At 41.3% G+C, this 236,657-nt stretch overlaps 5 protein-coding genes across 10 annotated transcripts; 2 read left to right on the top strand and 3 right to left on the bottom strand.

Moving 5' to 3' along the window:
- Positions 1–18,861: 18,861 nt before the first annotated feature.
- On the bottom strand, positions 18,862–20,978 carry LOC128743646 (pre-mRNA-processing factor 17). Its single transcript, XM_053840267.1, has 4 exons — positions 20,694–20,978; positions 19,594–20,631; positions 19,176–19,531; positions 18,862–19,116 (listed from the first exon to the last, which is right to left on the bottom strand). The coding sequence occupies exons 1-4, from the start codon at positions 20,886–20,888 to the stop codon at positions 18,939–18,941; spliced, it is 1,767 nt and encodes a 588-aa protein (XP_053696242.1). The 5' UTR covers positions 20,889–20,978; the 3' UTR covers positions 18,862–18,938.
- A 1,033-nt stretch (positions 20,979–22,011) lies between these two features.
- Positions 22,012–125,208, top strand: LOC128740172 (myosin heavy chain 95F). 3 transcript variants are annotated; one of them, XM_053835701.1, is made up of 16 exons: positions 22,012–22,073; positions 22,473–22,829; positions 57,923–58,005; positions 91,924–92,234; positions 100,287–100,360; positions 100,447–101,566; positions 101,638–101,802; positions 101,868–102,091; positions 102,150–102,347; positions 102,405–102,837; positions 102,906–103,368; positions 103,424–103,514; positions 103,574–103,713; positions 104,240–104,287; positions 123,465–123,703; positions 123,774–125,208. In XM_053835701.1, the coding sequence occupies exons 4-16, from the start codon at positions 92,051–92,053 to the stop codon at positions 124,121–124,123; spliced, it is 3,729 nt and encodes a 1,242-aa protein (XP_053691676.1). In that variant the 5' UTR covers positions 22,012–22,073; positions 22,473–22,829; positions 57,923–58,005; positions 91,924–92,050; the 3' UTR covers positions 124,124–125,208. The 3 variants fall into 3 exon arrangements, with proteins under 3 accessions (XP_053691676.1, XP_053691679.1, XP_053691683.1); XM_053835704.1 differs by lacking the exon at positions 57,923–58,005 and having other exon boundaries at positions 22,030–22,829; XM_053835708.1 differs by lacking the exon at positions 104,240–104,287 and having other exon boundaries at positions 22,030–22,829.
- A 15,644-nt stretch (positions 125,209–140,852) lies between these two features.
- On the top strand, positions 140,853–188,287 carry LOC128746085 (lateral signaling target protein 2 homolog). Its single transcript, XM_053843135.1, has 6 exons — positions 140,853–141,094; positions 167,660–167,889; positions 182,365–182,705; positions 187,463–187,618; positions 187,695–187,755; positions 187,864–188,287. The coding sequence occupies exons 1-6, from the start codon at positions 141,031–141,033 to the stop codon at positions 187,867–187,869; spliced, it is 858 nt and encodes a 285-aa protein (XP_053699110.1). The 5' UTR covers positions 140,853–141,030; the 3' UTR covers positions 187,870–188,287.
- A 366-nt stretch (positions 188,288–188,653) lies between these two features.
- Positions 188,654–202,040, bottom strand: LOC128746084 (protein singles bar). Its single transcript, XM_053843134.1, has 3 exons — positions 201,681–202,040; positions 188,804–188,956; positions 188,654–188,731 (listed from the first exon to the last, which is right to left on the bottom strand). The coding sequence occupies exons 1-3, from the start codon at positions 202,038–202,040 to the stop codon at positions 188,654–188,656; spliced, it is 591 nt and encodes a 196-aa protein (XP_053699109.1).
- Positions 202,041–219,718: 17,678 nt separating this feature from the next.
- LOC128744049 (uncharacterized) lies at positions 219,719–227,676 on the bottom strand. Of its 4 annotated transcripts, XR_008412352.1 has the most exons (5): positions 227,504–227,676; positions 220,792–220,954; positions 220,417–220,725; positions 220,133–220,349; positions 219,719–220,077 (listed from the first exon to the last, which is right to left on the bottom strand). XR_008412352.1 is itself a non-coding variant. In XM_053840814.1 (4 exons), the coding sequence occupies exons 2-4, from the start codon at positions 220,906–220,908 to the stop codon at positions 220,275–220,277; spliced, it is 501 nt and encodes a 166-aa protein (XP_053696789.1). In that variant the 5' UTR covers positions 220,909–220,954; positions 227,480–227,676; the 3' UTR covers positions 219,719–220,274. The 4 variants fall into 4 exon arrangements, 3 of the variants coding, with proteins under 3 accessions (XP_053696789.1, XP_053696780.1, XP_053696800.1); XM_053840814.1 differs by having other exon boundaries at positions 219,719–220,349; positions 227,480–227,676; XM_053840805.1 differs by having other exon boundaries at positions 219,719–220,349.
- Positions 227,677–236,657: the final 8,981 nt, after the last annotated feature.

Genomic DNA, 236,657 nt, shown 5'->3' with positions numbered 1-236,657 from the left:
TAAAAACTCTCCTGCTGCCCGTTCCTGAACCCCTCCCGGAACTACCGTTAGGTTTTACTTCAGGAGGGAGGACGTGCCGAAGCACTCCGACTTGTCCGTTGCGTGTGTGGGTCCACACAACACCCTTGCCATTTCATACCGCCACTACCCTTCACCTAGGGCCTGGGCTGCCCAATCAGCCCGTTACTGACCCTAGCAAGCTATGTCGGCCCTGTCGTTGCAAACGTTCTAGCCGTTGCAACTCCGTTATCACCGCGGTTGCCGCCCTATCGACGGCACCCCATGCACGCTGCTCAGCGCACATTCTCTGCACGATGTTGTCGGCGTTGGTGTCTTCTCCAACGACCGCAAGCATCACCTGCCGAGTGGACGTAAACCGCGGGCAGTGAAAAATCACATGCTCCGCCGTTTCCTCGGCTACCGTGCAAACGGGGCAAAAGGATGAATCTACCCGCCCGCGCGTATGTAGATACTTCTTAAAGCATCCATGACCCGACAGAAACTGGGTAAGGAAAAAGTTTACCTCACCATGACCTCTGCCGATCCAGGACGATATGTTCTGGATCAGCCTATGGGTCCACCTACCATGGTCGGTGCGATCCCATTCCGCCTGCCAACGCCTAATAGAGTCCAGCCTAACTCTGTCCCTAGCGCCCCTGACGTTCCTCTGCCTATGGCACTCGATATCCTCACCTAGGAGTATGCATATTGGAATCATGGCTGCAATAACCCCAATCGCATCCAACGATATGGTACGGTAGCCGCACGCAACGCGCAATGCTAACAGCCTGAACACCTTGTTCAGGCATGCCTGGTTGCGCTTACTCTCCAAAGCCGGGGCCCACGCCGGTGCACCGTATCGTAGCACCGACATGGCAACGCTGGCCATCAGGCGTCTCTTACTGCTGCTAGGACCGTAGCCGTTCGGCATGATCTTAGACAGAGCAGTGACCGCCGTTGACGCTTTACCACAAGCATAATCCACATGACTGGTGAAGTTCAGCCTGTTGTCTGTCATGACACCCAGGTACTTCACACTTCGTTTGGAGACAATCACCTGTCCCCCCACGATTATTTTTGCCTCTATGGCCGACTTTCGGTTGCTGACCATCACAGCTTCCGTCTTATGGTGGGCCAATCGCAGATTGACGCCCGCCATCCAACCCTCTATTATGCTTATGGCGTCTGATGCCAGCATTTCCACCTCCTCCAGAAACTCGCCTACCACTGTAAGGACGATATCATCGGCGAAGCCAGTGATATCGACCCCAGTGGGTAGTTCGAGCCTCAGCACCCCATCGTACATGGCATTCCAAAGCATGGGGCCGAGAATCGAACCCTGTGGAACACCCGCTGTCACTTTGTACCTCTTCGCCCCGTCCGCCGTGTCGTACACTAGCGTCCGGTTCTCGAAGTAACTCTTAAGCAACCTGCATAGATGATCCGGTACCCTCATCCTATGCAGCGCTACCGCAATTGCACCCCAGTTAGCGCTGTTAAAGGCGTTTTTGACATCGATTGTGACTATGGCACAATACCTGTCGCCTCGCCTTTTCCGTTTCATAGGCTTCTCGGCCCTTTCCACTACGGACTTTATGGCATCTACAGTGGACTTCCCCTTACGGAAGCCAAACTGCGTGTTTGCCAGTCCGACATCACTTTCCACTACAGGCGTCAGCCTGTTTAGGATTACCCGCTCTAGCAATTTGCCTAGCGTGTCCAATAGGCAAATTGGCCTGTACGACGAGGGATCACCAGGCGGTTTCCCCGGCTTTGGCAGCAGTACCAATCTTTGGACTTTCCATTTATCTGGAAATTCGCATACCGCTAGGCAACTCTGAAGCGTCTCTCTAAACATATCGGGATACGCTTGGATCGCCGCTTTGAGTGCCTCGTTCGGAATCCCGTCAGGACCGGGCGCTTTCTTCGATTTCAAACCCCTGGCAATTACGATGAGTTCCTCATTCGTGACCGGAGTGAGGACATCATTCGATTGACCGTACGGGGTCGGAGGCCACCAAACTGGATCGTGTTGCGGAAAGAGCCCTTCCACGATGACTTTCTGCTTTTGGGGGCAGGTTTCCTGCGGCGCAGATGTACCCTTCATCTTTTTCATTACCACCTGGTATGCACCTCCCCAGGGGTTTGAATCCGCATCGCGACATAGCTCCTGGAAACAGGATTTCTTGCTACGCCTAACCTCCTTCTTAAGCGCCGACCTTGCCGCTCTAAGAGGTATGCAGGAGGTATGCTGGAAAGGAACGATGGTACGTACGTATAGAGATGGTCATACCATCTACCAGAGCTGCGGCAATACACACGAGCTGGGCACAGCTTTTATAGTGATGGGCGCAGGGCTTCGACCGATCCTTTTTTTCTACCGCAGTCACACCAACGCGCATTCTAGTTCACACCGTCCGTTTAGAGGTGGAATACGAACGCTACGCATAACACAACTGGCAGTTTGCTCAGTCAAACGCCGATGGCACACAGCAGAGCGAACGTGTTCTAGAGCTTTTTGACATTTTCGTTTCGATCAAGTTGCCTTTACCGTTTGAAGCAGCGAATGACTGCAAAACAGTCAAATGACTGGCAATCACCACGCTAACGAAAAGCAACCGCTCAATCGTATGATTCAATAGTACAAAAAAACAACCACTACATGTGCATGGAAGAAGTCAGTCGGACTCCGTCCAACACAAACGAATATTTTGCTTGCGTCGGACCGACGTCCGGGTGACAAACTATTACTGTGAGCAGACGATTTGGAGACAAAAAGAGAAACGAAAAAATACGTCACCGTATGCTTCCAGTCAGTTTGCAGTTTATATTCTCAAAGCGCAAAGCAAAACGGGAGATCGACTGTTTGCTTTTGCTGAGATGCCGCATGAATTGTAAGACGGCAGCAGCGCAAGCGGCAGAATGACTGAATTCAAAAAACAGTCAAATGATCGTTCAAAAAGCGGAGTTTGAATGCGGAAAGTTCGCATTCACGGCAGTCACATTCAACTTGCGATCCCTTTTCAAGCCCTGGATGGGCGAGATGCAGAAGCGGGTGATCGGGTGGTGGCCGATCAACCCCCGAATGTGCAGATTAAGAATCAAGGGCCGATTCTTCAATATAAGCATAATTAACATGCACAGCCCTCACCTCGGAAGTACCGATGATGACAAAGACGAATTCTACGCGCAGTTGGAGCGTGAATACGACCGCTGCCCAAGACATGATGTCAAAATGCTCAGGTTGGTCAGGAGGAGGAATTCAAACCGGTGGTTGGACGGTTCAGCGCTCACCCGCAAACGAACGAAAACGGCCTAAGACTTGTCGACTTCGCCGCCTCCAAGAACATGCCCAAACGTAATAACTTCTTCCAGCATAACCTCTACCATCGGTACACCTGGAGATCACCCAACCAGACAGAATCACAAATCGACCACGTTCTGATAGATGGTCGGCACTTTTCAGACATTATCGACGTCAGAACCTATCCGGGCGCTAACATTGATTCGGATCACTACCTAGTGATGGTAAGGATACGTCAAAAACTATCTGTTGTGAACAACATACGATACCGCCGCCCGCCACGGTATAATCTAGCGCGACTGAAACAACCAGAGGTCGCCGAAAACTACGCGTTATCTCTCGAAACCGCGCTGCCGGAAGAGGGAGAGCTGGATGAAGCCCCTCTTGAAGACTGTTGGAATGCCGTGAAAACAGCCATTAACAGCGTAGCGGAGAACGTCCTAGGCAGTGTGGCACCGAATCGACGTAACGAATGGTTTGACGAGGAATGCCAGCAGATATTGGATGAGAAGAACGCAGCGCGGGTACAAATTCGGTACAAATGCTGCGTAGAGCCACCCGTCAGAATGTGGAGCGATACAAACAGAAGCGGAGGCAGCAAACCCGACTCTTCAAGGAAAAGAAGCGCCACCAAGAGGAGAAGGAGTGCGAAGAACTCGAACAGCTGTACCGCTTTCACGACACACGGAAGTTCTATCAGAAACTCAACGGATCTCGCAAAGGCTTCGTGCCGCTGGCCGAAATGTGCAGAGATAAAGATGGAGGTATCTTGACTGATGACCGTGCGGTGATCGAAAGGTGGAAGCAGCACTACGATGAACACCTGAATGGCGTGCAGGCGGAAGACCATGATAGCGGAGGAAGTGACCACATTGGTGCAGCAAGCGATGAAGATGTGCCACGGTAAGGGAAGTTAAAGAAGCCATCCAGCGGCTGAAGAACAACAAAGCAGCGGGAAAGGATGGCATTGGAGCGGAGCTTATTAAAATGGGCCCGGACAAGTTGGCCGGCTGTCTGCATCAACTGATTGTCAAGATTTGGGATACGGAACGACTACCGGAGGAGTGGAAAGACGGGGTTATCTACCCTATCTACAAGAAAGGTGATAAGCTGGATTGTGAGAACTACCGAGCCATCACTATCCTGAATGCCGCCTACAAAGTGCTGTCCCAAGTCCTCTTTCATCGACTATCGCCAATAGCCAATAGATTTGTGGGAAGTTACAAGGCCGACTTCATGGAGGGTCGGTCTACAACAGACCAAATCTTCACCCTGCGGCAGATCCTCCAGAAGTGCCGCGAATTCCGAGTCCCCACGCACCACCTGTTCATCGATTTCAAAGCCGCATATGATAGCGTAAACCGACAAGAGCTATGGAAAATTTTGGACGAAAACGGCTTTCCGGGTAAGCTTACTACACGCTATGTCCGAAGATACTTATTATTTAACTTACATCCACCTCAGATTTCTCTTCACAGGATGTTAGTATTAATCAAAACAATTAATTTAGAGAAGGTCTTAAAATATTCTATCTTGGGTTTTTTGAAAAATTCAATTTTCAAGGTTATTTAGGGGTCATCCCCTCTCAAGTGATCATATCCGTTGTAATCGACCACCTCCGATTTCAACCAAATTCGGTATAATTGCTCATTTCGACCAAACATTCTTTTTCTCAAAGTTTTGTACGGATTGATCAATCCCCCTTGCAGTGACGCTTTTCCATTTTTCTCAGATTGTCGAAAATACTCATTTTTCACTGCATGTCACTGCAAGGGGGAATGTTCAATCCAAACAAAACTTTGAGAAATTAAATGTGGGGTCAGAACAAGCAATTATAACAAATTTGGTTGAGATCGGAGGTGGTCGATTACAACGGATATGATCTCTTGAGAGGGGATGACCCCTAAATAACCTTGAAAATTGAATTTTTCAAAAAACCCAAGATAGAATATTTTAAGACCTTCTCTAAATTAATTGTTTTGATTAATACTAACATCCTGTGAAGAGAAATCTGAGGTGCATGTAAGTTAAATAATAAGTACCTTCGGACATAGCGTGTACTAGACTTATCATGGCTACGATGGATGGGATCCAGTGCTGTGTGAGAATCTCGGGTGGAGTGTCGGACCCATTCGAATCTCGCAGGGGACTTCGACAAGGAGATGGTCTTTCCTGCCTGCTATTCAACATTGCGCTTGAAGGTGTTATAAGGCGAGCGGCGATCGAAATGCGGGGCACGATTTTCAATAAATCCAGTCAATTTATCTGCTTTGCTGACGACGTGGATGCTGTCGGCAGAACATTTGAGGCGGTGGAAGATCAGTACACCAGACTGAAACGCGAAGCAGAGAAGATTGGATTGCAGATAAATACGTCTAAAACGAAGTATATGCTGGCGGGCGGGACCGAGCGCGACAGGGCTCGCTTGGGCAGCACCGTGGTAATCGACGGGGATGAGTTCGAGGTAGTCGACGAGTTCGTATACCTTGGCTCGCTGGCAACAGAGGACAACAATACCAGCCGTGAGATTAAAAGACGTATTATCAGCGGAAGTCGGGCCTACTACGGACTCCACAAACACTTGCGGTCGAACAATCTGAGCCCCCGTACAAAGTGCACACTGTACAAAACGCTAATTAGACCGGTTGTCCTCTACGGGCACGAAACGTGGACATTGCTAGAAGAGGACCTACGAGCACTCGGAGTTTTCGAACGGCGGGTGCTAAGAACCATCTTTGGCGGAGTGCAAGAGAACGGTGTATGGAGGCGAAGAATGAACCACGAGCTCGCGCGTCTCTACGGCGAACCAAGTATTCAGAAAGTGGTTAAAGCTGGACGGATACGTTGGGCAGGACATGTTGCTAGAATACCGGGCAACTATCCTGCAAAAATGGTTTTCGCATCAAATCCGGTAGGAACAAGACGAAGAGGGGCACAGCGAGCGAGGTGGCAAGACCAGGTGGAGCGAGATCTGGCGAGCACTGGGTGCCCGTGGAACTGCAGATCAGTTGCCATGGACCGAAACAGATGGAGAAATTATACTGCGCAGGCCTTGTCATAAGACGTTAGGCCAATTAAGTAAGTAAGTATATTCGTGCTACAATTGTACGGTCAACTTCTTTAACATTCAAGGAAAGATTGACCACTCGTCATTCGTTCCCGCATCTCGCCCATCCCTATGACAGCCCTATGTACCCAGCTCATGCGTTTTGTCGCAGCTCTGGTACATGGCATGACCATCTCCCGACGGCTCGACGCACTCGCACTCGAGCACTCGTATACTCCCTTGGAAGTCAAGAGATCGACCGCTAAATCCGTAGGCTGTTTTCGTAGCGTTAGTCTATTCCAGTTGTGCCGGTCTGAATTTGTTTGTTCTTCATCCATTGCAGCCTGGCAAAGAGAGCATGTGAACTTGCCACCTAACTCCTATCCCTACCTCACACAAAGTTATAAAAAATGAAAGTATTGAAAGTATAAGTAATGAAGACGGACACTTAACTTGCAAGGGGAGCTAGTAGGCTGATGCTTGAAATTCCAGGGCGGCGCGAAGCCCATTGGTCGGATACTGGCGAGCACAAGACACTGTCGGGGCATGTTTTGCTCTACTCTGGTAGACAAGGTAAAAATTCTACTCGAGAAAGATGAGCTGGTTTCCTACTGAGCCCAGGGGCACATGTGGCCCTGATGAAGTGGGAACCGATAAACGAACGGCTCGGTTGGAAATAACCGACGGACGCGACAAACGCGACCTTGAATGCGTCATGGGATGCCATGTCCTAGGATAGATGAGTGAAAACAGGGAGCTGTTTACAGAGTTTTGTGCCAATAACAACATGGTCATTGATGGATCGCTTTTCCCTATAGACCAGCATATAAAGTCTCATAGGTTTCCCACGATGGCCGAACAGAAAATCAAATTGATCACATCTGTATCAGCCGAAAATGGAGAAGCAGCCTTCTTCATGTACGCAACAAACGCAGCGCCGATACTGCATCCGATCATCACCTTGATATTGATGAGATACGCTTAAGTATCCGACGACGGGAGGAGAAAGTTGGGTGCCATTAAGACGTCCGCCGATGGGAGAATCCTAAGATGAAAAGGCCTTTGTCGACCAACTTGAATCCCGAGCCTTGAAGTTGCCATTTGGTGAAACCGTCGAAAAGCAATGAACCGGCATCAAGAACGCCGTCATCGCGACCAGTGACGAAATCCTCGGCAAAACACGCAGCGGGCGGAGGGAGTGGATTTTGGATGACACTTGAAGGAAGATCGTCGAGCGGAAAGAGACGAAAGCCGGCATTGAGCGAGCGCAAACTAGATCAGCTAAGACAGCTGCCTGTCAACGTTACACCGAACTGCGTCGAACCGGAGAGGGTTGTTAAACGCTTGTAGGCGGGACAAGAGAGCCTGGACTAACTCCCTTGCCGAACAAGGAGAAACGGCCGCCGCCGTTTGTTGCACGATATTTCTCGCCGCCTTAGTGCTGCCAGGATGAATATAAAGATGCCATTAAAGGACACAGCTGGTCAGCTACTGACTGACCGTACAGAAGTTTCAAACATCAGAGACAAACAAAACAAGCAGCGTATAATGCCAACAGATCGTCGAATTAAACGTGTCAACTCGGAGGCGCCATCGCTGGATGATATTGAAACAGCCATCAAGACTGATTCAAGAGTATGAAATCCAATACATCCGCTAACGCTACGATCGCTTGGCCGATGAGGCGAGATAAATTCTGACAAACGATAGTCAAAATGATAAACCGGAAGGGACAGTAGAAGTGAAATTTAGAAGCGAAATTGATAGTTGAATTTAAGGGGACATAAACGACTATTTTTTTTAAAAGGTCTTAAATTTTTTATTTCAGATTTTGTTTCTGCTGTCTTTTCCGCTTATTTTGATACTAATTTTGTAATGATCCGACCACGGGAAGTGGGCGAAAAACGATCGAACACATAAGCATTCCAGTGCGATGTGGAACAACCTCGCCAGAATAAAACGCTGCTCCTGTAAAACCATGATTTTCAAACTTTATGTACCTTTTTCTCAAAAACTACACAACGTATCGGAACAAATTTTTTGTTTGTTTTGTTAGTGCTATGCTTGGCAAAGACTTTTATAACTTTTGAGCTTTGTAAACGGAAGACATCCAAAGAAAAAGAAAAAGAAAAAGAAAAAAGAAGACAAATTTTAATCTTTTCAGCCATCTTTTTTTCTTTTTTTCATGCTTCGTTTCTTGTAGTATTTGAGTGCGTGAGGCAACGATTACTCAGTGATAGCATCGCTGACTTGGGATTTGGCATAAAAAATACGTTTGTCACTGGGGGTAGTGGTCTCGAACTCTCGTCTCTCACTTTATGAGTTAGCAGGGATTTTCCGAGACGATTAGTGCGTTAGTGCATTGCATTAGACGATTAGGGGTTGTTTGGGCAAAACGGTCAGCTCAACACGTATGCCTTCCTAGAAGCGCTTGGAGCCCGCGGCGATGTGGAAACATTGTACCTTCAGTGGACCGGAGGAATCAACAAGAAGATAACTGGGGCAGAAGTCGTCACAATGGACATAGCTGAAATGGGTGGGAATAAACGGTTCAAGCTTACCAATGTATACACCATCGGAAACCTTGGACTCCCTCAACAAACTTTAAATTTCACAGAACTTGCAACACGGTTCGACCATCTCAAGAATCTTCCGGTGAAGGGTTTTGATTCGGCGGTACCGGGAATTCTCATTGGTCTCAATAACGCGCATCTGTTAGCTACGCTCAAACTTCGACAAGTCAGATCGGACGAGCCGATAGCCACGAAGACCAGGATTGGGTGGGCGATATGTGGCAGTCTGCGAAAGCCAATCGTGCATCGACAACTACATATGAATACTGAACCGTCTAACGCTGAGCTGCACGAATACGTCAAACACTTCTTCGACATCGAGAGTCTGGGGGTTGCGGCTGCAGCAACCGTCAAAGGAGTAGAGGAACAACGTGCTTATAAGATACTAGCAGAAACTACGCGGCGACAGGAGAACGGGAAGTTTGAAACAGGGCTACTCTGGAATCACGATTATGTCGAGTTCCCGGAGAGCAGGCCTATGGCGGAGCGACGCTTCAAATGTCTTGAAAAACAATTGGCACGGAACCCAGCCCTGTATGACAGCGTTCTTCAGCAAATTGTGGACTTCAAATCCAAGGGATACATCCACGAAGCAACGAAGGAGGAGTTGGATGGCTACGATCTGCGGCGCACTTGGTACTTGTCGATTGGAGTGGTGGTCAACGAGAAGAAGCCCGGTAAAATCAGAGTAATCTGGGACGCAGCAGCGGAGGTGGATGGCGTGTCGCTTAATTCGATGCTGTTGAAAGGTCCAGATCTCTTGACACCGTTACTGTCCGCATTGTTCTAGTATCGGGATGTTCCTGCAAATCATGGTTAGAGCAGAGGATCGCAGCGCACTACTGTTCCCGTACAGGGATTCCCCCGAGTTACCGATTAGTACCATGGTCTCCGACGTAGCAATCTTCGGTACGGCCTGCTCACCAACGCAGTCTCAATACGTTAAGAATTTAAACGCCTCGGAACACGAGTTGGAGTTTCCACGAGGAGCAGCGGCAGTGATAAAAAAGCACTACGTGGATGACTATGTGGACAGTTTCGATACTGCGGAAGAAGCGATTGAGGTAGCCAAGGAAGTAATCGAGATTCACAGACGAGCGGGGTTCCATATTCGCAACTGGATGTTCAGTGACCGATTCGTGTTGGACAGCTTGGGCGAAGCGAATCTGAAACAATCGAAGGCCATGCTACCGGACTAAGAAACCGCATTCGAACGAGTACTGGGAATGGCGTGGCAGCAAGACGAGGACATCTTCACGTTTTCGCTACAGTTTTCTGAGAGAGTACAAAACCTAATGGACGGTACTATGATTCCTACAAAGCAAGAGATGCTTCAACTCGTCATGAGTATTTTTGACCCTTTGGGATTGGTGGGATCGTTTGTCATCCACGGTAAAATCCTCATTCAAGAGGTCTGGCGCTCGAATACGGAATGGGATAGCAGAATTCCAATGAATATCGCGACGCGTTGGATGGAGTGGACAGCAGCACTCAAGCAGTTAGAAGGCATACGTATTCCTCGTTGTTACTTTCCCAACTACCATCCGGATAGTTTCAAATCGCTTGAACTTCACGTGTTTGTAGACGCGAGTGAGCAAGCTTATGCAGCGGTTGCATATTTCCGCATCGTGGATAATGGACAGGTCAGGGTCGCTCTAGTCTCGTCAAAGACGAAGGTGGCACCGTTACGAGGATTATCGATACCACGAATGGAATTGATGGCAGCATTGCTGGGAGCTCGATTGCGGAAGACTATTGAGGAGAGTCATTCGTTGACAATACGCAAAACCTATTTCTGGAGTGATTCATCGACAGTTTGCTCCTGGATTAAATCAGACGTTCGAAGGTATCGGCAGTTTGTAGCCTTCAGAGTGAACGAAATTCTGAGCCTGTCAAGTATCGACGAATGGCAATGGATCTCGACCAAGCTCAACGTCGCGGACGAGGCAACCAAGTGGGGGAAGTGACCCGTTTGCAATGTGGATAGTCGCTGGTTTCGAGGACCGGACATCCTGTACGAAAACGAGACTGCTTCGACAACGATTGCGGAATAAGCCATCGATGAAAGCGACAAGGAATTGCGTGAGGCGCACGTGTACAGTCATCTGGTCAGACACCCAGTGATCGATGTAGATAGGTTTTCGAAGTTCGAACGACTGCTGCGTTCTACAGCGTATGTTCATCGTTTCGCCGATAGAGTACGTTCGTTGGGTGGATCCATGGATACTGTCGGACTGACGAGTGAAGAAATACGGAAGGCCGAACGTACACTGTGGATGACTGCGCAAACTGAGGCGTTCCCAGGCGAAGTGTTCATCTTGAAGAAGAATCGTGAAGAAGGACGAACTGGTGGGAAGCAATTAGGATCGTCAAGTAAACTGTTTAAGCTATCTCCATTCTTGGACGAGCATGGAGTATTACGTGAAGCAACTCGAGCCGCAGAGGCGGAGATCCTGTCGTATAATCAGAAGTTTCCCATAATCTTACCCAGAAAACACCGAATTACGGAACTGCTGCTGGACTATTATCACCGAAAATACCGTCATGCAAACGACGAAACCGTCGTTAACGAGCTGCGTCAAAGGTTTTCCGTTTCACGGCTGCGAGTTGAAGTACGTATGTTAAAGTGACCAGATTTTTTTTGGATAAATGCGGGACATATTGAATGGCTTATTTGCTAAATCTGTTGGGTAGTAAAGATGGGATCATTTAGAAATGAGGCACTTCATTTTGGCGATAGCGGCGTTCCCAGCGGCCGTGGATGCTAACTTTTGGTAGCGTTATGTTATTTGTAAACAGTTCGGCTCGGTATATTATTTTTTCACAGTTTAAAGGTAACGTGGTTTCGAGATATTCATCATGCAGGAGGAGAAATGGTAGTAACTGTGGGTGGTCACCTGCAGAATCCATTAGTGTCGGCTCGGGAGCTGGCGGCACTGACGGATTGTTCTAAAAGATCTGTGGTGTGAGTAATTGAGGGTTGCAAGGAAACTCTCAGGGCTGTCCACAAGGCGCAGGTCAGACATTGGAGTTGAACTCTTGATCGTTAACTGCGGTTGAGGGTCATTTGGAAAGTCAAGGCTGATCTCAGCATCACGGATTGTGCTTTGGCGACAAAAACTGATTACTGACCGCTGTACGGCGAATCCGTCTCGGAATGGCTACAAGTGTTACCGAGGAAGTGGGGAGCCCAACAGAAGCCTCAAACAATAAACAAAAGCTAGAATCCGGGATGCGGCCGGGTGGTGACGAAACGCGATGCATGTATTCATGCTCAGGTTCGCGGTAGGGTTTGTGGTAGATTCGAGATTGGTTTTGGGGATGGGTTCATGATAAAAGGTCATGACTTGGCAAGGGATCTGTTTCACTGGCATTCGTGTGAAAACCAGTATTTTGTGACGGACAAGAATTCGGAGATACACAGGGTTAGGTGCCTCACCAGGCGGATTTTGCCATTCATTAAGTCCCATGACAGCCTACCGCAGTTTTAGCTTGCATGCTACAAGGGACCATGGACTTTTGTTCATCTCAAAAGAGCTGAGTGCACCAAATTATCCCTGGGTTCTTCCAGTATTCAAATACTGGGGGATAAAGAAGCGAAAGCTGAAGATGAACAGAACAGTCACCAGACATTGGACAGATGAGGAGTTCGAAGTGCCGGCTGGCCGTGGCCGTGATTGGAAAGGGTGTGCACTGGCTAACGACCGGTGTCAACAGTAGGTTTGTTCATGCAATGTTACTTAATTTCCTATGTTGCATCCTTGGAAACTGTTTCGATTAAAAGATTAATCAATGCGGGACATTCTCCGGGACGCTTAGTAATCCGGGACAAGCCATTCAATTCCGGGACTGTCCCGCATAATCCGGGACGTCTGGTTAGCCTAACGTATGTCCAGGAAACGATGCATATGGTGCCGTGTTTATAAAGCGATGCCGGTAGCTCCAAAAATGGGCCCACTTCCGTCGGTCCGGTTGGAACCCTTCGTACGCCCCTTCTCGTATGTGGGTGTTGACCTCTTCGGTCCCTACTTGGTGAAAATTGGAAGAGGTGTTGCAAAACGGTGGGTCTGCTTGTTTACGTGCCTGACAATACGGGCTATCCATCTAGAGGTAGTGGCTAGTCTATCTACGGATGCGTGCAAGAAGGCGATAAGGCGATTCATTGCACGACGTGGTTCCCCTCAAGTGATCTACTCCGACAACGGGACAAACTTTGTTGGAGCGAATCGGGAGTTGCAGGAAGAAATGAAGAGGATCAACGAGGAGTTGGGTAGTACTTTTACAAACGCCCACACCCAGTGGAGGTTCAACCCACCTGCCGCCCCTCACATGGGGGGTTGTTGGGAAAGAATGGTCCGGGCAGTGAAAGCAGCCTTAGCGTTTGTTCCGGCAGTGCGAAAGCTCGAAGACGAGTCGTTCGCTACAGCACTTGTAGAAGCCGAAAGTATGGTAAACTCTCGACCGCTCACCTTCGTTCCTCTAGATACGGCCAATCGTGCATCTCTGACTCCCAACGACTTCCTACTTCTGAGTTCAGACGGAGTACGAAAACCGGAGAAATTCCCTACGGATTCTGGAATGACCCTGCGGAGTAGCTGGAACCTAGTAAAACACACTTTGGATAACATTTGGCGTCGTTGGGTGAGGGAGTATCTACCGACGATAACTCGGCGGATGAAATGGTTCCTGAACGTAGCACCAATAAAAGTAGGAGATCTAGTTCTCGTGGTTGACGAAAACGTGCGGAATAGGTGGTTGCGAGGACGGGTAGTCCGAGTATTTCCGGGAAAGGATGGAGTGATTCGCCGGGCAGAAGTGCGGACTTCTGGTGGGTTACTAAAGAGACCTGCTACAAGGTTGGCATTGCTGGACGTCGTAAGCTCTGGTGCCGCCAAATCGGAAGTTGTGGCGACACGGGAGGAGGATGTTCGCCTCAACAGCCCCTTGTAGCGTTTGCAACAAACGGTAACCGACGCGACACGCCGATCCCGATGACGGGCGAAATAGAGTGACAGAACTAAGACATATATAGTGAGTTTTACTTGGATCTTTGATATAAGACTGTAACATTTTTCGGATTTCTCAATTATAATTGTTACATGCAAATAAATACGGGTAAATTAAAACTATTTATAAAACTAAGCTAGAATATTTATATCATGCACTTATAATAACTGACAGATTAGAAATCTACACTCTGTTGTGACTAGATAAGTGAATAATAGTACGGGAGACTAAATTGTGAGTAGGAGAGGAAAGAATATATTTTTATTCTAAATAAATTGATTTTCTAGCTTTGAGCTAATTACCACCCAAACCTGGGAACTCCCTCAAAATCTGGTGCAACAGAGTGCACTGAACCGGCCGCTCTTAGCGACGCCGGGCGAATATATGCGGAGGGGGAAATTTTGTACATGCGCATGACAAAATAAAAATAAAAATTACTCACTACCATTGTTTTACTGGTACCTCCTTCTGAATCCTGCGATCCACGTGGTATGCTCGGTGTCCCGCGAAGGCGGAAACGTGCTGACCCGAGTACGGCTTCCAGGTAACGCGCGTGGTTTTTGGCGTACGGCGTTCTTGTGGTCGTGGTTGACCGATGACCAGGAACTCTGTCACTAGACGGCGTGGTATAACGGCGGATGAACGAGAACTCGGATCGATGGCGTCTGCAGCACTTTTTACCTGCACCAAAGATACGGCCGACATCGTAAGGTCGGAATTAACCTCACACACTTGCACTCTTCCCATTTAACGCTTCACTATACCTTTAACAGGAATTCGGGTTACCCGATATTCCGACTTGATTAAATCAGCACTAACAGCTGCACCAGGAACGCATTAACGAGCTAATTTATCTAAAAGAAAAACTATATTGAGAATCACTAACTAAACTATTTTACCCTTACACGTGATACCTTTGGATCACTACGCGGCGCGAAGCAAGAAAACTTTAAAAAACTGCCGAACTCTTCCACGGTCTAGAACAAAGTGGCAGAGTAACAGTTTGCTGTCCCTCAGATCAGCGAGGCATCGTAAAAATATATATTAACCGGAACTACGTAATCATTTACGAAAGCCCGTTTTTCCGAAGTTATTTGTTAACGACGGAGACACCGCGAAGCATTGTAAAGTATTGGTTTCTTACATCCGAAGTTTCGGATCCAACCGAACCGTTTCTCTTGAAGCCAGAAACGAACCCGAGTCCTCCTTCTGTCTCTGGGCAAAGCGCCGAACAAGGGTTAACTCAACTTTAGGAGGTGCGTACTCGTCGCAACCACCCGCTCCCACGTAACTTTCCAACCTATCCCGAGTTCCAGTGGGCGAACAACTCAGTGCCACTCAAGTGCTCACATCTACTAAACGTACCCACAAGTGGTACTCCTTCTCTCTTCGACTCAACTAGCATAATTCTGAGCAGACCATCGAAACGAGGGGCTGCTCGATCCAAATTTTACTTAACTAGGTGTAATGCTGCACCTTTTCGAAGTCAACGAACACCAGCAGAAAAGAGTCCTGGAATTCGTTGATTCGTTGATCTGCTCCAATATAATGCGGAGCGTTGTGATATGGTCTACACATGATCGGCCAGTACGGAATCCAGCTTGCTGCCGCCGGAGAGTAGCGTCGATCTTCTCCTGGATCCGGTTGAAGATTTACCTTAAAGAGTACTTTGAGAGTAATCCAGAGCAACGTGATGCCACGCCAGTTACCGCATTCAGTTAGGTCTCCTTTCTTAGGGACTTTGACCAATATGCCCTGCATCCAGTCCACCGAAAAAGTTGCGGTTTCTCATATATTGCTGAAAAGCTGATGCATCATCTGGGCTGACAAGGATGGGTCAGCTTTGAGCGTTTCGGCTGAAATACAGTCTATCCCTGGCGCTCTATTGGATTTCATACTCTTGATGGCTGCTACAATTTCATCCAGCGCTGGCGCCTCCGAGTTGACGCGATTAATTCGACGAACTGTAGGCGTCATACGCTGCTGGTTTTGTTGGTCTCTGACATTTGAAACTCCGAAGAGTTGTTCAAAATGTTCAGACCATCGCTTAAGCTGTTCTGTACGGTCAGTCAGTAGCTGACCAGCTCTGTCCTTTAGCGGCATCTTTGTATTCATCATGGCACCACTAAGGCGGTGAGAAATATTGTACAACAAGCGGATATCGCCATTAGAGGCGGCGGTTTCTCCTTGTTCGGCTAGGGAGTTAGTCCAGGCTCTCTTGTCCCTATAATTTTAGGTCTCTTGTCCCGCCTACAAGCACGTTTAACAGCCCTCTCCAGTTCGGCGTATCGTTGACCCAAGTAGCACACTTTTTGTCATTTCTGGTTACTGCAACCTATTTATGACTGAAATTAGTCATTAATCGGTTACCACAACTAGTTTATAACAACTGTGCTACTAGGGGACGGGGAGGGGCAGTTGTCTTAGCCGATCTGGTACGCGCTCGCTCAATGCCGGCGTTCACCTCTTTCCGCTCGTCGATCTTCCTCCGAAATCCATTCCCTCCGCCCGCTGCGCGCTGTGCCGACGGTTTTATCACTGGTCGTGTCGAAGGCTTTCTTGATGCCGGTCCATTGCTCTTCGACGGTTCCACCAGGTGACAACTCCGAGGCTCGAGATTCAAGTTGTTCGACAAAGGCCTTTTCACCTCAGGATTCTGCAATCGGCGGACGTCGTAGCGGCACCCAACATTTTTCTCCCCTCGTTGGATACGTCCGACGAGCAGACGTATCTCAGCGATAACAAGATGATGGTCGGATGCAATATCAGCGCTGCGTTTGTTGCGTTCATCAAGAAGGCTCCTTCGCCATTTCCGGCTGATGCAGATGTAGTCGATTTGGTTTTTTGTTCGGCCGTCTCGGGAAACCCACGTGACTTTATGCACCGGTCTATGGGGGAAGAGCGATCCACCAACCCAAGAAACATTTTTATTGTATAACAGCTTATCAAACTCTTGTTACCCGGTAATTAGCCATACAATGGTTGAATAAGCTATTAATCAACAAAAATGTTTGTTGGGAATGACCATATTGTTATTACCACAAAATTCTGTAAACAGCTCCCTTTTTCGCTCATCTCTCGTAGGCCAATGCGACCCAAGCACGTTCAAGGTCCGCGTTGTTTGAGCCAATCTTCGCGTTGAAGTCGCCCATGTGGATTTGGATGTCCCCCTTCGGGATTTTCTCAACCATGCTGTTCAACTGGCTGTAAAAACTCTTTCTCCTGCAGGTCGGCAGCATCTGTTGGCACATAGCACTGGATTGCTGTAAGGTTCCTAACCCGTGTTCTGAATCTGGCAACGATTATTCGCTCATTTATCGGTTCCCACTTCATCAGGGCTTCATGTGCCCCTGGGCTCAGTAGGAATCCAACTCCTCTTTCTCGAGTAGCATTTTCACCTCGTATGCCAGATGAGTAGAGCAAGACTTGCTCGGATGATGTCCTGTGTTCGCCAGTACCCGGCCAGCGGACCTCGCTCAGCCCCAGGATTTCTAGCTTCAGGCGGCTAGCTTCCCTTACAAGTTGAGCCAGCTTGCCCTGCTGGGCAAGGGTCAGTATATTCCATGTTCCGATGCGTGTCTGTGTTTTCATGCTCGCTGCCAATAATCCAGAGAGATTTCTTCTTTCATTTTCGGTAACTTTTTTGTGTCCCGGTACAGTAGGCTGTTAACCTAAGGTACTTCCCAAGGAACATTTTTGTTGTACCACAGTTTATCAAGCGCTTGTACCACGGGTATTAGCTATGCAACAGTTGAATAAGCTACTCTTAAACAGAAATATTTGTTGGGTTATCCCGCTGATGGGGCTGCCATCTTAATGTGGGCGGGAGCCATTGTGCCTTCTTTCCTGTTAGAATGCGACAACCGAAGTTGCGAACCCCAACTGGCCCCTCGTGGAGGTAGGAATAGCAGTTAATGAACAGAGGTTGTGGAATGCACATGTTCACCCTTTGCCAGTCACTTAGATGTAGAGGAGTCCAGATAAAGTAGTCCATCTCATCGAGGCTCACTAAGAATCTCATCCGACTCTATAAGAGTTACTGCTGTTATAAGACAGGATTGCATATTATCATCGGTGCTGTATATCATCACTGGATGTCCCACACGGAACGCCATCGTCGATATCATCAACCATTGATAGCAACAGAAGTTCGAGAATGGAAATGAAAGTGTTACGAGCATATCTTACTTGAGGGAAGAAGCGAACGACACCAAAGAAACACTCAACCGCAATCCGCAAGGACAATGAAGAAGAGGCAGACCCAGATGCTCATGGCGACATCTTACCTAACAAACATTTCTGTTTCGGAGAAGCTTATTCAACTATTGTACAGCTAATACTGGTACACTAAAGTTTTTTTATACGGTTTGTTTTTTTCGATTACTCCAGAACGGTACAACTTAGGCACCATTTACATACTACGTGACGAATACCGGGCGTCTCCCAAATGTAATAAGCAATGAGGGAATCGTCCCTTAGTTGCCCTTAGTCGAAAAACCAAACCGTGTAAAAGAATACTTGAGTGTAGAACAGGCGCTTGATAAGCTTTATACAATACAATTGTCCTTTGGGTAGCCAACGATATCCGGGTTGTTGATGAGAATCTTTCCTGACGACAGGTGATACCATTGCCGCCTCTTCGTAGAAAGCAGACGCCGTTGAGAGCCGCTTCTAACGTGGAGAATACACATACAACATACGCATACGCATACGACCAAGTTTCCACCGGAGTTGGTCCCATCTTTCCTTGGTTTCTATATCCCAGCTGGAACCGCGTGGATGTAGGGATAAACGTCCGTGTCCGTGTGAGTTCGACATAATCAGTAAATTTCCACAAAAAGATGAAAAGGTTAGTTCAGTAAGGCCGATTTCTTTTAAATTAATGGGAATAAAACAGAATTGGTGATCATCGTCGTTTATTAAACCGAATAAACAATCATCTTCACCAGTTTTATTTTACAATGTTCTAGTACTCAATTACACCGCATGACAGAAAAAAGAATACTCGTTAATCCCAATATTTGATTACTCCATCCCACCCAGCAGTAACTAGTTTGCTGGCTTCATGTGGATGCCATAAGGCTGCAATGCATACGTTTTCGTGAGCTTGCCACTTCTTGTAAAGCTTTGTCGTCTTCCAGTCCCAAATGTAGCATTTGCCATCACCATCTCCAGACACTAGGTAACTGTATAAAAAATGACAATAAATTAACACGTTCGACACAAAAGAGAAGAACAATCCTACCTCATATCAGGTGAAAAATCCAAATTACACGCATAGCCGGACACCATGTGTCCGGTAAAAGATTTTTTCCTATTCATCTTGAAACGGTTGATGGCGGAAAAGATGACAATTTTGTTATCCAAACTCTGGCACGCCAACCACTTGCCGTTGGGCGAAAGTGTAACGGCCGGCATCGAGTGCATCGTCGGGTCCGCGATGTACTTCATATCGACCGGAATGTCCCACTCCCACACGCGTAGACTTTTGTCATCTGATGTGGTCACGAAACGACGGTTCTCGTCCACAAACGTGATCGTGTTAACAGCGCCCAAATGTCGATCATACTCCTGAACGATGTCTCCGCTGCGAGTGTCCCACTGCAGTTGAAATAAAAGATAAATGAATTATAAACAAATAAGCTTCATTTCGAGTTACTTACACAAATAATCTTTTTGTCGGATGTTCCAGCCACAAACAAGTGCTGTTTGTTAAAGTCTGGATGAAACTTTACACAGAACGGTATCTTACGAGAACTGAAACGTGAAATGACGTCACCCGTTTCCGTATCCCAAAGTTTAAGATAGCGATCGTAACCAGCCGATACGAATTTATCGCCCCGATTGTTGAAACTGACATCCCGTACGGCTTGCCGATGGCCGGAATACGTCCGTACACAGCGACGCTCATTGTACACCTCCCACAGCTTGACTCGAGCATCCATACTGCAGGACAGCAGCAGATGGGCCGATTTGGGAAACCACCGAATCGCAGAAATGCCCTTCGTGTGACCGGTCCAGGTGTGGATGTGTGCCTTCGGCAGAAAGCATCGGTCTGGTGCACCGGTTTTGCGTAAATTAACGCCCACATCATGCGGTGGATGAAGAAACGATCGACCCTGATAATCGACAGAATCCTTAATATGTAGCACTGACTTCTCTTCGATGGGTTTATCCTCGGTTACGCGGTTTCGGTGTTGCTTTTTCGCCATCATTTCTTCCAACTCGGCACGTTCTTGTTCGGTGGGTCGTGCCACCGTCTGTTCGTCCTCAAATTTACCCCAGGGACCAAGGAAACCTTCAACGTCTTCGGGGTTATCGTTTTTTAGTCGTTTTCTTTTATCCCCGGCTCGATTAGCCTTCGAAGACTCGAATACAGTTTTGCCTTCCGTGTCGTAAGCTGCCTGTAAGTGGCCAACATAACTTGGACCTTCCTCGGATCCAGCACCGTTATTAGCATCGACAGAAGGATCCAGTGCATACCCGTAGCTGTGGAAAGTTTTACGCTGGTTTTCAAACTGAAAGTCGCTTATATGGGCGGATTCGACGAATCCAGTTAGGGTGTTCTTCGGTGCTTTCATCTGTTCCGTTAAGAAAGGATTGGCTGGTCCAGCAACTGGAGCAAATAGTTCCTCGTACCGTGGATTGTAGGACAACTCGTTAGTTGTCGGAGCCAGCATTCGCGCAACTTCTGCTTGACCCTGGGGAAAAATTCGGTTAGGTTAGGCAACCAATACGATTTTTTTATAGTCATTCAACTTACCGTTGGTATCACAATAGGAGCGGCACAAATTTGCAGTGTTTTAGCAACCGATAGCGAACTGTCCACCACAGGTTTTAGATGTGCTAGCTCTTCCTCCTTCGGCCGTATGCATTTTCTTTTAGGGTCCTCCTGGTCGGAATCGTCACTGCTACCGGTACTGCTGCTACCGCTAGCGTAAGCTTGCAAATTAAGCATATTAGCTTTGTTTAAATGTTGCTTATTTCGTTTGATGGAAGAAAATAACTGCAAAACAAGTTGAATAGTGTTCTACGCTTTTATAAATCGTTTGTTGATCGTTTCGTGAGGCTTGGTTGGTTTACTCCTTACTTTATTTACCTCTCTATGAATTTTGACACCTACACTCTACAAGAAAGGTACACAACAAAAAAATTGAAACTTACTTCAAAATAGGTAAAGTTCAAAAATACACTCATCAGAAAGAGAAACTTCCGTCAGAAACTTATACAAGCTGGCAGTTTCGCGGCACAAATGCCAGCCTGTGGATTGCAGTTTCTTTCTCTCTTCGGTAAACAGTTCTCTCGGAGAAACTGTGAAAACGGAAAAAGCAAACTGGATGCGGTTGTATAGTTGTAGTGGTGTACAACGGTACCACGCTGTATAGGGTAAGGTGGGGTAAGAAGGCTCCCTAAGCAAATCCCTCATACAATATTTATGAAGACTCGGTTTTTCTTATTCCATACTCGTTCCATACATTACAACTCTAAGGTCCACATCATTTTAGGTACCGTAAAATTCATTGAAATTGCCGTACCTTTTTTATGTTTCAATATATTTTCACCTAATTTAGGAGTTATCCCGTAATTTTTTCCATTTTCATAATTCCTACAGTTCCCGACCATGTGTTATATGGTCCCGGAGTTATTGCGGTGTTCATTCGGAGACCGCGACATCACTTTTTCAGATAATTTTGTCAAATTTTTTTATTGTTTGAAAGAAATGCGTTTTTTTAAACAAATGATCGACTGTGGTCATATCAGTTACTTTACTGCAATTACGAGCCATCCGGATCTGAGAGGTCACTATGACCCTGGAACTGGTTCCCATAAGGAATTACAGTTCATCAATTCGACAATTCGCTGATGGTTCACGAATTTTTTTTAAACACCAATATCTTTATGGTGGTAAACTTCTTGAACTATCATCAATATTCGCTACACACCACGGAACGCCATTCTCCTCCGTGTGGCTCCTGGCTCCGTGCAACAAGCGCAACACAACGGAAGCTAAACTCACCACGCTCCAGCGCCACCCCATCATCGACCGACCGGTTCTGTTCGGTGACTCCGTTCCGTTCAGTTTTAGTTCGCTGTTGTCTTTCAAGTCGTTTGGTTGTGTTTTTTCGTTCGTACAGTTCTCCGGGTAGTGTTTTCTTTACATTATTCTGGTTTTTATTTAATGCTTGCTACTCCCTGTGTGGCAGTTTTTCTCTGACTGCAAATTTTCTGTCGCTAGAACAAACTAGGAGCTTTGTTGATGGATGTACAGGAATAAAATCGTAAATTTTTCGCATAGTGGAGTGCGACAGAATATGCAGAGAGTATGAACTACTAAAACTGACAGGAAGTATTCGCTGTGTGCATTTCCGTCACTGGAAAGTATTTTTTTTACATGAACAATAAGGTATTGGCATTTGTGGACGGTGTATCGAACCTGCACAGAATATTTTCCGGTGTTAAATTAATTAGTGGCGTACAAGATTATATGACCGCAAGCAGAAATATGATTAGTTTTCTAGCTAACTAACTAAGGTAATTGCAGGTCGCTTTCAGGTTTCTTGTGCTTCGCGGAATTAATTGAATTATTGTTGAAAAGTACCTAGTGCATTAAAAATATAGAGTGTTAAAATTGGCTAATAGTGCTAGCGAATAATATTGTGCAACGTAAACAAAACAGAAGGTTTGTTCAACCAAAATTGCTCAGGAAGGGGCACATATCACGCGGATTTGCCCGAGCTATAAATTGCTTCCAGCTGGAGAAACATTTGCTTTATCACAATCATCGCCATCATCATCATCAGCAGCAGCAACGGTACCGGTTCGGGAGCAACAGAGAGCGGCCGCTACTGTTCAAAAGCGAGTGGCAGACGGGAAACAATCTACTTCCTTCGAACACCAGGTAGGCCAGAGAGCTCATCGTGCTGCCAAGCGTGCTGAATATTACGATTATTAATGTGTCCGTAGGGGTTTGCTGTGTAGTTATTCAAATCGATTGCATTATAACATTTTTGCCAAAAGAAAAAAATGCATCTTGTTTCGCAAAATTTATAGTTGTCAGTGTATTATGTTGGATAATATAGGTACACCATTCGTAATTACAGTTTTTGGTTTTATGTAAATTTCGGCTATAAAAAGACTTTAAAATTATGAGAACAACAGATTGTTCAATATCTTTTTCAGTTGCGTACTCTGACATAAACATATTCAACATAGGTATTTGAGTAATTCAAAACCTCCAAACGCTTTCGTAATCAATACAGACTTATTCATTGTATAAAAAGCCAGGTACTCTTACCTACGTCTCTTAGCTATTGCAGATCTAAACGGTTACATTTTTTTCGAGGAAAAAATCTGTTGTGTTTTAGAACCGACTATCTGGTTGACATGTCAAAAAGGTTTTTACTATACAATCTTGAGCAAGAAAACTTTTTCCCAACTTTGATCTGTTTGACCCATGTATACCTATAGCACAAAAGGAATAAAAACATTGTATTCCTCCTAGATGGACTTTGTCCAAAACGTTCCATTGCTACAAACCTTGCGAAATGTATAGTATTTATAGTGCTTTAACAAGCGAGTGGTCATGGGTTCGAATCTTAGTAGAATCAAACCATTCGATGTCAAGTGACTTTAGCATGGGTTTATTCTCAGGCCCCTCATTTACCCTTTCTTCATGCTCAATTCTATATTTACCCACTGAAGCCTCTTGACAGTGCAAAAGTCCCTCCTATAGTTAAGTGTACTGGTCAGAGGAACGAATGAGCCCTCGCCAGGGATGGCTTTAATGTAGGATAGTACTGGCAGCGAGGAATAACCCAACAAACATTTTATTTGAAGAGCAGTTTATTCAACCATTATACAGCTAATATCCAGTAAACAAGCGCTTGATAAGCTGTTATTCAACAAAAATGTTTGTTGGGAAGTGGGTAAAGTAGATCAAGCGTTGAAGGAAGGGTAAACCCCAATACACACAAGCACGCATAAAATTTAATAAGCATATCGCTCACTCAATAGCGATTATAATAGCAAAAAGAAATGCAGTGCAGGTCATACAGCAAACATCCGATCGTTATTACAACAGATCAACTATACTGGGCGCAGTGATGAGCCCACACATGGAAAAAATACATGCTCATAAAACAAGAGCGTAGGCGCCCAAATTGGTGCGGTTTATACCAATCTAAAAAAAATGTGTTGACCACAACGTGTTAGTGACTAAACTGGAAAAACTGTTCAGGTCAGCAGCTATCTGAATGTCTCTCGAATATTTCCGGCCTTTCTACAGGGCAGCATTCTAGAACCATTGCTCTTGAAACTGTTCTTAACGACATATTGCTCTTGCCATGGTAATCGTGCAGACGCCATTTACACTGATCCGAACGCGGCATTCGACCGTGTCGATTACGAAATCTTACTAGGCGAATTGGACAAATTTGGAGTCTCATTTAGCTTGCTTTCCTGGGCAAGAGAAGAAAAAAATCGTCATTGGTTCTGATAATTTGAAAAGCAGTTTTTTTTGTTTGAAACAAAACTTCTCTTCATGAAAATATATTTTCTGTGTTCAGATTGGCAAGAAGAATGCAGTGAATAGAATTCTAAAAACCGAACCCCTGCTTTGAGCTTAAAATCTGCCTCCGAAATCGAGCTTTCCGATGAAACGGTAATGACCGCCCATTTCCTCTTAAGGTAATTTCAAAACGGTTCAGGAGCAGGGATGGCACAATCACTTTGACTAAATTCACATTGATTTGACAGTACCGTCTCAGTCAAGCCGAATTTGAAAAAGTTAAGTATGGGACGTTTGAAGAACTAGTTATTATCTACAATTTTCCTGAATTAAGTTTTGCTGAATTAAGTCTTTTGTAGTTACGGAGCTAGAATGCTAGTACACTCAAGTCGCTTTTTACGCGAAGGATACATTCCGCGTAAATCAAAACCGCGTAAATTCCGAAATTCGCGTAAACAAAGTCGCGTAAATTCCGAAATTCGCGTAAAAAACCGCGTAAATTCCAAAATTCGCATAAAAAACCAAAATTTTGCGTAAAAAACTGGATTTTAACACTACGCGAAAAAACCGACGTTTTGAGCACATCCGTGTAAATTCCGAAATTCGCGTAAAAAAACCGCCTAAATTCCGAAATTCGCCTAAAATAGTCGCGTAAAAAACAAACTGTGTAAGAAGCGACTTCAGTGTACCTCATTAGTAACTAAATGAACGTTCACAAATTTTATTCAGCAAAATTGTAGATAATAACTAATTCTATAAATGTCTCATATAAAACTTAGTGAAATTTTGCTTGGCTGAGACGTACGGGTCAAATGAATGTAAATTGAGTCAAAGTGATCGTGCCATCCCTGTTTAGCAGTACCTGAAGGTAGCATTTTAGGACCACTACTATTCTCGTTGTTCGCTAACGACGTCACTCGACTGTTCAGTATTTTAAGCCCGTAGTCGTCTTTTACGTGTCGACATAAAGCTCGATTCACTTAATTTTCGGATGCATCACTTATGTAACTCCAGCACTTCCAAGTTGAGAATGGATTTGTCATTTTTTGACAGCAGTTTATTTTGATAGGTCTCCTTTGAGGTATGGTTTGAGTAAGTAGGAACGTGCCAGAAGACCCTTCCAGTTGGTTAACTTCAAAAAACAAGGATAATTGAGGACGATATATGGGATATGAGTTGTCAATATCAAAGAAGGTGATACTTTATTCAAGATAACCATCTATAATTATGCCAATAGAGCAATAACGACGGCAACAACACATTGTATGATAACGATGCAAACAGCACGATAAATGACTACAACGCCAGCAACACGACACATGACTTCGGCAACAACATGATATTTTTCGTTCGGAAAGTTAGCAGCTTTCCGTCTCAAATGGTAAAGCAGATAACAAGCAATTTACGGCAGACCGGTGTACCCAGTGGATTCCCTACGACAGGTCCTACTAACTTGTATTGGGACGGCTCGGATTCCACATTTGGCGATCCTGCCAGGAGATAAGAAAAGTAGGCGTTCTCTATATTTTTGATAGATTTAGTTGGAAGCGAGATGGGGTGTCCGCAATCAAGATTGGTCGGAATGACTAATGCGCGACGAAATAGTCGCATTAGTGAGCTGAACACAATGATCGGTTTGTCTCGAATATTTTTTATTGAAATGAGATTTTGCTGATATGTTGGATGCCACGCAAGGATTCATTTTCCACGAAACTTAATTATTTTCGTCAAGAGTAACTTTTCAAAAGGGCGTATTTATATATGGGATTTTTTTTTAAATATCGTATCTCGGAAACCACTTCTTTGTTAAAAATGACGTCAACAAAAAAGTTATAGGAAATTAAGTATATTTTCGGAAAAAAATTCACTGAAAGAAAAAAACTTGTCCAAATCAAGACAAAAATAATTAAACTTGAATTATCAAAACATGTCCCCTCAGATTTTTCTCATTTTTATTAAGGATAGCTTAAAACATGTTCTAAAATCTCCTTCGATTTTTTTTAAATCTGATATATTTTTCAAAAATATCCAAATTTTACTTTTTTTGTAAGACCAACCATTATCCATTATCCATTAACCATTATCATGTTATGTCATTTTACCTTTTTTTAGGCCGCCGTTCTCAAGTTATGCCATTACTTATATTTTATGAAGTTTTTGTCCTTCCGATGTGAGGCAACTGAAGGGGGGGGGCCGATGTGATTTTTTTAGTCAAGCAAAAAAGCGTTGTAGGGGTTACATACAGTTTAAATTCTAGAAAAATCGATGTCTAATAACGTTTCCGTTTCCGAGAAAAGTAATTTCTTCGATTACTAAGATTATGGCAACTAAAAGATGATGATATATAAACTAGTGCTTGAAAAAATTCAGAACTATTTTCTAAATCATCTTAAACATGAATGTCACCTAAACAACATTTCCGTAGACCGCAACGTTCTAGAGAGTCAGCAGCGCAAGATACAGCCCACACGAGTATATAACATGTATGGTGGCACGACGTAGTGAAACTATTCTGCACTATTTTCTATGCCATCTGCAAGGCTCCTATTACTTAACAACTTTCCCTAAGAAAGTACCTAATATCTGAGGTTACATGGATTATAAGCTATAGCAAATAAAACGAGCTCGCATATACACTAGCGCCGCACGTTGAGAATATTCTGAACTATTTTCAGTGCCATCTCCGAGATGACAGTCATTTGAGCAACCTTCCCGAAGATTGCAACTTTCTAAATAGTCAGATGCGAGAAAATCCTGAACTGCTACCGCCTGTCCGCTAATCTACCTTTCAATAAAGATGATAGTAATATGATTCCAAGATATGCACTTGCACCTTTTTCACTCTAAGTAGTAATTCCTTATAATCGCTTGGAATTAAAGGGATACAAGTGCATAACTTAGAAGGAAAGGGGTGTAAGTGCAAATAACATGTTCAAAAATCTATACCTATAAAGAAGGATTTCTGTCTGTCTGTCTGTGTGTCTGTCCGTATGTTCCTTATGGTTAGAAACCCCTCCCCCCACTATGAGGGGGGGCTCCCATACAAATGAAACACAAATTTCTGCATAACTCGACAACTAATCAAGCAAATAGAACAAAATTTGGCATGTGGGTGTTTCCGGTGACAAGAATTTATTCTATGGTAAATTGAGACCCCTCCCCTCTTTATAAGGGGAATTATAACGCCTCTCCTCTTTAAAAGGGGGGGCTTCCATACAAATTTCCTCATAACACGAGAACTAATCAAGCAAATGGAACCAAATTTGACTCGTGGGTGTTTTTGGAGACAAAATTTTTTTCTATGATGAACTGGGACCCCTCCTCACTTTAGGAGGGGGGCTCCTATACAAATGAAATACAAATTTCCTCATAACTCGAGAGCCAATCAAGCAAATGGAACCAAATTTGGCATGTGAAAGTTTTCTAGGGCATGAATATTTTCTATGGTGAATTAGAACCCCTCCCCACTTTAAGAGGGGGGGCTCCGATACAAACGAAACACAAATTTCCTCATAACTCGAGAACTAATCAAGCAAATAGAACCAAATTTGACACGTGGGTGTTTTTGGAGTCAAAATTTTTTTCTATGATGAACTGGGACCCCTCCTCACTTTAGGAGGGGGGGCTCCTATACAAATGAAATACAAATTTCCTCATAACTCGAGAGCTAATCAAGCAAATGAAACCAAATTTGGCATGTGAAAGTTTTCGAGGGCAAGAATATTTTCTATGGTGAATTAGGACCCCTCCCAACTTTAAGAGGGGGGGGGCTCCTATACAAACAAAATACAAATTTCTTCATAACTCGAGAACTAATCAAGCAAATGGAACCAAATTTGGCACGTGGGTGTTTTTGGAGACAAAATTTTTTTCTATGATGAATTGGGACCTCTCCTCACTTTAGGAGGGGGGGCTCCTATACAAATGAAATTGAAATTTCCTCATAACTCGAGAACTAATCAAGCAAATAGAACCAAATTTGGCATGTGGAGGTTTCTGGAGGCAAAAATATTTTCTATGGTGAATTAGGACCCCTCCCAACTTTAAGAGGGGGTGCTTCTACACAAATAAAATACAAATTTCCTCATAACTCGAGAACTAATCAAGCAAATGGAACCATATTTGGCATGTGGGTGTTTTTGGAGGCAACCATTTTTTCTATGATGAATTAGGACCCCTTACCTTACCTAGAGGGGGGGCTCTCATACAAACGAAATACAAATTTCCTCATAACTCGAGAACTAATCAAGCAAATGGAACCAAATTTATCATGTGGGTGTTTTTGTAGGCAAGAATATTTTCTATGGTATATTTTCTATGGATTTCCCCACTTTAAGAGGGGGGGGGCTCCTTTACAAATGAAAAACAAATTTCCTCATAACTCGAGAACTAATCAAGCAAATGGAACCAAATTTGACAAGTGGTTTTGGACGCAAGATTTTTTTCTATGGTGAATTGAGACCCCTCTCTTCTTTAGAAAGCGAGTTATGGCCCATCTCCCCTTTAAGAGGGTGGGCTTCCATACAAATGAAATGCAAATTTCCTCTTATCTCGAGAACTAATCAATCAAATGGAACCAAATTTGGCATGTGGGAGTTTTAGATGGCAGAAATTTTTTCTATGGTGAATTACGACCCCTTCCCCTTTTAAGAGGGGAGCTCCCATACAAATTAAATTCAAATTTCCTTGTAACTTGAGAACTAATCAAGCAAATGGAACCAAATTTGGCATGTGGGAGATTTTGGAGTCTTGAATTCATTTTACGATAGTTAGAGACCTCTCACCCCTGTGGTAGGGGGATATGGACTCTCATACAAATAAAACAGAAATTTTAGCGAAACTCAAAAACTAATCGAACTCGAGAAATTCGAGACTCTTCCATAAAACATTACTCAATACAAGACCACAAAAACTATCTATAGTAACACTAGATCATTCAGGACGAGACGGTCGCGAGTGTTGCCGGTGACCCGCCGTCGGAAGCGCCGCCCGCTGGGGGGCTTTCAAAACTCGAGATTGTGACAAAGATCATCCGAGATTCATGATTTATGTACAACACAGGTTAATTTGTGGCAATACGAAGTTTGTCGGGTCAGCTAGTATCTTATAAATTCCGAAAATCAAAGTGCTTTTCCAAGATTTCAATATAATTTAATAAAGAAATTTTAACACAACCATTAGTTCTGTGTGCGTCATTAGTTTTGTATTATTTGACCTGACGAATTTCCTAGATGATGTTAACTGTGGAGCTGATTTTCTCGAAATTCACTTATTGTCACTTACACCCCTTTCCTTCTGACTCACTCAATTCTCATATAATAGTATTATATCTTGCTACAGAAAACTAATTTCCTTAAATTTATGGCATTGCACATCTAATTTGAAGAATGTTTCTTGTAGATGTTTTTTCTGAGCTTTCCGATGGTGGTCTTAAATTTAAAATCTGTTGAGGGGTCATGGCGAAAACGACGATTTTTCGATAACATCCAACATGGCGGCCTAATCCAAGATGGCCGCCATTTTTTTCACTTCATTTAAAAGCCCTATCTTTTCTCTTTACAAAATCGTGTCGTTTGTAGCTTGTTTAATAGCAAATTTTGCAAATATCACAATCTATATATATAAAAATGAAATGCTGTTCGTGTGTCCGGTATAGACTCGCAAACCGCTCGACGGATTTTGATGAAACTTGACATACATATTGCGTTTGATGTGAGGAATGTTGTTAGCATGGTTTGAGACCCCTCCCCCCTCTAGAAGGGGGGGCTCCCATACAAATGCAACACAAATTTCTTCATAACTCGGGAACTAATCAAGCAAATGGAACCAAATTTGGCATATGAAGGTTTTCGGAGGCAGATATTTTTTCTATGGTAGATTAAGACCTCTCCTTCCTTTAGGAGGGGGGGCTTCCATACAAATAAAACAAAAATTTCCTCATAACTTGACTATTAATCAAGCAAATTGAACCAAATTTGGCATGCGGGGGTTTCAAGAGACAGGATTTTTTCTTTGGTTGTTTGAAACCCCTCTTCTTCTAGAATGGGGGGCTCCTATACAAATGAAACACAATTATAACTTGGGAACTAATCAAGCAAATGGAACCAAATTTGGCATGTAGGGGTTTCAAGAGACAGGATTTTATTCTATTGTTGTTTGAGACCCTCTCCCGCTAGAAGGGGGGCTCCCATACAAATGAAACACAAATTTCTCTATGACTCGGAAACTAATCAAGTAAATGGAACGAAATTTGACATGTGAAGGTTTTTAGAGGTGGAATTTTTTTTCTATGGTAGATTGAGAAACCTCCTTCTTCTAAGAGGGGGGGGGGCTCCCATACAAATAAAACACAAATTTCCCCATAACTCGACTATTAATCAAGCAAATGAATTTGGGCGTTACTGGAGGCAAAAATTTTTGAGATTCCTGCACTGCACTGATATTTTATTACGATTTTGCCAACATTACCATTTTAAGGGTCGGTAATAAAACCCAAATCATTACGTTGGACTTGTAATTATATGAAAATTGTAAATCTTGCTACAGATGACTGGTTGTTTTATGCAGTTAATACCATGGCACACCTAATTTTATGAATGTTTCTTGTAGCATTTTTTCTCAGCTTTCCAATGGTGGTCTTAAAACGAAAATCAGTTGGAGGGCTCATGCCGAAAATGGTAATTTATTGATAAAATCCAAGATGGCCGCCAAAAATTTTTTACTCCGCTTGAAAGCCCTGTTTTTCTTTACAGTACCGGACAATTTGTTAGTTGTTTCATTGCAAATTTATGAAATATCACATGATATAGATCTCAAGGTTTGCTGAAAATTCAACTTTTTTTGATACTTTTAACCCCTGTGGTTGTTTAGTGCTCAATTGCTTACACCACTGTTGTGATGCGGAAAGTATACATTTTTTTCAAAAATGTTTCGGATGGTTCGCAAACAGCACAGATAAAGTACCGACCCGTACTGAAACGGACCCACAAACTTTGAACTTATTTGAACAGCTACATTCAAATATGCGTGCACGAAGAGTCAGGCTATTGCGAATACAAATAAGTTTTCAATAAATTTGAAACAGTATTTTTTCTTTTTAAAAATAAGGATTTTTGAGTATATTATACTTACTTACTTTACTTTGATGGTGATGGTCCGCTATGGATCCTATGCCGAACGAATTATTTTCCTCCAGTACTGTCGGTGCTGGGCTGCGTTCTCCAATCCTTTCGAACACCGGCTGAACGTGATCATCTTCGATGTACTTGTCGTCGATCTGCTTCCTCCGGCGTCCATGATTCAGGTCCGTAAAGGGCCAATAGGAGGTTTAGTGTTTTGTAGAGCGCCAGTTTTGTACGAGTTTGCAAACTACGGGACTTCAACTTGGTACGTGATACGTAGAAAGCACGATTCACAGCTGTAATTCGTTGTTTTACCCCGCGCCTTATATCGTTGTCACATGTTACGAGCATACCAAGTATATAAATGTTTCCACCATATTGCAGCATATGCAAGAAGCATGTGAGATTTCGTGATGATAGTCCCGTTTCTTTCTACGTTTGCTCTTCGTATTCCACCTTCCTAGGTAATGATGAATAGCAGGTTAGAGAGTGCATCCCTTGCTTCACGCCATCCAACGTCACGAAAGCGGCTGAGGTTTCACTTGCCATTCTGAAGCATGATTTTGGCCCATCAAGCATCACACGAATCAGCGTAATCTGCGACATCTCATTTCGTTTGATTGAATCGTATGCCGCCTTAAAGTCCACAAACAGATGAGTCTGCACCCGGAACTTGTACTGTAACACCCGGAACTTGTCTAGTAACTGACGCTGGGTAAACATTTGATTTTGAAGCAAGAACATCATCTTGTTTTTTTGCGAAAAATTAGACACTAATGGTAAAAAAGCGTTTAAAATCTCGAAGCACCTAAGAATCGATCAAGACAAAACGCGCAATTTTGTTTACCGGATAAATTTTGCATAATGGCAATTAAATCACAGTTGAACAGTGGGTGGCTTGCTTGCACATCTAGAGATTCTTTATAAGTACATGTGCGAAAAGCTCCTCTCACTTCTCACTGCCCTCGCAGAGTAGTTTTATTCAATAGCAATAGATCCATTCAGAGTATATGATGTACACAATCAGCGATTCACGGAGCATTCTTTCTAAATTGGGTTTCATGGCTTGATTAAGGGACATTAGATCTTAAATAAAAATATGAAAAATAAGAAAACCTCTAATTAAAACCTATATCACGTACAATTCCGGCAAGCGTCTGTCACATAAAGTAAAGTATCACATAAATATTTATAATAGATGTAGCACCAACGAAGACTCGAAGCGTGAAAAAAATCAGAGGGGTTGTGTAAAAGACACGACCGCATATATAGGTGACGCAGGACTACGTAAGTCTCTTTGTAGTGATACTGGCATGTATTCATGCTTGTAATCATTCAATTCATCGTGTATACATGCTATATGCAACATATATACATGCTACATGCGTGGTATGTAACATTTATCAAAGTAGTAACATTGCATACGTTCAATTCTCAAAAGATTGTGCATTTGAAAACAATTTAACAAAATCAAGAACACAAACTATTGCTTTCCTGCTACCTTACTGAAATTAAAGATTGTTTTTATTATCCACGGTTTCTTTGTTGAAGGGATTTTACCAATTTAATCCTTCTTTTCTTTTCACTACACTTCTAATGAAACGGCAAGCATGCGTATTCATACAGTCGTATTATAACCGAACAGTACAGCTGTAGCACATTTTTCCAGCACAGATATCAAGTTCGCCTAGGTTTAATCGTCTCGCAGTAAAGAATTTGCGATCTGTTGGGACAACGAACTTGTGTCATTTTTTCTGGCACACTTCCCTAACACAGACATCAAATTGGACTAGGTTTAATCGCGTTCGTAAGAAATCTGTTGGCACGAGGGAGCTTTGTTACTCTCTCTGGCGTACTTCCCAAGCAAGAACATCAAAATGGTCTAGGTTGAACCGCGGTGTTAAGAAATCTTGTTGAAATGAGGAAACCTGGTCACTTGTTTTGGCTTACTTCCCAAGCACAGATATCAAATTGGTATAGGTTTAGTTTATCGTAAATAATCTTCCAACCAATCACGAAGCGAGAATTCTGGTACAACATAGGTTCATTATTTTCAATTTTTCAATAGTTCAACATCAAGAATGCATACTTTTCTTCATTTGGGTCAATTCTTAGAAGATTTTCCGATCGATTGGTGTAAGAATATTGAAAATCGATTGGAAAACCGCTGAGCTATTAGCGCTCAAAACCTTTCATTTTTCGTGACGCTCGCATTTTTCGATTTTTTGGAATGACACCCTATCTCAAAACTTGCCGTAAGACGTAGTCCTACGTCAAAACATACGATTAAACTCGCCCAGCTGGCTCGTCTCCCACTGCCGATGACGGTTTAAACCGATCGGAAGGATTCAACTTCCGTTCATCGACAAATTGCATGTAGCGCAAGTAAACCTCCGGGAACTCCGGTTGTCGTGACGTGATTGATAAATTCAATAAACGATTCCTCGTTGGGGTCGAAAACAGATCGTCGACCTCTTCGATGCGATGCCCACAGCGTATAGTTTTTTTTCGAACCAAGTGAGGAAATACAAGCGTTCAACGATGGAACCCGGACGAAAGGGGGCGCAGTCACGAGCTCGATTATCGGGTAACTTACAAGATAGCGATGAATTTTATAGATGCCATTAGTCATCATTGTGTTTGGCCCGATTTGGTAGTCCACCCACACATGCACGTGATTTGCGTTACGATTTGAATGAGCTGAAGCATTACGTTTAACACATTTTTGTACCGTAAAACAAGCAAGGCACAATCTGTTTTATTTCTGGCCTTTTAGTGTTAATATATTAAATGGTTGTTGAACGGTCCCGTTCTCGCTGCCAGCAAAGCAATTCTACTTCACTACTATTCGCACAGCAAAACAGATCCACTTTCCATAAATAGCCCAACTTCAGTTTATTTCCAGTAACCAGTGTTGGATAGAAGCCCACAACGTTCAATAACTGTAATTACTAGTTTCTCTTTTTTTTAGCCAGTTTCAGCGCCGTTTTTTATTCTACGTTTCTTTATTATTTACCCACAATCTCAATCGTACGCCTAGCAGCAACATGATTCAAATTCAGCCCCAACCGCGGCCACCAGCTGGCCGGCGAAACATCGGGCATGCCGAGCTGGACGTGAACATAAAATGCAAAATAGGCTTCCGGATGAAGTTCCATCCATTGGCACCGGACGAACGAACGAACGAACGAACGTACGCGGGGAGTACGTAAACTTTCACGCGTCATCGTTCCAGAACCGGTGCTAGCTGGCTGGCTGACTGGCCGGCGGTCTTCTTTTCGCTTGAGCAGTTTACGTTTGTGTCTATGGAAATTAATCTCTGCATCTAATGTTGAGTGCGGAAATGTAGCTCAAGTGAATCCACTTTTCCCTTTCTCCCGATGTTGGCGGGCACGGATAATCGTACTCTGGCTGGCTGGTTGCGAAGATCGTGTCACTAAAGCCATACTACTGACACCCAATACTAACTACAGAGGGGAAGGCAATTAAAAAATTGTTAATCAAAAGTAAAATTATCCGACACTACTGGTACCACATTGAGAGTAGGTACATTGAAATCCGAAATTTGCAAAAAAAAAGTGCATAAAAAAGTAAGCGGTAACCACGCAAAACTCACGACCTTTTACTTCGGATGACCACTTTATCATCAATGAAGAGCCATCCAGTATAAACATTGGTTTGCGCAAGAGATGCTCTCAGTAGTAGTTGGAAAAGGAAGAAATAAGAAATACCAACTCCTATTGACTTTATTTGGTATGGAAGCGATAAGTTGCTTTACCGGAATACTGCTGCCTGCTGTTATACCTACTACATACCGTGGTCTTAAGGAAAAAGAGGCACCATGAAGCCTTTGAACTGCTGATGCGTAGGTAATTAAGCTTATACTCCGTTCTCTGTTTCAAATTGACAAGGCTGGAATGGTTAGATATTGTATTCTTGCAATTTCGAAATATTTCCTAGTGATTTTTGCTTAATTTTTTGACGTAGGACTACGTCTTACGGCAAGGTTTGGCTGGGTGGGGTGTCATTCCAAAAAATCTTTCTTGAAAAGTGATCAGGTTTTAAACGCTAATAGCTTAACGGTTTTCCGATCGATTTTCAATATTTTTGCACCAATCGATCGGAACATCTTTTAAGAATTGGCTCAAATGAAGAACGCTATTATTTCGTAAGCGTACATTATTGACAAACTGAAAATAATGACGTATTGTCCAACTAGAAATCCTCGCAGAAAAGACCTCATCATGGTTTGCACGTGTTTTTTGCAAAAAAGTGACAGAAACTCCTCGTCCCAATAGGTCGAAGATTCTTCACGGCCGGTGCTTAAACCTATACCAATTTGACATCTGTGCTTGGGAAGTACCTCAGACAGAGTGCAAAACCACCGCTCTTCTTCAACCGATGTTATCGTTTCAGCATTAAACCTAGTCCAATGTGATGTCCTGAAGGTAAACAATTTTCCTAAAATATAAAACCACCCCTTTTCCGCCTTTTACATTTAAGATTGAAATTAGTCCAAATTGATGTCCTGTAGGTGAAACGTTGTCGAAAAGTGAGCGGTCATTCTTTCCTTTTGCCGGATTGTATCCATATAGGTACTGCAAGAATTTGTTCAAAACTCTTGTCTTGCATTTGTGCATGTGACGAGACACAGAATTCTCAAAGCGAGAAAAATCAGCGACTCTCTTATCCGAGGATAGTTTTTAACGAATTTAGACTAATTTCTTTCGAAAATGACGGACAAGACAAGGCAGGAGGGACCCGTAGTGATGCTAATGTTTATTCGACTGTCAACTCAGTATAAGGTAGTAACCCAGGTAACCAATAAGCATTTCCAATGCAATTTAAAAGCAAGTCAATAAGCATTTAAGTTGCCTTAAATGCTATTTTGGCCAAATATGCGGCTATTTTACTGCTAGCCCTCTTATAGTGCTGACAATGCTTATTTGCAGCTAATTACCAACAAGAAGAATTTAAATAGAATTGTGGATGCCAATTTACAACAGTTATGCAGTCAAAAAGCTGATAAACAACAACCTGCAGTATAAAACGCCAGGGATGCTAATAAACGGCTGATTTACTGATTATTTTAATGCTTATTGGTTACCTGGGAAGGTACAAAACATTTTGCAAACAACTTTAACTTATTTAGTAGCTTTCAATCATGAGAATGAATAAAACGCTGTAAAAAATTATCGAGTTGCAAAAATTTTGATTTCTCAACCTGCAGCACAACCAAACCATTTTAACATAACAATTTTTTGATATCATCAAATCAAATACATAAATACATATAAGTCTAACTAAATAGCGTTTGTTGTTGAAGTAAGATTTGAGGTGCTATTAACATTCATTCGAAAATAATAGAATATTCTCAGCCTGCAGTCTCAACAAACCCTATAGAGTAAGGAGGGGTAAAAGTGCGATGCGGGTAAAAGTGCGATTCAGTGATTTATCGGTGCAGATTCCGAGTAAATTTTCTACATTGGCATGGATGGGTGACTACTCTGACAGCTTGAATCTAACGTAAACTTTGGTTGCTTACGAAGCATAGTTGCTGAGTTATGTGCAAATGTTATTTTAGGGCGGTTTTGATGTAATTTTTCGTTATATGGCAAATACGATATCAACAGGAAGATATTACTTGTTGAAAATTTGTAGCAGCGTTTTACATCACTTACATATCTGTTTTGAAAATACGGCGAAAATAATTTACAAAATATATTTCACTTTTCCGTAATTTAATCTAAACCCGTCAAGCGCCTAGCGGGGTAAAAGTTCGATTCACGGACGGGGCAAAAGTTCGATTCATGAACGAGGCAAAAATGTATAGCTAATTATATACAGCTTTAGGCACTATATTACAGGTACTAGAAATAAAAGATCTGCAGAAAACTGTGTGCTCTACAGATGCTGGCCGAAGAAAAACAATGTGTTTCCACTGATGAAACAAAAAACAAACGTTTTGAAAAGTTTCGATCTAATGGAGGCTGCAATACACCAACGCAAAATAGGAAAGGTGCAAATTGAGAATATTCCTTACCGAAACATAACGCAGATTGAAGGTAATATGGTTTTGTTAACTACTGCTGGGCTAATTTCATGGATTCTAGCTTCGAACTTTTGCCCCGCGGTATTCGCGCTTTTGCCCCGCTAGTGGGGTAAAAGTGCGAATCAGCACTTGATCAGAAGAAAGAAGAATTTATTTTGCAAAACACTATTACCGCAGATGATTTATAGTTGAATGTGAAGACATTGAGTTACTGCATCACTATAAAATATATTATGTTGTTGTCCTTCTTTATATCTCACGAAAATTGATGACAACTTCAAACATCGCACTTATGCCCCGCCCTACTCTATATGCTGCATGTATCATGCATACATGAAGAATCGTATTATTGCATGCATGGATTTATGCTGCTATCACCACAAAGAGACTTACATAGTCTTGTGTCACCTATATGCGGTCGTGTCTTGTACACAGCCTCTGTGATTTTTTTTTTTTTCATTAAAATTAAGTTCACGTTGACCATAAATCTCATGCAAACGGATCTGATTCAGTCATAACGGAGTAAACACAAATCACTCAGAAAAGTTTTTTTTTTAATTTCTTTTTAACGAGTAAGGAAATCTGCTATCAGACATCTGAGAAGACAACTCAGGGAGTGGGGTTTGGTATCCCGACCCCCTACTGGGGCGTGATGATCCAGACCAACTAAAACCTTACTCGAGTCTCCAGTCTCAATCCCCCCTGGCACCACCTTATCGGTATTACTTCAGGGAGGGGCTATTATACTTAACACACACTCTTAGATAACTACTGGACTATGGTAGTTAGGCTGTTTATTCGCCGTTGATCGGCTTTCCAGCGGTTTTGTAGCTCAAGTACGATCTGGGTAGCAGCCGCATTGACCGCTCCCCAAATGTCCGAGCTAGAACACATCCTTTGGACTAAGTTACCCGGAGTAGTGTCCTGTCCGCTCACTGCCATCATGTTGCTTCTCTCGCCCGAGAAACGAGGGCATATGAAGAAAGCATGTTCTACAGTTTCCTCAACGTCCACGCATTCGGAATACGCCGGGGACTCCGCATGCCCAAACTTGTGCAGATTCTGTCAAAAACAACCATGCCCTGACAGAATTTGTGTTAGGTGGAAGTTGACTTCACCGGCACCGTGGCGCCTGTTGACTCACCCGGATAGTTCCGGGATAAGCCGATGTGTCCACCGGCCTTTTGTGGAATTAGACCATACCCGCTGCCATGTGGTCATCGAGGCCGATTTTGTGGTACTCCGTATGCCTCTAGTTCCACGCTGGTTGAAGCACTCTACGTCCTCGCTTATGATACCTATACCAATAGGTATCATACCCGGTAAGACGCAGATTGCGTCATGTGAAACTGTGCGATACGCACTCGCCACTCTTAAGCACATGAGACAATAGGTGCTTTCCAGCTTGGCTAGATAGCTTTTGGTACCTAACGCCGATGATCACACCGGCCCGCCATAGCCTTCGCTTGCTGCCATATACCGCAGAGCTATTAGACATCATACGAGACAATGCCGAAATAGCTGTGGAAGCCTTCTTGCAGGCATAGTCGACGTGGCTCCTGAACTTGAGCTTGTCGTCGACCATGACTCCCAGGAGTTTTAAGGACCGCGTTGACGAAATAGTGCAGTCTCCGACGCTGATATTTGCTTGCTGCATCGACTTGCGGTTGTTCACCACGCTAACCTCCGTTTTATGATGCGCTGGGTCCAGTTTCCTGAATCGCATCCAATCTTCAACAATGCTTATAGAGTGGGCAGCCGTCAACTCTACCTCTCTGATAGATTCACCGTAGACTTCCAAGGTGATGTCATCCGCAAAGCCGACAATCACCACCCCTTCCGGGAACTTTAGCTTCAACACCTCGTCATACATGACGTTCCAGAACACCGGGCCCAGTATGGAGCCTTGCGGAACCCCTGCGGTGATTCGAACGCACTTCTGACCCTCCTCCGTGTTGTAGCATAGCACACGATTCTGGAAATAACTTTCCAGGATCCTGTACAGCGACACCGGCACTTGGATGTTCCGAAGCGAGTTGGCTATGGAGTCCTAGCTAGCGCTATTAAGGTGGATCGCCACCTCGGCTGTCTTAGTGACAGACAAGATGGCATCCACCATAGATTTGCCTTTTCGGAAGCCGAATTGGTTCCTTGACAGATCGTTTGTACCCTTAGTGTACTGTACGAGTCTGTTAAGGATAACCCTTTCCAGTACCTTGCCGGCAGTATCGAGCAGCCTATATGACATGGGGACACCCGGAGGTTTTCCCGGCTTCGGCAATAGGACCAGGTTCTGTCGCTTCCATTTGTCCGGGAAGTGGCCAGCTTCCGGGCATCTACTCATTATCGCCCCGAATAATTTGGGAGCCTCCAGAATAGCCGCTTTAATGGCCATATTCGGGATTCCGTCTGGTCCCGGTGCCCTGCTCACCTTTAGGGATTTAGCGATCTCAATGAGTTCCTCGTTCGTAACCGTTACTTCCTCCCCGACCTCTAAACCACCGTCGCCCATGTTACTTTGGATGTTCGGCACGGAGGCCGACCATCCTACGCTATGGTCTGAGATACTGGAACGTCGGCCGTGGGACGACTTAGCGGCCTGAGACCAGGGCCTTGGCTCGTGACGCGGAAAGAGGCCTTCGATGATCCGCTCCAACATCGCCCGCAGAGCGATCGCCATCACTCCCTTGGCCTTTGCAATTGCGACCCTATAGGCATCACCCGACGGGTTCGCATTAGCACTGGCACATAACCTTTCAAACAGGCTCGCTTGCTAGCTATTATCCCATTCTTAAGCGCTGCGCATGCAGCAACTAGTGCTACTCGACATTCTGCTCTGCCCTCGTCCGAACGAGCTCTTTGCATAATTCTCCTTGCACGAAAGCAGGCTCCGCGGGGTTTTGCAATTTCTTCTGTTCACCAGTAAACCGGTGACCTACCATGCCTAGGTCGGCTTTTCCTAGGCATGGTGGCGTCACACGCTCGAGACAGCACCTCAACCAAATGATCAGCGTTCGGATCGGGCACATCGCGATCACCGCACTCTCTTCGGATTGCTTCCACAAATACTTCGGGATCGAAGTATGATGTCTTCCATCCACGGGTGGTTGGAGTGTTGGCTCTACCCGCCGCCTGCCGCCTCGTTATCTGACCAACACCATAGCGGACCGCCTGATGGTCACTGTGAGTGTAGCCATTGTCTACTCTCCAGTCTCCCATCAGACCAGGACTGCCGAATGTCACGTCGATGATAGACTCTGCACCATTCCTACTGAAGGTACTTGTTGGCCAGGTCTACGTTGAGCTTTGCCAGAGCCTCAAGCAGAACCCGACCCCTATGGTTCGTGCGACGACTTCCCCACTCAACCGCCCAAGCGTTAAAGTCGCCCGCCACAACCACCGGCCTTAGACCAGTCAGCACAACTGATACTCGGCAATCAGGCAATCGGCAATCTACCATCCGCGTAAACTACTCGATCGACCATCTCGGCGGAGCATAACAGCTGCAGTAGAACACTCCACCTACTTTGGCAACCGCAAATCCCTCGTCTGCAGTTGCCACAACCTCTTGAACCGAGAACCTGCTTGTCGTCCATATAGCCGCCATCCCGAACCCATCCGAGACCCAGTTACCGTTTCCGGCAGGGATGCGGTATGGGTCCGAGATGATGGCAATGTCCGTCAACGACTCAGTAACTACTCGGTATAACAGCTGCTGGGCCGCGTGACAGTGGTTCAAGTTTAGTTGCGTTACCTGCACTACGCCCGTGTTTTAGTCTCCGGCGCGCCTGCCGGGCACTTTGGGCCTCCTGTTGTGTGCTTAGATGCCTGACGACTGTGCTGTGAAATCCGTTCTTTTCAAGAACCGGCACCAAGAATAGAAGGGCCCAACGTGATAGATGGCTCGACCAGGTTGAAGCCGACTTGCGTGTGTCGAGACGCTCAATGAATTACCAACAACTAGCCCAGGACTGAGTACAGTGAAGAGAAATTCTTAATACCGCAAGAGCCACACCGGCTCTCTGCTGGTAGAAGTAAGAAGTAAGGGCTGTACGACAGGCTACTAAAATTGATTCTGTCTAGAGATGTGGAAGAGCACACGCTAGCTTGCTTCCAAGCGATGGTTGAAACATTTCAATTGCCGCAGGGACTACACGGCATCCTCCCCGATACAGTGATACTGCAGTCCAGCATGAGGCGCAGTGCTAGAAATTTAGCGGAATAAGAAGAGATTGAACAGTACATTCCGGTTCTTGGTAACGCGTGTCGCGAGCGCGTACAGACCTCTTTCGAAGCGATCTGCGTCATAGATGGGATGATTTCCATAGACATTTTGGTGGAAGACGATTGCTTTAGGCAGAATGATAGCATTAGAATTCTTAGGGAATTCCAGAGGAATTCGTAAAGCTATGAGAGTGGAGTTAAAGTGGCAGCAGGAGTGACACTCCGTGACTAACGGAAGGTGGACGCATAGGCTAATACCGGTTTTCTCTGTCTGGACAGATACAATAATAAGATTTAAAGGTTATTTTGGAGTGCAATAATTTGGTGCAGAGTTGCTATGCAAAAAACGTATTTTACACGGTTTTTGTAAGGAATTTCACACAGATGGCTTTAGGAACCTGTTTTATATTAGTCTATCGACATAGTAAGCAGTTTTGCCAAAAAAAATCTGCTTTCATTTTTTCAAAATCATCAAATTACTGTAGACGAGTGCTTAGCTGTGCAACAATTGGCAATTTACCCTATAATTAGGTCACCAAAAGTGATCAACTTTCAGCGTTGTTTCAATTGTCGAAAAAATATCAATGTCTCAATTGACTAATTTTTAAACGAAAAGTTTTCCTCAACTTGTAATTTAAATTTATAATTATTGAGAAAGGTGAAGCTTTTTCTTTTATTTCCACTATTCATTTATCATTCTGGCAAAAAGATATTTTGCCTCCGACTTGCAGGCTTCGTCAGTGCCTGTTTCAAACTATATAATTCAGGGGGCTGATATGACGTCACATTTTCGTTGCTCACATGAAAAAGGCGGCAAACGCAAAGCGATCTCACAAAACGAATTTAACTAACCATTTTCACAGTTACATGTATTTCACATCAATTGCCTGCCTAACATTAGCCATGCGATGCTAAAACCTTGGCTAAAATCAAGCTAAAACCAAAAAATTTAACAATTTACACATCCGACTCGGTTGTCAGCTTGAGCCCATCTATGAAGCTGTCAGCTTGGGCCCGCTCTATGTTGGCTACGTTTTTTTTGTACAGGTTGGTATTGGAAGTGTCATTCCCGTGATATAATTACGCCAATTAATCTATTGTTCTGACACTCACTTCAACGTTATTCATACAACTACCCACTTCAAACGGCTGACCCATATGTGGAAAGCTCGTGTCAGATTTTGCACACTCGGACGAATTTCTCCACTTTTACCTGTTCCCCAACGAAGGCAGGGGCAAAATACGACTTTAGACGCACGAGAAAAAACTGCGAAACCGAGGAGACCCGGAAATATCTGGGTTAATTTTAATACCTTTTGTTGTACTTGTTAGCGGCGGTAGCGGTGGTGATGGTTACAATGGTGGAGGCGGACACGGTGTGGTAGCGATAGTATAGCTACAGCGGCACAACCGGCACATGTTTGCACAACCAAATGGCGAACCGCAACCTGCACCACGGGCATTCGTCGTCGTACGTCGAACGTCATGTGGAAGTGCAATGAAAAAAGAGAAAAAACGGCAGTAGGTAGCCGTCTTTTCCCTAAACATGCTGGAAAACATGACATAACACAGGTATTGGTATAGCATCCATTGTAGCTACTATAGTTGTAATGGATGGACTGGCCGTCCTTTGACGTCGAAGACGTTGAAAAGCGGGAAATCGTTGGGTAAAAACTCAGTAGGTTCACGGACTCTTTCGTCTGCTGCTGCTGATGATGATGATGATGATGGAGGTTACGCGCTGCAGAAACAAGCCGCTTTACGGGCGAACACTTTAGTGTTCATGAGCTGTTGAGTGCTCTGTAGTGCACTTTTTACACCCTTCCTCCGTCCATTCCTGCTACGCTACAGATCTGCTGTTATATCGAAATATTATTCTCACCGTGTGTTAGTTGCTAAGCCATAGTTGAAGTGGCAGGCCGAAGAAAAAGCAGCCGGTGTATACAAGAAAGCGAATAACTTGCTGTTGCCGTTGAGGTATATAAAAATATTTGGCTTTTCCCATGTTTCGACTTCGAGGTGAGCTTTTGTTCGACCATACAAACAGCAATTGAAGCACATTCCTAGACGCCGACCGAAATAGGATGTGAACTATTTTTCATACCGGAGGCACGAGAATTCGGTAGTGCCAGTCCGAGCTTGAATTCCGAGCTAAAGCTTCTCAGGTGTGATTCTCAGTATCATAATTTTTTAATAAAACTGACTTTGGTTGTAATACTTTGCAATTACGGAATTCCAAAGCTGTAAATCATAGCTCACCCGCGTCCGACAGCTGATTTTACATGGTATGCAAATCTCGGCTCGAGTGCCTCATATCGACCCCACAACAATGTAGATTTATGTAACCATTGTTTCTATTCATTGCAATATACGCCTCAATTAGAGCACATCGAGTGAAGCTAAAATATGTTAACCATCCGAAAGATGTACTGCTCTGGTTTTTCTTGCTTTACCCGTAGCAGTTCCGGGAAAACAAAGTAGTTTAACGAGCGATCGGATATCATCCAACCAATGACTACGAGAGAGCAAGCAGATTGATATGTACTACGGCATCGGCATAGAAAGGGGCAGTGAAAGTACATTTATCTATCGTAGTAATGCATGAACATCGCTACCTGCTGACCCCCTTGGCGGATTGAAATGTTTTCCCAATTCGGCGCGTGCATGCTGGGGGGGTTCCGTGCACTTACTTCCGGTAGCTACCAACCAGCTGGGCAGTAGCCTATTCGTGCCATTTAATTACGGTGTTTACGATGGCTGCTGGCAGCTGTCCGAAAACTCAACGACCATTTCGTGATCGGGTTCAAGCTGGAGGTTTTTTACTGGTAGAGCGATTAGATTTGATGATTGATGATTTTATGATGCGAATTGGAGGAAAGTCTCGCGTAAATATTATCGTAAATGAAGCCATAATCGGGCTAATCAGCCACGGACGGGGTATTGATTTTCTATTGATTTCCAGTTCTGTAAAAAATTTGCTCGCCAAGAGAAAGTTAAAGTTTTCGTCCCAACGTGTGATGTATGTAATGTAATCGTTGAAATAGCTAAAACACTAGTGTTTTTCATAATTTACTCACATTTAATCTCAAGTGGGAACTTTTCAACACCATTGAAACTAATTTACTTGATATAATAAGAATTTCTTTGCTTTCTAAATTAAAACTATTTAGTAGCAGAGATTAATACGAATTTTTATAATTTCTTTATTCACTTTGTGAGAAGATATGTGGTTAATGATCATTCCGGTCTTTTCCTCGTCTTTTCCATGAATAAATTAAACAATTAGATGGCGTACATTGGCTTTATCCCTTTGTAAGGCAGTGGCAACTATAGAGCCACCAACGAAAAATATTTGTTTTGCGTCTATAGTAATATCAATCTATACCTATAAAAATGGATTTCTGTCTGTCTGTCCGTATGTTCCTTATAGAATCGAAAACTACTGAAGTGATCGGCGTGAAAATTTGCATATAGAGGTTTTTGGGGCCAGGGAAGGTTCTCTCGATGGCAAAAGACCCCTCCCCCCACTAAGACGGGGGGCTCTCATACAAATCCATGCCTATAAAAATGGATCTCTGTCTGCCCTATGTTCCTTATAGAATCGAAAACTACTGAACCGATGGGAGTGAAAATTTGCATGTAGGGGTTTTTGGTGCCAGGGAAGGTTCTTATGATGGTTAGAGATCCCTCCCCCACTAAGAGGGGGGGGGGCTCCCATACAAATGAAACACAAATTTCACCCTGGTTTCACAAATTTTACATGTGGGTGTTTTTGGAGACAAGAATTTTTTCTATGGTGAATTGAGACCCCTCCCCACTTTAGGAGGGGGGGCTCCCATGTGGGTGTTTTTGCAGGCAAATTTTTTTCTATATTGAATTGAGACCCTTCCCCTCTTTAGAAGGGGAATTATGACCCCTCTCCCTTTTAAGAGGGGAGGCTTCCATACACATGAAATACAAATTTCCTCATAACTCGAGAACCAATCAAGCAAATGGAATAAAATTTGACATGTGGGTGTTTTTGGAGACAAGAATCTTTTCAATGTTGAATTGAGACCCCTCCCCACTTATAAGGGGGGGCTCCTATACAAATGAAATACAAATTTCCTCATAACTCGAGAATTAATTAATCAAATGGAGCCATATTGGGCGTGTGGGTGTTTTTGGAGGCATGAATTTTTTCTGTGATGAATTAGGACCCCTCTCCCTTTTTAAGAGGGGGGGGGGCTCCTATACAAATGAAATACAAATTTCCTCATAACTCGGGAACTTAGCAAGCAAATGGAACCAAATTTGGCATGTGGGGGGTTTTGGAGACAGGAATTTTTTTAATGATGGTTTGAGACCCCTACCCCTACCATAGGGGGTAGGACTCTCATACAAATAAAACAGAATTTTTTGCGTAACTCAAAAACTAATCGAACTCGAGAAATTTTAGACTCTTTCATAAAACATTAATCAATAACAAGACCACCAAAAACTATCAATAGTAACATTAGATAATTCAGCGCGAGACGGCCACAGGCCGCGAGTGTTGCCGGCGACCTGCCGTCGGAAGCGCCGGGCACTGCGGGGGGCAGCCCGCCGATGAGAACACCTCTATCTAGATTTATTTATTTTCCTAGATCTACTGACCTCTTTACTTTCCTTCAGATAGGTCACCCCTGCGAAATGGTACTTTCTATGAAAAGATTTTCCGTGAAATGGGACGTAAGGTTTTTCGCGAAATGGTATTCTGCGAAACTCTATATTCCGCGTTATGGTCAACCGAGAATTGGTGTTCCGCAAAATGGTATTCGGCGAAATGGTTTGTAATGATGACGAATATTTAAATGCTATCCGCTTTATTTTATCAGGCTAAGCAATGGGAGGAGTTGTTTTCTACTTTACTGTGAGGAAAATTTGTATTACAGGTATACCTCGATAGTACGTACACCCGCACATCGTTTAGCGTACGTACTATCGAATCACAATTTTTAAGGTAAAGTATTATTTTTATTATACTAAATATTGTCTAAAACTTCCAAATTAGGTAGATCAGATCAGATATCATAAAATAAATAATGATCTTAGTAAAATTATTTTGGAAAAAAAACTACAAATGTTAAAAAATAGTTGAAAAGTGAAGCAAAAGGAATCCAAAAATACCTATTTTTTCAAAATTCTCTCTCAAATTTACATATTTTAATCGAATAAATCTAGGTAAAGGTTTGGTACATAGTTGTAAATATATGCTAGAATGAGGAAACATGACAATAGGAGCTCAATAGCCGTCATTCGGGATATTTCATTCCAAATCCACTAATATCAATCGAGTGAGCTTCCAGTCTATATGCTGGACAATAAGCTGAGTGAGTGCTATGAACAGAAAATAGTTAACTACAATAATCGAAGCTTCAGCTGTAGGCTGCGTAAATTGGAGAAGTTCCTATAAGGCTGCTTATCTGCGTAGGAAAGCATACCTATCCCATGTGAATATTGATCGATTTTGAGAAAAATACGGAAGTAGCTTATTTATATCTTAATTTACCTTACAAGCTGTAATTTAGACGGACTTTGTTCGAAAAATTTTCCAAAAAATATCAAACATGAACAGTTCCATATGCAAAATAAAAGCATAACTGTCCCATAATAATATTGTCCATTATAAACATTTTCTTTTTGCCAATTTAGGTAACAATATTCTTTTAATTTTCGCCTCTATTGAGTGTGATAATAACTTAACAAAAAGATAATATGACAGTAATATTTATTTCTAAGTTTATATCAAAGTTCTACCACGATTTTTTCTTAATCGGCAAAGATTTCACACAGGCACAATTTTCTTCGGCGATGACAGGGAGAAGAGTATTTGATAGAGCGACTTTTCTCTACGTTTCGATTCCACAATGTCCTTCAAGGTGATTTTTTTTCATTTGAAAAGTTTTCAAAAAATAGCTCGTGTTGTTTTTTCGACAGCAGAGCATACTTGAAGTTCGAAATTCAAACTTCATCAAGTTTGTATTTAGCAGTGAAGCTGCCCTTTTTTGAATATAGTCTTTCGAATGCCTTCGAGATATTGGGATTTATAAATTGTGTATTTCGAAACCAGACCGCGACGTCTTTCTTGGCTTCTTTAATCACGATCTTAAAGTCCTGAAATATTATTGGAGCGTTCCGGCTGCGCATACATTAGCATAGGAACTATCTTCCGCCATGTACTGTTAAAAATTTAAAAAAATACCTTGGAGACAGACATGCTTTTATTTAGCAAACGCTTGTAAATAAAAGCATAATTGTCCAATCTTCGAAGTTCTGAGAAAAAAAATGCATTTGTGTTTAACTTTACAACCAAATTAATGTGGATAGTTTAATTACTAGTGTAACGTAATTTTTTCTCCGAAGAAAGTAAAATAATTCTTGTATAATGACGACAACATATATTCTCCCGTCGCAGTTGGGAAGAATGCGAATCGCAGAAAAGGTGAATTCTCTGAGCAAAAATCTGCAAAATCTAGTAGCGACCATGAGTCTGCCCGGAATGTTTAAATAACTGTTATTTAGAACGCATATTTAATTAATTTACTATTTAAGCACTGTTTTTAATTTTAAAATAATGGTTTTTTACATCATAGAAACAACTAATATTATTCAAAAATTTATAATTATTGAAAACGCATTTGCTTGTATTGACTCATAAATATTCATAAAATTGTTTCTGCTTTATATAGAAACTAAAAAAAATCATTGTTGGAAAATGTACGTACTATCGAGGCAAAATGTACGTATTATGGAGGGTACGTATTATCGAGGGTACGTACTAACGAGGGTACGTACTATGGAGGTATACCTGTATATCAAAACACCCATGAACTCCCAGAAACTTGCAAAACTCAAGATTGTGACAACCCGATCAGACAAACATAACAAAATTATAACAAATCATGATATTATGTTATGACGGTATTTCTAACATGATTTGCTATAATTTTGGTCTCGTTAGTAGTTAAAATATCAAAAATTCTATCAGAACTTCTTAGCAGCAGTAGCAAAAATGTAACAAAATTTGTAACAGGTTTTGTTATAATTTTGTTAAAATGTAACAAAAACTTCTTTGCCTTTATCTGCTATATCGACATTTTATTTCGGCTTGATTACCAAAAATAGTACAACTTTTTATCAGGAACATTCACAAATAGCACAGAAAAAAAACTCGTACATTTTCAAAAATCGCTCCGGCCTCGACCGGGATTGAACTCAAGACACATCGCACAGAATGCAACAGTCTTAACCTTTGTGCCAGAAATACTCTTGAATGAAGGAAGGTTAAATGCTTATATGATTTGGCCGATAGCTCATTCGGGCTTGTCAGTTTTTGCTTCGAGGTGTCTATAAATAGATTATAAGCGTTCACTCCAAAGCCGATATCAAGAAGACGAAGAAATCGAATCCGTCTAATCAGTGTTGCGCCACTTTAAGAATGTTGCACGAATTGCCATCAAATATGGTCCTTGTTAAATCAGACTGGACCAAGTCGCAAATTCAAATAAATGGGTTAATGACAGCTAGCGTTCAACAGTTTTCTAAGCTGCGATTTACTTTAATCAGACTACATACATGAATGTTGCAAACAGGCACAGTTATCAGATGATTTCGAACGATTGATAGGTATTAACCATACAGAGCAACATACTTGGAACGCGTTTTTCTCGAAGAGTTTTGTCGCTTGGTTCGGTTTGACTTAAAAACGTCCATATATGATCGGTGTTAAGTTAGACTAAACCAACTGACAAACTCTGATTTCGAGAAAAGCACGTTCAAAGTTTGCTGCTGCTGTGTAGTTTAAAGCTATCAATCTATCGAAATCATTTCATATCTTTGGCTGTTTGCAACATTCATGTAATCTGATTAGAGTAAAATGTAGCTTAGGAAATTCTCAATCGTTTGCTGTCATTAACTTATTTTTTTAAATTTTGCGACTTGGTCCGGTGTGATTTAACACTGACCATATAAGAAAATAATGCTATCAACATTATTTGCAATGACTCCTATGTTTCGAGTCTGTAGACTTTTCTGCTCATTTTAGCAGGATTCAACCACAGAAAAGTTTAAAAACAACCATGAACTTAATTATTTAAGTGATGTGTACGGTTGAAAGCCCCATTATAAAGTAAATAAATAAATAAATAAATGATGTGTTGAAGCAACAATTGCTCAGTAATTATGCGACTTATTTAGACAATTTTTTTGTTTTGTTGGTAAAGGTTTGGAGAAAATTTTTACTACTTTTGAACTTTGTAAACATACATATACCGAGATTATAAAAGATAAGATTTTATTTTATCGTCCATCCATATTTTATATATTGTTTTGCTCAGTTATGTTCAGTTTCAAGCATCTAGCAAGTGTGAGTAAACGAGACATTCATTAACTAAACAAATTGGTTCTCTCATATATGAAATTCTACAATGACATTCAAAAATAGCTCTTTAAGTTATTTAAACAAAGACTTCTGTCAATACGTTCTTTAATTTCTAGTAATAAACTGCATGAGATTCCCCAAGCGTGACTTGACAGGAGCGGCGTGTTACTGCATCGAGTATGTTTCTTAAGGTGCATTTTGATTAGACAATTTTTTAGCAATATGTAGAATGCGACATGTTGCTAGTTGTTGTTCGCATTAATCGTGGGGAGGACCAACCAGCACCAAACTTAGGATTCTTACATTCTGACCTAAAACAAACAATCTGACAAAATTTGGTTCAAATCTGTGAAGGTCGATTACTTCTTGAACACTTCGCATACCCTAATACGTGATTTTTAGCTTTTAAATTTGCAATAATTTGAGAACGACCTAAGAAAAAAGTTTATATGACATAATTTGTTCAATGTTATGTGTAGAATTTGATTTTATTTTAGTTTTACAAAACTTGTCAATTTTCAAAGATTATAAAAATTCCGAAAGAGCTCTTCACCAGATTTTGGAGCATTATTTGCGCTTTAAAAAATCTTCAAAAAAATACATGTTTTGAGATAATTCACAATTTATGATTTTTATTACGTATTTGCAAAGCTTTTTCTTTCAGTGTAATTGTCTACTGAAAATACACTGAATTTATTACAACTTTTCCTTTGACGTCATTTTCATAAAATAAATAATTTGCGAGATAGAATTTTTTGAAAAAAATAATCTCATTTCTAAATACGCTCTTTTTAAAAGTTACTCTTGACGAAAAAATATATTTCATGTTAAATGATTCGGTGCGTGAATGTAATGTATTAGCAAAACTTCATTGCAATCAAAAATAGTCGAGACAAACAGTTTGCAAGCTGAAATTGCTCTGTAACAAAATAATAACAAATTTTGATATAAGAACAAAACTTGTAATAATTCTGTTAGCCTCATTATTTGGTCTGATCAAAAATATAACAAATTCTGTTATTTCTATCTAACTGAGATATTTTGTTTGTTATATGTTTGTTATAATCATTTACTCGGGAAAGGTCATCCTAGATTCACGATTTATGTACAACACAGTTTAATTTGTGGCAATACGAAGTTTATCGGGTCAGCTAGTATAATTATAAAAACAAAACAACTATTTTTCGTTGGTGGCAGTTTGCCACTGTCTTATAAAGGGTTAAGTTATAATAGAGATTATCACATTAACCACACGGGCAACATTGTAAAAACGATGCAATCAAGCTAAATAACTATTTTTTCATTAAAGTATATACAAAAGAAGTTCAAGCCTATGCAAAAATGCTTGCATAGACGAACGCTTCGTAAGTAAGTAACAGTTTACAAAATTATAATAAATACAAATACAAAGCAAGTAAAATACTCACAGAAAAAAATTGTGGTTGATCACTTTGTTTTAGAAGCTCTTTTTCTTCTAAAGTAAAAATGACCAAGATTGAACTCTTGGACTTGTTAATTTTATTTTGTTTATACCAACGGACATATTATTGACCTAATGACAGCTTCAATTTAACTACAGTGGTAACCCGATTTTGTCACTCCCCGATTTTGTCACTCCCGATTTTGTCATGTTTTTGACCCAATTTTGTCACGTTTTTGACCCGATTTTGTCACGCTTTTGATTTATCAAAAGCTTAGTTTGAAAATCATTTTCAAACATGTCAAATGTGTTAAAACACTGTGAAAAGAACTGTGTTGATTATCGTGGAGTTTGCACAAAAATTGTTTCTTATCTCCACAACTATAATAGCTAGAAGGTCACTTTCTTTGGTAAAGTTCTTTATAATAATCTTCTCAAAATTTTTGTAGAACATTTTCTTGCTCTATCTCTTATTGCTTGAAAAATAAATTTTCTATCTTACTTTTAGGGGGGTTAATCAAAGAATCGTTCATACCATAAGAAAGAGCGTTTTACGCTGTGAAATTTCTCTGAACATAGTTAACCAGTATAATCAACCATTTCGGCGCAATTAAAAAACGCGTGTTTTTATACCTGTGGGACCTGTGGAACAGGTGACAAATGTCCACAGAGAGGTAGAAGGAAGTGCGAAATGTCCTAAAAGTGATCAGAATGAAATATATGTAGTTCGTTCTAAGTTATCTGCAAAAAAATAAAAATTGAAATAATACCCGATTTTGTCACTGTCCCGTTTTTGTCACCCCTAAATTCATCATGGGGGTGACAAAATCGGGTCATTACTGTAGTACGAATTACGAGTAAGTACATGTACATGGCTGAAGATTCATTGAAGCCCAACGATGACCCCGTTTACTGCCATAATTTGTCCTTCGAAGCAGCACTTGAAACATTCTGCTACGAGAAGGGGTCATGATTAAACGTAGGGTAATGCCGTTATCGTCGGGCCACTGTTATGGTCGGGCCTCCACGATTTTTTCAGTTTTAGTAACTCGTGATACGCATATACAAGCAATGTAAAACTTCTTACTGTGACAGCTAACTTTTCACAATATTGTGAGTTTCAATCGTGTATTTAAAACACGCGTACTAAATTCACTGATTGGATCAATACAAAAAAAGTTTTGCAGGTACAGTTAACTTTTCTTCAAGAAATGATTCATGAAATGCAATTACCGGGATAAATATTGAAAATTTATTAAGTGTGTTATGCTCTATTCGAAGGATATTGAAATATCCCGTCCAGTTAGGATGTAAGGGGGTAAGTGGGTAAATGCCACAAAAGCGCTTACTGTAAAGGTTGGGCTACTTGTGTAGTCATGGTTGGGCCACCATAATTTTAAGCACAGAAGCGCAATTTTCGCTAGAGAACGTCAGTCGCGGGAAATGTGATGAAATAAAGCCTAATTAGTACAATAAAAACCTAGATTGTGGTTGATTTTTCATTGCAGTAGTACACTTCGGGAAACGCGATTGTTGTAATATGGATTTACAAGATCACCAAAAATTTCGCAAAGATTTATTAAAAATAGGATATTTATACTTATAAGGGCCGTTGCTCACGAAATTCATTCTTTTGATGTCTCTACATAGAATTTCAATACATATTTTTTAGATTAAGAGCGGTGGCCCAACCTGTACAACGTGGCCCGAGTATGACAACATTTTTTGTCTTCACGTAAATGTCTATAACTTTATTATTTTTTAAGCAATCAGTTCATGATTTTCCAGAAATATAGCTTATTCTTAGATATTTCCAACGATATATTTAGATTCTAAAAATTCTTTTTGAAACGGAAGTTATGGGCGAATGTCAAAAAGGCGGCCCAACCACGACGACATTCCCCTATAAATAAATATGGTTGAGAATCCATCGACAATCGGCCCTCGTCCGCAGGATATGCTAGGGTTTCCAGTTCTATTAGGTTCTATCAGGTGCGCTTTGTAGCTTGCTAGCTGGATCAGGTTATTCCATGGCAGGCCATGGAGGGCGAATCAAATGAATTTGCGTGAGATGATTAGGATTTCAGATTGCCGAGCGTGTAGTACAATTGCTTCGAGGACTGTATATCAGTGAAGCTTTTCGCCGTTCTTTAATCACGGCAAGACTGCGGGATGCTTTAGCAACGTTGCAGCTGATGTGCTGCCAGGTCATTGATGCAGAACTGTCTTCTAATCAGTTCACCGCCGAATAGCCGAAAAAGATGGGCCGTTTTTCCTGTGGAACATTTGCCAAATTCAAGCATCATTATATTTTCATTATACCATCTTCTTTTTTCCTCTTCTGTTGGGTACTCTTACCACTGCGTCCAGTATTTTGAACTATTGTGGTATGCCCCGTTTATTTCTTTTACTGTACGTTTCGAGCTTAACTATCACTTATTGAGAAAGTGAAAGATTGGTAGCTGGAGCGAATCAGGTGCCACTCAGGGATGACTTGGTTTATGAACCTTTTTACTCTGATCGGCGACGCAAACCAGATCTCCCTAGGCTCTAGTAAGCCCTTTTTGAGATACTGTAGTCTGCGTCCTAATATTTAGTGCTCCACAATTGCAGAACAACTGTTCCGAGGTTTCGCTCTCGGCATTACACAGGCGACAAATATCATCTTGTACGAAACCGAGGTTCCGAAGATGATATTGACTCGGACGTGCCTCTACAGAGATCCGTCATTTGCAGGCGGAGTTCACACCATCTTGAAAAGTTCTCTAGTTGTTATTGCAGGATTTGTTCGTTGGCTTCAAAGCTGCATATGATACCATCAACCGAAAAGAGGTATGGAAAATTATGGATGAGAACTGCTTCTCCAGGAAGCTCATCAAACTGAATCAATCTACGATGGATCGGATGATACGCAGTGCTGTGTTCGGATTTCGGGTGGATTGTCAAGTTAATTCGAAACACACAGAGGGCTTCGTCAAGGTGACAGTCTCTCATGCCTGCTGTTCCACATAGCGCTACAAGGTGTTATGAACCGAGCGAATATCAACACGCGGGGCACGATCTTCAACAAATCTAGTCAATTCGTCTGCCGATTTCAATTTGCCGATAACATGGATAGTATCGGCAGAACATCTCTGGTGGTGGCTGACCAGTATACCAGACTAAAGCGTGAGGTAGAAAAGATTGGGTAAAAGGTAAAAATACGTTTAAAACACAGTACATGGTGGCCAGTGGAACCGAGGCTGACGTAGTTGACGAATCTGTCTACCTTGGCTCACTGGTAACGGCGGACAATGATACCAGCCATGATATTCGGAGGCGTATTATTAGCGGAAATCGTGCTTACTATGGGCTCCACAACCAATTGCGGTCGAACAGACTAAGCCTCCGTACAAAGTGTATCCTGTACAAGACGCTTATTAGACCGGTTGTTCTCTACGGGTATGAAACATTGACAATGCTCGAGGAGGAACTGCGAGTGCTCGGAGTTTCGAAAGACGAGTGCCAAGAACGATCTTCGGCGACGTACAGGAGAACTGAGTATGGAGGCGGAGCATGAACCATGAACTCGCACAGCCCTCTGGCGAACCCAGTATCCAAAAGGTGGCTGGAGCTGGACGAATACGATGGACAGAGTATGTTGCAAGAATGTCGAACTACCCTGCAAAGATGGTTTTTGCCTCACATCCAGTAGGAACAAGATGACCAGAAACGCACTGAGCAAAATGATTATATCATGTGGAGCGAGATCTATCGGAGAGTACTCAGTGTCCGAGGAATTGGAGAGCGGTAGCCCATGACCGAGTTAACTGTAGTGGAGAGACCTTAGGGCATAGTACTTTTTAGACCATATTTTTTGCCTTTTTTCAAATATTTTGCGAGGCGGGGGGGGGGGGGGGGTTGGTAGTTTCAAACCTTCCCTGTTATAGGGTTTATTTCTAACTCCCGTCGTAATAAGTAAAGCCATTCTAATTTTCATCATTCGTTGGATGGATTTAATGAATACTCCAGAAGTTCTTGTGCTGATTTGACTAAAACACACTTACCTTCCGATCCGTGAACTTTGAAATCACTGAAAAGCGATTATTAAAGCATATTATTGAAATTACGCAACGAACTTTATTTCTTAAATTTGTCGTACCGTTTTAAAATCCGTCCATCAAAATTTTTCATCGTCCGAACTAAAAATCACACCAATGTTTACGAAGCTAACGCGTGTGTAAAGTATACCCACAACGTTTGTCTTAAATTAGTCCAATACTTTCTCCCTTTGCTTTAAATCGCAATCGTTGTTTAAAAGCACGCACGATTTTCCGAAACATTTCGTCCCAATTCTCCTCCAAACGTTGCACTATGGGCAAAAACGAGCGAAAACACATACGCAATAAAGGTACAGCCTGCGGGCTGATAAAAATAGGTGATCCTCTGTAAAATTTTCCGGAGAATCTCGTGGTGCCCACCCCTTTCCTGTTTGCCATCGGGAAGTGCCCCATTTTGCTCATTTTCCCCTATTTTTGACATTTTTTCACACTTAACGGACTATACCAAACTAGACTTCGAGAAAATAAAACTTATAAACCTGAAATTTTTGTGTAAAAAAATCTGCAGAATCGAATAGGGTTTACCCCATTAATTTTATTGGTTGAATTTCCGAGTTGATATGGTCGGCTTGGTAACGCGAGTTCAACCAAAAAAATGATTGTGCTCTAAACTAAATGCGATAAGTCCTATTCGATTCTGCGGACTTTCTTACACACAAATATCAGGTTTTTAGGTTCTGTTTTTCTAAAACTTGCTTGGTACAGCTCAATTAGAGTAAAAAAAATTTTAAAAATAGCGGAAAATGAGTTAAATGGGGCACTTTCCGATGGCAAACAGGAAAGGGGTGGACACCACGAAATTCTCCGGAAAATTTTACATAAGATCACCCATATTTTATCAGCCTGCAGGCCGTATCTATATTGCATCTGTTTTTTCGCTCGTTTTTGCCTATAGTGCGTTGGTTGAAAGTATCCTCAGTCAATCCTTTGGTGCTTCATAGTCTGCCTAGCATAGAACACCATGCATAGAAGTCGAGAGGATTCCCATCAGGCGAAGAGGCAGGTCACTTTTTCGAAGATATAAATTCCGGAAATTTGTCCTCAGACCAAGCTTGTTAGCTTTTGCCTTGTGAGTCGGTGCAGAATCTTGTTGGAAGAAGTGTGATTTTTTGACGATAGAAAGTAAATGGTTCTTCAAAACATTATCGATGTAATATTTAGTGTTGATTTCAATTCCAGGTTCAATGAACAATAATGGAATCTTCAATTTTTTAGAGAAACATCTCCATACCATCACCCTGGAAACATTCTGGAACCTTTGAACGGCCAGTTTATCCCGAAGAAGTGCTGCATAGGGTAACCAACCTATTTTGGACCCCATCAGCAGCTGTACATAATTTGGACACTTGCATTTGATTTTGCTGTAAGTGTCCAAATTATATACAGCTGCTGAGGGGGTCCAAAATACGTTGGTTACCCTATATCCTATCATTTTGTTGGTTGTGGAGATCCTGTAGCAGGAATATTTTTTTTGTCCGAAAACAGAATTTCACAACCACCATGCTGATTGAGCACTTGCCGACATCTTTCGACTCTTGCAAACTCCTGCTTTCCAGTCAAATCGTACACCCGTTGTTTTTTATTTGCAATCAGTCGAAGATCATCTTTCAAAATATTCTTCAAGGTTGACGGCGAAATCACCAGTTCCTTGACCATCTTACATTCAGACTGATCTGATTTCCGTCAAACTCGCTCTCTTACTCGTTTGAGGTCTTCCGATGTCCAATCAGTGCATTTGCGGCCAGGTAGCAAATCCTTGATTGGTACATTCCGCCTTCGGAACTTGACCTTCTGTTTTTCATTCGACAGATTTCGCAGCCGTACTTAGAGTACAGGACAATTGCGGGGCTAGTAGCGATGATTCTATTGACTCCTACAGCCTCTCCTACTCGATATTCGAACATACGATGACTAGCTTGGTAGACCTGCGTCGTACCTCAAGGCCAACTGGGGGCAGGTTTGGGATTTAGGGGCAGGTTTACGGAAATATGCAGACACATTTTTTATTAAACACGCCCAAAAAACACTGACAATTATTATCACTCACCTTGTAATTTTAATTATCAGCTGGAAAACAACATATTTCAATAAAATAGACTGCAATATAGTAAATACGTTAAGATGCCTTCACATGCGGTAAGACAGACAATTCTTTCTATATTTTCAGATTTCTCTACGTCACACTCGTGAGTGTCGGAAAATAACTTGAATTCTACGCAATTTAATGACGTTATAATCTGCAAGTTTTCGGTAAGTAAATACCGTTTCTAAAAACATGTTCTTTTTTTAGAAATAAGAAGTTATCGACCAATGGTGGATTGATTGTTTGTTTGGTTAATCACCTAAAACGTACATTAATTTATTTCTCTTTGGCCCAGAAAAAAAATCAGGTCTTTGGGTTGCAATATGCATACCGCCCGGAAGCTACCGAATTACGTTAAATTACGGTTTGATATTTGAATGGCTGCTGCTAGTAAATCATAACTGTATACATCTGTTTGCTCGGATTTTTACTATTATGTAAGATGAAGAGTATAATAGGTGAAAGCGAAAATTAACACCCATTCGCGGGAAAAATCGCCTATACAAAAACCGCACTCCGCGGGCGGCGGCGGCGGCGGCGGGTCATGTTATGACAAGACCTGAAACAACTGGGGCCGTTTTTCCTTTTCGTCCAAATTATTTAATTCGCTTTCGGTTGCCGCATCATCTTGGTTTGGTTTGTGGTTGCATAGCGTAACTTGTGGCCGTTCCACACCGTAGGGAGGGGCCCAGCTTTAGCCGTGGCTGCGGGAAAATCAACACCACGGCTGGCTGGTCAGCTATGATGATTTGGTTGCATCTTAGTATGATAACAATTTTCACCACGATTGTGGTTACGTCACATGGATGTGCGCTTTCTGTACGCACCGGAGGCCGAGGCTGTGGGGTCCAAAACACTTGTTATGTAATATCAAGTAAGTGTTTAATTGATTGCATATGAGAACTAGTGGGTGAAGTGTAGGTTCATATACGATATACCCAGTTATAGTAAAAAGACAATTGCTCGCTGCTGGTTTAGTGGGTCATTGTTATTACGCCACTGATTTGTTTGTTATTTAATGACATTTTAATTTCCATCGCCATATTTATGAAAACCCATTCCCATCGGAAGAAGAATAGAAGCATGTGGGCACATCCCCATACGACTCGTGTATTTATTGCTCAAACATCATCACTCAATTTGTATGGTTCGCAAACATGTGGTTCAGTGTAGTTTGCAATCTGCTTTTTCACCTGGCGATTGGCTCTCATCGTTTCACCCATCGTACGAATCTATAGAGCGATTCCCAACACCATCATCCCCAATAGTTGTATTATCGTCACGAATGCATCATATTCACTCGCGGGAAGTGGAAGCCAACATTCCATATGAACTAGACTAGGCTCGTTACACCATACTTAATTGGACGGAATCGCCGGTGGTGTTATGATAATGGGTGCGTGTGTACAGAACACACGAGCACACAAGCCTCCGCATTTTCGTTATTTGCGCCGATTCAAATTCGCTGAAATTCACCACGCGCGGCGGAGAGTGAACTGGGAAGAAGGGGTCTTGTTCCTGCCAACCGTGAAGAGAAGCGAGTTTTGAAGTTTACAATACGTAGCCGGCTTGGTTCTACGTATGTAGATGAAACCGAAGCGCTAATTTTGCATTGTCACATACGCAAGCATCGTTCGGAACTAGGAACCAGACTCAAACATTGTACAGACACGCCATACGAACGATGGCGGTAGGGATATTGCACTGAACACTGCTAACCAGGAACAAAACATTGTCTGAAATTAACTAGATAATCGAGAAAAAAATAAAGAAACATGGAAGAGTCGCTTCAAAACACTTAAAGACTTGAGAATGGGAAAAGAAAAAAGGTTTTTGCTCGTTTCAACAGTTGTTCGCTTGAATTAGAATGAGGCACGCTATCATGTGGTATATCATCCTCTCAAAAAATGTTCAATTGTTGTTTTAGATATGAGAAAACTGAACTGATCAAGTGATCGAAAGGCAAACAGGTGAACGTGAATGAAGCAATTGTCAAAAGCTAGTGTTATATTCTGAAATCTTTATTTTACATTTATTGAAGAATTCTTAGCTATTGAAGGTGTGATCCAGCGAGCGAACATCGAAACGAGAGGAACGATCTTCTACAAAAGTAGCCAAATCCCAACCTTCGCAGACGACCTCGACATCATTACTAGAAACCTTGGGACTGCGGAAGGAATTTTCGCCAGACTAAAAACGGTGGCTAGGAGGATTGAGTTCAGACTCCAGAGAAAACAACGTTCACTTCCCGCGGACAGTGGACTGAAAGCGATTGATGAGTTGGTTTTGAATCTCTGGTAAACGCCGACAATAATATGAGTAAGCAGATTCAACGACGCATTCAAGCCGGAAGTCGAGTCTACTTTTTCCTCCGCAAGACGCTTCAATCCAAGAGGATACGCCGCCGCACAAAGCTGGCGGTGTAGAAAACGCTTATCAGACCAGTAGTCCTCTACGGATTTGAGACAGTAACTTTGTTTAAGAAAAACATATGTACCTGCACTTGTCAGATTTGAACGAAAGGCGTTGCAGACAGTGGCGTAGGCGTGTGAATCACGAGTTGCAGGCACTAATTGGAGAGATTCCTATCGTACACCTGGTGAAAGTTGGGAGACCACCGTGGGCCGATCATGTTGCAAGGATGCTGGACGATTGTACATTGAAATCCTTTCTCTCACCGGCACTAGCAATAAAGGGGGACAAGTTTAATATGATTCGACTTGCCAGGTATTGATCCGTTCCCTGCTTCAAGCTCCATAGATAAACTTGATCAACTTCGCTTCTATCCCCACCAAACCGTCAGCGTTCGGAATACCGTTAGCTTCATCGCTTCTCGTCACTCACTTGATGATAGGGACGTGAGCAATATTGATCTCGATTGATGCACCGGCGTGCACGTCTGTAAGCATTTTGAAAGTCATCAATCGCTCATTATTGAAGCAAAGGTAGCATCCGATCAACAGTTCCCGATTTGTTATCAAAACGTGGGAGGCTTGCATACGAAAATCACTCAACTGCAGTTGTTATTCAATAGTTGTGAATACATCGTTCTCATTCTAACGGAAACATGGCTCCACGAACACATCAATAGTAACGAAGTCGCTTTCAACTATACACGTTTTCACTGTGATTATAGCCCGTCAACCAGCTTTCATGCTCGTATTGGCATTAACACTAGATATACCAGACCAGTCATTTTGACTGGTCGTGCAATTTCAATTTGAAATTTCTACAACATCTAACATTTGACTTTAGAAACGATGTTATGACTTTTGTAGCTATAAGTAGAGAATACATTTTATGAACTTAATGTTACTTTGTATATATTAGTAACAAATATAATTTTTGTTTTTGCCATTTATACCAGCACCAGTCAAAATGACTGGTGCAAGATTCTATGAAGAAATGTAGCATTTCGGGAGAACGGTGAGTTCGAAGCATGAAATTATTCAGTGAAATGCCGTTCCTAATGGTTCTTGGCCATTTTTGTAGAGTTTTGTCGAGAGTCGGTCCTTTTCGGCGGTTCTATTCTTCAGCTGACTGATTTCTCGCCGGATCATTTTGAGATCGGAAGTCGAAGCGCCCTTAGGCTCTCATACGTTGACTTTTGCTCCATTTCCTTTTGCTATATCATCAATTGAGATCCCATCAAATAACTGCTTCCACTCACCAACCACTATGCGCTCGTTTGTGGCCAGGTTTCCCTGCTCGTTCCTACACATATCAGGCCTCGGTGTGCATCCTTTACGAGATCGGTTCACCTTCTCATAGAACTTGCGCATCTCACTAGCCTGAAATAGTGGTTCTAGCTCTCCTTCTGGCGTTTTGCGGCCTCACTGATGGCCGAACGTATCCTGCTACATTTATCTTCGAGGGTCGAAGCACCTGGCCACAGAGGAAGGCGCATAGTATGCGCGTAGTTCTCATCACATTCCGGGTTGTCTAATTATCGATTGTTTAACCGAGGTGGCTTTGCCGTGAGGTATATAATTTTGAGCACACGTGTACTGATACTAGGTAATGATCTGAGTCGATATCCGTACCCCGTAGGGAGCATACGTTGGTGATGTTCGAGAAAACCCGACCTTCGATGAGAATATGGTCGATTAGGTTCAATGTTAGTTGGTCAGGTGATCTCCTGGTGGTTTTGTAGATCTATGTGAGGAAAGAATGTGTTTCTGATCCCCAGGCCTCGGGAAGCTGCAAAGTTGATGCATCGCTGGCTGTTATCATTATACATTGCTTTCCTGTCGATCTGATCGTTCATGTCCCCAATGACGATGATATCCCGTGGCGAGCACTCGAGCAGCTATCGTATGTTGCCTCCAGCTGGACATAGAACGCTTTTTTCTCGTCGTCGGATCTACCTTCGTGTGGCCAGTGCACGTTTATGATGGTGTAGTTGAAGAAGCGGCTTGTTTTCCTCAACACACATATCCTCTCTCGATCCTGTATTCTGCCCATCACTCCGAAGCCCGTTCCCAGCTCGTTGGTCGCTCCACCATTCTGGCAAAATTGGGCCTTGCCGCCACGGATCCCCCAAAACTTCCCGGCTTTGCGACAGATCTCCTGTAGTGCCACAATGTCGAACTTTTGCGGTTCTAACTGAACGAGCAACATTCTGTCGCCATCCACGAAATTCGGTAGGAAGCATCCATTCCAAATCCTTGTTTCATCGCCTGTCCATGCTAAATATTTCGAGTTGAATTTTCTTGATTTTTCGTAATATTCTAGATATAAAAATCTTGCCTTACTAGGGCTATGCTGCCGAGTCTCATGATGGGGCTGCCATCGTATAATGCCGAGACAAGATAGTGCCTCCTTGCCTGTCGGTATACGACCTTAGTTACCACCAGGGTTGGTTACCACATCTCCGCTAAGATTGCTCGTATTCCGGCTGGTAGGGTAATCAACCTATTTTGGACCCCATCTGTAGCTGTACATAATTTGTACAGCAAAGTCAAATGGAAGTGTCCAAATTATGTACAGCTGCAGATGAGGTCCAAAACAGGTTGGTTACCCTACAACGAGGAGGTGGAGATAGAAGTTGCTGGATAAGAGGCTAAGGACCACTATAGGGTCTGTGTTGCACATTATTCAGTCGTTCATCAACCGTTTCTTATCCACCAGTCATTTTGACTGGTTTTGGTATAAATAGGTATATTTAAAATGCTGGTATATCTAGTGTTAATTGGCATTAAAAGTCGCCTGAGTAGCAACCCAAGTAACAATCCTAAAGCCACTTGGTTTTACTTGAATTTTATAAGGGTTTTATTGCGGTATTAATCATTACCTCTGATTTTTTTTTATAGTACTAGCTGATTGCCCGATCTCACTCGGGGTCCCTTTGTCACTCAGTCACTTGTACATCTGTTTTTGTAACGAAAACTCTCATAATCCAAGACACAAACCCCTTTTTTATTTGAATACTAGCTGACCCGACAAACTTCGTATTGCCACAAATTAACCTGTGTTGTACATAAATCATGAATCTCGGATGATCTCTGTCACTATCTCGAGTTTTGCAAGCCCCCCAGTGGGCGGCGCTTCCGACGGCGGGTCACCGGCAACACTCGCGACCGGCTCGTCCTGAATGATCTAGTGTTACTATAGATAGTTTTTGTGGTCTTGTTATTGATTAATGTTTTATGGAAGAGTCTCGAATTTCTCGAGTTGGATTAGTTTTTGAGTTTCGCAAAAATTTCTGTTTTATTTGTATGAGAGTCCATATCCCCCTACCACAGGGGTGAGAGGTCTCTAACTATCATAAAATAAATTCAAGACTCAAAAATCTCCTACATGCTAAATTTGGTTCCATTTGCTTGATTAGTTCTCAAATTATAAGGAAATTTGTATTTCATGTGTATGGGAGCCCCCCCTCTTAAAAGGGAAAGGGGTCGTAATACACCACAGAAAAAAAAATTCTGCCATCTAAAACTCTCACATGCCAAATTTGGTTCCATTTGCTTGATTAGTTCTAAAGTTATGAGCAAATTTGTATTTCGTTTGAATGGGAGCCCCCCCCTCCTAAAAAGGTAAGAAGTCCTAATTCATAATGGGAAAAATGGTTGCCTCCAAAAACACCCACATGCCAAATATGGTTCCATTTGCTTGATTAGTTCTCGAATTATGAGGAAATTTGTATTTCATTTGTGTAGAAGCCCCCCCTCTTGAAGTGTGGAAGGATCCTAATTCACCGTAGAAAATATTTTTGCCTCCAAAAACCTCCACATGCCGAATTTGGTTCTATTTGCTTGATTAATTCTCGAGTTATGGGGAAATTTGTATTTCATTTGTATTGGAGCCCCCCCTCCTAATGTGGGAAGAGGTCCTAATTCATCACAGAAAAAATTCTTGCCTCCAAAAACACCTACACGCCAAATTTGGTTCCATTTGCTGGATTAGTTCTCGAGTTATGAGGAAATTTGTATTTCGTTTGTATAGGACCCCCCCTCCTAAAGTGGGGAGGGGTCTCAATTCATCATTGAAAAAAAAATTGTCTCCAAAAACACACATATGCCAAATTTGGTTCAATTCGCTTGATTAGTTCTCGAGTTATGAGGAAATTTGTATTTCATTTGTATAGGAGCCCCCCCTCCTAAAGTGGGGAGAGGTTCTTATTCATCATAGAAAAAATTCTTGCCTCCAAAAACACCTACATGCCAAATTTGGTTCCATTTGCTGGATTAGCTCTCAAGTTATAAGGAAATTTGTATTTCGTTTGTATAGGAGCCCCCCCCCCCCACTTAAAGTGGGGAGGGGTCCCAATTCATCATAGAAAAAAATTTTGTCTCCAAAAACACACACATGCCAAATTTGGTTCCATTTGCTTGATTAGTTCTCGAGTTATGCAGAAATTTGTGTTTCATTTGTATGGGAGCCCCCCCTCTTAGTGGGGGGAGGGGTCTCTAACCATCACTAAAACCTTTTTCTGGCCCCAAAAACCTCTACATGCAAATTTTCACGCCGATTGGTTCAGTAGTTTTTGATTCTATAAGGAACACAGGACAGACAGACAGAAATCCTTCTTTATAGGTATAGATGTCTACTTCATTTGTCTTTGTTTCCCAACCACTTGTAAATCTGTCTTCTTCTCGGTAATCGTTATCTATATCTGTCTTCTGTCGTAATATCTGTCTTCTTCTCGGTATACGTTTTTGAACCTCCCCATTTTTAATGCCTACCCCATTCCCCCTTTCAGAAATAAAACAACTTGTACAACTGCTATCGTTCCAAACGCAAGAGAAACGCACCCCATTACCCATTTGAGCCTTTCTTTTCCCTTGTAAAAGACCGTCTCCCTCTTTTGTCAACCCTCCGGCATGCAAAAAAACATGCCAAAAAACATGTGATGAAGAACAGTCCAGAAGTTCCGGAGCTATTGCAGAACATACATTCATACTCACGTTCCTCGTCCCACAACATGTCAGCTGCTTCCCAGTCAGCTCCCCCTTCTGTCACGTAGCTAATTATGCATCGGTTTGCTCAATGATAGTCGCTATAATGGAAACGAAACGAAAGTTTATTTGCCATATATTCCTCCTCGGTGGAACCCCCCCTCTTTTCTCAAAGTCAGTTGCACAACTGCAATCGGTTTAAATGCAAGAGAAATGCAACCGCTTTTACTTATTTAGATCTCTCTCCCCCTTGTTAGGGATTCCCCCCTTTTGTCAACTTCCCACTGCTGATTCCCTAATGTCAAGGAACATGTGTGCCAGGTTTGATGAAGAATTGCCCAGGCATTTCGGAGTTGTGGCCTCCCCCCTGTTATTATCCGCCCTGTTATGACCCCCCCTCCCCTTTTTCGTCTATCCCCCGAGTTCTGATTCCCTTATCCCAAGGAACATGTGTGCCAAGTTTGATGAAGACGCGTCCAAGTGTTTCGCAGTTATGGCCTCCCACCTGTTGTGAACCCTCACCCCCCACCTCTTTTTGTCAACCCTTCAGTGTTGATTCCCTTATATCAAAGAACCTGTATGCCAAGTTTGGTGAAGAGGCGTTCAGCCATTTTAGAGTTATGGACCTTTCCCCATGGAATACAAGATTGCACAAATATCTAGCACAATTAAATAATAAAACTATAAAAATTTGTTCGAAATTGTTACTTTTATTTAAATATATACAAAAGTATCCAGAACATTAAAATTTATTATGTTGATTCTATATTAAAAATGCATCTTTTTTATTAAAATGCATTAGGCCATTGCAAATCATTTCAAAAGTTTTTGTCACCCCCCCCCCCCTCCTTGGAAATTGGTTTGAAAAATCGGAGGCAAAAAAATAATTTGTAGGATATGAGTTAATTTTTTTCTATAAAATCAATTGTCTGTGGGCTCTACAGCTTGAAAAACTTGAAAAATGAGTATACGAGTTGAGTGAACGCGGAATTTCCGAAAATCGGCCAAAAAAATTATCTTTCGTTTTTGTCTTTTTTTCGTAGATTTTGGCATGGAAATTAATAACGTATATATTAAAAGCAAGAACAGCTTTGGTTTTCACGTTTGAACTTAAAATAAAAATGCCTAAAATCCAAATTTTTTTGCTCGATTAAAAAATTCACTTTGTTTTTTTTCGCCCTCCTGCCCCCCTCAGTGGCCCAACACCGGAGGGACCAAAACTTTTTAAAATATTTGAAATGGCCTTATTTAGTCATGAAAATGTCCGGAAGCTTCAGGTAGACGTGTTTAAACATACTTTCACTAATAATTCAGATAGAATTACGCATACCCCAGATATTTAAAACGCCATATCTCCCAAACTACCAATATTGTTTTTTCTAGTTAAGTGATTCTTATGAAGAATTTTCTGGCGAACATTTTAAGCAAATTTTTTTGAAAACTAGCAGACCCGACAAACTTCGTATTGCTAGAAATTAAACTGTGTTGTACATAAATCCTGAATCTCGGATGACCTTTATCACAATCTCGAGTTTTGCAAGTTTCTGAGAAGTTCATGGGTGTTTTAATATACAAATATTCCTCACAGTAAAATAGAAAACAACTCACCCATTGCTAAGCCTGATAAAATAAAGCGGATAGCATTTAAATATTCGCCATCATTACAAACCATTTCGCCGAATACCATTTTACGGAACACCAATTCTCGGTTGACCATAACGCGTAATATAGAGTTTCGCAGAATACCATTTCGCAAAAAACCTTACGCGGGATGTACCATTTCACGAAAAATCTTTTCGTAGAAAGTACCATTTCGCAGGGGTGACCCAACTAAAGGAAACTAATAGAGGTCAGTAGACCTAGGAAAATAAATAAACTTAGATAGAGGTGATTTCTATGGGGGGCTGCCCCCCGCAGTGGCCGGCGCTTCCGACGGCAGGTCGCCGGCAACACTCGCTGTCTGTGTTCGTCTCGCCCTGAATCATTTAATGTTACTAATGATAGTTTCTGGTGTTACTGACTAATGTTTTATGAAAGAGTCTAAAATTTCTCGAGTTCGATTAGTTTTTAAATTACGTAAAAATTTCTGTTTTATTTGTATGAGTCTTTATCCCCCTACCATCATAAAAAAAAATTCCTGCCTCCAAAACCCCCCACATGTCAATTAGTTGATTAGTTCTCCAGTTATGAGGATATTTGTATTTCGTTTGTATAGGAGCCCTCCCCATTATTGAATTCCCCTCATAAAGAAGGAAGGGGTCTCAATTTGATTGAGTTCTGGAGTTATGAGGAAATTTGTATTCCGTTTGTATGGGAGCCCTCCTCTTGAAGAGGTAAGGGGTCCTAATTCATCAAAGAAAAAATTCTTGCCTCCAAAAACCTTCACATGCCAAATTTGGTTCTATTTGTTTAATTAGCTCTCGAGTTATGAGGAAATTTGTATTTCATTTGTATAGGAGCCCCCCTCCCCCTCCTAAAGTGGGGATAGGTTTTAATTCACCATAGAAAAATTCTTGCCTCCAAAAACCTTCACATGCCAAATTTGGTTCCATTTGCTTGATTAGTTCTCGAGTTATGAGGAAATTTGTATTTCATTTGTATGAAAACCCCCCCTCTTAGAGGGGAGAGGAGTCATAATTCCCCTTCTAAAGAGAGGAGGGGTCTCAATTTACTATAGAAAAAATTCTTGTCTCCAAAAACACCCACATGCTAAATTTTGTTCCATTTGCTTGATTAGTTCTCGTGTTCTGCAGAAATTTGTGTTTCATTTCTATGGGAGCCCCCCTCTTAGTAGGGGAGGGGTCTCTAACCATCATAAGAACCTTCCCTGGCTCCGAAAACCACTACGTGCAAATATTCGCATTTTTCGGTTTAAATTGCAAAAAAATGCATGATGGTGACAAATTGGATAAAAACTGATAACATCATACGATTGCGCGGCCAAAATCCACAGAAAAAGTATATTGGCATGTCTTCACATCTTACTGTTTCAGAGATATGTAAATCAGAAAAATGATATTTTTTTTGAAAATCTGTAAAAAAGGAAGTAGTGCCACTGCTAGGGGGATTGATCAATCGACGGAAAACTTTAGGAAATTGGTTGTGGGGTCGCAATAAACAATTATGCCAACTTTGGTTGAAATCGCTGATGGTCGAATCCAAACCTTGTGTACGTTTGAGATGGAATGACCCATATATAGATTTTGTATAGATTAAGACGGTAACACGCTGACCTATCAGATTTATTGCTGCCATTATGAAGAATATTAGAGTATTAGACACCGAAATCAACATTTTATGCAAGGCCATATTGCCATATGCTAGTATTTTGTTTTACCTTGCAAACAAAAATTCATTAAAGCAAAGTGTTTTGTATAAAGAAAGTTATTATCAATTGATCTTCCGGTCAGAGGAAGCATCTAAAATTATTTTGCTTCAAATTGAGATTGACTAATTCAATATATAAACAATCAGTTTTCGAAAATTGCACAATTTTAATGGCATGTTGATTTTATCAACCTATTATATCAATATACACGATAAAATTTAATGTGCTTATGCTACAAATCAACGGAGACTGCTGAAAATTTATTAATTATTCTGTGGGATATTTTATGGTGGTCGCTAGAAACCAAATCGATCAGGATGATCTAGCAGTAAAAATTTACTTTTCTGCTCACGGATGTATTTTCAAGTCAACATAACTGACGGACTAATTTAGCTTTTTACCAGAGCAAGCTGTATATGCTTCATAGCTTTGTAGAGAAAAGCTTCAGTAAATTATACCGTTAGCTGTCGAGCAGCGAAAAGCATAATCGGTTTTATTGTTGTTTTCTGTAGAGTGCCATAAGACTACTTAAGCTTATAACCAGATTCTTAAGGAAGTTATAAAAAAATCAGAGGAGTTGTGTGCAAGACACGAACACACAGGTGACGTAAGACTACGTAAGTCTCTTTAGTAGCATTTATCCTTGCATGTAATAATACGAATCTGCATGTACAGTCAATCCGAAAAGTATTCGGACAGCAGCACTATGTCGACTATTAGTTGAAATAAATATCCTTTCTCGCTTAACAAGTTCTATAAGGTAGAACTTTCTACATTTTTGATGACATGTTTCAATTTGTTTACAATAGGATTAACCATTTTCTCAAATATTCCTCTATGAATCGGTGACGTTTTTTACAAGACCTCAGTTTAAGTCATTTTGATTATAAATCGAATAATTGCTTAGATTCATTATCATCTATATGAATGTATCACACAATTTCAAGTTTGCTTCAATTTTGCCTAAAATTGATCAAATAATCTAGTGTTCACTTAGTTCTATTCAAAAATATATAAATTTGCTACCTCAGAGCTTGCCATGCACCCCCACCAGGTATGACACCAATCACAATGTTTTATTTGATATGTCTTTATTGATTTCTAGACTTTGCCCGCCCCAGACTTAAGGGAGCATAGTACTTTTTCAATTTGTAAAAACCGATTTTTTTATTGATTATTTCGAAAGATTAAAATTTTGACCATATGTGTTTGAAGTCGTTTGGATGAATTCCAGAAATAGCCAAGGTTACAGCTACATATTTGTACCGCGCATGTCTGGAGCGATTACACAGCGAATAAAAACTTCAACGCCGTTTTTCTCGAAATCAGGTTTTCAAAGTCGGTACCATAAATATCTCATGAACGGTTCAAGCAATTCTCATGATTCTTTTTTTGTTTGAAAGCAAACAAAATTATCTAGTGTTTGGCCCATCCCTTTTTCGATATTGCAATTTTTGTATTTTTTAAAAATGTTTAAAGTCAATTTTTTCGACTAAAAACCTTACTTTTATGTTTGAATGTCCGCCATTTTGTTATGCGTTCGAATTAAAAAAAAAGCATTAGTCAAACACGAGATAATTTAATATACTTTCATGTCGTTTTGGAATTTTTCAATTCGGATAAGCCCCCAAGCGCCAATCCACGATACCGCAATTCATGTCTTTTTTTGAATGAAGTTCTTCAAGGAGCCGCAGGGGAAAGGGGAAGAGGTTCCCATATGAAAACAAAATTGTAAATATTAGTATAAAATGCAATGTTTTGAATGCAAAAAACCTGATTCGATTGGCTTTTCGCATTATCGAGAAATAAATTTTTGAAATGAGGCAAAAAAATATGGTGTAAAAAGTACTATGCCCCCTATAAATACATACAAAAAAAATTACAGATTTAAAATTCGCTTAGGTTCCACCGTCTTACCGTAACTGTTTGGACAAGGGACTTTTGTGATTTTTTCTAGCACACTTCCCTAACACAGACATCAAAACGGACCAGGTTTAATCGCGTTTGTAAGAAATTTTGTTGGAGCGAGAAGACCTTATCACTCTTTCTGGCGTACTTCCCAAGCAAAGACATCAAATTGGTCTAGGTTTAATCGCAATGTTAAAAAAACTTGTTGAGACGAGGAGATTTCGTCACCATTTTTTTTTTTCTAAAAACACATTAAAATTATGACTTTTCCAACCAATCACGAAGCGAGGATTTCCAGTTGGACAATGCTTCATTGTTTTCAATTTTCCAATAGTGTGTACTTTAAAATCAATAGGTTTCTTTATTGGGGTTTATGCGTAGAAGATTTTCCGATCGATTAGCACAAATATATTTTAAATCGACCTGGAAACCACTTAGTTATTAGCGCTCGAAATCTATGAATTTTTCGTGACGTTAGCATTTTTCGATTTTCTGGAATGATAACCTATCCCAAACCTTGCCGTAACATGTAGTCCTACGTCAAAAAGGTTGCGTTATAAATATGCAAAACGTAACCACTTTTTGTTACATGTTCCCGTGCTTCTGAAGTGTACTGTGTACCCCGATATAGAAAACAAAAACGTAGTTTTACATTAAAAATTTCACGTTAGCGTATATGGTTGTTCCTTTTTCGCGTTTTTACGTTTCCAAACATGAAAATTCACGATGTAGTATTCGCTCAGGGGATTCAACAGAATTCCTTCGTAAATCGCGTCCAAAACTGACATCATTGCCAAAAAAGCAGCTCGTAAACAAGACTTCCAATTATACAGATCCAGTAATCGTCGGTCTCTGACTTTACACGATTGTTCGCGATTCAATCCGTTGCACCATGATGGATGAAGCACTCTAAAATGTACACTGTTACACCCATACCTACCTATAACTTCATCAATTCTATACACAACACGCAACGCAACCGGCGCGAAACCGCCGCTGAGTACACTTCACTTCACTTCACCGTTGAGCGCGATATAAATTCCTCCTGTACTCGCGCTCTGACTCTGACTAGGGGCACATAGAAATTATGCGATTACGTTGTGTTTTCACTCGCATACATTTGCGATGGTTGTGCCGGCTTGCTGTTACTATTATTAATGTTAGGTATTATCGTGATGTTGGTAATTTCGCTATTGTGTGTCTACATAATAGCTCAGTGTTAGCTTTGTTGTTTAACGCTCGGTAGCTTTGGTTGGTTGAATGTTGATATTTGGTTGCTGCTGGTTCACCTGAATGACATGATCACTAAGCCTTAAATTATGCGATGCGTTGAACAACATTGAATTAGAGATTTTTCCTGCTTATGCGAATCTTAAATTCAAAGAGTTCTTTTAGTCGAGTTTCAATTAAACCATTGGTGCCAGCTTTTAACCAGGGGGGATCTATTGCTGTCACATTCCATACATGTGTGCGTTACCGCAGATGGTGTTTGGTCCATGACGTTTGTACTGTCATGGACCAAACGGCGTGTGATTGATTTCGAGCCAAGGGACTCGCAACTCTATTTTTGTCTGCTGCAGTTGACAGAAACTCAAACCCAAACACGCAGCGCAATTGTCGTTTGTATTATTTTGATCCCGATAATGCATTTATTTGCTTCTTAGCGTAAATAAAACAAACTAAGAAACTTTTCGAAAGCTATACATATACAGGCAAGAGCAGCAAATTGGTAAGAAAAAAAGTAGCAAGAGCGGCATTAAAAATTATGGTCACCTGCCTGCCCCTTTACATGTGAGTTTCACAATTCCTTACCGATAGATCCCCCCTGCTTTTAACCGATCCCAGCTCAATTTGAACCTCAAAAATACGTCCCTGAATAGTTTTCCGAAGTTTGACTTATGGGTATTTCCCCTTCAGAGTTGAAATAATGACGGTGGTTTTACAGTTGAACGGAATTCGATTGAGGCAAGTGGAAACATATGGTTGAGATTTGAGCTGCTCATGACTGCAAGAGAGCCATTCAGTGGTGGTCTTTGAAAAGGAAATATTTATGTTTCCGATTTCTAAGAAACAAACAAAAGAATATAAAGTAAACTGACTGTTGATTTGTAGCAAATTAACACCATATCAGGTCTTCGCAGGTCTGTCCAATAATTTGAAGAATTGTAATTGAACGTGTAGCGTACATTGAGTCATGGAGTGAAACAGCCGCGTCCTAGATCGAATCCATCACGTTGCCAGGTATGTGACGCTATCTTATCACACCCGGAGCCGTCTGTCGGTATCAGTAGGATTCTTTACTCACATCAAAACGGAGTGAGACCTTCGGCGAAAAATGCCACAAAGACTATGGGTTGGACGACGAGCTGAACAATTTCTCCCTCGCCGGCTAGCTGCTGCTCGCTTGTCATCGATGATTACAAGTGACGTACTCACGTTGGATTCGATCGCTATCGTTCGATTGGCGGAAATTACATGACTTGTGACAAGTGTTTCAGATTGGGTTGGTTCAAGTATTTTGTGCGCTCTCGCAGATATGATTCGCTGGCTGATGGAATTTAATTGTTCTACGTGTTTACAGGGTCTTAATTACCTTTTAACGACAGCACGTTCTGAAGTTCTGAAATCAAATGGGTACTTAGCACTTTATCAATCGGTGATTCCGTGAGCAATTAGTTTTCGAGATTAGCTTTGAAAGGTAACTATTTATGTAACACATCAACACAAGTTAAGGTCTATTATATGAAAAAATTTATTCTCTTTTTTTCTCAAAAAGTTATAAAATAGCTTTTTTATCGTTTATTCGCGAGTTCTACTAAGACGTTCAAAAATAATTTATAATCTTAGACACTGTTAACGGAATATGTAAACCTTTAATTCAGTTTTTTGTCTCGCCAGCTATTGTGACCCTTACCCCCCTAACGTAACCTTCATCAATCTGAACATTTTTAACATGAACCCGCGTAATTCGAATGCGTTCTTTTACTCCTAGCAGTATAGATCCGGGGATTTTTGAAGAAAATAGATTTCATTGCACAGTTATCCTGCATCATTGCAATATGGCCCGCACCATTGCAACATTGCCGGCACATCGTTCAACTTTCGCCAGGTACACGATGGGAATCTCTCCAAGTAGTGCCTGCAGCTTGTGGTTCGTGGTCACTCTCCGCTCTCCGTTTGTACTCCGCCAAAAATAGTCCACAACACGTTTCGTTCAAATACGACAAGTACACGTACTTACTTACTTTTCCGGCGACAATCTGCTCATCGAATCCATGCTGAATTCAGGAGAAGTATTCACGTTTCTCGGCCTTGGGCTGCCGCTCCAGTCGCCCCTAACACCCGCTGCTCTAGCGTTCACGTCAACAGTGCTCATCTAACGGGTACGGGGTCTGCCTCGAAGTGGTCGACCTCTGTTGAGTTCTCTGCTAAGTATTGTTTACGCAGATGTCTCATTCGGCATCCTTACTACGTGGCCAACCCATTGTAGCCTGCCGTGTTTTAGTTGCATCAGAATATCCGCATCTTTGTATACTTGGTATATTTCATGATTCATGCGCCTGCGCCACACTCTTGCGTCTAATACGTCGCCAAGAATTGATCGCAGGATCTTACGCTCAAAAACGCCAACAGTCGGTCGCTCTCTCTCAACGTCCACGCTTCATGGCCATAGAGTACCACCGGAAGAATTAGCGTCTTATAGAGCGCGAGTTTTATACGGAGTTGGAGGCTACGGGACCTCAGCTGACTATGCAACCCGTAGCAAACCCTGCTGGCAGCCGCTATCCGCCTTTTTACTTCACGACTCACACTGTTGTCACATATCACTAATGTACCAAAGTACAAAACAAATTCGTCGACCACTTCAAAAGCATCTCCATCTATCGCCATCGCAGTTTCAACACCCGAAGGGCTACCACGTCCTCTACCAGCCACTATATAATATACATCGTTTAGAAGGTAGCATTTATGGTAAGCCCTATCCTCGCAGCATCGTTTTTGCATGTACACTTCTTCCACAGCTCTACGGTTTACACCGATGATATCGATGTCGTCCGCAAACCCTAGGAGCATATGAGATTTGGTGATGGTGGTATCGCTTCTCTGCACACCTGTCCTTCGAACAGCACCTTCCAATGCAATGTTGAACAGCAAAGTAGATAGTCCGTCAACTTGCTTCAAACCATCTGCTACTATTGCTTGCTTGCTTCAAACCATCTAATGTCGCAAATGAGTCCGATGTCTCACCTGCTATCCTGACTCTTGATTGTGAACCATCAAGGCGTAGCACGTATCAGCCTAATCAGTTTTGTTGGAAACCCGTGTTTAACCATAATCTGCCACAGCTCATTTCGTTTAACTGAATCATACGCCGCTTTGAAGTCCCTCTCGAAAACCGCGCTGGTAGAAACCAACAAAGGATTTTTGCAACTGCCTAAGTCTGAAAACAGGATGCGGGAGTAAATTTTGTAGTACACGTACACATATGTCTTCCGTAATTAAAGTTACAGTATATACTGTCTCAAGTTCGCAGGGGACTACCGGTCGGATTAGCGTTTTGTACATCGTCAGTTTTGTGCGGCGGCATATGTTCCCTAATCGAAGCGTCTTGCAGAGGGAACGACTTCCAGCTTGCATGCGTCGTTGAATCTCCTTTTTCATATTGTTGGTGGTGACCAGACATCCAAGATATATGAGCTCATCAACCACTTCCAGTTCATCGCTGTCAATGGTCAATGGTTTTCGACGCATCAATTTGCAACCCAATCCTCCTAGCCTCCGTTTTAGTCTGGCGTAGATTACCTACGCCGTCCTAAAGCTTCCAGTAATGATATCAAGTAACATTGTTACAACATCGTGCATTATCTGCCATAGCTGTTCGCACACGGTTGTATGTTGCTTTGAAATCCATGAAAGTATGACGCATGGGCACGTTGCACTGCCGACATTTCTGGAGAATTTTTCGGAGAGCAAAAACTTGATCCGTAGTAGCACTGGCCCCCATGAGGCCCGCCTAATACTCCCTTACGAAATCACCTGCCACTGGGGCGTCACCTGCCATAAACTCAGTCCGCGCTCGTGGATTCTTCGCCAAATTCTCTCTTGTCGTGGTTATGCTTAGGCATTGCTGTTCACTTGTACGTCCTATACTTGAAAATGTTTGCGTAGTTTAGACACCACACCAGCTCGATTGGAACTTGCGGATTGAACGTGTGCAGAGAAGATTCATTCGTCTAGTTTTGAGGGATTCACCTTCTCGTGATCCCGTCAGTCTGTCCCTTATCCGGATCGTTGCCGTTTACTAGGGCTAGACACACTCGAAAGATGCCGCAAACTACAAACGGGCCATACTTGTGGCAAAAGTGCTCAACGGGGAAATAGAATCCCCGAAACTGCTGTCTATGATAAACTTCCGTGCATCACAACGTGGGCTGAGACCCTCTTCGATGCTTGTAAACCGGTTTCACCGGACGAATATCGAACCAACAGCATTTTGTGTCAGAGTATTAAATAATGTTGACCATCTTTTTGAATTTGGTGACCCTACTCAGTTGTTTAAAAATAGACTAGTTAGAAATAGTTCCTTTTAAATATTTCAAATAAACAAATAAACGGAACTCGATTCCGGCGGAGTGGTTAGAATTCCAACGCCGCAGAAGTCACGAATGACCTAAGCTGTTAAAGTGACTATAATCAAATAAAAAGAAAAACAAGTAAACAAGAGACAAAACACGAGGTTGGTCTAAGATACTTATTGCCAAGCATACTTTGATCGAATGTTACCCTTTGTTTTGGCAGCTTGTAGCCACGATGCTCTATTCGAAGCATGTTCGGAGATCTTAAAACGTGACGTTTTTAGCACCAGGGACAACATACGCCCCGGTCATGAGAAAAATGAAAGACAAAGAATTGGAAGCTTTGTTTTGCAAGAACTCGTGCCGTATGTCAGAAATAGAATGATACAGACAGAAAAAAAGAGAGATAGAGATAGTCAATTAGAGACAGATACATAGAGAGATATAGACAATGTGAGATAGATAGGAAGAGATAGACAGAATTACGTGTCTGTAAATTCAAATTACAATTTTTAAAGTATTTGGTAAATTTGGACATTTTTTCAGTTTCAGTTGACGCAGTTGCTTTTTTATCAAGTGCTAAACTAAGGTGTTCTTGAAGTATGGGTTTTTGTTTTATAGTAAATAGTTGTGTTGCATATTTTATTTTTTGTTTGATTAAAGTTATTTGTTAACTGTTTGCCATTTCATTTTTTTATATAGTTATTTAGGCATTCCGGGAAGTTCAGGCTTTCGTGATTCGGTCTTCTGTGGCTGTTGTTGGAATTCGGCCATTTGGATTTCGGCCATTCGTGATGCGGCCATTTGTTTTTCGGTCATTCGGCCCCTAAAACATATATCGCATTCTAATATGGATGGGTGAGAATAAGCAACAAGTATACAACTTTGTAGTACTTGAAGTCATAGTGAAACACTGATTTTACGTCACTTGCCTCATTCTGCCCAATAGGTTCGTAAAGTTAAGGGAAAATAAAATTTAAGTACGCGATAACTTTGCTAGGCAATATTCTAGAGATTCGCAGTCTTTTGCAAAAATGTGTATTTTGGGTGCTTCGTTAATTGCCTAGAACAATGCTTTCTTGTAAAATACAACTAACAAAAGTTAAGTATGAAAAACTTGTATGTAAGGAACTACCAAAGAAAATGCTCTATAACTCTGTGTCCAATAGATATAGAAATGCCATTCCTTAGTTGAAAGTTGCTTAAATTTACATTTTCTACAACTTTGTCGAAGAGTCTATGTTCATATTTCCTAATATGAAAAAAGTAATTTTTTTGATTTTTATCATAGTAAGCCATGACTAACTTTTGACAGTTTCAGATTATTGGGGGTATTCATACAAATAAATTAAATCAATAAATCAAATGAAATGGTTGAATGAATGAATGAAACAAACTATTATATGATTGGACGATTCGCAACAGTTCAATCGCTTACATTTGCGCGATAAAGTCACGGAAGCCAATTTTGGTTCACAATTATTTTCCCCACTCGTAAATTGATATCGTGTACCGCAAGGTAGTGTTCAAGGTTCGCTTCTGTTTACTTGATTTTTGAATGTCGTTTGTATTCCGTAATTGGTTGCATCCAGCGGTGCTGATGATTTTGAAAGCTTGGTTTTTTTGTTGCCGCAAGTATTGTGAAAGCTCGCCTCCTTGAGAGAGAGCAACCCATCAAGCAATCAGATATGGGATTCGAGAAATATAGATTGTAGATGGTTCATTCACTCCAATTCCCTCTAATGTACTGCGAACTTTTTGATTGAACTGGATCACGAATCGTTTTGTTCAACTATGAACTATTTGCCTGGTATGTCCAGCTAAATTGTCCTGAAAGGCATGCACTGCTAATGATTGTAGCTAGCAAAACTGTTACGTCGCTCGACACGCTGAAGTCACGCACGTCAAGCACCGAGCAATTTCCCTTGGAAGTGATGAAAAACCACTTTACTCTACTACCTAGGTACTGGGGCGAATGAAAACCAAAACAAACTGACCCGTCCAACCATGGTGGTAGCCGTTTTCCTTTGTTGCGTGACTCGCCTCGGTGTGCTTTCATTAATTGTTTGTGTATAAATATTAATGACGCGAAGAGCTTTTAGGAGCCTTAAATGATTGGATATAGCAGTTTAGCAATTGAAAGGTGTCGTTTTTTTCGCGAGGGATCGTTCATATTCAAACCAAAGAGTAACGGACTTTACGATAAATATTTTATTGGCAATCAATTACCATAAATCCATCATACAGTTCAGGGAAATGAGTGTGAATAAACCAAACCAACTATTGAACCATCCTGTATGGCTCGGTTTTGCGGAAAACAGGTCGGTGATAGTAACTTTCACTTTATCTGACGATCTCAAAGTGTTGGTCACGTCAGCTTTTGCACATTTTCCGATTTAATGCTTGCAATATAACTAGCTATATGTACATATTACCGACTAACCAAACGAAAACTTAGAGGGTTGCTTGACTGTTAGCTCTTCCAGTGCTATCCTGTTTCGAACTTGCCTTCAAAGGCCACGAACCGGTCCGGGTAGTTTTCTTTGGATTCGAACCAAATGATGTAGAGCAATATTCTGTCACATTTCTCCAACCGACATCGGGTTTCAGATAAGACCCTGTGCATGATACATACCAGTTTTTTTTTTCAACATTATATTTGTTCATTTTTGCAAATTTCTCACATACCTAATGTGCTTTAAACTGCAAAACTGTGCAGACTGATAACGTTTTCTGTGAATTAGAAGAATTGTTCACATTGTGCGGCAGTTAGAGGTAAGATTACGAACTCCGCCTTCGTCCGCCGGAAAAAAAACGTGCCCAGTATTGATTTCGAGGGAGGCATATGTCACAAGACAGGCACGAGTTGGCAGCTTGAGTGCATCAGTAGTTGGGAAATGGGTAAATAATACCATAGACTATCTGACGTTCACGTCCAACACGAAACGGTCGATATGCCACTGAGTTCTGTGCACAACTATTGATTAATTGAAACGACCATAATTGATCCAAAAGTACGAGTTTTGTAAATCAATTTTTTCTTAAGTTAGCATTAAATAAAATAAAGTGTGATTTTTAGAGTGTAGATATCGGTAAATGTCACTGGTTTCTGGAGCATATTGAAAAGTCTGTTCCTAGCGAAATCGGGGCTCTGGCAGGGTTGCGTTGATTCGCGATTCTTACAAGCTATTTTTAGCAAAAATGAAAGCATTATGACAAAGTTAGAAACCGTTTCCATTTTCGCGGTGGTACTATGTACATAGACGGCTATTTCTACATCTGATTGTACCTCGTAAGTCGGGGTCTTTCTAGGAATTTAGTTTAGTTTGTATCATAATAAATCAAGGCTTTCATCGTACTTTGTTGTCAGTACCGCGAAGAAAAAGTATAATAACGCTTTTTTTGTTATGTAAACAAAAGCATTTGTTTTGTTGTCGGTATGGAATACCGCGGCCGGCTAAACTCATTCATACATTGCAAAGTTTTTCATCATCTTTGACGGGTCTAGGGGGTATACAAACGATCGGAATGCTACTTTCGTAACAATCTGCTAGAGAAAAACGTGTAAACAAAAATGACTTTCCTGAAACATTTTCCGGAAATTGCATCCTATCTAGATTCTATTATATCAAAGTGCAGCATGTTGTTTATGTTGGCTACTTAACGTTTTTTATGTTAAATCAGTTACGAAATAGAGCTGATTTTTTAATTCCAGTGCTAAATGGATCAGATTTTTGTAAAATGATTGTAATTTGTAGGTGAGTTGGTGGCTTTTCAAGCCGCTTGTTTAAAGTATAATGGCTTAGAAGTGCATGAAATGTGAAGATTTGAGATTGTCTGGTACAAAAACCTTTAATTTTTGCATGAAGATAGTTTAGCTTAGTTAATTATAATATTCTAATGTAAATATGGTCTGCATTTGTTCAACAACTAATAAATAGATCTATAAAATTCGGTTTTATATTGTTAGTCTTCTTTTTCTCGCATTCTTCGTGTTCGTGTACCAACTATGTAAAGTGCATTTCGAGATCCCGAAGAGACCCGATATACTCTTTGTACGGAATTTCTACTGTGAAGAGTTCCGCTTCCGTGAACACCCACAGCAAACAGTGCATGTAGCTGGTGGTACCCTGTGGGGGCCCAATGCAGAGTGTGTGGTGACTCATTTTGTTATGCGCTTGGTTGCCACGAGTCCAGTCCCCGTGTGCTTTATCTTCGAAAAAGAAGGGCCAAACTTTTCATCGTGCGTACTCTGAACCCTTCTGAAGCTAAAAATGCCGGGGAAAAATTTACCGTTGCCAGCAAGAAAAACACCAGCAGCGAACCAACTTGTTGAGTTTTACAGAATAGAGAATAGAGAAAAAATTAGTTGCAAATTACTTTTCTTATTTCGAAAACCCATCATTCAGTTCAAATCAATCGGGCTTCTGGCGCCGATGTTGGCGATACATGTTCATGCTTCATTGCCAATGCCTACCGAAGCGACCGTCAGTTTCCCTTTCACGAATCATGTTTAATCTTGCAGGGATCGTTCAACTCACACTGCACTGACTGGCGGGGCGGCAATGCGGCGCTATTTACCTGCTTCTCGTGCGGGGAAAAACACTTTGCAGTGTTTTCATTTTCCACGGAAGCGAGGTCTAACGATGTACCAACAAGAGACTGCGTTTATTTAGTATCTAAATTGCTGCTTCTGCTGCTGCCCTTCGGATGGAAAGAAGTTAAAATCGATTTTCACTTCGAACTTTGCTGCCAGTTCGGCCGCGCATCCTGTGTAAATCCCTTGGTATCTTCCGGAAACCGATTCGAGTGAAAATAACGGGTGGCAACTAAAATTTTGGAATTTTTTTCTCAAGCTGTCAAAAAAAGACAAAGATACATGAAGAAGATCTGATTTACCGAAATTAAAGATACATTATCCATGGTTGGAAAAAAAATTAGTGTACATTTGAAAACGGTCCGTATTCGGCTGTTCGGCGAAGCTTTCGTTTGACGTCGAAACACGAGCGTTGTATGGTCGTCATGACAACTTTGCGAATGAATCTCTTGATTCTGCCAATCAACTGTTTGCAATTTGTGGCTCTCCAGTTACTTTTGTACACCAAGGAACTCAAAATAGCGAAGAAATCTTCGATTGGGCACACTGAGACAGATTTTTCGGGTCGTGGTTTTTTGGGAAAAAAATGGGATCAAATGGGTATTCAGGAACGATTGTGTTTTTTTTGGCGTAATGCGATGATGCTCTTTCTGGCCAAAACACGTATTGTTCATCTGCATGATGTTTTTGTAGAAACAGGATCAAAATTTTCTTCAAGCATTCGTCTAGTGCATCTTAATTGATAGCCAAACCAGAGGGCTTGTTGTTGAAGAAACGAGAAAGAGAACGAGGTCCTTCTGCGTCCATAATTTTGGCTGGTCTTCCACTACCTTGCTTGCGAATAGTTGTTGGGCATCTTAGGATATGGTAAACAGTCGAAGCTGCAACATATTCGCTTTTGAAATGTTGTACCGTATACTTTTTGCCGAGATTTCTGTTGCAGTTCGTAGAAGTGTACAACGCGCTCCCGAAATGCTTCTTATTTCGACGCCATTTTTAGCAATACTGAGCAAGCATAAACAAAACAAAAAATCTTAACAAAAAGAGGAGAGAGAGAAAGCAAACACATACATACTCTCATTTCTTTCTGACCTCGTTTGTTGTTGAGTATAAGGGCCGCGAAAAAAATCCAAAATTTTAGTTGCCACCCGTTAGAGTACATACATAGGTGCACTTTACCAACTACAATACATACGATCGTTGCTTTGCGTTGGGAGAATTTAATTTCCACTGACCCATTAACCCCAACAAGCCGTTGCGCTGCGAAGCAGGGTAAAGTATTGAATTTGTGCACTTTGCAGGTCATCTGGTAACTGCAGTCCATAAAAAATGTATGCACCAACTGCATGGAAATACGTCTATGACCAATGGCTTAAAGCATTCGATGTTGCCGACTAATATGCCGTAGTAACAAAAAATAAAGAAACATGTTTGAATGCAATCTATTATCGTAACATTATTCCTAATTTCTTCACTTTACTAGTCCGTTTATGATCCTGCATCGTACAAATGATGGTTCTCGAACAATAGCTGAACGTGCATCGTTCTCGGAAGCGCACATCCATCGGGTACGGGGTCTGCTCCGCAGGCTACGGCCTGTTCCAGTTCCTCTGCAGAAATTAATTTTCGCTTCGCTTTCACAGAGCATTCTGGTCACGTGCCCAGCCTGCCACATTGTACTACCTATTTGTACGCTTGGTATAGGTCATGGATGATTCGTACGTATGCGTCGCTTACTTTCCGACTATGGACTCCACTAACGGTCTCAGTTTACAGAACAACATACTGTATCTACTTTATTATTATTAGATTTAATTTAATATTTTATTTAATTATTTAATTCATACGATTTTACGTCTTAATGACATTTGATTGGACTGGGAAAAACCACCTTGAGTAAGCTATATAATCTTACTCAAAGTGACACAAAAACCCAGTGTCTTTTATCTTTTATACTAGCTGACCCGACAAACTTCGTATTGCCACAAATTAAACTGTGTTGTACATAAATCGTGAATGTCGGATGACCTTTCTCACAATCTTGAGTTTTGCAAGTTTCTGGGGAGTTCATGGGTGTTTTAATATACAAATTTTCCTCACAGTAAAGTAGAAAACAACTCCTCCCATTGCTTAGCCTGATAAAATAAAGCGGATAGCATTTAAATATTTGCCATCATTACAAACCATTTCGTCGAATACCATTTTGCGGAACACCAATTCTCGGTTGACCATAACGCGGAATATAGAATTTCGCGATGTACCATTTCACGGAAAATCTTTTCGTAGAAAGTACTATTTCGCAGGGGTGACCCAGCTGAAGGAAAGTAATAGAGGTCAGTATATCTAGGAAAATACATAAACCTATATAGAGGTGATCTCTACGGGGGGCTGTCTCCCCGCAGTGACCGGCGAATCCGACGGCAAGTCGCCGGCAACACTCGCGGCCTGTGGCCGTTTCGCGCTGAATTAACTAATGCTACTATTGATAGTTTTTAGTGGTCTTGTTATTGATAAATGCTTTATAAAAAAGTCTAAAATTTCTCGAGTTCGATTAGTTTTTGAGTTACGCAAAAATTTCTGTTTTATTTGTATGATAGTCCTTATCCCCCTACCACAGGAGTGAGGAGTCTCAAACCATCATTAAAAAAAATCCTGCCTCCAAAACCCCCTACAATTTGGTTCCATTTGCTTGATCACTTTTCGAGTTAAGAGGAAATTTGTATTACACTTGTATGGGAGCCCCCCCTCCTAAAAAGGGAGAGGGGTCCTATTTCATTATAGAAAAAATTCTTGCCTCCAAAAACACCCACATGCCAAATTTGGTTCCATTTGATTGATTAGTTCTCGAGTTATGAGCAAATTTGTATTTCATTAGTATAGGAGCCCCCCCTCCTAAAGTAGGGAGAGGTTTCAATTCACCATAGAAAAAAATCTTGTTTCCAAAAACACCCACATGTCAAACTTTGTTCCATTTGCTTGATTAGTTCTCGAGTTATGAGGAAATTTGTATTTCATTTGTATGGGAGACCCCCCTCCTTAAAAGGTAAGGGACCCTAATTCATCATAGAAAAAATTCATGCCTCCAAAAACACCCACATGCCAAATATGGTTCCATTTGATTAATTAATTCTCGAGTTATGAGGAAATTTGTATTTCATTTGTGTAGGAGCCCCCCTCCTAAAGTGGGGAGAGGTTTCGATTCATCATAGCAAAAATTCTTGTCTCCAAAAACACCCACAAGTCAAATTTTGTTCCATTAGCTTGATTAGTTCTCGAGTTATGAGGAAATTTGTACTTCATGTGTATGGAAGCCCCCCCTCTTAAAAGGTAGAGGGGTCATTATTCCCCTCCTAAATAGGGTAGGGGTCTCAAATCACCATAGAAAAAAAAATTACCTACTAAAACAGCCACATGCTAAATTTGGTTCCATTTGCTTGGTTAGTTCGCGAGTTATAAGGAAATTTGTATTTCATTTGTATGGGAGCCCCCCCTCCTAAAAAGGTAAGGGGTCTCAATTCATCAAAGAAAAAATTCATGCCTCCAAAAACACCCACTTGCCATATATGGTTTCACTCCACACAATATCCACTTTGATCGGTTCAGTAGCTTTCGATTCTATAAGGAACATAAAACAGACAGAAATCCATTTTTTAGGCATAGATTTGTATGGGAACCCCCCTCTTAGTGGAGGGAGGGGACTTTTGTCGTCGAGAGAACCTTCCCTGGCACCAAAAACCCCTATATGCAAATTTTCACTCCGATCGGTTCAATAGTTTTCGATTCTATAAGGACCATAAAACAGACAGAAATCCATTTTTTAGGCATAGATTCGTATGGGAGCCTCCCCTCTTAGTGAGGGGAGGGGACTTTTGCCGTTGAGAAAACCTTCCGTAGCCCCAAAAACCCCTACATGCAAATTTTCACGCCGATCGGTTCAGTAGTTTTCGATTCTAAAAGGAACATAGGGACAGACAGACAGACAGAAATCCTTTTTTATAGGTATAGATTTTATAAAAATACATATATAGAAAAAAATCAGTAAAATAACTCCAATAGACTAAACATTTTAAAATTGCACAAAAAAGTAGCTAAAAGTCCATGCTATTTCCGCGACGATTGTAATCCAAAGCCATATGACGAACTGGTTCATGAAGTCCATAGTTAGTGCGGTGCAAATCGACGCGTAGGAATTGTTGTAGGAATCCGTTGAGGCCGAAGAGGACAGTATAGCTGAAGCTGCGGCAGAACAGCAGGACAGTCAAGAGCACCCAACAGGATCTTATGAGCAGTCTTGGCGATGATATCCTTTCGTCGCTGCACAAGAGGTACAATCCCAACTAACTAGCAGACAAAGTTCCTCATAAGGTGGAAGAGCATCAGGGTAGCTTGTCGCAGATCTTACGTATGAAGTATTTTTGTATTCGTTCTACGCGAAGTATCCAATAATTACAATGAGGATCTCAAACAGCACAGCAAGTCTCGAGAACAGAACGGACTAAGGAGCAGTAGAGAGTACGTAGTGTGCCTGGATCACAAAAGTTATTACCGATTCGGAAAATGTTCGTACCAAGCAGACGATTCGCTTTATTTATAATAGAGATATAGTGTTGTCCGAACGACATTTGGCTATCCAGTACAACGCCTAGATCCGTTACGTTGCTATTCCGCTGTAGTGACGTTCTGTTGAGGCAGTAATCGAACACTAAAGGATGTTTTTTACGGGCGAAGCTTACAACAGAACATTTCTGAATGCTGATAAGTATACGATTGGAGTTGCACCATTCCACAAACAAAACGATCAATTTCTGAAGCCGCAAACAATTTGTGATGGTTTCAACTGGTAGATAATTTTTTTTATCATAAGCCTTGTTCCAGGAGGCAACGGTCGAGTGACGTCGTTCACAAACAGCGAGAATAGCAAAGGTCCTAAATCTAAAGTGCTACCTTTTGGAACTCCAGAACCATTCTGGAACCATCTCGATTGACTGGGACCCAATATAACCGCGATTTCACGATGGCGTAGATATGAGTTAAGCCATGAAAGCAAATTAGTTGACACTCCTAATTTGTCGAGTTTAGCAAGCAACATTCCATGATTGACTCGATCGAATGCCGCTTTCAGATCAGTGTGAATGACGTCGATCTATTTGCCCTGTTCCATTGTTTGCAGACAAAGCGAGGTAAACTCCAGTAAGTTGGTTGAGACTGATCGGCCAGGATAAACTCCCTGTTGTGAAGTAGAGATGTAGCTTTTCACATGAAACAGTAGATGGTCATAGACCGTGGCTTCAAATATCTTAGAGCAAGCACACAATGAAGTGATTCCACGGTGTTGCGTTTCTGGCAAACCTAAAAAATGTGATGATTTACTATAACGTCAAAAATGCGTTATTTTTCTAGGAAGGTGTTTTTGGAGAAGTGTTAAATCTCGCGCATCTTTTTACACTTTTAGTGATAAATCAACAGCGAAGAAGAGTCTTCCACTTTCACTGAGTAGTAAGGTAAGGTTTCATCGTTTCTGTAGGTACAGAATAGCAGTGATCCTAAATTGCTACCCTGGGGTACACCAGAACTATTTGGAAACGCGGCAACCGGCAGTTACCAAGTTGTACGAAAAGTGCCTTTCCGTAAGGTATGTTTCCAACCACCTGCACAATATCAACTCGCGCTTTGGCACCTATATTTCTACGTCGAACGATGCAAAGTTCACCAAATTTGTTTCCATAAATCACCCGGGATCATCCATGTTGTAGTGTTCTTATATAAATCTGCCTTGCTGTATATAACGTGTCTTTCATAACAGTCTCGAATATCTTGGGGGCAAACTTCCAATTCAGTATACAGAGCAGGTACTTGTCATGATCAACAGTTGATTGAGGAGCTTCAATAACGGTATAAAGGGAATAAAAATGATTGTTGACAAACATAAGTTCAAGGTTGCGAGATGGATAATTGCAGATTAAGTTAATTTGTCTTAATCCCAGGAAAACAATTCCGTCGAGCAATGTTCGACTGGCAGATGAAAGTGAAGAATCGGTGAACACATCGACATCGTAATCATTTTCGATAACTGCCAAATATACGTCGTCGACCTTGGTACGCAATCCTCTCGTATTTTGATAAAAGATTCGGGTCGACCCCGAGAAACGGCAACAGGAGCGGTGTTGATAATTGGCTGCAAAAGTACAGATGCAGAATTGAGCCGAAATGGAACAACAGCAGTGAACTCGCTTGTGGCAAGGGCATTGTTGCCCTCGGTGTCAGATTCAAAGTGCTTTGTAGTACAATTGGAAATAGAATCAACGATGATCAGCGTTCCTCTCCTCCAGTTCCTCTATATGAACATATAGAATCATATTCAACCGAAAAGTACAGCTGTAGCGCACTTCCCCAACACAAATATCAAATTGGTCTATGACGGTTAAATAATAAATTTTTGACCTGTTGGTATAAGGGTAAACTTTGCATCACTTAGAATCATACACTTGGAACAAACTTTTGCTTATATTGTGGCGCTCTTGGTGAACGGATTTGGAAGTTCTTGGCGTCCACATGTTGGAAATTTTGTTGGCTTCACTGTATGTATTTTTGACATTCCGCAAAACGACTGTATTTTGTAAACAAACAACATCGAAGCCGAAAGAAGGGAAAAAACTGGGCACAGTTATTTGGAAAATCCGTTGTGGTTTGCTTCTAGGCTAGCTAAACAGCTGAAATTGCCTAGAAATACCGAATGGCGCATTTTCAAACGGTATAAGGAAACGACGACGATTCGGAAGCCTCAAGCTAATCATCGGAGTGGAAGGTGACCGGAAACTGCGTGGAAAGATGTGTAGACCATCAAGAGCAGTCCCAATATGCCAGACCGTGATTTGGCTAGAAAATTCGGCGCTGCCCATAGTACCGTGACGAAAATTCGACTCCGGGAAGGAATCAGGGGCCATCCAGATACCACCTGGACAGAAAATTACTAATTTTCAACCCCTCCCCCGTCCCCCTCCGTGGACAAGTCTGGACATTGACTGAACCCCCACCCCCACCCCTGTTTGTCTACGTGGACATTTTTTTTCTTATGTAAACAAAACAGAAATGCATTGTACTACATTTTATTTACAACTTGATTTATGCAGGATTTGCATTTGCATGAATGCATATTTTGAGTCGGAGAGAATGGATTTTGAGTCGTTGCAGAAATATAAGTTTTTTCAAGGATTTTTCGTCATATTTCCGCAGCGTATTAAAATCCGTATGCAAGGTGTTAGGACCTTGATTCCTATGATCTTGTCTACAGTGAATCATTATCGACTGCAGGAAAGTACGATTCAGCTTGACTTTCGCTTGATGATTCTTCTCTGTCCAGAGTATTCCTATCTAACCAGAGCACCTCAGCTTGGCCGTCTACTTTAACACAAAAGACCTTTCCGACGCGATGTGGTTCGTAAAATTTTCTGAAAGCAAAACCTTTGGGAAATACCCATGGATGCCCTTTTCTGTGGCTAGCTGCATTTGATTTTGAGGCAAAATGCAATGCACATTTGGTTCAAGCGCGATCTTATTTATAAATGAGTCACGTAACTGGTGAAGATTCGTGGGTTCTGTGACGCATCTTCAACTTTCAGGCTGGGCGATCAACATTTATGTGTACAACGCAGTCTTAATCTTTTCATTAAGATTTATCCCAGATATGTTCTCTCATAATGCTCGGTTCATGTGTTTAGGTCAACATATGCCACTGAAGATAAAACTTTATTTTATTTTCATACCCCCCCCTCCCCCCCTTGCGTGGACAAGCGTGGACATTTTCATAACCCCCACCCCCCTTAAGCTGTCCACGTTGTATATGCATGGCCCCTAACGTCGTATCGAGCTAGCAAACAGCCAAACCGAACCATAAAACAGAATAGTATGGCTGAAATCCGTGCTCGAAGCTATTCGACCGGGTGGTAACCGAGTTCGACGGGTGTCTTCTGATGGACTCTGAAACGTATGTCAAGGCTGACTTCGGGCAAATGCCAGGTCAAAAATTTTACTTGGCAACGTCTCGGGGGATGTTCCAAGCAAATTTAAATTTGTTTTTCCCGACAAATTTGCACGAAAATTTATGATTTGGCAGGGCATTTGCAGCTGTGGCAGGAAAATGAAAGTTTTTGTTACAAATAGACAATGATGTCGGAACTGTACCAAAAGGAGTGTCTGCAAAAACGAATTTTGCCGTTCATTCGATCCCACCACCATCCCGTGTTGTTTTGGTCATATTTGGCAAGCTTTCATTACAGCAAAGTCGTTCAAGAATGATATGGAGAGAAAGGGGTCCAGCTTGTTCCGAAAGGCCTTAACCCACCCAATTGCCCCCAGTTCCGCCCTATTGAGAAATACTGGGCAATCATGAAGAGGAGACTCAAGGCAAGGGGAAAAGTTGTCAAAGACATCAATCAGATGAAGACCTGGTGGAATAAAATAATGCGCGTTAGCTTCGTAAACATTGTTGTGATTTTTAGTTCGGACGATGAAAAATTGTGTTGGACGGATTTTAAAACGGTACGACGAATTTTAGTAATGAAGTCAGTTGCGTAATTTCAATAATATGCTTTAACCCTCTAACGGGCAACACCGTAAAAACGATGCGATCAAGCTAATGACTATTTTATCATGAAAGTCCACACAAAAAAACCTTAGGGTAGTTGATCCAGTAGTTGTGGTAGTACCAATAGTTGCGCTACTATTCATTATTAATGCATATTTTCGTCATCGTAGCATTTTAGATAAAACATTTACATTCATTATATAAAACAGGTTTTTAGAAGTATTGGTAGTTAGACTACACCATTTAAAATTAAAGCATTATTTGCTAAAATGCCAATTTTCCAAAATCTAACGCGCAGTTGGAGCGCACAACTATAGGCGCTCATCTATAGTTTTGCTACGATGTTTTTTCACTTAGCAACCTAGCAATGTATATGGAATAACACAATTAAAGGAACATCAAACTTAATTAAGGAAACATTAGCGCAACTGTTGGTACAATATAATTGAATCGGAAAATTCATTTTTTCTTTATAAAGCTTCTCATATAACGAAAGCAATTGTCTTGCCTTGTGACAAATACCTTGTATTTGATAAATTTATATCCCACAAGCATTAATTGAAGCATATACCTCAATAAACAAGCAAAATGAAGGTATATTGTGCTTAGTGGCGCAACTAATGGATCATCTACCCTAAATTCTGATTTTCATGCAAAAATAATTATCTGTAGGAGGGCCAGATAAGAAAAAGTCCAATTTCTCTTTTTCTTTTTTCATGTCTAACGCTCTGCCCAGATATTTTTACAATTCAAATATATTACAAAATTAAAATAATGCATAAAATTTACTCATAGAAAAACTTTTTAGGTCAATCATTTTATTCTAGATGTCCTTTTCCTTCAAAAGTAAAAAAGGGAATATTCGCGCACTAATTATTTTCGGAATTTTTCGAAATTTTTGTTTTTGAAAGATGATAACTTTCGAGTGCATGGTCAGAATGTTATGATATTAGTATCAAAATGTCAAGAAATCTGTTCTGAACACATTTTGCATATTACCAATTAAAAACAAATTTTGTATGCGGCTCTGGAGCTGCAAAAGCGAAGGCCGTCTACAGACGGTCTTACCCGTTAGGGGGGTAATAGTCGCTTTTCAGTGATTTCAAAGTTCATGGATCGGAAGGTAAGTGTGTTTTAGTCAAATCAGTACAAGAACTTTTGGAGTATTCACTAAATCCATCCAGCAAATGATGAAAATTAGAATGGCTTTTCTTATTACGACGGGAATTAGAAAAAGACCCTATTTGTTCGAAATCATTTCATATCTCTGACTGTTTACAATATTTATGTAATCTGCTTAGATCAAAAGTAGCTCAGCGACTTGATTCGGTCTGATTTAACACCGACCATTTGGTCTAGGTTTAATAGTTTTACTACTTATAAATCGACCTATTAGGACGAGGAGACTTTGTCACTTTTTCTGGCATAGTTCCCAAGCACAGACATCAAATTGGTCTAGTTTTAATCGTCGTAAATAGACGTGGGCAAAACGATTCTTTTGTGTTCCGAACCGTTCATTTGCTACTGCGAACCGATTTAAATGAGTGGTTCATTGTTGACGGTTAGTTTGGACGCCAAGTTGTCAGTTAGCTAAATTACGATTCATGAATCAAACTGCGTGTCACCTTCGGGTACGAAGAACCGTGGTTCTTTTTCAAGAGCCGTTCGTTTGAACGCTCTTCCTTGTGAACCGGTTCATTTGAACGACTCGCGAGCCGCTTGTCCATCTCTAGTCGTAAAGAATCTTTGACCTATTGAGACGACGAAACTATGTCACTTTTTTCTAAAAGGAAGTGAATAGATGGTGTATTTAACTGTCGTTCCTGCATGTGAAGCAAGGTAATCACAACGAAAATGTACGGGGAAATTTGACCTAGAAATTTTTGTTGATTTTTACTATTTAGTGATTGAACGAGAAATTCGTAATAAAAGCCACATAATTGCTACATCTATTATGAATTGATCGGTATCCAAACCATGAAAATCCATTTTTAATTGGCGGTGCTATTAGCGTTTAAAATCTTTCATATTTTCGTGACGGTTATTAGAAGCTAAAGTATGGAATGATACCTTGTGGTAAGACGTAGTCCCACGTCAAAAAATATGCTCCAGGTATGCAATATGTACAACAAAATTTGATCGAAATTAATCACATGCTTGCTTCGATTTTGTTTCGAGCAAAATGCTGAATGTATCATCAGCTGATTTGGTCTGTTTCTCGATAAACCGTTCAACGATCAACACACATGCGACCTTTCATGTACCTATTTTTGTTCATTAGATGTGTAGTGCAAGTTTACGGTGCATGAAATGAGTGTGTACAGTCTAGTGACAATCGTCGACTAAGCAATTTCCACGTGTGTATAGCGAAATCAGCGTCACACACATACAAGGTCAAATCCATTGAATTCCATCACATTATTGCGCACTCTACCGTCTGCTATAAGCTTGCACTTCTGGACCGCTGGAACAGTTGATATAGAGGTATATATCGTCTAATCAGTTGGTACTTATGTGTGACTAAATGGATGACTAAACTGGTGTAGGGTTGTTCGCAAGTTCGCTGCCAAATACAAAACCGTACATTTTTTCCGCGCAGCTCGAGTGCTTGCCTAGCGCACAACAGCTCATCACTGATAGCAGTAATCTTATCTAGCCAGTCATTTCAACGTTTTCTTTCTTTTTGCCATTTCAGCTTGTAGCACACATTGTCGCGAAGGGCAGTATCGAAACGGCCGGATTGTGGCTCGTACGCTGGACCGACCCAGAGCGTCGTGTCAACATCATATAGCCAAGGCAGAAACGGCGCCGCCGGCAACACCATGTGGGACTCCCAACTGGTGTGGGCTCGGGATTCCCAGCAGGGCTACATCCAGGGCCGGATCACCGAAATCGGTGCCCACGAGTACGAGGTACAGCCGCTGGACAGCAAACAACCCCGGCGGAACTGCATCCTGGAGGATATCTTCGCTTCCTGTGAAGCCGTTTCCGATCATGATGATAACTGTAAGTAGAATTTTATTTCTTATCTTTATTTTTGTGATTGCTCGCCGTCTTTGTCGGCAAAACTTTGAGCTATTTGCTAACTATGTGGCAATTTATGCATGGTATCCTGAGCTACTGATTTACACATATATACAGAAGTCAGCGTTTTGCACCAGCAGGTGCATTTCCTAGTGGATCTGATTTATATGCTGTTTTGAAGACAATCGTTTATGTTGTAAGCTCTCCAGCAGGGGTGTGGCAATTTAATGGCTGTTTGTACAACTAATTAATGTGTGAAGTAACATCTGAAGTCTAGTGTGCACACAGTACCTAACCAGTTGTGCATTGTTCTAGTCTTGCATGACAGTCGACATGTACAACTGTCGACTAGCTGGGGGTACAACTGAGATATCTAGCTGGGGGCTAACTTGTACTTGAATTTTCAATTATCGAGATTCATGTACCTATACAGTAGCAAACAAGTTAACAATGGCAAATCGCAATCCGTTCTGGTTTAGTTGACAAATCGGTTGAGTCTGTCTGAGTTTTTCTTGTGTAACACCAATCCAACTATTGTATGGAGACGTTCGCTTCTTTATTGGCAACGATACAAAGTAGCAACTTTGACCCAAATGGACATGTGGCAGATTATCATTATGAAGAACAAAGAGACGGGACCTTGTATTAAGTCATGCGCTTTTTGATTTCACGATTGTGCTACTTAATAAAACTTGATCATTTTTATACCCTTTTAGAAACCGAATAAGAAGAAAAATCTAGATTTCTGTTTCTTAAAAAAACTGAAAAATCTGTTATTTATTGAAACTGATATGTAATCAATCTATATTTTTTAGATTGTAAATCGGTATTCGCAAGCTCGATTGCACAGAACAGTGAAGTGCCATGAATCTGCCATACGACGACTGTAGGCGTCTCTTATACGTTATCTTTGCCGTTTCTAGTCGAGTGCTTTTCTATAAATTAAATTTACTCAGCTCCTCAAGACATTTCAGATCTACTTCCACTTACGTTTATGAATATCTGTTGCTGTAGATCGTCGATGACATCAACAGTAAAGTTTTAGCCTATTGTGAGGCCATCAGGCTAATGTGTTGCAGCCGGCGATCAGCAATAATCTTCCGCTCTATTGTTGCTTGCCAACCCAGTGCAACACACTGAAATGCACATTTTTATCTTTGTGGCATGAATGGAATGGACCAAATCGTAAAAAAGCACTAATTGAACCTTTTACGTAGCCGTCAATGAATCGTGAATCGAATCGGAACTCTCCAAGTTCTTAGTTTTGTTGATGGTTCAATTCCCACACTAAAAAAAATCGGCATGTCGCATCCACGTGAAAAATCATGTAAACTTCTGTACAGCAACTTACGTGAACTTCATGTACCAGGTAATGGGAAAATTGATAAAATTTACCGGGATCGCACGTAAACTGGTTAGTATGAGTGCGAGTTATCAACAATCCACGTGAATGTTACATGAAAAGTGTGATGGATGAGAATTACCTATGTTTTCACGTAAACTTGACGTGCTGATTTTTTTAGTGCAAGGTCCAGTTCTTTTAATTAACCCTCTCGGGTAAGTCCATCTATAGACGACCTTCGTTTTTAAAACCTTAGAGCCACTAACTATATAAATAAGTTCATCTCTAACCTAGTAACTATCGATGAACCTTTACGTAAACTTCTAATTAAAGAAGTCAAATTTGACTGATCTTCAGGACAAGCAGAGGCTTTCAAACAAATTAAAAATGCCATGAGCAATGTCAAGAAATTGGGATTTTGTCGAGTAGAGGATCGGACAGCGGTGATCTGTGACGCTAGCCCAGTAGGACTGGGTGCTTTATTCATTTGAACGGGACACAAACCGGAACGGATTACACAAAATGATTGGTTTGATGGGGAATGCCAACAAGCGGTGGAGGGGAAAATACTGCTTGGAAAAACTATCTAAGTATTGCCACTAGAGAGAACCTGGCCAAATACCGACGAGCTAGGAACCAGTTGACCACGATCCTGAGGAGAAAAAAGCGCCAAAAGGAGGACAGAGATCGTGAAGAATTAGAGCAACTATTCCGAGTTAATGACACGCGCAAGATTTATGAGAAGGTGAACCAAACTCGGAAGGGCTACACACCGAAACCTGACATGTGTAGGGACGATTGAGGGAATCTAATTACAAACGTGCGCGAGGTGGTCGACAGATGGAAGCAGTTCTTCGATGAACACCTCAAAGCCGAAGTCGCAGAAGGAGGCGGAATAGAAATTAACCTAGGAGCGCCAATGGAAGATAGTAATGTCCTAGCACCAGATCTCCAAGAAGTCAAACGAGGAATCGGGCTGCTGAAGACCAATAAAGCCGCTGGGAAGGACCGCCTACCGGCAGAGTTTTATAAACATGGCGGAGAAACGCTAGCAAGGGATCTACACTGGGTTATTTCGAGGATTTGGGAGGAGGAAAAGCTACAGGAGGAGTGGATGGAAGGAGTGATTTGTCCCATCTACAAAAAGGGTGATCGGCTAGACTGCTGCAACTATCCTGCCCATGGATGCATAGTTGTGTGCGTGTGTGTGTGTGTGTGTGTGTGTGTGTGTGTGTGTGTGTGTGTGTGTGTGTGTGTGTGTGTGTGTGTGTGTGTGTGTGTGTGTGTGTGTGTGTGTGTGTGTGTGTGTGTGTGTGTGTGTGTGTGTGTGTGTGTGTGTGTGTGTGTGTGTGTGTGTGTGTGTGTGTGTATGTGTGTGTGTGTGTGTGTGTGTGTGATACAATCCATCGCCCGCTGACCGGCAGCGCTTTTATGTAAAAAAATTACTTGCATCTTTTAGTTAGAAAGTTTGTCTTCCTAAATGCAAATAATTTTAGTCCTGGCGATAGAAGGTGATAGCTCCATTGTTCGTCCAACGACCCATTTCTAGAATGCCTGGATATACACGCACATTCCGAAGTCGCCTTCATAAACAATAAGCCCCGCATGGATACTTTTACATATCCACACTTCCAGAATAATTTTCATTATTCTGGCGCGTATTTAATTTGACAAAATCATAGTTATAATTTGAAACAAGCAGCATGCGAAGCTGATTTGAAATAGTTCTCTTCCATACATATACCGTTTAAGTTCTATTTTGGAGATATTGCATTAAACACGAAATTTCATTCATTCAAATTATCCGCTTTTATAATTTTAATCAAAATACAGCCGAATAGAACATTTCAGTTGCTCAGCTACACATTTCAAAACTCTGCTTAACTATTTTAATTTTGATGCATAACAGCATCATCTGTACCGTAGCGCCACCTAAATGTCAAACGAAACCCATATTCGTCAATAAACATCGAAAACAATTGGTATCTCGAATTATTTTTTATGGGGTTTCTATGACATGTGATCGGAAACTACTTTAAGTTTGAAAATGTACTTATCCGTGCTTATCCTTTGTAAATCAGCGGGATTAGGAAGCCATCAGCACTAAACAACACACTCGCGCAAACTGCAGAAATAAATACTGAGTTTTAACACTGAAAATTTTGAAAGCAACGGATGCATAGTTGACGTAAAAACCAAAATGACCAAAATGTACTTTTACGGTCCTACGCACTCTTAACTAGGTTGTTCACATGCCCAATACTCAAACAACATATGTTTGTTCGAAAATATTCGAGAAATTTAAGAAAATTGAGTTACTCTGCTATTGGTTTCACGTAATGCTAATGGTTGACGTGATTCCCTGCATAATCAATCAGCATAGCAACCTATTTGTTTTTGTAGCTTTACGCCAAGTTATGTGAATAATCGTTCAAAAAACAATCTGTTTATTCGCATAAACTGGCGTTCGCATTTTTTAAACACAATAAATGATGAATGAATCATAAAACCCCATCAGTTGTGTTTTGATTGATAAACTCTACTAAATTGACAGATTATTCGATTGAAAAAGTTTATAGCACAGAATATATGGCTTTAAACGTTTTCACGACAAAAATGCGTTTTCTCAACAATCATGATGCTGGTCGTTACGTCGACTATGCATCCATGGGCAGTATCGTGGTATTACGCTGGTAAACGCCGCCTACAAGGTACTCTCCCAGATCCTGTTACGCCGGCTGTCACCGATAGCGCAAGATTTCGTAGGGAATTATCATGCGGGTTTCATGGGGGCTCGCGCAACTGCGGACCAAATTTTTACTATCCGACAGATCTTGCAGAAATGTCAGGAGTACAACGTGCCCACGCGTCACATCTTTATTGATTTCAAGGCAGCATACGATACAGTCGATCGAGACAAGCTATGGCAGATAATGCACGAATACGGTTTTCCGGACAAACTGGCGCGACTGATCAGAGCTACATTGGATCGAGTGATGTTTTTCGTACGCATCTCTGGGACACTCTCGAGTCCCTCGAGACGCGGTGAGGGTTGAGACAAGGTGAGGCTTTATTCTGCATGCTGTTCAACATCGCTCTTGAGGAGGTGATCCAACGAGCGGGCATCGAAACGAGAGGCACGATTTTTACCAAGAGTAGCCAATTTCTAGGCTTTGCAGATGACTTCGATATCATTGCTAAGAATTTTGCGACGGCGGAGGATATCTACACCAGACTGAAAGCGGAGTCTAGGAGAATTGGGCTAAAAATAAATGCGTCGAAGACCAAATACATGAAAGGAAGAGGCTCAAAGGAAACAAACGCGCGCCTCCCACGGACGGTAACCGTTGACGGCGACGAACTAGAAGTGGTAGAGGAGTTCGTGTATTTGGGATCGCTGGTGACCGCGGACAACAACACTAGTAAGGAGATCCAGCGGCGCATCCAAGCGGAAAATCGGGCCTACTTTGCCCTTCGTAAAACGCTGCGATCAGGAAATATACGCCGCCGCACGAAGCTAACAATGTACAAAACCATTATTAGACCGGTAGTTTTTTATGGACCTGAAGCCGTGACGATGCTCACGGGGGACATACCGTGTTCGAGCGGAAAGTGCTGCGGACGATATTTGGCGGAATACAAACTGAAAGCAAAGAGTGGCGGAGGCGTATGAATCACGAGCTACAGGCACTGCTTGGGGAGACTCCTATCGTACATCTAGCGAAAGTTAGCAGGCTACGCTGTGCCGGACACGTCGTAAGGATGCTGGACGACAGTGCGACGAAAAAAGTCCTCTTCAACAACCCCACCGGCACCAAGAACAGGGGGCCCAACGTGCACGATGGCTCGACCAGGTCGAAAGCAATTTGCGACTTCTGAGACGACTAGGAAATTGGCGACGAGTGGCCCAAGACCGAGTTGAATGGAGATGAGTGCTTGAAACAGCACGAGCCACCCCGGCTCTATGCTGCTGAAGAAGAAGAAGAAGAAGATTTGAACGGTGTGCATCGCATAATTGGTTTTGCTTCTAAATCTTTGACCCAAACAGAACGTCGATACTGTCAAACCGATAAAGAAGCACTTGGTATTGTGTGAAGCGTTGAACGATTTCGTTACTATCTTCTCGGAAAATCGTTTGAAATGTATACCGACTGTAAAGCTCTTAGTTTTCTTTTCTCAAAGCGTTCAAAGCCATGCGCACGCATAGAACGATGGGTTCTGAGGCTACAGTCTTTTGACTGCAAGGTCATATTTTTGTCTGGTAAGGAAAATGTGGCCGACAGTTTATCACAACTTACGGTGCAAGAACCAAAATCCTTTGATCCAACAGAAGAAATTTTTGTACAAGAACTTGTTGGATATGCTGCAAAGTCTGCTGCTTTGAAATGGACCGATATTGAACATGCTTCAATGACAGATCCTGAAATTAGAGAAAGCATAAAAAATTTGTATAGGTAGTAATGAAATTCATAAACTTCCTATTGAATTCCGTGTGGTGGCAAATGAGCTTTGCGAAATCCAAGGTGTTTTATTGAGGGGTGATCGAATAATTATACCCACAAGTATAAGGAACAGTGTATTAGAAGCAGCGCAGAAGATGGTCATCCAGGTATGACTATGATGAAGAACCATCAAATGTCTGGTGGCCGAAATTGGACTATGACGTGGAAAAATTCGTAAAGAACTGTAGAGGTTGTACACTTGTTGCTGCACCAGATAAACCTGAACCATTACAGCGCAGTCAACTTCCTGCCACTCCTTGGCAAGTTTTCGCACTGGATTTCCTGAGTCCGCTTCCTGAGGGGCAGTATTTGATGGTGGTCATAGATTGTTACAGTCGTTTTATGGAAGTTTGCGAAATGACAACCATTACTGCTGGAGATGTGAGAAGAGAGCTTTCTATCGTGTTTGGTAGATACGGTCTTTCTATTTCGATAAAAGCTGATAATGCACCACAGTTAAGGAGTGAGTGCGACGAGTTTCGATCATTTTATGACGAGCACGGAATAGCAATATTGAACACCATTCCGTACTGGCCACAGTCAAATGGGGAGGTCGTACGTCAAAATCGTTCAATATTAAAACGATAACGAATTACTCAAGAGCTTGCCTTTAATTGGAGAAATTAACTCAGGCAATATCTGCTAACATACCATTCTACAAAATATCCTACAACTGGGAAGTCTCCTGGGGAAATCATGCTTGGTATAATAAAAAGTAAGCTCACAACTTTAACAAATTACCAAGAAGATGATAGTGTTCGTGAACGTGGTACATTTGTAAAGGAAAAAGGCAAATTGTATACTGATAGGAAAAGGGAGGATAAGGAAAATGAATTACAAGAAGGAGATAAAGTATTATCGAAGCGTATGAGAAAAACTAATAAGTTGGAAACAGATTTTGCAAATGAAGAATTTATTGTTACTAAAAAGAATGGCATGGACACCACAATTCAGTCAATAGTAACAGGAAAACAATTTAGGAGGAGTGCTGCTCACCTCAAAAAGATAAATAATCAGAAAGAAGGTGATGAGACTTCAGATAACAAAATAATCAATTCGCCTGCCGAACTAAATATTTTACTGAAGTTTTTGGAGCGTCTTAGTAGAATACGAAACCTAAAATTAAAAAAGAAGAAAACTTATCCAATTTAATTCTACTATGTATATTTTATTCACGACAGATACGTATTTCGCCTACGACTTGCAGGCTTCCTCAGTGTCTGTTTTCGTCAGTTCGAAAACAGAGTTTTTACAATATGCGTATCCAACGTAGCAAGTTTTCAGTTTTGATTAGTTTAAATAATTCAATGAAGAGGTTAAAGAATTAACTTTAGGCTGATAGGCTTTTTGATAAACTGATCCCATAACACATTTTACAACGTTTATTATTTTCTTGCATGTCCATAAAATTGTTTATTAGCAAGAATAAAGATTTCGTTTGAATATATATTGCTTATCATTTTGACGGTCAATTGTTCCAGACAGAATTGGGCGTTATCTAAAGCTATCTACAGAGCTATCTAACGAGTTTACTTTTACAAAAAATAAATTGACAGTCAGTTTAACTGATGAGTGCTTACAATTGAAAAATCAACCTTTTCCATGATTCCAATGAAATTTTGGCAATAAGTTTTGGGATTCCAAAAAGATGACCATTTATAACTAATGGTTTAGCACAGTTGTAACGAACAGATATTCAGAGAAAATGCGGCGTAATCAACCATTCCATCAAAATTACCTTCAAAAACGTGTTTATTTACTCAGCAACGACGCTGCTTGACATTGGTGATGTAGGTCAAGGTTAGTCAAGTGAGCTTTTCGCTGGGTTACCCTTGATCATCACCGAAATTTTCAAAGCGGAAACTGTTGAATGTATAAACAACGTCTATGGTTGTTAACCAATCGTTCCGCGCACTTCTGTTCTACAAACTGTTGAAAACTAGATCACCTATTTTAACTCACCTTGGTGTAGGCTGATTTGCACCGATCACAATCGTAGCAATCTAGGCAGGGATGGTTCGATCAACATTGTTTGCACGATGGATGGCGGGAGAAGTAAAATATCGGTTTTTGACTAGTTTCGAGATTTTCGCGCTAATTTATTATATAGATTTTAAAGATCAAAAAGTCATTGTGATATCAGTAGTATTTTTATTGAATTTAACACTAATGACTCGCTCTTTTTCATAGGTGAATTAATGTTCCTAAATGAGGCTACTCTATTAGACAATATCAAAAACCGATATTATAAGGACAAAATTTACGTGAGTAATCTTATACTTCGTTTGCTTTTTTTTTTGTTTACTTTGTAAAATCGCCATTACACCCATTCTTTTTTTATTTTACGCAGACATACGTAGCAAATATCTTAATTGCTGTAAATCCATACAAAGAGATTCGGGATCTGTACTCGAAGGCAACCATCAAACGATACAATGGCAAATCACTGGGCGAGCTTCCGCCGCACGTCTATGCCATTGCGGACAAGGCGATCCGTGATATGCGCGTACTGAAAGTGTCGCAATCCATTATCGTTTCGGGAGAGTCCGGTGCCGGCAAGACGGAGAGCACCAAGTACTTACTGAGGTACCTGTGCGATGCAGCCGCGACGGCCGGTCCCATCGAGCAGAAGATCCTAGACGCTAATCCGATTCTCGAGGCGTTTGGCAATGCTAAAACGACTCGTAATAACAACAGTTCTCGGTTCGGTAAGTTCATCGAGGTGCATTACGATGGCCGATGTCAGGTGGTAGGCGGACACATTTCGCATTACCTACTGGAGAAGAGCCGGATATGTACGCAGAGTGCGGAAGAGCGAAACTATCACGTGTTTTACCTGTTGTGTGCGGGTGCTCCACAGCAATTGCGCGATAAGCTGCTGATTGGAAAACCGGATGATTATCGGTATTTGGCGGGATGTACGCAGTACTTTTCTACATCACAAACAGACCGAAAGATTTCCAATTCGCAGAAATCGAAGGATCATTTAAGTAGAGGTTCGTTAAAGGATCCGATACTGGATGATTACAACGATTTTCAAGAATTGGATCAAGCGCTAAGTCGGCTAGGCTTATCAGATGTGCAGAAATACCAAATTTATGGTTTAGTAGCAGCAGTTCTGCACCTGGGAAACATATGCTTCGAGGAGAATCCAGAGGATGCCAAAGGAGGGTGCCGAGTGACGCATGGATCCGAAAAAGCACTAGCGATAACGGGAAATCTGATCGGATTGGACCCTTCGGAACTGCGACAAGCGCTGGTTTCCAGAGTGATGCAGAGTAAGGGTGGTGGAGTGAAGGGAACGGTTATTATGGTTCCGTTGAAGGTGTACGAGGCAAACAACGCACGCGATGCGTTGGCCAAGGCGCTATACTCGAGACTGTTCGATCACATTGTTTCACTGATCAATCAGAACATTCCATTCCAGGCATCGAGTTACTACATCGGAGTGCTGGATATTGCTGGATTTGGTAAGTTACTAATTTCTCGCAAAGCAGAAAGGAATTTGATTTAAAAAATGGTTTCTAATAATAAATTCTAGAGTACTTCACCGTGAATTCGTTCGAACAGTTTTGTATTAATTACTGTAATGAAAAGCTGCAAAAGTTTTTCAATGACAATACTCTAGCAGCCGAGCAAGATCTATACAAACGGGAGGGCCTTAATGTGCCGGAAATCAAATTCACTGACAATCAGGATATCATTGGTATGTCGATTTTGTTTTTTCCTTCGGTAATTTGCCCTGACAAAGGTTGTTTTTGTTTTGTTCAGAACTAATTGAATCAAAATCAAGCGGCATTTTCAACTTGCTGGATGAGGAGTCCAAACTTCCCAAACCATCGTTCGCCCACTTTACTGCCGAAGTTCACAGCGCTTGGCAGGGTCACTTTAGGCTGTCGTTACCGCGAGCTTCTCGCCTAAAGGCTCATCGCGTAATACGAGACGACGAAGGTTTCTTGGTGCGTCATTTTGCCGGTGCGGTTTGCTACAACACGGTAAGTACGAGTAATCACATACCATAAGCATAAATTGAGTAAAATGTTTTGTTTGTAGAATCAATTCATCGAGAAGAATAATGACGCTTTGCATGCCTCACTGGAAGGATTGGTTCAGGAGTCGGAAAACTCACTGCTGAAACGGCTTTTCGCTAGCGGCAAAGGTACATCCAGTAAAGGCAAATTGTCCTTTATCTCAGTGGGATCTAAGTTCAAAACACAGCTCGGTGAATTAATGGACAAGTTGGAAAAGAATGTAAGTTATTTTTACGCCGTTCAAACAATGATAATTGAAATATTCTTCTGTTTTTAGGGCACAAACTTTATCCGCTGTATCAAACCTAACAGCCGCATGATCGATCAAGAGTTCGAGGGTGGTCTGGCGTTAGCCCAGCTAAAGTGTTCCGGCACCACTACGGTGCTGGAACTGATGGAGTACGGCTACCCATCGCGAGTGCCCTTCAGTGAGCTTTACAACATGTACAAATCGTTCTTGCCGCCGGAATTAGCTCGTCTTAATCCGCGAACGTTCTGCGAGGCTATGTTACACTCGCTGAAGCTCAATAATAAAGATTTCAAGTTCGGTATCACTAAGGTCTTCTTCCGGCCGGGTAAATTCGTTGAGTTCGATCGAATTATGAAGTCGGATCCAGAGAACCTGCGAGCGATTGTGGCTAATGTGAAGAAATGGTTAGTCCGATCCCGATGGATCAAGTCGGTATTCTGTGCAATCTGTGTTATCAAACGTAGGTTCCTGAAAACTTTTCTGGATTGCATTACATCACATTAATAAAAACCGCTTTCCAATTTTCAGTAAAGAATCGCATCATCTATCGCAACAAGTGTGTCCTAATGGCGCAAAAGGTGATTCGCGGTTATTTGGCGCGTAAACAACACCAGCCGCGATTTAAGGGCATACAGAAGATCAACGCCATCAAAACAAACCTGGGCAAAATGCAGGAAATCGCCAATCAATTGAAAACCGAACGGGATAGCATGTTGAAACAAGTGGCCGACGTTACGCGAGCTATCGACGATGCCGTGCGCAAAATCAAGGCTAATCCTAGGATTACTACGGCTGAAATCGATAATTTATATGCGGGAGTGATGGCCAAGATCGATACCCAAATGAAGATGATACACATCAAGCTTCAAGAGCAGCGCAACGCTGAAGAGCAAGAGCGATTGCGGAAAATACAGGCTGCACTCGAGGCGGAACGTAAAGCCAAAGAGGAAGAGGAACGACGGCTGCGTGAGGAGGAAGAAAATCGAAGAAGGTATGTTCCCATCTAGAGAATTGTAATCGCCACTTTAGGTTGTTCTCGATTTCAGGAAAGCCGAAATGGAAGCTAGACGCAAGGAAGAGGAAGCTCGCCGTCTAAGGCAGGAAGAGGAAGATCGTAAAGCTGCTCTTGCACTACAGGTAAATAGAAACAGAATAAAAAAAATGCATTCGCAGTGTTAATCGAATATCATTTCCAGGCTCAGCTAGAGAAGGAAGCCCAGGAAGATATCAAATATCGGCAGCAATTGGAACAGGAAAGACGCGATCATGAGCTAGCCTTACGGCTGGCGCAGGAATCCAACGGTCAGGTGGAGGACAGTCCACCGTTGCTAAGAAAGTATGCATACAATTTTCCTTTCCACTATTCCTGTGCGCAACTTCTATAACGTTCTATGGTTTTACGAATCTCTGTCATCCGGCTTCCCAAATCTACAGGGTAGAAGTTGTAATTTTAAGATTCCATTTGTACAAAGCGAAGCTATTACAAGATGGCCATTTTTATTTCGTGTGCTTTCGTTTCACAAATCAAAATTAATCCCCTTTTGGTTGAGTTTTTCTTTCGGCTGTAAATATCTAAATTTCTTCCAGTGACAAGCTTTTGGTTTCGCGATATTGTCTTTTCTCGTTCTCATTACACATTGTTGAAGCGCCTACACAATAGATAAGAAAAAAATTACACCGACCCTGTAAATTTCCCCTACTCTGTCTCAGATCTATGTGTTTTCCCGTACACCTTATGTTGTACTCCCCAACTGTTCCCTTGTTAATTATCTTTTAAACCGAGAAAAAAGTCGGCCCCGCCAACCAGAGCGAAACAACGGACTACAAAATTTTATATCATCCACATTCAATCATTTCCACAGCGGTACGCCAGAAGTTACGCCTTTGGGTAATCCGAATCGATTGATCAGGTACTTGTTGTTTTATGAAATCAAAACTACTTTTTACTTGCTAGAAACGTACTTAGGAAAATACCGCATACTTTTTTTTATTTACCCCATACAACACGCATTCTTTGCATCCGTTTTCCCCGTTGTAGCCTTCAACCAATTGACAATCTTTCTTTCCCCTAGTTAGTAGTTGTTTAGTAAACACAAACATAACCAATTTTTGTTTTGCTTGTTTTTGTCTGCTGTAGATATTTGTGTTTTGAAGCATTGTGAGTGTTTTCATGTGCATACCTAGACATAACGTGTAACTTGTGCTGTCAAAAAAAAGTGTTGTAATTTTAAAAGAACTGATGTTGGCAGATTCAATTCTAACTGATGGTAAAATTTCTCCCGAAAATGTGAACTCTAAAACTTTCTCTTCGTCTCGAAATTTTGAAAGTAACAAACCTTGTTTGCTTTACAATTGCATGATCATTGGCGCGGACACACGCATTTTTTCCAAAACATGCTTTGGCTTTGCGAATATACCATTCAGCTATTATACCCGCAATTGTCATGTCACTGAAAGTGAGGTTTCGAAAACGTGACGCAGCACCGAGACTGCTTTGACTATTTCTGGATTGCTTGTAGTAAAACATCTTTAGCATGCGGTCTTACTAGGGCTACGATAATCGATTATAGCTGACGAGGCACAGTATTTCTAATACTAGCCTCCAGTTCCGAGTCAGACACGGTTGCAACGTCTCCCCTAACATTGGGAGCGAATTGCCTACGCCTGCCTCATTCTTACGTTGTATATACGAACTGAACTCCCACCGGAGTCAGTACTGCATGATCCCTTTAATTATTCGTCCCCTGTGGCACCTGTGGGACCTATAAGATACAAGTAGAAATCCAAATATTGTCCGAAGAGCTGGTATCCCGGATCGTTGTAAACAGGCGGTGACGTGTGCTAATTATTTGACCCTCCGGTGCGCAATTGACTTATCGCCACACGCACAGATCACGATCCGTACAGATCATGACAAACAGTGAATCTTTAGCGTTGATCACAAGACTTTGTTCTCTAAACAGTCTCAGCAATCGATGTTACAGCAGTGTTACATCTTACCTAGCTGCGAGAAAAAAGGTCACACATATTGTTTGTATTGTGATTCATGAATCACACGATGCACACAACCAATCAACTGTATCTGTTATATTTCTCAACGCAAGCATGCAATAAACATGATCTGATATGAGGTTTGTCATAATCTGTACAGATCGCGACAAAGTACCCGATCAGGAGGACCTAACAAAATTATAACACATCTTCTTATTTTGTTATCAAATTTTCTAAAAGCAGTTGTTATTAATTAGATATATTATAATATATTATAACAACCGTTGTTATAAATTAGCCTCCGTAAGTGGTTAAAACTTCAAAAATTATAACTAAACTGCCTCTAATTAATACCTGATTCATAACAAACCCTGTAATGATTTTATCTTAATTGAAACACATTGTGTTAAAGGTTAATTGTCAGCATTTCAAGATATTCCAAAAATAACACAGCAAATAAAGATATGTTAGCAAGTATTAGTAACTGTACGTATGACGTAAGTGTGTAAGTAACGTATTTAATATACTTTTGAAATAATGATGGTAATTAAAATAATTTTTGCGAGTAGCATATTTTGTTATAAAAGTAATTTGCAAGTAACATAATTTGTTAATAAAGCGAAATGTGTCATTCTTAGTGGTGGAATCTGAATAGCTCATCCACAACTCAATGTGCTACTTGTATCTGAATCTGTTACAAACTTGAAATTGCATCCTAATTAGTTTTTTTTTCTCGATGTGTAAGCACAATATGTTAAAAATATCAAAATATGTTATAAAACAGATATAATCTTGTTATGGTCTCCTGATCGGGTATTTGTCGCTTACAAGTAGTGATGTCAGTGAATCTGAATCTGATCGGTCCTATGAGGCTGATCGCTGGAAGCGATTTTTTCCATCCCTGGAACCGGCGTTTAGGCCGGCAAACCGTGCAACGGAACGGAGCCTCCCGCTTGATGATAAGTAGACAAAAATGTTAAAAATTCTAGTAGAAAATCCTTGGCTTTATACAACACAATTGGCTGTTCAAAAACATTTGCATGATTTCTATTGTTTTCTTTCCTCTGTTTTTTAAATGTAGAGTATAAAATATTGAGAAAAAATCGATAAAATTAAGCCACGCTTCTTTGGAATTTGTTGTTACATAATTGTCCCAAAGGCTCGGATCTGCTTGCATGACGATTGTTTACAGAGACTTCGACCAAATGAGCACTTAGCTCTTTTAAACCAATGGAATCTCCTGATGCAGATGGTATTTCACCCGTTTTCTTACAAAAAATGGACAGTGTTATAATGCCCGAGCTTATCAAAATTTTTCGAGTCAATTTCACTTTGGAAAATATCCGGGAAGATTTGGCGGAAAGTAAGCAGAAAGAAGGCAGATATAAAAAGAAAACCATGCTTATGGCTTTTAGGCCAATAAATCTGACATCAACGCTTCTTAAGTTGATGGAGAAAATCACATATAACTATATCCGCCACGAGTTTTTAGAGAAATTTCCATTTTTATGGAAATTAACATGCATTAACACGGCCCGTCCAGTTAGCTCTGGAGTACGACAACGGCCTAACAAGCCAGTCGTCGTGTGTTCAAGTCTCAACTGGCCGGTGCTGCTTATAGAGTCAATAAGATCTTTGCACTAGCCCCGTAATTTTCCTGTACTCTAATAACCAGCTGCGAAATCTGTCTACAAAGAAGGGTCAAGTTCTTAAGGACGTTTATACTCATGGCTTTGCTTTGCTTACCAACTCGGTAAGGGTGTCGATTTCCTGGAAAAACCTGGAAAATCAGGGAATTTATTTTTGGATCAGGGAAATCAGGGAATATCAGGGAATTTCGAATTTCAATCAGGGAAATTTTGTTTACCCGGCAATATTGTTGATCAACTTTGGAATCGAATCAATTTTCGTGTAAAATATACGCAGATATCACATGGCATGACATGTTGTTACATGTCTAGTGGCGATTCGATTATCTTTCAGTTTGCCGTAAATTTTTTATATGTTTTTCGCCGTACAATTGTCAGACTTCATTCGCTGTAGTGCTCGAAATCGGCAATGGCAGGCCTCACGCACTTCATGGTGCATACATCAAGAGCACAAAGTGGGATACAGACTGTTATTTACACGCGATCTACAGCGTTTTCACCAATTGCAGAATTCTACGCTCAGAAGCCCCAAGCATTGATCATCTTCCTTCAGCGTTCATGATTCATGTCCGTTAAGGGTTACCGGGAGCATTAACGTTCTGTAGAATTTGCGTTTATGCGAGTTGGCAACCTTCGGGACTGGTTCAGCTGGTTACGTAATACGCAGAAAGCTTACATGTTTCTCTGTTCTGACGTGATCCGCAGTGAGCATGCGACTCTTGGCTTGTTTCTTATCATCTGTCATTTTCTGGCATTCGACATCAAACAAGTTGTTACACTTACCCTTGTTCTGCGAGGCGAGTGACGTAACTAATTTGGAGGCATCGCGAATGAGGTGACAATTGTCACCTAGGTGACTAGCTTTGTCACCTAGGTGACACGGGGTTGTTACCTAGGTGACACGGTTGTCACCTAGTTGACAGCACTCAATTCGACTCGCCGTGGCGAGTCACGGCGAGTGTTAATTATCGTATTGAGTCACGTGACTCGCAGAATAAGGGTGACGGTCTTCCACACGTCGTGCCTATCACTTCCCTCGTAGTTGTTGGCGCCATGGCGGATCCTCCACAGCCCACTTACGTCTTATTCCCTTTCTTCCTGCTGTTCTGCGATTCGTTGATCAAGCTTTTTGGTGTCTCAGTGCGAACCTTCGCCGATTTCGATAACTTTGCGTGGATCTTACGACGAGATAGTGGTCAAAGTCGCTAAGAAAAGACCGTACATTGATGACTTCCAAAAAGTATCGACCGTTAAACAGGATCGATCTGGGAGCTAGAGTCTTGAATTTTCAAGTCGTGCGCACCCCATAAATCCTTTCGAACCTGTCATAGAATTCGTCCCTAGCAAAGCAAAGCAAAGTCTTGATAATTAACCGTCATTAGACATTATCCTTCTTTATCGACAGACTTCGCAGCCGGCTGTTAGAGTACAGGAAAATTACGGGGTCAGTGCAACGATCCTACTGACTCTATCTAGCAAAAACCGGCTAGCCGAGATTCGAACACAACTGGCTTGTTAGATCAGCATCGTACCTCGAAGCTAACTGGGCGGTTCAATTCGTCCCTAGTAATCGAATTTATGATTTGTTGGTGCTGCTGTAGCTGAAGAATTTGCCTTAATTCTCAACACCCGTATATTTGGACATTTCCTAACAATATATCTAGCTAAACTTTTGCCGTACCTCGAAGCCAGTGAAACGCACATTTTTGTACCAAAAATCTTTGGGGAATCATCTCCTTGACCCCATACTTTTTGCAGCAGAGATAACAAGCTGAAACTTCCAGGAAAGTTTTGTTTTAGTTAAACTGAAGAACCGCAGACATATGGTCCACCTTCCAGCGGCAAAGTTACTAGTTTGAGCTGACTGAAAGTCAACAAGATTTGTTATGTTTACACGGCTGTAATTTTGTTGTATAACGTCTAAGCTTTGTGCAAAAACAGGTCGATTGGATTAATTCTCAATCTTTGTTTCTTTGGATTCAAGTTGATACCTCAAACATAACTGTCCCTAGAATCGATAGAAGAGTGCGTTGCGTTTTTGAAACGCTAGTAAGAAATAGGTTAAGAATCTTTGATATATGTTCTTAAAACATGAAGCAATCTAGCTTTAGTTTTCAGCAGGTCGCATAAGCCATGATAAAGGGTTAAAAACTTAAGCCAGAAATCGCCCAAATAAGCTTTACATTCAAGTCTTGAAGGTCAGGGAAAAATATTTGAAGCATCAGGGAAAATCAGGGAAAGCCAGGGAATTTTATTTTTGTATTTGAGTCGACACCTAAATCTATGGAAATTGCACTGCCCTGCGTTGTGACATTGTTTGAGAAATCGCTCAAATCTCAAGAGACGGCATTTTGTGTTTTCCTTGTTATTGAAGGCGCTTTCTATGACACGTCCTCTGCTTCAATTTTTACGGCTCTCTTTCAAAACGGGATCGACTCAATGATTTCTAGCAGAGACAGAATCACAACATCATTGGGAGATACATCGGGTACGATTTCGGTGATGAAAGAAAGTCCACAAGGAGTTCTGTCACCCTTACTTTGGTCACTGATGGCCAACGCATTCGTTCAATTTGTGCGCGAGAAGCGATGGAGTCGTTGAACGTTAATTTAAAATGGTCGGCGAAAAGGTCGCACTTCTCACGTTCACTGTTGGCGACGCAATTCCCTGAAAACATGGACGACGGAAATCCATTTTCCTTGCGCTTTGTGTTCACAAATGACCAGAATTGTTTCGGTTGCAGACGAAGATTATCTTGGATGCGCTTCACATATCGGTTGTACAAATAACGATTGTAGCTACGGTATTGGTGGCTTGCAATATTGAACTGAATCTTGTAGTACGGAGAGCGATGGCAACAGTACTTCCGTAGTGCGGCTGAACGCAAGCGTTTAAGCGTGCGTAGGCGTGCATTCGACCACGCTGGATTCCGTGGCGGTGCACGAACAGGAACTATCCGATTGATGACGGCTTCAATAATACTGCTGAAATGGCATACGGCATCGTCAATACTGGGGGAGGCTTCGAAAAATGTATTCCAATCAACATCAGAAAATGCAGCGCTGAGTGCTAGATAGTCAGCCCGACGAAAATTCAATCTTAGATTTTGAGACGGCTGGTCGTACACCACTGGTAGAGGAAGATTTAGCGACACAGCTATAGCAGGATGAATAGCTTCAAGGTCTACCAGCGGCTCATGCGAAACAGATGCGGCACAGTTGAGCACAGCTAGATCGTTCGCAAGAATGAGATCCAGCATGCGACCGTCCAGATTCAAGATAGTATTGATTTGAGTCAACCCATGCAGATTAAAACCATCTAACAAGGAACAGCTGCTGGCAGGCATTTGTGAGCGCATCGTATCCACTACGGGTAAACCATCATCGGAAATTACCCAGTTCAAACCAGATTGGTTGTAGTCGCCGAACAATAACGCTAATGTGCGTGGATCCACATGAGACAACACAGAACCGATTGAATCAATATGCTGTTGAATAAGCTGAGAGTCAGATTTCCGGTCGGGGGGCAAATATATGACACCCACACTGACAATAGCACACGACGTTTCTATAATCACCCACAACTGTTCGAGAGTATCATAGATAGGGACTGGATCGATGCGGCAATTAAAATTATTGGAAACAGCTATCAGTACACCTCCACCGCGCACCTTACGACTATTCAGATGAGAGCGGTCGTTCCGGAACACGGTATACTGATTTCCAAATAGCTGCGTCGAGAGAATGCGGTCGTCAAGCCACGTTTCGGTAAGCACTATTACGTCGTAATCTCCTTCAGACACAGCCAGAAAGAATAAATCAATTTTTGTACGCAACCCGCGCACGTTGTGATAATAGATGCGCAGCCGATTTGTTTCCGAAGCCGACACTTGATCCGACGTACTAGAATACAAGGAATTATCAGGTACCGACAGCTCAGGTATACAATTATACTTGCCTGCAGAAGCAGGCTGGAAGACCCCGTCCCCACTTCCGAACACAGGACCGGGACGATGATGACGGTGGATATCAGCAGCAAGCACGACTGTGTCGGAGGGGTCAGGGGCTTCCATAATGCCTGTTAAAGGGTGTCCCGGATCCGAAACAGCAGTAGCAGCAGTGTCAGTTGAGCGAATTAACGAAGTCAAGATGGTATCAGAAGTGCCAGCACTCCGATCGTCAGGAATTAAAACCATTTTTGAAGAGTCAGTTATACAGCTTCGGGTGGATTTACCCCCAGCGTCGATCCAACATATCTGTTTTTTGGCATGTCTATAAACTCCCGGAATAACAGTCCAGTTGGCCAGGAAGAGGCAGTCAGTGCAAGCTGCTTAAGGCGTGGGTCTAAACCAATTTTGTACGAAACAAACGTTAGGTTCGACGAATCAGTGCCTTTTGGAACCAAACGAGCGACATCAAAAGCATTATCTTCATCAAGATCGAGACAACGAGAAACAATTTTTGTTACATCAGCATTCGTTATTGAGGGTTGAAAGCCGGACAAATATAGCCACCACCTGGCCGGAACGGCGGCGGGTGTGATAGAAGCAACCGATAAATCAGTAAAGTCTATCGTGCTAGTCCCATGATCTGCCGAATTACGCTCCCTTTGCTCACTCTCCGCGCGTCGACGTTTTACGCCCAGTTTGGGCCAGGATGAAGCATTTGCAATCGGCTCGCTTCGATTTTGCATTAGGCGATCCACCTTATTACTCAGTGACCCGACAGTTTCCACCAGCTGTTGAAATTGATTTGATAAAACAGCATTTATCGGCTGATCCGGCACACAATTCAACTTATCAGCCAAATAAGTACGGATGCATCTGCCGTTCAATTCAATTTTGCAGGCTGTGCAAATAAAAATCGCCTTCCCCTGAGCGAATAGCTCCTTGTGCGCACGTCCGTTGAATCCACAGCATTGCTGTCCGATGTGAAAAAACGTATCGCAGAAGCCACAACGCACTGGTTCGAGATCGTTGATCGGTAAGCAGCATTCTCCGCACACTTTTTTATCCATATTGCTTTTGGATGCTCCTACGTAACAATAAGGGTCGAATCAAAAGCGCGTGAATGAAACGAACTGTTTGCGATCAGAGACACAATCGGAATAGATAGCACACACGGTAAATCTGATATGAACTTCAATATGAACTGGTACTTAAACGTTCAGATAGCAGTATTTCACCAAAATTTGTTATAAAATAAACGGTTTACAGCAAAAAGAACTAAAAAATAACCGAGAAAAACACTCGAGAACAGCGTAAACAATGACAGAGTTGCCAGGTAATATTTCACACTGTATAACAACAATTATTTGTAATTCTATCTTGCATTATATACAGCGGTTTTTATAACACGCAACTTAATACTCCTGAATATATGATTCTTAATATTGCAATCATCTGTACTGCTTTATAATTTACAGCCATGGGTTATATATGAGGACACGCACGACTGCAAAGCAATTTATTGTTCACTTTGTTTTGACATACTCTAATCATTATACAATTCCAATGTAAAATTGACATGCATACAGTTTAATGTGAACTTTCTATTACGATCTTGTGTTATCTGGGTGATTCTGAGACTATTGCTTACGCTGAGGACGTAGTACTTGTCGTAGCTAGAAGTTATAAACATTTTTTTTATAAATATCAGTCTACGGTGCTCCGTTTTTTCGTTGACTAGCAAGTAGAGATCAATGCGCTGACTGGATGCTAATCTTCTTGATGATATGTTCCTCCAAATTTGTTTCCAATTTAAAGCTGGTCTATTTCGTTCCACCCGTGGTTGCCCGGTTTGCTCGACATAGAAACGGTGAATCACCATGTTATGATGTTTACAAGAGAGGCTTAATATAAACCCCACAAAATCAGTCGTTATACCATTCACTAGGCGAAGAAAGCATACCGTTACTGCCCCTATACTAATTGGTGCCAGGCTGAGCTTCAGTAATAAAATTAAACTAGCAGCACCGCCTAGCCGAGATTCGAACATACGACGCTTGGCTTGTTAGACTAGCTTCGTACCTCGGAACCAATTAAGCGGTAGCTTTATCTAGGCATAACTTTTTCGGAAGTTTTTTTCTTACTCCACTCCAAGTGTAGAACCCAAATCCCAAAAGGTCATTGATTTTATTAACCATGTAGTACCGAACTGGGGTACAGGATTACAACTATCTAGCTCAACTTCATTAATGGGTATAAGCAGTCCGCAAACTGTGTACAGCAATCGCTGCCTACCCCAAAAGACGATCATTTAAACTGGCACAGTGGCCTTTTAACCCAATACCCTTCTGGCACACAAGAAATCTGTTTAATCTGCACAGGGCCTCGCGCGCTGTAACGCCAGCTCTGCTCCTCATTCCTACGCATATCAGACTTTGGTGTGTATCCTTCACTCCCTCGTGGCAATACTTAGATAATTTTTCCAAGCTTTTTTATCCTCTCTATCGTTTTTGGCATTCTACGTCAAACCAATCATTTCGTGCATTGAGGTTTCTTCACCTAGCACCGTGGTTCCAGCTTCATTGGCGGTCGAGCGCATCCTGCTCCATGCGTCTTCGAGGGTAGAAGCACCTAGCTTCGCAGAGGAAGAAAAACCTTCAGCCAGTATGCGCGCGTACTTCTCGGCAACTCGCAGGTTACCCAATTACCGAATGTTTATCTAAAGAGGGCGGCTTTGTCACGAGATACCGTCGATAGTTTTGAGCATACTTGCACTGCTACGAAGTAATGATCCGAGTCGATATCCGCACCGCGGAAAGCGACGTATATAGGTGATGTTTGAGAAAAACCGGCCATCGATGAGAATATGGTTCAATGTTCATTGATCAGGTGGCTTTGTGGATATCTTTACGGGGAAAAATTGCTTTTGATCACCAGGCCTCGGGCGTTGTCGTTCATGTCAGTGCGCAATTTATGTGACCGGCTCACCGGCCTATAATATATCCCTTAACTGCCAGTCTGGGCGTTCACATCCCCGAAAACGCTCGTCATGTCCTCTTGCGAACAGCTGTCGTACGTTGTCTTCAGCTGCTCATAGAACGCTTCCTTCTCGTCTTCGGGTCTACCTTCGTATGGGCAGTGCATGTTTATGATTGTCTAGAAGGTGAAGAAACGGCCTTCTATCCTCAACATTCTCTCGTTGATCACCTTCCAGTCTATCACGCGATTCTGCATTCTGCCCATCTCCACAAAACCCATTCGCAGTTCGTTGGTAGCTCCACCCCAGTTGGCCTCGAGGTAAGACGCTGGTCTAATAAGCCAGTCGTCGTATGTTCGAATCTCGGCTGGGAGAGGCTGTTAGAGTCAGTAGGATCGTAGCACTGACCCCGCACTGTCCTGTATTCTAACAGCTGGTTGGTGAAGTCTGTCGTATAAAAAAACTGATGCTCAAATTTCGATAACGGAATTAGCACCTAGGCTTTTTTGGTAACTCAACCGCTCGTTAAATTTTTCTCCATTAAATTTTCAAAACTTGATTCTTTAAAAAATGTATCTCGAAAAAAATGATACCTTTCTAAATTATTGGGGTGTTGTATAAAAAAAAAGTTTTTTAAAAGTTGGGGTCTCTTTGGTTCTCACACCATAAAAACAAAACAATTTTTGCATTTATAAACAATTTTTAGCTTCAGCTTTTTTATTCTTAATAGCGCATTAAATGACCTTTTGTTTAAAGCCAAAATAATTAAAGTCGGTTAAACGGTTCAATAGTAATTTTTAAAAAATGGTCTAGAGTCATAGGGAGCCAGAATGATTTTTGGAATTCTTAACTCAGAAGGTGGCACCAAAAACAAAGGATCTCAACCTTATTTTTTCCGAAGGCTTTAATCATGAGGCTTTATTTTTACTGTAGATCTTTCGTTGATATATGCTATACGCATTAAGCGATGTTTTAGAAATTACAATGACACATGACAAAGACCAGACTTTTCCCAAAAACATGACCGACCAACATTCCACAGATGTTACGAACCACAATTCCCACGAACATAACTCATACCAAACCCACTCTAAATCCTTACAAGAAACCCATATCAGATTCATAGAATAACCCGACACCTTACAACGAAACCAGAACCAAAACACCGTTAAAACAAGATTCCTTAGAAAACATCAAGTACAAATCTCATAAACAACCTACAAGACAAAGCTCAGCCTCAAACCACCCATATACAATCACACCTCATCAAAATACACGAAACAGACACGATATTTTTCCTCTATACAAATAACAAGCTCAAGTGCATCGTGCGATCTTGAACTACTTTACACACGTCATGCACCCAAGAGAACTCACGCTATATTCACCACCGACGCGCTATCACAAATTCTCTCTCTCGACACTCATTCAATTCTCCCTCTCTACACTCATTCAAACTCGTTCATTCTAACTTACGTTCTATCTCACGTATCCGACTTAACACGACATTCTCGACCAATCATATTGACACGACTCAGACTTTGCATCATGGTTGAATAGATTAAGCCACACCTCCAACAATACCCTGTAAACTTACTAACACTAGGAAATAAGTTGATCAGATAAAACTAACCTGTTGGAGCAGTAATAAAGTCAGTTTTATGATGTTCAAGGAAAGCAACGGATTTGTTTCAACCAAGAAAAGAAAACCTTTTTAACATAATAGGAAATGGCGACCGTAGACTTCGAGCGCGCAATGCTCGGATGCGAACAAAAATAGTAAAAGCACAGTGCAGTGTCTAAACGTTGGTAGTTGTCTGAAGTGCAAAAATTGTGTCTTGTGTGAACCAGAAAAATGATTAGTTCTTAAACCGAATGAAGTAACTCCAAAGTGTGAACCCGAAAAATGATTAGTTCTTAAACCGAATGAAGTAACTCCAAAGTGTGAACCCGAAAAATGATTAGTTCTTAAACCGAATGAAGGAACTCCAAAGTGTGAACCCGAAAAAAGATTAGTTCTTAAACCGAATGAAGTAACTCCCAAGTGTGAACCCGAAAAAAGATTAGTTCTTTAAACCGAAGGAAGTAAACCAAATGATGGACTGAAGTCAAAAAAAAAAAAAAAACTATGGGAAACCGAAGTGCACGTATAAATGGAAATAACGACGTGACGGTAGTACAAACCCAAACCGTACATACGTCGATACTAGAAGAAAATAACATCAAATTAAACATCATTCTGGTGTTAACAGTGATCCAACTAACTGTAACACTGGCGAAACTAGTAACGAGCCACCTAAGGCGACAAGCCCTAAAGGCAGCAAAAACGCTAGCAGCATTAAGCCCAGCGTAAAACGGACAAAGAACGACGAGAAGCAAGGGAAATTAGAATACAGCGATCTACAGCGGAAGCAGCAGCGGAAATTTGAATAAATCGACCGGCATCGAACGACGACGGCAGCAAAGCGGAAGCAGCAGCAGAAATTTGACCGGCATCGAACGACGACGGCAGCAAAGGCAAGTGAAAAAAAAAAAAAAAAAAAAAAAAAAAAAAAAAAAAAAAAAACATTTTAATTTTACCTTTATAAATTTATAAGTCAAAAAAAAAAAAGAAGAGATGAAAATATTTATAACGATAGAAGACATACCACCAGAAATGTGGATAGAAAGAGACGAAATTATTAAAAATAAATAGACATTTGTAATTTAAATTTGAAATTCTTGTGCTTTGTGCGAATTTTAACCCTTCCGTAACACCAACCATGTCCGAATGGACAGACTACAAATAATTGAAACGTTCATAAGACGAGAACACTTGAACCTTGAAAAAAGTAAACTTCGAACACGAACTTTACAAGGGATAGAAACCAAGAAACTTCAGTTACAAGATAGCTTCTCTGAATACAAAACAATTATAAGGTCTTACGAATACAGGTTGTCCACCTCGAACTGGAATAAAGCGGTCGAATCTTATAACGCACTAAAAACAATTTACGAAAAGTGCATTAAAATACTAAATAATACCGTTATATCCCAAAGAGCATACGACAGCGATCCTGAGACCACGCAACATAGACCCAAACCGCAAACTTTAAGACGAAGACTTCTAACCGAAGACTCCCTACTGAGAGCTGATAGTTCCATCAACCTCAGACAAAGGAAGTTAAAATTGAAAACTATTACAAAAATCATTATCTGGTGCCAAAGAAAAAGCAATATGGCCCTAAACATAAAAACAGCTTCCGAGTTAGCAGGTTTATTACCGGCTTACAACGGAAATAGTGAAAACTTAAATTCATTTACGGATGCATTGGTGTTAGTAAAAACAATAATACCAGCCGAGAACAAAGTTTCCGCAATCCAACTGATAATGACTAAGCTAAGTGGGAAAGCCAGAAACCTTTTCGCAGGCCCCCCACAGGAAATCGATGATATAATAAACAAACTCAAACTACATTGTGCAGACAAATGCACCTCAGACCTGGCGCTGACCAGTCTGAAGGGAATTAAATGCAAAACAGCTGACGATTTCAAACAAATAGAAATCCTCACAGAAAAACTTCAACAAACTTACGTTCGAGAACAAATCCCGAACGAAGTAGCCCAAAAGATGGCAAGAAAAGCAGCCATCTCTGCAATGATCGACAATACCAGCAACAGTACCACCGAGATGATGCTTAGAATTGGAAAATTTGAGACTATAGAAGAAGCCATCAACGTAGCGATGGAAAACGAACAGAAAAAACGCGAAAGCCACTCATCATCAGTTTTACAAATTAACAGACGATATAACAACCAGCAAGTCTCAGGACAAGGACAAGGAAGAGGATATTATCATCAACAAACAAATTTCAGACGTCCCTTCGAAATGAATAACAGGAATTTCAGAGGTCAAGAACCTCGACGATTCCAAAACAACAATTACCAAAATCAAAGATCTAATTACCAACAACGCGGACGCGGATATCAACACAGTAACGCACGCGGATACCAAAATAACGGACAACGATTTACACAACCACAAAATAATGGACAAAGATTCGCTCGAGCGTACTTAGCAAACCAACAGCAAGTAACGCAAGTTGAACCAAATGTACAACAACCAACACTTAATCAAGGCGTAGACATGCTACCCTTCAATCAACAAGTGGAACAAATCCACCGACCATCATTATCACCACCTGACCAAAACTATTTTTTCGCCCAACAGTAACAATTGATCAGAGAAGTCGACACTCTGGTTACTTGTTACCGACAGGCACACCCATATTAACAATAAATTTAAATACATCAAATTTTATTCGAGTCAAGGTGCACATGACTGGAAATAAGATTTGCAATTTAATTATCGATACAGGAGCAGATATTTCACTATTTAAAGCACAAAATATACGCCCTGACCAATCTGTAAATAAAGCAAATAAAATTAAATTAACCGGAATAACGGAGAATACAATAGAAACTTTAGGAATAGTTAATACAATACTATGCTTTAATGATAGTTTAACATTAAATCACCAATTTCATTTAGTTACACCTAATTTACCAATTAAAGCAGACGGCATTTTAGGTCGCGATTTTTTAGCAAATTACAAATGCGTAATAGACTACGAATATTGGCTACTTACATTTAATATACAAAATGTACAGATAGCAATACCAATAGAAGACAATATGCAAGAAGGCTTTATGTTACCAAGCCGAAGCGAAGTTGTCAGAAGAATACCTTATTTGGGCATCTCAGAGGATATGGTAGTCCATTCCGAAGAGATCTACCCAGGAATTTTTTGTGGAAATACCATAGTTTCCCCACAAAAACCTTATGTAAAATTTGTAAATACGAACGACAACCCATCATTTATAGCATATACGCAATTTAAGCCGACATTAAGTAGTTTAAAAGATTATATTATACCAATAAAAAATAAGACAACTGAGAATAGCAGATACGAGCAAATTCTCAAAAATATAAATACTGAACAAATTCCAAAATATGCTGTAGAGAAATTCAAAAACTTAATCAGTCAATATCAAGACATATTTTGTCTTCCAGAAGAGGAAGTCAGCCAAAACAACTTCTATACGCAAAATATAGCGGCTAGTGACAACGTCCCAGTATATATTCCTAACTACAAAACGATTCATTCACAATATGACGAAATTGACCGTCAAGTAAACAAAATGCTAGAAGGAAACATAATTGAACCTTCAGTATCCCCTTATAACTCACCAATCCTACTAGTACCGAAAAAATCACTTGATAATACAAAAAAATGGCGTTTAGTTGTGGACTTCCGACAACTAAACAAAAGGATACTAGCAGACCGATTTCCACTACCCCGGATAGATGATATACTTGACCAATTAGGAAGAGCCAAATTCTTCACCACATTAGATTTGATGTCTGGATTCCACCAAATCCCACTTGATATGGAATCCAGAAAATTTACAGCATTTTCAACCAAAAACGGTCATTATCAATTTACTCGATTACCGTTTGGATTAAACATCAGCCCAAACAGTTTTCAACGAATGATGACTATAGCAATGGCAGGTTTAACGCCAGAATTAGCCTTCATTTACATTGACGACATCGTAGTAATAGGATGCTCAGTCAATCACCACTTATCAAATCTAACACAAGTGTTTGAACGTTTGAGATTTTATAACCTAAAACTCAACGCCCAAAAGTGCAAATTCTTCAGCACACAAGTGACTTATCTCGGTCATAAAATTACCGACCAAGGTATGTTACCCGATGATTCAAAATTTAATGCAATTTTAAAATACCCAATTCCAACAAACGCTGACGAAGTCAGACGATTTGTAGCATTTTGCAACTATTATAGAAAATTTGTACCAAATTTCGCAATAATAGCACACCCCCTAAATCAATTACTAAAGAAAAACACAAATTTCATTTGGACAGCTAACTGTCAAAGAGCTTTCGATACCTTAAGAAATGCTCTAATTTCCCCGAAACTACTCCAATACCCAGATTTTGCAAAAGACTTCATAGTTACAACTGATGCATCAGACATTGGATGTGGAGCAGTTCTGTCTCAAGAGACCCAAAACGGAAACTTACCAATCGCATTCGCAAGCAAATCATTTACACCAGGTGAGAAAAACAAACCTACAATTTTGAAAGAGTTAACGGCAATCCATTGGGCCATTAACTACTTTAAACCATATCTGTATGGAAGAAAATTTGTTGTTAAAACAGATCACAGACCTTTAGTGTATCTGTTCGGCATGAAAAACCCCACTTCAAAACTAACGAGAATACGGTTAGATTTGGAAGAATACGATTTTACAGTAGAATTTATACCAGGCAAAGGAAACGTAGGAGCTGACGCATTGTCACGAATAATTACAACGTCAGACGAACTAAAACAATTAAATATTTTAAGAGTAAATACAAGGTCCATGACCAGAAATTTGCAGAATAACGTGAAGGAAACTACAAACAAAATTCAGAATAGTGTACCTAGAGAAATTGATCACCTCTCGACGTACATGACTAACAACCCTTCTGAAACAAACAAATTACTAAAACTCGAGACAAAAATTTATAAAGGAAACGAATTGAAGTTTATCATAAAGAAAAATAACAAAATTGTTGCACAAGTGCATCAAAATATAAATGGAAGTCAGGCTTTAGAGTCTGCTCTTCTAAAATTAGAGGAAGAAGCAAGAAAAATTTATCAAAGCAAATTAGCATTGTCAATAAAAGACGAATTATTCAACATGATATCACTCGAGAACTTTAAAGCAATCGCAAATGCACAAGTGCATTCAATACAAATTATTATATACAAACCACCAACAACGGTGACGCAAAAGGAAATTATACAGAAAATATTACATGATTTCCACAACACACCAACAGGAGGACATGTTGGACAACATAGACTATACCTACAAATTAGAGAATTATACAATTGGAACAACATGAAACGATCAATAGCAGAATATATTCAATCATGTGAATCTTGTAAGCGAAACAAGGTCATAAAACACACAAAGGAAAAACAAATAGTAACTACAACACCATCATACCCATTTGAAATTATATCCATAGACACTATCGGACCATTACCGAAAAGCAATAATAACAATCGATACGCAGTCAGTATTCAATGCGATTTAACAAAATATATCGTATTGATACCAGTACCCACAAAAGAGGCCAACGTCATCGCTAAAGCATTAGTCAATGATTTTCTTCTCACATACGGTTCATTTTTAATTTTACGTTCAGACCAAGGAACAGAATACAACAATGAAATCTTCGAACAAATATGCAAAACCCTACAAGTAAAACAGAAATTTAGCACCGCCTATCATCCACAGACAATTGGCTCATTGGAGAGAAATCACAGATGTCTAAACGAGTATCTGAGATCTTTCGTCAATGAACATCAATCTGACTGGGATGATTGGTTAAAATTTTATGCATTCAATTACAACACAACACCACACTCAGACCACGGATTTACACCACATGAATTAGTTTTCGGAACCAAAGCAAAGTTACCCCAGGAAATTTTCGAACATGGAACAGAACCAATTTATAATTTTGACCAATACAGCAAAGAATTAAAATTTAAATTACAAAAATCAAACGAGATAGCTAGAAATAGACTAATCACGCAAAAAATCAAAAGAACAGAGTCAGCAGAAAACGATATTAATCCTATACAACTCAATATCAACGAAACAGTTTATTTAAAAATAGAAAATAGACGAAAATTAGACCCATGGTATGAAGGACCATATGTAGTCGAAGAATTACTAGATCCAAATTGTAAAATCAAATGTATTAGAACCAACAAATCGACAATAGTACACAAAAATAGATTGATAAAAACGCAACAAAACAACAATCACATATTATGTAACAGTTTACAATTACCATTACAATAAGTATCCAACACCCAACGGCTAATCAACAACCTTTTTCAAATTTATCAAAAAAAAACTTATATGACAACAATATATGTTACGAAAAAACCCCGTCCTTTTTTTTTTACTACCCCGTACCTTACTCTTCAAAGGGAAGGTATGCTATACGCATTAAGCGATGTTTTAGAAATTACAATGACACATGACAAAGACCAGACTTTTCCCAAAAACATGACCGACCAACATTCCACAGATGTTACGAACCACAATTCCCACGAACATAACTCATACCAAACCCACTCTAAATCCTTACAAGAAACCCATATCAGATTCATAGAATAACCCGACACCTTACAACGAAACCAGAACCAAAACACCGTTAAAACAAGATTCCTTAGAAAACATCAAGTACAAATCTCATAAACAACCTACAAGACAAAGCTCAGCCTCAAACCACCCATATACAATCACACCTCATCAAAATACACGAAACAGACACGATATTTTTCCTCTATACAAATAACAAGCTCAAGTGCATCGTGCGATCTTGAACTACTTTACACACGTCATGCACCCAAGAGAACTCACGCTATATTCACCACCGACGCGCTATCACAAATTCTCTCTCTCGACACTCATTCAATTCTCCCTCTCTACACTCATTCAAACTCGTTCATTCTAACTTACGTTCTATCTCACGTATCCGACTTAACACGACATTCTCGACCAATCATATTGACACGACTCAGACTTTGCATCATGGTTGAATAGATTAAGCCACACCTCCAACAATACCCTGTAAACTTACTAACACTAGGAAATAAGTTGATCAGATAAAACTAACCTGTTGGAGCAGTAATAAAGTCAGTTTTATGATGTTCAAGGAAAGCAACGGATTTGTTTCAACCAAGAAAAGAAAACCTTTTTAGCATAATAGGAAAGATAGTTAAAATTATGAAGCGGATTATTCAAGTCATCAAAACAAGGTACTTGAAAGGGTAGCATCAAATAACACCATTTTAAATGTCCATAGTGTGACCACTTACGAACTGACATGACACTTAGAAGAAAATCCTTTAAAAACCATCGACCTGCACATTTTGCTTGAACACTAGCACCCTCTGGTATGCATGTTGCGGAGTAGCTTGCATTTGCAGGGTTTTATGTTGTAGGGGTTTGTACATTTGAATGGTTTTATACTGAAAACTCAAAGCAATAATCGCAAAGATGGAATTAACGCGAGTGTCTCGTCTGTTTGTCTGTGGTGTGACTATTAAATCAACTGGTATATTCTGATATTCGATAATTAGTATAAAACTACTAGTTTCTAACTGACACGCTAATTCCAGCAATCTGTCACTTATTTTCACTCATAAATAACTGTGATTGTTACGTCGCACCAGCATGTTAACGAAATACTGCACATTTATCTATTTAGAAAATTACCTTTCTATCCTGGTTCTGTAGTGCCTCTATGCCTTTCATCATCTAAAGTAGAATCCCTATCATACAATGTACGATGGCTGTTTGTTTTTTTTTACCGTATCTATAAACCCAACCTGTATAATGGCTAGCACCGAAACGGCACTAACATTGTCGACGCAAAATATTCACAGATCTGAAGCGATCCGCGCTCAGCAACAGCTGATCGAGAAGCAGAAGCATGACCTCTCCAAGTGGAAGTACTCGGAGCTGCGGGACGCCATCAACACTAGTTGCGACATTGAGCTGCTGGAAGCTTGCCGTCATGAGTTCCACCGCCGGCTGAAGGTTTACCATGCATGGAAGGCAAAGAACCGCAAGCGCACGACAATGGACGAGAACGAGCGGGCACCGCGCAGTGTCATGGAAGCTGGTTAGTTTGTTTGATCGATCGGTGTCGTTTTGTACTAAAACACAACGTCTCGTGTCTATTTTGTTTTTAGCCGCACGTGCACCCCCGCGTTTATCGCAAAAACAAGAAATCACCACTGGCTCGGTTCATCGGTATTTCCGCATCCCATTCGTACGGCCGAGCATCAATCCGGAGGATAACAATAAAAGGGGCTGGTGGTATGCGCACTTCGACGGTCAGTATGTGGCTCGCCAGATGGAGCTGCACGCCGACAAACCGCCCATCCTGCTGGTGGCCGGCGTGGACGACATGCAGATGTGTGAACTAAGCCTGGAGGAAACGGGACTGACTCGGAAGCGAGGTGCTGAAATCCTCGAACATGAGTTCAACCGCGAATGGGAACGAAATGGTGGCAAGCCGTTCAAGAAGGTAGGCAAGTAGGCAAGGGTTGGTGTCGATGTTTGGTTTCAAAAGAATACAAAATGAAAAAAATACATTACATTTTGGGTGCTACGAATCACGAAATTCGTATATAACGTATCTTTCAAAGAAACTCTATGTTGTTTGATATAATAGAGGATGGCATTCTCTAGATAAAACGGAGAATGTAAAGCTATTTATATGAAGTACCATTATATTGAACGATGTAGAACTAGTAGACAAATAAAAACAGGTTAAAATTTTTCTGATTTTCGAGTGTCTTGCGTTTAGGTGCCTTTTTTCGAAAAAAAAAAGTATTAAATCTAACCAGATGTTTTCATTATTAACATTCCGAGTTTTTCAAATGCTGGAAACATTGACCAATTCGCTTCCAGTGTGAGTATTTTCCGCTTTATTGCAATATATTCAGCTTACCTTTTTATATGAAAGTTAAACATAGCAAATAGTCAGCTTTTAGTGTGAGTTAAGATTGTATGACTGTTTTAATTTATGCTTAGAGACAATTGAAAATATACATGATTTATTCTAGGAAAGATATTTTACAGTTTCCGTAACGTAACGCAGATGATATGCGAAAATACGATCAAGTAGCTGTGACAGATTTTCCTTACATGTTATGTACCAACAAAACGAGAACCGCCTATTAGATCATGAACAAAAAGTTATTGCCGCTTATCAAAATTTGCAAATACAAACAATAACTATAACAGTTCTAAAATATATCTGTTGGTGTCTGAGATCATTTAATACTATATATATATATTTATCAAAATTTATCCTTCAGAAGTAGTATTCTGGTACAAGTTAAATAAGAACGATTCGGTCCAGAAAGGGAAAGTCAAGGTGGGAACGAAGGCAACAGCGACCATTCGTAGTTAAAAAAACTTCCGCTCCTTGAATTCGATAGCAAAGTGCACCTTCTACATCTTTGTACTCATCGTAGGATGCTATTCAGATTTTCTCTATTTACATTGACAGAGCTAGTGGCGCAGATATGTCGAAGATGCGATGCAAAGTTAGTTTATAAAACTAAGCCTATTACTACTAATTCAGCATAATAATTAGAATAAAATTACGGCAGTTTTTACGACTACTTTACCGATACTTCTTACTAATAATAGATAGGAAAGAAACGTTTTCAATCTGCGGCGCGTGTACGTACTCTCAGCCTCGGCTAATTCAATTTGCCGCACGACGGGTCAAGTTCAAGTATCGGACGTAATCTGATGAAGCGAATTGAGCAGTGGAGATGTTCCCAGTTCACAGCAGCAGCACATTGTCATCGTATGTATATAAATTGCCAAAACGCCGGGGAGGTTAATGGCCGGACCAGGTCAAGTTAATTTAGTTTACGATCGCTTAGCTAATGCGGACCAATTGGTCAGAGTTGATTGTCGGAAATTACGGTATGCTCGTAATTTTCGGTAACATAGAAATTTAGAGCCGGTTTATTTACTGTTTGCTTTCCTACGTTAGAATTTTCTAATAGGCACTTGTAGGTAATAGTGGCTTCCATGCTTTTGAACTTACGCCGTCGGTTGGTTGTCCTTTACACTGTAGTGGCGTCGGGTTCGATTGTCCGTCGGGTTAAAGATCTATTTAACACAACTGTGTCTGTGTCAGTCTGCCAAGCACGTTCTTCACATTGCTTGATACATTGGTGCCTGGTCGTTTCAACCTTCTTATAACATACTTACTTACTTACTTTTCGGTGACAATCCGCCTATCAAATCTGAGCTGAATTGAGGTGTCGTCTCCGCGCTTCTTGGTATAGAGCTGCGACTCGCTATTAGCCCCTAACGCCGGTTGTTCTGGCATCCTCGGGCTCATCCAACGGGCACGAGATCTGCCTCGAGGTCGACGGCCTCTTTCGGGTTCTCTGCTGTATATTGTTTTCGCTGTTCTCTCATCGGACATCCTTGCTAAGTAGCCAGCCCATTGTAGCTCACCGTGTTTTAGTCGCTTCACAATATCAGCATCTTTGTATATTTGATAAATTTCGTGGTTCATGCACCTGCTCCCACGCCTTCTAATATGCCGAATATTCGATAGTCTGTCACCTTGCTTCAAACCATTTAATATCACAAACGAGTCCGATGTCTTACCCGCTATTCTGACGCTTGATTATTAACCATCAAGGGTAGCACGTATAAGCGTTATCAGTTATGTTGGAAAACCATGCTCAAGCACAATACGCTACAGCTCTTAACTGAATCGTACTTCGCCTTGAAGTCTATAAACAAACGGTAAGTCTGCAAGTTTAGAATTTATCTCAAAGTGAAAATTCGGTCCGTCGTGAAGCGTCCCTTTCGAAAAATGCACTGGTATTAACTAACAAAGGTTTACTGCAATGGCCTCAGTCTATGAAACAGGATGCGGTAGAGAATTTTGAATGCAGAATTGAGGAGAGTAATGCTTCGATAATTGCTGCGTCGAGTCGAGTCGATGGTCCTTTTTGTAAATAGGGCATACGAGACCTCCTAACCAGTCCGTAGGTAGTTCTTCCTCAGTTCGCAGCTTTAGTATAACCTGATGGATTGCACAATACAGTCATTCGCTACCGACTTTAAGAAGTTTGGTGGGGATGCGGTCCTTTTCAACTACTTTATCGTTTTTCACCTACATACATTAGTCAGCTCCAGGCCGTAGTTTCCTCTGCTGTACGAATAAGTCATCTCCATTCCACTCGATCCATGGCCGCAATTCGCCAGCCACGTAGTCTGCGTAGGGTCCGCAGGTCGCCTTCCACTTGATCGATCCATCTTGCTCGATGCGCGCTCCGCCGTTTCGTTCCAATCGGATCATTATTGCGAACCGGGCTGTCGTCCGACATCCTCACGATGTGCCCAGCCCATTGCAGGCGACCGATTTTTGCGCTGTGAGCGATGGATGGTTCCCTAAGCAGCTGATGCAATTCATGGTTCTTTCGCCTCCTCCACGTTTCATCTTCCATCTGCACTCTGCCGTAGATGGTGCGCAACACCTTCCGTTCGAAAACACTAAGGGCGCGTTGGTCCTCCACGAGCATAGTCTATGCCTCATGGCCGTAAAGGACTACCGGTCTAATCAGCGTCTTGTAGATTGTTAAATTCGTGCGGTGGAGAATTTTGTTCGCAGCGTCCTACGGAGTCCAAAGTAGGCACGATTTCCTGCCATAATGCGTCTTTGTATTTCTCTGCTGGTGTCGTTGTCTGCAGTAACCAGTGAACCCAGATACACGAACTCTTCTACCACCTCGATTTCATCACCGTCTAAATAAATCTGGGGATGGAGGTCAGCATTCACTTCTCTAGAACCTCTTCCTTTCATGTGTTTTGTTTTCGATACAGTAATGACAATACAAATCCAGTTCTTTTGACTTCAGCTTTCAGTCCGATGTACGTTTCCGCCATCCTCTCAAAGGTGCGTGTAATGATGTCAACGTCGTCAGCGAAACCAAGAAGCTGGACGGACTTCGTGAATATCGTTCCACTCGTGTCTATCCCCGCTCTTCTTATCACAGCCTCCAAAGCGATGTTAAACAGCAAACATGAAAGCCCATCACCTTGCAGTAACCCTCTTCGAGATCCAAAGGGACTCGAGACTGCCCCTGATACTCGAACAACACACATTACTCGATCCATCGTCGCCTTGACCAATCGCGTTAGTTTATCCGGAAATCCGTAGTAGTGCATAATCTGCCATAGCTGATCTCGATCGATCGTGTCGTACGCCGATTTGAAGTCGATGAATAAATGATGCGTGGGCACGTTGTATTCGCGACATTTCTGCAACACTTGCCGAAGCGCGAAAATCTGGTCCGTGGTGGCACGGGCACCCATGAATCCCGCTTGATATTGCCCCACGAACTCCTTTGCAAATGGTGATAGTCGACGACATAAAAGTTGGGAGAGTACCTTGTAGGCGGCGTTCAACAGTGTGATTGCGCGGTAATTGCAACAATCCAACTTGTCGCCCTTTTTGTAGATCGGACACACGATGCCTTCCGTCCACTCCTCCGGTAGTAGCTCATCCTCCCAAATCTTGACAATGACCCAGTGCAGCGCTCTAGCCAGTGCGTCACCACCGTATTTCAGCAGCTCGCCGGGTAGCTGATCAGCCCCAGCCGCTTTATTGTTCTTCAGCCGACCGATCTCTTCTGCTACCTCCTGGAGGTCAGGGGCTGGTATTCTGTCGTCTTCTGCACGTGCTCCAAGATCTATTGCCATATCGTCACCTCCATGTTCAGCTACATCGCTGTTAAGGTGCTCGTCATAATACTGCTTCCACCTCTCGATCACCTCACGTTCGTTCGTGAGAAGATTACCGTCTGAGTCTCGACACATATCGGCCTGCGGCACATGGCCTTTGCGCGAACGGTTTAACTTCTCGTAGAACCTCCGTTTATCGTTAGCACGGTACAGTTCTTCCATCGCCTCGCGATCCCGATCTTCCTGTTGGCGCTTTTTCCTCCGGAAGACCTAGTTTTGCCTGTTCCGTGCTTGTTTATATCGATCCACATTCGCCCTCGTACGGTGTTGCAGCATCCTCGCACGTGTTGCATTCTTCTCCTGCACTAATTGCTCGCATTCGCCGTCGAACCAATCGTTTCTTCGGTTCGGATTCATTGTACCTAGTGCCGCTAGAGCAGTGCTACCGATGGCGGTCTTAATGCCTTTCCAACCATCTTCAAGAGTTGCTGCGCCAAGTTGCTCTTCCGTTGGTAGCGCTGCTTCCGGCAGCCGCGCGTGTTTCTGGGCAACTCCGGTGTCTCGTAGCTGCTCGATGTTGGGTCGCGGCGTACGACTTCGACGCATGTTATACACCGTCGAGAGTTTTGAGCGTATGCAGACTAGAGATGGTCGGGTATGAAAATTTGAATACCCGAACCCGACCCATACCCGATTAAGACAAAAAATAAAAACCCGTGCCCGACCCGAACCCGCAGATTTATGTTTTTTTTGATACCCGAACCCGACCGCAACCCGTCGGACACGGGTACGGGTCTGGATACCTGACAATCTTTAGTGTTAAATGGGGTCAATAGATACCCGACCCGACCCGTACCCGGTTTCAAAACCAGAAATTAAAAACCCGTACCCGACCCGAACCCGCAAATTATTTTCTTTCAATACCCGAACCCGACCCGTACCCGGCGGGTACGGGTACGGGTGCGGGTTTCGGGTAAATTTTCCGCTACCCGACCATCTCTAATGCAGACTGCAACTAGGAAATGGTCCGAATCTATATTCGCACTGCGGTAGGTGCGAACGTTTATAACATTAGAGAAGAATTTACCGTCGATTAGAATATGGTCAATTTGGTTTTTTATTCGTTGGTCTGGTGATCTCCAGGTGGCCTTGTGGATATCTTTGCGGGGGAAGAAGGTACTTCGGACTACCTTACCGCGGGAAGCTGCAAAATTTACGCATCGTTGGCCGTTGTCGGGCGTTGCGGCATGCAGGCTGTTTGGCCCGATTACCGGTTTGTATATAGCTTCCCGCCTTACCTGCGCGTTCATGTCACCGATGACGATTTTCACGTCCCGTCGCGGACAGCCATCATACACCTCCTCCAGCTGCGCGTAGAACGCGCATCGTCATTGGGTCTCCCTTCGTGAGAGCAGTGCGCATTGATGATACTGTAATTGAACAAACGGCCCTTAATCCTCAACTTGCACATCCTTGCGTTGATGGGTTGCCAACCAATCACACGCTGGCGCATCTCTCTCAGTACTATAAAGCCGGTTCCCAGCTCGGTGGCGCCACAGCTCTGGTAGAAAGTAGCCGCTCGATGCCCGCTTTCCCATACCTTCTGTCCTGTCCAGCAAAGTTCCTGCAATGCTACGACTTCGAAGTTTCGGGGATGTAGTTCATCATAGATTATCCTATCGCAACCCGGGAAGCCGAGCGATTTGCAATTCCATGTCCCGAGTTTCCAATCGTAGTCCTTATTTTGTCACGCAGGTCGACGCCGATTGTTCCGATCCTTATTTTCTTCTTCGTTGTTGGTAGCTTTTTATTTTCCAGGGCGGCTTGTTGGGCCTGCCCTAACCCCCTGTCTCGCCGGTGGACCATCGTGCACAACACTGTTTAGAGTCCTCGCTGGCACGATGACGAGTATGATAATCAGCCGCCCCTAACATGGAGAACAGACGCTATTTGTGCCGCGCCCCCTTGGTGAACAGACGCTCGTGTTTGACGAAGCATTTCCTCTACCGCCATGCTATGGTTAGCGCGCCAGTAGTCGCGTCACAACTCCTCATTTCGCAATTGTCTGATTGACAACATTGCCCAGGCTACGCCGCATTTGGTATCATCTGACTCGTGGAGGCGTGAGGCGGGAGTTTGTGAGGACCAGAGCTGTGTTTGACGCTCCTTCCAGGTTGCCAACTCACCATTTGAAGCCCACGCCTACGATTAACGCCTACATGTCCATTGTCGGAGTCGCTGATCAATTGACGATTGTAACGAGTTCAACAGTACTGGCCGTAAGAAATACTACATACTGTATACTACATAAATAATAGTAGAATTAAATGGTAACATTAACATTTTTTGTTTTCTTTCTTATCTTAAACAATTCAAGATTAGATTAGGATCAACAAAGGACCCAATCGAGAAATGCGATGATCTGCAAAGTCAGCTGTCCATGCTGTAGTAAGCCTCATATCGGGAAAACGAGAAGAAATTGGAAAACTCAATTAAACGATATAACATATCATAGCTGCCGGAAGTATCCACAGATACGACTAAAGGCACAACTTTAGATCAAACTACCACTTTTAAATAAGAATTTAATTAAATAAGAATCCCCTACAAACCATATCAACAATGAAAAAGTTATAAATTACACAGGTGCAAAAAATAATTTTTTTCCAGATGCATGAGATACTTTAGGTGAATTATATGTTTTTTGAGGTGCTGAATCGAAAACTGATTTCCATTTCTCTCCATCACGTACAGATTTTGACGTAGGACTACGTCTTACGGCAAGGTTTGGCATAGGGTGTTATTCCAAAAAATCAAAAAATGCGAGCCTCACGAAAATATTAAAGATTTTGAACGCTAATAGCTGTGCCAATTATGAATGGATTTTCATGATTTAAATTCCGATCGACTTATAAAAGATGTAGCTATTATGTGATTTCTGTTACAATTTTCTTTTCCAATCAATAATTAGTGAAAATTAACGAAAAGTTTCAAGGTCAAATATCTCCATACATTTACTTCGTGATCGCCTTGCTCCATAGGGAGGGACGACAGTTAAATACACCATCTGTTTACTGTGATTTTGATTACACTCAAGTCGCTTTTTACGCGCAGGATACTTCCCGCATAAATCAAAACCGCGTAAATTCCGAAAACCGCGTAAAAACCGCGTAAAAAGCGACTTCAGTGTACTTCATTTTTTTTTTTGTAAGAGCCGAATGACGTTTCAGGTTCAAGGCTCTATAATAAAAACCAAGATTACTTCATTTTTAGAAAAAAAAAAGCAGCAAAACCACCTCGTCCCAACAGGTCGAAGATTTTTTACGACGTTCAGACTTATACGAACTTGATATCTGTGTTTGGGAAGTACGCCAGAAGGAGTGATGGAGTCTTCTCATCCTAACAAGATTTCATAGGACCACGACAAACCTACTCCTATTTGATGTCCTGAAAGTACACAGTTATTAAAAAGTGAGTGACCAACCATATCCTTCGCCCAGTTGTATCCACATACTGCAGGAATTCATTCAAATCTGATGTCTTATATGAAAAAGGGGTTGACGGAATATTCATAAGGAAGAAAAAACAAGGAACAGTCTGATCCGAAAATAGGTTTTGGGTGTTTAATTTATTGCTTTACCATTGCACGCAATTGTTTTCACACTTTCGATTGTATTGCTCTCAAGTGTGAAATCTTATATATAAAAATGGATTTCTGTCTGTCGGGATGTTCCTTATAGAATCAAAAACTACTGAACCAATCGACGTGAAAATTTGCGTGTAGAGGTTTTTGGGACCAGGAAAGGTTTTAGTGATGGTTAGAGATCCCTCTCCCCACTAAGAGGGGGGGCTCCCATACAAATGAAACACAAATTTCTGCATAACTCGAAAACTAATCCAGAAAATAGAACAAAATTTGGCATGTGGGTGTTTTTGGCGACAAGAATTTATTGTATGGTAAATTGGGACCCCTCCCCAATACAATACAAATACAAATTTCCGCATAACTCGAGAACTAATCAAGCAAATGGAATAAAATTTGGCATGTGAAAGTTTTCGAGGGCAAGAATATTTTCTATGGTGAATTAAGACCCCATAGAAAATATTCTTGCCCTCGAAAACTTTCACATGCCAAATTTTCTTCCATTTGCTTGATTAGTTCTCGAGTTATGAGAAAATTTGTATTTCATTGGTACAGGAGCGCCCCCTTCTATGGTGAATTAAGATCCCTCCCCGGGGGGCTCCGTAGCCGCAAGGTTACCGAGTCTGCTTTGACAAGCGAGTGGTCGTGGGTTCGAATCTTAGTAGAATCATGCCATTCGATGTCAAGTGACTTTAGCATGGGTTTATTCTCAGGCCCTTTCATTTACCCTTCCTTCGTGCTGAATTCTATATTTACCCTCTGAAGCCTCTTGACAGTGCAAATGTCCCTCCTATAGTTAAGTGTACTGGTCAGAGGTACGAATGAGTCCTCGCCAGGGACGGCTATAATATAGGATAGTGCTGGCGGCGAGGAATAAGTGGGTAAAGTAGATCAAGCTTTGAAGGAAGGGTAAACCCCAATACACGCGAGCACGCATACAATTTAAAATAAGCATATCGCTCATTCAATAGAGATTATAGCAAAAAGAAATGCAGTGCAGGTCATACAGCAAACACCCGGACGATATTACAATAGATCAACTATACTGGTCGCAGTAATGAGTCCACACATGGCAAAAAAAGACCCCTCCCCACTTTAAGAGGGGGGACTCCTATACAAACGAAATACAAATTTCCTCATAACTCGAGAACTAATCAAGCAAATGGAACCAAATTTGACATGTAAGTGGTTTTGTAGGCAAGATTTTTTTCTATGGTGAATTGAGATCCCTCTTTAGAAAGCGAGTTATGACCCATCTCCCCTTTAAGAGGGTGGGCTTCTATACAAATGAAATGCAAATTTCCTCTTATCTCGAGAACTAATCAAGCAAATGGAACCAAATTTGGCATGTGGGGCTTTTAGGGGGCAGAAATTTTTTCTATGATAAATTAAGACCCCTCCCCTGTTTGGCAGGGGGGGGGGGCTCCCATACAAATGAAATTCAAATTTCCTTATAACTTGAGAACTAATCAAGCAAATGGAACCAAACTTGGCATGTGGGAGATTTTGGGTTCTTGAATTTATTTTATGATAGTTAGACACCTCTCACCCCTGTGGGACACTCATGCGAGAGCTCAGTGTAAACTCTCCGCCTGCAAATGACGGATCTCGGTAGAAGCATGTTCGATGAACTTGAAAATACTGAGAACCTGAGCAGAGGGTCCAAAGCCCCTAAAGGAGGATAGTTGAATAGCTGTTATCCATGGCTAAAAGTAAAAACGTGAATGGATAAACCCCTAATCCAAGGTGTCATGCGACCCGTGCCGAGGGATGAATGGGGGGGGGGGGGGTTCTATAAATACTCAGCCTCAAACGGAGCCTGTGGAGTACCAGAGCGCCCTCCACAGTAATCAGCCCTTACCGCATCATGAGGGGCTCTGATGCGGCGGACTCTTCTTTCCCCTCAACTCGTGGGATTCTATATGAATAATCAAAATAAAAAAAAACGTAACTTCAGTAAGCGCGGGCGGATTAGATAATCCGTTTGCAAGAGGTGGTATCCAGCGATCTCCGCCGATGGATACGAGTAGAAGCGCCAGCGTAAGCGGAAAGGGAAGTGGCACACCTGTCGCTCCAACTGCATCTACGCCGGACGCAGCGATGAATGACCCGTCGCTAATAAAAGCAGTGGAAGGAAAGAGAGACATGCTACCAGGAGTGGTAGCGGCGTCTCATCAGCTCGATGCCATTATCGAGTTCGTGGCAGGCCGCAGCACCCTAGCGAAGGACCTGAAACAAAGTCTGCTCATGCTTCGGGGCACCATGCGTGCTGCGACGAAAGAACACAGTGAACTCGAAGCACGAGTAAAAGTGGTAGAGAAAGCATTTGTATCGAGGTGTGTACAAACGGATGCCTGCCTGTCAACGACTGACCACACCGCGACCCTTGCGACTACGGAGCAGTCCAGTGACAACAAAGTATCCACTAAGCGCGCAAGGCAGTCCCCAGGCGAAGAAACCCCCACGGGCCCGAAGAAGCGCTTGATCGCTGAGGGTCGCAAGCAAACAGAGGAACCCACCGAGGGCAATAAGATGCAGTTAGCGCCCGACAATCAGTGGGAAACAGTGAAAAAAGGAAGGCTAGGAAGAAGGAGGAGGATCGAACTCCACCGAAAGTGGTCAGAAAAAAGAGGAGCAAAGGCGATGCCCTTATCCTCAAAACAGAGGGGCTGAGTTATGCAGAAGTTTTGAAGGCCATGAGAGGGGACGAGCAGCTGAAGGGTCTTGGCGCGGATGTGCGGAGTATCCGCCGCTCCCGCACCGGTGACATGATCCTTGAACTCAAAAAGGATGCCACTGAGAAGGGTTCTGCCTACAAAGTGCTGGCAGAAAAGGTCCTTGGTGATGGCATACAGATCCGCGCACTAACGCCTGAGATGGCTCTCCAGCTTAAAAACCTGGACGAGATCACCGAAGCGGTCGAACTGACACGAGCTTTCAAGGAGCAATGAAACGTGGTGGTGACTACCGAAGCAGTTCGCCTGCGCAAGGGACCGGCGGGAACCCAGGTAGCAACTATAAGACTTCCACTGGTAGACGGAAATACAGCCCTGAAGGCGGCCAAGCTGAAGGTGGGATGGTCCGTATGCCCACTGAGCGTGTTCCAGCAGCCGGAGGCTTGCTTCAGGTGCTTTGGGCAAGGGCACACGTCCTGGAGCTGTAAGGGGCCTGACAGAAGCCACCTGTGTAGAAGATGTGGCGGTGCGGGCCATATAGCGAAGGACTGTTCTGCGCCGCCCAAGTGCCTAATATGTACAGGCCAACGGGACGCTAAGCACATAACAGGAGGGCCAAAGTGCCCGGCAGACGCGCCGGTGACTAAAACACGGGCGTAGTGCAGGTAACACAACTAAACTTGAACCACTGCCATGCGGCCCAGCAGCTGTTATACCAAGCAGTTACTAAGTCGTCGACGGACATTGCCATCATCTCGGATCCATACCGCATCCCTGCCGGAAACGGTAACTGGGTCTCGGATAGGTCCGGGATGGACGACGACAAGCAGGTTCCCGGTTCAAGAGGTTGTGTCAACTCGTGCTGTTGCCGCAGCCGGGAAAACCTCCGGGTGTTCCCTCGTCATATAGGCCGATCTGTCTGCTCGATACTGCCGGTAAGGTGCTGGAGAAGGTTATCCTTAACAGACTCGTACAGTACACGGAGGGTACAAACGGTCTATGAAGGAACCAATTCGGCTTCCGAATAGAGAAACTGGAGCTAGCGCATCATAAAACGGAGGTTATCGTGGTAAACAACCGCAAGTCGGTACAGCAAGCAAATATCAGCGCTGGGGACTGGACTATTTCGTCAACGCGGTCCTTAAAACTTCTGGGAGTCATGGTCGACGACAAGCTCAAGTTCGGGAGCCACGTCGACCATGCCTGCAAGAAGGCTTCCACAACTATTTCGGCATTGTCTCGTATGATGTCTAATAGCTCTGTGCTATATGGCAGCAAGCGAAGGCTATTAGCCAACGTGGTCCAGTCTATACTTAGGTATGGCGGACCGGTGTGGTCATCGGCGTTAGGTACCAAAAGCTATCTAGCCAAGCTGGAAAGCATCTATCGTCTCATGTGCTTGAGAGTGGCGAGTGCGTATCGCACAGTTTCACATGACGCAATCTGCGTCTTAGCAGGTATGATGCCTATTGGCATCATCATCAGCGAAGACGTAGAGTGCTTCCACCAACGTGGAATTAGAGGCATACGGAGTACCACAAGATCGATCTTGATGATCACATGGCAGCGGGCATGATCTAATTCCACAAAAGACCGGTGGACACATCGACTTATCCCGGAACTATCCGCGTGGCTCAAGTCAACTTCCACCTGTCACAAATTCTGTCAGGGCATGGTTGTTTTAGACAGTATCTGCACAAGTTTGGGCATGCGGAGTCCCCCGCGTGTCCCGAATGCGCGGACGTTGAGGAAACTGCAGAACATGCTTTCTTCATATGCCCTCGTTTCGCGGGCGTGAGAAGCAACATGATGGCAGTGAGCGGACAGGACACTACTCCGGATAACTTAGTCCAAAGGATGTGTCCTAGCTCGGACGTCTGGGGAGCGGTCAATGCGGCTGCTACCCAGAGCGTACTTGAGCTACAAAACCGCTGGAAAGCCGATCAACGGCGAATAAACAGTCTAACTACCATAGTCCAGTAGTTATCTAAGAGTGTGCGTTAAGCACAATAGCCCCTCCCTGAAGTAATACCGATAAGGTGGTGCCAGGGGGGATCGGGGCTGGAGACTCGAGTAGGGGTTTAGTGGGTCTGGATCCTCACGCCCCAGTAGGGGGATTGGGATACCAAACCCCACTCCCTGAGTTGTCTTCTCAGGTGTCTGATAGCAGATTTCTCTACTCGTAAAAAAAACCCCTGTTTGAGGGGGATATGGACTCTCATACAAATAAAACAGAAATTTTTGCGAAACTCAAAAACTAATCGAACTTGAGAAATTCGAGACTCTTCCATAAAACATTAGTCAATAACAAGACCACAAAAACTATCTACAGTAACACTAGATCATTCAGGACGAGACGGCCGCGAGTGTTGCCGGTGACCCGCCGTCGGAAGCGCTGCCCACTGGGGAGAGGCAACTCCCCGCAGAAATCACTACTGTCTAGGCTTATTTGTTTTTCTAGGTCTACCTGGGTTTCCTGGAACGAGCGACAACGAGTAAGCAGAGGATCGCGAAATGGTACTTTCCACAAAAAAGTTTTCCGTGAAATGGTACATTCCGCTTAAGGTTTGCGCAAAATGATATTCGGTGAAATGTTGTACAATCATGGCGAATATTACTATCCGCTTTCTGGCTATGCAATGAGGGGACAGGGGAGTTGTTTTGTACTTTAAAAATTGCAAATTTGTATATTAAACTATCCATTCCTGGTAACTAATAAGCATTAACATAAGCAGCAAATCAGCGTTTCTGGCATTTTACACTGCACGTTGTTGTATATTAGCTTTTTGACTGCATAGGTGTTGTAAATTCGTGTCGGTAATTAGCTGTAAATTAGCATTGTCAGCACTATAAGAAGGTTATCAGTAAACTAGCAGTATATTTTGCCAAAATAGCATTTAAGTAGTATTTAAGGCGACGTAAATGCTAATTGACCTACATTTGAACAGCATTGGTGATGCTTATTGGTTACCTGGGATGCTTTCATAGTTACGTAACTGCCAAGATGAATCATCTAAGGTTGAACTCCTCAGAAACTTGCAAAACTCGAGATTGTGACAAAGATCATCCAAGATTCATGATTTATGTACAACACAGGTTAATTTGTGGCAATACGAAGTTTGTCGGGTCAGCTAGTAACTGATAAACCGAGTGTCAAAAAGATTAATTTTTTTGTTAGATTATTTATTCATATTTATATTTATTTATTTCGTCAAACTATAGTCACTTTATACGTTATAGTCACTTTAACACTTTTAGCACAGACAAACACTAAACAGACGAGACACTCGCGATAACTCCATCGTCCAATCAAAAACCATTCATTTTTCAAAAAAGCATGTTTCGCAACATGACCACACCGCAGCGCGCGAGGGTTGCTTTGAGTTTTCGATATAAAACCATTCAAATGTACAAAACCCTACAGCATAAAACCCAGCAAATGCAAGCTACTCCGCGACATGCATAACAGAGAGTGCTAGTGTGCAAGCAAAATGTGCAGGACGACGGAGGTTTAAAGGATTTTCTTCTAAGTGTCATGTCAGTTCGTCAGTGCTTTTAGGTCATTCGTGACTTCTGCGGGGTTAGGATTTGAACCCGGGTCCTCGGTGTGAGAGGCGTGAATGCTAATCAATACACCAGGACTGATGCCCTTGAAAAAAATTAATAAAACAGATTAATAGTTATTAGTTTAATTGTGCAGAAAACGTTAGCTAATTAATAATATTTTAACTTTAAGGAAATTATATTTCTAATCAACCTGTCACAATAAATGAACATATCTATCTAACTATTTTCAAGAAAATTGACGCATGTGAACCAGATTATTTATTTATTTTTTTCCGTTCAAACGTAAGCTGTGCGTCCAACGACAGATTTTTTACCTCTTGAGCAAGAGGTTAACATTTGGTAACAGCATACCAGTTTCCAGCCAGTTACCCACAGCAGAGTTGACTAACGCTACTACGCACAAATATTTTCAAAATGCGACATCGTCGCTAATCACCAGAAGAAGTGTGATTGTGGCCTAATGAAAGTTTGGAAATGAAAGTCTGAAATGTTGAATGGAAAAGATATTCAGAGTACGTGCATTCAGGAAATTTAAACTTATCTTCTTGTATTTTTGTCTAAAAGTAATAATTCTGAGCATTTATATTATGATACAGTAGATTAAAAATTTGCGTGATAAATATTTGCAAAAGGTCAAGCTTTGTCGAATTGAATTCGTAGTCTTACGTGAGCCCCTCGTTTGTGCCCCTAGGCACAACCTTCATACTTTTTTGCAAATTATGCTTCTAATATGGAAAAGTCATAAATTGGGTGAAAAAATTATTATCACAAATTCGTAATAAAGACCCTAAATAAGGTCTTTTTTATAATTTTCGTAAATTTTTACTTAATAAATACAGGAAAAATACTATACTGGACTGAAATATTTTACCTTTACTATTTTTTTTCTCTTCAATACAGGGTTACTTTACTCAGGTACGCAAACTTACGCACATTCAAATGTTTCATACTTGACTTTTACCGACTTTGCTTCTATAAGGCAATACAGTTGACTGAGCACAAGTGGGCGTATTTGAGGGCACCAAATCTGCTTTAAAATAATATTCTCCATAGTTTCTCCATCATATATGGTTTTCTTCCAAAACATGTAAGGGTTTACATTGATAAATATAATTCTGATGTAAAAATTAATATTTTAATATAAATTACATCCGGGATATTTCTGCTGCTTTATGTCGAAAACCAACTTTTAAGATTATTCAACAAGTAATGCATAAAAACGTGACGTGATGGACAATTTTTTTTATTTTTTTTTAATTCAGTGGACAAAAATCTATAAGAATCAGTTGAAAAATCCTAGGCAGTTTTTTGATGCAGACCTGTGTTCTACGGGGATTTCTACTAAAACACTCAACAAACGAACATTTGTCCGAGGTTTAAACAAAAAGTACAAAAGATTATACTTTCTTGACATTTGAATCATTTAAATTTTCTGCTTTATATTATCCAACTGTTTTAGTTATTATCCGCTATATTTCACATATTTCCCAATTTAATCAGTGAATTGAATTCCCATCTTTGCCACCCTGTACGGTTGCACTCTAACCTTTCCGATCCAGAATATAGACCTGATATATTAAACTTTCATCCGGGATATCGACCCGGTTGTCTTTCAATCAGCCAGCCAGCTAGTCCAAACATAATTAAATAATAGATGCTGATCACTTTCCGCGGAATTGCAATATACCTTTAACCAGCCGCTCTTGCATGCCGTTACCGGTGGCGTCGGCGTCGCTCATCTGTGAATCGCTTCTCTTGGCCGGTCTTGGGGATTGGGAGGAACACACCTTTCTCAGAGAGTCTGCGATCCGCGTATCTTTTTCGAAACTATATCATACCTACGCTAGCTAACTAGTCCAGCATCGAGCGCGAACCGCATATAATGTGAGATGAAACCACGTGTAGCTGGAATAACTCTCCGTAAACCTACTGTTTCTGTCGCTGCATGCGTGTGAGCAGAAGCGGCCGTTTAGATGTGAGCACGACGGCCGTTTTAAAATGGTGCTTCCGCAGAAGACAGCCGCTCAGTTCCGCGTAGACAACCGCCCCGATAAGATACCGGTTTAGCTGAAACCCGTGCTTTATCTCTGAAACAAAAATTAAGCGGTGGGAAACGGTGCACTTAGTAGTATCGGTTCTTATCAGGTCGATTGCGTTTATCAAAATTATTGGAACGGGGCTAATTACGAGGACTAGTGTTCGGCTGCTACGTGAGATATTGAATAACGGAATCGCAGCTGAACACGTCATCAAAGAGGCGCGAGTGCTGTTTTCGAACGTTCAGAGTTTTAGGAGTTTCCCGCGGTAGATACCCGCGGGCTCAATTTCGCTTATTTAGCAAAGCAAGCGGATTGAAATTCCAGCCCCAACCACCTCGCCGCCGCACGCAGCAGAGGTGTCATTTGATTGTGCACCGCAGATTATTGTACGGAAAAATTCCAGTGTGTATTTATTGGTCAGCGGCGCAAGAATGTAGCCCATTTGGAGACCGCTAAACCGACAGTGCCGTAGAAAGTCAAGTGCCGTCGCGCAGCAAAGTTGTTATGAGTAATGGTCATAATTAGCAGCAGTTAACGACGAACGGGTCATCTAAACTACAGTAATCTGCCGGAGTTGTAGAAAACAAGTGCTTGTTTTTCTCTCATCTGTGAAGAAGCAAAACTATTTTAAGTGAAGGATTGATTGTAATAGATGTGCAAAGTGCTACGACGACGATTGGCAATCGCAGGTCACGAACGTGCTAATTTATCGAAACGACAAGCTTCATAGTCCGGGTACTATCCCTGTCAGTACGGATTCGGACTCGCGGATTTACAAGAAGAAATTTGAATAATGAAAGTCACCGCCTTCTTACGGGTGACACTCTCGATTGTTGTCACCGTTGTGGCCAGATTCGGTAAGTTGCACTGGAATTCCATTACGTGCGCTGTTAACCATGTCTGTAAAGATACTGCGTATCTTCGTTTTGCTGTCCAGTAATTGGAAACAGGTTTGCAAACGACTGCGTTCTAGCCAACGCCAACGGAACTAGCTGTGCGTAGTTGAAAATTACCTTTCAATATAGTATAGTGTCGAAAAGTTTTATATTTGATAATGGCCTAAAAGCTTACAGTTTTGTGGTCAATTTAAGACATTACATTGTTTGATGAACCTAGGGTCGATAAACTTAGAATATATTTACAAATAACGCTCGACTAAGTTCAAATGTCGCTTTCTGTTTCCATGTTAGACAAGCGTGCTCAACGGCTGAGCTATATATATAACAACAATCGGAAACCCGTTTCACTACTGGACTCCGGCCATTTATCTCCTCGTACTCCACCAAGGCTGTTTAGTAAAACAAAACTGAGAAACTTGATTTTCCATCAACCTGCGGCGACCAACCAGCTCTTCTGTTGTACGGCATGATACAAGTTTGGTGACAGTTGGTTGAATAGTTACATCAGTGTTTGTTTTCAATTGGAATATTCCTACCAAATATTTTGTTACGGACCTACATACTTTACATACCGCTTTGTACTTGTGTCAAGCAACTCAGCACGCAATTAAGTATTGTTGATTGTTCATCTGTTGATTTGATGTTGACTTATGTTTCTCTTATTAACATTAGGCAAATTAAATGTGTTTTAATTGGGATTTTTAACCACCATGCAGTGTGATAGAAAATTACAACGTTGTTTCTAAGGTCGAAAATGGGAGACTTTCGAAAGCATTCCGACTATCTCACTTGCCACTCTTATGTTATGTGACGCTATTTAACCCATTTCCTCCCAGCGTTGCGAAAACGCAACGCACTTTCATTCGTTTCTAGAGAAGGCCCGGTTGAAGATATCAACTTGGACCCTGAGAAACAAAGAAAGATTGGAAAAAAATCTAATCGACCTGTTTTTGCTCAAAGGTCAGATGTTACATGTAACATAATTACAGCTGTGACAAAACAACAGGTTTTGCTATTTTTCAGACAGTTAAGGAAAAATGCTCATAAAACTCGATTTTACCTCTATTAACGCCTGACCTATCAATCAGTGTTAGTAAGAATCGGTTGCTTACCAAAAAAAACTTTGTTTCATAATTTTGATTATTTTTGTAATTTTAAGGTAGGTTTGAAGCTTTGCGTTGCGAAAACGCAACGCTAGGAAGTAACGATATTCAAAATTTGCAACGGGAACATTTGTTTTCGTTCGTTCGCTGCGGTGTTTCATTTGATGTCGTTGCTTTTTAATAAACAAATGAATGTAAATCTTATCTTTCGCTTATTTAAAATATCCCGGAAACATTATAAAAGTTTACATAACATAGAATTCGCAGCTTCAAACACTGATGGCAGATGGAGAAGCCGTTGTGATAAGAGCGTAATAAAATTGTTAAAGTACCTTTGCCTCCGGAATATCTGCAGGAATTGAGTGATGGCATCGACAGTTTCATGGGCCCAAATTTAATGTTACAACCTTTCCGGAACTTGTTGGTAGGCATTTAATCATCTGCGATGACATGCATTTAGCATTCAAACTGCATACTATGCGTCTAGTGCAAAGCTGGTCTCCAACCCAAATGTTTCGATATCTATCATAAAACATAACATGTAATACTCTAAGCCGTTCATTTAATCTTTATTAATACTCAAAACCACAAAAAAAATCCCAAATTTGATTTAACGGTAAAAAAGTATGAAACATTTATATGCACAATAATGAAGGTATGCAAAAACGGTATACCCTTAACGCCCAGCGTTGCGTTTTCGCAACGTAGCGTTGCGGGACACAGGATCAAAATTAAAAATACATGTCAGCGGCTTTTTCTTAGTTGACCTAAAAGAGAATTTTCCTGAAAGTTTCAACTTTCTATCTCTGCTGGGAAAAGTGTGGGGCTTAATGGGTTAACTGGAACCGTTTCCATCTAATTTGCATACATCGTCGAAGAATGTGCCGATTGATACGCGAAGAGATTATACTGTAACGAACAGCAACTTCAACATAATAAGTATAATTTTAGATGTGGAAAAGATATCCTCGAGAACTAAAGCAGATGTCCGCACCTTCGATCGGTGCCTTGACACCGCAAATCAATGCTATATACTTCCATACGGGGGAACGTCATGTGACATTAACAGCAGTACGAAAATGACATGCGTAAACCAGCCATAACAGTACCGATAGAACTCGTCTTAAGTTATATTTTCCTTATTTCCGACTTATCTTTCCTAACGGATTAGAATAAAGTTGCACATTATGTACTTCCATTAGTCTTGTATTATCAAATCGATGTGACTTTCAAAACACAAAAATAAGATGCTTGCCTAAATTTTAATTTTTTATTGTATTTCATGTAAAGTATATCCATCCCAAGGAACAATTTTTGCTTATTAAACGTTTAACCGACAGCTTTTATTCAGCACATGCTGTATAGCTGCTTTTCAAGTACAGTTGGATTTCGAATTTTGCAACAAATGCGTGGCGCCTATGTTGCCAAAATCGAGACCCTTTTTTGATAAGAAAATATTGAATGTAAATGCGTTAGAAATTGAGAAAATATTATTAATCAACGATTGCTTAATTGAATTTTATGCTTGAAAAGCCCGCCGAGAGCTATCTGTCCGGTGCAAGTAAGTTTTTCGCAACCTGCGGTAAGTCGTAGTCCTACGGCAATTAGAAATATTATTGTTCGAAACATTCTAGAACAGCAAACCTTTTTCAATGAACACACTGAGGGCATCATTTTTGCGTCATTTAAAGCATGTATGCGGAAATTGACTGATATTTAAGCATATTTTTGTAAGGGAAATATCTTGTGTTGCCAAAAACGGATACTTTTGTTGCCAAAATCGAGGCATGCCAAAATCGAACCATGCCAAATTCGAAATCCTACTGTATGTCTAAATACCTCTGTTCAATGCTTATACACTTGGTCTTGGAGAATTTAAACAGCACAGTGCTGAATATGGGGCGTGGAAGATGCGTTTGTATGACTGTTAGGCAACGTATAGTAATACGTTTATTCAGTACGTATAGACATGTTTATTACACTACTGCTGATGACACTGAAGCTACGTTTATTCCACAGCAGTTCAACATTTAGACAAGCAAAAAGAAATAAAATATGTAGGAAGTATTTATTTTATTTTGTGGGTTTCGTTATTTTCATGTCCATTTTTGTATTCATATTATTATTATTATTATGATTTATAATGAGAGACTTAGTAGGACAATCATTGATTAACTCAAAATTCATCTAGCCCGCCATTTTACTTTTTCACTCATCCGGATTCGAACTTACAGCCTGTCGGTCGGAAGCTGTCGAAGAACACACCTGAAATAATCTGACATATGACAGGCGCCGAGTTTTTAGTCGATGTAGATTTACAAGTTTAAGTTTGTCAAGCGTGGAACAAACCTCGGCTAAAGGAGCACTGAAGAGTAGCTTCTTAAATCATGTTAGGCATCTGCTGTGTATAAAATTTGTCTTAAAATAGTCCAATTCAAATTTTTCTCACTTTGCTTTAATTACCAGTCGCAATCGTTGTTGAAAAGCGTTACAGCTGGTACGCATGATATCCTGAGGCATTTCCTCCCAAATCTTCTCCAAACGTTGCTTGAAAGTATCCATAGACAATCCTTTGGTGCTCCCTAGTTTGCCTAGCATGTAACCCCATGCACAGAAGTCGAGAGGATTCAAATCAGGCGAAGAGGCAGGCCGCTTTTTCCAAACAAAAAAACCCGGAAAATTATCCTCACACCAAGCCTGTACAGCTTTCACCTGGTGAGACGGTGCAGAATCTTGTTGGAAGCCGTATGGTGCACTCTTCTAGTGTTTTGTGATGATGGGTAGCAAAAGGTTCTTCAAAACATTATCGATGCAATATTTAGTGTTGGTTTTAACATCAAGTTCAATGAATAAATTTTTGGAGAAACATCCCCATATCATCAGCCTGGAAACATTCTGAAATCTTTGAACAGCCAGTTTGTCCCGAGAATATCAGAAAGATGTGCTGCATACACCCGATCATTTTGTTGGTTGTAATCGTGTAGCAGGAATAGAATTTGACAATCACTGACTGATCCAGACTGAGTGGTCTAGACTGATCGGGTTTCCGCCGAACTTGCGCTTTTACTCGTTTGATGGTTTGACAGTGCGTTTACGGCCAGGTTTGGAGAGTATTATCCAAGAACCGGTATCCTATTTCGTTTATTCCGAGTAAGTTTAGCTTCTTTAAAATATCACGCGGTCGAAAAATTTTCAAAAACAGACTTATCACAAGTTCGCTTTTTGCGTTCATGTTTACCACGACTAGAGATGGGCAAACAGCTCACGAGCCGTTCAAATGAACCGGTTCACAGAAAAAAGCGCTGAAAAAGAACCACGGTTCTCGAAACCTACCCGAAGGTGGCACGAACAGGAACGAAGCTTGGTTCGTGAATCGCAATTTACCGAACTGTCAACTTGGTGGACAAACGAACTGTGGACCATAAAGCATTGCACGCAGATGTCAGTGCGTTTTTTTCGTCCCAGGTTTGACAGTGTTGTGGGGTTTGTTTTGATTATTTATTCGCAAGACCCAGAAGCAAAAAACTGCAAAAATGACAAAAATATATGTTGTGCAGAACTGCTATCATTTTTCTGCTTCGGAAAAGTTGGGCATTTCCGGTTTCCGCAAACAAGTGCTACGAATTACAAGTAATAAACCCACTAGCAATAAAATTAGGTTACAAAGGGAATCAAAACAAAACACACAAAAACGTCAAACCAGAGTTGAGGTTAGGCACCGTGCAAAGGTTTATGAGTCGCTCATTTAAATCGGTTCGCGGTAACAAATAAACGGGTTAGAGTCCCTCACACAAAAGAGCCGTTTTGCCCTACACTTTTAAAAGATACTACCTTTAAATGGGTCGGACTTAGCTGAAACTTGGTTGAAACTACTCAAAATGCCCTTAAAGTGCACAAACTCAAATTTTGGGTAAAAAATTCAACCAATTTTGGCAACTTGCTACCGAAAATTGAATTATTCTCTGTGACAAATAGCGCACTTTTAAGTTCTTACTATCAATTTTTTGATCGAAAAACTACTCAAAATCAGAGTCTGTATACTTATTGGCATTTTGAGTAGTTTTAACCAAGTTTTAGTTAAATCCAACCAATTTACGTGTAAACTCATTTAAGAGTGTAGGACAGGACGTGACATGTGTCGATTAACATTTGAAAGGGGCGTATAAGCCAACTGTCAAACAGAACGAGTGAGAGTTCATTTTCCTATGCCGCTCCAGCAAAAAATAACTCTCACTCGTTCTGTTTGACAGTTGGCTTATCCGCCCCTTTCAAATCTTGGTCGACATGTTGTATCGCAAAAGAGCCAATTTGCTGTCAAAAAAGAGCCAGCTTCCTGATTGACTGATTTCATGCGTGCAACTGCAGAAACAAAAATCCACAGGGGAAGCGCAAAAGTGTTGCTGGAAACAACAGCAAACACTGAAACCATCAAGTTTTTCACGTTACTAGGTTTTCAGGAGTTTATTTATCGTAGCGTGTTGACATAAAAGAAACTAAATAGAAGTGGAAGTGTAATTCGGTCAGATTGGATCTGTTTTTGAGTAATTAGTGATCAACTAGGGCAAGTGTATCCTATCATAAACTGCAGCTGAATTGTTGGAAACACTTTTCGTTGCCGTAGTAAATTTTGAAAGGGAATCACTAAAACAGAATGAAGAAGAATAAGAAGTCACATGTCACGTCCTGTCCTAGGTTTCGCCCACCTCTAACACAACTCTTGCACGAATGAAAATTCAAAACAAACAGGCAAGCGTGTAGACATTTGAATTCACTCCAAATGAAAAATGACACATCTGTGAATAACCCATTTTTAATTAAACACATCCAAGAAACACTGACAGTTATTACTACTCACCCTGTATAACTTCGCTTAGAGTTATTTAGAAGAGAACGTGTTTCGCTTAGAGTTATTTAGAATGAAGAACGTGCTGCTCGAGCCACAAGGGCTGATATTTAGAACTTGAATTAAATTAGAGTTATCTGTAACGAAGCCTGAAAAAATATATTGCTATATTCGTTGTCTGTGACAACTTGTCACAATGAAATTACTCAACCTTCTAACGGGCAACATCGTACAAACGATGCAATCAAGCTAATGACTATTTTTGCATGGAAGTACATTTAAGGGAAGCTCAAGTGTTGATTTTCGTGCAAAAATAATTGTCTAGAGGAGCGCCAGGTCAAAAAAAGTCTAATTTCTCTTTTTATTTCCCCATGTCGAACGCTCTATCCAGATATTTTTCAAATTCAGATATATTACAAAATTGAAATAAAGCATGCAAATTATACATTCAAAATTTTGAGTGCAATCATTTTTTTCTAGATGTCCTTTTTTTCAAAAGTTAGAAAAATCCCTTTTTGGGCAAAAATTGTTACGGAATTTTCCTGAATTTTTGTTTTTAATAGATGCTAACTTTTGAATGCATGGTCAAAATGTCAAGAAATCTGTTCTGAACTTTTTTATTTTTTATTTACTACTAGCTGACCCGACAAACTTCGTATTGACACAAACTAAAATCTCGAGTTTTGCAAGTTTCTGAGGAGTTCAACCTTAGATGATTCATTTTGGCAGTTACGTAACTATGAAAGCATGGGTAGTTTAATATAATTTTTTCTCACAGTAAACTAGAAAACAACTCCCTCCATTGCTTAGCCTAATAAAATAAAACGGATAGCATTTAAATGTTCGCCGTGATTGTATAACATTTCGCCGAATACCATTTCGCGAAAACCCTTTTGCGGAATGTACTATTTAACGGAAAACCTTTTCCCAACTGCAGGAAAGTGATAGAAGTCAGTAGACCTAAGAAAACAAGTTTTAGAGTTATGAGGAAATTTGTGTTTCATTTTCTTCTCAGTACACCATATAAAAAATTCATGCCTCCTAAAACCCTCACATGCCAAATTTGGTTCCATTTGCTTGATTAGTTCTCGAGTTATGAGGAAATTTGTATCTCATTTGTATGGAATCCCCCCCCCCCCACCCCTCATAAAGTAGGGAGGAGTTTTGAGTCACTATAGAAAAAATTCTTGCCTCCATAAACCTTCACATGCCAAAGAGGGATCTGTAACCATTATAAGAACCTTTCTTGGCCCCAAAAACCCCTGTGTACAAATTTTCGCGCCGACAGGTTCAGTAGTTTTCGATTCTATAAGGAACATACAGGCAGACAGACAGACAGACAGAAATGAATATGAATATGAATATATGGTACTACCACCTGCCTTAGCAGAACATCCGTTCATAGCAATGAGCCTATCATGTCAAAAAGAGTTGAACATATTCAACGATTGGTCATGCTTCCCAACTCTTGTATGAAGGGCCAATAGGGAATTGGTCGATAAGCAACATCACTTACCCGTACCAGGGATTTAGAGAATCTCCTTCCAAGGGCTAAGTCACCTGAGTCAATCGTTGAATAAACCGTCTTAATGCAGAATGACTCTAGCAGGTGGGGAGAAGAGCCCGCTCATTATCCACGATGTGTTGTTAATCGGGCCAAGATTAACCCTAGAAAGTTGACTGTTTCACTCTTCCTAGGCCCACCGCTTCAAACAAGTACTCTGATGGTCCCTCCCTCTTCCCGCTTCTAGTATATTTATGAAATGTGGTATATATGGGTAAAAATAGAACAATCTCACCAGCAGTCCTTCGAATGGAATAGAGTTGCGTCCTTTTAGTTTCCATAAGTGCTTCTAATTAATTTATTTTTTCTTCTGGTATCCAATGTCCATGTGCAGTATTAACACTCGTATTGGCCAAAGTTTTCACTATATAGCAGTAAAAGCTTCATAAGCTAAAACGAAAAAAATAATTAAAATAACTTATATTATGCTTACCTATTACCGTGGACCCCCGTTTGTTTGACCGTTTTTATTCTGAACACTTTTTAATTTGAACCCCGTTGGTTTGCACGACGTGCAAATTAAAAATTGTTCAAATGTCATTCTCAATATGGCATCATTTACTTATGCAGACAATGCACCTAAACACGATTTGTTTGTACTGATCTAGCGTGTTTAATCTGTTTCACAATGCGTTTTCCCAACGATTATGGTAGAAATCTGATCGGAGAATGAAATATTCGCTGCTTGCAACTGCCAACTGATTCAAACCCCCAAAACAATAACAAAGAATAGGGCAGCCAGTTCACACAAGCTCCAGCATATATTTAGGGTTACCAGTTGTTCAAATTAAAAGCTAACCCCGTTAGTTTGCATGAAGAATCGTTCAAACGAGCGGGGGTCCACTGTAACAAGATCATGTGGCTCCGCCGTCTATCCTAAACCTCGATTATAAGATCAGGCAGCCGGGAACCACACAGTATCGCACCTCCTAGCTTGGCTACTCAATAGAGCATTACCGGGTATGGCCACGTGGAGGCGCCAGGTAGGGGCTTGGGATAGCTAGAGCTATATTGGACGATCCTCATTTGCCTTCCCCATTTCATACCCGACAGACAGACAGACAGAAATACAATAAAACTATTGCAAACATAATATTTATATTTTCCATGCCAATGCTTAAGCTCAAATTAAATTTGTTGATATTACGTGGCCTGACTCTGTGCTTTCATTGTTGGAAATTTACTCGATTAGCACAAAGTCACGAAGTATCATGGGGGTTTCCCATAACATGATATCATATCAACCATATTTTTATCCAATTAGCACCATTAGTGTTTGTTGGAGGTTTTTAGTAGCATCATTAATGACAATAAAAATTTTGGTGGGATAGCTCCATAACCATGGCTTTGAGATGTTTACTGCCATACACCTCAAATGCATAGTAGAAGTAGTTAAGGTGAAATTAGTCGTCATCGATTCTCCCAATTTCAAAAGCAGTTTTTTTGTTTAAAACAAAAATTCTGTTCATGAAAATATATTCACTGTGTTCAGATTGACAAGAAGAATGCAGTATTTATATTTTTACAAACAGAACCCCGCTTTTGGGCCCAAAAACTGCTTCCGAAGTTGAGCTCTCCGACGAAAAGTTAATGACTGCTAATTTCCCGTTAAACAAATTTTATAGGCAACCTATTTGTTGTTTACTTATTATTGTTTTTCGGCGCGTCATATTTGTATATCTTTATGTACACATATGATTTGAAGCTGGCAAAAACCAGTTCCGATGCCCCTCGATTTTAATTAAACTTTATACACAGTTTGGCTACTACATACAATTTTATTTCTAATAGTAACATTAACATTAGAATAAAATGCAATTAATGAGTAAACTGCTACTGGTTAGTTACTCAATACCTGTTAGCATAGGTAAGCGGAGGCAGCTAGTGCTGTTTCAAAGAAAATTTTCTCCATTCCAGACGGTCTTAACTACCCGTCGCCAATAGAGGTTTTCCGTCAAAAAATTTTTTTTCACTAAATGTTCGGTTTTGACTCTTAGAAATGATACCCATATAAAACTTTCTTTATTAAAGCCTCTAACTACTGTAAAAATGAAAAACTAAAATAAGTATATTTCAACCCGTCACTTCTCGGATGTATTACATGCCTTTTTGTACCAGTGTCCTCTATTTTCACCACTTCGAAACCATTTGTGCCACTCTTTACTCTTGTGGCAAGCAACAAACGAAATGAAAAAGAAGGTAATCATTAGCTTTTCATTCGTTTTGTCCTTTTCTCTCTACCGCTGATACACATATGTCAAAAACTGTTGTGCAATGCTGCCAGAAAATCTGAAAATTTTGATAAGCAGTGCAGCCGAAACGAATTTTTTAAAACTCAACATTCGTGATTTGGTGAAAAGAAACTCAACATTCTTGCAATTTGCATTATTTAATAAATCGTAGTAAATTCTAGAGTCAAGGAAAAAATATATTTTTGCACCATTTCACTCGTATTGGGAGTACTTTCGAGAAAAAATAAGAAAAGGAGGGGTATGGTTTGACGGAAAACCTCCCCATAAAAAATCCCTCCTACTTTTCCCCCTATTTAGTAGGTTCGCGTAGGGTGAATCGCCCTATTTAGCTTCCTACGGATCGGCCGATTTTTGCAACATTTACCAGCCTACGCTTATTGGAGTTTTACAGGGGAATATACCGATTCTCAGGTATACAAAATCGATCGACTAGAACCGACTAAGTTGGTTGTTTAGTAGGGTGATGAATTAGAGCCGACCTACGGAACCATACGAAATCGGCTGGTTAATCGGGAGATAAAATTTATCCATACAGACGAAATACGTGGATTGATTAGTGCATGCAATTGGGCTCCCTACTAATACCGACCAAATCGGGGGAGGAATTGGAAGACGAAATAAGTAAATCAAACTAAATAGGCGAATGAATCGAGGCAGAAAGTTATGCAACCTACGGATCTAGACGAAATAGGTGGATTAATAGATGTATTCAATTGGGCTCCATACTAAAATCGATCAAATCGGAGGAGGAATCGGATGACGAAGTAAGTAAATCAAACTAAATAGGCGGATGAATTGAGGCACAATGTTATGCAACCTACGCAACCCGACGAAATAGGTGGAATAATAGGTGTATGCAATTGAGGTCCCTACCAAATCGGAGGAGGAATCGGATGACGAAATAAGTAAATCAAACTTGATAGGCGGATTAATCGATGCAAAAAATTTTGCAACCTACGGAATTAAACGAAATAGGTTGATTAATCGAGATATAAAATTGATCAACACAGACGAAATAGGCGGATTAATAGGTGCATAATATTGTGCATCCAGCACTAAATTGGACTTCCGAAAAAACGGCAAACGATTTTTCTTTCATACCGTACATTAATCCTAGTGTATTAGGAAGTAGTGCGCTGTATAGCGCGTCTCATTTGCTATACAGCGCACTACATCCGACATTAGGTTTAATGTGCGGTAAGGAAGAAAAATCGTTTGTCGTTTTTTCGGAAGTCCAATTTAGTGCTGATGGATACACAATATTATGCACCTATTAATCCACCTATTTCGTCTGTGTTGATCAATTTTATATCCCGATTCACACTCACACTCTCGTTGTTCTTTTATCTTTTATTTAAAAAATTATTACAGAAGTCTCTGCTCTCTCAGTCCCTGCTTTCTTGCCACTGCGATTCCGTTCAAGCCGTATCTCCTCGTGTAATGGCTTTAGCAGGTAGATTTTTCTTTATCCTGAAACTCAGATCTTTATTATTGCTTCACTGTTAAAATTTGTAATTGTAATACCTTATGGCTCCTCGGCCGCTTCAGTAGCAACAAAACTTTTACCAGTTCGGGCGCCATATGAAGAACGCCCACAGGATAATTTTCAATATCCAAATGAAAGCCATCGACTTGATTGGTTTTCACTGAAATCAATGAACTATGTTATATATATAATTCTAGAATTTATTGCACATCCGAAACATACTTCCCAAAATTTCCGCTGCATCTCTGCTCACAAGAACCTCCTTTTCTAAGTAGACTGTAAGCGCAACTAGGAAAATTACCCGCTGGGTAAGAAAGTGCCAGTGATCGTTGTATCGGTAATACTGCCCTGCCGGAATCAGAGCAGCTAAACCTGGGTTAGACCCAGGTTCGGCAGCTGCTTCCTTAATAAGTTTGCAATCTGTGTTTTATCCTTTGCTATGCAATGGCCTCCGATGGCACCGTCACTGTCAACTGCAAATAAAGCACAATTCAAACCGCTCGTACCTACGAAAACACTTTGTTAAAATTGTTGACTAAATAATTTACACTCGAACATTGTAAAATTACCAACTATTGATGCAAACTCCACAAACATCATCCCGTAGCGCCATTTTCTCGATACTCAGATTTGTCAGCAGGTATGTACAGGTATTTCTATACAGGCTCAATCGATTTTTCGACCGATTTAATAGAGACCCTACGATAACAGATTAAATTCGCCAATAAATCGGGTTACGGGTTGGGTGACGAAAACCGATCCCGTTTGATGATTGATCGGTGCACTTAATTGACAAACTAATCCTTGCAATCTAAACCGACTCTTTCACCGATTTAATCGATACCGTGAATTCGGGTGAAATTGATCACTTTTTCGAGTAAATTTTAAATATCTTTGAATAGAAACATATTTAGGAAGATGATTCAATTTTAAAATAAGTACTGTAGTGCTGGCTACACGACAGTATCATCTATATCTTATATAAATAGTTTTATTTTAGATAAAACTTAATGTAATCGTGAAATTGAAAATTTACAAATAACGGGTGAAATTGATCACGTAGAAATCAAGACGATATTGCTATTAAACCATACGCTCTGACAGCAATAACCTTACGTGCAGTATAAAATCTGGCGTAATCGAGATATTGCCTGTATGTAGGCAACAATGTCGCGTACAGCAACTAGCACAAAAATCAAACAGTCAGCTCTACATTAGCACGGTTGATGCATCTGCTAAATAAATATGAACGATAGAAAAGATATTAAGCCAATTTTAGCATCGTAATCGTTTGTTTTTGTTTAAACATTGCTGTATATATGTGTAAATGTACGATTTTCGTATACAATCTTCACCAATCTAGTGAAACAAATAATTTAATTCTCCTCATATACGGGAGCTTGACTGTCTCTTTGAATGTGTAGTTGCATTTCGCTATGTAAGCACAAACCGATCTCTTGCACTCTCATGCAACTGCCATATGGAGCGTTTGTAAAATTTGTGCGAAGTATTGTCTGTCTTTTGCACCCTTTTATAAATCTCCATTCTGCTTTACAGAAAGAATAAACTTTCGTAGGTGGCAGCTCCATTTCGCACCCATAGCGATCTAGAAATCTATGTTGCCTCAGTTCATGATGTTATCAATCGTTTTATTTCGTAAAAGGTCAAATCAAACAATTTCTGTCGCATAATTTTATTCATGGAAATTATCAAAGCACAGCCAGATAATTAGAGAATCGAATTAGTTCTATCAAAATTTCCTTCTGCAACGAAATTTGTGTTAACAGCAAGGAGTTTTATCGGGCATGTTGAAAATTGCGATTCGATCAAAATAGTAAATTTTAAAAAATCAAGCCATTCACAAGATCAATCTTGCTGAAAGCCGAGTGACTTTGACCTGTAACTCAATCTTTATATGGATGGGTGCATATTCAGCTTTATGAATCAGTATAAACGTAGAATAAAGAGTTTTTTACTCGTTAGTCCAAGCTGATCAATTTCACCCGACTGATCAATTTCGCCCGAATCGACGGTACCCTATGAAAACAGATTAAATTCATCAATAAATTGGGTGGCGGGTCGGGCGACGAAAACCGACCCCGTTTGATGATTGATCGATGCACTTAATTGACAAACTAATCCTTGCAAACTAAACCGACTCTTTGACCGATTTAATTGATACCCTACGAAAACAGATTAAATTCGCCAATAAGTCGGGTGACGAAATGAACCTACCTACGAAACCCAACGATGTAGGTTGATTAGTAGGTTGATGTCTTAGGCACCCTATTTTGTCGGTAGACGCGTAAAATGCCATCTGTCAAACTTTTTATGGGGCTCTATTTCCCAGATGGCGAGTTCGTCGCATCCGATTGTCAGCTTCGACATGATAAAATCACCTAGTACAATGCGCCGTTATATTCTTAATATCAACGGGGTAACTAAAAATGTTTTTAACAGTACTATCATCTGGTATCTTCATGATGCCGTAATCTTCCAGCACTCGCCAAATGTAGCACGTGTGTCATACACCGATGCTAGGCTACACTTTCATTTTGTATTTTTTTATTTTTATTTATTTATTTATTTGTTTATTGTTTATTTTAATCATATTTCCAACTCAGGCATAAAAACCCCTAAGTAAAATTGTTACAATTGTCTTAACCTATTTTACAAATTTTTGAGTTTACAATTTATGATTTTTAATTTTCCCCCATTATATACAATTTTAATTACACACGGTAGACCACCGACAGTCACTACTGACTGGTATTGATGTCTTCTTATCACGACAAAGTTGCATTTAAAATTATAAATCTTTATCTAATCCAAACTACATGCTCAAAACATATGCTTTTATAGCTTTTTTGAATTTATAAAGAGGGATTATATTTTAGATATGTGATGGCAAGCTGTTGAATTTAATCGTTGCGCTATATATGCAACCCAATCGTAAATAGTTTGTTCTTGATGGCGTTAATCGAAATTCATCTGTTGCGCGTGTTTCGTATCTGTGCAAATCACGATTCCTTTGTAAATTTAAATCGTGCTTAATAAGGTTGTTTTCATCTTGTATACAAATGAAACAGCTTCATAAAACTTAATTTGATTGAAATTCAGCATGTAATTATTCACAAACAAATTAGCTGTTCTTGTATTTGGATCGTTATATTGTTCCCAGAAAATAATCCTCATAAACTTGTTTAGTGTAATTGCTATTTTGTTAATGACGTAATCAGAAGCATTTTGCCAGATTATGTTTAAATAAGTTATCTGTGAGTGAACATGCGCATAATACAGACACTTTCTTTCTTTAGAAGGTAGCATGAAACTAGTTCTTCTAAGCATGCCAAGGAATTTAACTATTATTGAGTGAATATTATCTACATGACTATTCCATTTCATATTTTGTTGAATCAGTAGTCCTAAACAGGCATGGGTTTGGACCCTTTCTAGTTCACTATTTCCCAGAAAAAGATTGTGGCTGATAGAACTGAAACGATCCGTGCTTGAGAATACCATGTACTTTGATTTTGCAGCATTTATGGTTAAACTATTATTAAAAAACCACTCATATATCAGTTTTAAGTCATGCTGCATATCACCAAATAATTGCTCCATATTGTCAGCACTGTATACAATGACTGAATCATCTGCATACATTCTGAGCGTACCCTTTAAAGTCACTTTGAATATGTCATTAACTTAGATGATAAACAAAAGGGGTCCTAATGTGGATCCTTGTGGTACCCCATATTGAATCATACATTCATAACTACTGCTAGTGTCTATCTGAACTATTTGTTTCTTATCATTTAAGAATGACTGAATTAAACCATAAGCATTTCCTCTTATTCCATATTTGTTTAATTTGAGTAGCAACATATCATGTGGGACACAGTCAAATGCTTTAGATACATCGATGAAAATTGCCGAACATATTTTCTTCTGATCCACGCTTGTCTGAATCTCATTGACTAGGCTGACTCATTGTGGTGTTCGACTGAGGTTGAAATCCAAACTGGTTTTTATTAATTTATTAATTAAATTATTTGTTGTAAAAAAATGTTGCAACCTTGTATGGATAAGCTTTTCAAATGGTTTAGACACATTAGAAAGAATTGAAATAGGCCTATAATTTCCAACATTAGACTTACTACCTTTCTTACAGATGGGTGTAACGCGTGCCTTTTTTAATTGCTCTGGGAACACTCCTTCAATCACTGACCGGTTAAAGAGAGTAGTTAACGTTGGGAGTATAATATAGGCATTCTGTTCAAAAATTTGGAGGTATTAAATCAATACCGGCAGAACTCGAGCTTTGCATTTCTCGAATGTAATTTCCTATTTCTGTTTCCGAGGCAGGTAGCAAAACGATTGATTTTGATGTACTACTATTTAAAGTGCAAACTTGTTGCTGACCATTGAACTCATTTTGAAGAGCTCTTTGTAGTTGACAAGGCATGCTAACAAAGTATTCATTGAATATATTACAAATTCTAGTCTTATCTCTTACTGCTGTGTTATCAACAACTTTGTTATGCTTTTTTTATCGTTTGAAGATTTTTTGGGAAAAACAATATCATTCATAATATCTCATACTTTTCTAATATTATAACGATTATTCTCAATCAAAAGTGCATAGCACTGCTTTTGCTTTTGTCGTATAACGGTAACATAATTTTTTTGTCTACAATAATTTGTTTTAATTTGTAGATTATTTGGCCATTCTATTGTTCTTCGATACAGCTGTTCTCTAATACGAATCTGGTTAAGCACATAATCGTCTATCCAGGGAGTTTTGGTGGATCGTTTTTGTCTAATTCTAGCCTTCTGTGAGTTAGATCTTAACACGTCAGAAGTCATAATACACAATTCGTTCAAATTTGCTGCTTGTGGAGCCATTCGACAAAGATCTAGAGAGGCTTGTTCATAATCAAACTTTGTTACAAACATCTGAACTACTTCTTCTAAAGTTAGAAGCACCTCTAAGGCTTATCAACATTGCACTATGATCAGTAAAACTTATATCGTGTAAGCCGACAGTATATTCATAATTAAACATATCCGTGAATCCATGATCGATGATTGATCCTGACAAACTATCACCGTACGTGAAACTATTTATCTCTATATTGTTGAAAAACGAAAATCCGTTTGAAGTAATCATTGATTGATACTGGTCAGAAGTGGAACTCAATAGATTTATATTGTAGTCACCTACACATAGCATACCACGGTAATTTTCTAATAAGAAATCGAAAAAGTTGATACTTGCTGACAATTCGGCATGAGGAGGCCTATAAACAACTGCCATTTTAATTTTTGGGCATCGAAGTCCAACTACTATTAAACTTCCCTCAAGAAACTCTTCAATAATTAGCGTCTCAAAGACAACCGAGCGATGAATGAACATACAAGCACCGCCACCCGCGCTCGAAGTTCTCGGACAGCATACCTTAACATAGTCTTTCAGATGGCACATATACAAGTCTGCAGGAGTATTCTGTCAAAAATCATTCGCAACACATTCCGCTCAGTAGCTAGGGGCCGGGATGACACGATTGCGAAGAACGTGCTGCTCGAGCCACAAATGCTGATAGGGGTCGGGATGGCTCATGCCTTATATCAAGAATTTGACGCCATGGTGCCCGACTGCCCGGTCCTAGGTTGCTCGTCTCCAATTCATTGAGCGTCTCAGCACACATTAACCTAGTCGTGCTATCTGGCACGTTGAGTTCCTGCATTCTTATTATTAGTGAAGTGGGGTGAAGAAAACAAATTTCGCTGCATAGTCGCTTGGCATTCATGCGACATGGGCGGCACACCGTAATTACCCGAATTTCGCTATGTGTAGTGTGTGTGTGTGTGTGTGTGTGTGTGTGTGTGTGTGTGTGTGTGTGTGTGTGTGTGTGTGTGTGTGTGTGTGTGTGTGTGTTTTTTTTACGTGAGGAAGCGCTCGATTTTAGGCACACTAATGATGTATTGCTACATCACGTGGCACAGTGTGGGACTCGAACCCACTAAAAACCTCATGGGTATCTGACCTTAACGCCCCCCCCCCCCCCGGAACTACCGTTAAGTATTACTTCGGGGGGAGGCTGTGTCTGTACACACCGACCCGGAGATGACAACCGTCATAACGTCCACTCCTTCACAGGCACCCTCGCAGGATTCTGCCATCCTTGATGCTACATGCTCCTTCATCGTCCACTTTTCTTGCACCTGTCGAGACGTGTACCGATCCAGACATGGCGACCGTCATGGCTTCCATATCCTCTCGGCCACCCTCGCAGGGTTTCTTGTTGGGCTCGGCACTCAGTCACTCTACCGATGCGTCTATCAAGATTGTCTGCTAATCGGGATTGGTAGTTCGCTGGTCGTTTCTCCACTATCTGTGCTACAACACCGGTGATGGCATTCCACACGCTCTCCTCCTGACACATTTCGCCCACTATGTTCTCCACCGTCAGGGGCGGCATCTCCCTCTGTATCGCGGCAAATCGAGGACATTCAAAAACCACATGCTGTAGTGTTTCTACCGTCTCTCTGCATTCCGGGCAGACTACCGAGGTAACCAATAAGCATTAGTATAAGCAGTAAATCAATCGTTTATTAGCATCCCTGGCGTTTTATACTGCAGGTTGCTGTTTATCAGCTTTTTGAGTGCATAACTGTTGAAAATTGACATCTACAATTCTATTCATATTCTTCTTGTCGGTAACTAGCTGCAAATAAGCATTGTCAGCACTATAAGATTTAAGTAGCATTTAACTTAAATGCTTATTGACTTGCATTTAAATTGCATTGGAAATGCTTATTGGTTACCTGGAGGTGTCGCAGCATGCCCGAACCGGTGCAGGTATTGCCTGAAGCAACCGTGATCCGAATGAAACTGCGTCAAGTGGAACCCGACTTCTCCATGTTCCCTGTTTAACCAGGTTGACAGAACCGGTATGAGTCGGTACGTCCACCTACCATTCTCGGCCCTATACTACTCTTGCTGCCACTCTTGCTCAGCGACTCTTCTCTCACCAGCTTCCGGGCTTCTCTGGTGTTTCTTCGTCCGTAGCAGTTGTTATCTTCCACGAGCATGATGCTGATGGGGATCATTCTAGCGATAACACATACTGTCTCCGACGATATTGTTCTATACGCACTGGCAACTGTTACAGCCATGAGTCGGAAGGTACTATTCAGCTTCACGTGATTCCGTTTCGATCGTAGTGCTGCGATCCAGGCTGGAGCTCCATACCGCAGTATCGATGATGGCACACTAGCCAGCAGTCTCCGCTTGCTACTACTCGGCCTGTAATAATTCGACATGATTCTGGCTATCGTATTGATAGCCTTCGCCGCCTTCTCGCAAGCGTAGTCGACGTGGCAGTTGAAGTTCAACCGGTCGTCTATCATTACTCCCAGATGCTTGACCGCGCGCGTTGAAGTAATAATGTGCTCTCCGACGGTGACAACTGCGCTGAACTGAACCTCCGTTTTATGGTGGGTGATTTTAGCTTTGCACCATGCATCCAGTTCTCGATAGTTCTAATCGCCTCTGTCACCAGCATTTCTACTTCCTCCAGTGACTCGCCTGTCACCGATAGCACGATATCATCGGCAGAGCCGACGATCACCGCGCCTCTAGGCAGCTTCAGAGACAGACAGAGCGTTGGACCAAAGATGAAGCCTTGTGGGACTTCAGACGTAATGTTCATCGTCTTGCGCCCCTCAGCGGCCTCGTAAACAAGCGTCCGATTCCTGAAGTAACTCCTTAGTATTCTGCATAGATATCCTAAGATCTATTCTATGCAGCGACTCGGCAGTGGCCTCCCAACTGGCACTGTTAAAGGAGTTTTTTACGTCGATCATTACAACGGCGCAAAAACGATCTCCTCTTCGCCTCTGTTTGGACGACTTCTTGGCTCGCTCGATCACTGTCTGAATTGCATCCACCGTGGACTTCCCTTTCCGGAACACAAACTGCATGTTTGGCAAACCGTGTTCACCTTCTGTATGCCTCGTAAGTCTATTCAGAATTATCCTCTCCGGGAGTTTTCCGCATGTATCCAGTAGACATATCGGCCTGTATGACGCTGGATCCCCCGCAGGCTTTCCTGGTTTCGGCAACAGCACTAACTTCTGGATTTTCCATCTGTCCGGGAAGCTACTATCATCTAAGTATTTCTCCGGACGGTCCTGAACAAATCCGGGAGCGCTTGTATTGCTGCCTTAAGAGCCACGTTAAGAATCAGGACCAGGGGCCTTCTTCATTTTGAGCTGTCTTGCCACTGCCTCTATTTCATCGATAGAGACTTGCAGACCGTCAGCGCTAGCCCTCTCTTCTGGACCGTACGGTGTAGTTGCCCACATCGGAAAAAGTCCCTCCGCGATAGCCTTCAGGATCTTTTACTTTCGCTATAACGATTCGATTGGCGTCAGCTTCTCGGCACAGCTCATTGAAGCAGTTGCGTTTGCTTTGTTTTATCTCCCGTTTCAATGCAGTCCTGGTCACTCCGCGCTACGGTCTTCCCGATTTGTTACAGTTCTGGCTCTTTGGACGCGCCTTCTGGCTCTGAGACAACTAGCACGATGGTTGCTAATTGCTGAATTCCACCAATAAGTCGGTCGCCGCTCTTTTGTCGGGTTATGTTTTCTAAGCATGGTAACATCACATGCCCTGACCAATATGTCCGTCAACTCGTTCTCATTCAAGATCGATCTTCCACCGTCCACCCGGAGTGCCTCGACGAAAAGATCCCTGTCAAAGGCCGTCGTCTTCCAGTTCCGCTCGTAGGCTCGTAGGATTTCGCCGGCCGATACTATATTTAATCGCCTGGTGATCGCTATGGGTATACACTGCGCAGACCCTCCCCTGTGTGTTTGTGTGTGTGTGTGTGTGTGTTTTTTTTTTTTTTTTTTTTTTTTTTTTTTTTTTTTTTTTTTAACGAGTAGGGAAATCTGCTATCAGACACCTGAAAAGACAGCTCAGGGAGTGGGGTTTGGTATCCCGTGAAGATCGTGGAGATCCAGACCCACTAAAACCCTACTCGAGTCTCCAGCCTCAATCCCCCCTGGAACCACCTTATCGGTATTACTTCAGGGAGGGGCTATTGTGCTTAACGCACGCTCTTAGATAACTACTGGACTATGGTAGTTAGGCTGTTTATTCGCCGTTGATCGGCTTTCCAACGATTTTGTAGCTCAAGTACGATCTGGGTAGCAGCCGCATTGACCGCACCCCAGACGTCCGAGCTAGAACACATCCTTTGGACTAAGTTATCCGGAGTAGTGTCCTGTCCGCTAACTGCCATCATGTTGCTTCTCACGCCCTCGAAACGAGGGCATATGAAGAAAGCATGTTCTGCAGTTTCCTCAACGTCCGCGCATTCAGGACACTCGGGGGACTCCGCATGCCCAAATTTGTGCAGATACTGTCTAAAACAACCATGCCCTGACAGAATCTGTGTCAGGTGGAAGTTGACTTCGCCATGACGCCTGTTGACCCATCCGGATAGTTCCGGGATAAGTCTATGTGTCCACCGGCCTTTTGTGGAATCAGACCATGCCCGCTGCCATGTGATCATCGAGGCCGATCTTGTGGTACTCCGTATGCCTCTAGTTCCACGTTGGTTGAAGCACTCTACGTCCTCGCTGATGATGATACCAATAGGCATCATACCCGCTAAGACGCAGATTGCGTCATGTGAAACTGTGCGGTACGCACTCGCCACTCTTAAGCACATGAGACGATAGGTGCTTTCCAGCTTGGCTAGATAGCTTTTGGTACCTAACGCCGATGACCACACCGGCCCGCCATACCTGAGTATGGACTGGACCACGTTGGCTAAAAGCCTTCGCTTGCTGCCATATACCGCAGAGCTATTAGACATCATACGAGACAATGCCGAAATAGCTGTGGAAGCCTTCTTGCAGGCATAGTCGACGTGGCTCCCGAACTTGAGCTTGTCGTCGACCATGACTCCAAGGAGTTTTAAGAACCGCGTTGACGAAATAGTGCAGTCCCCGACACTGATATTTGCTTGCTGCACCGACTTGCGGTTGTTAACCACGATAACCTCCGTTTTTTGATGCGCTAGGTCCAGTTTCCTGGATCGCATCCAATCTTCAACAATGCTTATAGAGTGAGCAGCCGTCAACTCGACCTCTCTGATAGATTCACCGTAGACTTCCAAGGTGATATCGTCCGCAAAGCCGACAATCGCCACCCCTACCGGAAACTTTAGCTTCAACACCTCGTCATACATGACGTTCCACAACACCGGGCCCAGTATGGAACCTTGCGGAACCCCTGAGGTGATTGGAACGCATTTCTGACCATCCTCCGTGTTGTAGCATAGCACACGATTCTGGAAATAATTTTCCAGAATTCTGTACAGCGACACCGGCACTTGGACGTTCCGAAGCGAGCTGGCTATGGAGTCCTAGCTAGCGCTATTAAACGCATTTCTCACGTCGAGCGTGACAACTGCGCAATAACGAATACCTGTCCTCTTGGGCTGGATTGCCACCTCGGCTGTCTTAGTGACAGACAAGATGGCATCCACCGTAGATTTGCCTTTTCGGAAGCCGAATTGGTTCCTTGACAGACCGTTTGTACCCTCCGTGTACTGTACGAGTCTGTTAAGGATAACCCTCTCCAGCACCTTGCCGGCAGTATCGTGTGTGTGTGTGTGTGTGTGTGTGTGTGTGTGTGTGTGTGTGTGTGTGTGTGTGTGTGTGTGTGTGTGTGTGTGTGTGTGTGTGTGTGTGTGTGTGTGTGTGTGTGTGTGTGTGTGTGTGTGTGTGTGTGTGTGTGTGTGTGTGTGTGTGTGTGTGTGTGTGTGTGTGTGTGTGTGTGTGTGTGTGTGTGTGTGTGTGTGTGTGTGTGTGTGTGTGTGTGTGTGTGTGTGTGTGTGTGTGTGTGTGTGTGTGTGTGTGTGTGTGTGTGTGTGTGTGTGTGTGTGTGTGTGTGTGTGTGTGTGTGTGTGTGTGTGTGTGTGTGTGTGTGTGTGTGTGTGTGTGTGTGTGTGTGTGTGTGTGTGTGTGTGTGTGTGTGTGTGTGTGTGTGTGTGTGTGTGTGTGTGTGTGTGTGTGTGTGTGTGTGTGTGTGTGTGTGTGTGTGTGTGTGTGTGTGTGTGTGTGTGTGTGTGTGTGTGTGTGTGTGTGTGTGTGTGTGTGTGTGTGTGTGTGTGTGTGTGTGTGTGTGTGTGTGTGTGTGTGTGTGTGTGTGTGTGTGTGTGTGTGTGTGTGTGTGTGTGTGTGTGTGTGTGTGTGTGTGTGTGTGTGTGTGTGTGTGTGTGTGTGTGTGTGTGTGTGTGTGTGTGTGTGTGTGTGTGTGTGTGTGTGTGTGTGTGTGTGTGTGTGTGTGTGTGTGTGTGTGTGTGTGTGTGTGTGTGTGTGTGTGTGTGTGTGTGTGTGTGTGTGTGTGTGTGTGTGTGTGTAAGTAGTAGTTTAGTACGAGTAGTATAGTACCAAAAACTACTGTACTCTGTTAAAAATAGCAACATCTTTCGTTCAAATATGGCAGTCTTCCAAGAAGAAAGTTGCAGTGGTCGTCGTCGTTAGCATAAGCCCGCATGCTGTTTCCAGCAGTCGTCTCCATTTCCCAGGCGTCTCAGAAGTCGCAAATCACTTTCGGCCTGGTCGAGCTATCTTGCACGTTGAACCCCTCTGTTCCTCGTCATCGTAACGTGCCTTCAATATTTATTGGATAGAACAAAAACTTAGTAACTGATTGATTTTTTCGTCGTTACGGCCAGCAAGCATTTGGAAGCAAAGTGTTTGTGGATCTCCACAAGGTGGCGTTATCGAACCTTATGGCGAGTGGCCTACTAAGGAACTCAATGATGTAGGTCTATCCGCCATAGGGTTTTGCTGATGACTATCTCATCCTAATAGTTGGAAAGTACATAAGGACATTATTTGACTTAATGCAGCAGGCAACACTATGCGTTGTGGAAACGTGGTGCTGAGAATCTGGACTTTCAGTAGATTTGAGCAAAATATCTTTCGTCTTATTTTCAGAACGCAGAAACATCAATGGAGCTCGCGTTCTCCGCTTTTATGATGCGGATGTGGATATTGCGAGCGAGGTGAAGTTTATAATATTGGAGATTTGTCCTATTTGGACAATTATTAGAAAAAAAAGTCCTTTGCTTCGTGATTACTGTAACTTTTTTCCACTATCAGATCACTGGCTGGTCACTGCAGACTTACAGGATTACAGCAACTGCGCCGGAATATGAGCAACCTCAGCGGAACTCGGGTAACCAACCCCGGTGGAAACTAAGGTCGTATACCAACAGGGAAGGAGGCACAGTGAGTTGAGACACTGTAAGATGGCAGCCCCATTACGAGACTCGGTAGTGTGGGCCTTGATACGGCTACCTACCTAAACCCTAAAAGCTAAAAAGAGTCAAGAAAATTACTCGGAACATTCGGCATGGACGAAAACGACGAAATAAGGACATGAAATGGAAACTTGGTACCTGGAACTGCAGATCGCTAAATTTCGTTGGTGGTGACAGGGTGCTGCTCGAGCAGTTAGAACCCCGAAAGTTGGACATCGCGGTACTGCAGGATATCTGTCGCAAAGGCGCGAAGGTTTGGAGGATCCGTGGCGGCAAAGTCCAATTTTTCCAGAGTGGTGAAGCGACCAACGAGCTGGGAACGGGCTTTGTAGTGTTGGGCAAAATGCAGGATCGCGTAATGGACTGGAAAGCGATCAATGAAATGATGTGCATGTTAAGCATAAAAGGCCGTTTCTTCAACTACTCCATCATAAACGTGCATTGCCCACACGAAGGTAGACCCTACGACGAGAAGGAAGCGTTCTATGCACAGCTGGAGGCAACGTACGACGCGTACTAGATGAAGTTCAGCTTTCCTGCGGTTCCAGCGGTTGTTGTGCTAGGGAATGATTGGTTTGACGTGGAATGCCAACAAGCGATAAAGAGGAAAAAAGAGCTTGGACAGCGCGGAATGAATTGACCACGATCTTGAGAAAAAAAAACTGCGTCAGACAGAGGACGTAAGAATATAGAACAACTATTCCGGGCTTATGACACGCGCAAGTTTTACGAGAAAGTGAACCAAACTCGTAAGGGCTACACACCTAAACCTGGCATGTGTAGGGACGAGAGAGGGAATCTAATCACAAATGAGCGCGAGGTGGCCGACAGGTGAAAGCAGTATTTCGATGAGCACCTCAACGGCGATATAGCAGCAGGAGACGCAATGGAAGTTAACCTGGGAGTGCCTTAAACGACAACAGCGTGCCGGCTCCCCATCTCGAAGAGCTCCGGCGAGAAATTCGTCAGCTGAAGAATAATAGAGCCGCCGGAAAGGGCCGACTCTCGGCAGAGCTCTTCAAAAATGACCAAGAACTAGCTAGCAACGGCACTTCATTGGATAATTTCTAGAATTTGGGAGGAGGAGAAACTACCGGAGAAGTGGCTGGAAGGTGTAGTCTGTCCCATCTACAAAAAAGGGTGACCGGCTAGATTGCTGTAATTACCGCGGCATCACGGTGATCAACGCCGTCTATAAGGTGCTCTCCCAGATTTTGTTGCGTCGTCTCTCCCCAATAGCAGGAGAATTCGTAGGGCAGTATCAGGCGGGCTTTATGGGGGCTTGTGCTACTACGGATCAAATTTTTACTATCCGACAAATCCTCCAGAAATGTCAAACCCACGCATCATATTTGCGTGGATTTCAGGGCAGCATACGATACTACAAACTGACGCGACTGATCCAAGCTATTCTGGAGCGAGTTGTGCTACGTGCGCGTTGCGTTTCGGGTATACTCTCAAGTCCTTTCAAATCGCGCAGACGGTTGCGGCAAGGGGATGGACTGTTCTGTATGTTATTCAATATCGCTATTGTAGGTATCATCCGGCGAGTGGGCATCGAAACGAGAGGAACGATCTTCAGCAAGAGTAGCCAACTCCTAACCTTCGCAGATGACCACGACATCATTACTAGAAAGCTTGGGACGGTGGAGGCAATCTACGCCAGATTAAAAACGGAGGCTAGAAGGATAGGGTTACAAATCAATGCGTCGAAAACCAAATATATGGTAGAAAGTGGCTCCAGAGATAGCAACATTTGCCTCCCACGGACAGTGACTATTGATGATGATGAACTGGAAGATGTTGATCAGTTCGTATATTCGAGCCAAACACGTTGATACCTGATTGGTCCTTAGGGAGATAGAGGTCTGAAGTATTGATAGTAGAGTGATCATAGCGCTTATCTATGTTTGTTTTACTATCTGAACCTCTAACTGTTCTTCTCCTGCGCTTCGATGTTATATATTAATGAATGATATTGCAAATTAATTCAATAGCCGTCTGTAAAATCGTTCATATCTTTTAATATATATATATACCTATTTAATGAAAATAAATAATCTTTTTTTCTGACAATAGGGTAGATGCCCCAGTAGTTTTGGTAGTACCAATAGTAGTGGAAACTGGAGATATTCCATTATTTTTGCAGGTTTTTGGTGCAAGTTGGTTAAGCATCGAATTACCAGTACCAGTATTATTTGGTCAGTATCAAACTTGTACCAAAATCTGCAAAAATAATGGAACATTTCGAGTTTCCACCACTACCGGTACTACCACAGTCACTGGAGTATCAACTCTAATGATTTTTCAATAATCTAAATTCATTTGTATCATTTTAAAGACATTATAGAGCAATTAATAACTGTTAAAATGGTCTTTACTTTACTCAACATATTAGGAGCGAACTAATTCATGTAATGGCGGCTCTATTTTGCAAATAATTTGCACTGCCAAATGAAGGTGACATAACTAAGCTGGTCTGCGTTTAATTCTGAACGACCCACCACGAAACCATTATCATGAAATACAAATAAATTTGCCATGTAATGCTAACCGCAAACTTCTGTTATATATTGGCACAATTTCAAAAAGAAAACATCTATCTATAAAGGCCAGTAATAATCAAGATTTCAGCTACCTACATTGTCAATGGCGTTAATCAATTAAATTCAGCTACGTTGTTACCAGGTGCCACCAAAATTTTTACCAATCGCATTCGACAGATTTACCAGAGTGCTAAACAGGTTTGTTATCATTACTGAGCGCCGCATAGTAGCAAATGAAGTTGATTGTCGGCAGCAACAATGTTGCAATAACCATCTGCCATTCCTTTTTCTCTCTCTCTTCCTCGCGCTACTCTGTCTTCCTCGATGAGTTCGATTTATAGCTAACGTTATCATTTCCTCACTTTCGCACCTTCGACAGATTTAGCCAGATGCATTCCGGTTAGTGAACTGGACAGCTACCAATCCAGTCCGTTGTTGTTGCCAGCGAGCAGTAAAACGTCCGGAGCGCCACCGCCCCTGATCTTCCCCAACGGTAACAGCGATGTGTACAAAATCGTGGAAAATGACACCGCCCTTAAGATCCTGCAGGCACGTGCCGAGGCCGAGCTGACCGACGAGAGCAACAGTCAGCACGCGGAAACGACCGAGGTAAGTGGTCTATAATCTGTTCGTGACTAAGCGAGCGGCTTTTCCAGAAATTCCAATAAAAACTAATTTCTGTATGATGAAGCGTTTATTACGCTGTACCGCTGCTCAAGTCGAATTGCTCCAATTAGAGGACAGTGTCCTACCGATGGCAATGCAATTCCCTAGAAACAGCTTTCTTTCCCAGCAATTGCTTTATAACTTCGGCTACAGTAAACGACGCATAGATTCCATAAATCATATTTGCAACGCTAAATTTATTATCTGCGCGAGGCACGAAATTCTCAATCTTTGCAGGGCGGAGTACAGAAGCACTTTTCAAAGGCTAACACCGTGCAGGGAAGACGCATCCAGCTTTTGCTCTAAAGAACGACCCTTAGTGCAACGAGTGCAAGTCCAGCGGCAGTCGCTCCCGTAATTGACCAATTAGGTTCAATATTACGAAAGAACGTGGGCACACGGGCGATCAAATAAACGCTACGCCGTCGTCGACTTGGCGCAGATTACAATCCAGTTTTCGCGTCGTAAGGATATAAGTAAATTATTTTGTTTACATCGTTCAGGTTCGCGTGGCCCGACTACAGACCATGTGCCGTGGCCTGTTGACAACTGACTTCGTCTGTATATAGTTCACTGGATGCGATTCGATCCATTGCACTGCATTTGTTTACGGAGGTTCCATGCGCTCGAGTACGCAGGCACTCTGTGGAGGCTTAGATTTATCGTTTGTGAAAATGATGCATACACGAGCTATTGAAAAAAAAACTTCTAACATTGATGAGCGTGGTCCGTTATTCTGGTTTGTTTTCGCAGCATAATTATATTACAGTAGGTAAATGTTGCTTTATTTTAATACTTCTCGGGAAGTCGCTTCTTGGGGGCATAATTATTCTATCTCGCGCGGAAAGTTAAACACTATTCGCGGTTGCTGACATTTCCTTTGTTTTACCTTTGTTATACAATATAACAAAGGTTTAGAAATTGGTCGAAAAACACGAAATAGAACCAAGGCCCGGAGGGCCAAGTGTCATACACCAATCGATAGGGTTCGACGAATTGAGCAATGTCTCTGTGTGTGCGCGTGTGTGTGTGTGTGTGTGTGTATGTGTGTGTGTGTGTGTATGTGTGTGTGTGTGTGTGTATGTGTGTGTGTGTGTATGTGTGTGTGTGTATGTGTGTGTGTGTGTGTGTGTGTGTGTGTGTGTGTGTGTGTGTGTGTGTGTGTGTGTGTGTGTGTGTGTGTGTGTGTGTGTGTGTGTGTGTGTGTGTGTGTGCAGCTCATTTTCTATCGCCTGTTTCTCGGAGATGGCTAAACCGATTCGTCCGCTATTACTTTTGTTTGAAAGGTATTTCTGCCTAGTATATCACCATTCAGTTGTTTCGTGGTACGACGTTTCGTTTGAAAGGTATACGCAAAAATGTGAAAACTACGCGACACGGTTTTTTCCGGAACTGCACAATCAATTTTAATGATTTTAGTACCAAATGAAAGCTCTTGCTATCGCTAAGCTTTCTACCAAGTTTCATAGAAAACAAATATGCAGTCCAAATGATCGCCTGTTTCTCAGAGATGGCCAAACCGATTTATGCGCTATTAGTTTCATTTGAAAGGTAATATAGCCGGATAGATCACTATTAATTTGTTTTTTGATTGAACGTTTAGTTTGAAAGTTATGAGCAACCGTATACACCACACCAAAATTAACTATAATTTATAATGATTTTACCCAGTCAATTTGCCTAATTTCAATTATTTTAATGTCAAACGAGAGGTTTTGACACTTCGAATATATATGCAAAATTTCATAAGAATTGGTATTTCCGGTCAAAAGATATTAACCCTCGAACACTCGCGCTAACTTTTGTAACACAGTTACTCGCGCGCGCAATAGCCCAAAACCAAAGAAAACGTACGCACTAGAGTTTTGACTAGGAAAACTTGGTTTTAAATTTATCAAACCTTTGAAAGAGTTTTTTGAAATTGGATGCTTTATCGTCTGGTAGAATTTAAATTTTGACTAATCCCCCTAAAAGTAAAATAAAAAAATTATTTTTCTTCATTCAAGCGCACTATAATTCGACCTATGAAACCAATACATGGCTAACAAATTGCAATATATCGTCTAAATAGCGCAGTTTTTTCGAAAATATGATAGAATAGTAGAACAGGACGTATTTTCAATTAACATTTAAAAGGAAATAACTGTACGATGTATATTTTTTACTCATTTTCTCGTTTCAATTCAATATCTCATTAGGCAAATTTTCGACCCTTGCATGTTCAAATATTCGACCCATGTACAAAGTAATGTATTTTTAAAGTCGAGAGTCGTTTAAATTGATGGATTTAATGCAAAAAAATAACTGCAACATTTCTGTAATATCACATTGGTATTATTTTTTTTTTTAAACTAAATCGTAAACCTTTTTTGAAAGACTATTTCGAATACCCTTCTTTTTTGAATGAATAGATGGAAGATGTTTGAAATGCAACCCCGGAAAACGCCTCAAATCATACAATTATTTTCGGGTCAGACTACTTTCTACTTCCATGGCTTTTTCAACGATGGGTTGAAAAACGAAATAAGCGTATTTGAAAGCATTCAGCAGGCTGTTTCGACCGGTCGAAATTTAGAACACAAACAGTTTTGCGTTTCAATTTTCGTACTTTTTTAAACGTCTTGAATTACATCATAAAAAACAAATAGGGTAGTTGATCCAGTAGTTGTGGTAGTACCAATAGTTGCGCTACTATTTAATATTAATGCATGCAATGCAATATTTATTTTCGTCACCGTAGCATTTTAGATAAAACAATTACATTCATTATATAAAACAGGTTTTTAGAAGTATTGGTAGTTAGACTACACCATTTAAAATTAAAGCATTATTTGCTAAAATGCCAATTTTCCAAAATCTAACGCGCAGTTGGAGCGCACAACTATAGGCGCTCATCTATAGTTTTGCTACGATGTTTTTTCACTTAGCAACCTAGCAATGTATATGGAATAACACAATTAAAGGAACATCAAACTTAATTAAGGAATCATTAGCGCAACTGTTGGTACAATATAATTGAATCGGAAAATTCATTTTTTCTTTATAAAGCTTCTCGTACAACGAAAGCAATTGTCTTGCCTTGTGACAAATACCTTGTATTTGATAAATTTATATCCCACAAGCATTAATTGAAGCATATACCTCAATAAACAAGCAAAATGAAGGTATATTGTGCTTAGTGGCGAAACTAATGGATCATCTACCCTATGCACTGCAACAAAAGAAAATTGACTAGAAGTATTGCCTTTTCTTTATAAAATAACATATTGCATGAATTCAGTGTCCTAATATTCATAATTTATGGAAATTTTGATTCCGTATCTGTTTTCACTAGACGAAAAGAAAACACTCGAACTCCAGTCGCAGTTTAAAAAACTTGATAATTTGGACTTACATACGCAAATTTTGGTGGGGTATTGCAAAATTTCTAGCAAAATAACAATCTTGACAATATCCTACATAATAGCTTTTCTCTACCTTTTCCTTAGGAATCTATTTGATGAATGTTTCAGTAGTGGTGCGAAAACTGGCACAGGGTCGAAAACTAGATCCCTTACCCTATTAATATTTTTTTTTGAAACGGTGGTTGTACAATTCATGAAGGGACGGTAGGGAAAGTAATGAAGAAGGATTTTTTGGGAATGCAGGGGAAAGAGTGGAAAGGAAGGGGGGGAGATAGGATAGCTTGGTTCGACCCATGCACCTTCCAGCATTGGACAAAAGGTAGGAGTCACAAAGACAACTTGTTAAGCGTAGCTACCTATCCCCCCTACCTTTCCACTCTTTCCTCTCCATTCCCAAAAAATCCTTCTTCATTACTTTCCCTTACCGTCCCTTCATCAATTGTAGAACCATCGTTTCAAAAAAAATATTAATATATGCCTGACCGCATTTCAAGGTCAAAAGACTAAAACACGAGTTTGGTCAATATTTTTGTTTAGTTTCAATGTGTTTGATGTGTTTTGCAAAGTTTTAGAGCATATTATTACAAAAAATTTTGCTGAAGACAGTAACCTTCTATCTCTTCTGCGAAGATAGAGAAATCTTATTTATTGTAAATGCACTTGTCAAATCAGTTTTTCTATTTCAGCTCGTTTTGTAATTGTTGTATGACTTTTTCATGTGTTACAAAGTTGTACAAATAGTAAAAATACACAACTTTGCTGAATGTAGTGTACCTCTATGTCTGCTTGTTTAGGATCTGTAGAGCTTTGATTACAAAAAACACCCTAATTTTGACTCCGAATTATTCGTCTACCAACAGAGGGATACATTTTAAACATTTTACATTTGCTGATAGTTTTGCTGCTTACAGACACCATTTTTCTATATGAAGAAACGAGAGAAAATGTTAGTTGGGCCCAATTGCGGTACAGCTCACATGCTGCTTGCTTCGTTTCTGTGATTTTCTGTCGGTTTATGCTGATCTGTTTTCCTAACAATTTAAAGTATTAATGCATCGAATAATTCTGACAGTTGCTCATAACAAGTTTATTTAAGAACATACGTTTGTTAAACAATGATTTGTAACTATATAACAAGGTAGCATTTAAAAACCTACACATGTTGTACAAAATATAACAGCGTGAGTAACCGAAGGTTAATAAAAATTGATGAAATTTATTCAAGAAAACTTTATTGAATCAAATAGAATGGCATTGCAGGAAATTATGCATAGTTCAAAAACCTATAAACTAGACCTTTTCTACGCAATGTAGGGTAAGACTGTCCAGAACGCACCGGTGGGGGAAGGGAGGGGGGGGGGGGGGTTTGGTAGAATGGCCCATGCTGTTAATTGCTTAAAAACGCGGAAACTTTTTGGTAAAATTATGAATGCGCATTTTATTTTGGTGACACGCTAATTCATAATTGTGTAGAATGTAAAAGCATCAAACATAGCCAACATCCAATAAAATTCGACATCCAATAAAATCAAGCGATTATCCGCGATCTCATTCCACATGTAAGAAATCACGGTTTTCTCTTAAGCTTTTACCACTAGTCGGTATGCAAATTTCATAATAAATACAGTCTATCTAATTGATATACTGTTATACTCGATGATTCATCACAAAAACGGCATTAACTATGCGTATTTTTCACATATATTGCAAAAAACTTCAAAATACAAAACAGGGGTAGAATGCATCACAGCGGGATCGAACAGTTACAAAATATTTTTAATTTACAGTACATCTTTTGTTTCGGATTATTTATTAAAAATGTAGCAATATTATGTATTGTATACGACTTAGAATTTGCCTTAAACCTAATTGTACGTTGTTTAACTTACAATATTTCATCACACATCAGTTGGAGAAAGGTAAATGATTAAATTTTATTGCCAATTATGTTGAGATATGAACCCATTGTATCCCAGCAAACAAGCGTTTGTAACGAACGCTTCCGCCATTGTGGCAGCCTAGCTTTAGGAGTTTATACAACACGTGATTGAATGGTAAATTTTTTGGTTGCTTTTAACGCCTAGCTGGGCAAACTTGATGCGTTTTGTCCACGGGCTTTGGCGTTCTGCCTCACATAATGATTTTGACTCTTGCCAAAAATCGACAAAAATAACATAAAATACTGGTTTTTGTTAGGAAATTTCACCAGGAGTAAGTGTAAAAAAGATCCCAAAGTCTTCTAGAAGTTGAAAAACGTGGAACAAACACGCCGTTGCTCTGCAAAATGATGTTTTGCGTAAGCGGTGCATTCTGCACCACCTTACCCTATATGTTAAAGAATAATATTATTTCTTACAACTTACTTTTACTTGCACTTACCCACATTAGTAACGACTTACTCAGCAATTTCATGAGAAAAGGAACTATAAGTGCTTCTATTTTGTTAAAATTTTGTAAACTTATCCAAATTCCAAAAATTTTATGTAAACCAACGCACAATGCAACGTTAAGCAATAGATGAATTATTTTCCGAAGACGTGTCGATTTCTATCTCAAATAGCAAGTAAGACCGTATAACTAAGGTTCCTTTCATCACTAGGTGGATTAAATCAGGTTTTTTTTATTAACAAGCTCACGAATTTTCCGAGCAGACACGAAAGGCAAAATAATCTCAAACTGTGTTATGGAAATTGAATAACACACATCAAAATTTGGTCTTGTTTTGGTTGACATAGTCGGTAAAATAACTAAAAATAATATAAAAATTTTGCTCATTTAAGGCCAAAAGAATAATTAGGTGCTTGTGTTATTTGAATAACAAAGCAATAACATGACTGTATTCAGAGTTGGCAATAACATGTTTTTGTATTACTAAGGCATTGAATATCAAATGCAGTAGCATATGAGATATTGAAAAATCATTTTATAAAATATATCGAATATCTTTTTAAAGTCATAATAAGATATGATAACACCATCAGTTATTAAACTCATCTTACTACCAATGTTCCTAATCAATAACAAAATGTATTTTCATATCTATACAATACAATACAGATTTGGAGCACTCCATCGTTTTCCTTGTTGGTATAGGTTCAAACAACACCTTCTGTCATGCCATAACCGGCCCACCCGTCACCTACGACCTGGGCTGCCCAGTCAACCCATTATCTGAGCCTAGCTAAGCTATGTCAGGCGCTGTCGTTGCATCCCACCCCTTCTAGCCATTAAAACTCCACCATCACATCCGGCCTTATCGACGGCGCTCCACGAGCGCTGCTCCGCGCACATTCCCTGCACGATGTTGTCGGCGTTGGTGTCTTTTACCGATCCAAGGCGAGATGTTCTAGATCAGCCTATGGGTTCGCCTACCGTGTTCAACGTGGTACCATTCCACCTGCCACCTCCTAATAGAGTTCGGCGTAACTCTGTTCCGAATGCCCCTGACGTTCCTTTATCTATGGCACTCGATGTACTCACATAGAAGAATGCATATGGGAATCATACCTGCAATGACCGCGATCGCATTCAGCGATATGGCGCGGTAGCCGCTCGCTACGCATAGCACAGCATCAGTCTGAACATTTCTGATTGCGCCTACACCCAAAGCCGAGGTCCAAGCCGGTGCACCATACCTCAGCACCGACATGGCAACGCTGGCCATCAGACGTCTCTTACTGTTGCTAGGTCCATAGCCATTTAGCAAAATCTTGGACAGCGCACTAACCGCCATTGGCCCCTTACCTGGGCACAATTTTGACATCCTGGGCCGCCTTGTGGTTGCTGATCATTACCGCATCGGTCTTGCGATGTGCCATTTGTTCATTGACACCAGCCAGCGTCTCTCTAAACATATATGGATATGCTTGGATTGCCGCTTTCAGTGTCTCGTTCGGTATCCCGTCAGGACCGGGCGCTTTCTTCGTTTTTAGACCAGTGGCAGCCACAATGAGCTCTTCATTCGTGACCGGAGTGAGGGTGTCATTCGCTTGACCGTACAGGGGTTTGAATCCGCATCACGGCATAGCTCCTGAAAACAGGATTTCTGTTAACCTCCTTGTTGAGCGCCAACCTGGCGCTCTTAGCTCAGCCCCACGCGTTTCGACCGCATCGGTTCCGAGCGGCGACCGTTCGCGTTCGGATGTTAGTCAGCTCATTAGCATTCAGGTTCGAGCGATTGCTCTGTGCGCTGAGTTCTTTTTTTTTTTTTGTTAAATGGATATTATCACTACGACCAGCATTTTGATCTATTGTGATTTTATCCAGGTGTTGTTCCGCACTTCGTTATTATTGCAGTATCGCTATAGAGTGAGCGAACTGCTTATTATCCGTGCTTTTGGTGTGTTTTTCACCCCTTTTTCCCTCTACGCTTCTTACTACTTTTCAACCAATCTAGCTCTAGAGCCGGGAAGTGCGGAGACTAGTTATAATTTGTCCTTGGACAAGAGGCTTCATTCGCACCTCGAGCAAGTATCATTCTTATAACCAGCCCCGGCTAAAGGCTTCATGGTCGGTAAAGCAGAGTTCAGCACAGAGTGAGGGTGTGTTTTGTGTGTATGTATGTGTTCCTTACTACTACTTATTATGCATTACCAATCTCGTTCCTAGAACCAGGAAGTGGAACAAGCTATAATTTGCCCTTGAACAAGAGGCTTCATTCGCACCTCAAGCAAGTACCACTCTTATAACTTGCCCTGGCAAGAGGCTTTCATTGTTAGTTAATGCAGAATGCAGTAGGAAGGATGTGGAGGGGCCTGAGAATAAACCCATGCTAAAGTCACTTGACAGCGAATGGCCTGATTCTACTAAGATTCGAACCCACGACCACTCGCTTGTCAAGGCAGACTCGGTAACCTTGCGGCTACAGGGCCCCCCCGCGCTGAGTTCTTCAACGAATAGTTCTTTATCGAAGGCTTTCACTTTCTACCTCCGACCGGTCGGCCTCAGCCTTCGCTACGGTGGCATCCGTCGTTCAAACTTCTACCGTATAGCTAGATGGTCGCTATGCGTGTCCTCATCGGACACGCTTCAGTCCATGTTGGTGATATCGAAGCTGGAAGAAGGTGATAATGATGATCGATTGTTGGGTGGTACCCTGCAAAAGGAACTGACGGAACCCACCTTTGCCAGACTCACTTCCAGCTGAGTGACTTATGAGAAGAACCAGGCCGCATGATCACTGCGGCTACACAAAAGCAATGCCTTGGATTCATACCGTCTTTAGACCAGCACCGCCTAGCCGAATCTAGCAAGCACTAGCATCTAGCAAGGTAAGGCTGAACAGGATCAGAGCGGAAGAACAAATGCCGGAAGAGAGGATAGATGGCTCCATTTGCCCTATTTGGTAAAAAAGGACATTGACTCGAGCGTAAATATTATCAAATTATTACATTGCTTAATTCTGTCTATAAGGCGCTCTCCTGTTCTTTAGACTGAGACCGTTGGCAGAATCCTTCGTCGGCGAATACCAAGCTGGTTTTCGTGACGGTCGCTCCACGATGGATCAGATGTTTAACCTGCATCAGTTACTAGACAACATGTAAACTCATCGTCTGTTTGTGGATTTTAGGGCGGCGTACGATTTAGTCAAATAAAATGAGCTGTAGCAAATAATGTTAATAATGTTAATGGTTTTCCGAAGTAACTAAGAAGATAAACTAATTCTTGCGATGCTGGATGGAACAAAATCATGCGTCAGAATAGTTAGTGGGCGAGACCTCGGCCGCGTTCGTGATGTTGGATGGTCTGAAGCAAGGGAATGCACTCTACTATCCATCATTTCCTTAGAAGGTGCAATACGAAGAGCAACCGTGAAAAGGAAAGGAACATCACGATGATTCTTGGTTTTGTGGATGATGTTGATATCACCGGCATCAACTGTAGAGCAGTGGAAGAGGTCTTTGGGCCTTTTAAATTGGCAGTAGCAAGATTGGGTCTTACCATTTACACCGCCAAAACGAAGTACATGGCTGCTGGCAGGGAACGTGGGAGTCCAAATGGTGTTAGTGCCGATATGGGGGTCGATGGTGAACGACATGAAACAGTGGAGGAATTCATATACCTTGGTATGCTAGTGACATGTGGCAACGATGTAAGCCGCGAAGTAAAACGGCGTATTGCCGCCGCGAATCGGGCTTTCTGCGGATTACGTAACTCTACAGAACACTAATCCTTCCAGTGGCCTTCTACAGATATTTTTGAGCATAAAATGATGCGGTCAATACTTGATGGCAAAATGGAAAGTTGAGTTTAGTGTAGACGCATAAAGCACGGGCTGTATCAAGTATACAAATACGCTCATATAGTGAAGGTGGGCTGGGCACGTGGTCAGAATGCCCGAAAAAAGAGAACAAAAACTATTTTCAGCTGTGAACCAGGTAGGGACCATAGACTCCTGGGCAGATCTTACACCTGCTGGATGTGCGCTGTCAAGGACGATGCTCATTCAGCTAGTGTTCGAGCCGATTGAAAAATAGAAACCCAGAACCGACAGTACTGGAGGACCATAATTCGTTCGGCACAAGATCGATAACAGACCGTCGCCGCTAAAATAAGTAAAGTAAGTAAAAAATCACTTTGCCCACCACAGCCTGATGATGATTAAGCAATCACTCGTCCACCCGGCAAACACTCGTGATTGGTATAGGTCTCACGCTGGCTGCACTAACGAGAGCTCTTTACTTTATTACCATGTTTATTGATCACTCATTTCTAGCCGTAGTTGACTGTGATTGTTGTTATTTCCAACTTACTCCATGTGTCAACCTTGTTTGACATGCAACAAAGCTACTTGATTGAATTATAATCAGCCTTATAAATAAGTTGAACTCATCAGAAATGGCTCTATCATCTATCGCCTGCGTTTTCTTTCATTCGCGGAGCTTAAGTAGACACGGCAAAACTCATTATCTTGTATACATTTCAATACATTAAATGACCAGCATCATGGGAACAAAGTTATCAACCCCCGTAATGATCAGTATCAGCCTTTCTCAACAATATTCGTTTACAGCGGGCGAAAGCGACTATCATTCCCGGGGGAAAACCCAATTCGTCGTCGCTTTGCGGAATTTTTTTTCAGTCACCACTAATGGCAACCGCATTTACTTTAAAATATCTATATTTGTCACTTTGCTGGTCAATAATTGAAGACCAATAATTAAATAAGACCGAAGTCCAACCCGTAAACAAACCGGGAACGCTGGCCCAGCACAAATGAACCCTCACTCGGAATGCATGTATACATGTTGAACTTCGGCGCTATTGAACTATTGATCTTCAGTTGTTTTAAAATGTACGAAACTTTCAAAATTTAATAAAATTAACAGTGTAGCAAGTTCCACATTACATTTCTATTTTTAGTAACAGTTCAGCTTCAAACGTTAAAATTCTAAATAGAACGGATGTTTCCATGACTGAGTTGGCTCTAACAATCTGTCCTGGTTGAAATATGCATTGGTATAATCCAATAAGGGTTCGTATACGAATTACGAGAATAGTTACGTAACAAATTTGTTGGTTGGTATTGATTTTCATTAGAGAGTGGTTTTAAACCTGGAAGTTCATTCGCCACTCATCGTAACAAATTTGTGAATACCAAAAAGGCAGTTGCCAAACGAGGAAAGCAAGGACATGTTGGAGGTGAAAAACAGTAAATCGGTTTATACTGATGAAAATTATGATACAAAATTATGGTTTGTAGCTGATGAAGATAATGCTACTAAATTTCCAGTTATTACGATTCAAGACCATTTCAGTTTAAGGTGAAATTAGTGATCATTTAGATATCATCATTTTATATTTGAATTGGTTTTCGAATATAATAGAAACGGTAAGCGACAAATAACCAAACGCATTGTGTGTGTACATGCAGATTGACGAGCAATGTAATTAAAACACGGCAGTATTGCATAACATATGATGAACATTTCAGCTGAAGTCAAGCGAGAGCTTAACACAAAATTCGCTGGTATTCTTTACCCAATGTAATATTGCCATATCTTCTATTAAATTTCTTTATTACATGATGAAAAAGCAACAATTTTAGTATTTTGTATGGCACCACTGGTTTACTACGAGCAAGAGGTAAAAGAAAGAATACGAAAATCCCCCTGTCACATTCACCCGAATAATTTTGGAAATATCTGGTTTGCAGTTGGCATGCATTTCGTCTCATGTTTAACAATAAAGTAAATAAAACTTACTATAAAACTTAGATTTTCGGACAAAACTGTTTATATGAGTGAAGGCCGCTGAAACGCAAATTTTAAGTGAACAGTTCGGTGGATGAAGACGGCGCAAGTTTTTACGCCAGTTGTCCATACAGATTTTTTCATGGTGCATGCAATGACTTTTGCATGCGCAAACGTAGATTAGGTGCTCGTGTACTTTCATATTTTGAGAATTTCTGCCAACTGAGGAGATATATCGACGGAAAGTGAGCCAGATATTGATGTGCTACAACTAAATGTTTCTAAATCCTGCATTTCAAGTGCTCATAAACAGTTTTTTCGTCAGAAAAACATTTTTGGTAATGGAACTGAGTTGCATATGAAATATTATCGATAAAATAAGGCAGACAATCATTTTTCCCAGCGAATCTACTGTACTACATTTAAAAAAGCCATTAAGACCTATTCACTAATACACTCTAAGCAGTCATACGAATGCACACGAAAGCACTTAAAAGCTGCTATGCAATTGGCAGTAAGCGTTCTGCTTATATTGCTGTTATTTACTTCTATGCGAAAACTTTCCCAAAGAAAAATAAAAACAAAAAAGACTCTGTTTACCAGTTTTGATCGCTGAATTTTTCGGACTTCCACTTCTGTTCTGTGATGGTAGTCATTAATACACGTTGAGGGCTAATTTCTCGTTAACATGGGTCGATGCCTGATTGTTGTTTTCAATATGAAGCTCTTGCTAATTTGGTTGAATTCCTTAAAATTTAAATAAACATGTGGTTTATGTCATTTTTATTCTATGTTGAGGGAGGGGGGGGGGTTGGTTAACGTTACGTAATTTAATGGGTGAGTTATGCCAAGTGATACTTAATGTAACACTAACTGACCCGACAAACTTCGTATTGCCACAAATTAACCTGTGTTGTACATAAATCATGAATCCCGGATGATCTTTGTCACAATCTCGAGTTTTGCAAGCCCCCCAGTGGGCGGGGCTTCCGACGGCGGGTCACCGGCAACACTCGCGACTGTCTCGTCCTGAATGATCTAGTGTTACTATAGATAGTTTTTGTGGTCTTGTATTGACTAATGTTTTATGGAAGAGTCTCGAATTTCTCGAGTTCGATTAGTTTTTGAGTTTCGCAAAAATTTCTATTTTATTTGTATGAGAGTCCATATCCCCCTACCACAGGGGTGAGAGGTCTCTAACTATCGTAAAATGAATTCAAGACTCCAAAATCTCCCACATGCCAAATTTGGTTCCATTTGCTTGATTAGTTCTCAAGTTATGAGGAAATTTGCATTTCATTTGTATAGGAGCCCCCCTTTCTAAAGTGGGGAGGGGTCCCAATTCATCATGGAAAAAAATTTTGTCTCCAAAAACACCCACGTGCCAAATTTTGTTCCATTTGCTTGATTAGTTCTCGAGTTATGAGGAAATTTGTATTTTGTTTGTATAGGAGCCCCCCTCTTAAAGTGGGGAGGGGTCCTTATTTACCATAGAAAATATTCTTGCCCTCGAAAACTTTCACATGCCAAATTTTGTTCAATTTGCTTGATTAGTTCTTCAGTTATGAGGAAATTTGTATTTCATGTGTATAGGATCCCCCCCTCCTAAAACGGAGAGGGGTCCCAATTCATCATAGAACAAATTTTTGTCTCCAAAAACACCCACATGCCAAATTTGGTTCCATTTGCTTATTACTGCTAATTACTTCTTGAGTTACAAGGAAAATTGTGTTTCTTTGGTACAGGAGCCCTTCCTCTTAAAGTGGGGAGGGATCCTAATTTACTATAGAAAATATTCTTGCCCTCGAAAACCTTCAAATGCCAAATTTGGTTCCATTTGCTTGATTAGTTCTCGAGTTATGAAGAAATTTGTATGGAAGTCCCCCCTTTTAAAGAGGAGAGGAGTTATAATTCCCCTTATAAAGAGGGGAGGGGTCTCAATTTACCATAGAATAAATTCTAGTCACCGAAAACACCCACATGCTAAATTTTGTTCTATTTGCTTGATTAGTTGTCGAGTTATGCAGAAATTTGTGTTTCATTTGTATGGGAGCCCCCCCTCTTAGTGGGGGGAGGGGTTTCTAACCATCACTAAAACCTTTCCTGGTCCCAAAAAACCTCTACATGCATATTTTCATGCCGATTGGTTCAGTAGTTTTCGATTCTATAAGGAACATACGGACAGACAGACAGACAGAAATCCTTCTTTATAGGTATAGATAGGCGAGGGAGGGGGTCTAAAAACCGGAAATTTTATGTAATTTGTGTACCATGCCTAATCAGAACCTTGTTTCTCTTATTGGCCATTATTGGATATAAAGCGGCTCTGAAATATTCCTGTTTGTAATACAATAATGAAACAACGAGCAGATGCTATCAAAGTACAAATGCTTGTACCGTTTAATAGGCTATAAAATCGATCATCCCATTGTTATTGAGAAATACTGAGATACAGCGATAATCAATTACAAACGTTAAAAACTAAATGACTTACATAGTTTTTTCTGCGGGATTCCTTTTGCGATACGGAAGTATTATCAAGTAGAGATGCTGGTTCAAACTGAGTTCATTAGGGTACAGTAGATGATTATGGATATTGCAAAACTATCAATAAAAGCGTTGATTATTTCATCGATCGTGATTTCGCTTTATTGTTGATATTTCATCGTGATTTTGGGTTATGAAAAAATATATTATTTATAAACAATTCATACCCAACACGGGAAAAAAATCTTCTGCAGTTATTTTAGTTTTATGCCAATTCGAGTTCTGCCAGTATGATTTACGTGAACCCGTTCTGTGTTTTGTTGTCTTTTTACCAGGGTCAAAACGTGCAGCCTCAGCGGACACTCGCGGTCGCTGCTGTAGAAGGTGCTGGTGACTCAGCGGCGATCAACGGTAACAACAGTACCGACGTTCCTCAGTCGGACCCAACGCCCAACACGTCGTCGCCGCCGTCTTCGTCGTCGGACAATTACGATGCAGATAATGATAATGATGCCAACGGTAATAACGGCGGAGATGCCGATGGTGATGACGATGATGATTACAGTAGTGAGGAGGACGACGATGATGATGACGATGACGATGATGTGGACACGGAGGTCGTCAATGTTCAACCGGAGGATCCGGACAAGGAAGATGGATTGGAGGAACAGTTTAGGTAAGAAAATGACTTCACTTGATTCGGATAAATCATGCTTAGATCAGTATTTGTAACAATCGACCATTATCGTTTAGCTTGTAACCTAACCCCTTCACTCGTAGTTATGATCATTTTTGCTATCATGTGAACTGATCAAAAATTGCAAATAAAAATGTCTCTGGTATAGGCAGCGATGCCAACCTTCCAGACATTTGTGCATGCATAAATTTGGGACCCTATCATTTCCTTGGCAGTATTTTATTTTTTCAGCCTAATCTTTTGTATAACAAAAATAGTTAGTGAAGTACTTTAAGCTTAAGCAAAATTAGTAAAACTAGAATTCACAGGAACTGAAATAATTGGTGGGTCCCAAATTTATGCATGCTCAAATGTCTGGAAGGTTGATTTCGCTGCGTATAGGTACAATCAGTGGCGTGATATACGCATTAACCTCTCAATTGCTTAGAGGTAACACAGAAAAGTTTTCTGTTTGTCTATAGCTGCATCATTTTCTTAGCACACCGCTTATTTCAGGATTTAGCTGGAGAGGAAGTATTGTCCTCGTTTATAATTCGATTTGTGTAATTCAGTATTTCGATGATTTTTTTATTTTGAAATAGTGTTCAATTTTACAGAACAAACCAACGATATCAGACCGCGCGGCACTAACGGCACTAGCGTTCATGAGATATTTACACACTACACACTTATATTTTCGAATAACGCTTCAAAAATAATAATAACAGTCTGATTCCGCCGGCAAGATTCATATCACAGTTATTATCTGCGAAAAAAGAACTTCTCAGTGAAACCATTTTCTTCCGAGTTTGATACTAATATATTGTTTAACAATAACTAATAGTCAGTTCCTTGATGCGTGGAATCGGCTTTTCATTTTGCAAGCTATGATTCTACAGGGTGCGGCATTCGAAGTGTAACCAACTTCAGATCGTTGTTGCAGTTGTCACACTAGCAAGCAGCTGTCTATAGATTGACTAAACGACGGTTCTGAGGATTGCTTACAAGTGTGCGAAAGAATTTTGAATTTTTGAATTGTGAGTTTCGTTGAAAGTTATCCACCGCGCAACTCATAAACGAAATGCTCTTTCATGGTTGCCGGGACGATTTTGCTATTATTGGAAGAAATTAGACAGAAATCATATTGCTACATATGCCCCTATTTAGACTACCGCGATTTATACGATTATCACAGTCGTATCTCGCAAACGATTTCGCTCAAGGAAAATGAAGCGAAAAAGAAGGGCAACAAGGAAAAAGAAGTCAAACTCATAATTTGATTAAACTAAAAGCCACTCTAGTGCCAGATTAACAGTGCAAAATGCAGTATGTTGCATTAACCCCTCTAAGGTCTACATCATTTTTAGCACCGCAAAATTCACTAAAATGGCCGTAACTTTTTTATTTTTCAATATTTTTTCACCAAATTTGGGAATTTTGCCGAAAATATTTTCTATTTTCATAATATCTATAGATAATGGCCATATGTCATATGGTCCCGAAGTTATTCCGGAGTTCCTTGGGGGACCGAGATATGCCCTTTTTAGATAAAGTTGCCAAATATCTAAAATTTGTTTGAAATCTGTTGATTTTTGTAAAGATATCATCGACTGTGGACATATCAGTTACTTTGCCGCAGTTAGAAGCCATGGTGCGCGCCATCCGGATCCGGGGGGACACTATAAATCCGGAACCGGTTCCCGTAACGGGACATTTCACCATCAGTAAGGCATGTCGTGTCGCATATCAAAAAACATCAGCATTCGACAAAATAGCGATTTGTGATCATCTCATGTCTCTCAGAGGCCGTATAATCGGTGCTACCCGCATAATCGAAAACTATTGATGAAACGTTGGGTATTATAAATGTATTGTATGAGCAATAGTTACTGTTCATGATAAAGTTGCATATTATTTGCTACCATTGAAGTTCATATAGGTTTAACCATTGGGGTACGATATTGTATACAGTTAGTACTAAACAAATAATAAGAACGAAATTCTGACCATACTTTCAACGGTTGCTATTCGTGGTATGCTATTTGGTAGCAACGCAAGTAACAGCCATTTTGTTATACACTCTTGGTGTGGGAAGTTGTGCATCCATAACTTTTAATTGAAGATGGCGAAAACACTATTAATATTGCAGGTAAATCATTATGAATTGTTTGTATTAATAATTCACATTAGTATTCTAACCAACAGATGTCAAATCTAGCGGCTAGTGCGAAAATGGTTAAACGTTTTAAACTTCATCGAAACACGACCAGGCAGTCGCCACTCCGACGCACAAGATTTTTCAGATATGATATTGGCCGTGAAACGTTCATTATAAAATAGGCTGTTATAAAAGAAAATAAATAGTATTTATGTGATGCTTACTAATTTCTTACTATATTTCTTACTATTAAAACAATATTTTTAACATAAAATAGTGTAAGCAAACGATTCACTGTATAATCGCTTAACCATATCAAAACCATTACACTAATGTTACTTGCACCATTGACGACAATATGTGTATCATTGTCTCTATCATTCAATGTAAATCGTTTGTTTTCGAAATAACATATCAATACCATATATGTAACAGTTTTAGTACAATTTCATTAACTATATGTCCTATTGTCCAAGTATGGTATGGCAAAAAAATTGTTCGCGAAAATCAGCATTTTTGTATGGTAACCAAACCTAACGACTAGTTCATACAATGGTTATTTCTCAGTTTACCATTTACCACATAGTCCAAACCATTGCTGGGTATAATCCGCATATGGTTATCTAATTATACAGCAAATGGTTAGAAAATTATAGGGAAAATCGTTGGCGTATGGTATTTGACTATGCGGGTAGATACTAACTGTGCCAAAAGATAATTCGAAAATTTGTCAGTCTGTCAGACACGGAATTTTGTAAGAAATTTTTAAAAAACTGGGTAATACCTTTCGTCTTTTTCTATACAAAAATCAAAAAATGCGGTCTTCTCGATTTCTATGTAACTAACCTAAGTCTGACTGCACATTCCAAAACAATCGTGGACAGTACTGCGGGACGCAATACTAGTTTTTGGTGTCGGGGATTGTAACAAGGTTACAAAATAAATAAGGTAACAAACCCTATTGTCCAATCCCACACACAACCGTCACTAAAAGCCTGGTCGCGTTACCTGCCGTTATCCCCGAAAAAAGGTTAGGGTTCCGCGACAGTAAACAAACCCTGCTAATGCCCACCGGATGGAACCTGGCGAAACTAGCCGAAGCTGAATCGTCGGTCCCGTCGTAAAGTCCTGTGCTTGACAGGACAGGCAAATCAGTCTGGGGAATGAGCGATTTTAAAGATAACCAGCTAAGAGACGACACACAAGATTGGAAAGGGCTAGAAGTTAGAAGACGCAAAGTGATACATGAGAAGACGAAAAGCGAAGTAAACTAGTATTCGGAAAAGATACAATAAGTAGAAGTAAAGTGGAAAAAACACGGGTAGAAAATATAGGCGCTAAAGCGAGGTTAGATTACCTAGTCGAACGAAGCAAAAGACCACCAGCACCCTCCTTCAAACGGAGGTCTTCCCTTAGATCTTGAGAGCGCGACCGTCGTTAGTCGGCCTCAACACGTGTCGACCATGAATGCGTGATCCGATTCTCCGAGCAACACACCGAGCGAGCAGGCAGTTGCTGCCATCCGTGGCCCTATACACCATCGATCGTAGGAACCGATCGCCGAAGAGCCAACCGTATGCTATACCCACCACATAACCAATTGTTACTGTCCGTGGATTCATCACCGTTCGTACCGGCTACCGGATGTCGGACCCGGTCGAACTAAAATATTCGATTCACCATTTGCCACCCACCACGTATTTGGTACGGGCTATCTATAAGCGGTCTACGAAACCGCTAGTCTAGCACAGTCACCTGTTCATCGGAACATCAGAGACCCTTCGTCGACAAGAAGCAGCAGGCCGCAAGAAAAACTGAAAAAAACTAACCACTAGATTAAGCGAAACGTGTAAATGAAGATCTGTTAACCCTCGAAATGGTGTTTGCTACGATATGTGTCCTCGGAAAGTGTGAGTCCCCGAATGTGCCCCCACCCCCAGATCGGTTCGTGAGTTAGCCTCCGGTAGGTTAGTGTAGGATGCCTAGGGGACACTGCACTAGCCGATGGTTGCTCATGTCCCCCTGTTGAGTCGGCCGAACGGATTCAACCGATGTTAGGTTAGTCGGCATTTCGTTCGTAAGTTTATAGTTGAGCGTTTGATGGACCTGCCCTGAGGTATTCTAGCCGGACCGGGATTGTATCGCTAAACACGCTCCTTTACGGCAAGTTAATCCTTGTCTGGCGCTTAAGTGAAGGTTGTCACTGCTCCCTGCCCCAAAACCCATCCCGCCCCGTTACAGGACATAAAGGTTATAACCAATCGATTATTTCGATTAATCGATTTGCAGCGCCGATTCATCGATGTCGATTATTGGCCGCCTAAAAAGTAATCGATTGTTAACTAATCGATTAACAGAAAAAATCGGACATCACGGTTCAAAGTCGATAAGTTTTAGGCCCATTTCGTTGGTCAGCTGGTGTGCGCTGAACTCTCCAATCAATGTTTGGTTCATCTCCCAGTATCCGACGTATATGAATAAATTCATGGAAACGAAAGCTTTCAAAATGTTTGCATTGCTGCTTTTCCAAATTCTCAAAATAAACCTGAATGTACATAACAAAACCAACCCTTTTGAACATAGTTTATTTTGATTACAGGAACAAGGACCGCCATTACCCACTCGTGATCGACAATACGATGATTGAAGTTTCAGCCATGCGCCAGGAACATGTGTGGGTCATTGTGACCGGAGCCATTTTTGTACTGACCCTCACGGCCTACATTGCAATGGTTCTGTACCGCAATCGGCTAGAGTAAGTTTCGATGGATGAACTGTTAAAAAATTCTTTCCTCAAATAGACCTAAATACCCTTTCTACGTTTTATTCAGGCGACGCTACGGGATGCGACAGCGCTTGGTGACGGAAGATGATTACTATACTAACAATGATGTAAGTTTTGGCTCGACCCCAATCAATAACAATTTTTAAATGTTTTGTTACAATTTTCACACAGTTTTAATCGTGCAAAAATTATCATTCACTTGTGACTTTTCTTAGATCTAATGCTCATCCAACGCTGCCAGGGGATGACAGACAGCCAAGGTCATTTATAATAGTGCAAATTGACGCGATCCTGTAGCTGTAGATGAATTCAACAACCTTTCGTAACAAATCGAACTCAGACGAAAGGTAACAAGAATAGCACCATCGTTTTATTCGGTTTATTCGGTCAACTTCAAGCGATGTGAGTGAATTCCAGCAATAAGTGCCATTAGTTATAAGCGACTTTCAGTGTAGTTCATTCGATAGGAACGATTATTATACTTCATTCTCTGAGCCAAACAGGATAGGTGATTCCTCTTGCATTTCTCCTATTCTAATTTTGCCTCTGTCAACGAACAACTTGTGATTGTTTTCCCCATTAAGTTAGAATCCTACGCAAGTTTACGAGTAGTAAATAGAGTTCAAATATGCCAATAAAACGAGAAAAAAAAGTGAACTATCTGTCGCCCTTCTCCGGAAGCTCTAATGCCAGAAAGTCATCAACAAACATAGTGAAATTTATTTTGTTATTGCAGAAATAATAATGACTGTGATATTAAGTGATTATCTAATAAATAGTAAGTTATTTTTGCTGAAGCTAGAACGAAAAGAAAAAAAACCATTATAAGCTTAAGTAGAAAATGTTAACAAAAATTGCTTTATTGATTTTATATAAATGCATTCTTTTACCATTATCGAATGTTATTGATAATGAATATTGCTCCCAATATTGCTAGAATAGTGATAAATATAAATACACCTTATAAGTTTATAATTTAATGGTTTTAAAATTCGTAAGTCGCTTTTACGTGTATCCTTTTAAATATCTAAATGCTACAAAGGCATCCAATCCGTACACAATTCCAACGATTGTGCCCATATACTGAAAAACATAATAAGCAAACAAGTAAATTTCCATCTGGATCTAAAAAACACAAACACAAAAAATTCTTACGTAAACTGCTGTCATTGCCGGATAGGAGCTGTGAATTCCACCTGTGTTTTTGAACAGCAAAAATTTCGGATACAGCCAAACGTTTACCGCGAAGCCCATATAGGACGAGGCACTCAGATACAGGAAACAGGAGATCCCGTTGTACATCACCTCCTTTGGTAGAGAAACAAAAAACGAGACGTCCACATTAGGATTCGGTTCATGAAATATCTGATTATTAGTTAACCGTTAAGTGTAGAGTTTTCCTCTTCCTCGATTAGGTAATTTATCTATTATGGAGAGTACTCTATTTTGGGCAAAATAATGGCTATCGTTTCTCAATAGCCAGCTTGAGACCCAAATGCTGGCGATTAGAAGTTTACAAATGACATCGAACAAATAAGGTAACACTCAAAAGAAGATATTAAAAATTTCTCTGGATCATTCTGGCTGGTCCGCTGAAAAGGGAAACGCTATTGGACTGCTAACCAACTTGTTGAAGTACACAAGTCCGGAGTCAGGTCGTTGGAGTACGGCGAGTCCGGACGAAACAATTGTGCACCAAACAATTTAACTACTTTGACGAAGCAAGTCGACGGCAGCTTAGAACAAATACGATCGAAGTAGAGTGAGATTCGCCTGTCAGTGAACGTAGAATCTCTTCAGCCCTTTTAGGACTCCAAATGTCCTGGGCTAGTACAAACTCTGGCAGCAAATGAAGCATAATCTCTAAATCGACTACAATACGGGCTATTCCCATCAGCGTTCAAATAGTCGCCAGGGCTTATTATCTCCAAAGGCCATGGCTAATATATAGTTTACGCTTCCAGTTCGTCCACTATTGTGCCGGCTAATTTCGTCTGATTGACGCTGCTACTGATCTTCAGCAGTCGCGTGCTTATTTGCCTAATAAAGTGCTGGGAAGCACTGTGGTTGATATTATGGACGCACGACCTCCTCGCCACAGTCGAGCCATTCCAGCCAACGAGCAGCTGCCGTTCCGGTCCTACGTGCGGGTGCTGTGACCGGAGTTTCCAAAATCGCGTGTCAGGCAAGTTTGATATCGATGATCTTTGCCCTATAACTGATCCATTCTTCGCTTTCAACTCATCGCCATCTAACCTCCCAGAACTTCAACTTATTTACATGTACTATCAAAAGTTGGTAGTATCAATGCGAGTACTCCTGACTACTTGCTATGTTGCGCCGGCAGTCGTCACGAAATAATTGTGCTACCGAAATCTTGGCTTGCAAATCGTAAGTGCTCTCGGCAGATTTGATTGTCCATTGAGCAATTATGGGTGACCGTCAAACTCTCCGATCGTAGGATATTCTCGTATTCAATCTATTTGCCTCCAGATTGCACCCGAGATCCTAATTTTGTGAATATATACAATAATTTGGTTAATGCATTAGCCTTGATGGAATCCGCGTCGGATGATATTATTTACTATTTATTAATTTATTTATTTATGCTGGTCTAACAAGCCAGTCGTTGCATGTTCGAATCTCGACTAGGCGGGGCTGCTAGATAGTGTCAGTAGGATTGTTGCACTAGCCCCGTAACTATCCTGTACTCTAAAAGGCGGCTGTGAAGTCTGTCGATAAAGAAGGATCAAGTTTTAGAAAGACGTTTAAGTCCAATTTATTTATTTGTAAAAAATCATCGGACCCTTAATGATCCTCATGATATAAAATACTGTCTGTGGATCAAGAGAGTTGATAAGGGTACCACCCCAGATAACACAAGATCGTAATAGAATGTTCACATTAAATCGTTTTCATGTCAAATTTGCATTAGAATTGTATAATGATTAGAGTATGTCAAAACAAAGTGAACAATAAGTTGTTTTGCAGTCGTGCGTGTCCTCATATACAACTCATGACTTTGAATTATGAAGCGGTATAGATGTTTGCAATATTTAGTTAGTATTTAGTTTAGTTGGCCGACTCTATTCGACCGACGCGCGTCTGACAACCGATCGACCGACCAACTGATCTGCCAAAAGCGATCGAAAAACGACAAGATAAACTGTCATCGAGTCGGTGAGTGAAAGAAAATAAAGAAAATTTTGTACAACCAAAAAGGCAACAGTGGTAAATAGTACAGTTGTTCCAATATTTGCCTATTCTATACTAAAATTATTGCTTATCAGAATCTTAAAATTAAAGTAAAAGGTATTTGATCTACAAGGTAACTTATTTAGATTTGTTTCGCCTATTTTGCTTATAAAAATCTTAATCTAGCTTACATATACCTTTGTTAGAAAAGGAATTAACTTAGCCTAACGCTAACGAATGTACAAGCGGTAAGAGTTGATTATTTCTATACTATAGTTACTAAAAATTAAATACTAAAACTACTTTACAGCTAGAACAAACTTAAAACAAACAAGAAACAACACCGGAAGGTCAAACGTTACTAGGAGAAAATAAACGTGAGTGAAAAACGCTACTTTAATGTAATACAGCATGCACACAATTACGACACGATCACGATAACGTCACATTATGCTCCGTATATTACGGATGAAAATTGTTCTATATATTCTATACATTAAAACTATACACATTAGCGCCGAACACAATGTCAAACGACCATCTAAGGTATGTAATTACACTCAAATCTCGTTTTACGTCCACTACTGGGGGGACGTAAATCAAATCGGTCGTAAAACGAGAGGACGTTAATTCAAATTTTGGACGTAAAACGAGAGGACGTTAATTCAAGTTTTGGACGTAAAAAAAGTGGACGAATTTACATAATTGGTTCCGACATGGAATAACTCGTGATCCTGACCGTATAGAACGTTGGTGTCTTTGACAAAGTTGTTTAGCAGATCAAGGGCTTTTCGTCGGATTGTATGGATTATAGAATTGTCTCACTACGTGGCGCTAGTGTATATGTAGTACTCTTATGCAGGCCATATCTTGCGCTGCTGACTATCTAGAATGTTGCGGTCTTCGGGAAGTTTACTCAAATGACTGCCACCTTCAAGATGGTATGGAAAATAGCGCAGAATTGACTCACTACGTGGCGCTAGCGTACATGTAGCATTCTTATACAAGCTATATCTTGCGTTGCTGACTATCTAGAAAGTTGCGGTCTTCGGGAAGGTTACTCAAATGACTATCGCCTTCAAGATGGTATGGAAAATAACGCAGAATTGACTCACTACGTGGCGCTAGCGTATATTGAACATTCTTATACAAGCTGTATCTTGCGCTGCTGACTATTTAGAAAGTTGCGGTCTTCGGGAAGGTTACTCAAATGACTATCGCCTTCAAGATGGTATGGAAAATAGTGCAGAATTGACTCACTACATGGTGCTAGCGTACATGTAACATTCTTATACAAGCTGTATCTTGCGTTGCTGACTATTTAGAAAGTTGCGATCTTCGGGAAGGTTACTCAAATGACTGCCACCTTCAAGATGGTATGGAAAATAATGCAGAATTCGCTCATTACGTGGCGCTAGCGTATATGTAGCATTCTTATACAAGCTGTATCTTGCGTTGCTGACTATCTAGAAAGTTGCGGTCTTCGGGAAGGTTACTCAAATGACTATCGCCTTCAAGATGGTATGGAAAATAGCGCAGAATTGACTCACTACGTGGTGCTAGCGTACATGTAACATTCTTCTACAAGCTCTATCTGGCGTTGCTGACTACAGTAGACTCTCGGAAAAGTTAATCGATTGGGGAATCGGTCGATTAACTTTTCCGAACTATTAACTTTTCTGAGTAGTCCTAAAAGTCATTGAAAATGATGAATACAAAAGCTAAAAATGCATTCCGGGATATAGGATACATATTTTTATGTACCTGGAAGTTGGAATGGAAAGAAATATGTAGCAATATCTTTATGAAATTATAGTTTCATAGTTTTTTATAAAATAATACCTTTCACTAAGTTTAAAACAGTGGGTTACACTAGTTTACTTTTGTTTTTGATTAAAAATAAGCGTTCGCGCTAATTTTTAGTTCCTTGCTGTTCCTTCTTTTGCATTTAAAATTCAATCTGAGTTTGCGCTTTTCCAGTATATTTCCAAAAATCCTGAAGTAACTATATGCCCGTATTGAACTATTGTTGCAACTGTCCGATACAAGAGTTTAATTTAATCCCAGTTATGATGCGACTCTGTATGAAACTGTGGAAAGGTGACAATAAGCCGAAAAATGAGAAATAAAGATAGAAGGTAAACACACGTGTGTGAAGAAACGCTTGGACAACCAATAAATTCAAACTCTCAGAAAAGTTAAGGCAAAAATTAACTTTTTAGAGCGTTGCATGAGAGCTGATATACGCTTAACTTTTCTGAACAATTAACTTTTCAGAGAGTTAACTTTTCTGAGAGTCTACTGTATTTAGAAAGTTACGGTCTTCGGGAAGGTTACTCAAATGACTGCCGCCTTCAAGATGGTATGGAAAATAGCGCAGAATTGATTCACTACGTGGCGCTAGCGTACATGTAGCATTCTTATACAAGCTATATCTTGCGTTGCTGACTATTTAGAAAGTTGCGGTCTTCGGGAAGGTTACTCAAATGACTGCCACCTTCAAGATGGCGTGGAAAATAGCGCAGAATTGACTCATTACGTGGCGCTAGCGTACATGTAGCATTCTTATACAAGCTATATCTTGCGTTGCTGACTATTTAGAAAGTTGCGGTCTTCGGGAAGGTTACTCAAATGACTGCCACCTTCAAGATGGCGTGGAAAATAGCGCAGAATTGACTCATTACGTGGCGCTAGCGTACATGTAGCATTCTTATACAAGCTATATCTTGCGTTGCTGACTATTTAGAAAGTTGCGGTCTTCGGGAAGGTTACTCAAATGACTGCCACATTCAAGATGGCGTGGAAAATAGCGCAGAATTGACTCACTACGTGGTGCTAGCGTATATGTAGCATTCATATACAAGCTCTATCTGGCGTTACTGGCTATCTAGAAAGTTACGGTCTTCGGGAAGGTTACTCAAATAACTGCTGCCTTCAAGATAGTATGGAAAATAGCGCAGAATTGACTCACTACGTGGCGCTAGCGTACATGTAGCATTCTTATACAAGCTGTATCTTGCGCTGCTGACTATCTAGAAAGTTACGATCTTCGGGAAATTTCGGAAAAATTGCTGTTTTATTTGTATGAGAGTCCTTATCCTCGTACCACAGGGGTGAGGGGTCTCAAAGCATCGTAAAATAAATTCATGTCTCCAAAAACACCCACAAGCCAAATTTGGTTCCATTTGCTTGATAAGTTCTCGAGTTATGAGGAAACTTGTATTTCATTTGTATGGGATCCTTCTTAAAGAAGGCAAAGGCCTAAATTCACTATAGAAAAAATTCTTGCCTCCAAAACCCCTTGCCTGCCAAATTTGGTTCCTTTTGCTTGATTAGTTCTAGAGTTATGAGTAAATTTGAATTTCATTTGTATGGGAGCCCTCCCCTCCAAAAGAGGGAAGGGGTCTCAATTTATCACAGAAAAAATTCTTGGCTTCTGAAACCTTTACATGCCAAATTTGGTTCCATTTGCTTGATTAGTTCTCGAGTTATGAGGAAATTTGTGTTGCATTTGTGTAGGAGCCCCCCTCTTACGCCCTCCTTAAAATTGCTCTTTCACCCATCCATAAAATTGCTGGTCATTTTATCTATCCAACGACATTCGTTCAGTTTCGTTCAGTAGTTTAGTAGTTATTCGCATTCGAAATCTTTCATTCAAACGTTACTTTTCGTTTTCACAAAGTAGTACCCAGTCCCAGTATAGTAAACAAAGACGTAGTCCTACGTCAAACTATTTTAAATGTTTGAGCAGTCAATGAAAACCTTGAGCTTTAACTCCATATTTGGTACCAAAATAATAAAAATCAATTCAGTGGTTCAAAAGTGATAAATTATTAAAGAAGGAAAGCTTGGCAAAAGTTGGGATTTTTTTGGGACCACTCTTTCTCAAAACAAGGTTCCCTAAGTGCCAAATGGAAAAATACGGGTGTAAATTTTGTAGAATTTTTATGGACGGTTGACCAAGCGGGAAAGCGAGGGATAAAAAATAAACAATCATCCCTAGAAACTCCCCCGGCCCCAAAAATCCTTGCACGTTAATTCAAATTTTGGACGTAAATCGATAGGACGTTAATTCAAATTTCGGACATAAAATGAAATCACATAAAATGAATGGACGGTTCGGTAACTTAAACTACCTTTCCGAAGAAAGGATCTTCTTGTACAACCAAGATCATGAGTTATGGCAAATACAAAAAAACATACACTAGTGCAGCTGGTTCCATACCACCTTGAATTTTCCATACCATCTTGAAGGCGGCAGTCATTTGAGTAACCTTCCCGAAGACCGCAACTTTCTAAATAGTCAGCAACGCCAGATAGAGCTTGTAGAAGAATGTTACATGTATGCTAGCACCACGTAGTGAGTCAATTCTGCGCTATTTTCCATACCATCTTGAAGGCGATAGTCATTTGAGTAACCTTCCCGAAGACCGCAACTTTCTAAATAGTCAGCAAGGCCAGATAGAGCTTGTAGAAGAATGTTACATGTATGCTAGCACCACGTAGTGAGTCAATTCTGCGCTATTTTCCATACCATCTTGAAGGCGATAGTCATTTGAGTAACCTTCCCGAAGACTGCAACTTTCTAAATAGTCAGCAAGGCCAGATAGAGCTTGTATAAGAATGCTACATATACGCTAGCACCACGTAGTGAGTCAATTCTGCGCTATTTTCCATACCATCTTGAAGGCGATAGTCATTTGAGTAACCTTCCCGAAGACTGCAACTTTCTAAATAGTCAGCAAGGCCAGATAGAGCTTGTATAAGAATGCTACATATACGCTAGCACCACGTAGTGAGTCAATTCTGCGCTATTTTCCATACCATCTTGAAGGCGATAGTCATTTGAGTAACCTTCCCGAAGACCGCAACTTTCTAAATAGTCAGCAAGGCCAGATAGAGCTTGTAGAAGAATGTTACATGTATGCTAGCACCACGTAGTGAGTCAATTCTGCGCTATTTTCCATACCATCTTGAAGGCGATAGTCATTTGAGTAACCTTCCCGAAGACTGCAACTTTCTAAATAGTCAGCAAGGCCAGATAGAGCTTGTATAAGAATGCTACATATACGCTAGCACCACGTAGTGAGTCAATTCTGCGCTATTTTCCATACCATCTTGAAGGCGATAGTCATTTGAGTAACCTTCCCGAAGACTGCAACTTTCTAAATAGTCAGCAAGGCCAGATAGAGCTTGTATAAGAATGCTACATATACGCTAGCACCACGTAGTGAGTCAATTCTGCGCTATTTTCCATACCATCTTGAAGGCGATAGTCATTTGAGTAACCTTCCCGAAGACCGTAACTTTCTAAATAGTCAGCAACGCCAGATAGAGCTTGTAGAAGAATGTTACATGTATGCTAGCACCACGTAGTGAGTCAATTCTGCGCTATTTTCCATACCATCTTGAAGGCGATAGTCATTTGAGTAACCTTCCCGAAGACCGCAACTTTCTAAATAGTCAGCAAGGCCAGATAGAGCTTGTATAAGAATGCTACATATACGCTAGCACCACGTAGTGAGTCAATTCTGCGCTATTTTCCATACCATCTTGAAGGCGGCAGTCATTTAAGTAACTTTCCCGAAGACGTTAATTCAAATTTCGGAAGTAAAACGAGAGGACGTTAATTCAAATTTCGGACGTAAAAGGAGAGGACGTTAATTCAAGTTTTGGACGTAAAAAAAGTGGACGTTAATTCAAATTTTGGACGTAAAACGAGAGGACGTTAATTCAAAATTTGGACGTAAAAAAAGTGACGTAAAACGAAATCACGTAAAATGAACGGACGTAAAACGAGATTCTAGTGTAATATAAATTAAATTAAGCTTCCTGCTTCACAGGAAAATTATAACCTCCCAAATACACAGTATAACTTGTTTACGGCTTGGGGATTATAACTATTATAAGAAGAATTCCTTATTATAAGAAGAATTCCCCCTTACGGTTGTCGCGTTCGCAACAAATTATAATTTTCGTTTATTCGCAAACGATATTGGATATGCCCGGTCGTGGTAGTGATAAAAGCCCATCGAAGGCATCAGCTAAATCATGTGGTGCAAGTGGTGGAAAAAAGAGTGATCCGGATGAAAGTGTGGTAGAGGTGAATACTATGGAAAGAGCGAGGTCGACCGCAAAGAAAGCGTTGATAGATGCCAAGTCTGCTAGGGACCAGAAACCAACCAAATGGTGCAGTGTGACGAGTGTGATGTGTGGTGTCACTTCTCTTGTGTAGGTGTCACGCAGCAAGTCGAGGACCAAAGCTGGATCTGTATGAAATGCCAATCTGCTAAAATCCAGCAATCAATCTTGACTGCAAAGCCGAATCGTTTACAAACACTAGCTGTTTCAAAGGAAGCTACAGGTAGTAACCTATCCGTAGACGGTCAACGGTCCGCTACTCATTCAGCGGGAGTAAAGCGTAAAGCCTAAGCCACGTATTGTTATTGTTCCTGAAGACAGCACTGCAAATGCAAAACGTTCAGAGCAAGTATCGAAATTGTCACAGCGTTCGTCAAGATCCATTCTGAAACTACAGTTAATGCAGTTGGAGAAAGAACGAACCTTTAAAGAGCAGGAAGCAAGGAAGCATCGTGAGTATATGAAGGAGAAGTACAAGTTACTGGAGCAGATGACGGAAAAATCAGTTTCTCAAGGCTCGAAATCAGGGTCGAGTGTTTCCGAAAGTAGAGTAGAGAACTGGGTTGATAATGTCAACGTCGCCATGAAAGATCTAGCATTTGAATCAGCGGGGCATTCGACCACTAACCATGCCGATCCTTCCAATCAGAAGCTTATACACAGATGCAAATTGGGCCAGATTCGTCCGCGACCAGATAATCCGAACAGTACACCTATCTACGGGTTCAGAATACCTGCAATTACATTAAGCGCATGTAATAATGCTTGCATTGATTGGAATCCTGTGCTGTGTCTCGTGGTCCGAACCTACGAGCGCCAATTCATGAAACCATGTCTTCTATTTTTTTTAATGTCCAACCTCATGGGGCTGTCAGAGAGTGAGGAAGTGGTATTAGTATTATTCTAAAGTGTAATATTCAGTATGCAGAAAACCCGAATTTCGCCCTTTACGTTATCGAGAATAAAATATTTAAAATGAGGCAATTGAACTGATAACAATATTCCTTTCCCACCCGGACAGCATAAGAAGGCCGGATCATGGATTTAATTATGGTAATGGCTAATCCCGGATTTTTTTGTGTGCTTTCAGCATATAAAGACATAAACAGCATTGCAGAAGTATTTATTTTCACTTTTTGGGTGCGCAGAATTAGGAGCAAACATGCGCAGAATGGGCATGGGAATGGGAACATGGGCAAGAAAGTGCGCAGAATTAGGCAACATAGATAAGTTTACAAAATGAAAAATATAAGGTACCCTGGGGCAAGTGGGAATACGGGGTAAGTGGGAACGGAGCACATAACTCTCTTCAACCTTATTTTATCCAACCGAACCTTTCTAGAAATGAAACATATAACTAAAACGCATGTATTAAAATTATAGATAGATTATTTATAACTGGCATTCTAAACACCAAAATTGTACTATAAATTTGAGCGTTATTTTGAATTTTTCTTTCTTTTATCTAACGACGTATAGCAGTCGGCTTTTACTTTTCTGTTGGGGAAGAAGTAAATGCTTAATGCGAGAAATGTAGATTCAGGCAAACTGAAAATTCTTGATATTAGGCCAAAAATATAGACTTAGCGAAGGTGAGAGTCGAACTCACAGCTCCCAAACTCTAGTTGAGCGTGTTGTTTAACCAATTACACCACTAAGCGTTATTTTCAATTTGCCGCACCTTTCTATAAAAGATATTTTGGCCATAGGCTTTTCGTAAAAGTGCATGTTTTTCTGGCAGTAGGTAAACATAATGAGTGTATTAAAAAAAATAAACCCGAAAACTAGTTGTTTAATTTGACAAACGGCATTAAAAAAATGGGTCGGAATAAGAACCCGGGGTAAATGGGACCTATTAAATATAAAATGTTTCAGCACAAAACTTCCTGTCTCAATACGTTTTATAGATGTACAACTGAACATTTTCAGTTCAGTTACATAATATTTATATCAATAAAGCTTTAAAATAGAACCGAAAAGGACTAAACCAAGGGCACCCAAAAAAGAAGATCATTAGCACAGCTTATGAGGGAACAAACAGTTTGATCACATTTTGGTTACACCTAAACGATGTTAATTGAATCTGGAAAGGCAAATTTGGTATAACTAAGCAAATTTGGAACTGGAATTGAAACAATAAAGTGTTGTGGTTATTATAGCGTAACTACCTCTTATGAGTAGCTCTACCGAATTGGGCATGGTAGAACAAATAGATCATAATCGGATTTTCGAGCTATTAAACAATGGTTAATCCTAAATTATGTCTCGCAAGAATAGGATTCAGCGGCATATTCAACTACATCTCATTACAATAATGCATTACAGCGTAATTGCTCACGATGTGTGTTTTATATAAATTATGAAGTCGCCCGTTGTGATCTGATTTTGTTACGCTATTTTTGAATGAACTATTCGTACAAATATTGTATTTGATTGCTTCTTGCAATGCTTTAACATTGCTGTATATTAACTTACACAATTTTCTTTTATTTTATGCTTTTCAAATTTGAATATAGGTAAATGGGGCAAGTGGGACCTATCGCCATGTTTTTGAAAATACTCCTCCAGATTCATTTCATGTAAATTGATAGGCCTTTTTCGTAATTAAACCTTCGAAGTGATACCACTGAAGAGTTTCTGTGCCGAAAGAATTTTGAAATAATCATAGGTATAGATAACACAGTGGAATAAACACTAACTATGCATTTTCAGGTCCAACTTGCACCCCGGGGTACCTTACTCAATTGTTGGTCGACTAGTTCCCATATTTTTTACCAGATATTATAGACCGTAGCACTACATGTTGCTGCTATCCACGTTGTTAATTTAAATCTAGAATACTTAGAATAGCGGAAGAATCATAAAAATGTCTTAACCCTCTAACGGGCAACATCGTAAAAACGATGCGATCTAGCCAATGACTATTTTATCATAAAAGTACACTCAAAAGAACCTTAAGTTTTGATTTTCATGCAAAAATAAATATCTGGAGGAGCGCTAGGTTACAAAAAGTTCAATTTCTCTTATTCGTTTTTCATATCTAACGCTCTACCCAGATATTTTTACAATTCAAATACATTACAAATTTGAAATAAAGCATGAAATTTACTCAAAGAAAAATTTTAAGGTCAAACATTTTGTTCTAGATATCCTTTTTCTCCAAAAGTAAAAAAGGGAATATTCGCGCATTAATTATTTTCGAAATTTTTCGTAATTTTTGTTTTTGAAAGATGATAACTTTTGAATGCATAGTCAGAATGTTGTGATAATAATATCAAAATGTTAAAAAATCTATTCTGAACACATTTAGCATATTGTTAATTCAAAACAAATTTCGTATACAACTCTGGAGCACCAAAAGCGAAGGCCGTCTAGAGACGGCCTTACCCGTTAGAGGGTTAACTGCACAGAATATGGTACGTTCACGGTATGAGCATTGCTCTAGGCTTTATATAGTCAATACATACGAATTTGTTGGTTTGTTTACTCTCAAATTGAGTAATTTGGTTTGGGATTGCTCAAAAATTCCATCCGAGTTGCAAGTACATAAGTACATGATTCCAAACAGTTCACGGTGATTCGGTTTCGAAAAAGTGCGGACATTAGCAACTGGGTAAAAAAGCGTAATTTTTCAAGGGTAGTGTCTTTAATGGGTTTAATAATAAAATATCGCGCATCTTTCTGCACTATTAAGGTAACCATGAAGTCACCTGTTTTTTTTAAAGAATTTCAAATTTTTTTTCTCCAAAAAGTTGCAGAACATACTGAAATTGCTGAATATAGTAACTATCTATCTCTTACCAGGTGCGAAATATAATGATGTGTTAAAAAAGAACACTTATCAATTATGCTCAATAACTTTGCACACGATTTTTTTATTGCTTTCAACTGTTCTACAAAGTTATTCAAAACCCATTTATGACTTATAACGAATTCATAAATTAACCTGGCTCAGGTCGATTAGCACTCAGTTTTAATCGGAGTGCTGTCAAAGCGTTCATAAATTAACCGAGATTGCATCTCGGTTAAACTGACAGCATTCAGTTTGAAGCGCAGGTTAAAACTGATGTCTAACATTACGGTTTACGGGCCGATCTGTCAAACTGTCCGTATCGTTCATAAATTTCGGGTTCGAGTTAGCACGAACCCAGGTTAATTTATGAATTCGCTATTACACCAGCGAACGACTTTATTGCAGTACAATAATGTATCGAAATTTACACAATTAATACGTCATATTTTAATCTGGGCTGTTTCCACAATACATTTCCGAATTTATCATTTTATTTCATCATTACTTGTTATGCACCAGTTAAATCGTTTCATGTAATAAGGTAATGTAATTTTATTCTCATCAATCATGTTCTGCACGTTCTAATTTATTTTGCAATGAAAAGCAGATGTAAATTGTTAAAAGCATTTAAACTAGCATTTGGGTTTTTTAGCTTGCTGGAATAAAATTATGATTTTCAACCGTTCAGCTGGTTTCCCATAAAAAATATTTCTCCACAACTAGCAACAATAAATTTTGTCAAAAAATATTTTGCAATTTGCAGTGTAGGTTTGTTGAAATAACTTGAAAACTTGTCATTTATTATTTCTGACACTGATTGTAATAAGCTCTATAAACACACACAAGAATCAAAGATACTTTTGAGTTTCCACGCCATTCCACCCAGCTCATTCAAACACTTACGAAAATGGATTGCCGCACCAGGTGAAACGTCCTGGACGAAATCGTGTAGCACAGGAGTAAAATCGTTGTCGTCGTCAGGCAGGCCGAAGCTGTCGTTAGAAATCCGTGGAACGCCTCACCGATGTCCTTAGCCGAATCCATACCAAATTGTATCAACAACGTCTGGCAGAATGAACCAAGTATGATCTCGAAAATCTTCAGAATGCCATTCTTCGACATGAAAAATTCCAAGTTTATACAGGTACAAACACGACAGCACCCGATTCGTATGCCACGGTTGCGAGGCTCGTTGAAGTGTCCACCTCCACCACGCGGACTGGCAGCGGAAGAACCCGGCATGCGAATCACGGTTGGAGGCATTTTGGATCACTGTGCCGTCTACGCAAAGCTTGTGTGTGTGCGGCTAGTGTGAAAACAACGCCGGCCGGCCGGTATTTTTAGAAGTTCTTTTTTTCAATTCGCTACGATGTCACAAAGTAACCGCGCCGCAGCGGTTATTCACGTTCTCGTTCACTCACGACGCGCACTTACGCCGATACAGGAGATACGAAATAAAACAGTGTTGGTACCTAATGTACCGCACAATGCTGGCGAACAGTTCGAATGCTTTCGTCAGACTGTCACAGTTTTCATAGACCAAATCACACGCAGCATCTTCATCTCGGCACAGAAGGATTTCTTTTTCCTTGCTTTCTTCTGCTGCTTCGGTACACTAATATTTCGGTTGTACCTACGTGTCATCCTTTACGTCTGGCTAGTATAATCTCAGCTGTTTCGTTCGGAAAATGGATAATTGATAAAAAAAAAATATGACAAATATAATTCCTAAATGCCCTATTTTACCGTTCGACATAATTTACTTCAAACGTGTATTATCTTCTATTTTATTGTCTTTAAATTTACGTTATTTTTCATGAAGTCGGACACAATTAGAGACTGCTGCAAATCACTTTTAAATTCTCTATATTTCTTATATTTTTAAGAAAATTGTTTTTAGATTTGAATTCTACCATTAACTTCTTATAGACAGAAGTAAGCCAAATTATATTAGCTACATTCTAAAATTTGATTATTGTTATTAGGAAGGAATTAAAAACATGGAAATAAAAATGCTATTATTCTACAGTTTTTATCAACTGAATTGCAGGGTTTATTTCTAATTTCCGTCGTAGTAAGTAAAGCCATTCTAATTTTCATCGTTTGTTGGATGGATTTAATGAATACTTCAAAAGTTCTTATGCTGATTTGACTAAAACACACTTACCTTCCGATCCGTGAACTTTGAAATCGCTAAAAAGCGATTATTAAAGCATATTTTATTGAAATTACGCAACTGACTTTATTTCTTAAATTCGTCGTACCGTTTTAAAATCCGCCCATTAAAAATTTTCGTCGTCCGAACTAAAAATCACAACAATGTTTACGAAGCTAACGCGTATGTATTTGTGTGGGACGGCATGACAAATGTTATTCTGCATAATTTCTGCAGGTCAGGCAAGTTTTCCTGGCAGTAGAATAACGACAATGCCTTGCATGAGTTATTTTCATTTATGAATGACGAAAATTAAAACGATTAGTCGACATTTTCTTCTTCGTCGCACGAAAAAACGTAGGAAATTTCGCTGGTAGGACTTCTTTAATGATAAAAAGCATTTAAATAGATCTCACTTTGATTGATCGCGTATGAGAGGCAACAAACTAAAATATTAGGGAATAACTAGTTTTGCATTGTGTGGCATAACAATACTGATATTTTTAATAATTTGTGTTGGATAGGACAGGAATAGGCAATTACGACGAAGCAGCAACATACTCTACTCTCTACTCTCCAGTAAACTTGATATTTCTTCATTCTACTTCAGATTAAAAATAGTTAGGCTAGCTGGACGAACAATCTTCTAATTTTCGTTACACTTTGTCGCATTGTAGTTTATTTGGACTGCAATGTACAGACCTGGTGTGTTACATTTCAGTCACACTACCGTAATCGATGTAAAGTTTGTATAGTAATGACGATTTTTATTTACAAAGTTATTCTAAAAACAGCATGCACCGAGGGGGGGTCAACAGATGTACATAAACAAAGCAGACGTCTTGATGCATTTTATTACTTTCCTCCACCGCTAGACGGAAATGAATGGATGTACCACACCGACAGAAGGGAAAAACTAAACCAAAACAAAACACAGAAAAGCGTGCCCGTGACCTCCAAAGCAGCGTAGAGATTTCCCCGGTTATCTGTGTCCAATCTATAGCAACATAGACTAGTTAACAACATTCGTAGACCAGCTGTAGATTACATACTTCCAAATCCACAGCACCGATCAAAATTGTACGGACCGATCGCTTTTTCTGTGTAAAAAAAACATATGTATGAATGGATAAACCGTTTCTTACAACTTATGTTCCGATGTTATTCAATTGATAACTTTTCTTTTTTTTTTATTTTATTGATATTAAACTTTTCTACAATTTTTAATTACTTGAAAGGAAAAACGGCCGTGCCGAGTCTAGACATAGAAACAATTTCATCATCACTTTCGTTTTGGCATGATGTGCATCCCGCCTACTATCTGTGCGGCCGGCGTGCTGGCTGCCTTCGCACATGTGTTTGCAAGACGGTTTTCTCTGCAAGGAAAATCGCTGCACGACGCTCTTGCACGACGACGACGACGACGACGCATCAATGAACTATGCGCTTGCATATCTCTAGCCTAGTAGACGATAAATGTTTCCTTCCTAGCGTCGTGCCTTCTTCCGTCGTTGTGCGTCGTTGCATGACACCTCTCGGTAGGTATGTCGGTCGGTTGTTTGCGGGAGGGTTGACTGAAGAAGATAAAAAGTGCTAGAATTGGTACATTTAAGGTGATGGTATTTATAGATTTCGACGAGTTTCAAGGGGGTCAACAACTTGTATTTGCTTTAGGTCGATGACGTCTTATGATAATATTCCAATCATATTGCTAGCATCAGGCTTGATTTGCCCTTTTTACTATAGCGTCCCAGTCAAACAAAATTAGAAACAGTGATGCATAGGCTAATCACAGAGTTGATTATTATCTACAATATTGTTGAAGAAAGTATAGTTTTTTCTTTTATATTTATGGGGCTGATACCCCGCTGGTAGTCAAAAGAGCACTCTTTTTGCTACCAATGGCATTGCAGCTCTGTAACGGTATAAATACAAAAGATTAAGCTATACTTTCTTCAATAATATTGTAGATAATAAGTAACTCTACACTTGTCCTATAAATCACTTTTTCGAATTCTGTTTGGCTGAGATGCTGTAATCAAAAGAGCAAAAAAGATGTGAAAAAAACATATCAACCCTGGCTAGCATCATATGTAACTGGATTGAAATTTACGCTAGTATTTTAATCAATTTATGCGGTATTGTTTAAAAACAGTCGTACCGATTCACGACTCAAAACAAAGCAAAGCTCTGAAGAAGGCTTTATGTAACAGTGAGGTTCCACCACAGAGAACAGACATCCAAGCGAAAGGTCCCTACTTGGATCAAACTTATGTCAAATTGGTTGGGAAACTATAGTGATGATGTCGCTGAAGGCGCATAAAATTCTACACTAAACTCACAACAGCTAGCTTCTGGCACTATCATAACGCCTATTGTCCATATATACTAGCGCCAGAGAAGCCAAAGGTTGTCAGTGTGCAAATCAAAAGAATCACTTAGTTGGGAAACTACAGTGGTGGTGACGCTAGATATTAGCTGATTTTAATTTGAAATTTTATCCAAGAATTCCCGAAAAATTTGTTCCTGAATGGATTTTTTTTTGGTTTTTTACTGGTACTGACTGGTCAAACGTAAACTCTTTTTTGATTAAAGCAGAGGAGCGTTTGGTGCGAAAAATGTTAGACTGAATACTGGGCAAGTTTCGATCTGCGGCTAAAAATATTGGGCTTAGCGTGGCACTGGGACTCCAACCCAGAATTTCTCGATTAGTACTCGAGTGCTTTACGCATTTAAACTATACCACACCCATATATTATCGGACCCATACCGCATCCCTGCCGGAAACGGTAACTGGGTGTCGGATAGGTCCGGGACGGCGGCTATATGGACGACAAGCAGGTTCCCGGTTCAAGATGTTGTGTCAACTGCAGACGAGGGATTCGTGGTTGCCAAAGTGGGTGGAGTGTTCTACTGCAGCTGTTATGCTCCGCCGAGTTGGTCTATCGAGCAGTTTACGCGGATGGTAGACCGAGTATTAGTTGTACTGACTGGTCTAAGGTTGGTTGTGGCGGGCGACTTTAACGCTTGGGTGGTAGAGTGGGGAAGTCGTCGCACGAACCATAGGGGCCGGATTCTGCTTGAAGCTCTGGCAAAGCTCAACGTAGATCTGGTCAACGTCGGCACCACAAGTACCTTCAGTGGGAACGGTGCGGAGTCTATCATCGACGTGACATTCGGCAGTCCTGGTCTGATAGGAGACTGAAGGGTAGACAATGGCTACACTCACAGTGACCATCAGGCGGTCCGCTATGGTGTCGGTCAGATAACGAGGCGGCAGGCGGCGAGTAGTGCCGACACTCCAACCACCCGTGGATGGAACACATCATACTTCGATCCCGAAGTATTTGTGGAAGCAATCCATAGAGAGTGCGGTGATCGTGGTATGCCCGATCCGAACGCTGATCATTTGGTTGAGGTACTGTCGCGAGAATGTGACGCTACCATGCCTAGGAAAGGTCGACATAGGTATGGCAGGTCACCGGCTTACTGGTGGGTAGATGAAATTGCGGAACTCCGCGGAGCGTGCTTTCGTGCGAGGAGAATTATGCAAAGAGCTCGTTCGGACAAAGGCAGGGCTGAATGTCGAGTAGCACTTGCTGCTGCACGCGCAGCGCTTAAGAGTGGGATAAAAGTAAGTAAACGTAAACGAGCCTGCTTTGAAAGGTTATGTGCTAGTGCCAATGCGAACCCGTGGGGTGATGCCTACAGGGTCGTAATGGCAAAGACCAAGATCGCTAAATCCCTAAAGGTGAGCAAGGCACCGGGGCCAGACGGAATCCCGAATATGGCCATTAAAGCGGCTATGTTAGAGGCTCCCGAGTTATTCGGGGCAGTAATGAGGAGATGCCTGGAAGCTGGCCACTTCCCGGACAGATGGAAGCGACAGAACCTCGTGCTGTTGCCGCAGCCGGGAAAACCTCCGGGTGTTCCCTCGTCATATAGGCCGATCTGTCTGCTCGATACTGCCGGTAAGGTGCTGGAGAAGGTTATCCTTAACAGACTCGTACAGTACACGGAGGGTACAAACGGTCTGTCAAGGAATCAATTCGGCTTCCGAAAAGGCAAATCTACGGTGGATGCAATCTTGTCTGTCACTAAGACAGCCGAGGTTGCAATCCAGCGCAAGAGGACAGGTATCCGCTATTGCGCAGTTGTCACGCTTGACGTGAGAAATGCGTTTAATAGCGCTAGCTGGGACTCCATAGCCAACTCGCTTCGGAAAGTCCAAGTGCCGGTGTCGCTGTACAGGATTCTGGAAAATTATTTCCAGAATCGTGTGCTATGCTACAACACGAAGGAGGGTCAGAAGTGCATTCCAATCACCGCAGGGCTCCCGCAAGGTTCCATACTGGGCCCGGTGTTGTGGAACGTCGTGTATCACGAGGTGTTGAAGCTAAAGTTCCCGGTAGGGGTGGTGATAGTTGGCTTTGCGGACGATGTCACCTTGGAAGTCTATGGTGAATCTATCAGAGAGGTTGAGTTGACGGCTGCCCACTCTATAAGCATTGTTGAAGATTGGATGCGATCCAGGAAACTGGAGCTAGCGCATCATAAAACGGAGGTTATCGTGGTGAACAATCGCAAGTCGGTACAGCAAGCAAATATCAGCATCGGGGACTGAACTATTTCGTCAACGCGGTCCTTAAAACTTGTGGGAGTCATGGTCGACGACAAACTCAAGTTCGGGAGCCACGTCGACTATGCCTGCAAGAAGGCTTCCAGAGCTATTTCGGCATTGTCTCGTATGATGTCTAATAGCTCTGCGGTATATGGCAGCAAGCGAAGGCTATTAGCCAACGTGGTCCAGTCTATACTTAGGTATGGCGGACCGGTGTGGTCATCGGCGTTAGGTACCAAAAGCTATCTAGCGAAGTTGGAAAGCACCTATCGTCTCATGTGCTTGAGAGTGGCGAGTGCGTATCGCACAGTTTCACATGACGCAATCTGCGTCTTAGCAGGTATGATGCCTATTGGCATTATCATCAGCGAAGACGTAGAGTGCTTCAACCAACGTGGAACTAGAGGCATACGGAGTACCACGAAATCGGCCTCGATGACCACATGGCAGCGGGCATGGTCTGATTCCACAAAAGGTCGGTGGACACATCGAATTATCCCGGAACTATACGGGTGGGTCAACAGGCGCCACGGCGAAGTCAACTTCCACCTGACACAGATTCTGTCAGGGCATGGTTGCTTCAGACAGTATCTGCACAAGTTTGGGCATGCGGAGTCCCCCGCGTGTCCCGAATGCGTGGATGTTGAGGAAACGGCAGAACATGCTTTCTTCATATGCCCTCGTTTCGCGGGCGCGAGAAGCAACATGATGGCAGTGAGCGGACAGGACACTACCCCGGATAACTTAGTCCAAAGGATGTGTTCCAGCTCGGACGTCTGGGGAGCGGTCAATGCGGCTGCTACCCAAATTGTACTCGAGCTACAAAACCACTGGAGAGCCGATCAACGGCGAAGTAACCGCTAGGTTGCTCAAAAGTTGCTGAGTGAGCAAAATTCCCGAAAGTATCGTTAATTGAATATCAATATCAAATCCTTGGCTGCTCTTTGGTGCGTTCAATTCTGGAGACAGCTTGCGCTGTGTGGGACCCGTATTACGACAACTGGGTAAAACGCATCGAGCGCGTGCAAAAACAGTTTGTTCGTAGATATGCCGTACACTGCCATGGAAAGATCCTGACAATATGCCACCATACGTTAATCTCTGCCTCCTGCTTGGTATTACTACACTTGAACAACGACGAAAGGAAATAATGGCTCAAACGGCTCACAAAATTTTAACTGGTAGCTATGACTGTCCAAACATCCTCTCAATGCTACAACTACACTGCCCTCTGCGCCCACAACGCCATCAACGTTTGCTATGGTTAAATACTCATCGCACAAACTATGGCCAACAGGAACCTATCCGTCGCCTTGCTTCATCATACAACAGTGCTGCACACAACTTCAATTTTTGATTTTTCGTTATCTGTTGCCTGTAATGTGAATTGTTTGTAGTGCATAAGTTATATATATGTATTATTTATGTCAAAAAGATGCTGGGTTTTTGTGCCGGCTTGAAAATTGTCATCCATGATTTTCAAGGTGGCTTTTCCCAGCCATATTCATTAAGACACTCCAGTCGGATGAATTTAATAAATAAATAACAAATAACAAATAACAAATCCGCCGCTTTAACGATACTGTCGATATATCGTTCGTGAAGCATCGATATTAGATTTATCGATACTATTTAAGGCGGCATTCTGGGATTAGGAAATGCTACACAAAATAGGGATTCATAAAAATTAATCAATAAAAATCATGTTGATAAAAGAGAGTGCCTCCAAAACACGCACGCAACGCATCACTCGCTCCAGTGCAGTGCAGCTCTATTTGGGACACGTCGCTTTGTACGGAAAACCGCACCACCTACCACAGCTGTTCGCGCCCGACTGAATCGTATGCTGCCCCAGAATCCACAAAAATATCATGGGTTGTACTCCCGACACATCTGGATGACATGCCGAAGATTAAAAATTTGGTCTGTAGTGGCACGGGCCTCCATAAATCCCACCTGGTATTACCCTACGAACTCTCCTGCCACCGGTGATAGACGACGCAGCAAAATCTGTTGGTGGCTTTGACCATCGTTATGCTGCGGTTATTACAGCAATCTATCCGATCGCCCTTTCTGTAGATGGGGCAAACCACACCCTCAATCCACTCGTCCGGCAGCCCTCTCCCAAACCCCTGAAACCATCCAGTGATGTGTCGTTGCTGGCGGTTCTTGGCCATTCCTGCAGAGTTCCGCTAGGAATTGCTCCTTTCCGGCTCTATCTCTGCTCGATCTCTGTCCCATCTCTGCCACTTCCACCGCTATTATGGCGCGTTAAAAAGCTGAAAAGTCTTTGTTAATGCCGTCAACTCCCAATACTACTCTCTCTGCTCTCTGGTCAGTTTTGAATTGCTGAAAATCGCATAACGTATGCACTTACTGTTCAAAAAATCCTTAAAATATTGTTTTCTTGAGCATTTCCTGGCCTAGTTTTAGCCTATATTTTTTCCTAGATTTTTTCAGCTGCATATCCCGCTTTATCAAAACAGTATCGGGATGAAATTATCGATTAAGCATAATATCGACGTCGTAAGTATCGATGAAATATATCGAAATATAGGCCTTCGAGTATCGATATCGCGGGTATCGATATGGTATCGCCCAATCCTAGCTGAGTCTCAATAAGAGAGATCTCAGCAAGCTTACCGGTCTTGCGGTAGGATATTGTCTGAGGAAATATCATCTTCGGAATCTCAGTTTCGTACAAGATGATATTTAACCTCGGAACCCTTGCTCTGCAATCGTGGAGCACAAATAGTACGCAGACTGCAGTATCTCAAAAAGGGGAGATCTGGTTGGCGTCGCCGATCAGGGTACTAAGTGCATAAACCTAGTCATCCCTGATTGGCACATGTCTCGCTCCACCTACCAGCCTGTCGCTTCCTCAATAATTGATAGGAAAGCTTGAAGCGTATAGTAAAACAATAAAACGGGGCATACCACAATAGTTCAAAATAATGGACGCAGTGGTAAGAGTACCCAACAGAGGAGAAGATGTAACAGTCGAAATACGTATCTGCGGATTGTTTACGTGAGTGTATGGTTAGTTGGGCTATGTTATAGTTATAGTGCAATTATAGTATAGTGAAAATTTGTAATTATCCTTAAGGTGAACATTGTGTAGTATAATTTTTAGTAGAATAAAACGGAAAACCTTCCTAACTTGAGTCGTATTCGTGATTTTGCTAAGACACTCAACGTAATAACTTTTAATTAGTTAACAATTCACAATTCAATAGTACGAAAAAAAATTAATAAATTGTGCGATCATTGCCTTATTGCAATATACGATCATAGAAGGAACTGGGCATAGTTCGATCACTTTGACTCAATTTTGATTCATTTGACAGTACCGTCTCAGCCAAGCAAAATTGGACCAAGTTATATATGGGAAATTTGTAGAACTAGTTGTAGAGTCGTGCCCTCAGTTCTTTCCGTTCGTAAAGGTAGACCGAATACCCCTAGTGGCATTGGGCGATACTGTATCTGTATCGAAAAAATCAATACTTTTAGGCCGATACATCAATACTTTGGATCGATACTGAGCGTCCCGGTACCGGCCAGTATCGATGCTAAAACGCCGATATTTGTATCGATACCTTTATAGTAAAAGCTAGAGAAACTAAAATACTTATCCTAATTAATAACCTTACTGTTCGCGATCGACTTTTGGGTAGGGTTACTAACGGGACTGTGATCTTCACTGGCAATAATGAAACACAGGATTGTCTTACAGCAACCATCCGCCAACGGCGGTGGCTGCTATTGCACTGAATACTGATTGCTATTTATTAGTCGCCTTTCACACACTTTCGGTAAATAGATTTATTCCACGTTTATACACAATAGCCTTTGTGTATCACGGTCGGTTGAACGAACAATAGCCTTTTGTGACTAGATTCGGTTGGACAATAGAAGCTGACTGCGAGGGAATATTACAATGCGGCTTTCTGCCGCAACACTTACTTATCCTAATACGATGTCCATTAGGATTTCACCTGCATAACAATGTTCCGCCAACAAACTCGGTCCATGGCTGTCCGCCTCCAATTTCTCGAATGTCCTACACTTTCCAGGACTTGCTCCATTAAATGGAGTCCATTTGGTCTAACCGTCGAGCACGCTGCGTACCTCTGCGACTGGTACCAACCGAATTCGAGGCAAACATCATTTTTACGGGATTGTTTTCCGGCATACTCACAACATGTCCCGGCCATTGTATCCTTCCAGCCCCAGCAACTTTCTGAATACTGGGTTCGTCGAAAAGCTGCGCCAGCTTGTGGTTCATGTTTTTCCTCCATACACCGTACTCACATACACCACCAAAGATGATCCTAAACACACAACGTCCAAAAGTGGCCATAGCCGCTGCAGCGCTTTCAAGTCTCCGTCGAGGATTATCCACGTTTCGTTCTTAAACTATCGGTCTTATCTGTGCTTTGTACATGGTACATTTGGTACAGGGATGAAGCTTGCCAGATTTTAGGGTCTTGTAGAATCCGTAGTAAGCACGACTTCCGGCAAGAATGGTGAGGTTTACTTCTCTGCTGCAGTTGTTATCCGACGTCATCAACGACCCGAAGTATACAAACTCGTTCACCACCTCGAACTCGTAGAAATTAAAATAAGAAGTGTACCTAATTAAAAGTACGGCTTCTAATTTCTAAATAAACTAACTCTGCAAAAATACCTAGATGCATTCCTATAGTTCCAGTCTTATTGTGCGCGCATTCCCTTACTGGACACGACGGTTGAAACAGTCGTGTTTCTGAACGGTCGTAAAAAGGGTCGTTTTTAGCTTTTGACAGATAAAATGTCAAATTGTGTCATCATCGCTGTTTCATTATTGGAACCAATCGAGCAAAGTAAATAAACCTAACAATTACCGTTCTATCAGAAAAAAACGGAGCGAAATTCAGCATAAAATGAATTTGTATTTTCAACGCCGTTTCAAAGTCGAATGTAAATCGTCATCCGCGTGTTTGGGCAGAAAATGTTCTGATTTTTTAGTTCTACCGATATGGTCACCTCGCTTAATATTCATAAGTTCCATTTCTAGCATTTTTGTCTGTAAGGTTGCTGAGTGGTCGATTTCTGGCCGGCCCGGCCAGTTTTTCACTTGCAAAGGCGGTGACCGGTCAATCTGGCAAAAAGTCGGTTTACCGAATTAAGAAAAGGGATTTGTACTTTTTGTCCGATTTTTAAAATTTATGTTTTATTTCCATCATTCCGCTAGATTTTCTAATAAATTTATTAGCAATTCCGAGCGATTCGTTGCAGTTTCCGGTCAAAAGAGTTTAAAACAGGCCTGACCAGTCCGACATCAGCTATTTTTTCGTTCCTAACGAGATTTCGTATGAGTAGGAAAGAAAATCAACAGCACACGCATATAATTTTCTAAAAATTAAGCTAAATAATAAACAAAAGTATGGATTCCGTTGTGGTTGCGTGCACCCTGTCAGTGTATCGATACTTGCCGTCCGATATTTCAGTCAGACCGATACTTTAAAAATTTTTTTATCGATATTCGAATATTGATACTTCTCGCAGTATCACCCAATGCTCCCTAGCCAATTGGCTGCCGCTCACGTCGACGGTTCATTCACGAATCCCCCAAGCTTATGTGAGCGCGCATCGCTTTAGCTTCATATGTTCACTAACACAAGTACGGCCGACAAGCAGGGTAGTATTCACTAACCTTTATATTAACTCAATCCTACATTCCTTCCCCACTCGGACTAATCAAACATTTGTTAATTTCACTTACACTTATTCAGCCGAGAGCCGGGGTGGCTCTTGCCGTATCAAGAATTCCTCTCCATTGTACTCGGTCCTGGGCTACTCGTCGCCAATTCGTCGCGCGTCTCGACACACGCAAGTCGGCTTCAACCTGGCTCCGCCACTCTCCGCTTTCCGTTTGCACTCCGCCAAAAATAGTCCGCAACACCTTTCATTCAAAAACGGCAAGTGCACGTATGTCTTCCGTAAGTAAAGTTACTGTCTCAAGTCCGTAGAGGACTACCGGTCTGATTAGCGTTTTGTACATCGATAGCTTTGTGCGGCGGCGTATGCTTCTTGATCGAAACGTCTTGCGAAGGGAAAAGTAGGCTCGATTTCCAGCTTGAATGCGTCGTTGGATCTCCTTACTCGTATTATTGTCGGCGGTGACCAGAGATCCCAAATATACGAACTCATCAACCACTTCCAGCTCATCGCCGTCAATAGTCACTGTCCGTGGGAGGCAAACGTTACTATCTCGAGAGCCTCTTCCTACCATATATTTGGTTTTCAACGCATTAATTTGTAACCCTCTCCTCCTAGCCTCCGTTTTTAGTCTGGCGTAGATTACCTCCGCCGTCCCACGGTTTCTAGTAATGATGTCGAGGTCGTCTGCAAAGGCTACGAGTTGGCTACTCTTACTGAAGATCGTTCCCCTCGTTTCAATGCCCGCTCGCCGGATCACACCTTCAATAGGGATATTGAACAACATACAGGACAGTACATCCCCTTGCCGTAACCCTCAGCGCGATTCAAAAGGGCTTGAGAGTGTCCCCGAAACGCGCACGTAGCACATCACTCGTTCCAGAGTAGCTTTGATCAGCCGCGTCAGTTTGTCCGGAAAACCGTACTCGTGCATTATCTGCCATGGCTGTTCGCGTTCAACGGTATCGTATGCTGCTCTGAAATCCACGAAAATATGATGCGTGGGCACGTTGTACTCTCGACATTTCTGAAGGATTTGTCGGAGAGTAAAAATTTGATCCGTAGTAGCACGGGCCTCCACAAAGCCCGCCTGATACTGCCCTACGAGATCTCTTGCTATTGGGGATAGACGACGCAACAGAATCTGGGAGAGCACCATGTAGGCGGCGTTGACCAGCGTAATGCCGCGGTAGTTACAGCAGTCTAGCCGATCGCCCTTTTTGTAGATGGGACAGACTACGCCTTCCATCCACTCCTCCGGTAGTTTCTCTTCTTCCCAAATCCTTGAAATCAGCCAGTGAAGTACCGTTACTAGCGTTTCTTGGCCATTTTTGAAGAGTTCAGCCGGGAGTCGGTCCTTCCCGGCGGCTCTATTATTTTTCAGCAGATCGATTTCTCGTCGGATCTCTTCGAGATCGGGAGCCGGTACACTGTTATCGTTTGTAGGTATTCCGAGGTTAACTGCCATTGCGTCTCCTGCTGCTATATCGCCGTTGAGGTGTTCATCGAAGAACTGCTTCCACCTGTCGACCACCTCGCGTTCGTTTGTGATAAGATCCCCTCCCTCGTCCCTACACATGTCAGGATTTGGTGTGTAGGCCTTGCGAGTTTGGTTCACCTTCTCGTAAAACTTGCGGGTATCATTAGCCCGGAATAGTTGTTCAAGCTCCTCACGATCTCTGTCCTCCTTCTGGCGCTTTTTCCTTCTCAGCATCGTGGTTAACTCATTCCTCGCTTGTCGATACTTGGCCAAATTCTCTCTCGTGGATATGCTCAGATAGTTTTCCCAAGCTCTTTTTTTCCTCTCTATCGCTTCTTAGCATTTCCCGTCAAACCAATCATTTCGTGCACTCGAGGTTTCCACATCTAGCACCGCGGTTGCGGCCTCGTTGACGGCCGAGCGTATCCTACTCCATCCGTTTTCGAGGTTCGAAGCATCTAGCTTCACAGAGGAACGCAGAGATTCATCCAGTACGCGCGCGTAGTTTTCGGCAGTTCGCGGGTTGTCTAGTTGCCGAATGTTTAGCCGAGGAGGGCGACTTTGTCGTGAGGTATAAACCGTCGATAGTTTTGAGCGCACATGCACTGCTACTAGGTAGTGGTCCGAGTCAATATCAGCACTCCGTAGGGAGCGTACGTTGGTGATGTTCGAGAAAAACCGGCCCTCGATGAGAATATGGTCGATTTGGTTCGAGGTTCGTTGGTCAGGTGATCTCCAGGTGGCCTTGTGGATATCTTTGTGGGGAAAGAAGGTGCTTTTGATCACTAAGCCTCCGGAAGTCGCAAAGTTGATGCATCGCTGGCCGTTATCGTTCGTGTCGGTGTGTAGGCTATGGCGCCCGTTCACCGGTCTATACATTGCTTCCCGCCCGACCTGGGTGTTCATATCCCCGATGACGATCTTGATGTCCCGTCGTGAGCAGCTGTCGTACGTTGCCTCCAGCTGCGCATAAAACGCTTCCTTCTCGTCGTCGGGTCTACCTTCGTGTGGGCAACGCACGTTTATGAGGGTATAGTTGAAGAAACGGCCTTTTATCCTCAACACGCACATTCTTTCATTGATCGCTTTCCAGTCCATTACGCAATCCTGCATTTTTCCCAAGACTACGAAGCCCGTTCTCAGCTCGTTGGTCGCTCCGCCACTCTGGAAAAATTGGGCTTTGCCGCCACGGATCCTCCACACCTACTCGCCTTTGCGACAGATCTCCTGCAGTGCCACGATGCCAAACTTTCGGGGTTCTAGCTGATTAATTTTAACGTATGTTGATTTTTGTTTAATGTATGTGTTCCTTGAGGAGACTAGGAGAGCAGTGATCTGCAGATCTGCAGAGATCTCTGCATTCTCTGCCTGTAAAACAAACATACGTAGCAACCAGAATGTATCACGAAAACAAAATAACAGGACAAACACATATTGTCTCACACCAGTAAACAGGACAACTTTCGGTGAGAATATATTTTGATACACACTTGCTCTCACAAGCGGTTGTTGTTGGTGATGCAGATATACAATAAAATATGTGTTTGTCTCAAGTCAGCTGGATAAAGACAAGGCTTTACCAGCAATTTGTACAAAAGGGACAAGCAGCAAAACCCTTAAGAAAATGACTAACTTGCTTTGATCCAAAGTATGGCATACAATGTTACCTTGGCAACTACCAAACACTGCCGCTGCCAACACAGTGTGACATGTTTAGGATTGCTTTTGTTGCGTACAATGCGTATTGCATTCAGCAGTGTGTCTTTTTCGCAGGCAACAACACGGTTGTCATGAAACATCTGTATTCACGATAAACCGCTATGATAACTTGTTATTGTCCTAACTTCCATGCATTAGTGACAAACTTTCATCATACATTGTCGCAACATTTTGAAGTAGGGACAATATCTTTGTCTCTTGTGCGTTCGTAATGTTTGATTCCCTGCCTGTTCTACATCTTCGATATCTTATTTCCTTTGTATTATCATCTGGTTTTGGCCGGCGAGGGCCTTTCTCTACACAATCATCACAATTCTCATCCAAACTCAACACGTTGGTTTCCCCCGAGCAAATGTTCCCGCCCTACAGTTTTGTGCTTCTTCGGAGAACATCATGTTTGCACTTCCGATCAAAGTCTGCGACTGCTTCCTGCGTTTTGTGACAGACAAGTCCGTAAATTCAATAGATACCGATAAGATTCTCATCGCCTACATTCCTGCACCGATCGACGAAAAGAGATTGCAAAATTTGCTAATTGAATATATACACCAAGGACCAAGCTTCGGCAAGCGATATTTCATTAATATTAAAATTACATTTACGCTTAGTAGCATCGTTGAATATATGAATATCGTATGCATCACAAACATGCCAAATAAAACGTTTTGCTTCATGAGAACCGCCATCGGTAGCACTGCTCTAGCGGCACTAGGTACAATGAATACGAACCGAAGAAACGATTGGTTCGACGGCGAATGCGAGCAATTAGTGCAGGAGAAGAATGCAGTACGTGCGAGGATGCTGCAACACCGTACGAGGGCGAATGTGGATCGATATAAACAAGCAAAACTCGGTCTTCCGGAGGAAAAAGCGCCAACAGGAAGATCGGGATCGCGAGGCGATGGAAGAACTGTACCGTGCTAACGATAAACGGAGGTTCTACGAGAAGTTAAACCGTTCGCGCAAAGGCTATGTGCCGCAGGTCGATATGTGTCGAGACTCAGACGGTAATCTTCTCACGAACGAACGTGAGGTGATCGAGAGGTGGAAGCAGTATTATGACGAGCACCTTAACAGCGATGTAGCTAAACATGGAGGTGACGATATGGCAATAGATCTTGGAGCACGAGCAGAAGACGACAGAATACCAGCCCCTGACCTCCAGGAGGTAGCAGAAGAGATCGGTCGGCTGAAGAACAATAAAGCGGCTGTGGCTGATCAGCTACCCGGCGAGCTGCTGAAATACGGTGGTGACGCACTGGCTAGAGCGCTGCACTGGGTCATTGTCAAGATTTGGGAGGATGAGCTACTACCGGAGGAGTGGACGGAAGGCATCGTGTGTCCGATCAACAAAAAGGGCGACAAGTTGGATTGTTGCAATTACCGCGCAATTACACTGTTGAACGCCGCCTACAAAGTACTCTCCCAACTTTTATGTCGTCGACTATCACCATTTGCAAAGGAGTTCGTGGGGCAATATCAAGCGGGTTTCATGAGTGCCCGTGCCACCACGGACCAGATTTTCGCGCTCCGGCAAGCGTTGCAGAAATGTCGCGAATACAACGTGCCCACGCATCATTTATTCATCGACTTCAAATCGGCGTACGACACGATCGATCGAGATCAGCTATGGCAGATTATGCACTACTACGGATTTCCGGATAAACTAACGGGATTGGTCAAGGCGACGATGGATCGAGTATTGTGTGTTGTTCGAGTATCAGGGGCAGTCTCGAGTCCCTTTGGATCTCGAAGAGGGTTACGGCAAGGTGATGGGCTTTCATGGCCACGTGGCGAGTGGCACGATTTTCACGAAGTCCGTTCAGCTTCTTGGTTTCGCTGACGACATTGACATCATTACACGTTCCTTTGAGAAGATGGCGGAAACGTACATCGGACTGAAAGCTGAAGCCAAACGGATAGGACTTGTCATTAATGTATCGAAAGCAAAATATATGAAAGGAAGAGATTCTAAAGAAGTGAATGCTGACCTCCCTCCCCGGATTCATTTAGACGGTGATGAAATCGAGGTGGTAGAAGAGTTCGTGTATCTGGGCTCACTGGTTACCGCAGACAACGACACCAGCAGAGAAATACAAAGACGCATTATGGCAGGAAATCGTGCCTACTTTGGACTCCGTAGGACGCTGCGATCGAACTAAATTCACCACCGCACGAAGTTAACAATCTACAAGACGCTGATTAGACCAGAAGTCCTTTACGGATGAGACATGGACTATGCTCGTGGAGGACCAACCCGCCCTTAGTGTTTTCGAACGGAAGGTGTTGCGCACCATCTACGGCGGAGTGCAGATGGAAGACGGAACGTGGAGGAGGCGAATGAACCATGAATTGCATCAGCTGCTTAGGGAACCACCTGTCGCTCACACCGCAAAAGTCGGTCGCCTGCGATAGGCTGGGTATGTCGTGACGATGTCGGACGACTGCCCGGTAAAAAAAATTCTCAATAACGATTCTACTGGAACGAAACGGCGGGGCGCGCAGCGAGCAAGATGGATCGATCAAGTGGAAGGCGACCTGCGGACCCTACGTAGACTACGTGGCTGGCGAATTGCGGCCATGGACCGAGTAGAATGGAGACGACTTCTTCGTACAGCAGAGGAAACCACGGCCTGGAGCTGATTAAGTTAAAGTTCATGAGAACCGCTAGATTAATGGCGTAGCTGCTTAACATATCAAGGTTCATGATACCCTCGAGACCTTTGTCACAAATCGCTCGCCGAAACCTTTACTGTTATATGATGGCATTTCTCCGGCAATATGATTGTTTCTAACCTCAGAGGAAGTTTGCGTTAGGAATGCGTAGCTAATAATTTGCATGTAAATAATAATTTGTTTTAAATAGACGTATGGATATGATATGATGAAACCTGTTTTTCCATACAATGAATAAACTACGTTAAAAACTGGACACCTATTGTGTCTTATTGTATTGTAACTCTCATTCTGATTTCATCCCAATTTCTTAGCGGTTCTTCAGTTAAAACAGTAAAGCTATTCGGCTACAGGCAGGTACAACCAAGAACTCTCCGAAGTCATAAGGATTTCTACAATTTCCCACCCGGCGGACGAATCACAGCATGTGCGGTAGTACGGTACCGTTGGACTTCCTCGATTATTTAATAGAGTTGCATAAGGTTTTGACTTTAATTTGTCCAGAGAAGTAATCAAGCGTAATTTTAAGACAATTCGGTGTTGGTTTCTCAAGTTAAATAACTAATACTAAACGATCAAGTGAAGTAGTATATAATAAAACATTTATTCTCACGATACACTGCTTTAAAAAAAAGTTTACAAATAAATTTAAATAGAAAAAGCTCATTCAAAACGTTTGTTTGAAACAAGTTAATGCTTCGACTAGTAAACTAATTAACTCTTCAGTATTTCTGGAGAAACTACAAAATCTCCCTAGGCTCTGGCTGGCAGTTAAAATGCGTGTGTTTGCAATATAGTTCCTCAAAAGTTCTAATAGAGCTTGAATAAAGATAATCGAAAATTTGTAAAAAGGCTTGTACAATATATTCTGTAGGCACACATTTCCTGTTCGCACTGTGCGAAATACGTTGCGAGAAGACGAACATTTATTGCTACAATCTTTAGCTGACTGGAAACGGGGTTTGATGTGAAAATATCTGAGACTGTTTTCAGTAGTAACTTACCACAATCATTGTATCTTATTGAGAGTTCGACTTGATGCTTTAACGATAGACGGATAGTAGATTATATTTAGCTGTAATGTTTGACGCCATTTAGATGGTTAAGGTATCGACTGCCAAAGTTTATTACTTGCTAAGTCGAATCTTAGATGCCTCGGTATGATCGCTGAGCCAACAAGGCACTAAAGAGGTAGAGTGCAGACACGATGATTCCCATTATCTACAATAGGCGAAAGAGTAGAAAAGTCAATGTGTGAATTTGATTATTATAATTTGCGCCAACTTACAGAAGCTGCCATGTAGGCATCCTTGAGATTCGAGTAATATCTTCCATTGGTGACGTCCACCAGCAGGATGATGGATGCTATCAGATACAGTAGGAACGCAATGGTGTGATAGACCAGTTCGTAGATAGTTTTGGAAATGATTCCTCCGGTGCTGAGCGAAACCAGACATGATACCAGCAAGCAAAATGTGCCGATAAGGAACGAAACTGCCATCAGCAGGAAGAACAGCTCCGGATTACCGCTGGCGTAGACGGAATGGTAGCGACGCAGATGCCATGCGACTAGACCCACAATGACAGCGCCAATAATCTGCAATGAAGAGACACATCGTTCAAAAGGACCATCGCGTTTCCAATTGGAAATTGAGACACAAACCAGTTGAGCAAGCTTCAGCAGACCGGGTGTTGTTCTCAAATAGCCAGTGTTGAGAACAACATGAGATGTGCTGGTGGTGGTGGTTGTGGTCCGCGTTATGACGACCGAGTGCGACATCTTGGTGATTCAGTAGGAAACTTGTGGATAATGCAAAACAGTTTGGCTATCGAGAAAACATAGTATAATCAATATATATAGAATGTCAGTGTCGCTGGTGTTTCATGGATATTTTGGTGGCAAACATGTTGCTGGTTCGTGTCTTGGATACGGGAACTACATTGTCAAATTGCCCAATAGAAAATTTTCCTGCCGACGAAATACCCCAAAACGACCAAATCGGGTGATTTATCCTACGTGATTTACGGAAAAGCAGAAGGATTTTTTATTGGGCTGCCTTTTTAGTTTGACAATCAGATTCCCGTTTCGAATCGATCACTCACACATATGCGCATACAGTGTAAATACGTAATTTTCAAATGTGTGATATTTACCACGAGCACTGCAGCGACACTGGCATTCTATATATATTGATTCAACTGAAAACATGCAGTATTTAATATCTAAATAACTATGTGTTATATTTAGAGTGCAATGCTGGAGCAAATTGTGTGTACTTTTCGTCGAATTTATGGTTTTGAGTATTTTAGTACAACAACTAGCCTTTGTATTCTGATAAAATAAAGTGAATTGTTCCAAGCTTCAAGTTTAAGTTGAAAATTTTCACGTTCAATTTAAACTCCGATTTCATGTCCAATTTTAAGTCCAATTTCAACTTTACTATACATAATTGTAATTTATGTTCGATTTTAGCCCAATCTCAAGTCTACACGCAGAAAAATGATGATAGTTTGAAACAACAATCCCCTGTTGTTGAGTTCAACTTGAATCATATTTTTGAATCAAAAAAATATTGTTTAAACTGAATTCGTACTCCTTTTGCTTCTACTAGATCGTTTATAAACCCAAAAGTATTTATTTTTGATTCTACAATTTTTTCTTTGATAGAAACTAGCAATTATTCTAATTATTCGAGTCATACAGTTAGAACCAAAAAAATATCTGAGTTAGCCTTCAGTCTACAATATTTTTTGTTGAATTTATGCAGAATTTTTTTGCATTTACGATTTTTTTTTCTGCGTGTAATTTTATTTCATTTCCAACTCCAATTTAGGATAGTACGTTTCGAGCATATATTTCTCCAGTTAATAGCTTTTCCATTTATTTCAGCATATGGTGGCAAATGGTTGGGGCAACATGAGTTAAAATAGGTGATCTAGTTTTTACAGTTTGTAGAACAGAAGTGCGCGGGACGATTGGTTAGCAACCATCGACGTTGTTTATACATTCAACAGTTTCCGCTTTGAAAATTTCGGTGATCGTCAAGGGTAACCCAGTGGGGGTGAAAAACAAATTTGAACATCAGAAAACCTCTCTTGACTAACCTTGGGTTGGGGTTTTGCGACGGTAAAAACCTAAGAGCGAAACGTAAGAATCTGGCCTGAACAGTTTTAATTCGGTTGCTCCAAATTTCGGTATAATCATATTTGCCGATGTCTCCATAATGAGCGGACAAGTGAGTAGTACAATGGCCACAGGCAAAACGGGTCGGTAAACTGTCTGGCAATCCTCATAATAAAGCCAAGGTAACATTAGCACGTGCTATGATATGAGAATAGTGATGTTTAAAGGAAAGTTGGTAGTCTAGTAACACCAAGGTCCTCAATTACTGTGATTATTTCAAGCATTTCTCCAGAAACTGTATAGTTAAACAATATTGGGATTTTCTTACGTGTGAAAGAAATTACACTACATTTCGACACACTAATAGTCAATAAGTTTTGCAAGCACTGACCAGAGAAAGAATCGAAGAATCGTTGCAGTTCGATGAAGTCTGTGATAGTTCGAACGACAAGAAATAATTTCAGATCATCAGGGTAAATGAGTTTACAACCAGGCGGGATAATGCACACGCCATTAAAGAATAAAGAGAACAGTAGCGGTCCCAGGTTACTCCCTTACGGAACAACAGACAGGCTAATAAAACTGTCTGATTCAGAAGAAGAAGCCTGGGTACTAATTCCGTTATCGAAATTTGACCTTCTGTTTGTATACGACAGACTCCGCAACCAGCTGTTAGAATACAGGACAGTGCGGGGTCAGTGCTACGATCCTATTGACTCTAACAGCCTCTCCCAGCCGAGATTCGAACATACGACGACTGGCTTATTAGACCAGCGTCTTACCTCGAGGCCAACTGGGAGGTTGTCTGTCTGTCTGATTCAATGTGGCCTAATTTAGCAGAGAGCGAGCGGTTAACGAGATAAGATTTCAGCCACCCAGTTGTCGGAATCCTCCATTCTTCCTTCCATTTCACTCAGTCAGTTCTGCGGCCGCTCTTAGTCACGTCACGTCTGTCTAAAATCTGATCCGAGCTCAAGAGCTCTAGAAGCTTCTCCCTCATATTTATGAATTTTATACCTTTCTCTCTTTTCTTCTCTTTACCCTCACACCTTTTTTATTACACACAGTCTTTCTCTTTCTTGAACTCGAACCTAGGCATGTACATCCTAAATCGAAATCACAAAGTTTGGTTATTGAATTTTTTAAAACCAATATTATTAGAACACCTCAAATCTTATTCATTTACTATTGAATACTTTTTACTTTATTTCTTAAGTGAAATATTGAATAGCTGAAGCCGTTTCCAATTTATTAACATATATTACCTACACCAGTAAAGCGTGTTGTGGCTCCGAGACGTTCACGTTTAGCTACTAAAATAGAATAATCGACACGATCGAACGCAGCTTTCAAGTCTGTGTAAATAGTGTCCACTATTCGAGGTGATCAATTTAACCCGACTGATCAATTTCGCCCGAATCGACGGTACCTCGCAGCTGACGTTTACGTCGAAGCTAGGTATAAAGCAATTAAAATGGCGTTGCAGACCGGTGATTATGCTGAAGGAGCTGTAGTTGGTTCGCCGTACACGTAAAAATGGACCAACTTTGAGCGTATATGTTGAGGTTTGCGAGTAGACAAGGGCAATCCACTCTCGAGGTCCGCAAATTGGCAACAGTTAACGCTCTGATCATATTGCAACGAGTGTTCAAAAGTTCGAGATCGATAAGTCTGCAACGTTGTTCATAGCAAGGCAGCTGAAAGGGGTCGTTCCAATGCAATCTTCGACGAGCGAAACGTATGAATCTGCGCTGCACAGACTCGATTCGGTCAACTCCATTTTGGTAATAAGGACTCCACACTAGAGCGCAGTAATCAAGATTGGTCCGGACAAGACAATAGATGTCGTTAAAGTTCTTAATCCCAAATTCCTGCAAGCTTTGTCGACAATAAATGCACTATGCTGTTTGAAGTCAAGGTTAGAGTCAAGCAGTATTCCCAAGTCCTTGACACAGTTTTCGCGGCGTAGAGATACTTCTGATAGCATGTAGTCGAAGACGAGAGGGTTTAATTTCCTGGAGAATGTAATTTTTTCACATTTGTCGGAGTTCAGCAGCATGTGATTATCTGCGCACCATTTTGCAAAAATCAATAGCTGCTCTTGCAGGAATGCGGCGTCGGGCGGGCTATCTACTTTAGCATAAGGCTTCACATCGTCGGCAAAAGAGAGTCATGAGCATTTAAGCAGGAAGTTGACCTTGTGGAATACCAGAGTGTGAAAGGTGTGGAAGTAAAATCGTCGATACTAACTTCTAGGTGGCGGTCGGAGAGGTATGAATTAAACCATCGTAGCAACGAGCCTCCGATTCCGAATTTGTCCAGTTTGGTGATGGCGATTCGTTGGTTCAATTTGTCGAAAGCAGCGGAAAGGTCCGTGTAAATAACGTCCATCTGCGATCGGTCGTTAAAACTTTTTATCACGTCGGACGTAAGAGTTATAAGATTGATTGTCGTAGACCGCTTGGACAAAAAGCCGTGTTGATCATCTACGACGTATTGCTTAACGAACGCGAATACAGGTGCATACACGACAAGCTAGAACAGTTTTGATATTGAACAGTGCAGAGATGTCGCGATAGTTATTCCCATTTATCCTATTCCCCTTTTTATGAACAGGAAACATGTAAGCCGATTTCCATATTGTTGGGAAGACAACTCTGATTGATAAACTGAACAGGTGGCTCGGAGCAGCCAAGGCGTTGATACACTGTTTCAGCAGAAGAGACGGGAAATTCAGAGTAAACACTGATTCTGTGAAGGAAATCTAGCAATATTTGCTCTTAGAGATCTGACAAAACGATCGTTTCCCTTACGGTGCCGGTCATACCCCCCTTACCACTAACATATTTTTGAACACCTCATGCTTCTGATCGTAGAAAGAAACGATCGAAACCACCTAGGTAAGCTTTTCGTCATATAAACGCCACAAACATAAAATCATTCCGATTTATTGATCTTATTTTATGATGACCCATCTCTTTGCCTACAGATGGTCCACCCCTTCAATTCAGTATTCATAAAGTTATCGTTTAGTCCATTTAAGTTACCTTTCTTATTGATCTAAAATTTTGAAAATTCGTTAAGTTTTAACGTAAGAAGTGGTAAGATGGTACAGTCAGATGTACTGACAACGTGAGTATTTTTGTACACAGGGAGAACGTTAACACATGGTCAGAGTGTTCTTAGGTCAAGCCAGCCACGTAGCCAGAAGGGGGGGGCCGGGGGCCCAATTTTAATTTTAACTGTTTTATATGCATATTTTTGCGTCTAGAACTACAATACATTAAATGTATTATAATGTATTATATTTATAAGTAGTAAGATATGCATATAATGTATTAGGAGCCAAGATAGGGCTCCTGGCCCTCCCCTCTGGCTACGTGGCTGGGTCAAGCCCTGGATCAAGCCCTGGATCAAGCAAACTGCTCTGAATTCATTTTTCATATCCTTAATCAAAACAAAACTTTCACATGTAGCTTCATTGTCTTACTTGTTAGAGGGTTGAAGAACAAGCGTAAATCTTCATGTCATCAGTTATATAGTGTATGACTTCATAATGAACTCACGATGAATAATATACCTATAGCAAACAATTATCATATCAACTACCGAATATATTTCGCATCGAAGAATGTCTGCGTGAATGACGGAAGTGTGCGGAAACTGCAAAAGGCCACTTGCTTGCCGCCCTTGAGTGTCTTCTATAGACGATCAGCAAACTGACTATATCATTCCCTATACATACTTATATGCTCTACCAAGCGAGACACTAATCAACAATCGAAAAGCACTGATAGGCAGCAATTCAATGACTGCATTTAAGTGACCCGTGACGATGACGCCACACCTCATCATTCGCAGCTTGGCGGTAGGTGACGTTTAAAATGACTTTTCCCTTACGTACTTACAGTATTTTGAAAATTGTTATCTAGAGTAATGGTGTGGAAAAACTGCATCCATAGTATCGTGTAACAGAACAATAACGTAAACCAGTCAATGGCGGCTTTGCGCGTGTATGACCGCAAGCAAAGCGCGTTCTGCACTCCTTTTACGGACATCGAAGTCAAGGTGATGTTTACCTCTCTTCTCGATGGTCGAGCTAAGTTGGTAAGTTGTATTGAGCATACGATGAACTTGTATTATACATGTGACCCACAGCTAAAAGGTACACCGCTTGTCCCGAATATTCAATATAACTACATGTTACTAAACTGCACCTGCTGTGCAATTTAGTGTTATTACTTCTATGCGAATGAATAGCAACACATCTGAAGATTTGGAACAAACGATAAACAGAAATAATATTTCTGGCGTCACTAATTTAGAAAATAACAACTTGTTAATTAAAACCAAGGGAACCAAATCATTTATTGTGAGGAAGAACAATAAATATCGAGCTGTCGTACAGAATTTTTCACTAACAGGTCTGAGCACACAATTAATATTCCGACAGCTCAATGTTAACTCGTAAAAACAAACACCTTGGCCTGAATAGCAAAAGATTGAAACATATTTATATTCCTTGTTTTTTTTACATACTCTTTCTCTGAGATCAACCAAACTTCTCTTCCAATTTAAATACACTAACCAAGTATAATTTCGACACTCCAACTCGATGTGCGTCCGAGTGCAATAGTTTGAATCGCACTCATCGAAGGGAGATATTACTAAGAAGATTAAAAATAGCATTTCGTCGACCACGCTGACATCATCCGGCGTGTTCTCCTGTTGGCTCTTTGAATACAAACATGCTGCTGGCCAGGCGTCGTCTAGCCACACGCTCAAGAGTCTGAAGCTACCCCCGATGCGCGCGCTTAATTTGGGTCAAGAAAATCTCGCTGGGTTGTATGCTGGCTGTACTGGATAGTCGGAACAGTGCAACATCCATTTACCGCAAGGAGCTTCGCACAATTATGCGGCTGCGACGATGGAATACGATAACTGCAGCCTTCACGGTTAGTAGACGGAGGACTTTTTGTTTTCTTTGTCGCAAATTTCATTTTTACCCAAAGACGCCCACATCAAAAAACGTTGCAAAAATACTCAGCATGTTAATTAAAATCTACTACACACCGATGTTTGTGTTCATCTATGATAACTAGCTAACACATGTACTCAATGAGTTGTTCAGAATTCCAGTGATAAGAGGGACCACTCATGCATTTGTTGCATTCTTCAAATAAATTCAATTTCACAGTCAACAATGACATCATTTCTTACAACTTACAGTGAAAAAATCATTCACACACACCTTTCTTCGAATCTCCGTTCGGCCCTCAGCCCTTGATGAGTAAAGGGAAAAGGCCTTGATTGGAAGCGTCTAGGGAGCGGGGAACGGTGGGTGGTTTCGAACAATAACACTAGGCGTGGGATTTCACGACCGAGACTAAACACTACGCGGACGCTTTAAGCTCCGAACTAACTGAATGGTCAACTGCGACTGATGCGAAGCGATGGCGAAAACGCCGAAACGGTAACCCGCTGTTGCATATTTCCCATTGAATAAAAACGAGCTACGCAAAAACATGAATCATCAATACAGTCAGTAACTGGGGGAGCTTCACACTTACAATGAAGAGGTTATAGTAGTAGGAACACTAGAAATAAATACTAACTAAATAAAAGTTTGAAAAATATTTGCTAGGGCGCGTTTCAACCACACCTTCCCTGCTAACATCGTCAATGTTTTCGCGTGCGCATTGGGGATTTGTAGAACCGAAAATTTCAATTAATTTCAGACAAAGTGGCATGCAAATTCGAGTAGACCGGACATTCTTGCAAATCATTAAAAGTTTATCCTATCTCTAGCTCCAATATTTAACATAATTTACGATTCAAATATAATTGAGCCGTTCCGAAATATAGTAGTCTATTGACCATTTCTATCGAAAAGCATTTCATAGATGTACGTACTCTGCAAACAATAAAAATGTCAAAAAAGTAGATTTTTAACTCTAACCATTTCCGTTCTTCAGTCGACTGCGAATTGATTCTAGTTTTCGGATTAAATATATACGTAAGAGAATATTTACAAGCAATGAAAAAACTCAATTTTTGACAAACCCCTGTATAACTCGGAATATCTCCGGTATCCACTGTCCACTGCGAATCTCGAAACATTTTGAAAAAACCAGAATCTGGAATTAGAAACTAAAAATTTCCCTGTCGAATGCAATAAATTGATTTCATCTAAAAATGTCTTAGGGTTTATTTCTAATTCCCGTAGTAATAAGTAAAGCCACTCTAATTTTCATCATTTCTTGGATGAATTTGATGAATACTCCAAAAGTTCTTGTGCTGATTTGACTCAAACACACTTATCTTCCGATCAGTGCGCTTTGAAATCACTAAAAAGCGATTATTAAAGCATTTTATTGAAATTACGCAACTAACTTTATTTATTTCTTAAATTCGTCGTAGGAATTCTTTAATGAAAAAAAGCATTTAAACTCTCAGTTCACTTCGATTGAGCGCGTATGATAGTCAACAAACTAAAATATTAAGGAATAACTAGTTATGCATTGTGTGTCATAAAAAACGCTGATATTTTTAATAATTTGTGTTGGATAGGACGGGAATAGGCAGTTACGACGAAGCAGCAACATACCCTATATTGTAGAAGTTGGGAGAGTTTAAATTTTGTACAAATTTTGCATATCCGTATCATTTTTTACCCGGGTACATCCTATAACATGGCAAAAAATAATCATAAATTACAAAAGTTCAGTATTACAAAATTTTATTTGATAATCAAAATCTTATTTCTGAGGATTACTAACAAGAAACAGGAAGAACTACACATAACACACATTTTAGTTTATAACATTTAGTTGCATTCGTTTACTAGAGCCGTAATTTTGATATTTTTAACAAGCGAGGGTCCATTATAAGGTTACCAATGCAAAAAAAATCACACCATTAGTGGACTCTCTTCATAAGAAACACTCAAGAATTCCGGTCGTTATCCTAATGTAAACCCCGAATCCATTAAAGGAAAATAAACATTCCAATCTGGAATTTTGTTAGCTTAATCCAGGGCCGGACTGACCAACCGGGCAACCGGGCATATGCCCGGTGGGCACCCAGTAAAAATTTCGACGTTGCATGAAACGAGATTTTCCAAAATTTTTATTTCAGTTAAATTCTTTTTACGACTCACGAATGTTCAATTATACTGGGGCCCATAATTTATGAAATCATCCGATTTGATGATTGAAAATTCAGCTTCAAATGGGACTGACTGTTGGGGCCTCGAACTTTAAACCTAAATTTCTATTTCAATCAAACACTTTTTACGACTCACGAATGTTCAATTGCTGGGGCCCATGATTTATGAAATCATGGGATTTGATGATTGAAAATTCAGCGTTGGGGCCCAAATTTTAAGTCAAAATTGTCAATTTGCAAGCTACGGGACTTTAGCTACAAAACGTAATACGTAGAAAGCCCAATTCCAAGCTGCGATTAGTCGTTATATTTTGCGACTTACAGCGTTGTCACATGGTCACTAGCATACCAAAATATATGAATTCACTTACTACAGTATCCCCCCGCTAATCCGACACCCAATAATCCGACGACTCAATAGTCCGGATCTCGCTAATCCGGAAAATTCCGAATTAAAAAGTATTGAACTTGACTTCTTTCAATCGAACACTACCTTCGTTTGGCGTCAGAATGGCACTCTTTCTAACTAAATGGAAATGGTACTGCTTCTAACTACGTTCACGTTTGCTATGGCCATAATATTTTCATTGCTATTCTCAATAGACTGATGTGCTTGCACTTATTTCGACACTAACTAAGAATTTCAAAGTATTTTGTTGACGAAATTGAGCATTACTGAGTATAAAACATAGTTATTGCGTTCTTACGACAAATATTTTCAAAAATTTCCGGAGTTGTTTACGTATGGATGTAAACAAAACCACATTTCAAACTCACGCTGACGTCAGTTTGACTGTCGGATTATCGAGTCAAAATTCGCTAATCCGGCTATAAATTTGTCGGATTAGCGGGGCGGTACTGTACTGCATATCGTTCCCCATTCAGTTCCTCTTCGGCACCAACCGCACCAACACCATTTGGACTTCCACGTTCCCGTTCGTTCTGCTATACTTCCATATACTTCGTTTTGGCAGTGTTAATTTCCCAATTAAATGGTCTAAAGGCTTCTTTCCCTGGTCTACTGCTGATTTCGGTGATATCAAGGTCATCTGCAAAATCAAGAAGCATGTCAGGTCTCATCCGCTATTCTGACTCATAATTTCTACTCATCCAACGTCACACGAATCAACGTAACTAGTTCTGTAGGAAAACCATGTCCTAGCGTTAACTGCGACAGCTCATATTTCGTTTGACTGAATCGTAGGCTGCTATAAAATCTACAAAAAGATGATAAGTCTGCTAGTTGTACTCCCGAACCTCGTCAGTTACTAGACGCAGAGTTAATATCTGATCCATCATGGAGCGACCTTTATGACAACCAACTTGGCACTCGCCGACGAAGAACTCCACTAACGGTCTCAGTCTACAACACAGGATAGGGAGGGAACCTTATAGGCAGACTTGAGCAATGTAATTTCTCGATAATTTTTACTCTCGAGTCGATGTCCGTTTTTAAAATTATGGGCAATGAGGCCAATCAACCACTCTTCCGATATTTATTTACCACCCATACCCTGACAATGATGCGGCGGATTGGTTCGCTTTTAAAAGTTCAGCCAGGATACCATCCTTTCCAGCAACCTTATCGTTTTTAGCTAACTGATTGCCTTCACAACCTCCTCCGGTGCTGGTGGCTCCACAGCTTGGCCATCGCTCACAATTCTTATCCTATACCTGCTGATCTTCGTGTTTACTTCTCCATTCAACAGTGTCTAGAAATACTCTTCCATCCGGCTGCTACCGTCATTTTGTCAGTAAGCAGGTTGTCAGCACTATCATTGCACATTACAGGCATGACAAAATTCTTGCACCTCACCGTTTTATATAAACTCCGTGTGTTGTTGCTGGCGAACCTCTCCTCTGGACCGCACGTACTCTGCGTTTTTTACAAGGTGGGTTCTTTTTTCCGCAGCTCTACCAGGAGGGATCAAAACGATTCGAGCAGAGTCTCTGGGATGCCTCGCATTGGAATCGTGTGAAGGAATTGAGCAGAGAATTCGCACAGAATATCTTGCTTATAGAAGCAGGACTCTTATAGGAGAATTCGAGAGTTGAATCCTAGGGTCGGTACGGGAATCGCCTGCACTATGAAATAAGAATCCTCTGGATTCTAAAAGCAGGAATCCTGGTCTCTAGATTCTTTTCTCTGTTGTAGGCGCAGTAAGCTACTCATATAGTACGAAGTAAGCTACTTAACACCGACCATATATAGAACTGTTGAGATCCGATCTTTTATAAAATCAACTTATTTGATACTTACAATTTTGTATGTAATTGAAGATAGAATTAACAAAAGGGTGAATGTCGCAAGCGTAAACAAACCGAGTGAGGGTTGATTTTCCTATGCTGGCCCAGCAAAAAATAACTCTCACCCGTTTTGTTTACATTTGCGACATTCGCCCTTTTGTTAATTCTATCTAGAATTAACCCTAGAACTTAAAATCTGCAAAAATATAAATGGGTGATAGAAGAGGAAAACGTTGCGTTGGTGACAAAGATGCACAGTGGCACTCATCAGAATGTGGACAGTGCTCTTCCGGGTTCGCTGAAGGACGGTAAGTAACGAAACAAATATTCATGCTGCGGCAGATCCTCCAAAAAGTTCATGAATACAGACTTCGACGCACAATGATAATACCATCGACCGTAAAATAATGGCCATTCTAACCTCACAGGGGACTTTGTCAACGTGATGGTCCCTCATGTGGGCTGTTCAACATGCCGCTACAAGATGTTATGAGCGGAGCAACACACAGGCACAATCTTCAGCAAATCTAGTTACTTCGTCTGCTCTGCCGATGAAATGAATAATATCGATAGAACAACATCTGTGGTGGTGGCTGAACAAACTAAAACTCAAAGAATCGAGAATGGGGTTGAAGAAAAATGCGTCCAAACTAAAATACCATGAACCGCTAATATGACGCACACGCTAAAAGATGGTGACTCGGTCCTAATGATGAGTCAGTTTGTTTTGTTTGCATCGAGTCGCTATGCTGCCTGTTCTCCCCGTACTCTACACTCCCCGACACTCGCCAATGACTGAGTCGAGTCAAGTTGCACGACATGACTTACAAAATGGAGCCCATAATTATTCGATGTACTGTCCTTGTAATGCTTGTCTCTTGAGCAGATGCCGTTTTTTGCCGTTTTTACTGTCATGAGAATATTGGACTGGGGCCCCTAATCTCAAAGGCCCGGTGGGCCCTTTGGCTCCCGGTCCGCGCCTAGCATAATCGAATGTTACTGATATTGTAAATGCTATTGGTTGGGTTTTGGGTATTCTGTAATGCCAGACGTAATGAGCCTGTGTTGCCAGTTATAGCGATAAACCATTATGAGCTGTGCTGCCACTTTTATCAATTTTTACCTTCGAAACGTTTGAAACAGCAACTGAACTACCCTTGGAATCCAACGATCAAGTAAAAGCACAATAGATACTGATACTATAATACTGAACCAGAGCCGTAGCGTGACATTGTGGCGCCATGGCGGAAGCCCAATTTGGCATCCCCTCGTTTCCTAAATCAGTGTTTTCTCCGCGATTATCATTTTTTCGAATCCGCCTCTCATCCAATACTTCACTGCACTTAACATATATATTAGAAAAAAAAAATGGACTCATTTCGGATGATGATGAAAAAATTACAAAAGCTAATTCAATGTAACAGATTTTCCTGAAAGCCTGTGTTAATTAAGTCTTCTATAACAATGTTTCGACGCCTTGCCAAATGGCTCTACAGCGGTTCAACGGAAACTTTGCAATGGCCGATCAAAAGATAGACGTCGGCATATTATTCAACTCTTTCGTGACCTTGGCAATCAGCTCCTTCTCCATTTTGGCAACAAAATTATTTAAGTAAATGCTCCGTTTGAGTTTCACCCAAAACTCTCCTATTTGTTGCAGTTGATAGACGTTGGGATATTTGGAGTATAATCAATATATATATAGAATGCCAGTGTCGCTGGTGTTTCATGGATATTTTGGTGGCAAACAGGTTCGTGTCTTGGATACGGGAACAACAATGTCAAATTGCCCAATAGAAAATTTTTCTTGCCGGCGAAATACTCCGAAACGACCAAATCGGGTGATTTATCTTACGGAAAAGCAGGAAGAATTTTTTATTGGGTTCCTTTTTCAGTTTGACAATGACCGTTTCGAATCGAGCACTCACACATATGCACATACAATGTAAATACATAATTTTCAAATGTGTGATGTTTACCACGAGCACTGCAACGACACTGGCCTTCTATATATATTGATTCTACCATATTTGGTGATCGTCGGTACAACGTTTATCTTTAACCGGTTTATCTCCTCCAGTAATCTCTTGGAAGACTGTCGGGCGTCCGGAACCACGCTTCCGTTCAATTTCAGCGTTCGACTTTCTCGCGGGGGAGGATGTGGTAAATGTCAGATTGGTTCTAAATATTCAGCGGGTACGAAGTGCTTTACCATGTCCAACTTCTTCGCTACGGGGTGGAGGTGGCAGCACCGACGAACCGACATGATTGTAGGGATTGAGAGCAGAGAGAATGACGACAGAGCGAGAAAGAAAGGAAAATGATGAGGGCAGTTTTTCTTTAAAAAACTTTGTATCCGAAAATTTGAATCAAAATACGTTAAACAGCATCAATACGTTTAACAGCAACAAAGCATCAAGCGCCAGTTGTTTGACTGTTTTCGCCATGGCTGTTGCGTTCAAATCAACTGATAATGTGGCATGAAAAATTACTAAAATCAGTCAAGTTTTTTAATGTTATTGCTAATGCATTACTGAATATTAATACAAGCCCTTTTAGCGCCCCCAAGAGCTAGCACCGTTGGTGGGAGCCAGTCTAGCCAACCGCACGCAGAACATATATGTACCAAAGTGGAGGCGACATACGTGCGAAAATTTTGACAACTATTTGTAATTCTATTTTGCGCAGTTTTTATAACACGCAACTAAATACTCCTGAATATATGATTAAGATATAATCAAATATTGCAATTGTCTATCCTGCTTTATAATTCACAGTCATGAATTGTATATGAAGACACGCACGACTGCAAAACAACTTATTGTTCACTTCGATTTAACATACTCTAATCATTATACAATTCCAATGTGAAATTGACATGAAAACGATTTAATGTGAACTTTCTATTACGATTTTGTGTTATCTGGGATGTCACTGGATAGATAAAATGTCCAGCAATTTTCAAGTAACATATTTATAATAATTTTGTATGAGCCTAATAGTTAAAATGCATGTAAAATTTCGAGGTGCAATTTCTCCACACATTACATGCATCTTGCATCTTACTTCACAGGCAAAAGCCTGGGTGCTAATTCCGTTATCGAAATTTGACCTTCTGTTTTTATACGACAACCAGCTGTTAGAATACAGGACAGTGCGGGGTCAGTGCTATGATTCTCTTGACTCTAACTGCCTCTCCCAGCCGAGATTTGAACATACGACGACTGGCTTATTAGACCAGCGTCTTACCTCGAGGCCAACTGGGAGGCAAAGTTGTACGAAGGGATGACTTTAGCGTTTTTGTTTTTGCTTAGATCCAACCTAGGTTCGCCCTCGTTCCAATCGAACGACCGTCAAACTCTTTGTTTTTGACGTAGGACTACATCTTACGGCAAGTTTTGAGATAGGGTGTCATTGAGATTGCTGACAGCTTTCGTACGCACACTATGCCGCGTATACGTACACGCGATTTGTTGCTGTTGCTGTTGGTTTTTCCATGACATTTTACAAACTGGGGGAAAACAAACCACCAACACAACCGCAAATTAGCAAGCTCTATTCCAAAAAATCGAAAAATGGTTTTGAGCGCTAAAAGCTCAGCGGTTTTCTGATCGATTTTCAATAATCTTACACCAATCGATCGGAAAATCTTCTAAGAATTGACCCAAATGAAGAAAAGTATGGATTCTTGATGTTGAACTATTGAAAAATTGAAAATAATGAACCTATGTTTTACCAGAATTCTCGCTTCGTGATTGGTTGGAAGATTCTTTGCGATGATCTAAACCTATACCAATTTGATATCTGTGCTTGGGAAGTAAGCCAAAACAAGTGACAATGTTTCCTCATTTCAACAAGATTTCTTAACACCGCGGTTAAACCTAGACCATTTTGATGTCCTTGCTTGGTAAGTACGCCAGAAAGAGTGACAAAGCCCCGTCGTGCCAACAGATTTCTTACGAATGCGATTAAACCTAGTCCAATTTGATGTCTGTGTTAGGGAAGTGTGCCAGAAAAAATGACACAAGTTCGTTGTCCCAACAGATCGCAAATTCTTTACTGCGAGACGATTAAACCTCGGCGAATTTGATATCTGTGTTGGAAAAATGTGCTACAGCTATAGTGTTCGGTTATAATACGACTCTGTATGAATACGCATACTTGCCGTTTTATTAGAAGCGTAGTGAAAAGATGTGCTGTTGATAAAATAGGATTGAATTGGTAAAATCCCTTCAACGTGGGGAACCATGGGTAATAAAAACAATCTTTAATTTCAGTACGGTAGCAGAAAAGCAATAGTTTGTGTTCTTGATTTTGTTAAATTGTTTTCAAATGCACAATCTTTTGAGAATTGAACGTATGCAATGTTACTATTTTGATAAATGTTACATACAACGCATGTAGCATGTATACATGAAGAATCGAATGATTACAAGCACCCCATCGACATCTCTATATCGAGCTGCAGTGAACGTCAGTGACAGCATGTCCTGGGCTCAAAATTTGACAGCGGGCCCAAATCAAGCTGCTGGCAGTCGAGTGAAACGAAGTGATGAAATGCTATCTCATTTTCGCACACACGAGATGTTGGCGGCGAAAACATGGTTGCCTGCCAATGGGGTGATTACAAGCATGAATACATGCTACTATTGCTGTTGCAGTTGAAAACCGTAATAATCGACTCGCGACATTCGCTTTTATTCTTGTTGTGTGTGTCGCAACTACGTCGCACGTGGTGCGCTGTGATCTCACATTGATGCGCTATACAGCGCACCACGTGCGACGTAGTTGCGACACACAGAACAAGAATGAAACCGAATGTCGCGAGTCGATTATTACAGTTTTCAACTGCAACAGCAATATCACTACAAAGAGACTTACGTATTCTTGCGTCACCTATATATGCGGTCGTGTCTTGTACACAACCCCTCTGATTTGTCACTCAGGTTGAACTTATAGCGAATTCATAAATTAACCTGGGTTCGTGCTAA

Source organism: Sabethes cyaneus, chromosome 1 (assembly GCF_943734655.1).
Source record: "Sabethes cyaneus chromosome 1, idSabCyanKW18_F2, whole genome shotgun sequence".
NCBI lineage: Eukaryota > Metazoa > Arthropoda > Insecta > Diptera > Culicidae > Sabethes > Sabethes cyaneus.
This window is presented reverse-complemented; position numbering and strand designations above follow the sequence as displayed.

Coding starts and splice junctions, on each gene's coding strand:
- LOC128743646 (XM_053840267.1), bottom strand. CDS start 20,888: ATGCTTAATTTGCAAGCTTACGCTAGCGGTAGCAGCAGTACCGGTAGC. Junction 19,532..19,593: donor CCGACAAAAAGATTATTTGT/GTAAGTAACTCG, acceptor TTTCAACTGCAG/TGGGACACTCGCAGCGGAGA. Junction 19,117..19,175: donor GATTTTTCACCTGATATGAG/GTAGGATTGTTC, acceptor TTTTTTATACAG/TTACCTAGTGTCTGGAGATG.
- LOC128744049 (XM_053840814.1), bottom strand. CDS start 220,908: ATGTCGCACTCGGTCGTCATAACGCGGACCACAACCACCACCACCAGC. Junction 220,726..220,791: donor TGCTGAAGCTTGCTCAACTG/GTTTGTGTCTCA, acceptor TCTTCATTGCAG/ATTATTGGCGCTGTCATTGT. Junction 220,350..220,416: donor ATGCCTACATGGCAGCTTCT/GTAAGTTGGCGC, acceptor CGCCTATTGTAG/ATAATGGGAATCATCGTGTC.
- LOC128746084 (XM_053843134.1), bottom strand. CDS start 202,040: ATGCCTCCAACCGTGATTCGCATGCCGGGTTCTTCCGCTGCCAGTCCG. Junction 188,957..201,680: donor TGGTGCGGCAATCCATTTTC/GTAAGTGTTTGA, acceptor TCTCTACCAAAG/GAGGTGATGTACAACGGGAT. Junction 188,732..188,803: donor CGGCAATGACAGCAGTTTAC/GTAAGAATTTTT, acceptor TATGTTTTTCAG/TATATGGGCACAATCGTTGG.
- LOC128740172 (XM_053835701.1), top strand. CDS start 92,051: ATGTGGGACTCCCAACTGGTGTGGGCTCGGGATTCCCAGCAGGGCTAC. Junction 100,361..100,446: donor ATTATAAGGACAAAATTTAC/GTGAGTAATCTT, acceptor TATTTTACGCAG/ACATACGTAGCAAATATCTT. Junction 101,567..101,637: donor GCTGGATATTGCTGGATTTG/GTAAGTTACTAA, acceptor AATAAATTCTAG/AGTACTTCACCGTGAATTCG.
- LOC128746085 (XM_053843135.1), top strand. CDS start 141,031: ATGAAAGTCACCGCCTTCTTACGGGTGACACTCTCGATTGTTGTCACC. Junction 182,706..187,462: donor GGATTGGAGGAACAGTTTAG/GTAAGAAAATGA, acceptor TTTTGATTACAG/GAACAAGGACCGCCATTACC. Junction 187,619..187,694: donor CTGTACCGCAATCGGCTAGA/GTAAGTTTCGAT, acceptor CGTTTTATTCAG/GCGACGCTACGGGATGCGAC.